The sequence below is a fragment of the Cladophialophora immunda genome (assembly GCF_000835495.1).
Source record: "Cladophialophora immunda strain CBS 83496 unplaced genomic scaffold supercont1.3, whole genome shotgun sequence".
Taxonomy (NCBI): Eukaryota; Fungi; Ascomycota; class Eurotiomycetes; order Chaetothyriales; family Herpotrichiellaceae; genus Cladophialophora; species Cladophialophora immunda.
The window spans coordinates 2,065,611-2,325,280 of NW_015622543.1; the positions used below are offsets into that span (position 1 = coordinate 2,065,611).

Sequence of the window (259,670 nt, forward strand, 5' to 3'; positions counted from 1 at the left end):
CGGCTCGATATACGCTGCGTGGTTAATCTATGGCACCCAGACCATAGCCAGCTCCTGGTCCTGGAGGATCCCCTCGATCTTGCAAGGCTCGCTGACCGTTGTGCAAGCCTGCCTATTTGTTTTCCTCCCCGAATCTCCAAGGCAAGTAAACCCTTTCGACACTACCGATTGTGTAGACGGGAGATTGACTTCTTCCAGGTGGTATATTTCCAAGGACCGCACCGAGGAAGCGCGCCGCGTCTTGACTAAGTGGCACGCGGCCGGCGACCAAAGCAGCCCCTTGGTGGCGTTCGAGCTCGCCGAGATCGCGGCCAACATCAACGCCGAGGCCACGGCGCACTCGAAAAGTTCTTACTTGGACCTGATCCGCACGGCAGCGATGCGCAAGCGCACGTTCATCGGCATGGTGGTCGGCTTCTACGGCACGTGGTCCGGCGTTGCGGTTATTTCGTACTACTTGACCCTCGTCCTCGACACCGTCGGAATCACCTCGGCCAAATCGCAGACATTAGTCAATGGTCTGCTCCAGGTATTCAACTACCTGGTTGCCGTAACGGCTGCGGTGCTCGTGGACCGTGTCGGTCGCCGACGCCTTTTTCTGACCTCAGCCTGCGGAATGCTGCTTGCCTTCATTTGCATGACGGTACTGTCTAGCGTCTTCTCGCGCAGCCGCGACCACCAGATCGGGAACAGCGTCGTCGCCTTCATATTCATCTATATGATGTTCTATAACGTGGCCTTTACCCCCCTCCTGCAGGCCTATCCACTGGAACTGTTTCCTTACCTACTGCGTGGCCGCGGCTTGACGGTCTCGTTGACCACCACCTTCATTGGCCTAGTCATCGGTCAGTCTGTGAACCCAACCGCCATGGAGCATGTAGGCTGGAAGTATTACATCCTATTCGACCTCCTCCTCGCAATTTTGGTGGCTCTGGTCTACTTTCTCTTCCCAGAGACCCGGCGCAAATCGCTCGAGGAAATCGCCGAGGTTTTTGGCGACCAGGTCATCGAGCGAGGCACGGACATCTTGAAGAATGACGAAAATATCCGTGAGCACATTGAGGTATCCACGATTCACAGTGATGCCATTTAACTAGTCCTAGATATCGTAGGGACTATAGTCTTGGCGTAAGTAATGCTTAGCTTACTTAGTATAGGACACATAGTACAGATCGATATCTAAGATACATAAAGCCCAGGAGCTCACATGTGTTGCGTTAGCGGCCGATTGTGCTCATATGCATGAACCGGCTGTGAAAGCATACATAAGGGCGGCATTGGAGACCGGTGCCTCCGCCGAAGAGGTCTTTGAGGCGATAGGAGTAGGCTTTCTCCTAACAAAATGACAAACTGAGCAGGCGAAACGTGAAATGTGCATGCAGCGTCAAGATGGCAGCGTTGGTAAGTCACATGGCTCGTCTTATTTTCCCCCGAACTGCTTGTTTCGGATCAAAACTTGGTTCTGTCTACGGAGGTCGTGGTTTCGCTTGTGCTTGAACCGCTCAATCCCTTAGCGACGTCACATTGGTCACAGTTCTCGTACTCTGTTGGGTCAAGATGTCCCTAGCTCGTAGGAAAATCTGTAGCTGGCGTCGTCGACTCAGTTTGGAAAGGAGCGCTCGAGGGACGAGCTTCTGACTTCACTTTCGATTTCTCGGCACGACCCTTGCCTCTGTCTTCGGTGTGTCCACGAAGCCGTTGAGGACCTCGTCTGCAAACTCCGAGCAAGTAGACGTCGGACCACTACGGAACCCCACTCACCATTTTTCCAAAAAGAGGCGTCGGAAATCATGCACTTGTTCCCGAGAACAAAATCGCAAAATGGAAATACCAAGAACTATTGGCATTCGGACTCGGGCAGTTAAGCTCCATGAAATTACCGAAAACATTTCATGGGTAGCAAGCGATCACATCTGGATACTGCAGTGGTCTACAGTACAGGTAATGATGATGATTCATTGGCTACGAGGTCTCCTCATGTGATTAGGCACGCGACAAAAGACTGCGAAAATCCTCGAGGGCAGTCGTGCTCCCCTGGTACGAAGCCTCTACATGCATATAGGCAGCACTACAGGGAGCTTTCTGAGCAGTTAGAGTTGCTACGCAATATATCACAGTAGTCGTTATAGCTACGAACGGCAATTCCAGGTGAAGCTCTGAATGAAGGATACGAGCCAGAGCTTTCAAGCGGTAGCAGACACAGCATTTGCAGCTATAGATTGAGAGTGATCGTCGCACTTTGTGTCTCAGTTCAGGGCTCAACACTGCCTGCGGCCTATTCAGCATACACCTACTAGAGCCATCCTTCGATTTCAATCCACCATGACTCCAATGCCTATTTTTATATTGCCAAACAGATGAGAATCCATGGCTTCCCCTCCGCAAACGCTGTGATGCCAACAGCTTGGATGGACTGAACAAATGTCATTGAATGAAAACCGATGGGCGCTGATACGAAATTGGACCAAGCCTACAACACACTTTGGAATGGATGAAGTCATCCCGAGAGAGGAAGTGGCTGGAACCAAATGGAGTAAAGAAGCATCTGGTTGACAGGGTATCTTCGAATCGCAGATCGCTGTTACGTCTTCTGCGGTATCTCGCAGTCGTCGACTTTGTTGCACTGCTATTCTTCCCAAGTTTACTGAGAGTAAATTGCGGAGCTCTGCTGGAAATGCCGGAAATTCCAGTGTCTCACACGAGAAGAAATAAATTCTCAGTTCGCATTTCGCAGTACCGACAGAACTGGTTTGTTTCTCAAGTGGAAATTGAAGAATCGGCAATAGCGTTCGCTGGCCCCTTGGCCAAAACACATATCAAGCAACAACCATGGCCTTCACCACGATCCCCACAGTCAGCAAAGCGCCTCACTTGACTGCCGAGCAGTTCCGGCATCATTATGAAAATGTACACGTCCCACTCGTCTATTCCCTCAGTGACGAACGCGCCAGACCTCTCGTCTATCGACGACACTACGTACAGCGGCCTACAGAGGGTCTTGCCTCGAGTGCGCGCAAATTTCCAGATTATGACGTTATGACGGTGGTGGTCTTTGCAGACGTCGCGACTTACGAAGCGTGGATGGCGTCGCTAGCAGCTGGAAGCAATCCGCAAACGATTGCGGATGATGCTAAACGTTTTTAGATATGACTACATACCGGACGTGTCCAGTTGCGGTGGACGAAGGATGGAAAACGGAGACACAGAAATAAGAAAGAAAATACATCTGCCCGTTTAGACTACTATGTAAGGATGGTAGAGCAGCGCCAGTGTCAGATTCAGGTTCGGTTCCCATGGTATCTATCTGAATATGAGTGTTTTGATGCAAACCGTACCCCCAGCATCCTCGCTGAATGTATATCTATAGAGCCTTGTAAAGCTTTGTTTGACTGGATAGTGGGCGAATCTTAAGCAAGCCTGGGCGCGAGCAGCTTAGGTACTCAGTTAGAGCCGGTGGGGGCCACCGGACACCTATCCCTCAGTGTGCAGTAAATCCAAACTTTATAGCCCTCGCTAAGGTGGCCTTGTGGCACGTGACAGGAGGTGCAAGATAGAAACCATCCCTTGCCTTAAGTATCGAAGTATTAAGTATCGAAATAGGTAACAACAAGTATACTTTAACTGAATGATCTAGTTCCTCGTTTGCTAGTGTAAATGTTGACAGTTGAGTTATCACAGGAACCCATGTCCAGCTGAGATATTCGCTCCATGCCCAGCCGGACAGGCATTCGGTGTCTCAGCACAGCTGAGTACTCTCGGGATGACGAGTCATTCAGACATTCAGGGGCTGATTCTCACTGTCAGCCATTTGTACATTTACATTAGAGATTCTCCCTGCTCGGATGAATCAAGGATAGCAGAGTACATGCACACGTTTTACACACACATGTTCATTCATTCCGCACATAGCACATCGCTCAATCCATCAGTAAAAGAGTAAGACTGTTTTGACTGTATGCCAACGTCTCTGCAGGGAGGATCAGTCGAGGTTCTCTGGCACAATCTGTACACCAACTCCACCAACAACACTGCTAACGGCGTGCTGTCAGCGTACAGCCGATAGGACGTCCTGGATATCAGGAAAAGTTTCTGAATGTCATGTAGAATTGCATGGCGCCTGGCAGACGAACGAAACGAACGAGGAACTTGATCAATCAGTTAAAGCATACGAAGGTGTGCACCAAAAGTGCTTTCATTAGCGTTTGATAAAATGACAGTGCGTCTTTGTGTGACAAGGGCTTTTCTGAGGTTCAAGCTAAGGCACCTATCGGCACCTAGAAATGGTCTCTAATAGCTCTAGCTTAGGCGGTAGTGATAACAGTTGGTAGGCATTGTAAGCACAAAATCATGTTCTCTGGGAGATCGTTGCTAGGAGCAACCACAGACAAAACACGTCGTCTTTTGAATACCCTGTCATTTGTCACGCGCTAAGGAAAGCACTTTTTGGTGGACACCTCCGTACTTGTTGCTGTCTTGATACTTCGATGCTTCGGATACTTAAGAAAGGAAGGTTCCTCTCCAGCACCTCCTGCCCTGTACGTGCCATAAGGTTCGGAAATCTGAGCGGTAGCATGGTGCGAGGATTACATTAGGTGGTCGGATTTCCCACGAGACAATGACATGTATTCCGAACATATTGCTCAGTTCACTTGTAGTTTGAAGCCGAAACTTTCCAACTCTTTGCGTGGTTTTGAGGAATGAAACACCGCGATCAGTTTCAGTTTCAATTGAGATCGAAGAGGTGGCAAAGTTTCTCAGAAACTCTTTCGTTCCCATAATATTTCCATACCCCACCGCCATGCCCTTCCTCGGGAATGACTCCGGGCGGCGACTTCGACGGCGACTTCGTACAACGGCGACTTCGCTTAATACTTGGTAGAGTCTTGGCCCACTAAATTTGGCTAGTAGTAGATTCTTCATGTCATGAATTCGTTTCTATGTGATATTCTAGACCTCGCCGCCGCCAGACCTCGTCGCCGCCTCTTTGTATAGCCAACCTTGGTGTTGATCTCTCAGTCATCCTGTGAATTAGGTAGGAAGCCTTGTCGCCTAGCCTCAACTAGCCTAGTTGTGCACTTGCGGACCTGTTTACCTCTACCACCGCTACCACCGATCGCAGGCGGTGCCGTTGACACTGGCAGGACTAGTTCTGGCGAGGACTCAGGCGAAGGACTGCGACGCGGCCGTGGCCGCTTAGGCGTCTGCGGCACTAGGCATCCTAGACCTGTTGAGGTCGATGGTGGAGGGGTCTCTGGCACATTCTCTGCCTCCTCTTCCCTGGTGTTTTCTATAGTAATCGGAGGCGGCTGATGTCTCTGTGGTGCCTGAACGACGTTCTGGACACTAGGCGCAAATCGAAAGGTGTGCATAAACGCCTCTTGAGGCCTCTCAGGCCGCCGATCGAGTGCCTCCTGATATCGCTGTTCCTGCCTATCTACTAGGTGTTGCCTGCGCTCCTGGCGCTCGCCGATCTCGCTAGCGATCAAGGCCCTCTCTGTTGTCCTGCCGTGTTCATGCCTCCTAGTCCAGGTTCTCTTAGGCATAGGATCGGGCACGCCAATAGGTAGATATTGTTCCTGGCGACGTCGTTCACCTAGGTCGATTAACTGGCGTTCCATCTGTGCCTGTAATTAGTCTCGTTGTCTATCAAATCGCGCTCTTTCATGGTCCTTAAGATCCTACCGAATCTGTTCGATTATCCTTGAATTCATCATCGATTCTGTCGGTTCTGGATACGCTTCCATCTTGACGTTTAGATAGGTAGGAACCTAGGCTAGGGAGGTGATTTACGGCCCGTCTAGCTACCACCGCGGATGTAGGAGCGTTCGAGGAATCGGCTGGCCAGTCTGCTAGGCGTGTTTAAGGTAGTGCCTACAGGGCAAGAGGAACTGTTTCAGTAGAGGACAACAATAGGCGCCTAGGTCAGTGCCTGAGGCCTTAAGTTAACAGAGAAATAACCACTCAATCGCAACCTATTTAAGGGCATAGTCGCTAACAGCGAATTGTAGGTATTAGAACGCCACGCCCTGGGCACCTCTTGGATAACTTATAAGCGAGCGATCCTTATACTCAGCGATATCCTTAATCACACCGTGGACTATTTAATAGAGGCGTTTTATCGCTATCTTAAGGTCTAATTAACTGTTAGTTATCTGCGTAACTACGTTATGATAGGACTTAGATCGCTAACTAGATCGATGGCCGAGATTTAGTAACTCTACTGTGAACAGCGTAATAACGCGATCTTCCTTATCACGCCATTCATCGAGATATTTAGGTTCTAGTAGTTACGATCTTAGGTCGTTCCGTCTAGCCTTAAGTGCTTCTTAAGTGCCTACATTGATATATGCCTAAGTGAGATCTAAGAGCGTTTTTATACCTTTTTCATGTCCACTAATCTGGTCAGTCTTATAGCCCATTTTACGGAACCTCGTCTTCATCGCCTCGACTACGTGCTAGGAATAGATCTGATGTCTCGTGGACGGAAAGGACTCAGTTATCGATGAAAGAATCGCCTTTGCCTAATCAGAGATGATAACCGTAGGCGGAATAACACCCTCTAGTAAGTGTAACTTAAGACTCTCCTAGAAGAAGGAATAGGAGGCATAACTCTTAGTTAGACAGAACGAGAACGCTATAGGAAAGGTCTTGCCTGTATTTAGTACACCTACTACAATAATCATAGGCATTCTCAGCCTATTTGTATTAAAGGTCGCATCGATAACGTAGATAGATCCTACCATAAATCGAGAGGTCGCCTTAAGAAGGTCAGGGTGTGAGAACCAGATTTACAGACATTTCCTGCTAACTATTCTACCAGTAGCATCAACTACCTCCTCGAGGCGCGGCTCATGTACGAACCCCTCGTTCTGCAGCGTCGCAACGAGGCCGTTGATTGTCTTTTCATCCTCCTTGATAGTAGGCTAGTATCTGACTAAGTTATAGTACTCCTTAGACGTTAAGATAACGCTAAAATCGTGCGAATCGAGGACCCTACGACTCGTAGAGAACGGCATAGTATTAGATCGGTATAGTCTTACATACGCTAGGGCCGCCTAGAACTCCGCAAGTCGATCTCTATAACGTTTAAATATCAAAGGGTTATCGCTCAATAGGTGGCCAGAGTGTTCTAGAGACTTGACAGTAAGGATAAAGCCTTTGATTCCACTATTCCGTTTACTAATTGATTTCTAGGAGACTCGACAGGACCATTAATAGTTAGTCCCACGAATATAAGTCGATTCGCGTTTACGATCTGACGTAATTACGCCGTCCTCGTTCCTATTAACGTAGTCGTCAAGGCCCCGCCAGTTCCGCGTGCCCTCGCCGTAGTAGATATAGAGGAAGTTATAGCCAGGATGAGCGGGCTTACCACCTCCTCCTTTGACTATATCAAAGCCCTAGGTAAGCGAATAGACTAGGAGGCGTTCCTGGCATTCGTCAGGAGTGTCAAAGACCTCCTGGTCAACAGGATCGAGGCGGTATTTGGCAGGATAGCTATTCACGGCCTTCTTAAGTGGTCGACGGAGGTGGTCAGGACAACCTTACCTAGCACGCCAGGGAGGAGTATCGGCCATTGCACAGACTAGGCGGCGGCGACGACGAGGTCAGATCGCGAGGCCATCTCAATGTTCAATCGCTGACTGAATTACAGGATTTGTGTGACTAGCAGAAACGAGTGCCCAGCTAAATTTGGTGTGCCAAGTCTCTACTAGGCATGAATAGGTTAATTAAGCGAAGTCGCCGTTGTACGAAGTCGCCGTCGAAGTCGCCGCCCGGAGTCATTCCCCCCTTCCTCTTTAGCGCAGTCCCAAAAGCGTACTCACATTTGATTGGCGTGGCTACAAGAAGTGTCTCTCCTGTATAGCAGAAAAATTCTCTCACAACAACCAGAACCTCAGGTTTCGAGACTAGGTTAAAGCTCAGTAGATTGGCTGTTTTCCATCTCAGACAAGGTGGCCATCGGCATGACTGTCCTAGGACAGGGTCAAAAGATGGTACCATGAACCAACGAAGATGCCGAACTCTATATTTTGACAAATGGTAAGGCCGTCCTGAATGTTGGGTAGGGGCACAAGGAACTCCATAAGCTGGATAGTGTCTATTTCCAGGGGGTTTTTTACACAGCATCAGGAACCATGGTTATGAACCTGCATGTCTTCTGTGGGTGTTGGAATAGCCTCAGAGGAAGCCCCTGCTTACTTAGAATGCAATCACTGAACATTCCCACCTGAACATACTTTGAACAGGGTTTATTCTTACTGTAGTGTGATATTTTCTATTGAAAACCGAAAGGATGATTCCTAAAGGATTGTATGTAAGAGATCTTTAGGCTTCTGTTGTACTGTACGTACCAAAGAGGTTATACTGGTGCCTGCGGGTGCCTTTTCTTGCGTGTTCTAGCGTGTTCGCACGTTGTTGCCTACACTGTGGCAGTGTTGCAACTCGAGTGTATATATAGGGCAAGAGAACGTCAAACAGGACAGGGAGACAGTCAGACAGTTGTGGCTCATGAAAAAAATACCTCAGAATACAACAGCTTCTCCAGGAGCGGCAGCCTTTGCAGTTATCTGTTCAGAACTCGAGCGCAGCTATTCTAAATTCACTTTTGTTTAGGTTTTCGGTAGATAGACAATGTAAGAGATTTTTGATGACCGAATGATGTATTGAGGGCTCTGGTCGCCTCCGGAATGGAGCGCGACAACTGGTATCTATATAGCTTCTATCTGTTGCCCTGAACGCCTGCAAAAGGAGACAAAAATGGGGAACGGCCAACGTCCAGAACGCCTGCTGACTTAACCTGAAACTGTTGAGGATAGGCTGAGGTTTTGAAGAGCTCCCTAGAACCACACCATCAAGTGGCGACGGCGAGGTCTAGAAAGGCTTATGAGAAGGAGACAACGCTACCATGAGCGAAGCGGAATTGGGTCTCTGCGTCGGCACAGTACTTATTGACGAAACAAAATTCCGCCACGCCGGGCTGAGGATCTTTGCCTTCTGGATTTTGATGCTAATTATGGAAGTTCCTATACCCTTGCCAATATCTCCACTTATCGCCTGTGTTGGCGTCCTGATGCGTACAGAGTCTCAGGACTGCTTCAGGAGACCTTCTGGCCGGTTTCAGAAATTCAGAGAACGGCTCCTGGACACAGCGATTCTTGTATATAGAAAGGAAGCACTTTCTGAACTAGAGAAGGCAGACAGAACTCAATCGAATGCATCTATACCTGCTCAGAAAGCGCTCAGTCTAACAAATGGGCTTCTCAACGACAGAGTTCACCTGCATTTCTACTCATCTCTACTTTCTTGTCCTCTTGAGCGAGCACTTCGTAGTCGTGTACCGCGGCTACGCTAGTGACAAAGATGGCAAACGTGGCTATATTGATATTGGAATGAATAAGAACCTAAGCGTTGATCTGCACACTCACTGAGTAGGGAGATGAGGCACTTCCTCAATATCGGGTATTCAACTTCAGGCGCTGAAGTATAGATCTTTTGACCCTGGTGCAGGGGACTTTGTCTATTTTCCAGCTTTGGGTCCCCAAGCCTTCCCGGCAATCACACCGCCATCAACAAGAAGATCGGTACCTGTGACAAAGGATGCGTCACTACTGCACAAGAATGCCGCAGCTGCTGCGATTTCGAATGTTGTCCCAAGGCGCTGGAAGGCAGCAGCAGCAACCAAGCTTCTGACACTATCACCTAGGTCTCCGGCGAGCTCGGCCTGAGCCAGGGGGGTGTGGGTAACCCCTGGGCTGATTGTGTTGATTCGGGCGCCCTTCAATCCATACGCCAGCGCCGCTCTCTGGACACGAAGAGTGTTTCCCCTTTTGGCTAATGAATAAGCTGATACTCGGGTGGTACTAGTAATGTCCGGGTGATCAACAATCTTTTCGCGGGGGGCTGTGGCGAGGTGCTGCTCAAGGTTCTCTGAAAACTTATACATATGCCCGGCTGAGCTCGCGATACAAACAAGACTGCTTCCCGGAGAGACAACGGGCAGAAAGGCGTCAATAATGTTGACGGTTCCGACTAGGTCAACGTCAAGAATTTGCTCCTTTGATCCGGTTGCCGGAGCCACGCCGGCTGTGTGAACAATTGCATCGATCCTGCCTGCTTTTGCTGCATGCTCAGACAGCTGCCTCACGGAATCGTAGTCAGCCACATCGACCTTGTGGCTTTCAACGATGAACCCTTCGCTTTGGAGCTGAGAGACAGCAGCGTCCAACGCCTTTTCTGAATAGTCCGCAAGAATCACTCGCCGACCGCTTCCTAGTCTTCTGGCAACTGCTAATCCCATCCCACCCACACCAGTCACTACTAGTACTAGGTCCGTCATTAGAAAGGTGTGTGCTGGTTCGTAAAACGGTCAAGAATCCCCTGCCAGACAAGAGGCCGATGCTCGAGAAATTGCACTTCAAAGCGAAGCCGCTCAGTGCAAAAGAAGACGAGGAGAACGTTTTGTTTCCTTTTGACCACTCCCTCCATTCCCCTGGGTCGCCTGACCCTGCTATTCTTTCGCGCTCGAATTATTTCCGTTCTTCCCAGACTTCCGGGATTCCGTCGATGCATGCTTCGCTCGCTTCACCTCACCCAATCACAATCGTCCAGCTGGAGTAATTAGTCCGATTTCGTTGACAGCGTTAGGACTCTTCCGGTTTTAGCTAAGAGAATAGTCGATTGGAAAGCAGAACCACTAAAAGTGTTGATACTGGCCGTGACACATAATATTAGGATGATCCACATGACAACCTCGCAAAGTCCCTATCAAAGAGCAAGCAGCTTATGAATGTGCTGTTTGTGCAGTCGAGCCGGAACCATGGTTGCCAACGATCTCGCCAATCACGACTCCAAGCCACAGAAAGGATCGAGGTCTCCTGCTGATGAAGCGCTTTTTTTCTACCTGGGCATTACTGACTTGCTGCCGTTACATGGTTATTGCACTGATGATCTACGTCGCGTAAAAGTCGTTTGCATTGGTGCTGGATTCTCGGGCGTGCTCGGGGGCATCCGATTTCCCCAGCGAATCGCGAACCTTAATTTCACCATCTACGAGGAGAATGAGGACGTTGGAGGAACTTGGTGGGAGAACGGGTGTGTGGCTCTTTGAATCGCATCGCAGTATGGACATCTAGTGGAGCGAGCATTATTATAGGGGCGAAGAAATCGAAGAGTACATCAAGCGGACTACTTGTAGGTATGGTGTGTACAAATATGTCAAGTTCCAAATCTAATTCAACGCGACCACCTAGCACGAGGACATTGGTAAATGGGAGGTCTTTCTCGAGGACATTCGGACGGAGAGAAACTTCACCGAAGAACGCGATTTTTTCATCTCTGCAGTTGGCATCTTGAATGAGTGGAAGTGGCCGGAGATTGAGGGTCGGGAACAATTCAAAGGCAAAATGGTCCACTCTGCGTATTAGAACCCTCAGCTCACCTTGGATAGGATGAAGGATAAAGACATTACACTCATTGGTGCCGGTTCGTCTGGCATCCAAATCTTGCCATAGGTCCAGCCGATCGTTAAAAGAGTTGATCACTACATGACAAGTAAAACGTGGATCTCACAAATTGGGTTTGGGAGCGAAGAGCTCACAAACCTTGGCGCTGTTGGGGAGAGTTGGAGTGCATATAGTAATTACGTGGCGTTGTATTTATCCGAAGTTGGTGCAGGGGATGGATTTGGTGCCATGTTTGGTAGACGTTAACGAGGGATTTTTGGATTTTAGTTAAGACTTTAGACCTTAATATGTTATAGTTATTAAGTCCTAATATAGCTTTAATCGATATTAGCTCTAGGTTCTAAACGTGTCAGGAAGGGCTCGCTAGCGAACTATCTAATAAGTATATTACCTATCTATAGGCGCAGAACGATAGCGATTCCGAAGCTGGAGAGCCTCTGTCAGGAACGTCTGACACACACCACAAAGCTGCCAAGAGACTAGCTAGCCCAGATAGAAACCCAGCCTCCTCGCATGAGACTCGCAGGCGTCTCTCATGCTTCGAGTCCTGTATAACCTGAGCGGTTAGGATACACCTATTGATACCTGAACCTACTATTCCCTCCGCCTATCTACCTATAGGCAACCCTCACAGCCTCAGAAGGTAGCCCACGACCCGTACGCTTATATACATCTAGCCCCTGAGAGCCTTAGCACCCCTTATTCGTGACAAAAGGAATCCAAATCGAGACTTAAGGAGTTAAAAGATTAATATAGTATAAGTATATATATAAGTAGTAGGAGAGTAAGTAGGTATATTAGGCTTCTTAGGCTAGGTTAGTGACTCTCGAAGATTAAGTAATACTTTATAGTATATCCTCTATCTAGTAGAGGCTCTTAAACTAGTTTCAAGAGGTACTAGTATCCCCTTTTTAAAGGTTAGCTGAATTTCTAAGTGACTATACTATTAATTCCTATCCTATAATATCTAACTTCCTCTATTAATTCCTTTAGATAAACTATTTAACGGTCTTAGTCTCGTAGTTACGGATATAACTAGTCGCCTCTATAGGGAGGGTTAATAAGGTAGTCTTCTACCTCTATAAGGTTATAGTCGTTAGTAGTCTCTTTACGTATAGTTTACCCTTTCATACTCTAAGAGGTAGTCTACTTTTTTTAATAGCTTAGCTTCGTTACCTCCCTACCAATACCTTAGAGAAGTCATTTAATCTCTAATATTAGTAGATAATATCGCGCTTAGAGCGCTACGAAGTATAGTTAGTAGGCTATAAAGGGCGAACTTATACCTAGGGTATTAGGCTCCGTAGAAACGCATCTAAGTACTTCCATAACTACCCCTTTTCTCTAGGTTAATACTATTTAATTATCCTTCGATATAGGCTTGCTCTAAGAGACTAATTCTATACCCTCATAGGAGAGCGCCTCTATAGAGGGAGAAGAGGTTTAGTCGAGGTAGCTAAAGGATTGACGGGTTCTATTTAACCTTCGCACTCGACATAATATTCTAAGGGCTCAAGTTCCAATCGAACTTAGTCTATCAATAGCTTGAGGACTATCTCTTACTATTTAAAGAGATAGAGGCCTTCGAGGCCCTAGCCTAGGCGTCTATAAGGGCTATCTAGAGCGTTACTACTAGACATAACTTAATAGAGGAATATAATGAATTCTATAGGGTCCTAGGGCCTATCTAACTATATACGTTCGAGTAATTGATAAAGGGGTCTCGACGCTAGTAATAGACCTTCGGCCAAAGACTAGCGCGAACAGTCATTACATCTCTCGGCGGTCCTGTCAGTCACAAGCGGGGCTATGCCGGGTCACGTGATAACTAGGAATAGAAATATCGTTGTGGCGATATGTTGGTATGGAAGCATACCAACATATCAACATGCTGCCAAGGTTACCTCATTGGATATGAGCCACAAGTATATAGTCAAGACTGCACCCATACCTTGTACATCTCTAGCATACCCTGACCCGCTGCTATACGTGTTGCGTTCTGTACGCCGTTTGTGCAAATGCATGAAGATCTCTCTTCTGCTTCTATTTCTCGAGCGGTTGCTTCCGATTTGTATCCAACTTTGCCTGCGTTCTAGAGCAGTCCTCAAGGACCCTGAAAAGGTCTAGAATCCTCCTTGAGCTTAACGAGTGCAACGCTGTTATCGTAGAGGGGGCCTAAAACGAGGTCTAGAATCTCTCGCTGCACAACTCCTAAGATTAGAGCCTTGTCAGCTCAACAATATGCTACACCTGTCCCCTACACCACACCTCTACTTTCGGGCCTGCGACTAGAGACGTCTACCAGTTTCGGGCATAGTTAAAAGGAGCAGCACTGACAATACGCTCCCGAAGAGTACTACGTGGTACCCCATGTCGAGTGGCCGCGGCGGCTTGAGAGAACCCTTGTTTAAGGTCTGTAAGTGCATTCTTAATGTCACCCTCTGTATAGGTGGGCATTATTCGTATGCAAAAGAAAGCAACTCGATTGGACAAGTATTGGTTGTTTATTCGAAGGTTGACGCGTAGTAGTCGCGCGTACTACTCTCTGAACCCATATCCTGAGAATCTAGAAAGCCTTCAAGATCGCCGGCGGTGCATGTAAGAGAGACTAGAATCCTGGCTGGCAGTATAGAGTGGATAAACACTGATTGGTTTGGGAAGTCAGGAACTCAAAGCATTAGAGCATTGGCCGCAGTAGGAAACTATGCTAGACCTCGAAGTCGAACTCCCTACAGAGCAACTAGAACTGTCATGAATGCGAAGACTTCAGGGGCAGGGTGTATATAGCTACCCTTCGTAGAGACATCTCCCGAAGTTTTTCAGCTTCGGATTCCTATCGTTTGCACCTATAGAGAGGCAATTCGATATATTGGATATAGTTTCCCGCGACCCTATTCCTGATATCTAAGCTATACGCCATTCTAAGTCTTAAAATTGGGAAAACTCATGAACTCAGCCGCCATTGTCACACTGTAAGGGTCATTATGTAAGCCATACTTTCAAAACTTTAATAGAGAAGCAATGAGACAGAAGCTTTCGAGACAATCGGAGACTATAGGACCGAGCCACAACTAACATTTTCAGTTCTGGCCTACGAGTTTGGATCTCTGAAAAGTGCGGGGTGCGAGACAGAGAAATTAGATTGAACCTGATGGCTGCTTTTTCACAATTTTAGCGTACATATTTGTTCGCTCGCACCAACTCTTCCTAACTGTGTCGATGTATCCTGGCTCAAAACCGTTTGCTCCAACATCCAGAGCCCATGGAAGTACAGGTCTGAGGCTACTAATGTATGAAGTCATACCGAGTCAGACTGGGGACACGTTATAACAGAAGCCAATTGACGACACTTGGACATTTCCAAACGAGGTCTAACTTCACGATCTCTTCAGGACGAAGTCGTCAAGCTTGCTAACAGCTAGCACTTCTGGGAAGGGAGAGCCATTTCTGGACCGGAACGAAAGATCCATGGTCCTTCGAAAAAATTCCGGGAGAGCTGTGTGATGACAGTTTCCTCCATTTTCAGATGAGTTTGATGGAAGCATTCATTTCTTGTTCTGCTTCAGCCGCATTAAGTCCAGCCGATGCAGGACTTTGTACAGGGTTCCTAACGGCTTCTGCTCTCACAGCGGAAGTGTATTCTTTGTCCCTCCCCACTTGAGCATGCGCTTTTTTGCCTTGCTTGTGTCCGAATAGAGATGAGATAGCCCGATGTGCCCCTTATTACTCTTACTGTGGCAATGCAGTCTGCTACCCGTCCGCCTTCCTCCTTCCGACCTCTTGAGACATAGTTGAGGTTTCCCCAGCAATGTTACCGTAGGCCCCCTAAACGTCAAAGGAGGCCATATTGGCAATGTGCACTCTTACCAACTTCCTGACGCCACAGCTATATCTCGGAAAGAACTAACCACCATCATTCCAACGTTTCTCCGCGAACTAAGCTAACTAGCATGGCCTTTCTCCAATTATACGGATTATACGGCCTAGAACTCCTCCCCAAACGTTGAGTAAGTAGTGCAATCAGCCGGTATGTTTTACCGAGCGTTTAGACCATGGCGTTGAACCCCTGCAGCATACTGGACTGCACCTGTCCGTATGTATACTTCAAACAGTGCTGCTAGATGAAGTGAACTGCAAAGATGTCGCAAGCGAGCTTGAGTATTCTATTAGATATGCTGTCAAGGCCAGGGGCTTTGTTCACTGCAACCTTCTGATGGTTGATAAGAGTTTGTGCTGTCGACTTTCAGTTCGAGTTCCACAGGGTTTGTGGAAAAAGTCTACTTGAATACTTCTAACCTACCCTTATAGACGTCGACCGCGATGCCGCCGGGTGTTCTCTTGATTAGTACTATAGTATAGACATAGTGCACCGAGCCCCGTTGGACGCCCAGCCTGAGTCCTTACCCGGTACTGCTTTCTTGGTATTTGACGCACCAGCTAACAGAACGACAGCGCCGTGGTAGTTTGCTTGAGAAGAGAGTCAGAGCAAGGAGGTTATAGTTTGATTTGCAGCCCAAGGACCTGTTGTCGAAGCACTTATGTCCATGAAGGTCCTTGTCAGGGTGATAATGATATGTTCAGACAGCAGAAATGTCTGTGTAGCTGGGGTCTTCCAGAATTTGATACCGCTTCTTGAGTGAAATACCGCTCAATTGATAGCTGGGTCTCGACAACGAGGTGTATGAATTCCTACGCTTCCACTGCTGGATATCGAATTTGATAGGTGACTGTCGATCGCAGTAATATCCTAGGCCTCCTCTCCCCCATTCACCTCCTCTACAATTCTTTTATGCTTCTGAGGCGACGACGAGAATTGGTGCTGGAGCGACTTGCTTGTGGTATAATCACAGTATCTAGATGCCACACACCCGATGAGGTAGATCTTTTGGCCTGCTAGGATGTATAGAATTGTGGTCATACTCCATATCGACTAACAACCCCATACCACAATGTGGAAGGGCAGAATGACCAGTTCGTCGCCATATACAGCCTTTAATTCGACATTCAATGCCTCGTTTCATGGTATGCCAAGGGCGTTGCGGAATAGGTGTAAGGGGTATGAATCCTACCGCGAGGACGCTGTCATAGTTCCAGGATGGCATCTTTTCAGTGGCATTTACTAACGACCAAGTCCTTACTGGAAGCCGAACTACACGGCACACACTGCGCCAAGGTATGAACAAATCTCAAGACGTCAGGGATTCGGAATTGAGGGTGTGCATCCTGCGAGCGCGTAACCGCCGTTATCTCTGTCTTTCATCCTTGGCAGGTGCGAGGACTATTCGGCTTTACCGGAAATGTAGAATCACTAGTAGAGTTTTTCTTGGTGAAGCGCTGTCCGATTGGGGCTCTATGATGGTGATATATATAAGTCTTCTGTTCACGGTATTCGAGGCAGTATTTCTCCAGAACTGTGCTCAGTGCATCGGCACACGTCCTGCGTACAGCCAAAATGTCCAACGCCTGGATGTCACAAGTGGACCCTGGCTTTGAGTCACTTATCCCGGGCCTGAGAGAGACGTTTCGCAAAATCTGGACCTTCGAAGACATCAATGAGTTTCGAGAGAACTGGAGTATCATCCGTGGACAGTATCCGACTTATGTGCCGTCCGAAGGGTTCGATATCTCCTATCGCACAAAACGTGTAAGAGACGGCACCCCGATTGAGCTCCGAGTATATCGGCCCAGTGGGGCAGTACAAACCGAGCGATTGCCTTTGCTCTTCGTTCTCCATGGAGGCGGCTTCGTAGCTGGCAATCACGACACGGAAAACTCGATGTGCCGATCCGTCTGCGTAAAGAACCGCATGGTGGTCATCAGCATCGACTTCCGGAAAGCCCCGGAATTTCAATTTCCGGTGCCCTGCAACGATGCCTACGATGTTTACCTCGGTCTCTTGGAGGATGCCGAATCATTCGGGTTTGACCCATCTAAGGCTATCCTGGCGGGCTCCAGTGCGGGATCCAGTCTCACTGCCGGGCTGGCGCTCAGACTCACCAAAGACGGTCGATCGTCAGGCGTGATTGGGCAGATGCTGAATATTCCGGCGTTGTGTCATCCTGACCATTTACCCCGTGACAAATTCGAGTTGAACAGTTACGAGCAGAACGCCTCCGCTCCCACGATAGACGCACCTTCCATGCGTTGGTATTGGAAGCAATATTGCCCCGATTCAGGGTTCGATCCGTTGGCAAGCCCATTGCTCGCTCCAAGCCTGAGCGGGTTACCTCCAGCCCTCATCCAGGTAGCGGGAATGGACCCAATGAGAGATGAAGGCATTGCCTACGCTGCAGCACTCAGCAGCGCAGGCGTCCCCGTGGATTTGAAGGTCTATCCCGGGCTCCCTCATGGCTTCTTGATAGCCTCACATTTGCCAGTGGTCAATCAGTATCTGGAGGCGATGGTCGAGTGGGTGTCTAAGATCCTCAAGGCATCGGAAAAACCTAGACTCTCATAGCGAAAACGATTGGAAACTACGTCAGCACATCTTCTCTACCTGTACTAGGTAGAGGATTGTCTAGTCCGGTAGTAAAGCACTCCCCAGCACAGTCATGGTTGCTTTTCTCTTTCGACCAAGGTCCAAAATTAGTTTCGGCCCATCGAAAGCCAGGCGTTGACTACGCTAGAGGAAGCTGGTCCCTGCCACTGTGAGCTTCGAGCCATCAGACCGACGATGCTGCATTCTGTTGCTCTGCTTCCAGGAGTCATCTTTTGCAGTCGTTTACCAGCCTCTAGCACCACTTGGAGTTGATCGACTCTACAAGTGCGACGTGCTTCTACCACCACCGTTCACCAAGGCTATCATATACCCTCGGAATTTCTTGCCTTGAATCACTTTGGTGCTCCAAGAACGCAGAGAGACTCTTCAGATGCTGACATGGTAACGTCAGCACAACGGAATACTGCAGGGTGACGGCGCAGATATGTGAAGGGCTTCTGCAACAACCGTTAGACTTGCAAGGTTCCGTACTCTGGGCAGCCGAACTGTTCACAATGTGCCAAACAGTGGTCTGCTCTGCCGGGACCGTACGCATCGAAAGGAACGCCAGCCTTGGAAAGTCAAGAATATCTGTGAACTCCGAGGTGGGTAGGACACTTCTTACGGGCGCTAGCTATCGAGGCATTCGATCGGGGGCTCAAAAGGTTGGAGAGAATAGCACCAGGCATTAGCGTTTGCGCGTTATACGATAAAAAGCGATACACGCTACAAACTGTGCCGTGGAGTAACTTTAGGCCTCTGGGAAGTTTCACGAACATGAGCCGGATTCCAAGCAGAAGAATTGACGCTTCATTCGTCGACTCCTTTGTACTGCCCAGCCGGGAAGTTGGCACTGCCTTCAGTGGTTCGGGAGAGCACTGTGGGTCTCCCGGATACCCTTTCAGTTGATGCTTCAACGGCAAGAGTCAGCTCGCGTTCATACCGTCCTTAGTTAGTCTCACTTAATCTAAACTGTCTTTCTCTCTACATTGCGCGAGTATATACTCCCCTAGCTCGCGACTTCTGCTACTAAGGCAGATTTCAAATTGAGCCTCGCGATCGCCTGCTGCTGGGATAGTGTATGCTTCAAATCTCCTCCTCATTTTCCATCATAATGTTGCAATTCACGCCGACTGTGCCGGTCCAAACTGTGTTCGATGTCCTTTCGTGCGCATTTGATATCTCTTGAAGACAGCGCATGTATCAGGATTGAGTCGGACGAGCGGTGAGCGGAACCTCTTCACACCGTCAGGATTCACCGCTCAGGCCATACTAGGTGACGTTGGACTACTGATCCGATTATCTCCTCCCTCCATATGTTTTCGTCTGCTTCAGAGTCCAGAAATACAGTCGGTGGAACTTAAAGGTCTCGTTGACGAGTACTAGAGTTGGCACTTAGAGTAAATAGTTGTCGTGGCGCCTCCCTTCCTCCATGTGCGATCGAGACTTATCATGCTGCGCATGATCAAAGACCTGTAATCCGCGCTGCACTGGGATTTTGTTGGAGCGGACTGAGCGCGACTTTCATTTTCCTGAGAAACATTTAGAAAACCGACCTTTTCGCGAGCAACCTCGATGTCTTCTTGAGAAGCAAACAGGGCCTGGATGGGTTGCTGTTTTCATCTTTCAGACATGCAAAAGCCAAAGTGATCCGTGGCCCCTTTGAAATTGATAGTTAAGACAAGAAGTCAGTATGGCAAAATCCATCGGGCCAACGGATACCCTGGGCGTACTTTATTGTCTGTGATTGTGACAAGACACCAGATGAATATCTTCCACGGGTTTGAGGTGAAGAATAGCCTTGATAGACAATTGCGCACCACAGGATGGCCGGACACCTCACATTAACCAACTGGGGCTTCTGTGGGCTCTTCGGACACCAATTGTTTATAAGATTGTAAATGTTGACCAGAATCTCAGGTGGTACGGGAGCAAGCACCGAGGGAAAAGTCTCAAGCCAGAAACGTCTCAAAGCTAATACCTTGGGGACCTTGAGCCGGGACCAGCGAAGCAGCAGCGGGTAGAGGTAGGAGCTACACACATTAAATTCTCTTGAATTATCTCCATGATTCCATGCGCATGCCAGTGTGGCCCAGAAGATCGAAGGAGCTAGTCCGCTGAAGTCGACTGTAGGCCTACTAGCAGTACCATCCCCCGTCCACTACGTGGACTTGACCGGAAACGAACGAGGATTCGTCACTGAGAAGGAAACAAATTACCTCAGCAATCTCTTCTGGTCTGCCAACGCGATTCAGAGCAACGTGAGAGTAATCGTTTCCCTGAGTGATAGTACCTGTGGGCCCGGCGATCGATCTTGATGAGTTTAACATAGGGGTGTCTGTCGTTCCACTATATATAAATCTTCAGTAGACTATACCCCGAAGACAAACTTCACTGGTACTTACGGAGCGACAGCATTACATCTAATCTTTCTGTCTCTTCCAAACTCCTTCGCGGCGTTACGTGTCAGTCCGATGACAGCGTGTTTCGTTGCCACGTAAGGAGCGGCGTTGACAATGGTCTTTAACCCGGCGACGCTGCTAATGTTGACAATCGAACCACCATCTGCCATCTTTCTCAATTGTGCACGAAGACAGTACATCATCCCGGTCAGGTTGATGGCAACGCAGGTGTTCCAATCATCGTCGTCGATCTCGGTGATTGAACGCACTCCGATAAATTTGCCAGGCGTGGCGGCCAGGTTTACAGCCCCGTCCAAGTGGCCGAAGTGTTGTACAGTCTGATCTATCCAGTTTTCCACGTCCGACCGTTTGGAAACGTCGCAAATGACGGTCAGCACGTTTTCGGCCTCGTCTTTCAGCGAAAATTCCCGCCGAACACTTTCTAAGCTCTCCTTTGCAAAGTCGCCGATGGATACTTTCGCTTTTCGTGCAATGAGCAACCGTGCTGTCGCGAGGCCAATGCCCGAGGCACCGCCGGACAAGGCAACGACTTTCCCTCGCAAGCTCGCCATTGGCCTTGGTTTTTTTTTGCAAGGGATTCGGCCTCTTATTATCGTGTTCGGTGTCCAGTGACTGTGATTGACATTCCTGCGGGGAGATGCGACAGCGCCGAATGTCGCTTTCCGGTGCTGTGCCCGTTCAAAAACCCAGACCACCCCCCCCCCTTCACCCCCCAAAAAACCATTGCCACCTGCATAGCCAAGCTCGTTCGGAAAATGGAATTGCAAAGGAGATATGGACGAACCATTTTTGAGGGGCCCGGTGATGGGTGTATTGCGGGTATCATCTCGATTTGCGAAATATGCTTTATTTCGTCCCGATTGGCACCATCTTCCAGAGAAATTCCAGTTCCGTTCTTCACTACTCGTAAATTCGGTTGAAAGCAGAATTGGGAATGCATTTACTCTTCCTACCGCATTGCGACGTCTTTTGAAGAACACGCTACCTACTATGCCTTCTGCACTATCGTTAGGCAAACTCTCCTTTGACGGGAGGGTCGCCATTGTTACCGGAGGAGGTCAAGGTATAGGCCGCGAGCATGCTCTTCTCCTCGCGAGCCGCGGTGCGAAGGTCGTCGTCAACACACGCCCTACCAGCATTGCAAAGGCTCAGGCAGTAGTTGAGGAGATCCGAAAGCTGGGAGGGGAGGGCCTGGCGCATGGTGGCCTGATCGGGAAGGACGACGCCGCCAAAGACCTCATTCAAAAGACGATCGATCGCTTTGGACGAGTCGACATCATTATTCACAATGCCGGAACAGTGGGAACCAAGTGCGCGGTGGAGAATGATCCTGGCCCGACATTCCATACAGAGCTGGATGTCAATCTCTTTGGCCCACTGATGATCAATCGAGCAGTATGGCCATACATGGTCAAGCAAAAGTATGGAAGAATCCTGTTTACCGGTTCGGCTGTTGCCCTCGGCTGGTATGCTGAGTCGGTCGGCTACGAAGCGGCTTACGCAAGTGCCAAAGCGAGCCAGTGGGGAGCCGCACGGCAAACAGCTGCCGCCGGGGAGAAGTTCAACATCAAGGTCAACATTGTGATGCCTTGGGCGTACACCCCAATGGTCGATGGCAACCTTGGTGGTACCGATTTTGGGAATTGGATGAAGAAGAATCTAAAGGGAGAGCAGGTCGCAAACGCAACCCTCTATCTAATCCATGAAGACTGTCCAGTCACAGGCCAATCAATATCTATGGCAGGAGGGCGTATCACTCGTATATTCTTCGCCTGTCCGGACGGGTATTTCAATCCAGATGCAACACCAGAAGATGTTCGTGACAATTGGGCTTTGATACAGGGCAGCGTCGACTCTACAGGTTACCTCAAAGGCACAATTGAACTCACCAATCAGCAGAAAGAATTTGAGCTCATTAGAAGCCTTTTGCCTTAGACAAAACTGTGTGGAACTAGGTCTTCATAGGAGAGACGCTCTAACCCGTCCGTATCTAGCAGAGAGGATCTTCTATTGTTGTCCTAATCCTGAGAAGATAGTATTGAAACTATCGAATTACTTACAACAACAAAAGCAAGACAGAAGTGTAATTTACTGCGAAGACCACAACCCCCATTATCACTCGATGGCAGCCTATTGCTAGAGGGAGATCTTCGCCGACCCCCCAAAACAGGAAATTTCAGTATCATTTTCACCCCAGAGTGGAAACGGAAATCCCTTTTTAAGTATGGAATGCTCACGACGGTGTACTGTAACTTATTGATAATTTGTCGTCGCTTGTCGCTGAACACTGATGAACTGGGTATCCCAGGTAGGCTGCGACACTGGGGAGGAAAGGCATTACACGCATTGCTTGAAAGGACGGTAAGAAAAGTTGCATGTTCTGACTCATATTGAAACGAGGCCACGTTCCTTTGGAAGTAATACCTCCTCCCCGCATAGTTAATGGGTTATCTTCCGGAGTATTGACTCATTTCACCTACGCTCTTGCACACTTTGCGGTGCTCCTCTTCTTCCAATCCTCGCGGATCAACCTAAAACTGTCATGTCGAACTCAACTACCCCTATGAGGACCAAGCTCCGCAACCTTCCCGTCTTGAAGGGATCATTGCCGGATGCCGCATTGGAGTCATTGCCAGACGATCCTCATCAAGCATTCGAAGTGTGGATCAGCGGAGCAATAGACGTTGGAGTACCCGAGCTACATGCTATGACCGTTTCCACCGTCGACGAAGCCGGATGTCCGGACTCACGAGTCCTGATCTTGAAGAACGTCGACGCGCGAGGCTGGCATTTCGCCGTCAAAAGCGACAAGCCCCAAAGAACATCAGAGCAAACCCACAAGTCGCCCTGGGCTTTTATTGGCCCCAACTTGGCCGTCAAATTCGAATCCGAGGACGAGCTATCGGCCTTCCTGGCGAGGAATGTGCCGCCGACTTTCTCGATCACCCGTGGGCCTCGCGAGTGAGTGCGATCGCGTCAAAGCCGCTCCCTCGTCCCGGAGAGCTTGGCCAAAGCCTAAAAGAAGCCAATTCGTATCTCCAGAGTGATCCGCAGCATGTCTCTCCGGAGTGGCAAGTGTACGCGGTCTTGCCGAGTACTGTTGAATTTTGGCAGGGAGCGTCGGATCGACTCCACAAGAGGTTGAGATATGTGCACACAGGGACAGATGGTGCCTGGAGAAAGGAGTTCCTTTGGCCATGAACTTGAGTGGCACGTTTTACCCTTATATTTACATTTACTTGTTACGCTGAACTACCCTCGCATCCTGTGGTTTCTTGCAATTGAGAATGGCTAAGGGCTCCCAGAAGAGCGAGCGATCGTATAATCGATCGACGGTGTGCCCAACTGCGTCCAAGGAAGCGGTGGTCCAAAATTGAAGACGTATGAGCAGCGTTCAGGCCAGGATGATGAATCAGACAATGAGACAAAATTGGCCATGTGATCAGCTGTCAGGAATGGTTTGGGACAACAGGCAGAAGGCAATAGTAAGGTGGGAATCAATCGCTATAAGTATTCCTTGACCCTCGGTCGCTACAAGACTCGAAGCATAAGAGTACTTGCAGCAAGCCGGAGGAGTTCCTGACAATTCCAAACAAATTCCGAGCCGCAGCTTGCGGCGCAAGACTATTCCTCATTCGGAATAATAGGCATGTGACTGGCGGGGATCCCTGACTTTCCCTGTGCCAACGTTATTTTCGAAAGCCGTGTTTTTGTGGGGGAGGGGCGGGCAAAAGAACTCAGAGAGCAAGTCCTAGTATGTTTACTCTGAGTTCGAAGCACTGGCCTAAAGTCGACAAGTTTAGCGGTACACCGCTCAGAATTACCTGATGACCTATTAGCTACGTTCAGGGGATAGTCAATCCGCGTCCCTATCCAAGGCTTGTACGACGGCTCTCGATCATATCAGGAAACTCCGTGGTCAGTGAATCATCGTCATTACCCGCACTTTATACCACTTCAGTAATCCGGATGTGATCGTGTGCCAACCATGGAAATTTTTCTGTCGAGTCCGGATGCCAATAGCTTTGGCATTCCATTTTGTGCATGTCTTCCCGGAACGAGTGGATGATTTCCGACACCTCTTTGAGGAGACCTGGTTAGTAAGATGTCATACCACTAGGTGATTGGGCTGATATTTCCTGTCTTGGGGGTTGACCAAGATATGCTAGCTCTTGCCCTTAGTCGACATTGTTGGGTGACTTTTCACATTTGAAGCGTCGTGCCTCTGCTCGTACATTCCGACTAAGCATCATTAACATTTGAAACATGGGGTCGATCCAAGTCAACACTCTGGCCATGGCGGTGGATACTGAGGCGATCGAGGCCAAAAACCAAGAGGAGCGCAATAAGCGCCTGAACAGCAAAGGTATCCATCAATTTCGCGAAGCGGTCGGGGAACTGGCACGGTTTGCAGAGGACCCATGGACCAAAGGAGATGGCTGCCGCGAGCCGGTTTCTGAAGATGTCGACGCGCTCATTGTCGGTTGTGGATTTGGCGGCCTCCTAGCAGCCAGGAAGCTTCATGAAGTTGGAATTTACAACATCAGAATGGTTGACAAAGCCTCCGACTTTGGCGGCGTCTGGTATTGGAACAGGTATTGCATCATTCGTGACCATGGGGGGCACAGACTAATATCGGACCTAGATATCCAGGTCTCTATTGCGATACCGATGCGTAAGTGATGACGGCTTGCAAGTCGGTCGCGTGTCGGTGATCTGACAAGATATTCTAGATATATCTACCTTCCCCTGCTGAAAGAAATTGGGCACATTCCAAGCTCCAAGTACGTCCCAGGCCATGAGATCCGTGCCCATGCGCTCCGAATTGCGGAAAAAGAAAACTTGCTGGAGAAAGCTCTGCTCCAGACCGAATTGAACTCCATTACCTGGTCAAATGAGCTATCTCGTTGGATTGGCGAAACATCACGAGGCGATGTGATCCGCGCTCGATTTGTCATCTCGGCCATCGGAATCTTACACAAGCTCCACCTTCCTGGCATTCAAGGCATCGAAAATTTCAAAGGACACAGCTTCCATTCATCCCGCTGGGACTATGACTATACTGGAGGGGACCCTTTTGGCGCACCTTTGAGTAAACTCGGCTCGAAACGCGTTGGCTTGGTGGGCACGGGAGCTTCTACAATTCAAGTCCTACCTCATCTTGCTGCATCCAGAGCGGAGGTCTATGTCTTCCAGCGGACGCCCTCGGGGGTGGATGAAAGGGCCAATCCGAAAACTGACAAGGCTTGGTTTCAATCATTGAAGCCGGGATGGCAAGACGAGCGTGCCGACAACTTCGAAAACATCTATTTCGGCCAAAATCCACACGTTGACCTGGTCGACGATGGCTGGACTAAGCACGTGTTTGCTGTACTTCAATCGGATCCAGGAGACGGAAGCTATTTAGAGAGACTCAAGGAGGCCGAGACTCTGAAAATGGAATCGATTCGATCCCGTGTTCAAAACACGGTCGACGATCCCGAGACGGCGGAAGCGCTCAAGCCGTGGTACGTTCGGACATGCAAACGCCCTTGCTTCAGTAACGATTACCTGCCTTGTTTTAACAATCCGAATGTGCATCTCGTGCATACGGACGGCAAGGGCGTCGAAAGGGTCACTGAGCAAGGGGTTGTTGCCCAGGGAACCGAGTACAAACTTGACTGTATTATCTATGCTACTGGCTTCGACTGGAGTAACGATTATTCCGAGCGTGCCAACATGACAATCACGGGGAGGAACGGGCAGACCATGTCTGAAAAATGGACGCGTGGACCAAGCACGTTGTTTGGCATGATTGGCCGGGATTTTCCTAACCTGCTGCTATTCACGCACCTCCAGAGCTCCACGTCGCCCAATTATACGCATTTACTCAGCGAGCGGGCCAAACATGCCGCTTACATCGTCTCGGAATGCTTGAAACGCCAGATCGATTCCGTCGAACCCACGCAGGAGGCCGAGGATGCTTGGGTCAAGAAACTGGAAGCCACGGCCTTGAAATATCTTGATTTCTTCATGTCATGCACTCCTGGTATGTATTTGACCCATGGGGTCTTTAGAGAATCTCGGCTAACTCGAGTTCCATCCGGTCAGGATACTACAATCAAGAAGGCCGGTTGTCAAAGGCCAACCTGAGGAACGCGACGGTTGGCCTGACTGGTCCTGAGTGGTACCAACTGGCCGCTGCATGGAGGGCTGCTGGGAAGTTAGAAGGGCTGGAGCTCAATCGTCGATAGCAACGCACAAGACGGTTGGAGTTCTGTCGTTGTCAAACCGTCCGCCAACAGCACCCAGCACATCACTTATTTGAGTAGGTAGAATAGACAAGACTAGTGGATTCAATATCTTGAACCCTCGTCACGAGGTCAAGCGAGGAATGAACGCATCCCGCCCGGCCCAGACAATGTAGTCCCCTTGAGGAGCCAGTTACCACCTGCGAGGACTTGCCATAGGTAAAGGTATACAGGGTCTGCATTGCTGAGAGTATCCTCCACTCCCTGTCGGAGCATAATTCACGATTCTCTGCGATGCCACGTTTCCACGTGACTTCCGTCTCTTGCTGTCGGCGTATAAATTGTGGCAACAAATATTTGTTGATTACTCTGCAATCTACTGCGCAGTCCTTCGAACGGTTATCCATGGCGGCATATATCTCGACATCAAGAATGCCCAAGTGTAGAGAGCCTTTTGGGAGAAAAGAGACTCGCGAAGAGCAGAGCATTGAGACGATACTCCCCGTACGCGCACAACATTAAAGGCACGCCAATCGACAAAGGGCAGAAGTTGCTGAAAGAACTGATGGACCACGCGACTCAACCCAAGTACGTTTTCAAACATTACTGGGCCCGTGCCGAACCACGGTAGAGGCTTTTATCTCTCGAAGCCAACACGACCAGATATCGAGTCTCCGCCACAAGAGCTCCCGAGTGCCCGCGAAATTATGCATATGACCCATCCGCGAGCATATGAACAGATCCACAGAAAAGGAGGATATGTACGCCCGTGGCTCTCCCCTTGGATCGGGGACCACGTCACGTTCGCCCATGGCAACCAATACCGGACAGAGGACAGCAGCGGCTTCAGAAGCAACGGTCCCAGGCGTGGTGCTGGTTGATGCTGCCGGGATCGGGATGGTAAGCGACGCCCAAGGTGGATCACCCTTTTCTGCTCGAATAATCGAGTCCGTCGGGCGGCGGCGATTAAAACGTGCAAGATCCGCGGCTGCCAGGGCGGGATCGACATCGTCGTAATGAAAGACCCATGCCATCGGCGAACCTGCGGCCGGATTTCTCGGGATCTTGGTATATTCTTGGAATTGCTGCTCGTTGAGAATTGGGGACGGGTGGCTCGGTGACCCGTCTCTCGATAGCCAGCGGTACACTATTGGTCGTTCGCCAGGTTTTACCGGAGGATGATTGTGGACTGCACTATATCCGAGTACCCCTATGCCATCATAGCAATGATATCGGCCTTGTTGAACGATGGTCAAACAGCCACCAAGAGATTGGCCAATGCCAATTTTCACCGCGTGCTGGATCTTGGCATAATTCGGTAGAATGGTCCCTTCTGCTAATCGCCGTAATATCTGTCGCTCAGCGTCGTGACTTGCTGCAGCCATGACGACATAGTCGAGTTTACCGGCATCGTGCCAGCTGCTCTCTCCCACTCCCAGATGATCAAGAGAAACGAAGATCCAGCCTCGCTCAGCGTGCCACTCTGCTTCAGACCCTATACCGGCCGCTGGGCCCGGCAAGTCAGTAGTGAAGTAGCTACGGTTGTACCCCCCGCCTGGCTTAGCAAAGCAGACGATGGGAACGGGGACAAGCTTCTCTGGCGGTGGGAGATGGACTGTGGCTGCGACATGAGCCTTTTCATTCAAGCCCGCCGCTTTGGTGACATCTAATTTGAGTACGGCAAACTGGGTGGCCATGACGGAGATGCAGAGTCGATCGTATGAGATACTGTATCTACTTACTATATGGTCAAAAGTTATCAATTCCGAATTCCGCTCTCGATCAGAATCACCGGTATTCCAGCTTGTCACGTGCAGCATTTCGAGATTTGATGCGGCATATATTAAAGATTGCCTTGCAGCATCCCCGTTTTGACCTCATGGCTTCTTATGGATTTTTACAGAGTACAGGGAGTATAGGGCAATAGCCATTTCCTATCATTCCTGGCACGTGCTGCTGGAAGCAAACCTCGGCCAAAACCACCGCTGCACAGACTGCACAGATGTAATTTCCAGCTGTGAAGAAAATCAGTGTGTTCCGAATTCTGTTCCGAATTCTGTTCCACTTCGTTGGAGTTGATCGAAAGTATGAAATGGTTGATAAACTCCAGTGTCTACCAAACCATACGTGTAAGGGTTCCTTCGCAACACCATCTTCTACAACACGACAATCAATGCCTGCTTACGACTTTCCTGGTGTCGCTTTGGTGACTGGCGCTGCCCATGGTAAATCTCCAAGTTTGGCCATAGGTAGGGCTCAGCTAACATGAACCAGGTATCGGCAGAGCGACGGCAATCCTCTATGCCAAAGAAGGTTGTAAGCGAATTAGCATTGCTGATCGTAATCAAACAGGCCTTGAGGAAACCAAGCACATGATAGAGTCTGTTGCCAAAGAGGTCGCTGTCAGAACAACAGTCTGTGACAATACTGATGAAAAGGCTGTACAAAAAATGGTCGATGGAACCGTTGAGCAATTTGGAAGGATCGACTACGCTGCAAATGTCGCCGGGATAACTGTGGTGGGCCCAGGCACGGCCGATATGACCACTGAATATTGGGAGCGGGATAGTAACGTGAATCTAAGGGGAGTATTTTTTTGTGAAAGAGCAGAGCTGAAGGTTATGTTGGGTCAAGAGCCTCTTCAGTCAAGGTCAAGTTATCAGTTGCAATATAAACAAAAGACTTTATCTAATACGTCATTAGTCACTCGAAGCACCCAGTCCGGGGCAGTATTGTCAATGTTGCGTCCATGGCTGGACTAAACGGAGTGAAGGAATTTCCAGCTTACACCGCCAGTAAGCACGGAGTAGTTGGGCTCTCAAAAGCTGTAATGTTACATTGCGAACTCCTCATTCACTATAAAGCTAAAAGTCGGCCAAGGACGGCTTGTTCTACGGTAAATCTGGGATTCGAATCAATACAGTCTGCCCAGGGTAAGTTTCCATTTGACTACAACGAAAAACTTTTAACATAGACCGTAGACCGACCAATACAGGCATTCTGGCCAATTCCGGCAGCGATATGACAAACGCAGCACAAATAGCAGCGATCAGAGCGTCGGCCTCTCCCAACGCAATGGGGCGATATGCCGACCCTGAAGAGCTAGCCCAGGCTTTGGTTTGGGTTACCAGTGGTCGGGCGAGTTATATGACTGCCTCTGTTCTACCCGTCAATGGCGGCCAGATATTTTAAATATCTACTTTACTTTGCGACTACTTATTGAACACAATATCAATCCTGGGCCGAGTCGAACCTGTTCCCACGTAACCCTAACCCCGAAAAGAACATGAGTTAGGTATACGGGGCAAAAATTTCCAAAAAGCCGCGGATCTGATTGGTCGGGTAGAAGAAACTCATCTAATTGGCCAATTCCTATTACAGTCACGTAGGGCGAAGGATCTAACTAATCAAGTAGTAGACTAAATTTTCGCGCTTTCCAATAGCACTTACCGCGCTACCACCACCACCACCACCACCACCACAACAACAATACCACACGCGCAATCGCCGATTATTTCACTATGAAGATCCTATTCTGTCTCGAATAGCTCTCGTTTACGTGCTAACTGCCTCATTTATTAGTTCGCTTACATCTCCTTAACCAAAATGCTCGCAAGTGGCGCGCCACCTAATCCATTCAAGCCTCCAGGAATACCTCCTCTACCTCCTGATCGACCTAATCCTCAATCGAATACCCATAAAACCTGCTCCGGCTGTGGCTAACTGAAGCCTAAGGAAGACTTTAAGCCCAAGCGAGGCAACAAGAAGACAGCTCAATGTACGAGGTACAAGTATTGACTCAACAGGTTGCCTTGGGGATGGTTTACCCTACCCTACAGCACTATTATTTCCTGTTCCGGCGTGCAATTCCGAGAAATTCTAGAGCTCGGAACTGGGGATTTTGCGGGGTTTCCCCGCTAGGTCAGGTCCCCAGCGTGAACTCCTCAAGCGGAGTTCTTTTGTGAGCATGTGTCTTCAAATATCTTTTGCGCATCCTCCCTCCCAGTAATCACCTTCCTGTTCCAACATGGCCAATACCGAGATTGTGCCAAACCAGATGGCCGCTACGGGCCATCTGGGAGACGAAAAACAGCCTTACCGCGACGACCAGGTCATCGTCACTGATGAATCCGGCTGTGTGGCTGACTATGCTCAAATTCAGCGAGGGTATTATAGAAGCAAGCTGTTCATCGGCTCATACTTTGCCATCGGCCTCGGCCTGTGTGGCGGTATAAGCGCATTCGGCTACGCGGCGCCCATCCTGAACGATATCAATGCCGATATTGGGCCCAACCCCAACTACATCTGGGTCTCATACACCTATAGTACATCTCTGGCCGTGTGTCTTCCCATCATCGGACGTCTCTCGGATATCTTCGGTCGGCGATACTACTTCATTGGCGGCTCGGTCCTGGCGATGATTGGCAGTATTGTATGCGCCAGAGCCCAAAATATACCTACTCTCATCGGTGGAAACGTCTTCCTCGGTGTCGCCAGCTCGACCCAGCTGTCATTTTACATCGTCATGGGCGAACTGGTCCCCATGAAACATCGCTACCTGGCGACCAGTGCTTTGTATATCTTCGTCATCCCGGGATCTGGATTTGGCCCAGTCATGGCCGAGTCATTCATCGTCCACTTCCCGAGCGTTGGCTGGAGAGGGATCTATTACCTCCTCCTCGCCATCAACGGAAGTGCTTTCACGTGCTGGGTGCTCTTCTACCACCCGCCAACCTTCCACATGAAGCACGGCAACGACAAGATCATTGAATGGATCAAACACTTTGATTATGTGGGAACATTGTTGTTTGCGTCCGGCCTGGTTCTGACCTTGATTGGTCTCTCGTCCGGAGGCAATGTATATCCATGGAAATCGGCACCTGTTATCGTCATGATCACCCTGGGTGTCTGCCTTCTCGTCGTATTTGTTCTGTGGGAAGCATATGCCCCGATTCAGCAACCTCTGGTTCCGCTCCATCTCTTCCGCCAACGCGACTGGATCATCGCCGTCTTCCTGAGTGCAATCGCTTCGCCTGTTTATTATGCATCGGCACTCCTTTTCCCGCAAGAAGTGTCTGTACTGTATGGGAACGGAGACAAGATCTGGGTTGGACTCATGTCTTGCGTTCCCGGCCTTGCCAACCTGATAGGACTTCTTGGTGCCGGCGTGTTTGCGAACAGAATTGGAAAACAGAAATACCAGTGCATTGCTTGCTTCCTCATTTCCGGTACCCTTGTTGCCAGTGAGTGCCCATCCCGGAACATGGATGACTTTGATTGATGGGACAATTCTAGGTGCGGCAACTGTCACTCCCTTCAACAAGGGATCGCAGATCGCCCTCGTTCTCCTCGGCCTGGTTTTCATAGGCTGGGTCGACAATTTGGTGTTGATGAACACCACCATTTTCGTCAAGAACCAGCAAGAGATCGGAACTGCCGGCGGTGTGGCCGGGAGTATCCGCTACCTTTTTAGTGCCATCGCACCAGTCATCTACGTGACGGTCCTCCAAAATCGCCTCAAGAGCACGATTCCAGGCGAGGTTCCCAAAGCAGTGGTCGCCGCCGGCTTGCCCGCCGGCAGCGTGGAAGCTTTCATCGAGGCGCTCGAGCTGGACACTCCCGCCGCGTTCGACAAGGTGACGGGCCTTACTCCCAAGATCCTCGAACTCGGAACGGCGGCCTTCAAGCAGGCCTATGCCGATGCATTCCACACCGTCTGGCTATGCAGTATCGCCTTTAGCGCCATGGGCCTCATTGTGGCTCTCTTCGCCTCCCAAGCGGAGAATCTGACATACAAGGTGGCCGCCACGCTGCATGACGAGGCGGGGAACATGGGCATTACCGAGAAATCGATTCATGACTGGGCTAGTGAAAAAGTTGACTACAGAGAGGTTGCTTGATATCTGACATACGACACCGATGTAGTACAGTTCTGCAAACGTGTGATTTTAGGGTGTAGCGGATAGCTAGTCACCTACGCTTCAAGTTGCAGATCAATCCCTTCTGGAACGTAAACCAATAATTGGACACTGACCAGTCCTTGTCTGGGCTGGTGAGTTCGACATGGTATTGTCTCAGCACCTCCAGAATGACCTTGTGGATTTCGATCATGGCCATGTTGCGGCCAAGGCATTTGCAGCTCCCGGTCCCAAAGGTAAACTACCAGAAATTGTCCATTTGTTTCAGTCGTTCCTCGTCTGCACTCAGCCACCGATCTGGGTTGAAATCATCTGGGTCCGTGCCAAACGCTGGCGAGCGATTCGTGACCCAAGGATTGATTCCCACGATCGTGCCGGCGGGAATTTGGTAGCCCTCTATAAAGAGACCTTCGGCCGGGACCTGGCGTTCGAGGAGCATGCCGACCGAGGGATGGAGACGCATAGCTTCCTTGATGACGGTGCCTAAGTAAGGGAGAATCGTCGTAGCTTCTTTATAACTTATGGGATGACTAAGCTCCCCCTCTTTGTCTGCGGTATCGATCTCAGTGACCAGTCGATCCATACACTTGGGATGGCGACAGAGATAGTAGACAATGGCACGGAGAGCGATGGATGTGGTATCTACGCCGGCGAATATGTTGGTGCTCACGTGGAGGACCATGTCCCTCAAAGTCATTTCCAGAGGATCCGTCGATTAGACCTTTTCCCAGCGGCTGGGCATGTCATGAGCTTCGACATCGGCCTTGGTTCGCTGACCTCCTCGTTTAGCTGCAGCTCGTCCGTTGATGACCTTGAGCGTGAAAAGAAGAACCGGGTTCCAGGTCTCCATTGCAGGCATGAGCCTGGCGAGCAGCGGATTGCTTAGAAGGACTTTGTGGATTGCTGGAATTTGGCCATAGACGGCTGCATATGCGAGAAAGTCCTTGTTTCCTGCCATCATGGCCTGGCACGCGTACCCCCAGCAGTTTATCAAACGCCGAGGGAGGCAAGTACCTACATCCAGATCCTTGCCTTGTTCCATGAATCCCATCTTGCTGGCAAAGGTCAACTCTCCGACCATGTCAAAGGCAAAATACTCCAGCTAATCACCAAGATCTAACGACTCGCCTCTCGAAGCAAAGTCACCGAGACGGCCCATGAGAAAGTCGACACAGGAGTCGATGGCTGCCTCAGAGTGCAGCAGGCTGGGGAAGCTATAGGCAGCACCAACCTTACGCTTCTCAACGCGGTTATACTCCGGATCGCGGGTGGAGAAAAGGTTCAGCACTGGCCTCTTCTTCCATGACATGGACTGAATTGGATAGAAGCCCGTTTTTGTGAAGCTCTCCTTGATACCATAAATGATCGGTATCATTGCAGGGTTGCTGATGGAGACATGGTTGGGACCGATTCGAACCACGGGACCGTACTTTTCGTGGATCTGGCGGGCTGTGGCATGGGATTGACCTTTGGCGACATCATACAAGCGCCAGAGCCCGGTGCATGCAGCCAAAGGGGGTCCCGGGATGTTTCTAAGGCTTTCTTTGAATCGGTTGAAGACCACAGAGAGCGCCAACAGAACCAAGACGAGGAGAACTTGGTAGGTAACAGCGACATGCTTTATAGACGACGCAACCTTGGCTACAGAAGTGGCGGCCATATTGCACCTATCCCTTGCTCAGTCCCAGCAGAGAGAGTCGGGTGTTCAAACAATAACAATGATGGGGTTAGGGTTTTGTAGCTAACGTACGGCGTGCTGTTTGTGTTGTCAGGCCCCCCAAAGCTATCGTTTGTAAGATCACCACCCCATTGAGGAGCAAGCTGTCAGTCTTTTTGGCATCAGGACCATTAGGGTTAACATAGCCGGTGCCTCCATTCTGTTCGTTATTCATATGATCCGCAACTGGGTTTCGTCCAGTAAGGGTGCTCGATTGAGGTCTAACAATACTATTTGCCCAGTATTGGCAAGCTTTGCTGGATCAGCTTTTTGGAAGTAGAAAGTTCGCGGGAGTTGAAACCGGCTTGGATGTATATAAAAGGAATATCAACGGTAATTCAAGTCATGTCATGTCACAGGGTTGAGGACGCATTGATACGGCGGTCTCAACATGATATCGTCGGTCTAGATCTTCACTTCGAATCGACCCATGTCAGCATGTTCACAAACTGCCATTTCGAGGTGGACAATTACGAGGCTTCCTTCTTTCCTCAAGATGGTCGGTCAATATTATCAAATCCTGACCGAGATTCCATTCGGCCTTCTACTTGAAGGGTTCTACATATTCAGCTTTGGCTTTTACATTGCCCACAACTTTGGAAGGAGTCTAGGATGATCAGCAGCTCTTAACATGAAAACCTCACAGGAATGCAAGGTTCCTTCTTTTCAGCCTTACACCGTCCAAAGTCGGGGAAGACCCCTCGTTGTGAGGCAGGATCAGAATTTCTCCAGGGAACGTTTCGAGTGCGGTGGATTCGATGAACGTCGTGCAGGGACCTCGACAACGGAGGTGGAAGGCGGCCTTGTCCATGATCTTGAGATTGCAGTCCGCGACGACAACAAACGCACGCGACAGTGGGAGCATCCTGCTTTCTGCGCGCGGCATTAGCGCTGGCAGTGACAAAAGGCAAGATTGTCGAGCAAGCGAAAGCCTTCAACTTCAAAGAATTGACAAAGACCAACAAAAGAAGTGTTTCTTTTGGATGCCTTGGCATTCCAGAATCCAGATCAGTTTATACCTGTTGTGCTCCGAGCGTAATAAATCATCATCACTACGGCATCGTAGTTGTGGCACATGATGTTGGCGGGTTTACGTTTTTCCAGTGTGGTTGGAAATTCACATGATTTGCACACTCAGCAAAGGCGTAGCGTGATGGCCGTTAAATGAGGGGGTTTGAAATGGTGGGATACGACTTTCTCCCCCCCCAGTTGGCGACGAGCGTCTTGTGTTCCTGCACCGGATAGCACCCTCACACTGCGCTCAACAGTGCCAACACTGTCGGTACTCTGCTGCCCCATGCCACACTTTGTTTCCTTCAGTACGCAACAACAGTCCCACTGACCTAAATGCCTCGACTTCTTGATGGTGGTTGTCACCTATGACTTGACCTACTGATATGCCTCGCTGCTACCTCGACCGTTGAGCCACGACCCTGATTTGCACCTCCCAGAGTCCCAAACAGCGTTCGGGCCTATTTATCATGTCAGCTGTAAATATAGAGTGAGTATATCTGTATTTGCCAGTGAACACCACCGCTAATACGTTGTATTAGAGCTTTAACCCAGAGTGCTTTTCAATTCAATGTCGGGCCAGAAGGGAAAGCCTTCTTTCTACACTCAAAGCTCGTCTCTCGACACTCCTCCGTATTTCACGCTTTGATGTCTGGCCATATGAAGGAGGCCGAAGAAGGAAAAGCACGCTTAAGTAATGTGGATGAACACACGTTCGCTCGCTTTGCCGAGTTCATATATGGAGGCAATTATAACGCCGACGAGGCGCTGATTGTCCTTGATGACGCAGAGCCTGAAAGCGAAACTGCAAGAAGCGAAACTCCCAAATTAGCGGATGAGGTGCGAGAGACAAGCCCTGTTTCACAACGAGGTGAAAGCCCCAACTCAGAAAATTGGGCCCGTCCCAAAAAGAAAGATAAAAGAAAACGAGGGGATAAAATCCTAATTCGGAGGCATCTTGAGTCATTTTCAGAGTTCGCCATCCCTTCGATCGAGAAAGTCTCATTCCCCGAGATAAACATCTCGGAAACGGAGAGTGATACGGGGCTGACGTACGACTACACGGAGGCACTTTGCCACGTGCGTCTGTATGTATTTGCCGAACAATATCAGATTCACAAATTGAAGGATCTGGCGCTGTGTAGATTACACAGTGTTCTACAACATACTACCTTCCACCCTGTACGTACGGGAGAACTGTGCGACATGATCAGCCTCGCCTATGAAAATACACCGGAATTGAAGGAAGAGCCTCTGCGAGACTTACTAACTCACTATGTGGCATGGAAATTCGAGGACTTAGCTCCGACGAAGGAATTTAAGAAGCTATTCATCGACGGAGGAATGTTTGTGAATGACTTATGTCAGAAAGTGAGCCTCAGGCTATGACTCTACGACGCTATTGTTGTTCTTACTCCCTATCTCAAACTTTGCCCCCCAGAAATCGATAGCTCATCACTTCCCGCAAAATTTCCGTTCTTTGTCTGCTTTCTCTATAGCTTTCAAGATTTCTTTGCCTTCCTCGATATCTTGTGGCGTCGTTTTCAACCCGTATGATGCTTGGAAGTTGGTGCGGCTACCCCAACCGCTTTTGACAATTTTGTTGCTGTAAGAATTGTGAACAGGCGACGATGCGAACAAGGAGGGCCTCCATACTGCTAAAACGACTTGGTATTCTTCTGCTAACGCTCGTCAATATATATATTCAAAGTTAGTTCGACGTTAATGGGGCCACGCAATACCTGTTTATCCATGATTGAGGAGAGCGCTGATGACTGAGAAGCAAGAGGGAAACGATTCTCTACGAAGGACTCTGCCAACGGCTTTAAGAAACTACCCCGTACGACGTGTCCTGCGCTTATTGGTTAGATTGACACTGCTTTCCTCATAGGTTCAGTTCCACAAGATGACATGGGTTCGTCGGTAAGGTCTTGTAACCTAAGTTTCCCCTCGTTCTCAAATCCGAAGTCCTCACTCACTCACTCACTCACTCACTGTCTCTCTCTCTCTGTAAGGAAGGCTGTATTGCAATATTGCAGAGGTCAGAGCTCAAGATCAGTTGCACTAGGATTGGCTAGTATAACATGCAGCGATGGACTATTTTCAAAAATGTAACTTACCACAGGTTCTCTACCGCGTTCAATTCCAAGCTGCCAAACGCGCTACTCGAGGGAAGATGGACTTTCTGCCAGGAATAATGCTGAGCGCTGTCAATTGGGCGATTAGCGGAAGTGAACGGACCGGCCAAGCTAAACCTAAGTAAGTGACCTGCGCCTCTGAATACAGACAGGTCATGTGAGGTACACGTAAATCTCACCACTAGCTACCCTGACCGCGAGTGTTGCAGCCTGCTCAGCCTGATGTGTGTTTACCCCTTGAGGTTCGTTTGCAGTAAATGCTATGCATCACCAAAAATACCGATCGTAACTTCTTCGCGGCTGCTTCACGAATTCTCGAGGTTGTCACCAGACATCAACGTTTTCCGGCACACCGCTGAACAACGATCAATCTTTCCCATCTCCCCTTGAGCCCCAACAAGGGGAGTGTATCAGCGGGCATCCTTACGGCTAGTCGACTGTGATCCCTCCGAACGCCTGGTCATTCCCCAGAATGGCTACTGCTGTAACAGATGTTGCTGAAGGCTTTAGCCGGCTCACCCTATCTCCATCGGCACCAATAATCTGCCCCTCCGGCCCAGGAGCAGGGAATTCAAAGGAGAGTTCTGAAGGTCTGACCTTAAGTCAACACCCTACACCAGATCTGCTCGGTGACTGGCGTCGGAATCCATCCACATTTTTCTCAGCAACTGACCCCGTGGTTTTCGCGCGAGTTCTGGCCATATGCAGAAAGTGGAAGATACCAGAACGCGCGGCACGCAACATGGCCGCTCTGGCAGCAGGACGGAAAGGTCTTCCCGTAATCTTGCTGCAGAATCCAAACAAAGGGCACGACAAAATGGACTTCGCGGCTATGGCCAAGAGTTGTGCGACCATTCGCTGGATCAAGAACGTCCTACTGCGTGGACTCGGGCTCTCAATAGACGATGTCATCATTCTCGATGTATGCCTTCTTCTTGATGACCAATGGCTCACACGTACCGAAGGACGGAATCCTAAGGAGGCTGATCAGGCCGTGGAAGAGGTATTTGCTCTGCTCGAGGAATTACTAGAAGTCATAAACCCTTCGATGATGATTTGTTGTCAATGCGCGACGGGTGGGAGGAATTGGATAACGAACCCCCGTGGGCGTCGGTTGCCCAAAGAAATCCTGGCCTCCAACGCCACGGAGATTGCCGAGATGTTGAGTTCTCGCACAGCTCTTGCAAAAGTCGGTGAAAGTCAGCAGCTTCCGGGCAAACGATGGAAAAATGCACGCATCGTTCGGGCGTTCCACCCGATGTGGTTTGCTCGTGAACAGGACGTGAAGGTACGGAGTCAGCGTGAGCAGCTTTTGACGGACATTATTGAGGTGGCATTCGTTCCATATTGTATGGATTTTGTGCTGGACAGGAATCGTATGCTGATGGATGAATGGACTTCGGACCTAATGAAGATGGCTGAGAAAGCGAGATCCATAGAAAGCAACATCAAAAGATTGGAGGAAGAGGTGGAGAAATTAAAGAGGCAATGTATGTTCACGGTTTAATTTTAAAATCATAATGACGTTTGATCAACGGAAGGCGTTGGAATATTAATATCGGATAAGCTGTACCAGGGCAACATTATTGCATATATGCAATTGGTCAAGTTACAAGCGAGTCCAAGGCTATTGGGTGATGTCCATCGCTACTTCCGAACTATTCAGGTCGCACATTGTCAAGCTGGATTCGAGGTGAGAAGAGGATAAAAAGGACTAGAGAAAGAGGAGGAAAGCAGCGCCGGGACAAATCGGTGGTGGGGAAGGATTATGATGAATACTAGACTGGACTGTAATCAAGATAGGCGAGGTCACTTGGCGTCTCTATTCTCAAAGTCTTAAGAAAGAGACTAAAGCCGCCAGCTCAATAGTCAATCTTCGCAAACTTAGTATCTGCTAAAGCGGTGCGCAGACAACAGGCTACCATATGATGACCATGGCGTTCTGTAGTCTGCGAATAGATATCAGACAGCGCGCCCTATAGCTCACCTAGTGCTCGGGCGCACTCCCCCGTATCTAGCTAGGCCTCCTCGATTCTCCGCCACGTGCTAGATTAAAGCGCCTTACTCCCTTTCCTGGCGAAACAGTAAGAGATTAAGTATAGTTCGGGATGTATTCCACGTACTCGCAAACCCCTTTGGAGCCTCTGCCGGTGTTGATTACCTCCAATCCGACCGAATTTGACCTGGAGGTCGTTTGCTGGACTTGGTCCTTGCAGGATTCTTCCTTCATTTGAAATGCCGCCCGCTGATTGGGAACAAGCGTTTGCGGCCCCCACGTCAGCACCTTGTCATTCGGAAATGTTGGTACCGAGTCGCTCTTCACGCCAGGCTCGATAGCGCAATCATCGACCAACGCGTCAGGCTTCCCACGTCCCTCTTTCTACCTCCACATATACGAGTCCTCGGCACGCACACATGGCCGCGATAGGAGGCTTTTGAGGATTCCTCCAGCATGCGTGAATCCAGGGCCACAAGAGGACTAGGGCACGACGCACACGCACCGCGTTAAGTCTTTGTCACTCGCTGCAATCTGACCAGCTCGAGCTCGACTTCGATTTCAGGGGGGGGAGACACTCTATTGCCATACGAGAACTTGTCGCCGTGTTCAAACGGGCAACGGCCACGGCGCATCCGTGACAATTGTCGCATCTCATTGATTCTGGATTGGGAGAAAAGAAATTCATTTAAGAAACAATCAGCCAGACCGTCGTCGATAAATTCCCCAGACTTCTTGTCTTCTGCAGCTGTCTGCTGGATTGAAAGGAAAGATAGCGCTGACTGCCTCTCGCACAAAGATGGACATCTCCCAACAGGAGCGAAGCTCCTCCTTTCTTCAACATACCCTGACGGAGAGCATCCAACATCCCATCCAAACCGTCTTCGCCATCCTCTTCGTCGTCTGCGTCGTCACCCGCATCGTCTCAGGTCTCCAGTTCCGCTCCACGGTCCTGAAACAAGCTGCCGACCGCGGCCCGCACGGGCCTCGAACCGTGCCCGTTCTCCCATACTGGATTCCCTGGATCGGGCACGCCTTCTCGTTCGTGGCGGGCGGGACGGACTTCCTGACGCGGGCGGCGCGCTCGCTGGGGCCCAATGCGTCTATCTACGCCCTGAAGATGGCCAACTCCAAACACAACGTGGTCACGGTACCCAGCATCGCCAAGCAGATCCTGATCGACCGGACAAGCCCGATCACGATGAACGACTTCATCTACCACACGATGAAGAACTTCTGGGACGACCGTGGGGCGATCAAGGCCATCGACCCCGACCACCTGTGGGGCAACATCCACGGGGTCTTGTCCGGCATGCTGCGCGAGAGCTTCGTCACCTCGGCCATCAGCGGCACGGTCGACATGGTCGCGGAGAGGACGTGGAACCTGGTCTCCGGGGCACAAAGCCCCGTGGACCAAAGTATCTGGGAGCGCCAGGGCGGCGTGGAAGTCATATCACGCGGCGACGGCGACAACGCGCTGGTGGCCGAGGCCAGTCTGTTCCCCCTCCTGCGGTATTTCGTCGGCGACATCGCCACCACGGTCCTGTTCGGGCGGAACTTCATGGAGAACTACCCAAACATCATGCCCGACCTGTGGGAAATGGACTCGCAGTTCAACCTCTTCATGGCCGGGGCGCCGTCGTGGTTGCCCGGCATGGGCGGGCCGGCGCAGGCGCGGGAGCGCATCATCCAGGCGGTCCAGGAGCACCACGAGGCGCTCTTCAAGTACCTCGACGGCCAGGACCCCGGAAGTCGATGGGACGACATGTCGGACGTGTCGTCCGTGATCGTCGACCGGGCCAAGGCGTTCCGCGCTGGGGGGTCCGCGCCACGAGGCTACGCGACCGGCAACGCCGCCATCCTGTGGGCCATGAACATCAACGCCAACCCCGTCATCTTCTGGATGACGTGGTACATCTTCTCGACGCCTTCCCTGCTGCAGGAGATCCGGGCCGAGATCGCGCCCCACGTGCGGCTCCGCGAGCCGGCCCCCTCGGGCCTCCCGATCAAGGAGGCCCCCCGGCTGGACATCGACATGGCCGCGCTGTGGGGCAAGTGCCCGCTCCTCAAGGGCGCGTTCTTCGAGACGATGCGCCTCGAGGCCGCGAGCATGTCGTACAAGATGGTCGAGGACGACTTTGTGGTGTCGGAGAGCGCCGAGGACGCCCGCCTGCTGCGCAAGCCCGCGCCGCAGAGCTGGCTGCTGCGCAAGGGCGAGTACATCTGCCTCCCGCACGGCGTGCACCAGAGCGACGACAAGTACTTTCGCGACCCGGGGCGGTTTGACCCGCGCCGATTCTGGGCCAAGGAAAGTCAGCAGGCAGAGAAAGACGAGAGCGGTCAACTCAACGGCGACGGTGGTGGTGTCAATGGAAACGCGGATGTCCGGGTCGAGTACGGCACGATGAAGGTCTGGGGCGGCGGCAAGCAGATGTGCAAGGGCAAGACGTTCGCCGAGCGCGAGGTCGTCCTCTTCGCCGCCGCGCTGGTCATGCAGTGGGACATGGTCCCCGTCAGTGACGGCGGAAGATGGCTTCACCCGGGCCGAAAGATCGGTGCCGGCGCGGTGAATCCGAAGAAGGATGTCCGTGTCCGGTTGATCAGACGCGAGGGGTGGTGAGAAGGTGGGAAGGACGGGGGGCAAGGGGGCCGTCGAGAATACAATACGTACCCCGGGAAGGGGGATTAGCGGGGGGTGGACGAGGCGAGGCTGGCAACACGGGACGTGCGAGGAGACCTGGAGACCTCATGGCGACGGGGCCACATAGTTGGAAAAATGTAAATTGTCCGTAAACCTAGAGTGACAAGCTTGAAACAGACTCTCTCAGAACTGCAAGTCGTAGGAAAAAGGCACAGCGGCGTGGTTGGGAAAAGTGCAGCCAGTTGTGGCCCAGAAAGCCGCGCCTTAGACGTCACGATATGGATGCTTCCTCCTCTCCTCGTGACTCTGGGTCCTACAAGCATCCCTATATTGTACAAGATGTCGAAAGCCCCATTACCTCCAAAGTTACACTAAATCCAACACAGAGAGCCTGGTGCTGTGTCCCACCACAAGTTTGAATATGCGGACATATGGTAAAGAAAACGTGTCAGCCCTTGTCGTCAACGGCTGGCGGGTCGGCGACGACTTGGTGAAATCCGGCATAGGATAGACTCACGACGTCCTCAGGGATGAGGCTAGCCACCCACTGCCCCACCCCCTCAATGTCGGGCCTTTCCCTGATGTCGGGAAATGGCGTCCCATATTGTGCTCTATGCGGGCCAGCGTCAATGCTGGACCGTCGTGAGCCGTCATCCGAGCCGGTGTTGTAGAAGGACGCAATGACGATTTGAGATCTAGCTGAAGGGCCGCCAAGGTAGAAAGTCTCATTTCTCAAGTCCCGCCTAGCTTGAATCAGGATCGCATCAAGAGCATTCACCAGTTGAGAGGCATCGGGGCGGCGGCGCGGTTGGACATTGAGCAACCTACAGACCACGCGCACCAGTTCTGGAAAGACTCCCCAGCCTTCGCAATGGTCTTTGAGAAGTCGCAGCTGTCGTTCGACCGAAGGCTTGAGATAAACGTTGCGACTTTGATCCTGATCCCAGAATGATAAGCGGAAATCGCCTCTAAAAGGTGGACTGTCCTCCCTCCGCCTCTTGGCAAAGTTTTCAACGCCTTCTTCTTCAAGTCCCACGATCCATGTCAAGAGCTCCAAAAAAATACAGCCCATGGACCACAGGTCATATGGTCGAGATGCTCTCCCTTCCAACAGAGCATCTGGTGCACCATAGGCAGGAACAACGCTATCGGATAGAGGGTTTTTGGAAAGCCTGCGCCGAGCAGAGTCCTGGAGAATCTGTCCAATTCTTCTCGTTCCAAAATCACTGATTGAGAACAACAAGTCACCGTCGTCCGGGTTGACAGTCACCAAGATATTGGCAGGTTTCAAGTCATGATGAAAACAAGCTTGACGACGCCGGCCCGGCTTGTTCTTGCCCTTCTCATCAACAAGATCCGGTACCAGGTTTGATGGCGCTAGATTGTGAATGTATCTCAGTCCATCGGCCAATCCCCTCATCTGACACAGTAGGGATAGTAGATTTGATTTCGTCAACACGGGGGGCGGTCCTTTCATGTATTTCCTGAGACTACAGTCTGCACAGCGGAACAACATGTAATAGCATCTATCTTGGTCCCATGAGGCCAGATGGGTCGTGATGTTGGGGTGCGATACCTCGGCGTGCCTGTTGAGGGTACTAGACACATTGTCGACATCCATTTGAGCAGTCGCTCTTGGCTCGCGAAATGCCTTGAGAACAAAAGGCTGGCCTCGGAAAGGTGAAAACGAATGGTGGTCTCCGTCAATATGGACTTTGTACACTTTCCACAAGCTTCCCTCTCCGAGGATATGATCAAACCTATCCTCGTCAAGTAGGATTGGCACCACTGCGTCATGCCGGAGATGGAAATGCCTCAAGCCTTCCATTTCATTTCTCGCAAACATGTGAGGCGCAAACCCGCCAGAATCCGGAAAGGCTATGGTGGAATTGGTGCGATACTGTTTATCAGGCAAATCGCTTTCGCTGAGAGGCAGATTCGTATCTCTGAGTCCCTGCTTCCACATCCAGTAGAAGAAGACAAGTGGTAAATCTGCATACACACAAAAGGCGAACAAGCCTGCTCCCTGGAGCCTTATCAACTTAATGAGATCAGTGAAGGTTTCCTCCTCCAACCTCTTCTCACCAGTAAGTTGGAAGAACTCGGCGTCATTGAGGGTGCCGTCCTCACGGATCAATTTCGATATTGTTTCTTGCGTCATAATGCGATCGAGATCTTTTTGGGGGACATATTTGTTGCCTTGCCAGTTCTTTCGCATTTTGTCCCGAATGGCGCTGCGGATAATATCCTTGTAGGGCAGACCATGTACGGGCTTAACCTGGAGGCTCGAATATTCCCACTCAATCTCCAGATGGAAGCGTACGTTGCCATTGCTGCCGAGAAACTGATAAATCCTCCTTGGAAAGTGTTCCTCCCATTCTCGTTCACTCTCCAGTATGCCACGAAATGCCACGGTGTTGGTGTCATCTCGGACTAACTTAATCTGGCCTGCTTTCAGATAGAAGACTTCGTCTGGACCCCTGGTGTGCGCTGTCAGCCACTCCGTCGCTGTCGCGCTCAGCTTTTCGAAAGCTGTCTCTTCTGCATATTCTACTATTAGATCCTCGATCTGAGCCAGCGGCTTCTGGTAGGATGTGATTATGAGGGTACAAAGCGCTTGGCCAGGTTTGATCGTGGGCCGAGGACTGGGAATAGAATCTTTCGCGCCTTCCAAGTACTCAGTGGAAGGTCTGAGTGGTATCTCGATTTTAGCCATCTCATTTTCTAGTTGATCCCGAGTGACATTCCCGCCACCATCCAACGGCTGTGAAGCTGAGTTTTGGTACTTTGCAGAAATATCATCAATTCGAGACTTCAAGACTTCATATGGACCTGTCGAGTGCGTAGTTACCAGTACCAGGCGAATGGGATTTGCCAAGTCACGCAGATTCCCCAACGCGCTCGAGATGGAGTGAATTTTAGTCTTGTCTCCTGAATCAGGCTTAATATCAGGCGTTTCAGAGGGAGGCTTTAGCGGCGTAAACGCAGTAATAATGCTGCTGGGACTTGAAAGGTCGTGATCAATCTCCAGCAGGATTGATCTCACTTCGAAGCCCACAGGACTATTCTCGATGAGTGCCAGTGAACCATCGCTTGCCCGGATGTCGACACCCCAAGAGTCGAGTCCAGCCAGCAGATTTTCCAGCCAAGTCGACGCCCTTGTAGACGCGGCAGCAGGTGCTTCAAGCGCGACGTCATCTAGAAAATCTTCGATTTTGGCGATAAGGCTGTTGTAACAGTCCTGTAAAGCGTTGGTAGTGGAAGTCATTGTGGCCGAGGCGGTGACTCAGTCAGGACAAGCGTATTCAATTCGGCCTTCGGATTCATGGAGGACAAGCGAAGCGGTTCATGGTTGAGGCTTCATGGAATGGACGACGGTCCTAAGGTCAAAGTGACGCAGCCTTAGGCGTACAAACGAAGAACCGGATCTCAGGCTGATGGTTTTACTTTCAGCTTGCTGCAAATGTGAACCAAAGCATTCTCTCCTCCTGGGTGTTGGCCCAAAGCAATGTCTGAAACCTGGATAGTGGTGCTTATTTGAAGTGTTGGTATGAGGAGGCCTTGCATCTGGGAGACTCAAGAGAGTTTCGGCCCGTCGATCTGAGCAGGAGTTACTACCCCACCTACGGCGGAGTATTTGCGTCTCATCCACCACCATGCTGGTTTGACTTTATCTACCTAATTTCATCTGTTAACCTGCGTGCCTGCGAAGGAGAGGTTGATGGCAAGCCATGATGCGCTGTTCTGTTATTCAAGAATGAGCTTGCGAGAACCTGTTCTTCAAATTCAATTTTCCTCGTATGTTGAAGGTTCTGAGACGATGACACCAGGGAGCCAGTGCTCTGCAGCAGAGAACCCCGCCATTTTCAGCCTCATCTTTCAGCATGGCTGGGGACCCCCATCCATTCTTTCTGTTCCGACTATCGAGGTAGACATTCCGGTAATGGCCATGATCCAAGATGGTCGAGCCGCTGTCTATTGCCACAGCTATCACCGGCTTCATTGGTTTCGTCGTGCTGGTCAAGAACTTGATATCCACCATCCTTAACGACGCTGATGCCGTCCGCAACGATACGGATGGCCTCGTCGCAGCGGAGATCCGCCTGATAATACTATCGTCGCGCATGGAAAACTGGAAAGAGTTTTGGAGAATTCGTGATGGAATGCCCCTGGAGCTCTACGATTCATACTGGAGTCCCGATGGACGGCAGAAGATCCTTCAGTTGCTGAATCTGTTACATGGCAAGGGTGCCGACTTACATCGCGAATTTGAGTCTGAGTACAGAAAAGGAGGCGATAGAAGGACAGGACGCGTGGATCAACGCTCTGCCGAGGCCAGTGCTTATGATGAACAGCAGGAAATGGAGAGGCTCCAAGCATTCCAAAGCATGTACAGGAGCAAGGTCAACCTCATCCGAAGGGTCGGGAGGGCACTTTACAAATGGCCAAGGTTTGGCAAGTCTCTCGAACTGTCGGAGAAATGGTTAGATTTGCTGCTTGACGCTTCGACGGAATTCTTCAAGGTCAACAACTCCTTGGATGATGAATCCGAATGGAAGGAGAGAGTCGACATCGTTTCGACGAGCTTTATCCTCACCCGAGTCGCCGATCGCTATTCGCATGCGTCTTCCATACTGGGGGCGACATTACTCGGCATCGAAAGCCACGCTATCGACCTCTATCTGGACCATCGAACTGATCCCGCTCGCCGGATGGAGATTCTGTCTCTCGCCGCCCAGGAAAATTCAAATTCTTTCCAGTACAACTTCTGCTTGTTGTCAGTCCTAGGCTCGGACGATATCCCCATCGACTTCTCATGCAAGATACCATCAGAAAACCAGGAAGCCGTCCCGACCATTGGGCGGCAGCAGCACCAGAGCTTCGACGCCGTGATCTGTGATTTGACCCGGCCTCCCAATCGGGGCCATAATATGTCCTTTTGGTTCCAAGCACGTCAAGGCGTCCCGGCTTTTGTCCTGGAGAGACTGGAAGGGAGAAGTGGGGTGGGAGACGATCTGCAAATCCAGTGCCTGAGGACGTTCATGGCCATCCACAAGGTCAACTACGAGGAAGAACTGCACGGACCGTTCAAGTCCGAAGAAAGGTGGAGACTCGCCTACGAGCTGGCCGAGTGGGCTCTGTTGTTCCTGAAAACAAACTGGTTTTCGAAGCTGTGTAGTTGCTGCGTCTATCGCACCGAGACTGCTGACTTGAGAACCACGTTCCGCGCCCGGTTCGGGAAGGTCCCCCATATTGATGTGGATACCGGGGACGTTGGGAATACACGACAGTGGTGTGAAGAGGAGATCCGGAACATGCATATACGGAGGCTAGGGGTGCTTCTGGTAGAAATTGCTCTGGGGTTCCCGGTCCCGGACGTCGTCCTATACCCCGTCAAGGGAATCATGATCGACGAGGAGCTCGACGTCGAGAACCCCGAAAGGACAAAGGTTCTGGACAGGCGAGCTATCAACAGAAAGATTCGCCGAGAAATGGGCCAGGACTACACCGACGCTATGGATTATTGCCTCCAGCAAGGCATCACTCCTGACAGGGTGAGGATGGAAGAGCTCCAGAGCTTTCAATCGCACGTCGTTGAACCGTAGGTGGAATTCGTCCGCACAAACAAATTTGGATGCTGACGATACCTAGGCTCTACTCACACTACCGTCAGCTTTCTATCCATGGGCCGGCGAGACGACAAGCGCGGAGAGCCGCACGAGGGCGTCATGGGACTATTGCCTGAGTTATTCATCCCCGAGAGTCTAGAATTTGAACGCCAGACAATCTACTGACACCGGGAGCATGGGTCGTGGGAAGCAGATGGTTGCTGGAACCTTCTTCGTCTAAAAAAGAAAGACCCCGTAGTACCGAAAAAAGAAGGCGGAGAACTATACGACGCTGTCACAAAATGACAACCAGCCTTGATCTGGAGAGCAAGATATCAGGCCCAGCCCAGGTCCAGGCTCAGTCGGAGGCCGAGTCAGCTTGTCAGCTCTGTGCCATGGCCGTCCGCACAATGCCCGTACTTCTAGCATGCAAGAGCAGTGGCGGACACAAAAGATGATAATCTCAATAATGAGGATAGCAATGATGATGACGATAATGACTTGATGACCCTGATGATCTGACGATCCGATGATCCCCAATCCTGGGGGTCAGCTTCCAGCCTTACGGCCTCTCTCATCCCAGACTCGTAGCGGTACAGTACCCCGTAGAATGTTGGGCAACCCATGACCATGGTCGAACCACGTTTGCAGCGCCAACACAAACTACCACCCAACAAGAACGCGCACAGGTGAAAAGCCCCCGGGAAAGAATGGGACGACTTGCACATCCTATCGCATGGCATGGCATGATGATTGCATTTTTTTGCCAGCTGTCCAGCAGGAGCTGGGCAGTCATCCACCCCTTGGCACCATCTATTGCCTTCGCCTTTGCTTTGCCGGCGAGAGAAAAGCTTACCTCAGGTAAGCCATCAAATGTCGATTGTCTGGCGATGGGCCTGAACACGAGGCTCTGACAACCCAGAACTCTTTGATTGGGCCGCGCATCGACCCTTGGGCTCGCACCGGGTGGGCGGCCAGGGATTCAAACGCTTTCCGCTTTCGCTCGCAGTCGGGGTGTCCAGCCTCGGCCCAGATCGCCAGATGCCAGATGGGGCCATCCATATGTCGTCGTTCGAACGCATTCCGCATCAGTGAGGGCGATGAACAACCACCCCCGACTTCGAATGGCTACAGTAGCTGGCTAATTTTGCAGGCCTTGTTCTCGCCTCGTCTACAAAGGTCTACCTGGACGGGGCAGTCTGGCTAATTTTATAACCTACAATTGTCGGCTCGCTTCACCCAAGAACAAGAGCCCTTTTTTTTTTCAGCCGTGGCCTGCCTTCCAACCAACCGTGTGTCAGCGGCCGAAAACCCAGTTCCCCATCCATCCATACGGGAGTCCAGACACCTTCTGACGCGGGTTGACAAAGCCAAATCCAGGGCTCCCCCATACCCATCCGATCGATGGCTGACTGAAGGGGGAAGGCAAAATCTCTGTATGCCGTAACAGCCAACGAAACACCGTCACCGATCAGACCTCCCTTTCGGGAACCCTGGGCGCGGGCGAAAAACGTTGACGAACCAAAATACGAGGTTGCGCAATCCCAGCGAATGGTGGGAGGGGTGGCAGAGCGAGTTGCGTGTTCGGCCACAGTTGGATCGCGAAAATGAGAAAGAGCTGACCGGTTGCCTTGACGGGATGACTGACGAATTTTTTCTTCTCTGTCGTTTACTAGGATGCATCAAAGGGGGCGCGCGTCAATGCAGGCCAGCCACCGCCATCACAGGCAAAGGGGAATGTCAAGAGCGAAAAGAACGATTGCCCGATGGGGGAGCTCGTGATCGTAAGCTTAAAATCTTCCGGCCTGCGCGACTTCGTATAGGTCCGCCCTCCAATCGCCGGCAAGGTTGGAATGATGTGAGGCACGCAGCTCTTTCTCGAAGCTCTGTAGCTGAGGCCGTCAGGTGAGGCGAGACCGCACAAGGTGAGGTGAGGTGAGGTGAGCTAGGGTGAGGTCAGGGTATATAAGATGAGCTCAACCGCGATGCTTCGGGGTGGGCGCATTGAAAAGAGGAATAAGACCCTCCGTTCAGACTCTCACTTCCCAAGTCCACGCTGCGCCTGGCTCTCGCAAATACTAAAATTCGACGACGAAACCGCTTCGCCGCTGTCCCGGTCTGCTGCAAGAACAAGCAAAGAACAAAGACAGGAGAAGGTCCGTGTCGAACCTGGATATTTCGGACGCCGACTTTCTTTCGCCGCCTGGCCACCCTCCAAGTTCTCCTAAAAAGCCAACGGAAGTTGTCGCGGTGCCCTGTTCCTACCTCTCGTCTTTGAAGACAACCCGCCCACGCACCCACATCGAAAATGCGTTTCAGCAACTTCCTCCTCGCCAGCCTTGCGCTCGTCCTCCCTGTCGCATTGGCCACGCCCGTCCCCGCCACCGTTGAGGAGATTTGTGCTCCTCCGCTGCGAGATGATAAGCTTGTAAAGGTTCGTCCATAGTTCTGTCCTAGAACCTGCATCTTTGGCTCTTTTCCTTGCCCGGGAGATCTGCCTCGTCTATGCGCCTAAAGGCCTCCATGATATGATTTGTTTCCAGTGTCCAATCCAGTATTTTGGGAAAAGAGAACTTGAGCTGACAGACCTTCTTCGGGGTATTGTAGCGCGTGAACACCGGTATTTGCGTTGACCAGCGCTGCGTGGTGGATGTGGATACTGGGAAAACCTGCATCACCGCCTACTGCACTCTCGCTGGCAAGGAGGGATTGCAGTGCCATTGTATACCGTTGACCGACTAGGGCCAGAACAACGGTTGGAACACTGGAGGTGAATTTCGTGGCTGTCTTTTGACCTGGGAATTGTTGGAACCGGTATCCTTTGACATGAGATGTTTCGTGGGGAGTAAAAAAGCTGGCTTCTGCATTCGCACACCGTTGATGCATGAGAGGGTGTCTGTGGGGGGGCTTTTCCAGAATCGCAATCGAGTCCTCTCCGGGACTTTTTCTTCGCCCTGTCTGGTAATTGCATGTTCCTCCGGGGGTAAACGATCGCGGGGGATGGATATCTCGAGATGTTCCCAAATGGCTCGCTCTTAGGGCGCAGTCCAAAAGATACTTCTCGCTTCTCCTTCTCGATGACCGATCACGTCTCTTTTTGCTCCCCGTTCGTCACCGTAGTTTCAGACTTCTCGGGACCTTCATCCAGGTGGACGCTCTCCATGTTGTGGCCCTCCTCTTTCGCGTCTTCTTCCACCTCCTGACTGCCACTGCCACTGCCATCCTCGCCAACGCCGCCGTCAGTGACGCCTTTTTCGAGTCCCTCGCAGTGCCTCAGCATCCACTCGGCACATTCCTTTGCTCCGTCCTTCGAGCTCATCTCCGCCTCCACCACGGCATCTCGCCCGGCCTCGTTGACGATCGTCGGATCCGCGCCCGCCTTCACCAGTGCCTGAACCACCTCCAAGTGCCCGTTCAGCGCCGCCCAATGCAAGGGAGTGTTTCCCGACACATTTCTGTGATTGACGAGCGAGGGCGCGGATTTGTCGGCGGTCGTCGCCGAGGGGGAGGTGCCTAGCGACTCGGACGGTGCGAGCAGCGACAGGAGGTGCGTTATGATTTCGAGATTCCCGTTTGCGGCGGGGTAGTGGAGCAGAGAGGACTGTGAGCCCAGGCCGTCCGCATCGATGTCGATGGACGAGGCGAGCAGCACCGACGGGGGGCAGTGGTGTGTGCTGCACAGTTGCGCAACTAGGGACATTAGACTTGCCAGGTCGCCTGTGCGTGTGAAGTAGATGAGGTCGTCGAGTTCATCGGGCGTGGGTGTGGGGAGGGTTGTGGAGGGCATTGTTCCCCAGGCGGTCCCGATTATCTTCTGGGAACTGTAAAGCCGGCTCTAAGCCTTGGAGTCAATTGATTGAGAATGTTTGCTCAAGGGACCCAAGGGGGGAAAGAAGCGATGATCGGCAAGAAAGGTGCCGCGATTGTCGAGATTGAGACGAGGTGCTTTGGGCGAGTATGTTTGGGAGAATTTAAAAAATTATGGCCCACACTGCAAAAAGGCCCGATGGTGCAGGCTGATCGGTGACGTCAACTGTTGAGTGAGGAAATCCACAGGAAACCTTGTCGGCACATTTCTTGGTTACAAGGCGGTGAATACAACAGAAGACACGGTCTGCACGCGCCCTGGACTAAGACTTTCAGACAGAAAAGTACAGCAGGTGTCAGACAATGGAAAGAAGGTGCTTTGATTGGAGTTATCATTTGTTTTGGAGGATTATCTAGACTGGTTCGTTCTACGGATACTCATCTCGACATATTTCGCCCACGAAGGGCTACTCATCTGGATGTGTTTCTTCATGGCCACAGATGCAGTCGTGCTCGTCAGAGCCATTCACCTAGACAAGACACAGTTCAGTCTCAAGAGACGAACAGACATCGTGAACCACACATAGAACTGAATAGTCGATTGGTCAGTTACTCTGGACATTCAACCCCTTCTGCCGTTCTGCGCCCATCCATCGGTGTGGTGCGTCCCATGCAGCGGACTGGTTGTTTCTTTTTTTTGGTGTCTTAGAAGTCTGTGTGTGAAGCTCAGTTGTTATCGTTCGTGTGTGATTCCAGGAGGTCGACCAAGTGGATATGAAAGCCTTCATCCTCCAATTCGTGGCTTTCGTCCAGGCGTGCGTCCAAGAATCATCTCGCTTTGTGAAATATTTTTGTTGTTTTTTCTTCGCCAAGGCAATATCGAGCCTGGCAGGTTGAGCGAGATCTTCACAGGTAGCTTGGAAGCAGCATTCATGAGGCCAGCAGGAATCCCGCTGCTTTACGTCGAGAGTAGTCTTCGCCAAGTGGTTGGTATCACTATTACAAAGAGAAGCGGCATATCGAAGTCCGACATGTCGCTCTTTTAAGGGTTCAACCTCCCTGCACGTCTGGCAAGCGGACTGCGATGTCTCCGGACTGTGTGATGTAGCGGACCCATGGGAGGGATGGATATTGCAGCTGTGTGTCGTTAGGGTCTATCTGTGACAATGATAGGAGGGTCACATACCTTTGGCTCAATGATCTTCAAGTATCGCACCTGGATACCACTGGTGGTGAAGTAAGGAATCTCGAACTTGACGTTGATGGGTCTCTTGGCCTTTCCTTCTCCTGTGATGCCACCCATGCTGCCACCAAAACCGCCGGTCATGCCGCCACCACGCTCGTCGTCTCCCTTGACACTAGGAAGGCCCAGTTCTGCTCGCATAAGGAATTCCTTACCGCCACCGAACTGTTTGATCTTCCAGACGATTGCAGATTTCTCTGGCGCATAGTGCACAGATCCAATGTTAGTTCGAAATCTTGGAGTATCGGCATCATCAGGGACGGGAATGCTAATCTCAACGTTGTTGGCAGTCGATCTTCTCTTGAACTGAGCCTTGGCTTTCAACATGTATTCAATTCTTGAACCTGAATGGGATTCCACAACACACTCGACCCAGATGAGTGGCTTGACTGCGGTATTGAGTCGGTAACTCATCAGCTCGAACTCTCCATCCGGTGGGATGAAGCTGATGGTACGATCGTTCTCGAAGCGGGATAATCTCACACACTGGTGGAACTTGACGTCTTCCATTTCGACAGCCTTGCCTCGCGTGGATCTTCCAGTGGTTTCGAACATGACCTTATCATTCAATCCGAGTCGGAGTTCTGGCATGCCGGAAAGATAGCACTTCATCTTAATTGCACCCAGAATCTCAGATCGGAGGACGTTGCCAGTGGAGGACACCAAGAGATTAAGAGACTCGATCACGTCAAGGAACACCTCATTCTTACGGTATCTGATGCCTTCGCTTCTCCAAGAGACGGCATTGGTGACGGCAATAGGAGGGCGGGCCTGCACCTCGAGCTTGTGCGACTCTTGGGTGATGTATTCCTGAAGGATCTTTGACTCGGTGGTTTGAGGGTAACCAAAGTCCATCATTTCGTCCAGCAGCTCATAGATGATGACGAAATTGTCTCGGATTGACTCCTCTTCTAGCTCTTTGAAGTACTCGGTGAAGACCTCGACAATCTTATGGAGGAACAACAGGATCTCTGCTGCATTGGTGTTGCGTTTGGTGAGAGCGAGGAGGTAGAGATTGTTGTGGCGGATGTAAAGGTACTACAGAGGAGTTAGCTGGAATCGTATTCATCGAGGATACCGGCGACCAACATTGATGCCCTCATCAGAGAAACATGGCGGGACTGCAGACGACTCCTCCTCGGCTTCGGAAAGAAGGATTGGGAATTTCTCGACGGCAGACATGGGAATGTCACCACGATAGTTGCGAGCGAGAAGAGTCTGGGTTGGTCAGCATTCCATGTCATCTTGCCCAGACTCGTTCTTCTCGCTCACCTTGCCCTTCAAGTCGAGGAAGAACACCGCGGACGCCATGGTGCCTGGAATCTCCGAGAGGAGGAAGGGTCGAGGTGGAGAAGCAGGCAGATTCGAATGAGATGATGCAAAGGCTAAGTTGACGGATGAGAGAAAGAGCGCATTGGCTTGAAGAGGATGTGGTGGAGGGGAAGTGGTGGCAGACGCGAAATAATTATTTACGTGGATTTGAAGTCGTTTACGTTTACGTTTACCTCCGCAGGCGGAGACCATCCCACATTGTACCAGACCCGACACGTGTCTCAGCCTCGCGAAAATGGGGCTTGCTGCGCAGCCTTGTGCAGCCTTGTGCAGCCTCGTGCCACTGTGAAAAGCGGCTTTCTCCCCTGAAAGCGTCTTCTGCCGCACGAAAATGCACCGAGATGTATCGACTATAGGTATGACACAAACATTTCACCTCTACTGCCGCCCGCCTGTCCTTCCGCATCAGAACCTGCTAATCGCTCACATTAAGCCTGATCACAGTTTTGGGGAGCTACAAGGCCTCTGCGAGCATCCCACCACACGTCCTCTATCCACCAGGAGAATACTTACGGACGAAGAAGCGCCGAATGTACCATCACCAGCCAATATTAACCGCTATGATCCTGTGCGCGTAACTACCTTTTCGCCGGCCGCGACAGAAACTTTGAAGATTCCTCAGCTGTGTGGCCACGCGATCTCACACACAAACCCGACGTTCCGCCTTATTTCAGATGGGAGGATACAGAGATCAAGTCTAGAGGACAGCTTTCTGTTCTGTGAGGCAACATATCTCTCCAGCATCAGACACGATGGATGTTGAGCCATCCTGAAGTGGATCGATCACATAGTGACCAGACTGTGTCAGTCGGAGGGTGGCCGAGAGAAAGTTGCGTCCAATCCATAACTGATCCAGGGTACTCTCAGCCAGTCAGAAGGATGTGGCAAGGTAGGAGGCGATGTTGTTGGGCTGGAATACCAATTGAGAGATTAACCAATTGAGAGAGTAGTGGCCGAAGTCTCACCTCGCTCAGAAAGATTACAGTCCCTCAGGCCATGTGTTGGGTACCAGGAATCTTGCAGGTGTTTCGCCACGAGATGGGCGGCATTGCAGCTAGTCAAGAAACCCTTCATGCGAGCTGCAGCGTCAGCGAACCGCTCATCTTTACGTCCCGCTCCAAACGATGCTATCATCGTGGCAAACCCAGATTCTGTTTGTACAAAGGAATTGCGCAGATGGCAGACTGCTTGATTCAGCTTGGAATATGTGTGCCTTGCTGAGTGCAATGCTCCTTTGACCAGGCTATCGCTGCCAAATATCTCCTATCAGCGAGGATCCTGAAAAATGTGCAGGACGAGCTGTATGTGGACATATCCACTGAGTGACGTACAGCCACGCTCTTAGACCTCCTCCTCTATCCACGTCTCGGCCGCCCGGCTAGCTGTCTATTTGGCACTTTTAGTCTCTCAACCAGACATGAATATATTCAGGCGGCGAGACTGTGCAAACCCTCTCGGGAAACAGGACATGTGGAGAAGGCGCGCTCCGGTTGGTCTGATCGGGGTATGAAGATTGTGCAAGCGGCTAGTGAGTGTGTTATGGAACCAATCAACTCTCTCCTCCAAAATACTGTTCCTGCAGGAAGCCACGCGCCAGGCACTTTGCACAGCTACCCAGTCAACATGGGTTCTCAACATCGTCCCGATAGTGAAGAGCATAGTCCAGACTCCAGAGCGGGGAGTCCATGTATACAGAGGTGGCCTGATCTACTTCGTCAGGGATTTCGATCCATCATCACAACTTCTCCTCTCAACCAATTCCAACCTTTCTTCTTCATACATCGGAAGCAATTTGCACGACGGCCCATCTTGTTAACAAATGCGACACCATCCATGTACCGAGCGAATCTCTGGGCGGCGCCAATGGCGAGAAAGCCACCGTCCATTGGTCGCAAACGATGATGTCGAGGACCGAAGAGTACTGGTTGTGCAAGTACACCGTCGAGTCTGGCAGCGAGTCCTCTTTCTCCCACAGGCAGCAAAATGGCACCCGGGTGCTGACTGTATCACCAGGCGCTGCAGAGGGCCAGATCTACGCGCAAGCCAGCAAACTCGAGGAATTCCGGCAGAAGAAGAACGACGGCAAGGACTTCACCTTCGTGGTGGATGGGAGCTTTCAATACGGTCAAGACAAGGCAATGACAACGCGCTTCCCGTTCTACCACGACAAAACGAACAAGCCATACCAGGTAGGTGACCCAGCGTTTGCATGGAACTTGCACCCGCCATAATGCTGATCTTCTGCAGCACCGTTTCGTCGAGAATACCTACACCGGGCCTGGTGGCAAGGCGGTTGATTTTCTCACAGGCATGGGGTTCAAGTATGCGAGTAGTATCGAGGACAATACCCGCCACTTTGCTGGCCACTACCTTCATGACTTCTAAGGCGAACAAGGGTAAATGGATCTACGAGGACCTTCCTTCTTCCTCACTGCTCTTTTTCCGACCAGTAAGTTTTTTACCACCCTACGTAGTGCGTACGTGCGTACAGACAGTTACGGAAGTCCACAAGTTGCCCCATCTACCACGTTCGAGTTTGGGCAACCCACGTCCTCTCACTGTCTCGGTTAGATACCAGAGTCGTCTTGCAGAAAGCGGTGGTCCTTGTCCGAAGCCCAGTCTTTCCATTTCTTGCAGGTGTGCGCCAGCTGCTTCTGGTCGAACGGATCAAGCACGGTTTGGTTGCCATTCTCGACGATCTGCATCGCCAATCCGCCTGAAGCGTGGGTCGCAATGTGGCCTGAAGTCTGTGAGTTAGCGGGTGAGTGAAGTGCCGACGGCGGAGACATACAGTGCATCAGCCAAACGCCCGGGTTATCGGCCTTGAACGCCAGTACGAGATAGCCATCCCTGGGCATGAAAGCCACGTCTCGCCGAGGAGGGTTGTCCAATTTCAGGTCCAACCCGCCGATCCGGTAAGGCTTTGTAGACTGCTGCAGAATGGCGAAGTCGTGGCCGTGTAAGTGGATAGGATGCGCGATGGGAAGATACGTGCGGCCACTGCGCGGGATGCCCGTGCCCGAGACGAGTAGATAGACCCAATCATCCTTCTGCGAATTTTCCTTGACAGCCACAGAGTGGGAATTGAAGGCGGCTTGCGGGGCACTGAGGTTTTGCGACAGGGTTACGTTGGTGAAGTTCAGCCACATGGTGTCGCTGTACATGTTGAAACGGCCTCTGGTTAGATTCGCAGGGTACTCCGTGCCTGCCGTGATTTGGTCAAACCCAATATCGAACTGACTGTTGGCTGCGATGTTGGACGGCCGGCCCACGGTCCATTTGAGGATTGGAACCAGTTTGTCGTACGGTTCATCACGACAGGTGGTGTCGAAAGTGACGGGGTAGTCAACAGGTTCTGTGTCTTTGTAGACGACAATGCCGGTTCGCGGGTCTATCTTGCTCGTCCCGCCCGGGTCGCAGCCCTTAGCCGGCTGGGTGCGAATCCAGTAGGTCGCATTGGCTTTACCGTCTCTGGGATTCGCGGTAACAATGATATGGTACCGTTGGCCTGTGCACATGATCAGCCAAGGTAGTTGTTGGTCCGAGGCGACTCACCTATGCCAACGACCACATGATCCGTTATGTATGGCACGATGGGGACGAGGTCTGAGCCGATGACCTGAATCTTGTGATTGTCTATCGAGAAAACAAAAGACGTGTCAACCGAAGTATTGATCAGTCGAAGCAGATACCGCGTGCCCTTGACGAAATCCAGTCGAAAGCCCTTGCTGGGCTTGCTAGCTGGCCAAGTGCCCTTGCCACCGACCAGGATGTTGTCGGGCTCCGGTCTCGCTTTTCCATTGATGACATTGTCCCACCACTTTGTATACCACGACTCGTGAGTCCAGTCGGTCATCAGCACCGGAGGCTGTGCCTCGTCGTAATCTGCCGATGCTGGGCCGTGGATAGTCATCGGACCCAGGACGCCTTCTCCGTACTGCAGACTATAGTGGCTGTGATACCATGTAGTCCCATACTGCATAGCTCTAAATCTATAAGTGTAGGTCTCGCCGGGAGCGATAGGGCACTGCGTTATGCCGTTCACGCCATCACTGGCTGTCGTGTGCAGCTGGCGAATTCCATGCCAGTGAATGGTGGTCCCATTGGTCTTGAGATTGTTCTTGACCGTGATTTCTAGCCAGTCTCCCCAGCAGCTGCACACAGTTAGTTCAGAAGCCTATGGAGGCTGCCACAACTCAGATGTACACACGCTTCGATCCAGGGTCCAGGATAAGTATCATTTACGACCATAGCCTTGCGGTCCACCCCATCTGGTCTGATGGTCTTTTCGTTAACCTCGATATAGTACTGTTGCGGAGTCAATTGCTTAGTCCGTGGGAGGGCAGTAAAGCTCCACGTACTTGCCGGGTTTTACCTTTGGGGAAAACATTCTCGTAGTCGGTATTGATGTCATACACTTGTTTTTGGGGGTCAGGGTGCTTGAGCCAGCAGGAACGGTCGCCGTATGTCGAGCAAAACGTATACCCGTCCAAGTCCGGATATTCACACGTAAAATTCGAGGCACGTGGTGCCGAAGGAGGCAGGAACGGCGTTGGAGCCTGGTGATCGTCGGCCTGCACAGTAACCTGAGGTGGAAAGGCCGCATGTACAGAGGCTGACAGCGGCCGTTGATCAGGCCCCTCTTCCTTAGGAGGAGAGAGAAGGATGAAGTGGAAGACAGCGACGATTCTCGCCCAAATGGAAACCATCTTGAGCAGACGAAGATCTGAGAGGTCGCTACCAGCAGGTACTTCGTATTCGTGGCCGATGGCGAGTGGTCACCCACGTTTATATGCCTTGATGTTCCCACGGAGATGTAGACAGGTGGAAGCGACACTGCCTGTTACCAAGTCATCACATTATGACCCCGCCCGAGTTCGACCAGGTCTCACCTAGTCTTGGTGCCAATGATCGCCAATGGAGCGATCAAGTGAGGAGAGAAGGCATATTCAGCCAGCCGGATTCCATGGCGCCAACCATTCTCATAAGAATAGCGGCATCTGGACCTGGAGCTGAGGAGCGATCAAGTGATGAGGAAAGGTATGTTCAGCCAGCCGCATCCCATTACGCCAGCCAAGTTCATGGGAGTGGCGAGCATCTGGGCCTGGAGCTGAGGGAATCCGCATGGTCGATGATGCAGATCGTGCAGTTGAAGTCGGAGGCTTGTCAAGGCCTCCCGGTTCAGTCCCCGCCTCAACCAGGTACTCCGTGCCCCGTACAACTTGAAAGAACTCAGTCATGCAGAGTTACCAATTGGGCCAGCTGAACACGAGAAAGTCCCTGATCGGGGGTTGAAGAGTTCAACGGACAGGTTGAAGCCAAGTGTTGCCCAGTCCAAAGCCAAAAGGTCATGAGGGTCCATGCGGTCTGGCAGAAGCGACCCAATTATGTCGCGTCCTGCCAATATCACTTCGTGTTCGTCTGTCGTTGTTCTTGGGCCTCGTTCTCGTCCATCTCTGCCCATGCGGACGGCTCATCCCATCACGCCGGAACTGCAGTCCTTACTTTGCGTCGTAATGAGCAGCAAAATCCGAGTGCATGTAGCCGAGTCAGGCCTTGGTTTCCCCTGGTCGAGATTCTTTCGTGTGGATACATCCGGTCGGGTGGGCAACGACAAGCTTCATTCTCATCACGGACCAAGACGCACGCCCGCATCGGTGCATGTCACTGATGGCAGAAGAGTGACACGTCACCAACGGCTGGAATCTCAATGCCTTGACAGTGTCTGCACGAACGGCGCCGCACTGCAGTTCGTGGTCGCGTTGGTCCGAGACACACGAGCCCTGCACGGGCGAGACTGGGAGGATGTCCCATCCTCAGCCAGCCTCATGTTTTGGAACTGTCTGCTCCTCCAGGAACCCAGCTGAGGCCGTTCCTCTGGGCCTTGAGACCTAGAACGCCGGACCTCAAGAAAGGGTATAAAAGCACCAGAACCATCCTCCAAGTCTTTGAGAAGTTCCAACTTCCAGATCAGTCGGTCCGACTTCCTTCAAGTTTCCAGTGCTCTGTCCACCGACCCAGATTCTTGAGATCCAGAATTGCTACAAAATATGGCACCAAAGACTCCATCGGATGGTACTACCGGGCCGGTGGCGATCATAGGCTCCCCAGTTGATGACCCTGGTGATTACAATCTCCCGTTGCCTTGCTAAAACAGCAAGGCTATCTCCCCTGATGGCTCTGACACGCTGCTATAGATCACCCTCCTGTTCGTCGGGAGCTCCGGGACATGCGTCGCAATCATCCTGAAGAATGGAACCTCTTCCTTCTCGGTCTGGAAAGATTCAAGACCAAAACCGACGAAGATCATCCGTTGTCGTACTTTCAGATCGGAGGTTTGTCCAGGCAGAGGCTGTGAGTCGCTCCAAGATTTACTCACACACCGTTAGGAATCCATGGCAAGCCATTCACCACCTGGCCGAACAAAGGGTGGAACAACAAGATGAAACCCGCCCCCGCGAACAGGAACCAGTGGGAAGGCTTTTGCACCCACAGCTCAATCCTCTTCCTCCCCTGGCACCGTCCATATCTGGCTCTTTTCGAGGTAGGCCACCCAAGGGCTTGCCGCCCGGCACGGCATGAGAACAGCCTCATCCTAATGCATGCTAGACCGAACTTCGACGCCACGTCCAAGCCGTTGCCGAGGAGTTCACAGCAGAGGAAGGGTACGACAAGTACCACAAAGCCGCCCAGACGTTTCGTCTTCCGTACTGGGATTGGGCCTTGCCCGCCGACCAGGACACCAGCGTATTCCCCTGGGAAGCCCTCGCAGGAACCAAACACAACGTGATCCGCCCCAAGAGTGGTGGTAAAACAACGCCAATGGAGGAAAACCCCCTCGCCCGATATACGTTTGGCAAAGTCGCCAAAAGCTACGGGGAGCAGATCGACTTGGTCAGTAGCCTTCCAAATGTTGACTGTATCTCAGACTCCTGCTTCCGGTCGCCATGCTTCCTCTCACGTATCTAGGCCACTGATGTTTTCCTTAGTTTGATATCGGAACCACTGTTCGATACCCGATCAAGCGTTCTGCCAAACAGGATGAAGCGAAAATGAAAGCCCAGTTGGTCGAGTTCGTTGCCGACCCCTCAAAGTGGGACGGGAAGAAAGGCAAGAATCTGACAGAGCGTGTGCTTTTTCTGCTCCAGTCCTATGATTCCTTTGGGCCCGTCAGCTCCAACCTTTTCTACAAAGGGCAAAGTTTTGAAAACTGGGGAAGCCTCGAGGATGTCCATAACGCGATCCACGTGTACACCGGGGGAGGCGGGCACATGGGCGACACAGAGGTGGCTGCGTTCGATCCTATCTTCTGGCTACACCATGCGTAAGTCTCGTTTCCCGTGTTCCACTGTTCTATGGCCATTACGCGAAGTCACTGGGAAGGCAGGAAACTGATGGCGAACAGCAACATCGACCGCCTTTATGCTATCTGGCAGGCCCTGTGGGACAAGGGTCAGACCAACCAGTATGTCACGGCGCAAGCTGCCACGCAGAATCAGGCTTCCAGTGGTGGGACATGGTCAACGCCATTCAATGCGACCGAGACCATCGACACGGCATTGACCCCCTTCACCCGTTCCGAGGCAGGGGATATGTGGACCTCCAAGGACTCCCGAACCACCAAGACGTTCGGTTACGTCTATCCCGAAACACGAGGCTGGATTTTCGACACCAAGGAAAAGATCTACCAGGAGCTGGACAAGGTCTACAAGACCGGCTCGTTGGCGAACACCGTGAAGAAGTCCACAAAGGCGCGCACCGCTGACACCGAGACGCTCCAGCTGCGTGCAAAGGCTCTCCTGGCGCATGATGCGGCACCGAAGCCAGCCCCCGTGGCAGAGGCGGCCTCTGCAGACGGCTCCGCGAGCAGTGCACCACAAGCCGTGCTGGCCGATGCACCAGCCCAAGTCACTCTGCCTTCCGAACGCTCCTTGGGCGACCTGGTCAAGAACAATAAATACTTGGAATGGCTCGTCAACATCCGGGCCGAGAAGCACTCCTTGGGCGGGGACTTTGCTGTGCACGTCTTTCTCGACAGCCCCGACGACGCAAACTCGTACCTCTACCTCGCGGACCCCAGCCACGTGGCCATGTTCTCGACCTTTGGCACGAACGAGCAGACCGGCTGCGGAAAATGCAGAGAGGGCCAGGACGCGCAGATCCTGGTGACGGGTCAGATTCCTCTCACCATCGCCCTCGTCGAGCGGTACCTGGCAGGCAAGCTCGACGGTATCGCCTCGGAGGATGTGATCCCGTACCTGCAGCAGAACCTGCACTGGCGCGTGACGGACAAGGGCGGAGCGCGTCTTCATCGCGGCGATGTACGGGGCCTCCTGGTCACTGTGGTGAGCAATGAAGTCACGCTGCCCGAGGACGAGTCGATGCTGCCTCAGTACGCTCCCACGGTGACGCCGTGGCCAGCAGCTACTACCCGTGTGAACGGTGAGCCTCGTGGCCAAGGCACTGGCTACGTTGAAGGACAGCCCATCGTCATTGCGTAAACAGCTGAGAGGATGAGACACGCTGGGCAGTCTCATGTTATAGCACAGAAAGGGTCTTTTTGACAGCAATGGCTGGGACGAGGGATGAAGCCAGGAGTCACATCGAAGTACGAGGTAGCTTGATACCATAAGTCAACCAGGTTTACCCGCAAGGAGTAGTGATCTGGCTGGTTGTGCCTTCTACCGAGGAGGCTGGGGTTGAGTGCTGAACATATACAGTGCGATGGCATGTTGTCAGATCGGCCTCCCGCCGAGCCATCATGCCAGTAATTTCCTTTCCATTCCTGGTGAAGACTCAAGGTGGTGACTGTGATGGTACATGAGAGGGAGGGTACGTCGCTGATAAAAGCGGCATACGCGTCGTGATGAGTCGCACGTGAGCTCCGTAACGTGCCACGGCGTGCCAAGCAAATAGTGTCGCCGACAGCCTCGCCCGCTCCAATATCTCCAAACAAAAGAATTTCCCCAAACTTCCTTTTTTCCTTTCTTTCCATATCAACGCGCCCGAAAGACAGTGCAATGCAGCATCCTTGCCTGAGATTGCGGACATTCTGTCCCCAGTCTTATGGCTCTACTCAGTTGCCGACCTTTGCGATTTAGAGACGCGGAGACCGATCGAAGTTTTATTTCGTGGACGGGACCATAAGAGCTGGCTGAGCATATTTTTTTGACGGTTGCTCAGGCGGTGTCAGAGGCCCCAGACATTTCTTCTATTTTCTGTACATGCCATGATGACGGTATAGTGCCGATAGCTGTTAATACACATGCGAGAGTAAAGGGTTCCTGATCTTTATGGCGCCGGCTGCGTAAGCTCTGCCTTGGGTTTCCAATTTAATTTCAGCCCCAGTGGCACGAGCACTTTTTCCTTTGCTATTTGATTCGCCACGGCACCGCCTTGTTCCAGGGCCAGGGCGCCGATGATCGCGAGGATGGCTTGCGAGTAGACCAGTTCAGAGCCAGATGCTTGAAGACGTTCGGGCTGCGGCGAGGTTAGTGAGAGCGGACGAGCAGTGGATTCAAGCCGAGTACGTACATCTCTGGGATGCCACCGCACCACTTCCGGTAAGCCGTATTGTTCTGCCAGAGTCGAGAGTTGCTTGTGACTTGTGAACCAATGATGAGCACCCCCCAAAAGGCACTCTATGGACTCGGTTGCAGGGTGTCGAAAAGGTTGCCGCCCATAGGGATCCTGCTCCGTGCTCTTTAGGTAGCGTGAGGCATCCGCGACGCTTATCAGTCCTAGTGAGCACTGGAGCTCGAGTACACGCTTGCCTGTTACACCTCATCAGTATTAGACCATATAGAGCAGCTGCGGAGGAAGTGGTCTGACCGAAAAAAGCGAGCCGGTCGTTGAATCCTCTTCGTCCAGCGTCGAAACTTTTGTTCGTGACCGCTAGCCATTTGGTCTCCTCTGACAGCATTTTGTCTCCGTCTCTTCCCAAAAACTTGACATAGAAATCATCTAGCTTGCGCTGATCTTTGTTGATCTTGAGAGGTGTTTGTATCCGCGGCGGTCGCACGCGCACGGGGGCTTTCAGTGCTGGAGGCGTTTGGGACCAACGCGGAGGCTTTTCTGCGTCGACTTCCATCTCAGAGAGTTGAGGAGCTGCTGTAGAGACATGGCGCGATTGCCGGGTGGATTTGCAGAATGCTTGCCGGAAGCGAAGATGGTCGCATGATGAGCTAGGTCTGGATGTTCGGAGGAGGTCACCGATGATGCGGCCAAAGGTAGGTGTTCTGGAAGACATGACGAGATTCTAGGGGATAGAGACGTGACAGGCGACGAGCAGCAATCCTAATACATTAAAGGGACGCGCATTTCATGGAACGGAGACTGAATTGATCTTTGCTCTAGAAAATCAAGTTCAAGTTCAGCTGTGATGTGGATGGCCGACCGTAGCGGCGGAGCAGAACCACCGAAGCGCAGCCTAGAATGTCATCTTTGTATCCCTTTTCCTTGGGCTATTACTAGTCAAGTGTATGTACATGGCTATGATCCCAACCAATGATGCTCTCAATATGACCTCTTCTTCGGCGGCACAGTCTGGCATTCTTGCTCATCGAGGGTGGAAAAGACCACATCTCGGTAGCCAATGGCTATATCTTCGCCAACATCCTTCTGCCAGCTCAGGGAATGGCGCATGAACTTCTGATCATCTCTCTCTGGGAAATCCTCGCGAGCGTGGGAGCCGCGCGACTCCTTCCTCTGAAGAGCACTCTTGGCGGTTTGTGCAGCACATGTCAGGAGGTTGCGCAGCTCCAATGTTTCCACGAGATCGGAGTTCCAGATCAGACTCCTGTCCTTCACGCAGACGTCTGCATTGAAGTCCTTTTCTACTTGTTGCAGGTTCCCCAGGCCTGTCGTCAAACTCTCTTCCGTTCGAAAGACTGCTATGTCGTTCTGCATGTTCTTTTGCATTTCGGCGCGGAGCTCGGACGTCAACCTCTTTCCGTCTGCGTTTCGCAGGTGTTCCAGGTCAACGAACCCTTCCACCCCCGTTTCCGGCGAAACGCTTCCGCCATTCCTGAAAACTGGCATCCCTTTCTCGTTGTTTTCGGCGATATGTCCAGCAGCGGCTCGGCCAAAGACGACAATATCTAACAAGCTGTTTGCTCCCAGGCGGTTAGCGCCATGCACCGAGACACAGGCAACCTCTCCCGCGGCGTATAGACCTTTGACGGCGGTCTCTTCTCCGGTGCTTGGATCCACGTCCAAAACCTGGCCTTTCCAGTTCGTAGGTATGCCTCCCATACAGTAGTGTCTTGAGCCAAAGAAGGCACGCGGTTAGTTTGCATCTCTCAAGCATTTGACGGAAAACTTACACAGTTGGTAGAACAGGAATAGGCTGCTTTGTAATGTCCACACCCGAGAAGATACTAGCAGTCTCTGCAATTCCTGGCAGCCTTTCCATAAGTATCTCTTTCGGTAGGTGGGACAGCTGGAGGAAGATGTGATCTTTGTCTGGACCACACCCACGGCCCTCTCTGATCTCCATGTTCATGCTCCGACTGACGACATCACGACTTGCGAGATCTTTCGCCGTTGGAGCATAACGTTCCATGAAACGCTCTCCTTGGCCATTTAGCAGATAACCTCCTTCGCCTCTGGCGCCCTCTGAAATCAGGACGCCAGCGCCGTAAATGCCGCTAGGGTGAAATTGGACAAATTCCATGTCCTGGAGGGGGAGGCCTGCTCTTGCAGCCATTGCTAAGCCATCTCCGGTCGAGGTGTGTGCTGAAGTTGCACTGAAATAACAGCGGCCATAGCCACCCGTGGCGAGAATCGTGTTCCTGGCAAAGACGCGATGAAAGGTGCCCGTTTCCATATCCAGCGCCGTCAGCCCGATGCAGTCCTTGCCGTCCATCATTAGGTCCAGCGCAAACCACTCTATGTGAAACTGGCAGTTGTGCTTGAGGGCCTGGCCATACAGTGTGTGCAGCATAGAATGGCCGGTTCGATCAGCCACACACGCGGTTCGATGCGCCTGTCCTCCGGTGCCGAAATTCAGGCTCTGTCCCCCCAGGGGTCGTTGATAAATCGTGCCTTGCTCGGTGCGACTGAATGGCATTCCGTATTCTTCGAGTTCTCTTACGGCTCTTGGGGCCTCGCGGCACATGTAATGGATCGCATCTTGGTCACCCAGCCAATCTGACCCTTTGACCTGGACGCCGTTATTTGGGAAAGTCCATCTCAAGCCAGACAGCGACCTGAGGATCGTTTCTGTATCACTAGCCCGGGTTTGGGGGTCAACTTACCGTGTCGTACATGTGCTAAAGCCACGCAAAAGAATCAATTAGCGTCTACTTCGGACATGCTGATGCAAAGGAGCATCTCCTCTTCTTGAGACTTACCCATCTCCAGTCATCCTCGTGCATGCTTTCCAGATGTCAGAGCTTTGTCAACCGAGGGGACGAGTATCACTTACTTTGCCAGAGCAGCATTTATTCCCCCTTGGGCGGCCACTGTGTGAGACCGCGTTGGGAACAATTTGGTCACCACAGCCGTGTCAAGCCCGCTCTCAACGAGGCCTACGGCGGCTCGAAGTCCCGCACCCTATTGTTCTCCATAATCCCTTATCAGTGAACAGGTCCAAAGGGAAGAAAATCAAGCATCCAACAAGTGAAGACTAAGAGGTGTCGATCCAATACAGCAACGACAAGCACTGAAGTTCAGCACTGAAGTTCAGGTTACTCACTCCTGCACCGACTACCACAGCATCGTATTGATGGTCAACCACTTCGAATGTGTTATTGATGGCCTTTAGCGATGAGGTGGTCGCCCTCCGACGTTGGTGTAGCTTGCGTATCTGGACTCGGGACATCCATCGCGGGGCCTGTCTTGGAGACTGTTGTTGGCCGAGGAATATTCGAGGTGATAGAGATGGGCTTGAAGCCTGGCGCCATGCTCTCGAAACGCACTGCATCTCGTCCACAGGACAACCAACTCCTCTACCTTACTGAAAACGAGTTGCCAAAACGAACAAAAGAGACTCCAAACAACCACAAACTCGAAGACAAGGTCGAATCTCCGAGACGGTCTCGAAACCCGGGGTTCGAGAGCGGTGGAGGACCGCCAATTTGCTAATTTGGGGTCCTCCGAGATCGCTTTGCCGTCTCGGAATCTGGCTATCTGCTCCTCATTTCCCCGAGAGCCGCCAATGGCCATAATTGCTTTGGAATGTATGGGGGAGTATTCGTGGAGAGAGATGCCTGTGCCTCAGGACTGTCAGGTCCCGACCCGTCCACTATTATTGGAGTCCCCTGTACTTCCGCGGCAAGCTTGTTCCTCGCCATGGGCCTGGCTATCGAGACACTTCGGCCCTCGCTCACTGGTCCTCGGCCTGAGGCAAGGTTCTTCTGCCAAATGCGCGAAGGTGCTCAGAAGATCATGTTTCTCCAGAGGTTTTGGTGTGCATGTTATCTGATGGATAACCGGGTCCTGCAAGACTCGAAATCATCCATTGACAATAGCTGCAACCCAAAAGTTCCGTTCTCTAAGGACCCGGATTTATCGACACACAGTCAGGTTAAGGTATTGTCTCCCGGATGGCGGTTTTCAATTCCTTCAGCATTCTGTCTGTAGAATCAGACACGTTCAGGGTAACGGTCGCTTGTCTGCGATCCTTTATAATTGCACTGCACTGTCTCTACTGGTAAATTAGGGTTGTGTGAGAGGTCCCAATCGTGGTCCACGAGTGCCTTCGCACGATACATTACCTGGTAGCCCAAAGGCCTAACAGAAGCTCGAGCTTTGCTTCAAGATACCCTCTAGGAAGTTTAGGAACTGACGGCAAGGCTGGAATGACAGCTCCAACGGCACTCAGTGGCACTTGGTCCGGCTAATAATGAGTGTTTCACAAAACCAGGGCAGTTCATTGCCCCGACGCCTGGACATCTTGGGGCAAGTCGTGGTGGGTGTCCAGCCAAAGACAAGGTCAATATTATGCCCCTGGGCGCCCGGTGTCTGGCTAGTTAGCCAGGGACGAGTAAGTGGTCTTCCGTCTTTTCCGGCCGGCTTCCTTTTTCTCTTCTTGTTCTTTACCATACTTTCCCTCACTCAGCTTACGATCAACGATCCTCGCTTGGCTTATCTCTGTTGGTCAGTTCCAGCGTTCTCGAACATCTGTCAACACGCAGGATCCTCGTGGCTTTTCCACTTCATCTGGTTGTCTTTTGCCACGCACTGATCGTCAAAGAGTTCAATCCCACTACTGCTTGGGCTATGGAGGCGAGCCAATGCCCTTTCTTGCTTAGGGGAACATCACATCTGCATCATCAGCTTGCACGAAGAGCTAGGCTAGTAGAGTTCCAGCAGTTCAAGCTTTCCGCATTGGCTTCCAAGGCTCAACTATCCACTTCGGCTACCACCGAGCTTTGATGAGCCCCTCAGTGAGCTGCCCTGCCTGCCTGCCTCGACCTCAGAGGCCTTCGAGCAGCTTAGATCTCACTGCATTTGCCACTTTTATTGGTCCGGGCACAGTCTGGCTAGGGTAACGATGTGCCGCCAGAACACCTGGGCTAGCCCTTGATTCCTCCATCTCTCGATCACTGACACCCACTGATGATTTTGACGTCGCATCGCCAACTCCCCGTTAGCAAGCACCTAGGGATGAGCCGCCCATGTCCGACGGCGAGGTCTGAACTCCGCGGGGTAAACCTTTCTTTTCTGCGGTTCCCACGCATGTTCGTGCGAACCCATCGCGCGAGGGCTAGGCGATAAGAGAGTTTCCCTCGCCCTCGCTGACCTTCTACTTATTACGGTAGGAGCGCCCGACCCCCTCCATTGACTGAAATCCTTCTCCTTCTCCTCCTCAGCCTCGAAGCACACCGTTGACCTTTCAACACCGTGCTTGTGGAAATCGAAGGTGGTGTTCGCTACTGGTCAAAGGTATAGTTCTGAGCCCTTTTAACTATATTGTTGCTTTTGAAACCGGAGTTCTCTAAGCAGAGGGCTGGTGGTGTTACCTCTAGCGTTTAGATGAGATTCCTCGCTCCCAATTGATTGTTGACCACCACCACAGCTCTAGTCACCATGCGCAGCTCAGCTCTCCTTCTCGCCTCTGTGGCGTGCTCGACTGCAGCAGCTGAGACCGTCCTCGGCGTCTACCTCTTCTCCAGACATGGTGATAGGACTGCAAAGGCCACCCCGCCGTCCAGTCTCACGGACCTTGGCTACCAGGTACGCTGATAATCTAAGCTTTTCCCCTTTGCTTGACCCGGCCCCTTTTGTGAAGACGGCAATATTTTGCTGAGACGGGAAAAATCCAACAGGAAGTTTTCACCTCCGGCACCTACTACCGCAACCGCTACGTCGCCGCCGATGGCAGCCGTCCCATCTTCGGCATCGAGCCCGAGGTGGTCAAGCAGTCTCAGATCACGGCCTCGGCGCCACTCGACACCGTCCTCATGCCATCCGCCATGGGTTTCCTCCAGGGCCTCTACCCACCGGTTGGCGAGACGTTGGGCAGCCAGACCCTTCGCAACGGCACCGTCGTGCAGACTCCCTTGAACGGCTTCCAACTGATTCCCGTGCAGACGGTCGCCAACGGCGCCGGCAGTGAGAACGCCGCCTGGCTGCAAGGGTCGACGAACTGCGCCAAGTGAGTTTCACACACTCTCTTTTCTCTCGTATTCTTTTGTCCGTCCCCTTTCGCAGATCAGTGGGAGGGACCAGACCACCTGATCGGCCTCTACTGAGAAAGCTCTTGAGATTTTTGGGAAAAGGGAAAAGCAAACCATATGCTAACCTTTTACCCTTGTGTGTGTTTCTGTGATATAGTGCCCAGATCAGCTCCAACAACTACTACATCAGCAGCCAATACCAAGCGACGCTGAACCGGACCAAGGGCTTCTACACGGACATGTATCCGTTTGTGAACAAGACCTTCACCGAGTCCCAGACCAGCTTCAAGAACGCGTACACGATCTTCGACCTGCTCAACGTGGCCAGCATCCACAACGCCAGCGTGCCGCTGCCCGACGACGCCGACTTCTTCCAGCTGCGCACCCTGGCCGACCAGCACGAATGGGGCCTCGCGTACAACGAGAGCGAGCCGATCCGGGCGGTGACGGGCTCTATCATCGCCGCGCAGGTGGTCCAGGCTCTCAACGGCACCATCACCGGCAAGGGCAAGAACGTGTTCAACATCCAGTTCGGCGCGTACGGCGGGATGATGTCGTACTTTGGCCTCAGCAACCTCACGGCGGCCAGCCCGCTCTTCTACGGCGTGCCTGACTACGCGTCCAGCCTGGTGTGGGAGCTCGTGACCAACGCGACGGTCGGCAGCGGCGCCGCGTTCCCGTCGGCCGACGACATCAGCGTGCGCTTCTACTTCCACAACGGCACGACCTCGAACATCAGCGAGCCCGTCGAGTTCCCGCTGTTCGGCACGGGGCGCTCGCCCATCCCCTGGTCCGAGTTCGTGGCCTCCTCGAACAAGTACGCCATCGGCTCGCAGGCCCAGTGGTGCAGCGCCTGCGGCAACTCCACGGGCGTGTGTAGCCCCAGCGCGCTGGGCACCGACGACTCCGGCAGCGCCGTCGGCTCCTCCAGCTCAAGCCCCAGCTCGTCCGACCACCACAGCGGCGGCATCAGCAAGGCCGTGGCCGGCGTGATTGGCGCCATGGTCACCCTGGGCGTCATCCTCGGCGCGGAGCTGTTGATCATGCTGGTTGGCGGACTCCGGCTCGTCAGCAAGCGACGGCTCACCAGGACCGCGAGCAATGGATCCAGCGGCGTGATGGGTGAGGGCGCCCAGGCAAAGGCTTAGCTAACCTCGGCCTGACGCTTGAATGGAGGAATGTGAGAGAGAGGAAGGGAGAGAGGGAGGGAGAGCGCCTCTTCTGCCCCTCGGCGCGTCCCCAGCCACGCAAACGAGACTGATCTGCGAGAAAAGAGAAAAGGCCTGTTTCTGCTGCGAGAGGGGTATTTGGAAAGACCCGGTTTCCAACAGAGCACATGCGAAGGAGAGGAGGGAAAAGGGAGATCGTTGGGAAACGAGCGAGTACGGTGTGTAGGGAAGAATCGTGGTTGTGGTGTGGTGTGATTTTTACGCGACGGGAGGGGTGCTGCCCCCTTGTCCCTGTCTCCCCTTTTTCGCCATATCCTTCAGAGAGATCGTACTACCAAGCTTGTAGGTGTCCGTTAATAATAAGAGAGCAATACGAGCTCCCCGCTGGTAAATTGCCAAATGGGGCAAATTTGCGTCGACCGGGATCAAAGAATTTCCGATCCGAAGGACGAAGCATCAGTTGATTTTCCGCGCGCGGGTTGCCCCCACCATCATCTTGGTTGTGGCATGTTTATAGCATGCTCATCAACTACTTCGTACAAGTACTGGCAGGCGACTACTTGTATGTCGTCACTCCACCACCCGCATTCCTCCCCCCCCTTGTCCCACCGTGCCCGGCCGCTCTTGAGATCATTGCGACATCTAATGATTTTCCCAAAGTTTTAAAATCTCGTTTCTAACAATGCTCGAACGACAATGTTTCTTGACGCGAACCAATCAGTGACGGCTTGAGGGCCCCCCTGGTCCTACTACCAAGTACTTGTACACAGTAGATGCAGGTAAAAAAAAAAGGGCCTGTGCTCGCATGATTCTGGATTCCGGAATCTGCCATGGCAGGCCCCCCCTCCCCCTCGGCGGATCCAGCTCAACACAAGAGCCCCTGTACAGTAAAGACAGCCTTGTCAGCCCTCGTACCCAGTGTTTCACACTCATCCTGGTCTGAAGGCGTCTCTTTGGCGGGCCACGCGTGCTGGGGGGGACGGTCCAAATCGTGCCTAATCCACGCCACCAACGCGGCCGTCTCCTCCATCTCCGTGACTGAGAGCGAATCCTGCTTCTCGTCCTCCATCGCCTCCGGCGCCGCCGTCGTGGAGTTGAGGTCCGTGGGAGGAGGGGGTTTATGGTCTTCGACCGCCTCCGCCGACGGGGACCTCAGGCGGTCGAGGATGCCGTCGGCGTCTCCGCGGGGGAAATGGCGCAGGAGGTAGATGAGGCGCCGGTACCGAATGAGACGGGCCGTCAGCGCCTGGATCTCTTCCTGGGAACCGCGACGCTGCCGCCGGTCGTGCCCTTGGTCGTACCTGCACCCGGCCGATCTCCTGGTGCACCTCAAGCACGGTAACCTGCCGTCGCACTTGGCCCGCGCCTGTTTGCAGCCGTCGCAGGCAATGGTGACGTTGGTGCGGGTGCGTCGGCCGTTTTTCTGTGCGGCGGCGACCACCCCCAGGAACGAGGCTGTCGTGGAGTTGTGCAGCCGTGGGAGAAGAGGCCTCAGGGTAATGTTGGGAAGTTCGGAGCCAAGATATCCGGGGGCCGTGTCTTGATGCTCCTCACTCGTAGATGAGGTCGAAATATCCGTGGCGATTCCGGTTGGTAACACTGGCATTTTGATAGAGTGTAGGCCTAGGCCTCCAAATGAGAAAGATGGAACGGGGGTCGAATATGGTCTTCTTCGGTGAAAGGGGCCTCGTTGAAGGATACAGTGTCCTAGGAGAGGTTGGAGTCACCGACGAGGCGCATCTTCTAGTATATTTAATGGACGCACCACTCTCTTCCCGCAAACCAGGGCCAGATGCGTGGCAGATCAAATGGTCAGATAACTCACGGGGTGGGGAGAGTTTCCTGGAAATGCACGAACCCTTCTTCTTCTTTTGTTTTCCAAAGAGGAGTTCGACCTCGGAGACTGCCTCCTTATTTTACTCCATACGTGTATGCCGGGGTCCGACTTATGTCCTGGGGCAGAGGAAAAGGGAGCCGGACAGGACTGCAAGTGGCTATTCGCATTCGGATCCCTGAAAGACACGCGATACAGAAGTGATTGGGCGTCCATCTGTGGTCAAGGAAGGCGAGGTACCTGGTGGCCTGGAGAAGAATTCCGGGCCCGATCGGCGATGTTGACGAATACTGATGTTGGCATGATGTTCGACCCACGGGCTAGCCGTGGCTGTTTGAAAAAGGACCCCCGGCGTGAGCTAATCGACACATTATCGCATGATGGAATCGCGGATATGTTTCCCAAGCCTTGCGGGCTGGTCTCTTGAGCGAGTCAATGAAGCCGAATCCCACGGCTTGGGAGGGGGAGGGATCAGAGTCCAAGAGTGAGGATATCTCGTGTGGATATCTCGTGTGGATATCTCGTGTGGATGTGGTAGAAGGCGGAGCTAGGCCATTTCCAGTATCACCATGCGCGCTAAGAGCGAGTGTGGTTTAGCCAGCCTCGGCATGCCATTCTATCTCGGTGTCTATCCAATCATCCGTTCCCGTATAACATTTCCGGCTTCCTTGTTAGTCCGCTGAATGCATAAGCTACTAGCGGCTGTGCTAAATGATTTCTGCTCTCGATCCTCCGCTCCGAACTCTCCTCAGTGCCCGTGTTCCATCTCCGGGATGGACATCCGGCTTTCAAGGGCCTTCACCAGTTTGTACCACTTTAACTCAATCCTGTCTCCGAGATCTCCAGGCCAACGCGTTCGCCCCAGCGGGTGGAGTTGAACGCGACAAATAACGTTGAAACTGAGCGAGCCTACGGGGCGGCACGGGTTGCATGAATACGCTCAGATCCCTTTCGTCAACTGCCGGGGGCCGGTTCGTTCATCTGGCGTTGAGTCCTCATTCGGCAATCTGTCGTACCGACGGCGTATGTTGCATGCTTGAACGAGCACAAGATTTGTCTGAGGATACGGCCTTACAGCCTTGCATGTGGCCTCTGCAACCATCTCCCCCCGGAGAATGGCATTCAGGGGGAGGATTAAGGCATCCCGCTCCCCCAGCCTGAGGGGAAGGCTCCACCAGCGCCTCACAGCGTAGGCGTCTTCCCTGAAGAATCGAATCAGCGGCCGTGAAGATTGCTAAAGCACGGGGGCTCTTCACATGGATGTCTTGCACTGGCTTTTGATGCATATACGTCGGTATCCTCATCTCGACTTCTGATCTGGGAGGCAGCAATGAGGTTCTGGAGAGACCTCCAGGGTCTACGGCGGGTAATGATGTTTTGAAAATCCGAGGTTAAACCAATGCCAGGCGATGCTCAAGACGAGTTTCATGTCTTTGGGCCCCAAAAAGAAAACTAAGCTGCTTCAATCCTTCAAATGGAAGTCGGTTTCGTCACAAGGTCAAACATACTTACGACTTCCACCATGAAGGTATCACGCCAGATGTTGTCACGGCAGGGTCATAATACCCTTTACCCTCCCTGATATCACCATCCATGGGGCCTAATGTGGTGGCCGCTCAATCCATACTCGTCAAACTACCAGCCTGCCTGACAGACAGGAAACTGCCTTGACGAGTGAAAAATATCCATGGCGTTTTCCAGCAAAGGATTCTGACTAAGTGCCCAAACAACCACCAGCCCCACGTTCACGAGAATGGTACATGAAGATCGGCTCACCGCTGAGCCAGCGCTCACCTTCAGGGACGTCACTGTCCTGCAGGTCACATCAGCTAGTCAGGCAGCCCGTTCGGAAGGGGATGGTTATAAAGGGGCTCGGCTGAGTCTCATGGGGAGATGGACAATTCAAACCCCAAAGCCCGAACACACGGGAGACGAAGGAAGGAAGGCGAAGCCAAGTCGACAACATGGGCGAGACTTTGACACAATACAAGCACCATCTGTGGCTGTCAGCCGAGCCCGAGCAGGATGTCGTCCCAGCGACCACCACCACCACCGGCCCCCTCCCTCGCGTGTCCGAGCACTACGACAGCGAAGTCATCATCAGGAGCCCGACGAACATCACCCTCGACGTCACCGTCCGGGTTGGCGGGAAAGCCCCCGGGCCGGCCTTCACCGTCACCCTGTCGGCGTGCAAGTGCAGCCTGCTCAGCGACCTGCGGGCTCACATCGTGGTCAGGGGCTCGCGAGACGCGAGACTGCAAGAGACCACAACGTTGCCGCCCTGCGGAGACGGCGGTGACAGCAGTCTCCTGCGTCGCATCCGGGACCTGCGCAGGGTGACTTTCCGGCTGGAGGAGGACGGGCACGTCGCCAGGTTGAACATCACCCCGACGAGGATCGACGCGTCCTGCGTGTTTCCCGAGACCGAGTACGAGGCGTGGTATTACCGGAACATTCTGAGGGGCAACCAGAGGGTGTACGCGGTCGAGGTCAATATCGAAGCTTGACCATGGCATGTCCTGCACCAAATGCGCCCGGGGGCAAGCGACTTTCAAGGAGGTCGATTGTCTTCTGGTTACCATCCTTGTTATCATCATCGTCCGTGAATGGCAAACCGTGTCAACCGGCATGGGTCATCTCTCCCAGCCACGGTGTGTCAAGAGGGGGCAATCCTGGTACATACCCTCGACACGAACCGTCTTTTTAAACACCACAGAAACATGTCCCTTGCCCCGCCACATTTTACGTATTTTTTTTCTGAGGGTGAAACAGTTTACAAGAAGGAAAAAAGGATCCAAGAAAAGAATGAATTCCCCGCTGATTCGTCCCCTCTCTGATTGCCTCGAAAGAGGCGGAGTGGTAATACCCCGACGTATCTGTCCTTCCTTCGAGGCATACCATACATACGGGGCATCTGGCTTGCGGAGGGGGCCCAGGATGGGGTACAATAAGCTTACAATGGTGAGTAACCAAACACCACCACCACCAACAGGCCCTCTGTCATCAGATCGGCATGATTTTCCCATTGAAAGTACCGACTTATTGAACTGCTGAGTCGCCCAGGCGCGCAATCTGTTCCCTCCCTCCCTCCCTAAAACAATACGACAAGAGGGAGCAATTTTTGCCGTTTGCAGCAGTCAGTCAGTCAGTCAGTCGCTCGATTCCCCCCAGGACGGATTTTCGCTGCTTAAATGGCTGACCCCCGTCCGTGACTGTCATGTCATGTCATGTCATGCGTGGGCACATCGCGCACGCTCCTTTCTTTTCTTGCATTGGAAGATGACGTCTAATCCGAGGGTCTAGTGTCGAAGTCAGGAAGGAAAGAGAGAGAGAGAGAGAGAGAGAGAGAGAGAGAGAGAGAGAGAGAGAGAGAGAGAGAGAGAGAGAGAGAGACTGCATCAAAGAAAGAAAGGAAGAGAGAGGGGGAGGAACGAAGCAGGAAGGAGAGCGGGCAGGAGAACATCCCACTGCCCATTCAAGAGTGCCGTAAACTCAGCACTCGCGCCGTGATATGATACGATATGATAAGTTGCCTACTCAAATATGGTGTCGTAGTGAGAAGAGCCCATCGAACATGGCCAAGGTTTACTATGGGTGGTCGTGCGCGATGCACAGCCCTCTGCTTCTAAATCTCACGGCCGCCTAGCACGCACCCACGGAGGGGAACCCTACAAAAGAATGGATACGTAAGAGAGGTAATAACGAGCCAGATATGATTGCGAGTAAAGTGCCCAAGTTGGCTTCTGTTCAACTACACCAGATGATGAACACTGGGTCCGTTTTCTTTTGGTCTGTTGTGGCCATCTCCCAGTTCGTCCACCTCCAGAAGGGTAAAAAGTCAAGATGTCATCCCTCAAGATTTCCATGTATGGTGGGACGGAAATCACACCCAGAAACACAGTGCCTCCCCGCTATGCTTTCCTCCAGTCCGGTCCTGAACGGATGATGTCGCTGGGAGATTGCGAAGGATTGGCATTATGTGTTCCAAGTGTCGATCTCCCCCTGATCCCTGCAACGTCTCTCTTCAGTCTTGCTTCTGGAAGGACATTCCGTCTGCGTTTCGCCCATGCCGGCCTGGACCGCTTAGATTGACGAGGTTTCACTACACGCGCCCTGGAGCGCTCCTCTTCTTCCGCACCGCTTCCGCCAGAAGATAACGCAAAGGAAATAAATGCTGCAAGGTATGTGTCTGGTGCTGAAGCAATTGCGATTGAAGAGAGCAAGGCCAATGCATAAAAGGCTTGTCGCTCGTCGGTTCGTTGTGTAAATCAAAAGACGCCAGACCCCAGTGTCCTGTGTGTCCTGGTTACCCGTGTGCATTTGAACCAAAATCAGTCAGAAAATGCCACTCCAAGTACATTACGGCACAGACAGAGAGAGGAAGTGGGGCGTCTGCTGAGGGCTTGCGGCTGTCGCTGCTTCTGTCCATTACCGAAAATAGCTGGCCCCTGGACGGTATCTGTAGCTTTTTGTACCATCCGCACGGGTGTATATCAATGCATCGGCGAACAAGTACGCCTCATCATCATCGTCGTCATCGCCACCAACATCCGGTTCGATGATTTCGTTGCCACCCAGAGGGGATGGTGGTGGGCAATGTGCAGGTGGCACGCCAGGCCGAGCTCCATCTTTCAATGAGGTATCTTGGTGGTAAGATCCGGGACTGAAGGACCTTTTTGTTGCAGTCGGTGTGGGCACATTGTATCTGGGAGCCGAGGAATCTGGCTTCGGCAAACCCGCGCCGGGGTATCTGAGCGGTGGTAGAGTGAGGCTTCTCTCGGTATCTGGAGTCATGGGTCTTGGGGCCGAAGACTGGCTTGGCAGGGCTGGAGGAGGATGCGTGAGTCGAGGAGTGGGCATAGTAAATGATGGCTTGGGCCGGTTGTCAAATGACGGCCTTCGTGCAGGAGATGGGTTGAACGCAGGCGGTGGAGGCATCGACGTGGTTGGCGGAGGGAGTACAGCGCTGCGTGCTCCAATCGTGGAATTTGCGGAATTCAAGAAATGTTCCCGACTTGCAGCATCTTGGCGAGCCCAGAGGGCTTCGGCGGGGTCCCGAGTTTGCACATCGTTCTCGTGCTGAGTGCCAATGCTATTACGACTAGCTGATCTTGAGTGGTCGAGGTTGCGATATGTAGGCTGGGGAGTACCTTGATATGAACTTGGGGCATCGTCGGCATCGGCTCCAGACTTCTGGCGTCGCTTTCTTTGCCGAACGTCTCTTCGAATCCGAACTCGGCAGCCCTGGTCGGCGACCATCATGCTCAGAGCCGTGCTTTGATTGAGCCCGGGAAACTTCTTGGCACTGTACACTTGGAATGGGGTCGACAGAACCTCCATGCGGTTGAAGACACCTTCGTGACGGACGGGGGCGGTCAAATTATCCCCATCTCCTTCTGTTCGGACAAACGGCTTTCCGTGATCAGCATCGAGATCGTGTTTCACGCCTTCGAAGAGCGAGAACCTGAGCCGATACCAGCCTTCGTGTCTAACGGATAGATCTGGAAAGATGAAATAGGCAGCTCGCTTTGGTTTCTCCAGATAGGCCGCACTCGCTATGGTCACGCCGGCCAATACGGGGATAGCTGGGGGTACATGCATCTTCCCCCCGGCTATTGGCCGAGCAACTTCCAAGCTGGCATACAGCATGAACGTCGCATCATACTGCATTGTGGTGTCGACATCGTTAATAAACACCTTCAGCTCGACCACTGGAGGTGGGTCTACCGGTCTCCGGTCATTTGATGCTTTGGTATGTTAGCAGGAATGAATTCTCATGGCGTTGCAGATCACGTACATCTGGGACCAGAACCACATGCACGCGCTTTTTCTGGTTGTTGCACGACCTCCAGGGAATATCTGATGCACCTCCTGTCAATTGTGAACCGACTGACGGTACTCTTCGTCTCGTTAGGTGGTTGCTGCATGTTGTATGTTATGCCACAAATATTGTACGCTCGAATCGGTAGGCCGTCGAGGTAGAGAACTGAAAGCCCTGGCACGAAGAGGCCTGGTATGTAAGGACGCGGTTGAGGAAGAAGCGGTCGTAAGGAATTGATATCGAAGTCGTGCCCCAAGCAGTCTTTGAGTGCTGGCAGGTCTTGACCCGAATCTCGACTAGCTGCCCATGTATCAACTGGCTGCTCCTGCTCTTCCTGATCCTGGGCACTATCCATATTGTTGTCAGCGGCATCTCTACCAGCGGCGGCAGCCATGCTAAGGAGACAAGAGAGATTCTAAAGGAAAAGGAGGATACAAAATAGATGTAGACAATGCAGGGCGGCTCCGGGGTCCTGGAGGGCGGGCAACTCATCGAGAGGTAAATTGGAACCCAACCTCGCAAAAGAGCGAGGCCGAGTCCGACTGTCCCTCTCAAGGCTCTCCTTCCCTCTGGTAGCTCCAGACGTATTCGGTCGACCCAGAAACCCGGCGGCCGATCAACCGCTCCGGTGGGCAAGCGCACGTAGAAAGATCATAGGGGCAAGTGTACTGACCAGAATCCAAATCTCCACCGTGCTTTGACCACACCCGAAATATCACGCAACTCTTTCTTTTTGCTGTTTGTGCGATGGCTGGACCACGAGGACGTCCGAGTCCGAGGCTTCTCAAGATCGACCAGAAAGCCAAGCCGATGATATGTCCGGATCGCAAGCGCTCAAAATCTGGCTCCTGACGACACAGGCAGCCAGAAGCTTAAGTTTCCTGTTATTTGTTGCGCCGTTGAATCCAAAAATATTCTCAGTTTCTTCACCCCGAGGCAAGACAGTGGATGACCCTGTCAGCGCGGTCCGTCCTTGGTGATATTCCCAACAATGGTCGATCTTTGGATTGGGATTTGGTGGATAGAGAGCGGACGCGAGTTTGCCTTGAGACAAAATGCGACAGAGGGATACAAGGTTTTTGGAGGAGCCGGAGGGTTGGGAGGATGCTCGGCCGCTGATTGAGTCGGGGCCGTCACGAGAACGGTTTGAAGCAGGAATAGACACAAATATCCTTTCCCTCTAGACCATCCAATGCCCCCCCGAACGGAGAAGACCTAATGCGAGAAGAGTTCGAGGGCCGAGGAGAGGGCGGGCAAAGTCTGAGGGAATGACTTTGCACGGTACCCTGCCGATGAAGTGAGCGACAGCGAGGGCAGGAATGAAGCAGGAAGAGCTGTGAGGAGAGTGGGAGAGAGTGGGAAGAAGAGGGTGCAGATGGGGATGCAGCGACGTCGCAGCCGGGGAGCCAGGAAGGACACGGCGCCAGCGAAAATCTGGAAAAGCGGCACCGACCAGCACCAGACGCCAGGACCATGCGCCGGCAGCAGCACCAGCATGGTAGGCGAAGCAGCCCAGCGGGCCAGCGGGCCAGCGCTGCCTCCTGTCTCTGGCTACCGTCCACTGGCCAGTGGCCACTGTCCGGCGGTGCCCTGGGATGGTGCTTTTGGCTTTGGGCCTAGCCTACGAGATGGCTACTAGGCTTTCCCCATGGCTCGCTCCACCCTTCGTACGCCTAACAGGTCAGAATCATGGGCCTCCCACTAACTGCCCGGCCATTCCATTCGGGTCCTTGAAGCGGGCCCGATGCCCACCCCGACTGCACTTCTCCTCTCAGCTATTGTTATCAGTCTTTCCCCGTCGGCGGCCTCCCCCTCATTCTTGCTTACTGTTGTCAACCCGGTTGTACCACCAACAAGAATCTCAAGAGCGTGGATTTCAACCAGCACGGGCACTGCAGCATGGATGGTTCAACACCCTGGCTATTGGGGGGTCTCTCTGGTTTGCCATTGGCGCATTCTCAGGGGGGATGGAGGGTGGGCTTCTGCTGGCCATCTTGTGCCTAGTGTTAGGCGATCCTGCTCGTACTCGCTACTTATTGCTAGCCTGGACTCTTGGTGGGCGGGCTAAATTGCGCACGTTCCCTCGCCCTCGTCCCAGTGCATGGCCGCCATGAACGCTTTGGGGAAAGCATGCTCTGCACTTGACACCCCCTTCGTGCAGTTCGGTCGGTTATCATCCCCGTCGTGTGGGCTAGACCAGACGGATGATTGGAGAGCAAGGGAGGATCCCGCGCAGAAAGAAAAGAGGCTACGAAGTTGAGGTTCAGCCGCTAGCAACTGCCAGCCTACTGCATGGGCGCATTGCATCACAGCAAATTCTTGACAAAACAAAAGACCCTGTTGTGGTGGTGGTTGTGGTTGTTGTGCCACCGCAGCTCCAGGTTTATGATCCTCGTTCTGAGCATGTACTGGAGTCTCACGTGTCGAAAGCTTTCTCCAGCTATGCTGATTATTCAGATAGATAGCTAGACAATCAGCACCCAGCCCGAGCAACTCGTCTAGTCTCACCTCGGACAGCTGAGGAATCGGTCCGTCCACGAGAAACATAGTTCCAAATGGCAGGGAGTGGACTGATGCACAGGCCAAGGGCTCGCGTACGAGGAATAGGGAGAGCACGCTCTGGCTTCGGCGTGGGTTTGACACTTGATATCGATGGCCTACGATCAATCCTGGAGCTCTCAGTGTGCACTGTGCAGCATCCTTGCAAAATTGCAACCCAGAATCGTGCGAGCCCGGGTTGTTTGATCCCCAGCATCTGCCTCAAGCCAACCAGCAAGATGCCCCCGTCGCACACGTGCCACTCGAACAAGGGGACTTTTGTGCCACCCTGAATCTGTCACAGATTCCGCACTACGGGCCCAAGTCATACAGCCTGCCTGCCTTGCCTGCACCCACCCACTCGTCTTTCTTGGGGCCATCTGTCCAAAAAGCTGGCTGAAGCGGTCGCGAGTCTGTGCAATACTGGAGGCAACAGATTCTTGAGGCAGCTGACGTATGGGATCCTGCATGGCGTTGACGAAAGAATTCCCATGCTTTCGTTTCCGTATCTTTGGCAGGTTTCAGCAAGCCTCCTCAACGTGGTTGGCAGGGAGTCCCAGGGACATGGCCGCGGGAAAAGGCGATAGATTGCAGGGGCAAACAAAGTGGTTACCCGAGGGAAGCCCCGAGCGGGCAGCCCAAAAGAATGGGGATGGACAGGCTCTGGAGGCAGCACCGATGGGCGAAGACCACGCCCAGGAATGCTAGTATTGGCCAGAGTCTTCGGGCAGTCCAATCCCCCCCGCGCACCTGGGCCCGAAACTGGGAGGGCTCCCCAAGCATCGAGTTTCGGACATTGAGCTTCCCTCTGGGAAAGAGATCAACGGGCCCTGGCCCCTAGGACGGCAACGACCGGGGAGACGCGGGACGATGACCCTTTCGGTGTTGGTACTGACAGTGGCTCTGATCCTTCGCCGCAACACCAGCCCGACGGCTGAGGCCTCGCCTGACCCAGCGGCCTGTCTCCACCATGTCCCGGGGCAGCAGCCGCCGAGAGACTGGAGTTCGGCAGCCAGCAGGGCGTTTTAGGTCTAGGCCCCCCCAGTGAAGCCTTGGTCCTCGGACGCGAAAAACAAAGTCAAGCAGTGGTTGGAGGCTGGGCTTGCCGGGGTGGTTTGACAGCTCCTTGACAGCCCTTGCAGCCCCTCCCCCATGCATCAAAGCGATGGCCTAGTGAGTCAAGGAAAAGCAACGGTTGGTGACTGTGTCCTTTAGCTGTGCATAAGTGCTTCCTTGATCGGTGCACTACTCCGTCCTGCTGCTGCTGCTGCTCCTCCGAGCACTCTCATCTGTGCACAGACAGCGCCATTATTATCGAAGAGGCCCATGCGCCATCAAGAGATCAAGAAGCACGCGCTTCAACGCCCCTGAAGCAATCCCCTCGCGTCCAAGGAGACGGACCGGGGCAGATGAAATTATCGCGTGTCAAAGAAAAGCCTGCGCTGCCTCGCTTACGGAACGCATACGTACCGTCCGCACTCATAGGTAACATGGAGGGTCAAGCCGCCTGGGAGGAGGACGAGGAGGACGGAGAAGATCGAAATGTTGGGGGAATGGTCGAAGGGTGGAAATGCACGTCGCCCTTTTCTTCTTGTTGGCTGGCACTGTTCCCTCATGGATCCGGGATCGACTCTGATTTCCACCTCCCAAATGCTTTGTCCCACTCATTCGACTGGTTGCTCAGCGAGCAGTCCAGCAAGCTTGACACGATATCGGTGTCATCAAAATCGACAGAACCGCCACAGCCCAAATCAAAAACGACATGGTCTTCTTCTTCTTCTTTCCATTTCCCAAACCAAGCAGCGGCAGATGAGATCAACCACCACTAAGCGATTCGAATGGTTATCCCCGCTCACCTCTGGTACCTGCGTCAGAGGTCCATAGTACGAGGTACTTGGCGGTCAAATCTTTTCCAACGGGCTGCCCGTGGGCTCAGAATTGGTCAGTTTCAAGGGCAGTCAGCAGCACCATCCACATGGGCATCGATTTGGACGGCCAACCAGGTCGAACAAGTAAGCTCCCGCGGTATTCCACGCCTTTGACAGGGCTTTCGACCCTCCTCTTCGCCGTTACACCCGAGTCGCCCGTCTGGGCTGGTCGAAAGCGTGCGCACCTTGGCCTGAACTGCAATGAGTGGTGCAGAAATTCTCCGGCAGACTCAATAGTCCGGACTGAGTCTGGACGAATCACAGCCAACGAACATGCTTCTGGAATCACTTCTTGGATTCTGGAATCAGCAGAGATTGTGGCCTGAGGCGTGAGGAAGCGTCATGCGTGGTCCCAACCTGGCCATCCCATGACGCGAAAATACTTAATGATTGGGCCATGGACCTGTGCCTGCCCCCCTCAGGCTCACGTTGTCATTTGACCAGAAGACCATACATTGGTTGAACGGACGAGATTGACCGTCAATCCATGCGTCCTTGTGATGCCTGCTGATCACAATCTGTGGTTGTCCTGTAACACACGGGATTGTTGACGATGGTGAGTGGAAAGCCATCGTCCTTTGCAGGATTCACTCTCCACAATGGCAGCAGGATGTCTCATGAGCAGCATAATTTCATATCCAGCCCTACCTGACGTCTTCCATACGCGAAAGATCAAGCCTACCCGGCTTATTCGTCGGTCCCGTTGGGGTCACTGATCCTACAGTTACCACTCATTCCCACAACTTCCCGGAAAGACCGCGAGGCTTCGCAATTTAAGGCCTCGCTGCCGCTGCCATGTCATATTTAGCATCCGAATTTGACATATGGCTGGCTGCGTTGCGGAGCGGATGCTACCTCATCTCAACCTGGTAAGTGCTGCCTCTGCCCACGGTCCCGGTCTGTATCACTGCGGTCTGAACCCTCTTGCGACACCAGCAATCGCCCTTTGAGAAATCCGAGGTGGATTGCGAAGGCCGTAGGGGATGAAAGTCAAAATTTGAGAGAAGGTGCGGGAAGACGGTTTCTCCTTCTGACAGGACATGAAGGAGATTGTCCTAGCGGCTATCGACTCTCGGACTCTACGCCGACACATGACTTCTCGACGGCAGATTCCTGGCACCTGGTATTCCGATAGGTTGGCACACATCCTTACTGTCCATCAATTCTTGCTCTGACAGATCCTTGACATCCACTCTACTCTTTGATTTTCACGTAAACGAGTCAAGATACCTATTCCTAAAACGGTAGGTTTAGACGCGCTCTCAATGGGTCCAGGATCCCAGTGCTCTCTCGGGCTGGGACCAGCATCTCCGGATTCATTTGAAGACGAGGCGCAGGAGGCCATGACCCTACTGAGGTTCGACGGGGAATGAAGGGTAAACATACGACTGTAGCAGGTTCTACTGACGGTTTGGCCCTGCACATTCACATACTATCCTCCTTCGATACAGCAGTTTGGCTAGCGCTGCGTTCTGATCCTCTGCACTATTTCCCTCCCATCGGTGACCCCAAAGGAGTCATGGGAGTCATTACACACATCTCCCTCCGTCGACTTCCAAGTTAACGCCAGTGATAAATTCGGCCTCGTCGCTCGCAAGATAGCAGCAAGCGTTTGCCACGTCTTTTGGCGTACTACCTCGTCCGAGCGGAATGGTCGATACGAAGGCCTTCTTGTTCTCTTCGGTGTCTGGCTTCCCAATGAAAAGATGTGTCCTGGAGGAGGTCAGAGTCAATGAGAAAACCCCACTTCAGACGGAGTATAAGGACAGGACGGAGAGACCCACAGCCCGGTACTGCCCACCACAGGACAGACTGCATTGAAGCGAATCTTCTTGGGCGCATATTCGACCGCCATGGTTTTGGTAGCGTTGCTCACAGCGGCTTTGGAAGCGTTATACCAAGTCAACCCAGGCCGCGGCCTGATCCCTGCCGTCGAGGCAATGTTGATAAAGCAGCCAGGTCGATTCTGCCCCATGAAATAAGGGAGCAGCACACTGCTCGACAAGTAAATGCTTTTCACGTTGACGTTAAAGACCAAATCGAAGTCGTCGTCCGTGACATCCTCGGTGGGTTTGTTTTTGTAAGTGGTGCCGGCGTTGTTAACGACGATGTCCAACCCCCCATAGGCATCAACGGCTTTCTTCAGCAGCGCTTCCCAGTCCGAACGTTTCGTGACATCGGCAGCCAAGAACTCGCAACCCAGGGATTGGGAGACTTTGGTGCCGTTCTGCTCAGACAGGTCACAGATGAGCACTTTTGCGCCCTCCTGGATGAACTTGGCCGCAATACCAGCTCCAAAGCCGGAACCCCCACCTGTGACTATGGCCACTTTTCCTTCCAGACGGCCGACCATCTTAATATTTCTTTGGGACTGTGTCGAAACCTGAACAGTGCGAGGCAGAGAGACTTTTCTTTTTCTTGACAACAGGGAGACTTGAATGAATCAGGAAGGATAAAAAGTACTTACAAAGAGCAAGTCGAGGGGGGGGGCGAAGCTAGCATTCATATACTTCGTGTATCCTCGGCGTTGAACCTGAGGACCGCCACACAGCCTCGTCCCCTCAGCGGGGGATGACAATGGTGGTACGGTCCGGTTCTCCATACCTTCTTCTGTGCTCCGAAGGTATGTAGCGAGTTAGGTATGGAGTAACCGTGTGTCCCCTTCCTTGTTGGTTCGGTGGTTTATTTTCCATCCTCTCCCCGCATGCGGTACGCACAAGTCATCGGTGCGCACAACAAAACCTCCACCGGGAAATTCATCCGAGGGGTTGGATGAGTTGGTAGTAATCAACCTGGATTCGTGAAGGTCATGGACCGAGCGTGAGTGTTGTAGAAGGCTGCACAGCAAGACAACAAATGCCCTTGGACATTCTCTTCAGCTGCGCCCACGATCCCCCGGGGGGACACTGGAGGGGAAAGTGAAATGAAAAGGAGAGAAGGGAGGATGAAAGACCAATTGAGGTCATACTGATCGAACCCTGGAGAGCAGTGACATCAGTCCTCAGAAACAACAGAGTCGTCGATGGATATCAATTACCATTCATTCATTCATTTCGTGTCTCTCTCGCTCTGTCTATATACTCCAAGCTTTTATTTGGACTCCTTACAGGAATCCATCTCCCGGAAGAAACAGACACCGGAAAACCACGCAGCGACTATTGACCATGAGCCAAAACCAAGTCGTCAGCCCGGGCATATCTGGACTCGCCTCGTGGGCGCTCCAGTTCAGCCCAACCGCCTGGTTCAAATCGTGGCTCTTGTATTTGGGGATCCAGACGCATGTGCGAGGGACGACCGAGCCCGAGATGAAGCCACTGCACAATATCTGTGAATACCTCCACGCCCTTCACATCTACACGGACGAAGCTCGCCGGGGAGTCGTGAGGACCGTTTCAGCGCACCACTTTTGTTCGCACGTTAGCAAAGGTTCAGCGAACAGCTTTCTCTGTGAAGACAAAATAAAGCATTAACCCCTCCTTGCAGATCTTCGGCAGTGCCTCATCTACGACTCGTGCAAGCCGGGAGCTCGACTCATTGGCGTCGAGTTCATGATCCCCAAAGCTCGCTACGAGGCGCTCGACCCAGAGGAACAAAGATACTGGCACTCGCACGAGTTCGAAGTCAAGTCCGGCATGCTGGTTCTCCCTTACCCGGCGTCTCACAAGCGCCGCAAGGACAAGTGGGACGAGCTCGAAACCAGGGCCATGGAGGAGGTCGTCACTCTCTACGGGAAACTGTACCACTTCTGGCAGGTGGACAGAGGGGACGACCTGCCGCTGGGCCCTCCAACGCTCATGGGCTCTCTGACCGAGTCCAGGCAGCTCGATGTGGACACGGCGATGAAGGAGAGGAATGAGGAATGCGGGATTGACCAGCCAGCGAAGCGCCGACTGAGGGAGAACATCGAACTGCTTGGGATTGCTGAGAATGCAGACAGTTGGTGGAAAGAGGCTCAGCAGAAGAAAGTCGGCATCTACGCTTCGTGACTCGAGCGCATCAGTCATACAGCAGTGTGCGATTCGAGGTCGGCGAGGAGAGGGAGTCTCTTTGAGAGTGGCGTTTGACTTGGTGTGACTGCGTGACTGCGTGACTGACTGCGTTGTTTGAAATGACGTATCTTCATCCCCCACCTCTGGTGCCTCCAAATTTCTTGTCGGTGTGTTGAGCCTCCAATGTCGCACACTGACTCCCTGTTCCTCAACTCACCAGTATTCGTCGTGCCTCACTGTCCGGGTGATTCTGTTGCTCTTCGCTTCTTTGGGTTTCTGCAGGCGGAGCCCCCAAAAAGCCCGACTTTGGACCATATTCGCTTTCTTCCACGCACGAATAGCCAGACCGCTTAATATCATTCCACGCGGTCTCACCCCTCTCCGCACAAAGCTGCCCACCACGGTCGTGAATTCCGAGCCCTTTCTACAACTATACTTCGATTCTGCCCGGCATCTAACCCCCGCAGCATGTTCAAGAAGAAGCCTCAGATCAAGAACCTCTCGCCCCTCCGATCCTCTGATCGCCGCAAACTCGCGGATCAGATCATCGCCGACTACAGGGTACATGTGCCCACGCTGGAAGAGATCGATCCCGACGCGGCGACGGCAGAGAACCCACCCCCTACCGCCTCGATCCATCACCCTACTCCCGCACTCACGTCCGTCCGCACCAGTCTTGTTCCGGAAACATGCCTCTCTGCGCGCTTCACAACTCACGCTGGACCCAATGCGACACTAGTCTCGGGGACAGTGTATGTAGGCGCACATCCGGGCCAAGAGGAGAGGATACTGTGGATTCAATATGGAAAAGATTCGAGGCTATACCCGACGGTGTATACACTGTGGCATAACCCGGGAATTGTTCCATTGTTACATACCCAGGATTTCGTCGTCGAGAAACTCCGCACGGGCGCAGATCTGATGACGCCCGGGCTTGTGGGCGGTCCCCCGTGGCCCGAAGCTGCAAAGCCAGGGTCGGTTGTTGCAGTTGCGGGCTTGAAGAAGCCTACCGTGCCTCTCTGGGTGGGCATATGTAAGATCGACATATCGAGTTTGGGCAGGGTGCAAGGAGCGAAGGGTGCTGCGGTCGAGGGCGTCCACTGGGAGGGAGACGAAATCTGGGGTTGGAGCCAGTTTGGAAGTGGAGGCCGAACTGCTCCAGAGACGATAGATGGTTGGGACTTTCCATCTGGTGACATACAAGACGGAGTGGGAAAGCTGGATCTGGAAGAAAGCGACGAAGATGAAGACGTGCAAGAAGAGGGCGGCGTAACCCTCGACGCTCCAAAAAGCGGGACTGAAAACGGGACCCATGATGCCGATGGACCAGACGAGGCTCGAGAGGACGAGGCAGAGGCAGGAGCAGACGCAGAGCGGGAACCATCGACCGCCGAAGTCGACGAAGCATTTGTACAAGCATTTCTCTATGCCCTCTACGACGCGAAGAAGGCCGCCGCCCCTCCACATCACGGACTCGACTTTCCTATACAGCCATCTTTTGTGATCTCAAACATGGTTCAACCGCATCTCCGCTTTCCAAACCAACATTACACCATCAAGAAAACCTCTTGGAAAAACACCAAGAAGTTTATCAAATATCTCGAAAAGCAGGTGCTCGTCAAGTCCAAAGACCGCAATGGCGGGGAGACGGTGATTCTGGACGTCGATTTCGATGATCACCGAGTGGTCAACTTCCAACCGTACCGATTGCCGAAACCAAAAGCCCAAACGCCAGCGGGCAGCGTGGACACCGCCCAACCTTTGGCCAGCGGAGCCGATACCTCTCTCGGGCAGAAACTCACGTTGCAGACGGTCTATCGAGCCTCCAGCAAGCTGGTCCCCGACCTGATCCCGTCCAAAACCACATACTACACATCGTCGCAGATCTCCTCTTTCCTCAAAAAGTACATTGACAACGAGCCCGCGCTGAGCGAGAACACCTCGTCTCCGCGCTTCGTCAAACTCGACCCTTTTATCTCAAACAACATCCTCAACTCGAACCCCACCGCCACCGACACGCGCGTTCTGGCCGCCGGCGAGATCGCCCGCGACGCCCTGCTCAAGCGCATCCTCGAAGACTCGCACCTCTGCATCCCGCACTGGCTGCTGCTCCGCAACTCCCAGACCTACGACGCCGACTCGCCCGATCCGGCGCTGAAGCCCAAACCCGGGCCCCCACCTCAGCTCAACATCGTGGTCGAGAAGCGCTCGGGAACCAAGGTCGTGACCAAGATCTCGGGCCTCGAGGTCTTTGGGATCAACCCGCACGTCTTGGGGCCGGAGTTGCAGAAGAAGTGCGCCGGGTCCGCGAGCGTGGGCCAGCTGGTCGGCGGGAAGCCCGGCGTCATGGAGATCCTCGTGCAGGGCGACCAGAGGGACGTGGTCGAGAAGGAAATGGCCCGGAGAGGCGTCGATAGGAGGTGGGTGGCCGTGGAGGACAAGACCAAAAAGAAGAAGAAATGAAGGTGGATATTTGTCCCCCCGTTGTCCCTAGCTTATGTCAAATGAATAGCTGGGATATGTATGCGCTTGGAGAAACGTGGTAGCGCAATGGAGTGGGTGAGCGAGTGAGTGAGCGAGTAGCTAATGTAATGATGGGATTGGACATGTCCTTCCTCTCTACTCGTAGACCGACGAACAGCTCTCCCGCTCTTCCCGCATACTCGTAGACTCCATGCCCTCACTCCCACCCCCAACGACCCGACAGGCAAAAACAATGCGAACTTCTCTTCTAGATTGGATCCCAAGGCTATCTTGTTTGTCGCAACGGCGAAACCAGACTATCGCCCGTCGCGCAATTCGCCTTCCATCCATAAAGCCTAGCCTGGGCATGTGGTGCCCATGTATGCAGACAGCTCGACGAATGACCCAAGAGCAGAGGAGGGCGTGTTCGCCACCACCACCACCACCACCACCACCACCACCACCGCCAGCAGTACTTGAAGGTGCAGGGTGTCTGGGTCCGGGTCTAGGTCTGAAGCTACGCGACAGGGCTTCCTGGAATGTCGCCGTCAAATCTCACTTTTAGATAGAATGGACCGTCTAACCATCCGTTAGAAACGTCAAATTGCACTGGAGATGGTGACCAAAGGGCACAGGTGTGTTGAACATAGAAATCATATTGGAGTAGTTAAACCAAGTCAACGCCCGTCTGGCGTAATGTTCTCCAAAGTCCCCAAACGCCGAAACCCCCCCGGAATACCCAACCCACACTAGACACCGTAGACACCCAACCGTGAGAGCATATAAAGGTTGTATTAGACCACCGAGACAGAACTTCCCAAACGAATCCCTGTAAGCCCGGATTCCTAACGCAACCGGTTGACAAAGGAGCGGCCGTAAGAATGATGCTGCGTGCTGGCCGACGTCCAAGAAGGTCGATCACAAGGCAACATCGTACTTGTAGCAGAACGGTCCGGAGGTCGTACTAATAAGTTCTCCCACTGAGATTTGGTCTTCTTGGAAGTATCCCCAATCCGGCAAGATGGTGTCGAGCGTGACGTTGGCACTCGGTGGAAGATTGACAGCTGTTTCAGTGCCGTAGATGGTATCTGCGATGTCTGGATGGCGGATCTGCCACGAAGTGTATAGATTGTCCAAAAATGCATGGAGAGCCCACCAGATGGGATCCATCACCGAGACATATATCGACGACCCAGGAGACCCCACCACGAAATGGGCGCCGGAATGCAATCCCAGCTGACCACCGCCGATCACGCCGTTGATCTGAGTGTCAAAAGATGCAATGTCTTCGGCCTCCAAGCATAGCTCGAGCGCGGTGGTGTTGGTATACGTCTGCGCGGCGTAGGTGTTGAGGTCCCTAGCAAGGCAGCTTTGGTTGAGCTGGAAAGCGGTGTCAGGTAGTGGAAGACCCTGGATGATGTAGCTGACGGGAATAGGCTGCATCGTCGTCTCCCAATCGACAAAAGGCCCAGACTTGATGCACCCTCCTCCTGATCCATGGGGAAGCGAAAGAGTTGGCGAAAGCACCACGGGACCGCTGTCGACATATTCACCATCGCCAGACATGGAATACTCGGATCCGTCAAAGACTTTGCTGCCCTGAAGATCATCTGCAGTCGCAGGCCAGTTCCAGTAAGGGAATGCCCCAGTGTAGCCGCACTGGTGCTTCAAATCTTGCTCGAACAGATGGAGGTAATAGCGATGCCAGGTCAGAAAGAATCCAGACAGATGGACCTCTCTTGTTCGGTTGACGTGAATGACAGCATAGTCCATGTAGCGGTTGGTTGCAGCAGGGTAGAGGTCTTGGTCCAATTGCGAGGGCTTGGTTGCCAGGCATTTGATGGCGTCAGTGTAGGCCTTGCGCTCCTCGGGGGCCATCGAGTCGAAATCCTTGCGGACCTTGATATTGTCTGATGTACAAGCATGATGCCGGGCCCGGCGAGGGGGCATGGCCATGGTGAGTGAAGATAGGGCCGCTAGGGCAAGAGTTACCGATGACAGGAACATGTTGGCTGTGATAGATGGTGGGTTTGTGTCAACGAGTGTCTATGGTGGTTAAACGAACGAAATTTGGGATGATAACGAAGGATATCTGAGACTCTTGCAGATCAGCTCATAGCAAAAGAAACAGATTTGCTTTGACAAATGGAAAGCACGAAGGAGGAAGGAAGTGAAAGAACGATAGTCGAGCGCCCGATAGACAGGGGGAGGCAACGCCTTCTATTTCATCTTCACAGGCTGTGATGGATCGACATCAATACCAAGACATCCGAAGTTCCGGAACGAGCAAACATTTGTGGGTGGACCGCTGGATGGATAGAAGGATAACTTGACATGTCCGGTAGTAGTCCATGTTGTTGTTGTTGTTGTATGTAGACGCATCCACTGTCGGCCACGGTGTGCGAAACGTCATCCCATAGGTCTGAGGCCAGATGGATATTCGATGTTGACAGCCAAGTATGAGGATGGATGACGAGTCGACGGCGGCGATGGCCTTGTCGATGCCTGTATCGATGAAAAGGGGGGTTTGTGGTATGGTGTTGTTGTCCCTTTTCTCCATATTTCCATATATAGAAAAAGCTTCTCCCTGGGTCAAAGCGTCATGCATTGCATCCCAAACATCGGGAGTCAACGCCATCCGGAATACGATCGTCACCTCCATGGAACCTTAGTTTGATTATTATTGCCTTTTTGCATTTATGCGCCCACGTCTTCGCTCTACAGCGGGGAGTACGGCCAATACTGGCTTCGGACGACACGCAATCGTACCGGGTATGGGTGCATGCGGGTGTTTGTATTCAATCGTTCGATATTGCTCCGGAGCTTGTTGTCGTCAACAGCCCCGCAAACGCTCATGATAATGTTGTCTCCGATCCTCGACGCCGAGTCCGAGGTCTCAGTCGAAGACAAAATCCTTCCCTCAGCAGCGCATTGTACTATGTCGCCGACGGGTTGTCTGGGAAAGGATCTGAATATTCAGGTCCTCACTCAGCCGGTGCGGGATAAAGGCGTGTCCAGACTACCTGTCCGTTGACAGGATCCAGGACGGTCGCAAAATGAGTCTGTTCGTTGGTGGTCGGGTATGCTGAAACCCATTCAATCACCTCATCTGTTGTGATCGCCAGATTTCGTTCTGCTTGGCTGGGGTCCTTCCCTTCTTTCTTGGATTTTCTTTTCGCTTTTCGCAGACAAGCTCTCCATCTCAAGGAGATTGCGTCCAGTCTATCCCTACTTTCTTCAATAATTGCTTCCATTCCCGTTTTTACACCAGACTTGGCCGAGACATGAGCCGCAAAAGGCGTTGCTTCGTTCGATAGCCCAAACTCTTCTTCATCATTGTTGGTAACACCGATGAAGGTATCGGACTGTCGGATCACGCCGGTCTCATAATCCTTTTCAATGACCATCGCCGACACGCCGTCACAAAGGAGCAGGTAAGCCGCAGTAGTGTGACGTGGGACGAGCTCGTCCGAGATTTCTTCCAGACTCTTGCACTGATCGTCTTCTGGATCCTCGGGTGTTATATATCCACGCAGGATGCTTGATATCGACTGGCGGTATCCCAGGAGAACGAGCAGATGATGAAGGTAGAACCTCGCATGGTCGCGTCTACGCGCAGCATTGTGTATACCTCGGAAATTGAGAGACAGACTCAGATCTTCACGGACACCCGTCAAGATCCCAGTAAAACCCACATATGTGACGCTTCGAGCGATAATCCGTCCAGGTGTGGCCGATCTGCTTCGAACAAATTCCAGTTGGACGATGATCGACCGGAGAGGGTCCATTGCCCAGTCTAAAGTGCGAAAATGGAGCATGCGGGCTTGTCCTGTGGGCCGTCCCGCTTCCAGCACTTTGACGGCGCCCGAGGTGCATCCCATGAGGCAGTCCAAGATCACATTGAAGCTGACAAGCAGATGGATCGGGAGCCCGGTCACCTTGGCTATGCCATTCAGCTCGGCAGTCTCTAGAGGGGAGCTCAGGCCTCGGAGGAGTAATCGAGCGAGCAGACTGACCGGGCCATGGAAGATCCTGGAGAGACCAATGTCGGTCAGTAGGCTGTTGAATAAAGCAGTAAGGCCTCGAAGCTCGCTCTTGTAAGCTTGCGCCAGGGCTTTGTAGCGGTCTTCTGGCTCGAGGGAGAGGTCGATGGTGTGTATCGGGGCGACCATGATGCCGTCCTCGCTTTTGAAGGCCATGGCGTGTGCTTGCAGAGGAGGACGTTTAACAATGATCCGAGGATGAAGACCAAGGTAGAATACCGCAGTTTGACTGTGTGGTTTTGGTCAAAAGGCTCGGCAAGGCTGCCTGCGCTGAAGCGACGCAGGCAGCCGTTGCCGCAAACCCTGGACGGGACGGTCGACCTGGAAGCTGTGATTCGGGTCACTGGCGGGAGATATATGTAGGCGTCTGACTTGCGACTAGCGTGATCCTAGAAGCGACTGATCATGTTGACTTGCCACTGGAGTATTGATCGTGGTACAATATTGCATCGTGGACTCAATTCATGACGTCGACGGCCAAAATGTGGTTTATCCATATGATGAGCGCGTTTCTAGCGCGTCACTGGCCGTCAAAGGCGTGTCTTCGCGCGTCTGGCAGCTACAACTTTGTCCTCCCCAATTTCCACCGCACAGTGTATCCTGCTCTTCGCTGTCTGTAAACACCTGCATTGTCGGCTGATGACCTGCAACGTGTGGCGGCCTTGTCGATGACCATGACGATGAAGGAACTAGAAGCAGTCAGGATTGAACAGCGAGAAAGAATGAGACACAGAGTGGACGAGCAGCATCACCTTCGGAGACAATGGCACTTATCAAAGAGCAGCAGGAGAGGTGAAGAGTCTGGTCCCGCGGGCCTATTCAGCAGGAGAGCCTCAATGGGATGAGAATGGGCAGGAGCTTGCGTCTCTTGATGAATGGCCTGAAGTTGATGGATGCAAAGCAGTGCAGTTGAGAGTGAAGGCGTATTGATTGACCTTGACCTTGACCTTGACCTTGGCCTTGCTTCTGCACCCAGTTCTAAGATCCGCCTGCCAGTCCTTTACCACCTCCTCCCCTTCATTCCTCTCCTCTCCGGCTCTCGAAAGGCGGTCGACGAATTCTTCCCCTCGTCCCATATCGTTCTAATCCCCTACATTCATCACCACTACTATCATCGTCATCATCTACTTCGTCATGTGTTTTTCCTGCGGTGGCTGGCCATGGGCTCACAATGTCCAACTGGCCGCCGAACCCGTCAAGCAAGAGTACATTTTCCTCGACGAGAACCACGGCTTCTATCCAGACAATCGGCAGGTGCGTTGCAAGTGAAGTCGATGTGAAAATCCTGCTTCTCTGGGAGCTCTGAACCTGCACCTGGACCTCGCTCGCCTCTATCCCTCTCTCTTGAACTTATCCATCAAGCAACTCACATCCTTTTCACTTGCTACCTTCGTCTTTGCTTCATGCTCTCATCAGACGAACAATGCCCCATTTCTACACCTACCAAACCCCCAATCCCTCCGCTGTCAATACTCAAGGGTCGACTGGCTACTGGGAGAACCCGGCAGATTGGCCTCGAACCTATCTCTACGTCTCTAACCAAGGAGGTTTACAGGGAATTCATCCACCAGCGCCAGTCTATCAGTCAAATCAACCCTCTCAGCCAGCAATGTACTACTTCCAAGTAAGTCATCAGCGTCTTTGCCTTTCATCAAGGGGACCTCACTCACGCCTCATCCCAGGGTAGTTCGAGTGCCCCAGCCGGCTACTACGTGAATGGCCTCTACTACGGAATGAGCCCTCCTTCTGCCTCAACTGGTTGGCCCTACACCTCCTCTGCATACACTTGCTACACCTTGCCTGCCACTTCTACACCAACCACCCCGTTCTATCCGTACAACTACTCACCATACTATACAGCCCCAAGTCCCCTTCAATTCCCCATGACTTCGCCATGGTCTCAACCGCCAGGTCCGGCACAAGCCGCTGCAGCAGTCGCCGCCAACGCCGCTCTTGCAGCGATGCCAAATGCGCCGGCATATTTCGTTGGAGCGACAGCGGCAGAAATCCAAGCACAGAACGCCATTTTGCTCGCGAACCTTCAAGCCGCGCAGCAGCAACCCTCTCAATTGGCACCGTATAAACCTGGTGCAAGTCCGCAATTCTGGTGCAAGGAACTTGACGGAAGCTGGACTTTGAGGGAATACAACGACGCCTTGAAGGGTGACTTTCCGGCCGGCCATTGGGAAAAGCACGCGACCAGCGGTTACTTCTACTATGTTCGTCACACTGGTTAAACAGCTTGGACGACTTGAGACAAGATCAGAACCCAATACCAGGACAGTAGGAGACAGTATGCATCAGCAGGATGTCAAACAGAGAGCTTCGCCAGCACCATTGGAAGACAGCCAAGTGGGAACGGCTGTGATCGACGTGAGAGGCGGGGTCGATTCGAAGGCCATTGGGAGTGTGTGTACCTGGAATATCGTGGTTGGCAAACGAATTTTTGCCTTCGTGAGCAAGGAAGGGAGCTGAATAGCTTAGCAGAGCTGAGGGTGAATCGACTATGGCTCGGGGAATGCCAGAAGAATTGATTGACTGAAGCCTGAGAGAAACATACACACATGAGTAGCTGAATCTTCATTCATCACAGTGCCTCTATTGCTTTCCATTCGATGCCAAATATTTACAATTGCCAGACCTGGTCTCCTTACCACGCACCAATTCACTGCTTGACTCTTCTGAGCGCACTCTCCATCCACAGCTTGGTGTACAACTTGTGGGCGTACAGCATAGTCCCCTGCATGGGACCCCGATTCTCCCACTGGTGCGCGGTGCCCTCTCCCTTCTCCCCACCGGCGGCAGACGCCCACTCGCCCTCGCCGACGTAGAAGATGCTCTTGAGGCGGAACTCGGCGACGCCCTGGTCGAAGTCGGCGGTGGCGCACATCTCGAACAGGCCGTCCGAGGGCCGGGCGCGGTCCGGGTTGTGCAGGGGCGAGTCGCCGCAGCGGATCAGGATGCTGGTGGGCGTCTTGGCCAGCACGACGAAGTGGTCCGTGATCTCGGTGCCGGGCTCGTACGTCGAGGACCGCAGCTGCGCGGGCGTCCACAGCTGGTGCGCCGTCGTCGTCGCGTTGCGGTATTTGCGCTGCAGGTACAGCCGTTGGATCGTGTAGCCTGGTTCGCACCCAACGGGGCGAGGGAGTCAGTAGGGCTTATTTTATGCTGGGCTCTGGATTGTAGGATGTTTGAGGGGGAGGAGAGCGGAGCGTGGATATATAAATGAGGGAGAGAGCAGGGCAGGGCATGGCATGGCGTGGCAGAAAGGGGTTTGGAGAAGCGATGTCTGAAGCCCCCCCTTTATCCGTCGAGGGAAGCCGTCGAAGACATGATTCCAGCAACACCCAGCGCAAGCCACCAAGATTCCTTGGTCTTCCTAGGTAAAAGAACCCAGGCTCTCCCAGAACCTGCCGCCGAGACACATAACCGCACCCCCCTCCTTCCAGAAAGCGTAGAAGACCCGTCCGCAACGGGAAGAAACAAAAGAAAAAAGGCACATGAAATTAAACCTCCACAGATGAAAAACCACTCCCCCAAAGACGTACCAGGCCCGCCCCAAACACCCCGACAAAACTCCTCGACCAGCTTGCTCCCCCCCTGCCGGGCGTCCTCGAGCAGCTCGGGCCGGATCTTCTGCAGGCCGACGCGGCGCACGCACTCGTCGTAGGTGGCCTCGTGGTTCTGCGGGTTGAACCGGGCGAACCACGCGCTGCGGAACAGCGGCTCCGTGGCCGGGTTGAACTGCGCGGGCGGCGTGAAGTGGCAGTGCTTGGTCCACACGGCGAAGGCGCAGACGCTGGCAAAGGCGCCGACGCCGGCGGCCTGGAGGGACTTGGAGAGGAGGGAGGGGCCCATGGTTCTTCTTCGTCGTCCACCCGCTGCTTTCTCTCTCGTTCTATGTCACAAGAACCTTCGATCCAGGTGAGGAGACGGGAGAGAGAGAGAGAGGAGAGTAAAAGAGTGGGATGCTGCTTCGATGCTCGGGTTCTCAATAGTGTTCAGTCGGGCCCTCGTTCCAGCTCGGTGTTATCTCTCTTCGTCCCTCGTGTTGATTGTATCGGATTCGACTGGGTGAGATGTGACGGCTATACAGCTCCAAGCAAGCTTATCGAGTCGGATATTCTGGCGGTGCTGCTCGAAGAACGATATGGCCAGCGATGGGTGAAGAAGGTAGAGAAAAAAGATAGGCTAATTGCTCGTCTTGCTATCTGCTCGGCTATTGAGATTGGAAGATGGTGAGATGGTTGTTGAACGGTTGGAGATGCTCGGGGAAATCTCCGCTTTCCAATTGCCGAGACACGGAGCGGCGAGGCGGCACCGACGAAGATGCCCACCAAGGTCCAACAGGAGCCTCATCCCGCTCCGCTTCCCGCCCGCCAGGACAGGGCAGGGCAGGGCAGGGCAGGGGGTAGAGCCGACCCAATCTCCTCCTCTCCCCTAGCCTACCACGCCTACCTAGGTACTAATAGGTATGAGCTGAGGCTGGGGCTCTACGCTGTCGGCCGAGATCAGCCATGCAGTGCATAACAACGTGACACCCAAGCACCGTTCGTTCATCAACGACCACCATGCAAGTAGATGCCCACTATCAATACAGTAGCAACGGCAGGATAACCGCAGACTTTTCCACCCCTCCCCCGACTCCGCGCTTTTGCATGGCTTCACCTGGTCACCGTCCCAACATCTGAGAGATTCGTCCTCAAATCGATTTCTCCCTTTGTCACGCTTTATCGCTTGCGCTTCCGCCCGCCCTTTTCCTCTTCCTCCACGCCACCTCTCCTATCTTCCTTCTTGGCCTTCTTCTCCATCTCGTCCCAATCCTCCCCTTCGTCCGACAGCCCACTATCCGCTTCCCCTTCATCGTCGCTTGCACTCGCGTCGTCATCAAACTCGCTCTCCTCCTCACTTTCCGACTCACTTGCTGCCAGTTCTGAGTCGCTCATTTCGAACGCGCTTTCTTCCTCCGACTCCTCCTCATCTTCATCGTCGGAATCCGTGGCCAGGAAACTCCAGCCGCCGTCCTTGAAGAATTGATGGGGATCGGTCGTCACCGTCTTCATAATCGTGCTCCAGTTCAGGTTGAGTGGCCCCTCAGTGTATGCAATGTCCACGCTGTCCAACCACTCCTTCACTCTGTCAAGCGACTCGACTGGAATCGTGTTGATATGCGTCGGAGGGCGGTGGAAGTCCTTGTAGACAAAGACAAGGTCGAAGTTCTTGAGTCCGAACTGCGCGCTGTGTTAGCAAAACCCGGAATCTTCACGCCAGGGATTGAACGAACCTGTATTCTCTCCAGATGAGCAACCTCAATCTCATCTAGCGTTATGACGGTGAACGGTGGTTCCGTCAGTTGAACCAATGCGTCAGTGGTCGGCGCCATCAGGACATTGCTGCGGTTCGGAACACCATTGAAACTGAGCTCCCGGAATGGAATATCAACCGTAACGTTATAGTCCCTGGCTTGATCCGAGATCTTTTCCGCGAAACTCTTGAAAAGGCGATCGAGCTCGGCTCGGCGCCTTCGTTCTTCTTGTTCTTGTTCGAACTCCTCTTCATCGCCATATCGATGCTTCCGCTTTCGGTTGCCCGTCTCGTCAAAAGCCATATCAGTGGCTTCGCGGTAGAACTGCACATCTCTCGTCTTGCGTTTGCCGATGATGATGGGGTTTTTGAGATGGACGTGGATAATCACAATAAGTTCACCCACACAAGGTTGGAAGAACAAGTGTTTGACATTGGAAAAGACCACGTCGACATGCTCTTGGCGGAGCGGCGACGAGTATCGCAGACCATTCTGGTGGATTTCGACCTCTCCGGGAACTCGCTTGCCGTCCTGCGCAGGTCGAAGATAGACATCTGTAAGCTTGATCGGCCGACGGTTGCGGATTTCGATCAACTTGTCCTGCTCCACAACATCCTCCATCTCCTTCTTTTCCTGCTCTCGACGGACAGCCGACCTCCGGAGTTCGGTGATTTGCGCCGAAATTTCCGAGAGGCGATCTTGATCCTTGGATCGTATGGTCAAAGATCTGACAAAGTGTGCTTGGGGATCCTCGAAAGGCTGGTCATCTTTACGCCCAACACCCTGACCGGGAGACAAGAAATTGAACCGCAGATGCGTGTACTCGCCTTCGTCGGATTTGCTGACGTTTTTGATCGTGTTGATGTGGAAAGGCACCGGCCGGCCCATGATGGGGATAATGACAGTTGACGCTTTCAGATCCACGCAGACAATCAAGTCCTTGGCCCTTGGAGGAAGTTGCCCTTCACGCTTGTATGACTCGAACTTCTTGAACTTCTTCTCGTTCTCGCCATTCAGATCGCCAGTCGCTTCGGTATACTTTTCGAGACCTTCGCGCTGTTTCTTGCCTGCCAACTCCTTCTGATGCTCCCGTCGGCGAGCCTCTTCTTCTTCTTTCGCGTTGTCCTGTCGGTTGGCTCCTCGGAGACGGGTCGCTTTGATATTTGAAGTAACAATAGCACTGACACCAGGCTTCTTCGCCTTTTCCTGCTTCGGTTTGGTTTCTTCTTCATCATCCTTAAAGTAGAATTCGATCGAATCCAGGTCGGTGTGTGCCTCCTTCGTGAAAACCACCGGATCCCCTCTGGTCACTCGAACTGTATCCGTCAGGACAAGAGTGTAGTTAGTACTCTTCTTGTCCTGAGGTTTGTCGTTTGTCAGATCCGAAAGACTAGTGGTGACACTGAATGTCATCCCGTCTTTGAGGGGTTTGGTGTTTTTGCTGTTCAGGACAAATTTGGAATCCCTGACTTCAATGCCGATAGCCGACCCAACGTCTTTGCCAAAATTCTTCTCGAGCTCAGGTCTGCGAGCCTTGACGACGCCCAGGGCTTTGTTGTAGACGTCCTTCGGCAGCGCCCCCTCTTTGATTTCTTTCAAAGCGGCGTCATGCGCAGCAAGCAAAAGCTTATAGTTTGACGTCTGAGACTTGCTCGGGTCGATCAAGTAAGTCCGTGCTAGCAACGAACAGTAGGTCTTGTACCGGAACCCCATTCCCGCAATAATGCAACCGGAGTGAAGGTTGTCGCCCGTGGGTTGCGCGTTCAGTCGAAGATCATATTGCCCGCCACTCTGGACGATAGGGCCATACGCCCAATCCAGCTGCTGGTTGTCGAAATCGCTCGGCAACTTGGAGATCTTGTTGAAGAATTTGTTATCGTCGATCTTCTTCGTCATGTTTTCACAAAGCTGACGGTGAGTGACCTTCTTCTCTTCATCAAGCACAGATGACATCTCATCAACCCAATAGTCCGAGATCATACCACTGGCTGCCCGAGCCGCGGTTCGCATATTTCTCAGCTCGTTCTCGTCTTTGACGGCAAACGCCGTGGAGAAGGCGCCTGAAACGTCGACCTCCTCGACCTCCTTGGAGATGTCGCCATATATTTTGACCCATTCATCGGCGAAAGGTCCGTGCGCCTCAGCCTTTGGGATAGTGCCGACCTTCTTTCCGGCATTCTTGATGATATCGATGCATTTCTCAAAGGCTTGGGTTCGGGTCTCGGGTTGTTTCATATGGACGGTAAGGATCTCGACGGGGATCTTGCCATCCTTGAGGTTTTGGAGGTGCTTAGCTGGCAAAGAGAGTTAGAGACTTGAAAGGGTACCGTCGTCATGTGCGCAGAAACTTACCCTTCTTCTCTGTGGTTACAACATAGAAAGCAGCCGTGGTGAAGATCAACAGCGTCGCCGGAAACTCATAGCCCAGGAGCCAGAACTATAGCATAGCACCAATCCGTCAGTCCCTCGAGTTCATCGCCGCTCAGCGAGGCAGCACAAAGCGCATAGATCGGATTGTAGTGCGACTCACATGAACTGCATTGTTCTTAACATATACAGTCTCCTCGGCAGCCTTGCCCGTCAAGATGACGATGCTGTCTGCGCCGCCAAAGACTTCATTTCCCGATCTCTTGTCCGCTTTCCAGGCATTGTAAAGGGTTTGCAGGCGCTCGAAAAAGGCGTCGGGGTTGATGACGATGTCGCTCATCTTGTGCTGCCTGCCTCAGCGGAGGCGTAGTTGGGATTGTGAGAGGGCGTATCAATTGCAGGTGATGTAATTGGGGCGCGAGTTATCAGAAAGTGGACGAGACCCAGAAATGAGTCTAAATAGAACGACGTCGCGAGAGTAGAAAGATGAGGAAAGAGTGAAATGCAGAATTGAAGGTGGAAACGGACGTTGTGGTCCTCCCTCGCCGAGTCAAAAAGTCCAAAGGTCAAGGCGAGGCAACGTTCCAAGATGAAGGGCGATATTTCTCCAAATGCCGCGCTAAACTTGCCCGACCCGCGCCGCAACGCGAAGCTGGTTCTACCACGCGCGTCGGCCTGCTGTTATTACGCATTCGCAGCTTGTTGATGTACCAGCCTAACTCTAGTTTGGTCCGCGAACGACTCTTGTAAGAATCTAAGTAAATTGCCGGAGACTCCAAGTCGCACTACGCTGTAGTAGTATTCTGATCGGATATGCGATTAATCGACGTCGCGGCGGAGTCTTTAGCGACAACCAAGATGCCCAGCAGCCAGTATCCAGAATCGCAGTCAGGGAGGATATTCACTATCAGGCGCCGCAGTAATTTATCGATTAGTGGAATATCGCTCTAGAGCTCTCCTCTACTGTGCCTATTATCGAGAGCCGAAGCAGAAGCAACGATACTGAGAATATTGCTGACTGCACAAAGGGAGAGAGATTGCCTGTTTGATTTTGCGGAGGCGAGGAGCACATCTACGCCTACACCATTCTTCGACAATGAGACCGCTGATACCAGTATCAACCTAAGTATCATCCCATCCATCTATCATCTACCAGCCTCATCCAACCAGGACGCCAAAGCTGAATGCATCGCACGCAGAAACGCTTATGCTTCCGTCATACCAGAAGGATATCATACTTCCCTTTGCTGGATATCCTGACCTCATCACCCAAACCCTCCTGCCCATACTTCCTTCTTACCAACTCGAAGATGATCAGTCCCGCACTTGTACTCGGGACCTGCCGAATCGTGAACCACCAGAAGCCCCGAAACAGCCATCGCCTCATTCCCCCGTCAGCCACTGCTTGGAGGCGAGCTTGCTTCCAGGTCTCTTGGTAGGCGTGATAGTATGCCCTTAACATCCTGCCACGTCTCGCCAGCGGCACGTTGTCAGCGTTGAGTTTGATGGCCTTTTTGTCGAGTTCCTCGAGGCGCTCGTAGTGGAGAGTCTGGATTGTAGAGAGAGGATAGAGGACGAATTGCTGGGTGATCGAAGCGGAAATGCCAGCGAGCATGAGAAATGCCGGTTCAATAGCGTAATGCGGCCTCACCAGTAACGCTTGAGGGTCTTGCATCGCCTCTGGTCGCTCCTCAGCTGTGGCATGTGTTGGCTTTCTCTCCTTCATCCCAACTTCTTCTCCCTGCCAACCTTCAGCGAGCTTGTGTCCGTAGTACCACTGCACGTATCCATGATACCCCTGCGCCTTGACCCATTCAAAGGCACAAAAGAACACACCACTCCCAAAGCTATCCTTCAGGAAACTCAGTCCGAACCCGGCAAATATCCCTCTCATTCCAATCTCTTTTAACTTTCCCTTGCCATATTCCCACATGGTCTTATCCTCGTATCTCGGCCCTCGTCGTTCGAACCGCACCTGAAGAGCATCTAAGGGGGCTGCCAGGACGCTTTGGATAGAGCCCGCTGTGAAACCCGCAAGGAAGGTACTCTGCGGCGGTGGAGGTGGGTAAACCGTTTTCCTGGCATGCGCCGAAGGTTCGTGTAGCGTGCCCAAAATCTGCAGGTAACTGGTGTACAGCGCAGCTCCGACGGCCACGTTCGCAAGCAACGGCAGCGCCAACTGCTCGGGCACGAAACGCCAACCGTAGTGTTTGATCGCCGTCGCCAGCAGGCCTGGTGTGGTAGACCTCCATGACCACCGACCATTTTGTATATCCGGATTAATACTTTTGGCATACGCGAGATAATCAACCCTTGTTCGAAAGAAGGCTTTCACCGGCGCGCGGAAATAGAATGCCACTGCCTGCGCGGTGAAGGCTCGAACCCCCGCGGCGGAGGCACCGGTTGCTGCATTGCTTTTGGTGTCTTTGTAGACTGGAGGGGAGTCGGACGGGATCACAGGCAGAACGCCTTCGAAATTGGTAGGGTCGTCATCGAGTGAGTCCATGCTTCTCCGTCTCGCTCTGAAGTAGCGTGGCCATTATTGGCAGCAATGCATTGGACTTTGGCCAGTGCAGACTGTCCACGGCGTGAGGAGTAGGAGACGCTGGCGTTGCTTTGAATCTTGTAAGTGAATAGGCACAGATACCGCAGAAAAGGCAGCTTCGGAGCCATGGACGTACCCACACAAGCCTGCTAGGTTCGACGCCATTTCTTGTCCTCCGTATTGCTTCCAGTAAAGCAGAAATCCGGGGAATCTTTGGACAGCTTTTTAACAGCCCTACGTGACCACAATATAGAGCCGCTAATGTATACGCAATATGCAATCCAGTCAACTTGAAATCGGCTCTTTTCATCGCTCGTGTGGTATCTTCTAACGTTTCAAAAAAGCAGCATATGCCGACGGCCGACGGCCGACTATCCGATTGTATAACTAAAACCTCTTCCCTGAATAGTTGAAATCATATCCGGTCGTAACGTCCTTTCGGTTGCAACACTTGATTCACTTCCACTATCACAGATCAATCCTCGTCTTCCAGTCGATCTTTTCTTTCTCTGCCCATTCCTGAAGAAAAGACACACCGAATCTCGCTGCCTCAAAAGCGGTAGTATTTGCATCCATCGGCAGATAGAAGTCTTGCGGAATCCTCGATGGCGTCAGTTTCTCTTGCAGTCTCACGCTCGAATCCTTCGCTCGCTTCGACCAAGTCTTGGGATACTCCCGCTTCAGCAGGTCGGGCGATAGCTGGCGTGATCCATCCAGCCATGCAGTCTGCAGTTCACGGGCATTCTGGATCAACTCATCCCTGAACTCAACATATCGCTTTTTGTACTTTTCCCCATCCTCGTTCGTCTTGGTGTTACCATCACTGCCAGGCGTGGGCGCGGAGTTGCAATGGTCGTCAGGCAGAGGATCCCGTGCCAACCTGTCCATGTCATATTTATGTACAAGTTGCCGACATACTGCGCCAAGTTGAACGACCAGACCGTGGAGGTGTGGAAATTTCCTTGACGCACGAAACACGAAGATGTGATACAGAATGATTGATCTCCAGCCTGGATCGATATTTGGACGGGCGTGGGATTGCGCGGAGATGTTGATCATGAAGCACAACAGCGCTTCAATCACCTGCAGCACCGCTTTTGCGTGTTGAGATGGCTTCGTATCACTGTCGGGAGGGGGTAGCAGAGCCGATCCTTCATGCTTGAGAGAACGGCCCAAGGCAAAGAACTTTAGGTTGATGCTAGTCCACTGTTGCCGCTCCTCTTCCCGCGAAGATGTAGGACTCACACGAGTCCGGGGAGATGGCTTCGGCACCGCTTGTGGCGTTGACACCCTCAATTTGTCCCCAGTAGGAGTCGGGGCGTCAACACCCTCCGACGACTCAACACGTCTCATCAGAGTAGATTTAAGCTCCTTCTTAGGGGTAGAAAACGTTGATTTTGACTGAGCCGACGCGGAGGTCTTACCGGCCGGAGGAACTGGGGTGACAGGGCGAGCCTCGGCATCAACCACCTTGACCTTCTTCAGAGACGGCCCAGGACTGTTGTCCTCGGTCTTCCTTTTCTTCTCCAGCTTGACATCATCGATGGTAGGCGGTGTCGGCTTGACCTCAACAGCAGGTTGAGTTTCTGGAGGGTCTTTTCTGGAGGTCTCCTTCCTTGCGTGCATGTCAGAGTTGGTTTGGGGTTCCGGCGCCTCGTTTTTCAAAAGATCCTTCTTCGGCCGAGACGCGAACTTGAGGAGCGCTTCGACCCTCTTTCTATTCTTTTTGCCGTACTTCAGAATGATTGTATGCCTTTGTCGAGGGCCAGGGCTGGCTCGCACGCCATTGTGTAGGGGTGTCCCACCTCTTATGCCATTCTTCGCCAGAATCTTCGCTCCAAGGGCTCCCTTGGTGGCATTAGGGGTTCCTGGGGCGCTACTCCGGGCAGAGTGCTGGCTGTCGGAGCGTATTCTACTCCCACCTGGGGGTAATCCACTTCGCTCGCCTGAAGGTTCAATGTCTAGGTCGGCACCTGCGAGGATCGCGCGTACGGGATCTGATCGCTTAGGCACACCACTGGCAGGACTTCCAATTGACGTGGTGTCTGGGGGAGTTGACAAAACCTTGGCAAGCGACGGAGGCAGGACCGGAGACAATAGCTGTGGTAGGCTGCTCTCCTTCTCGGGTGAAGGCAGAGTAGGGGAGAGTAACCGGGGCATTTTCATAGTGGAAGACTGCTGTTCAACTTTCGAGGTCTTTGTGCCAGGTTTGGGATCCTCAACCGCCGGAGAGAGCTTTCTTCGCTTGGCAGGATTCGGGGAGTTGGCTTGCTGCATCATGGGAGGTATTTTGGGCGAGTTCTGGCCGTCCATTCGTGAAACCTTCACCTGATGATCTTTGACTCCGTTACTCTCCGGGGCAGTCGGCTGTTTCTCTTGCTTCTTCTCCAAAGGTTGCGTAGCGTCCTTTCCCTTTCCTACGCTCAAGGGTATGTTGGCTGGCGTCTCAATTTTCTTTGGAGGTTGAGGTTCTGATGCAGGCTGAGGGGGACTTCTGGCCTTTGTCTTATAGTCCTTCAAGCTGATCTTCTTGCGATTGCCTGTGTCTGCTGGGGTATGGCGGCCACTTGCTGGGAGGGCCTTTGGGGAGAGTTCTTCTTCAACAATAGGATTCCCGTGGTCGTCTGCCCACCCGCCCTCGACTTTCAACAAAGCTTCGTGCTCACCCGAATGCGGAAGGAAGCTGAGGTATTGAAGCTGCTCTTCTTTGCGGTCGAACGGGGTGCCCTCATACCATGTATTTACGAAGCGCGAGCTGTGACGGTAGGGAACGTCGGAGGGAACAGAAAGTAGGTAGGGTTGTGGAGGGAGAATGGTGTCGCTGAGGTGCTTGAAACGCTCATCCAGTTGAGCAAGGATATGCGAAGGGAACTGCTTGCCTCTGGGCAAGTCTGTAAATTCCGGGGGTCTCTTGGTCATGCCTTGGGACATTTTGTCGCAAAAGGCCAGGAGCAACGGTTATCTTTCCATCACAGTTTGTGACGAGTTCGTCAAGGTGACCAGCTCTGACAACGAAAAGCTGGACACATCGACGGCTCATGAAACAGTACCATCACATATTCGCAATCGAGTAAGGAGCAGGCCTCTTGGTCTGTATCGTGGGCACGGCGCCTTTTTGCGGTGATTAACTTTCATAGAATGAGATCGGAGGGGGTCTGACCGACCTGGTGGAGGACGCGAATGCGGGCAGTGAGGGCTGAATTGACGCAGTTTAGGTTTAATTTGCACGGCTTGTACTGTGAGCGGTCGAGAGGTCAACGGTTTTGCGACGGAGAATTGTTCAGGGCGCAATCGAGAAAGAGAGGTGGTGGAACAAAAGGTAGGAAGAGAAGGCTGAGGGATGGGTCGCAGTTGGCCAATTCGACCCACGCAAGCGCAAGTCGGGCGAATGCGAACAGTGAATAATCACTGAATCAGGAATGTGAAGATAGAGGGGCACGACACAATAAGCCAGTGCTGAAAATATCTTTGCCAAAGGAGTGGCAGAACTAGGATCTCTCGCAATGCCAAATTCTGCAAGAGCTTGGTCGTGTATATGCGGTCGTGAACCGTTTCCTCGAGAAGCAAGCAGTAGTTGGGTCAGTAGGACGAGTAGTAGATGGAGGTGTGGTTCAATGGGGGGAATGATTGACGCCAAAGGGCCGTAAGGCACCGTGGTCCATGGCCGGGGCGAGGCGAAAGTCGAGGAGCGAGAACCTGGCCTCGCTGGGCTCTGGCTCAGCTGGTTGCGCCACCCGCGGCCACGGTCATGGCCTTCACGCGCTCTCGGGGCATCCCGCGCCCGTGTTGCCTCTGCTCCCTCCGCCTTCTCCTAGCCTCATCCCACGCAACTCTCAACCTTATGCCATTGAGGCAGCCTGATGAACCCCCCCTTGCCCCCTTGACATGCAGAACCCACCAAGCCACAATGACAACAAAAGTCCACTCGGGTTTTCTCGTCACTGATTCTGTGCACCTCATCTTTAGTCATCCAGCCCCGTCCCGAGTTCACCTCGCGCGCTTCTCCCCTACGACAATGGTGGCGGACGCGGAGGATGACAGTGGGCAGCCGGGGAAAACATTATACAGCGTCCATTCCAGTGCAATCCAGTGCACATAATTAGTACATGTCCAGTGCAACTCAGATATGAATCCCCCCCCCCCGCCTTCAGTGTAGAGTCCCAGGCTCAAACAGGCGGCTTTTGACTCCCTAGATGCAGACAGTGACGTACCCCCATGTCGTTCAACCGCGGCAGCGGTGCCGCGTTGCAGCTCTATATCTATACACCTAGTAAGTCGACACAATATAACATTCAAAATCCAGCGCCTGTGGCTTTAGTCCTCGTCTTGACCGATCTTCCCATATTGACCGCGGGAACTGTTGTCTTGGCGCGTCCTGGACACCATTCGACCAATCCAACCCCCCAGACCGTCTTGATTGCTCTGGCTTCTACCTCTCGGCTTTCCGTTTTCGTCTAGTTGGACATCAGGAGGGTCGATGTCAAGGCCAGGAATTGCAGCATCCGCGGAAAAGACACCTGGCTGGGGGCCACCTTGTCTGATGTCGATAGAAGATGGCGATCCGACGCCCATGAGAGATCCTCGTTCCGCCTGGGTCGAGGGAGTCGGCATCGCCGTTGTGGCATCTCCAAAGAGCGCGTTCATGTCTTCAAGGCGGACGTTGGCCGTTTCAGGATATACGAAATAAACTGCGTTCGTGATTAGTGCCTGCATCCTGTCAAGCAGACCGGACGGACTTACCAAGGACGAAACTGAGTGCGCAGAAGAAGGCGTGCACAAGGTACAATCTCCACTTGATCGATTTCTGGAGGATGGGCGTAAGTTCGCCGACCAAAAAATTGAACGCCCAGTTGCTGGCCGTACTCAAGCTGGCACCTTTTGCCCGAATGCTGAGTGGCAGAATCTCAGGAGGATACAGCCACGGTATAGGGCCCCAACTGGCCCCGAATGCTGCATTGTAAATCATGACAAAAACCACCACCAGGGTCGGGGTCCACCGCACGTCGATGAAGATGAAATAGGAGATGAGTGACAAGGAGATGATCATAGCCACAGCCCCCGACAACAGAATAGGCCGCCGTCCCCATTTATCGACCAGATACCACGGCGGAATTGTCGACCCCAAGTATGTGAATGCATTAATGCCAGTCATGAGGATGGCGTCTCGTCCCACCCAGCCTGCCGATTCAAAAACAAGGGGGGCGTAGTACGAGATGACGTTGATACCATTCAGCTGTGCGAACGCCTGAGCCGACATGGCAATAAAGACGCGCTTATAGTACCGTTTGAACATGTCCGAGTACGAACGCTCTCCTTCTTGACGTTGCAGCAGGACGTTCATTTTGATCTCGCGATATTCTTGTCGGGCCTTGGCGTTATGAATGTCACCTTTGCCGTAGAGATTGGCGATGACAATGATGCCCTCCTCGTCGTGGTCATTGTCCAGGAGCCACCTAAAGGGAAAAAAGGCGTTAGCTTGGCCTATGCTGAATTCTTGTCTGGGATCTCATACCGAGGAGATTCGCAGATAATCAAGCTGCCAAACCCGAGAAGTGCCCCCATGACACATTGCATCAACAGCGGCACTCTCCATGAGAGGTCGCTCTGGATAAAGCTGCAGAAGTAGTCGACCCAAACACTTGCAGCGTAACCCGTAATATTACCGGTAAACTCTATGCAGGCCAGCTTGCCTCTATTGTGTGGAGGACTGATCTCGGATTGATAGACAGGTACAATGGTGGAAAGCGCACCGACTCCAAACCCCGCGATCAGCCTCCCTACCATCATCATGGGCATTCCATTTGCGAGAGTTTGGAGCATCCCACCGACGAAGAAAACCATTGATCCATAAAGAATAGTCTTACGACGTCCAATGATGTCGCCAATGCGTCCGACGCATAGCGATGATATAAGTGCGCCAACCTCGAGGATGGCCACCATGGTCCCAACTTCAGCGGGGCCAGGTTGATTGAATGCATCTCTGAAAAAGGGACCCCTGGTCCCTGTCAGCAATTGCGATTGGGAAGATCCGATGGAACATACGTGATAATGCCAGACATGACGCCTTGGTCGTAGCCAAAAAGAAATACACCCAGTGATACGAAAACACTTGTGAAGTACCTGCATTAGAGCTGTCAGCCACCCATAGACACTCCCGGAAGATATATATTCGGCCATACAACAACGGCTTCCCCACGAGCCCCTTCGCTCGGGCACTCTCGGTGTCAGTGGGAGCCATGATGAGAGCTAATATTCTTTCTGCCTTGGTAATCTGCCTCGGTGGAGGCTCCGGAATGAAGATAGCCTCTTTATCTATCCCAAGAGGGGGTTGATCCCGCTCAAGGTGATCTTGGTCTCGAAATCCGACTCTCTTCTTCCGTCCTCCACCGTGACCACGACCGGAGTCTCTGAGCCTTTGACCTTCCCGGGTCAGAGGATCTAGCTCGATCCGATAGGGGTCCTCGTTGTTGGTGAGCTGCTCTGCGAGATCTCCGGTATCGCTCCAAAGGGAGAAGTCGTCAGAGTCAGACCCTGAGTATGAGGGGCGCCGATGGCTTTCGTCTTTTTCGTTCCCTATGGAAGTCTGCAATGTGGACGAGGGGTCTTCCAGGTCTGCTCTGGAGCGAGACGAATGCGATCGGTGGTGGAGGAAAGATTCGGTGGACGGGCGAGGAGAAGGAATGGTGTCGGCGTGCAAAGGGCAGTCTGAACGACCGGCCCTGACCTTTCAAAGGGGATATAGGTGGACCTCAAGAGACCTCGTGTCCAACTGAGGAAGACTTCGAGGTTTTTCGGTATGTGGGTCGGGTGCGCAGTCGAGGGAGAGGGTGTGAATCGAGACGTCGGGCTCAACAATCAGACGGCAAGCGGACAGGCTCGGTCACTGGTCGAACAATGGCGACGGTGGCGATGGCATTGGACTGGAGAACCGATCACGAGAAAAGCGGAGCAGGAAAAGCTGTCCCATGTGAGGACGGCCAGCGGGGATGACCTAAATGGACTTTGTCAAATGATGCAGTAGCTTTGGGAAAGATAGCGAAGGGAAAAGCTCGAGGCCTGCAAATTGGAGTAGTTGGTGTGAGTGAGTAAGGTGGATGACGGATGCCAGATTTGATCGGGCGACGTTGCTGGCAAGCCAATATTGGACCAAGACCGACAAGCGAGGTATTGCCGTGCACAAGTACTGCGGGAGCACCACAGCAGTGAAGGGATAGGGGGCAGCTGATTTTCTGGGGAAGATACAAGCCCTAAGGCGGTCAGATAGGCACCAGCTCCGGGGCGCCACCACTCCTGGAGACGCCGCCCTGCTCGCCTACGTTTAACCAGACGTGACCTCCGCTGACCCGGAACCAACCGCCAGCGACGCCAAGCCGCCGCGGCAGCAGATTTTTCAAAGTTCCTCGCAACCACACATCAGCACTCAAGGCATCATCACAAGTCGGATGAGGCCTTATGATCAGGCCCTGGACATCAACCCATGGATACCCAGAGACTAATCTCGTGATTGATCTGCCATTTGATATCGGCTGGCCTCGGATGACTGTCTGATTCTTCGCATCGATCGGTCTACTATACAACACGCAGCGCTTTTCCTCTATTGCGCGGGATCATTCTCTCGCCTCAGGCTTCGACCGTGGTCCTGTGTGCATTCCTGTGATACTGATCATGCTGCAAACCAGGACTATCTAACCTCAACGCTTGCTTGTCAACCATGGACCATCCGCCAGTCTGTATTATCCCTGGGGCGTCAGCCTTTTCGGAATTTCGACGTCAGGCGCTAGCCTCCAACATTGGCGCACGCGACGTCCAGGGACAGTATATTCACTATGTGGAACTTGTGGGATCCCTGGAGTCTGAGAGCCACGCTCTACTGGAAAAGTTGTTGACCGATGGTCACCATGTAGATGCCCAAGAAAAGGAAGGCGAATCTTCCACTATCCTTTATGTCCTACCTCGACCGGGCACTATCTCTCCTTGGAGCTCAAAAGCCACCAACATTGCTCATGTTTGCGGGCTTCGGAAAGTTGTTCGTCGAATCGAAAGAGGCGTCAAGATTACGGTATACCTTGACAACGGACAGTCTCTGGCTAAATCAAGCCTTGACTTCCTCCACGACCGGATGACAGAGACTATATCGGAAAACGAGCCAGATCTCAATCTCTTGTTCATGCACCACGAACCTGGCCTGTTGGGTACATACGACCTGTATAATGATGGGCAGACTCCCTCAGAGATCCTTCAAGATTTGAATCGCAAACTGGGCCTTGCACTCGACGCTTCAGAGATACAGTATCTTGTTGAAGCTTATTCGAAAGACGGGCCAGTTCCGAGAAAGCCTACAGATGTGGAGCTCTTTATGTTTGCTCAGGTGAACTCAGAACACTGCCGGCACAAGATTTTCAACGCGAGCTGGACCATTGATGGAAAGCCCAAGACTAATACTCTGTTTGGCATGATCAGAAACACGCACAAACAGACTCCCGAGGGCACCATCAGCGCATATAGTGACAATGCAGCTGTGCTCAGAGGCAGCAATGGGAGTCAGTGGGCTCCCGACGACCTCAACGGCCAGTGGAAAGCAACAAAAGAAGCGGTGCATTTCCTCGTCAAGGTCGAGACCCATAATCACCCAACCGCTGTCTCTCCCTTTCCCGGAGCGGCGACCGGCTCGGGAGGTGAAATCAGGGATGAAGGAGCAACAGGTAGAGGGGCAAAGCCCAAGGCCGGTCTCTCAGGATTCTGCGTCTCTGATCTGTTGATACCGGATCACCGTCAGCCGTGGGAACTCGACTATGGCAGGCCAAGTCATATCGCTAGCAGTCTCGACATTATGCTTGAAGCACCTATTGGAAGTGCAGCCTTCAATAACGAATTTGGTCGACCATGCACTGCGGGGTACTTTAGAACACTGCTGGTGGAAATGAGAACGAGCAAAGACTCTACCGAAATCAGAGGCTATCATAAGCCGATCATGATTGCAGGGGGCGTGGGCACCGTTCGACCCCAGCATGCTCTCAAGGATCCCGAGATCGTTAAGGATGGTGCATTTCTGATTGTCATGGGTGGACCGGCCATGCTAATCGGTCTGGGAGGAGGCGCCGCATCGAGTGTCAGTTCTGGAGAAGGGTCGGCCGAGCTGGATTTTGCTAGTGTTCAGCGTGGCAACCCCGAAATGCAGCGAAGGGCTCAAGAAGTCATCAATGCATGTACCGCGCTTGGCTCACACAATCCCATTCTCTTCATTCACGATGTCGGCGCAGGAGGTCTGTCCAACGCTTTACCGGAACTTGCCAAAGACTCTGGTCTCGGCGCAGAATTTGAGCTTCGAGATATCGACTGCGCAGATAAGAGTATGAGTCCCCTCCAGATATGGTGCAACGAGGCCCAAGAACGATATGTCCTCGCGGTAGCACAAGAAGGTATGAACAAGTTCAGGGCCATTGCAAAACGAGAGCGGTGTGAGATCTCAGTAGTGGGAAGAGCCTCAAAGCGGCAGGTGTTGAAGCTGACAGACCGCGATCATCCGGCAAATGGCGATGATCAACAAGATCCTATCGACCTCCCCATGGAAGTCCTCTTCGGAAAGCCGCCCAAGATGACTCGTGACGTTAACTCACGCAAGGCCGATCTACCAGGCTTTGACACCAGCCTGAGTCTGTATGTTCCGCAGGCGTCAGTGAGCGGCTTGCTCCAGGAAGCGATCGACCGAGTGCTTCAAATGCCGGCTGTCGGATCCAAATCCTTCTTAATCACGATAGGCGACAGAACGGTTGGTGGACTCACTGCTAGAGATCAAATGGTCGGGCCCTGGCAGGTTCCTGTGGCGGATGTATCTGTTACAGCCACGTCACTTACTCCAGGGGTCAAAAGCGGAGAGGCAATGGCGATGGGCGAGAAACCAACCATTGCGCTAATCTCCCCGACAGCATCTGCGCGTATGGCAGTGGCTGAATCTCTGATGAATCTCACTGCTGCAGACCTGCCAGATCGTCTTCACCAAGTCAAGCTGTCCGCGAACTGGATGTCTGCGTCAACTCATCCAGGCGAAGGCGCAGGGATTTACGAAGCTGTGGAAGCGTTGGGCATGGACCTGTGTCCCAAGCTCGGTGTCTCAATTCCGGTCGGGAAAGACTCAATGTCTATGAAGATGAAATGGACAGATCCTCGAAGTAAGGAGGCAAAAGAAGTCACGAGTCCCTTATCAGTCGTTATATCTGCCTTTGCCCCCGTCCTGGACATCAGGAAGACGTGGACGCCGCAGCTAAAGAGATACAACGAAGTGGGTGAATCTACACTCTTTTTCGTGGACCTGGGTCTCGCACATCGTGCCCTGGGCGGGTCCGTCCTCACGCAATCCTTCAAACAAATTGGCGATGAAGCACCCGACATCCGCTCCGTCTCCCTATTCAAAGATTTCTTCGACGCTACACAACAACTTCACGAACAAGGTCTTGTGCTGGCCTACCACGACCGGTCTGACGGTGGCCTCTTCGTGACACTGGCGGAAATGTCATTTGCAGGTCGCTGCGGCATAGAAATCATGATCAACGACATATGCCCTACGCCACACACGCCCGATGTAATATCTACGTTATTCAACGAAGAATTGGGGGCGGTATTCCAGGTCCGTAAATCTGACGAGAATCACTTCAAGGCCTGTTTTGCAACATGCGGTCCTCCTCCAGGTCTTATTCACAAGATCGGCCGCGTCTCGACCAAGTCTTCCTCTCAGAACATGGCCATCTATCACGGTGGGAGACTAATCTACCGTGCGACTCGTGGTGAATTGCAACAAAAATGGTCAAACACGTCGTATTGGCTTCAACGACTTCGTGACAATCCTTCATGTGCAGACTCAGAATACAACGCGATCCTGGACGACGCGGAGCCAGGGTTGAGCTACCATCTCAGCTTTGACCCCAAGGAGAACATCAACACATACAAAGCGTCGTTCCTGAACTACATGCGTCCCACAGCCCGGCCGCGTGTTGCCATTCTGCGAGATCAAGGCACCAACGGCCACGCGGAAATGGCGTTCGCTTTCGAAGCTGCCGGATTCACCGCGATAGATGTCCACATGTCCGACATCCTGGACCCGAAGCCACACCAGTCACACCTCGGCATAGATCACGACCTTTCTTCCTTCGTGGGTCTCGCTCTCTGCGGCGGCTTCAGCTTTGGCGACTGTCTCGGCGCAGGTCAGGGGTGGGCCAAGTCGATCCTCTTCCACCCCACGACGCGCCAGAAATTCCACACATTCTTTGAAAGGAAAGACACGTTTACCTTGGGCGTTTGCAACGGGTGCCAAGTCCTCTCGAAACTGAAAGAACTGATCCCCGGCGCGGAGAAATGGCCCTCCTTCGAGAGGAACGAGTCCGAACAGTACGAGGCCCGGGTCTGCATGGTCAAAGTGTCAGACCCTCCTGCAGAGTCGGGGATGCCGCCCAGCGTGTTCTTCCACGGCATGAGCGGGTCTTCCTTCCCCATTGCCGTCGCACACGGCGAGGGCCGCGCCTCGTTCACGACCGACCTCCCACCGCCGCATACCGGAAACAAGACCTGGGATGCCTCCCTCGCTCACGACTTCGCCTACGCCAACCTCGCGCCCATCCGGTACGTCGACAACAAGTCCTTGCACCCCACGACAGCGTACCCGGCCAACCCTAACGGCAGTCCCGCGGGGATTGCTGGCGTGCGGAGCCAGGATGGACGTGTCTTGGCGCTGATGCCCCATCCTGAGCGCACCATCTTGGCCGGCGTGGGTAGTTACATCCCCGAGCAGGCGATGAAGGGAGAGAAAGACGGATGGGGCGACTGGGGCGAGTACGGGCCGTGGTTGAGATTATTCCAAAGTGCGAGGAGGTGGGTTGGATGAGAGACCTCGGACCGGATGGGACTGGGGTGAGAGAAACCGGGGAGGGTGTTGCTGGGAGGAAGGCGGCTCAACGACTGACGAATCCTCGATGAGACGAGAATGAGACTCGGTCAAGGGATGCTCTGTACTCTGTTGGATTGACGAGGGCGTTAGAGTGGGAAAGGGGTAACCGATGCAAATCCGCCGCCCTGTAACGCAAGGGTGACTCTCCGGTTCATAAGAAAAGGGTGATCGAGAAAATAGACATTGTGAGATAGATGTTTTGCGACTGCTAGAGAATTGCGACTTCAGCAAATGATGAATCTAAAACGATTCGAGCTCCACGGTGCAACTCTTTGAAGTTTTCAACTGTTTTTTGCTTCCCACAGCTATATCAAATACTGCCAACGAGCCCCTTTTCGTCCACATTAGACTTCGTGCATTAATAGCGAGTACCTTCTAATTACACAGTGCGTAAAGAAAATGAAGAGAAACGGTGGCGCAGCCTCTGGCGTCCACCAAGACTTCCACAGGAATATCCCGAGCACCCATGCCCAACCTTGCCGCAAACAGCAAACTTTTGTACACTCGAGATGTCCAGTCACCCAGCCGATCCCCTCCGTCTCCTCTATTTCTAGTCGCCCACGACATATCCCCTGATTACACCTGAGTTATGCTTGACATAGTCATGATTGACGTCAACATACACCAGGCGCCACGCCTTTGCTGCCGTTCAGTTGTCCGGTAAGACAGAATCCAGCTGCTGGCTGATTTCTTGCAGCTCGAATTGAATTTCTTCGTTGTCTTGTTTCGGGCGCGGAGTCTGCATTAAACAACGAAAGACCGTCCCGTCAAGAAGGTCGTCCACTTCGGCTATCTAAGCCTTTCGCGATCTGGTAGTTGGTCCATTGGATCGCCCGGTGGTCACAGCGCCATTGCTCTTCTTCTCATCTCCGAGCGCAGATGGAACCCTGTGCGGGTCGGGAAGGGGAAGATCTCTCATAGCGATCAAAGCTTCTCGGCCAGTGTTCCGTCTCGGTCGTCCTTGGATGGTCTGTTTGCGGTAGGTTGCGAAGTAGAATGAGATGAAGAGTAGCAGGTACGAGCTGAGAATGACAAGACCAGCGATCGCCGCAAATTCCTCCCCTGCGCAGGTGCCTGCATTTGGTAACCAAGGGAAGTAGGAGTTGCTGAAGTAGGTGTACGAAGCGAAGTAGACAAAGCCCAGATCAATGACGAATTGTATGATTTGCATGATGGTGATGTATTTCTTCCACCAGATTCTAATGCCGCGAGCAGATTGGAAGTAGTACCTAGGAATTCATCAGCAAGATACGCGATTTTGTGCACAGATTTCTCTTACCAGTACATAACCACGTGCACTGTCAAGTTCAGCGTGATGGGGACCCATGATACCGCAGTGTGCCCAATAAGCTGGGTGTAGCAGAGAAGCGCAGTTGCACCGTGGTGATATGTGTGGAGGAAGGTCAGGGGCTTCTTCTTGAGGACCAAAAACAAGGTGTCGATGAGTTCGAGGTATTTGGTGAGGTAGTTCAACTGCAGGAATTAGACTGTGCCGCAAGCCGGATGAACAGACGGCGAGACTTACATAGTACAGCACAACCAACTCTTGGGTCCAGCCTCCATTGTAGCTGCAAATGGCGTGGAAGACACCACCCCGGACGAGAGTGGGGAGCAACTGCTCAACAAACAGCACCAGGAGACAACCGCTGATGATGGTGAGATAGAGGTTATGGACCATGAAAGGGCCATTGAGCGTGAATGGTTTGCGGTGTTTCATCAATTCTCTTCCACCAAAGATAATCACATAGTATGAGATTAGGGCGATGACAGTCTCTGGCAATGTCGACATTGGCGTCTTTCCTGACTCAAACTTGAAGTCCATCGGGGAGTAGCCAATGACGGCGGAAAAGGCCTTGTCGAAGATAGGCCATAGCTCAATGCCGAAAGGGCGATCTAGCGTAGGGACGGGGATAGACTTGAGAATATCGTTCGACATGTTGGAAAAGAACGTCAATTAGGGTCTCGCGGTCGCCAGTGGGAAATGAACTGTAAGGGGTCTGAGCGCAGGCGCCGCACCAAGAGGGAAGGGAGTGACTGTAAACAATCAATTAATAAGGCCGTGTCAGGAAGAGAAAAGGACGAAGGGGAGAGACAGACGCGAAGAGGGATAAAGTAGTTGTCAATCGGAACAGGGTGGAAGGGAGTGAGATATATTCTCAAGCCGGCAGCGCGGACAGAGGCGGTTGCAATGGGAAAATTGCAGGACGAGGAGGCGGGATGATGAAAATGGAAATGTCCCAACAGTGCCAATGGTGCCAATGGTGCCAACGGGAGCCAACTGTGGGATAATCAAAAGTCAGGGGAAAATCGTTTGTCGAGATGCGCGCAGCCTCTGTCGTAATGGCCAAGGCCCGCCTCAGCCGCGCCTTCCCATTGGCTGTGTGCCTGGTTCTCAATTTCCGCCTCGCGAGAAAATTTTGCGATTGTCGCGCGTGTGCCGTGTGGGAGACGGTAGCCGCGGGACAGATCTGATTGGAGGAGAGGAGAAGTTGATACGGTGTACTTGTTGCAAAGTCGGAAGAGGGATGAAGTGCAGAGGACGAGGACGGGGGATGGTGAATGCGACCCGTGTTGAGGCTGACTTGTGTGTACTCGGTACTCGTCCATATTATTATGCGGATGGCCATTTCGGGCTGCCGACAAAGTTACAAGCCAATCAGAAGCCGGTGATTTACAATACGCATCCTGTCACCAACATTACAGGCTCAATACCGGCCTCGCCCACGTATCTGGCTTGGCTGACCTCCGTCATTTCAACCACTCAGAAGCTCTGCGATTATTCTGTCTGGGCAGGCAAATCTCAGGTGACTGAAGAACCTCAATCGACATTCGCCCAGCTTGGACTCAGCATCTGGTCCACCTTCTCTCACTCTACCACTCTGCACCACCTCCCTGTGCTCAACCTCGTCGACTGTACAATGGCTTCTCTCGCCATGTTTCGTCTCACAGCTCGTCCCGCCACTTCCGCCTTCCTCAGACCCTGCACACGATCCTTCAGGAGAGCTCCGGCTGTCGTGCAGTCGATTTCCGCGAGGTCCCCTTTCAGCTCCTCTGCCAACCAAAGAAGCGCTGGCCACGAAGACGAAACGTTCGAAGAATTCTCTGCGAGGTATGGTCCCGATGGAGCTTGGTCAGGTCTCACTGGTCGCTGAAACCCTGGCACTGCTGCGACGGAAACATTTGACCGTCGGAGCTTAACTGACGAGATGTCTTGCAGATATGAGAAGGAATTTGATGCTGTGCAGGATGTCTTTGAGCTTCAGGTACGGATGCCAAGCTCACAACTGCATTGTTTAGTCTAACGCAAGTGACCAGCGGAACCTGAATAACGCCTTTGCCTACGATCTCGTCCCCTCCCCCGGTGTTGTCACAGCAGCTTTGAAAGCTGCTAGACGTGTCAACGACTTCCCCACTGCTGTGAGAATATTTGAAGGTCCGTAATGATAAGTCCCGTCAATGGCGAGGTACTTGGAGTCTGATTTTCGCAACCACAGGGATCAAAGCAAAGGTGGAAAACACCCAACAATACGAGGAATACCTAGAGGAACTGAAACCCCTGCGCGAAGAGCTCGGCATTAATCTGAAGGAAGACCTCTACCCCGAAAACAGTGACAGCCCGTACCATAACCCATAGGTTGTGTTGTGAAAGACCAAGGAGAACTGGAAAAGACTGGCCATAAAGCGTCTGCATTGGTGGTGGGGGAAAAGGAACAGGAGAGTCGCATGGTGTCTTTCGGACCAGAAGAAGCGAGAATGAGGGAATCGACGCATGTATCCCTTCACATGCTTCGTGCGCAACATCTTCAGAGACTACCTACGCTGTAGTAAAACTTGTACAGTTTCAAAGACGAGCAGATCCGGGGTTGAGATATTTTCTTTTGTCTTTTGCGGTCTTTATTTTGCTGTCTCCCACCGGACTAACTTGAGATTCCAACAAGGGAATAGGGCTGCCAGTGTTTCCCACCCATGGACATACCGTTCTTGGCTTTCCTTCGAGAGAAGGTACTGACGACCGCTCATAAGAATTTCGAGTATTCCTGTTCCTAAAGGGTTTTGCAATGTCGTCGCCCCCGGCCTGAACCACCGAAACAACAACGATTTACCTCTGGCACCCGTTGCCAAACCAGTTGCTCAGCCATCATGGAATTCCTACCCAGGGCAAACCGATGCTCGCAAGCAAGTCCGGAAATCCTCAAAGCCATGGACCTCTGGCGCAATCGCGACGACCACCAAAGGAAGAACAGGTGGACCTATCAACCCATTGGTAATGTTATCAGTATATATTAACTATCGTGGGCTCATCTAAGCGCATCAACGTACGGCTGAGGTTCAAGGTCGAAGCCTGGAGCCGGAACAAGGCTGAGTACCTCATTTACTCATGTGCGCTATCTACCTTCGCCAACCTACGAGTGCCAAATGAGGACATACGAGTTGTGAGAACGGCGACAGATCTCTGTTGAGCCTCTCGTGCACCACTGGAATATTGTCTCACACAATACCCTGACCTTGACCGGTCCTGTCAAGCTGCTCTTACGGTTTCGCCATTATCGTTCCCTCTTTGGTATTCTCACATGTGACTGTGAATTTCGATGTCATGGTTGTCGAAGACGGCGGAGCTTCTTGTGTGGAAACCAGGCTAAGAAAGACTCCAACGAGTGTGTCCACCCTTTTTCTCGAAAGGACTCACAGCCTCAAGTCTGCTCGACCTTCGCCTCGGGTGGCATGCAGATTTCTCCAATCGAAAACCTCTTGGACAGGCGAGAGTGTGTTCTGCGGCCATGATCATGCCAATCCAGGATTCTACAAAGGGCCTTTCGTCGACAACTCTGCGTACTCTTGCCGGGTGTTCCGTCCCTGCGGTGCCAAACTTGAGCTCGACTGTAGACTTCTAGGCTGCAGCAAGGATGGTTGTGTCGACTTACTTCTACAACGACGCTATGAAGAAAGCCCAAGCACCCGGCGGTTGGATTTGATATCTCCCATTCATCGACATTCACTCTCCAGGGCCTCAGCCGTACTGTCTCCAAAGGACCACCCTGCGTCAAAATGCCCCAGCAGATTCTTCTCCATGCCGCTGCGACACACGTCCGGGTCTCCCAGCGTGTGTATTTCACGCTCATCCTATTCCCCCTCTCCTTAGGAGACAAGTGTTGTTCACTGCGGGCCCCCTCTACTACATGGTCATCGCCGCCCAAGCCGCGGCGTCCAGCAACGGGGTTATCAATGGTATCTACGTCAAAGTCAACAACGAGCAAAACTTCCGGCCTGATGAGCAAGACGTAGTCGGGACGTGGGTCTGCGAAATGCCACAGCCGCATAGAGGGCGTTCCCGGCAATGTGCATCACCAGAGTCTGTTTTGGAAGGGCTCCTACAAGACGGCCTCCTCTTTAATACCACAGTCTGGACCGAGTGTTGCAAGCCACGTCAATCACTTGACGGCGCTCTCTGGCATCCACGCGGAATAGAGCAGCGAAGGCGACCAGTGATGCCGTTTACAGCGTTCGGCACAGCACTCGGCTTAGACGTACAAGCTCGGCTTATGCCGAAATGCCCCTCCACGTCACAAGTGAACTGGAGCTGTACAGACTATATGTACCTAATGTCCCCATCCAGGCAGCCTCTCTTGATAGCCGACAGTGTTTCTCTCCCTAGCGAGAGCAACTCATCCTGTCGTCAATGCCACCAATACGACGAGACCGTGCGCAGGTTGTGTGCGTGAACTGCCACGCGCGAAAGGTGAGCGACATTTGGGACTCGGAAATGGCACTGACCTGACTGGTGGTTTGCTCGTAGGTGCGGTGCAACCTTCAGGATAGCCAGAATGGAAAATGCCAGAACTGCCACCGGAACGATCTCGAATGTCTGGTGAGAACAGGCCCTCGAAGCGGTCGGCTGGCAGAGATTTTCCAATCATCATCCGTTGCAGCTCAGCAGAGTCGTGCAGAAAGCCTCCCTACCCTTCGATCGCCCACCAGATCTGACGGCGTAGTTGGCGTTCCCTCCTTCACATCAACGTCGAATAGAAAACCCGGGCCTTCGAGCTTTGTCGGTGCTCATACCTTGCTGGCCCACGATGCGCTGGCGGGTATCGAGGTGACGTCTAGTCCTCTGCCGGCCTTTACGCCGCAGGCCAATGCGGTATTACAGTTTGCAGAAGCCACAACTCTGCCAAAACCACCGCTGCGGGCTGCACTGATTGACTCATATTTCCAGAACGTCTTTCACCGCTATCCCGTAGTGGACCGAGCCAATTTGGCCGACGTTGAATGTTCCACGTTGATGAAGCAGGCCGTGTGTATGGCAGGAAGCTTGATGCGCCATTCTTCCAGGACGGATGCCCTGGAACTTACTCATTCGCTCTATGAGAAGACTAAGTTGATGCTTTTCTTGAATCATGATCCAGACCCAGTCACCAGTTTGGCTACACTCTGCCTGATGATATGCTGGAGCCCCCACCCAACGAATTCACTTAGTCTCGATTGTCCCTGGCAATGGACGGGCACTGGTGTGCGCCTGGCATTACAGATGGGCTTGCACAAGGACGCTACTTACGTGAACCAACCTGAAGCTGGCCGCCTGCGCCGTCTGTGGTGGATTCTCATGGTATGCTTGACAGCTGCCCTTCTTAGTTGGGCCACCTGATACTAAGAACCGTAGAACGCAGATAGACTGCAGACAGCCTGTTTCGGACGTCCTCTGGGCGTGCGTTACTCCGATTGCGATACAAGATTGCCATCCCTGGCAGACTTTGCCGGAGTAGATATATCTAGCCACGTCTTTGTCCAATATACCCGTGTGATTGCGGTTTGGGGCGAGATTGCCGATATTGGTGTTCGGGGAGGGTCAACGTCGGTGGCCGTTGTCGAGCAACTCACTGACTCGCTCTGTACTTGGATCGCGGACTTGCCAGAAGAGATTCGACTGTTCGACCCCATGGGAATGCGTCGACCCTATCGCCAATCAGTCTCCGAGCTGCACATGGTCTACTTGGTAACCATCATACTCCTGGAGGCACTAAGCATCAAGCGCTATGAACAGTGGTCCACATCGATACCTGCTATCGTCGCTGCCTCGGCCATCGCACGACTAATCGAGGAGGTCGACTGTCGGGAGGACCTGAGCTCAATGTCGTCGACAACGACGTTTTATGTGATGGCTGCCAGCATCCCATTGATATACCACTACCCCAACAGCGCGGAGAGAAGGCAGACTCGGCAAGAGGAGCTACAGATTCTGTGTTCGGCCCTTGAGCGCATGTCCCCTAGATGGGGCGGCGCCTCAGTTGTACGGAAAAACATCGAAAAGATCCGCAATGTGGTTGAACGATACGCTGCTCAGCAGCAGCACGAGGTGTCGGAGCAAGCAGCAACGGCAAATTCTGCTTTCATCTGGTCACAACGGTACAGGCCGAAGGATCTGTTTCCATTTCCCGCAGCTCTTTGCTCAAACATGGTATTGCTGGACACGAGCGTCGACGAGCCATTGGACTTTGGTGACATGCTGCTGCCGCTGGGCGACGAAGCACTCTCTTGGGCTTTCGGCGAGACCCAACCCTATGATGACCCCTTCCGACTCAACGTGTACAGTGAAGTGTTCACCATGGTGGACGAAGCATCTGATTCACTGAACTCCGGATGAGGTAGAAAGACAACAGCCTGCGTATAGATAATTTTAACGCTGGGTAGCATGTTACAAGCATGTTTGTTAATTTAGGGGCTTTGATCTCAGCTTCTGTTCCTTTCAATAGGATCTAATCGGATGAGCTGCGAAGAGCCCGTGCTGGCTGCTGCTACTATGCCGATATCTGCTGGGCCACTCGATCCATTCTTTGACCGCGGCCCGAACCCGAAGCCTTCGGTCGTATGCAAAACGGCAGACGTTTCGACGGCTCCGGATGCCGACTTCAAGATGCCCGCAAGGCTACGGAGTATTTACTATACTCGGGCACATCCCCTCGACAATCAGAACAGATTCGTCAAGGCGGATTGCGATTGCAAAGACAACGTGAATCAACTCCCCTGCACATACGCAAAGAGACATTCCACTGAAACACCATGACAATGAACGACAGCGAGTTCCTTGTGCATCCCAAGCCAGTACCACCGCTTGAGATCCCGCCATCGAAGCACACCGTGACGGTCCGCATTATCGACAGGTGAGTTGGAAGCCACCGAGACCTTCCTCGGCCTTCGCGTACCATCACGTTGATGAGGCTCACTGTGGCTATACTCAGCACCTCTCAACTGTCCGCTCACGCGCCCATGATCCTCGAGCCGGCCATTCACGGGCATGAGATGCTCCAGTGCCCCGCGTATTCTTTCCTGATCGAACATCCTTCTGGACGCAACGTCCTTTACGATCTCGGTACCAGGAAGGACTGGGAGAACCTGCCCCCGCTGGTCCAAGGTCTACTAAAGCACCACGATTTGACCATCAGGGTGGAAAAGAACGTGGCCGAGATCCTGCAGGAGCATGGCACCCCCGTGGCGGACGGCGCAATTGAAGCACTCATCTGGAGCCACTGGCACTACGATCACATCGGAGATCCCAGCACGTTCCCCGGCAGCACGGCTTTGGTCGTCGGCCCTGGCTTCAGAGAGGCCTTTCTGCCGGGCTACCCCGAGGGCAAAGACTCGCCGATCCGCCAGTCGGACTACCAGGGACGGGAACTGAGAGAACTGGAATTCGATGCTGGCCAGAAGCGGATCGGAGGACTCCAGTATCACGACTACTTCGGAGATGGTAGCTTCTACGTGTTGAATGCGCCCGGTCATGCGGTGGGCCACCTGTGCGCGCTGGCCCGCGTCACCGCGGCTGGCTCAGAGACGTCGGATCAGGACACCTTCATCTTCATGGGCGGAGACGCATGTCATCACGGCGGTGAATTTCGCCCGACTGAGTATCTGCCACTGCCGACCAAGTTCGAGCCATCCCCTTTGAAGGCGGGCACCCTCAACGTCTGCCCCGGGGCATGGCTGCAGGCCGTCCACCACGAGGGCAAGGCCGACCAACCCTTCTACAGGGTCAAGAAGGGCTTTTCGCACCACGAGGAAGATTGCGAACGCACCATCGCCAGGGTGACCGAGTTCGACGGGGCCGACAATGTCCTCGTGGTCATCGCCCACGACCCGGCCCTGATTGAGCAGGGCTTCCCCATGTTTCCGGCCGCCGCCAACGACTGGAGGCAGGGCGACTTTGCGAACAAGCTTCGCTGGTGCTTCATCAAGGATTTTGCAGAGGCCGTCGACCTTGTCAAGAAGGATTGAAGGCAGGATATCCGCGGCCTGGAAGCGAAAGACAAAAGGTGTTGCGGACTATTAAGCAGTATATAGTTAGAGGCATTGAGGCGCGGCGCTCTCTAATGACAGTGCCGTCGCTACTTTCTCATTGTGTCTTAATCTATAGCGGTCATCACCAAAGCTCCTCCTGGGCGATTCTATTTCTCCACATACCAGGCCAGATCGTTCTGCTTGTCCAGCTCGAAACTCGTGAAGCCATTCCCGAGGAAAACCCATCGGTTGGGATGTCGATACTCGATCTCAAAGTCCTCACAACGAAGCTCGCTCATCAGCTGTTTCCAGAGCAGTGCGCTGCCGGCCCAGGCTGCCGTGACTCTCCCGTCGGTAGTGTTGCGCTTGAACCAACTCTTGCAGCTGTCGGTCCAGACGAAGGTCTTGTGGATCTGGTCGCTGTAGGCGATAAACTCGTCGACCGCGCGCGCTTTTGGCACGACGGACTTGATGTTCTCGGTCGATATCTTCCGGATCCACTTGACGAGGTAGTCGCCCGTCCAGTTGATCGCCTCGATGATGGACCCGTGGGCCACGACCGCATTAGGCCCGAGGAACATGAAGTAGTTAGGCATGTCCCGAGCTGCGACGGACAGATAAGACTCGGGGTCGACTTCCCACGCCTCGGAAAGGTCGACGCCGTTGCGACCGATCATCCGCCACTGAGGCTTGTTCGAAACATCGAACCCCGTTGCACAGGCCACGACATCGACCTTGAATGACCGGCCATCGCCCGCGATGCAGCTGTTTTCTGTCATCTCTACCACGGGGCTCATCACGAGCTGGACATTGGGCTTGAGGAAGGACTCAAGGTAGCCTTCCCCGGGTGTGATTCGACGGCACCCGAGGCTCCACTCGGGGATGAGTTTTGCGCATAGGTCAGGGTCGTGTTTCAGGCTCGCTTTCATTTGTTCTTGGGCTGCTTTACTGGCTTCCATATTCAGAGCGGAACCCTTTACGTACTGTGCAGTAAGGCATTGTTTAGTGACGTGTCCAGGTTATTTAGAGACGGGAAGAAGGGTGAAAGCCTCCATAAGCATGGAGGGTACAATCGTCACTTACCCGCGGGAAGCCTGCATTTATGAGATGGATGATCTTCTTGCGATAGTCTCTATGAGTGTTTGAGGCCCCGACGAATTCTTTCTTCTCGGCATCTGAATACTCGGGATTCTGACTAGGGTCGTCCCTACCTAGCAACGCTGCTGGAGTAAAAGGGGTGTAGACAAAGTTGGGGCTTCTTTGGAAGCTAATGATGTTCGTCTTGTCGAGCCCTGCTAGTTGAGGAATGATCTGTACACCAGAGGAACCGTTGCCGATGACAGCAATGGTTTTGTTGGAATAGTCGAAGTTGTTGTCCCAATCAGCTGAGTGGCATTTGTGACCCTGGAACTTGTGAAAGCCCTTGATGTCAGGCCACTTCCACTTGCTGATAGCAACAAGTTTAGATATAGCTCGTCCCAGAACTCAGGAATACTAGCTTTGACTTACTCCAAGACGCCTTGTCCAGAGATCAGGAGATCGGCGTATTCCACCAGATGGCGACCTCCATTCTGAATGGTGACTTTCCATTTTCCGCTCTCCTCTTGCCACACAGCCTCGATAACTCTGTGGTTGAACTTGATATTACGATCCAGGTTCCATTTCTTTGTTGTTGCTTGCATGTACTCGTGAATCTGGGGTCCAGTGGCATAGTAATTGGTCCAGTCAGTCTTGGGGTCGAATGGGAATGCCTAGTAAAGAGGGTCAGTCTCTTTAACCTTCTCGACGCAAGGTGGGGAGAAGGTACATATATATGGGCAGGTACGTCGCATTGGACGCCAGGATATCTGTTGACCAGCCAGGTACCGCCGATGTCGCCTCTCGCCTCGAAGATCTTGTGATTGACCAATTGTTGCATCTCGGGATACTGGTGTTGCAACTTATGCGCAAACATCAGCCCTGAGAAACCAGCTCCCACGGTGATAACATCTAACCGCCTCTCGGGCGTCCAAGCATTGACGTCGCGTAGGGCAACGTCGATCCCGCTTGGGTTCATATTGCCATTCTTGTGTATACCGTGCTGGCGGTCATTTCCAGCGGCTCCGTTCGTGGCTGGGCTGTCCATATCGCTCTTGGATGTTGAGATTGAACCCATGGCGACGTTTTGTTGTACCAAGAGTAACTGCAATGCGGACGAGAATAGGTCGTATGCTCACGACCGTCTGGGACACCCGCACGCGATAGAAAATGCAGTGACCAAATAAAGATGCGAGTAAATTTGGGCTGACTATTGGAAGCGTGAACCGGGAATTCTGGAGCAATCACACTTGACCCTCCTAGCACTTGCATCTTCTCACCCTCTATGCTCTGCCGTCAGGCCGTGTATTGACCGATCCAGCAACTGACTTGCTCTGTACCGATGGCCGAAGGTGGGCACTCGATACAGGGCCGAATCCGGCCCGGAGCAGAATCGGTGCAGTTTTGGGTGGGGGAGCCGCGCTATGCCATCCATAACAAGGATCTGGACTATTTGAACGCGATTCCCTGGGTAGCTCGAGACACTCACTATATTGTTGCTTGAAGTTCCAGCTTGTCTTCCATCGGTCCGAAGTGAGAAGCCGAGTCGGATTCACTATTCGTGAAAGCCTACGACCACACTGACCGGCAAGTTCGTTCCTTCAATGGCAAAACTCCTGGTGGTCGTGGGAGCTACTGGCGGCCAAGGCGGATCCGTGATCAAGACCTTGTTGGGGAATTCGGAGTGGCGGCTGCGTGGAATTACTCGTGATCTCAACGGTGCTCAGGCCAAGCGACTGGCGGCTCAAGGGGCGGAGATGGTGGCCGCTGACCTCGACGACCTGCCGTCGCTGCAAGCTGCCTTTACCGGCGCTCAGGCGATCTACGGCGTGACCAATTACCCTGGCTTGCTCTCTGAGATTGGTGTCATTGAAGAAGCCCGTGTGCGGGAGCAGGCTCAAGGAACCAACATTGCACGTGCCGCCAGTGAGGTTGCCGGGCTGGAGCATTACATCTGGAGTACTCTGCCAGACTCCGAAGCTATCTCTGGCAAGGAGTGGTATATCCCTCACTTCTCTGGAAAGGGTAGGGTCGACGCGTACATCAAGAACGAACTACCCGCCCTCTTCAGCAAGACCACCCTTCTGACGCTACCCTTGTATGGAGACAACTTCCAGTATCCCGTGGTGACACCACGGCCAGTTGTAAGCGAGCTGTCTACTGCCATCTCCGCGAGGAGCTCGACTGCATATGCTGACCCGGCCGAACAGAAGTCTACAGGGAAACACGTGCACTTGGTGCCCTGGTCTCCCCAATGTCCTGTCACACTTGTAGGCTCTCACAAGGACAATGTCGGCCCCGTCGTCCGGGCCATCCTGCAGCAGGGACCAACGAAACTTGGCACGCGACACGTTGTGGCAGCTCTAGAAGAGACGACGGCCGAAGGCATGCTGAAAATGTGGAGCGAGGTCACAGGCAAAGACGCCGTCCACGTTCAAATCTCCATGGCAGACTATGAAAAGCTGTGGCCTGTCTGGGCGACCGAGATGGCAGCTATGTACATGTGGTGGCAGCACGAGGGCCAGGCTCTTTGGGCGCCACGTGAGACGGAGCTCGTCACACTCGATGATCTCGGTCTGACCAAACAGGATCTGGTTTCGACCAAACAGGCCATGCAAACGAAAGATTGGGATGCGCTATGCTAGGGGTCACCGCTTGAGCCTGGGCTCGGGGTTGATGGATTACCGGCTGCACACTGCAGTACTGAGTTCTTTCGGGGCTTTTGTCAGACTTGGTGCCATACCGTACAGTCCACACATGAGCGGACGTTCCCTAGAACCACGAAGCGTTACCCGCGTGCTCCTAAAGGAGATGTTTCAACCAATGCCGACAACGCCTTGATATAGGTTGCAAAAGAGTTAAGGGGAGAAAGGGAGCATGGAGCGGAAAGGGGCTAGGGAGAGTGGTATGAAGTGTTTATATCCAGAATACGTCACAATCACCGACCAGGACGATAGTGAGAGTTCTCAGTGCATCGCATTTCAACCCCACGATCTGTCACATCTACTTCAAGAGTCCCGCAAGAAAAAATGACTATCAGTGGATAGCAAGCGTCACAATAAAGGATCTCGTTGGCAGACTTTCATATCTTGTCATTGGAGCACTGCGTGTATTACTCAGCAACATCATCAGCCTGGAAGCATTACCATTCTTCCCACTATCTTTCCATTGTGAAGGTCGTCCAGGATGGCCGGAAAGTCTTCCATCTTGCCCTTCGTGACTTGGGGAACTAGTACACCCCTTTGGATCAGATTTAGACAGTCCTTGATGTTTTCAATCGTGCCTCCATAGCTTCCTAAGATGTTTAACTGCTTCCGTACGATCGTGCCTGTCACCAACGAAAGCTCCGGGCCGAGAAGGCCGACGACCACTACCGTGCCTGCCTTGCGAACTGGATTACAAAAGGCTTGTCAGCAGCGTCCACGGCAACGACGATGGTGGTCAGGTTAGAAAAATCGCAACAGGAAATGGGCATTATGGAGTTTACCATACCGCTGGCCACAGCAGTCTCAAAGGTCTGTTTCGTGCCGCAGAAGTCGATGGCCGAATCAATTATGACCCCTTTGTCCCGAATCCACTCGCTCGGGTTGGGTGTGTCCGCTGGGATAATATCATGGTTTTGGACACCGACCTTTTCCGCCTCGTCGAGCACCACTTGTCGCTGGTCCGTCACAATGACCCGAGCACCCTTACTCAGGGCGATCTGCAACGCATTAAAGCCCAAGCCCCCCAGCCCGACGATCAAAACGGTGTCGCCTCTTTTGACTCGAACACGGTCCACGACGGCATGGTGTGCGGTCATGCAGGCATCAGTCGCCACTGCACCGGCTTCGAAGCTCACCCCTGGCGGTAGGGGGACCGCTGCCCGCTCTGGAACCACGGCGTAATCGGCGAAAAAGCCATCGTGGCCACCTCCATAGTGAGGGCCTTGGTGGCAGATTTGTGGAACTCCTCGCGAACATTCGGGACAGGTCGAGCCGCCACACCCTGGCACACACATTATGGCCACCTTGTCACCTGGTTTGAAACTCTTCACTGCTGCTCCGCATGCTACGATTTGACCGCAACCTTCATGGCCCTACATGGGCCATAAGAAATGAACATAAGAAATGCGATGTCCTCCTTGTGGTAACCACAACTGACTGACTTACCATAGTGAAATTGGGCTTCCAGCCCAGAAATTCGGGCGGCAGCGCTTCCATCTGCTTCAATGCGTAGTCACTGTGACATACTATAGCAGAGTAATATGAAGCTTAGCGGCTCCGTCAAAGTCTCAGACGCAAAAGGAGGTCTTACCACCTGCTGCCTCGATCTTGACCAGTATTTCGGCTTCATTTGGAGTCGGCACCAACACCTCCAGACGAAGCTGGTAAGATTCGTCCATTAGAACAGTGCTTGCACAAGTTCTTAATTTCACTGGGCCTCACCAGTTCCTTGCTGGGAAGATGTTTCTGCCAGGCAGCCATCGTTTTGGGCAGAGTTACTGTCGCCATGGTGAATGTGTGTAAAAGAGTCCTTACTTGCCTCTCCAGAAGCGCGGCAGAGCCAGATGTCAAAAGTCAGATAATTTGCGCAAGGACGCAGGAAATCACAGAATTACAATACTAATAGGTAGGACGTTCAGACGTTATGTCAATCGTCGATTGTTTGCTCTGCCAGAAAGGTTCCCACCCCCGCAAAGGCGACTCGACCCTTCTCCAGGATCGGTACAACATGGCACTAGTCCCAATCGCGGCCGGGCCGTGATTTCGACCACAAGCCAAATCTCGGCCCAGCCTTGCTGAATCACTCTTCGGCCGGCTGTTGTAGCTCTTGGGAGCCACTGCGCTTTGTCTCGCAGGAACGGGCGAATGACGAATGGGTTCGTGTGCTGGATATCTTAAAATCCCGGTCAGACTAGCTTTGACTCGGGTATATGGCCGGCGATACCAGCTCTAATGGCCCGGAGCAATATTATTCCGTACTACAAGGTACATTAGGCATACCTCGGGATCCACCTTTCGAGTAAGTACTCTCGACGAACCTGCCAGTGGAGCTAGGAATCTATTATATACTGCCTAAAGAGGTTAGATATATGCTAAGAATGCTAAGCTGGTCAAGTACAATTTCCGGCGCGACATGGTCCTTCATCCTTCATCTTATACTGTGTACACCAATTTCTTGCCACTGACCTTGCCGGCTCTCATTAATTCAAGCCCGTTGAGGACATTTTCCAAGCCGTGCTCCACCTGGCGTGGGTGAGGCTTCAGCAGGCCCTTCTGCAACAGCTCCTCGACCAGCAGCATCCAGTCCGAGACGAAGTCGAAATCGCGCTGAGAAGGTGGAAACTCGATCTTGGCCTTCTTGACGCGTTCCCCGACGGACAGGTAGGCGAGCGGGTAGATCTTCTCCGCATCATCTCGCGGCGGGAATTTTGTGCCCAGGAGGATATAGGCCCACAGGCCTCCGGATGCGATCACCTGGCCACAAATCTCTGCCGTCTCGGTCGTCGATATCGTGTCGAAAACGTATTTGAGTTCCCTGTCGGGGCCAATGTACGTCTTTATCTGATCGACACAATCGGCGTCTTTGTAATCAAAAGCCGCCGCGGCGCCGAGAGACTTGACAAAGGCGAAGTTGTGGCGCGAGCAGACTGTGATGGGTACGAGCCCGGCACTATTAGAAAAGACGTCAGCGCTCCCACCTATCATCAAGAAAGGGCATGTCTGGTAAACATGTTGGAAGACTGGTTGACGAACTCACAGTTTGGCAAACTGAATGGCCATGCTGCCGGTCGCGGAGCTTCCACCGTAGATCAGGATGAGATCTTCCGTCGCTGGCGCCTTGGGCTCGGCCGTGGGGCGGCGCAATCCCATCTGCATGAACATAGCCTGCCCGACGGTGATGACGCCAACGCCCAGGGTGGCAGCCTCCTCGAACGACATGCTCTCGGGGAATCGCAGTCCAATGTCGGCTTTGACCACGATCTGCTCCGCGAAAGCACCGTCTTCGGGTTCCAGCTCGTTGCCCCCATGGACAAACCCGCAGATGCGATCGCCCACTTTCCATTCTTTTGAATAACCAGAACCCAGCTTGCTCACCACCCCGGCAAAGTCGCAACCTGCCAGCACACCCTTATTGTTCCAAGTATCAATGTGCTTGTGATCGGTCGGGTTCATCGCCACGGTCTTGACTTCGACCTGCAAATATCCCGGCCGTAGCCGAGGGGCTGGACGATCTGTGACGAAAGTCGCCTTGCCAGTCTGACCGGCGTGGACGATGGCCTTCATTGTGTTGAAGACGGGAAGCGGTTTCTGAATGGACAAGGTCTGTAGATTCACCAGCTCAGGCGCATTTCTCACTCTCTGGGGGCTGGAGGAGGATCGAAGCCTATGGGTAAGCTCGCAGGACACTGTCCTGGGTGCGATACTTACGTATCAAGCGAGATGTAGCAGTCACAGAATCGCCCCGGGACCCTGTCGCGTGTCATCCGGATGTGTTATCAACTCTCCCTTGCAAGACGATCAATCCGGCTGACAGTTTAGAAATCAAAGAATCCATGTCAGTCTAAGGCGTGTGCGCAAAGTCTTCGGGCCCGTGGCACAATACCATCTAGAGAGCTTCCCCTAGACGGGGACAGGGCCAAGCAGGGTGCAGTACTTGCAAATCGGCACATAGTTGTGGGTCAATCTCGGTATACCGAAACCCACTGCCGGGCCAGTGCCGGTCCAAACGAGTCTCCGCCACCGACAACCGAGAAGCTTGCGAGGACTGCCACGGACTTGCGACGCCAGACATCATCCATGGAACTTGTCGGGGCCTCTGGTGGTGCGACTCCAGGTGCTGTGTATATCTCAGAAATATAACGTTGTGCAAGGCTGACAAATTCCAAGGCACCTGGAGTGTTGCTGTTCAGAGCACAAATTCAGAGCCCCGGTACACGAGTGAGTTTTCGTCCTGGCTCGGCGCGGGTTATAAATCCTCATTCAACAACAGCGTCGAGTATCAGCGTGTGCCAGCAGTGACTGACTCCTCCTTTTGACGCGAACAGGAACGACGCCATGGCTTCCAAATTCGAAAATCGGCTTTTTGTTGATGGCGAATTTACGGCGGCTCGATCGGGCAAGACATTCGACATCTTCAATCCCGCGACAACCCAGAAACTAGGCTCTGTGTGCGAGGCAAGTGTCGAGGATGTGGATGCTGCTGTCGAAGCTGCCACACGGGCCTTTGAGTCCTGGTCTGAACTCCCTGGCGCCAAACGAGGTGACTGGCTTAACCGTCTGGCTGACAAGCTTGCGGAGAATGTCGAGGAGATGTCGCACCTTGAGGCAATCACGATGGGCAGACCGGTCCATAATGACTTCGTATGAGGCCTTTCCTTCGTTCCCCATGTTTGACCAATTATGTGCCCCAGCGTTAGCTGACCACTCGGTTGAATTGCCAGATTATCCCGCGGGGGATCGATATTATACGATACTTTGCCAATCGAGCATCCGACATACAGGGCGAAACGTCGTTGAGCGACCCATCGCTGTTTGGGATGACAATCTGCCAGCCATTTGGCGTCACAGGCGCCATAATTCCCTGGAACACGCCCATACTCATGCTCGCCATGAAAATCGGCCCGGCGCTAGCCTCAGGAAACACGATGGTGCTCAAGACATCCGAGAAGAGCCCACTGTCGTGCCTCGTCGTTGCGAGATGCATGAAGGAGATCGGCTTTCCCCGGGGTGTGCTCAATATCCTGAGTGGCTTTGGCCGGCCCTGTGGCGAAGCCATCGCGAAGCATATGGACATCCGTAAATTGGCCTTCACAGGTTCCACGGCCACTGGCAAGGCCATCAAAAAGGTGGCCGCCGAGAGCAACCTCAAGAACGTCACCGTGGAGCTAGGCGGCAAATCGCCGCTGATCATTTTCGAAGATGCAGACTTGGCCCAAGCGGCGGCCGACGCTGCCTTTAGCATTACGGTGGTATCTGGACAGGCTTGCATGGCAAATTCCAGAGTGTATGTTGAAGAAAGTCGCGCACGGGAGTTTCTAGATCTCGTAAGTCCCCGTACCCCTTTTCCCCTCCGGTCCGCGAACGCCGGAGGGTGACGAAAGTATGTATCGAGCTGACACAGGTTTTCCGCCAAAGATCAAAGCGGAAATCAACAAGATAGGAACCAGTGGCGATCCTCTCGCAACCGGCACGCTCCGAGGCCCTCAAGCCGACCGCGTCCAGTATGAGCGGATTCTAAGCTTCCTCGATCTGGCGCGAGAAGAGAAGCTGGAGGTGGCACTTGGCGGCGACCGAGAGAACAAGACGGGATACTACATTCAGCCCACGGTCATCTACAACGCGCCCGACCAGAGTCGACTGGTCAAGGAGGAGATTTTCGGGCCGGTGCTGTGCCTCTTCACATTCACCGATGAGGCCGAGGTGCTGCGCCGAGCCAACGACACGGAATACGGTCTCTACGCCAGCGTCTACACGAGGGACATCAAGCGGGCGCTGAGGGTTTCGAAGAAGCTGCAAGCCGGGACAGTAGGCGTCAACGTCACCAGCCCTACGACATCGCTTGATTTGCCCTTTGGAGGATGGAAAGAAAGCGGCGAGGGCAGGGAGCTCGGAAAACACGCGTTGGACAGTTGGACCGAAGTGAAGACGGTTTTGATACGAATGTGAAAGGGACAGGCCACTCAGGCGCGAGAGACGGTCACTGTGCCGCGTTTCTCGAGACCAAACTACTGCAACGCATCTCAACCCGCCCTTTTATGCTCCAGCCCCGGATCATTCTTGGGGATATTCTCCCGCTTGTCTTAATTGTTGAAATAGCTCGGAGGCGACGGCCAAGGCGTCTCGTCCCGCTGGTACGCCGCAATAAATCATCGCGTGCCTGCATGCCTCAGCAACCTGCTCCTCGGTAAAGCCATTGTTCACTGCTGCCCGGATGTGGATGCGCAGCTCTGGCGCTCGACCCAGGGCAATCAGCATGCCGAGATTCATCATGACCCTCTGCTGAAAGTCGAGGCCTGGTCGTGAGTAGGCGCTGAAGCATACTTCGTGGATGTAGTCCATCCTGGTTTGCGTGAAGTGGTCGTCCTTCTGCCATATTCATGGAACGTCAGCCACGCCTCCTCTCTCTCAAAAGTCCGTCGATGGACCCAAATTTGAGGAAGCTCAAGCCTGGTCGACTGGAAGTGGTCCACCCACCATGTTGGCGACAATCCCGTCATAAAATTGCTGTCGGTGGCACCAGACCAGATGAGTAAGTCGGCAGGCAGCTTCCATTATATCAGGCTGTGTCAGAACCCGCAAAGCTGGGTGTCGAGAATATTTGGACCTTACTGCATCCGTTCGTCAAAGCATCGAGGCCAAAGCCACGGAACTTGCCACCAAACGTTCGCGCCATTCCCACCGGGCCGAACGATGTCAGTCCGGTACAGTACAACACTTGATCAAATCATAAGCCAAGACCGATTCTGCCGGAACTTGGTTGGAGAATGCGCCAGGTGTGCAATCGAAGCGGCCGGCTTAAGCACTCAGCATGCAGGCTCAAGGCGTTTGTCGTCTCGCGTAGCTGTGCCATCCGGACAACCTCGACTTGTCCGTGCAGCACAGCGAGCTCTACGCCATTGCAGTCGTCGAATATACCAAGCGAGCCGATCCACCTTGTCTCGGTCCATAGTCACCACGGCACGTGAGATAGTCGTGATCAGCATCCATGACAGGCGTTGAGGAGGACAAGCGATCGCACAATTAGCGGAATTTCCCGTTTCTCTTTCTCGAGAGACGTCGACGACCATCTACCAAACGTGAGCATCCATCGATCATGGGCGAGGCGGCTCTAAACGTGCAAGGAATGGGTTGCAACCATGTGCCACCCGTTATGCAAGCGGTCCAGGTTATCGGTGAGTCATGCTTGATCTTGCACAGGCTTCAAGAGAGGTGACAGGACGATGACAGCGTTGAACAAGCCATACGAAGTTCGCGAGGTACAGACGCCGTGTGTATTGAGACCGTATGACTTATTGGTCAAGACGGTGGCGGCATCATTATGCCATACAGACCTCATGGTTCTTGAGGGGCTATTTCCTCTCAATCTGCCTCTCACGGCTTCACATGAAGGGACGGGCATCGTGGCAGCTGTGGGCTCGGCCGTGACCAACTTCACGGTGGGCGATCGAGTGATGAGTGGGCAGCCCATCAATCCTTGTGGCCAGTGCGAAGACTGCCTTGGCCCGGAAGACCGCCGCCAATACTGTACACACACTGAAGGAGCCCTTGGTGTCGGGCTGGACGGCGCCTTTGCCGACTATCACATCACAGACAGTAGAATGGCCTGCTTGTTGCCGGATAATATCGATTTTGCAGACGGCGCCACCCTCGCGTGCGCCGGCAGAACCGTGTACCGTGCCATCGAGATAAGCGGGGTTCAGCCTGGTCAGTTCGTCGCCATTGTTGGGGCGGGTGGTGGTCTCGGCCATTTAGGCATTCAGTTCGCTCTCGCCAAGGGTATCGAGGTGATAGCGATCGATGCGCGGGACAAAGCTTTGGAGCTGTGCAGACAAACTGGTGCAAAGCACGTCGTTGATGCTCGAGAAGGCCAAGGAATGGTGGTGTCGCAGGTTCGCGCGATTACAGGTGGCCCTGGTGCCGACAGTACGATCAACCTGAGTGGCCATCCGACCGCTCTTGTTTCAGCCTGCGCCGTGACTCGTGCTCATGGAACCGTGACACAAGTGGCGGGGCCTGATCTTACCTCGATCTCCATCTTTGACCTGGTGTTTCGAGACATCAAGGTCCAGGGTACGATGCTTGCTGGCCGTCACTGTTCTCTTGAAATGCTTGCAGAGTATGGGAGGCATGGCATCAAGGTCCATACCAACATGTTCTATGGGCTAGATCAAGTACCGACAATGGTCGACGCATTCCGGTCAGGGAAATTGAAGGGTAAAGCGGTATGTATTGTCGATAGAGAGGCATTCGAACGTGACCGCGGTAGCCACGGCAAAAGAGGACGAATGCCGCTTTAAATTACTCATATCGCCATAGCGACAGCTTTGAACACTGGCTTTAGAGAGACACAAAGAATACTTACAGGCAACTATCTACTGTCTAAGCAGTTTGTAAGCTATGTACGGGGCTATAGAGAAAGACACCCCTGGCATTCACCTAGGCCCATGTTTAGTAAAACGGTCATCTTGTACGCGGCAGCAACCCGAGCTACCTACGCTCATCACCTTGTCCCAGTCCTCCACTGAAGCATTGCGCAGCGCCTTCACTCCAAGAATACCAGCATTGGAAATCATGGCCTGTTTCGTGGATTAACTGAGAACGTGGCAGTTAGGCTTTGGTCGATAAAGTCACACGCACATCAAGTCCACCTAATTCCCTCACAGTGGACGCCACGGCCGCGCAGACATCTTCTTCTCGACTCACATCTCCTGGAATGTAGATCGAGCGCCTGCCTGAATATTCTTGTTAAGCCAGGACATGTGCAACCTTCGAATGGTAATCTGGAGATGTGTACAGGGTCCAACACACCTCTGCCCTCGATTTCAGATTGCAGAGCTATTAAAGCATCGTGTTGGGTCGAGATATCGTTGACCTAGCGGCGATCGGTTCGTCCATGCCCAAAAACAGCGCCAACAAACGTTGCTAACAGCCACATCAAAGCCATCGGTCGCCAATTGCAGCGCGATGGCCCTGCCAATCTCTTGGGCAGCCCTGTGACGATTGCGACAGGCATGGTTGATATTTCTCGCTGAGTTTGAAACTGACTGTGCAAATAACCACGGTTTGGTCACGGTTGAGGGCTTCTCAAAGACACGATCGGTTTATTTGGTGCCGCGATTGACGATGGATTTATTTGATCATCTCCATAACCCTCATGTCAGAGCTCCGAGGTAGCTGAAGTTACCTAATTGGTTCTTTTTTCGCGGGCCGTGGATGCTTCTCTGAAAACGGTTAGATCTAACGACCCGCAGGCAGAGCGGCCATTGGCCCCCGCTCCACCTCTATACCCGGTTAGAACTTCTGTACACGGGATAAATACCACCAGGAATCGAATAGGGAGGACGTGTGCACCGAGTGTAAGCCGAGCCCGCGAAAGACAAGAAACTTTCTATGCCGAAGGCTAAGTCTGGGGCGAGATTGCAGAGCATATACAGCAACCGAGCTCCTGATCCAAGGACCGAGCCGTCACTGAGTATCGTAGCTCTGGGCCAGAACGCGGTGGTTCCCCACGATTACCCCGTGCCGGTCCTCCACGACATGGGGATACGCCTCTGAAATATCGGCACAGAATGATTGCGATGGGCATCGTACCATGGCTATATATTCCACACATCCGTGGCAGGATACCTCGCATCTTCGGCCTGTCCCTTGATTTCAGGAAATTCTCCCCATACATACCAAGTCAGTCATTGCTTTGAAACACCGCTGCCATGGAATTGAGCCAGGAAACCCAGCCAAAGCACTCAGCCCAGCGCCAATTTCGCTTGTACAATATTATTGTGACAGCACTCATGGCGCTGGGTTCCACGAGTGCTGGCTACGCTGCTTCAATCATCGCCACGACCTTGGCGCAGCCATCGTTTTTGGCATACTTTGAGCTCCTCACCCGCTCCAACGGCACCCAGCTGATCGCAGCAACGAACGGTCTCTTTTTCAGCGGCGGGGCGCTGGGCACCGTCACCATCTCCTTCGTCGCCGACAGATGGGGCCGCATATGGGCGACTGGTATCTCATCCGCCCTGTGCCTCATCTCCAGTGCCCTTCTGGCCGGCAGTGTCCACATTGCCATGTTCATTGCCATCCGTTTTCTAGCTGGCGCTTCGACGTTCATGCTCGTGGCGGCGATTCCGGTCTGGATCAGTGAGACGGCTCCACCAAGCACCCGCGGCATCTTCGTCGACTTCCACAGTATTGGCATCTTGTTTGGCTATGCACTTGCCAGCTGGATGGGCTACGCCTTCTACCATCTGCCACCGACAGACAACATGGCTTGGCGCGGGCCTTTCATTGTCGGATGTGTACCTCCACTCCTCCACATCGTTGCGCTATTCTTCCTTCCCGAGTCTCCTCGGCTATTGTTGATGAAGGGTAAAGCTGACCTCGCCGAGAAGACGCTTCGACGACTACACACCGCGGAGGAGGCCGCCGTCGAGCTGCTCCAGATATCTGCAGCTATCGAGGTCGATAGGCTCCTGGATAGCTCCTGGATCTCCATGATCAAGAAGCCGGCTTACCGGAAGAGAGCATTGTTCATCGTGGGTGTCGTCTTGGGCGTCGAGTCGTCGGGGGTCTTGGTCATCAACAACTATGGCCCAACGATCTATGCCAGCCTAGGCTTCGACGTTAACACCCAATTTATCTATCAAATCGGCTGGATCACGCTGTCTCTGGGAGGTGGTCTCCTTTCCTTTCTCATCATCGACCGTGTCCCTCGACCCAAGCTTCTCTCAATCGGCATGATGTCCTGCGCGGCCTGCCTAATCATTCTGGCGGCAATCGTGTCTCGATTTGCAACATCACCGGAGTCTTTGGCCAAGCCTAACAAGGCTGCTCTTCGCGCCGCAGTGGCTATGATGTATATCTACATCCTCGCCTTCCAAGTCTTCCTCGATGGCACGATGTACGCCTATATGGGCGAACTGTTCCCGACTCATATCAGAGCCAAGGGCCTGGTAGTTGCAATCACCACGATCACCACTATCAACATTCTCTGGACTCAGGTAGCCCCGACGGCTTTCAACGACATCGGTTGGAAATTTTACCTGTGCTTCATCATCCCGACCTCTCTGTTTGGTATCGCGCTCTGGCTCTTCTTTCCCGATACGCTCGGAGTGCCACTCGAGGAGATTGCCAGGATCTTTGGTGACCACGAAGAGAACTATATTCAGCAGCAATACCACTCCGGCCAGATGATTGGCGACGATAAGCACGTCCACGACGAGGAAAAGGTGGTCGAGGTCTCTCACTGTGCCTAGTGGCAACTGACTGCTGCTGCTGCTGCTGACAATCAACTTGGTGGTCCGAGGACTGTTTCGAACGCATGTCGGCCCGCAGTTCAATACCAAACGAGAATCGTAGCGATAGTGTGAAGAAGACAAATGTATGTGACCTCGAGGCTCTGTACAGGCAATCATACTTTTAGTTAGGTCTCCGCAAGGCACGAAGCTCCATATCCTGGCATCTCCGCCAGCTGCCTCTTGCGAGACGAGTTTCATCAATTAATCTTTGCCAAGGGTATGCGTTGACAAGGTAGAGACCGTGCATACACGTACATAACATTTTATACGTGCCACTGAGCTCTTATCCTCTGGCAACTCGAGATGCCCTTCTACCGGAAGAGCGTCATGATCCCTCGTGAACTTCACACTCATTTTCGTCGCCGCATGTCAAGAGAGAATCTTGGATTCTGCTCTGTCATCTCGAGGATTCTTGAATTCACGGCCAGAATTTCTGCGTCACATTGCCGCGGACAAAACTCGGGCTGTGGGCAACGGACCCATATCACGCATCTTCCAAAACGCCAGCTGGTTTCACAGTCCGGGGACTCATTCGGTCGTGATTTCGGCCCGGAGCTTGTCACTGTCCTGGTGGGGACGAGTTGTTCAGCCGGTATCGTCAAGGCGACAGGGTGTACCGCGAAGGGGTTTCTGTTCCGGACGAGTGAGTGCCGACGAGTTCTAGTTAGTTACAGAGCCGAGCCTTGGAGGGTGGACGCTTGGTCTACATGTCGTTGTACAACGCGGCGGTACTCTTGGTAGAGGGGCTACAGTCGGCCCTGCTGGCGCTGGTTGGAGGTCTGCTCGCGGTTCCGGCTGGTCTACCTTTCGACCATGGGTTCAATTGGTGCGAAAGCAGAGATCGACTTTGGTCATTTCACCAACATTGTCAATGACCAGCCAAGACACAGTGAGAGGCAATACCGTGGTGTCGACCCAACGAACAAGGAGGCGCTGTGGGATGTACCCGTGGCGTCGGTAGCGGATGTGGACAACGCAGTCGAGGCGGCCAGCCGAGCATTTGCGTCCTGGTCGACCCTACCTGGCCCGTTGCCAATGTAAGTTCGAGCGTCGTGGGACCGTAATCCACAAAGCTGACAATTAATCACAGGGATGGGCCATGGGCCCGCTCCATTCCGTAAGTCTGTTTGCACTGCAGATAATCCGCAAGCTGCAAACCGAACACATCGCACTCTCAGCGAAGAAAGACGTCACCGATACTTTCAACGCCCTTGTTCAGGAATAGACCAAACACACCGTCTGGGCTGAGGGCTGCCGGTCATGGTACAAAGACCACGACACCGGCCGCATCAATGCCGTCTGGCCTGGGTCGTCGTTGCATCATGTCGAAGTCATCAAGGCTCCACGGTATGAGCATCTTGTTTTCTCCTGGGGTGGACGCGGAGACGAAGCAGAGGGCCAACATCAGAAATTGCTATTCGTCCAACCCAAGCCGGCAACGGCGTCGGAGACGCTGGCGAAATCCAGCCACATTTCTCCAAGGGCTCCAGAATTGTATGATGGTCCTGATAGTGGCGGTACCTGAAGATCTGGCCATCCTTCTGGATTGTCCAAGAATGATGTCCAATCCGGTTGGCTGCCGATCGGATTCGTCAACGTGGTCCCGGCAGGCGGCGTCCGGAAATTCGATGCGGCGGTGCCTGTCTGGGAGTCCATGTGACGCCCTGACGATCCGAGTGGTGCATCATTATTGGCGATCGAGGGTGGCTCGAAATCAATCCTGGCCTCGTTCGCGGGCAGTCGCTTTTCATGTTGAGCGAGACGACTTTCCGCCTGGCCTTGAGCCCGCTGGGTGAGTCGTGAGGCGCTTGGCGAGCTGCCCTGCTGTCTAGCTCGGTTCAGGATATGCTCGACCGTCCGCAATATCCAGGCAGGAGCAAACTGCTGTTCCGAAAGGGTATAAAGCATTGCCCGGCACTCGTCCAGTTGCCTTGAAGCCCCAGCTCGGATCGTCGCATCCTCGGAAAACATGTCAAAAGCGTGATGGATGCTGACGGGCATGAGACAGCTGACCACGGTCGCCGACATCGAGGTGAGCAGATCCACACGGTAAAAGTCCATTGCTATGCTTGTGATCTCCTGGGCGGCGTGCCTTACAATTGCCCGCGATGCACGCTTCCTGTTTCGTTCAGATGTTCCCGATGGACTTGGGGGGGCCGATTCAGAAGGAAGCATCTGCGGCCGGTGGATGATCATCATGGCCACGTGGTACATCATCCACAGCATTCCACAATGGCACAGCTCGGCCTTGCGCCATTCGGTAGGGCTGAATGGCAGAGGTGCCGCGTGCCAGAGGTCTTGGGGCACCTGTTGCCGCCAGCGGGCCAGTTCCTCCTCGCAGGCGTTGAGGTCTTGAATATTCAGCTGCCTTCTCGAGGACACATTGTTCGAACCTTCCATCTGCTGAGCGGAATACAGCACAGCGGTCCTGCCCGCCGCATTTTCAGGACAGGCAACGCCGAGGATTCTGGCGAAGATGCGGTTCAGTTTCACAAACTCAATGGTCAGTCGGGCCAGGACGTGGTGTTGAGCCTCGCTAAGGTAAGCCATGTCGGATGACGCACCCGACATGCTCTCGTAAGGTAAATCGTCCAAGTCAAGCATAGGGACGTCGTGGTCGGCATCTTTGATTCTGGGAGCGCGACTCAAGCCGAAGGACCCGATAGTTTCGCGGGTGCACAATGCCCACCAGAGTCGTTTACGTAGGTGGTGCCGCTCCGGATTTGAGCCTGGATCCTGCGCAAGGTGATGTAGGTCGATCGTACGGGCGATCGAATGAGCCACTCCAATCCAATGCCAGCCGTCCTTCTGTTCATTTTGTCCTTTCCACCAAAAGGACCATAGCAACAAGGACTGGACCAATGTCAATCGGTCGTCCTCGTAGTCTGCGTCGTACAAGAAACGGATTCTTTGATGAAGGGTTTGCCTGAAAGCCTTTCGACAGAGGAAGCCAGCGCTACGTACAAGTCTGACATCCGCCCACATGCTCCCTGCGAAGATCATTGCTTGCAGCAGCAAGAGGCTCAATCTGCCCTTATTGGCAGAAGGCTCGCGTAATATGGACCGTACCTGGACATGGTCCACAGCCGGGTACAACGGATGAACGTGGAGGGCATAACACCGCAGACACTCTTCTGTGAGGGCTGGGCCTGGCGTTGAGAATGCACCTTTCTTTCGTAAGTACTCGATATCGTCTGCGCCTAGATGCGCAGGCAGGGGCTTGATGTAGTCGGGAAGATCCAGGACCGGCGATTCAAATCGCGCGCCGGAAGGAAAGGTCGACAGGTTGCGTGAAGTGTGAGAGTACGACTGTGGTCGGCGCGGACCACCTGGTGTCCACGGCGGTTCCAATGATGCAGCTGCGAACCGAAATTCGTCAACGGCGGCGGAAAAGGGATTCCTCCAATCTACTCACCTGAATCGAGTCGTGAGTGCCCTTCTTCTTCTTCTTCAGAATGGGCTCCAAGTTCGTCGACGTCTGTTGGTCCAACCTCATTCCGCAGAGGCACGGGAAGTCGCTCTGTGCTGCTGGCCGCAGCAAACGACTCTTCTGGCGGAGACGCCGGAGCACGAAGGATATGGCTATCTGTCCTTGGTTTTCTGATGGCCGTTCATCAGTCGTAGATACATGACAAGAAGAAGGGAGCGCCTTGACCTACTTGCGAGGCTTCTTTGGAATCAGGACGCATTGGACACCGGCGAATGCACAATTGGAACATCGTTTCCCATCCCTCGCGTCGCAGCGGACCTTCTTGGTGCGACAAACCTGGCATGCCGCTGGTGCACGCTGAAACGGATGCGGCAACGTGACTGAGGCGCCGACATGAGGCGAAGTGCCGGAGTAAAAGACCTGCATCTTGATACGAGTCACCTTTGCCTACAGTCGCGCTTCCTAGGATGGAAGCGTGGATGAAGTCAAGCAAGATGTTGTCGCGTGGCACTTGGAAACGAAACGGGAAAAGCCCACGGGCGGAGATTATTCCACGACCCCTCCTTCGACGAAGACAAGACGAACAAAAAGACTCGCCACTCTCGACCCCGGATCCCACCGAGAAGCTCCTCCCCACGATCCAAAGCTCTTACTTGAACATACATGACTGGAGCGGCACGGGGATCTGCCCACTGCAGGGAAAGCAGCCCAACGATGAAGGTAGTTGCACAAAGAGAATTGCGCACAAATACAGAGTATATCTCTCCTGCCCACTGAGTCCTTCGCCTGGTCACATTGATGATAGAATACTGCTCGGCGCTTGCAAGATCCATCCTATAAGACGACTCACAAGACCGGTGCTGCAGTCGAGTGTCCATCTTCTTTGGCCTCCCATTGGCATAATGCACAGGCATCATGAGCGAGTTCTACGGGCTAAAAGAGCCAGCTTGACCTTGGGACAAGCTGCTCCTTTTTCACAATACAGCTCTGCAGCTGCCGCTCACAATGTGGCCCTGCAATTGAGAATTTGGCTGGGCCTATTGCCGAAGCACCACGCTGGGTTGTTGCACGACACTGGTGGCGTTGCCAGTTGCCACGGCCCCTAAATCTTTCGGGCCGGGGATCAACGCAAACTGCCGGCCTGAAATAGATCAAATCCTGCTGCCGTTTCAATCCCCCTCCTGCTTTGCGAGGGCGCCGGCTTCTGCTATGGAACGCCAGATATCGCTCGCACGAGAACGGAGATGGCGATAAACCGGGACTCTTGTTGCTATCGGAAGTGGCTGGGATCCCGAAGAACCGTGTCTCTCATCTCAGAGGGCGTTGATTCTAGGAATGCGAGGTCGAGACGGAGGAAAGAAGTAAGTAGCTGAATACCTCCCCAGCATATTGACCACTGCATTTCACACAAAATCCAACATTTTCCATTTTCCAACACAGTGCGAACTCCTGGGCGAGCGTTACTCGTTCTTTACCGCTCCAAGTTTTATCTCCACTCATCCCAAGCATGGCCGTCTTCAGATATTAATGTCTTCCTCTGCGCCCAGGCCAATCTTTCTCTCTCCGCCCTCACAGTGCACAATGCCGAACTTGACTCTTTCCTCGAGAAGCTCCTCAGGTCGAGCGGCTGCGTCGCGACCAGCGCTTTGCAGGGCCAAGGCTCTTATGCGAGAGTTCAGGCTCGCAGTATTGCACAGGATGTGAAGAAAACCCGTGCCGCCGCCGAAGCCGTTGTCGCGGAGAAAGAAGATCGAGAGCCCCAAGAGGGCAGCGGAGACCCCGAGACTCATCCCGTAGGGCAAATAGAAGTTCAAGCGCTTCTCGAACTGATACGTGTTGGCGTGAGTCACGGTTGTCGTGTTGACCAAGGATTGCGATGCGAGAGTGGTGTTCATGAATTGCTGGACGCTGGCGTTCCAGAAGATCTTTTCGGTTTGTCTAATATCGGCGAGAAAAGGAAGGAGCACTGGGTCCTCGCAGGTACCTATGGGCAACACCATGGTCGCATTGGGATTCGCGCTCACCCATCCTGAGGAGGGCTGGAGCATTTGCAAGTAATCCGAAAACGCGGATAATTCTTCGCAACTCCATGAATGGGCCAGGCAGTCAAAATTTGTCGGAAACGAAGATGCTCCAGGCGGCGTGGCACTTTTACTCCCTGCTTGGACGTATTGTGTTGCGTAAAGGGGATCGATTAGTATTGACGCATTGAATATCTCGCTGGATCTGGAGAGAACCTCGATCGAATTGCCGTATGGACTCCATGAAAGCCGCAATTGCGCGTGGTTGGAGAAGATACGGCATGTGTAGTTCAGCCGGTCACTGCCGCTGAATGATACATCAAACCTGAGCGTATATGTCGTCTGGCCATTAATATTCTCTCTCTTGACGTGTGAAACTGCCATGTAGCTGAAGTTGAGCGAAGAGAACGACTCGTAGTCCATGCCGTAGACATTATCAGTCTGATACATGTGCCGCACGGGATCTAGACTAAGCCCAGGCTCACATTGGGCCGAAGGGAGAGCTGCTTGAACTTCATAGCTGCAGTCTGGACCACATGGTGACGACAAGTATAATCGCAGTGGAATACTTAATGGATCGGTGTCGAAGTCAATCGTCATCGAGGTCGTGCTCGAGGCCAAGAGCGTCTGCCAAATTCCACTTTCCGTAGCAATACCCTCGGCCCCAGTGTGCCAGGTGGCATTTGAAAAGGTCAGGTATGCTGGCGGTTGAGAGTAGTTCGCGACCTTGACCTTGTAAACTCTGCTGCCCTCGTAGTCTGCAAGAGCGATGACCAATGTTCCAGGAGGAAAGATGACCGCGATCCGCAAGACAAGCAATACCAGCGCGAATGGAACCATGAAATGCGCGGTCAGTAGGATTGTCAGGTCCGAAGGCCCCAGCGGATTTTGCAATAGTTTAAACAGGCCGTCGACGGTTCAGATCGGAAGCGGCTTCTTGCGTAAATGATACCAGAATGCTTGAGCCATGCCGACTGCCATGGAGGTACCGAGAGCCAGGGAGAAGACGTGGGTAAGAGCCACCGAGATCGCGGAGACATAGGCCTGAGGAATGCCATCGTCAACAAGACGGCCGTGGAGGTAAAGGTACAGAGCGAGATGGGTCATGGCAGCGGCCAGAGCTGAGATTGTGGAATTAGTATATCGTGACATGAAACCGTCGAGGCAGAGGCCGTCAGCTCACCTAAGGCGCTCGGATATAAGAGCAGGGCGAGAGTGTCGGACAAGATATTCCATCTTCTCTTCACATGGATGACCTGCGAACTCCCTGATGCTTTTGTAGAGGAGCACCAGTCTGCTTTCACAGGGCTTTCAGTGTATGATGCCGCCGATTCCTTACTGGGGCACGTAGTCTTCATCTTGTTAAGGCCCATAGGAGACAGAGGCTTCAAGGAGTAGTTTAGTATCTTTTTCTTTTTAACTTTCGCCTACTAGTGCCATAGTTGTATGCCGCTAGTATCGTGAAGAAAGAATCTCGAGTCCCTCCGAGATAAAATATTTTCAATATGCGGGTCAAGATTGAAGAATAAATACCTCGAAGCACCAACATAGCGTCCATAAGGCTGTGCTTGCAGCCAGAATAGGGGTCCTGTAACATCGATGCTCCATCACCCAAAGTTCCTGTAGTTGTGTGTGGAGGGTGAAGATATCTGATAGTCAATCCATGCGATTGGCTGCCGTCTCGCTCCAGGAAACGCCGCTTCGAGGTTCGCCCATGTATACAACGAGGCAACCATCAGGGGGTGGTCGAGGGGGAGCTGAACTGACCCTGGGGCAATTACACTGGTCCAATCTCCGAGCAATGTTCTCTCCAGTGTCGAAATGATCACGTAGACCATCGACTAAAACGAGTCAGACCATTCTCATGGTGAATTTGTACTCAATACTCCGCGGCTCTTCTGGTATATACACATACCGAGTAACTGGGGCTGCGACGAGTACCGCCGGCCCCATTGCTGACGGTAGTGAGGCTGTGCAAGGCGACTCGATATAGGGACCAATAGCGAGCTTGGGGTTGCCTGTGTTCACTAGTGCACGGTCCAATGAGCAGCGATAAGTTCGAATTTCACCTGCTTTGTCTTCATGTAGGTATGTATACCCTTGCGCTGCCTCATGCAGTTGTGCACCGCCCCTGTCGACTGAGATATTTGTCGAATTCTAGGGAATGAATCGGGCAGATCGGGGCAGTAAATTCGAGCGCAAGTTCGCTTAATGATCGGCAGAATCAAACTCCACCAAATTTGGCTAGTGTCTATTTCTTCTTGGCATAAATCTGTTTCCTGTTGCTATTCAATGTGTTGGGGTCACATGACCTCCGGCACGCCTTCCACCTTGGGATAGGCTGCCCACCTATTACTTCTACTGCGCTTGACGCAGCTCTCCCCCTCTCCTTCTTAGAGACCTCAGAGATAGCCCAACACAGCACACACGCCATTAAGGCAATTGAGTCAATACGACTCCTGGGCCATTGTGGCCTTTTTCCTTTGTTCTACTGTTCGCTCCGTTCCGATCCCAACACAATGCCTCGCCGCCATCTGACCTCATCGTCGCCTATTTTGTATCACTCCATATTCTTCCAAAGGACCATCTTGGACACAGAGTCCGATAAGAAACAATCAGGCAAGTTGCTCAAAGGCACTAAGACTGGGTCTTCTGGCGCCTTGTAGACGTTGCCTTCTTCCGAATAAAACTGTCGTTTCCGGGTAGCAACCAACGTCTCTCGAATCTTCATTGCTTCATCGCTTCATCGGCATCCTGTTGAATTAGGACATATCGATGTGAATAACCATCCAGCTCAACAAGTTTTTTGTCGGCGTCATCCGAGGAGTATCTTTCCCCGTCTGCGCTGAAAAATCGATGCGCTTTCGCCTGAGCCTGGAAGTCTTCTTCATTGAATCCTTCGCCCTACTTCATGACCCACAGAAACCTTCCGAAATTCACACCCCGTGGGTTTGGTTTGATGAGGACCTTGTCGTAACGGTCCTGCCATTGCTGGCCGTGTTCATCGTACAACTGCCCTTTCGTGAGCTTAGAACTAATCTCTGCTTGATTGTTTGGGTCGAAAACTTGGACATATTGCCGTTTTGCGTCATTCACCAGAACCCATCGTAGGACGCCTTCTGCAGGTTCAATTTCCCGCCCCTTAAACTCTAGCACCAGGCGTGGCGACTTGCCGCCGAGGCCAACAGCGCGTTTGGCATCGCGCTTGAGCTGACGAGCTTTTCGAGCTTCCAGGAGCTCTTCTGGCTTGTGCCACTGCTGTAGCGGCTTCAAGTCGAGCGTCGAGCCACTCCTGATCTTGTGCGCTGATTCAGTGTCGATCCATTCAGTGTTGGCCACCAGCTGATGGGCGAGAGTGTCGAGGTGTTCTGCGATGTCCGGGAGGTTCCCATCGCGAGTTTCGAGACAAAGTTTGATGGTTTGAGCGACGTGGTGGACGAATGTTCCTGTCGGCTGAGTCTGCACCATCGTCGTGAATAGGTTGTCCGTGGCAGAAATAAATATATATATGTTTGTTGACACATTTTGATCTCTTGATTGTTTTCAATTCCGAAAGTAGGTTATTGAACGCACGCTGTGTCGCCGTGAAGTCCTTCGCAACCTGATCCTAATTATTCTTCCAGTCGGTGAGGTTGAGAAACGAGTTGAGGATAGGTATGTTCGCGTCCGATCTTGGTTGCTGGTCTGCATCTTTGCTGTCTCTTTCCGTGTCGTTGGTCAGATCCATTGTGCGAGCCTTGGGCGTTGTGGTCGTGCCGGCCTTTGTAAGACGCTTTCATTCTCGTATCTTGGTCAGGTTGCTTATTTCTTGCCTTGAGACATGTTTGCTGGACTGGGGTTCGGTACGACCGCCTGCGCTGCCGGTTTGCGAGGAGCTGGAGCCATCTCTTCTGGGCGTGGCGGTGCCCTCTGAGCTCTGTATTTCGTCTAGAAGTTACCAGCTTGAAAAGTCTACTATCATTCAGGAATGGGAAGAAGAGGAAAGCGAGAAGAGAATCCTGAAACGAAGACTTGTGGAAAGAAAATAGTAATAACCGGATTACTACTAGCGTAAAGTGCATATCGCCAAGTCCAGAAGGGAAGCGTCCTATTCATATGTGAATATACCGAGTACAATAAGATCAGTAGTGAATGGGACAACGCCGACGTCCATATCGCATTTATGATGTGTTGCGTTCAGAAGGTCCGCCGATGGCAAAATTAAGTGACACAGTCTGACAATAAGGGGTATTATGATAGCAAATTATTATGATCCAGATTCTTGGATTTCGATTTCCCCTTTGGTCGGTGCGGCTCTCCCGTTTTCTCACCCCAATCACACCCCTTTCACACCCCCTGCTCACCTTCGACTCACCCCGACTCACCCCGACTCACCACGACTCACCTTAGCCCACCCTCGACTCACATTCAACTCACCCTCGACTAGCCTCTCAAGATTAAGGCCCCATTCGAAGCGTGTGACGAATTGACGGCGCTGCATCCAAGAGAACGCGATCAAACCAAGGAAGGGATGTTCATGGATGGTGAGAGAGGGGTCCAGTGAACATGCCAGGTGACATTACCTTGCAGTGGCGACTATGGAAGTCCGCCCTATCAGTTGCAAAGTATTATCCCTCCGGTTGTTTTCGAAAAGAAGGAAAAGGGACAGGAGTCCCCTTCGCTTGGCCCGTTCTCTGTTTCTGTCGGGATGAATTACCTTTCTCTTTGTGAGTCCTTTGACTGCTGTCTAAAGTTATTAGAGAGGTAGCCACGATGACTGCCGTTGAGACTGCTGGCGATCTAGAACGGAAGAGGTTGCGGGAAGTTAATGGCTTTCGTGAAGCTATCCAGAAGACCGATGATTCTCTTACCTTAAAGCCAGTTGAGCCCAGCACTGGTGCAGCTTATAAGGCTGCTTTACACGAAGGAGTGGAAAGCGTTGGCGTTCAATAGGTTGGCGTTGCTTCACGTACTCCGTCAGAAGATCTGGTTGTTTCCATTCATGGTGTGGTTGGGGGAAAGACCCGCCGACAGCCCGCCGATCGCCATGCCAGTCATCGATGCGGAGGACCACACGGTGCAAAATCAAGACAGGGCACGGAGGGAGAAGAACTAACAGCCCTCCTGTATCTTCGGCTCTTTCGCCGATGGCCGATTGTGTCTTCCTCCTCTTCTTCTCCTTACGTTGTAGAGTGCCGTTTTCCTATAGTCACGCAGTTTACTTGGGTTCGAATGATGCTCAAATTTCGAAGACATACAGTTTCAGTCTCAGCTACATCGCCCCACTACTATATCACCAAGCAAACCACCTCGGGCTTGCCTCGTGACACCTCACGTGTTGTATAGCAGCTCGTAACAGCTAGGGGCGGGAAGACTTGGTATCTCCTTACAGTAGAGCGTACGATACAAGGAGGAGAGGAGACGGATATTCTTCCTTCTTCCTTTTCCTCTCTAGATTTATCGTCCTTGTTACTAGGTTAGCTAGCTAGTTATAGAACTCATTCTAAACCCTTATAGTTACGCGAAAGGGATTAGAAGAGGTTGATTATCTTTGGTGCACTATCTACACGGTGGCGTTTAAGAATGCTATGCTTCTATGTGGTCACAGTGCCTATAGAGAATACTTAGGCTTATAGGTGGGCTAAAGGAAAGGCTACCCTTGGTGTAGGCAAAGTTTTAAAGCTGGCTATATTCGAGATATCTATCTCGGATCTAGCAGTGAGATTCGAGATGTCCCTAAGGATGATGGTGACGTGACGGAGATTATCTTGCTAGCTAGCGACAGTGAGTAGAAACCCATAGGATCGAGAGCCACAACATAGTTTAGAAGCTAGGAAGGTAGCAAAGAAAAGGACAATGAAAGATAGCACTTCTGCTTTTTGATTGATACAAGAAACTCAATTAGCCATAGTCTCGGCCACTTTTTATCCTCCCGCAATGTGAACAGCGTCACTGCTGTCTATATACCTATATACCCAGAGCCCTTGAAATCGAACCAAAGATTTGACCTCGCTCACTCAACAAAAAGGGAAAACATATGTTGTGTGCTTAGAATTTTCCATTCGCCTGGGTTTCTCAACGGTTCGTCCCAAATGGCATTCGCAAAGCTGGCAAAGTTAGCTACTCTCGTGCTGCAAGTGATCTGAACCGAAGCCGGTCGCTCAGATCCTTTTTGGGCACCCTGGCAAGCCAATACAGGAAAAACGCCCCGGCGATGTTGAAAATGATAAACGCCCACATGATTCCAAAGTTTCGCCATCTCTCGCCGTAGTAAGACGACACCGACGCCAGAAATGTGTTGGTGGAAGCGATCGGGCAGAATTCACAATGCTCGGTCGCATTGGGATTGGAGAGACTCCCTCCGGCGAGCTGCATGTATGTTGCCAAATATTCTCCACAGGTTTGACCGCGGGGCGGCTCCAGTCTCGACATCTCCAGGAGTGAGCATTGAACCTCGTTGTTGGCCAGGCCGGTGGAGAGGAAGCCGCCGATGAGATAGGTGAGCGGCGAAACTCTGTACATGAAGATCCAAAACCCGGGCAGGGCACTTGGAGTGGCGATGACACTGAAGTTGTCAGCAAACATCTCTGAAAGCTCGATGGTTCTTCTTTCCAGAAGAACTTACCCGCAGAATATCAGACAGAGTGAGAACAGAACCAGGGCGATGATGGCTCCGATTTCCGCCGTCGGCAACCCGGCGATGATCAAGTCTGCAAATGTGGCGGTGAAAAGGGTGAAACACCAGGTGAGGAGGAACATCAGCGCACCACGTTCGCCGACCTGGTGGGCCGGTTGGGCGTTATGGGTCATCCCGACGAGGTAGTAAAAGGGGAAAAAGATCAATGGGGCCGCCACCGTGTTCCAGGCGAGCTCGACGACCACGTTGGCGCACATGAAGATGTACCATGCGTAAGTGTTTGCCGGTCGTTCTCGCACTTCGTACAGGTCGCGCTGAGTGACAAAGTTGGGCATGGTTTGGTACACCAGAAAGGCCAAGATCACCATGATCATGAAAATCGCAAACATTTGGTTCTGTAGGCCTTGGATCGTGATGTCGGCATCATAAAATGAGGCGCCAATGAAGATGCTCTGCAACGCAAAAGGGTCAGCAACTTGCCCACTGAAATAAAAGAGGTCACATTTTGTCTAAGTGTAGACTTACAGTCGCCAGACATAGGAATAGTTTGGAGTAGATGTAGGACGGGGTACGCCAATATTGTTGAAAAACCCTTTGTGTGCATAGGCGCATCTGGTCAACGAGAGGTGCAGCAAACTGAGTTGCCTTGATTGTCGTCGTTCGCGATGCCGACCCTTCCTTTGTAGCAGCTTCGCGCTCGCGCGCGTGTGACTCGAGATCCAACAGCTCGCGTAGGACTTCGGCATGCTCATGGCTGGATCGCCAAGTTTCCGGCCAATCTCGAATGGCCTGTGAGCCAGGCGCGGCGCCGATGACTTCCAACATCCATTCCGCCGGGTTTTCAGCTGGGTCACATGCCCGAGCACCGTACTTCTCGAAGTAGCTCGTAAGAGTTTCTGATTCCTCGCCAATGTCACCGAAGTACACTGTTTTCCCTCCTTCGGCAAGGAGAAGGAGGCGGTCGAACTGCTGGAAGAGCATTGCCGATGGTTGATGAATGGTACACAAAATGGCCTGGCCATTGTCGGAAAGCTTCTTTAGTAAAGTCGTAACCGACCATGCCGTTTGGCTGTCAAGGCCGGAAGTAGGCTCGTCAACAAAGAGGAGTAGATCTGGCTTAGCAGCAAGCTCGACTCCGATTGTCAGGCGTTTTCTTTGCTCGACGTTTAGACCTGTGCGCCCTTCTTGTCAGTATAACAGCACATAATCTCGGTTGTCGTTCTATGGAAAGACAAACCTTCGCCAGGAACGCCAACTATCGCCTCAGCATAGGCTTTCATCTCCAACAATTCGATGACATTCTCAACGTGGGCGAGCTTCTCCTCGACGCTGACGCTTTCCGGCTGCCGCAGCAAGGCACTGAAACGCAAAGACTCTCTGACCGTAGAGGTGGCCAAGTGAAGATCTTGCTGACCCACATAACCTGTCTTCCTTTGAAACGATCGATCTCGTGGAGAGCCATCTACCAGCATGTGGCCGGTGACAACCCCCATCGTGACCCTGCTTCCAAGAACGTCTAGAAGCGTGGTTTTGCCAGCACCGGAGGCACCCTATCGTCAGGTCAGGATATGTTCTTCAATTTATCGAATCTTTTATCGGGAATTTACCATCAGGGCCGTTAGGGATCCCGGTTTTATCCAGCCATTAACCTCATTCAAGATCTGTCGAGGTTTGCCTTTGATCGAAACCTCGTACGAGACATCTCTCCAATGGAACGTCGAAGTCTGTTTGAGAGCCCCGGTACGAAATTGGCTGCCGGTGTCTGTGCCGGTAGAGTCGAAAATCCGGTCGTCAGGGAGGGATTTATCGGCCGATTCCTCGTCCTGTGCCAATGTCGCCATCGATTTAGGCGCGTGGCCGCGTCGAAAGACAAGGACCTCGCCTTTGGAGCGTTCGCTGTGGATGTACTCGGCCGCAATAAGGTAAGTAGCCATGAAGAAGACGATGAATGCGATCAGAATGCCAAAGTTCCTGTTCACCTGTTAGTTTCAAGGACAATAGCTGGCTGGACTGCCCTAAGCTTACCTCCAGAGATGCGAGTGACGGTACCCAAAGACGGCATCAATATAGTAGGAACCATCCACGTAATCCGACCCTGGAAGTGCTCCACTCGCAGTACATGCACGCTCAAGCCCAGTTGTATTTTGATATGTGGGGCCAGCAGGGACGAATTGGGCGCAGGGGAATTGACGGCCGTGGAATTCGTTGACCATAAGACTTTCATAGCCGTAGGCTATGGGATCCAGGTAGTTGATCCAGCGTAGCCAGTCCTGCATCTCCGAGGTGGGGACGATATATCCGGTGTAGATCACCAGAGCCAGTACAAAGAATGCACTAGGGGTGAGTGCCTGATGGATAGTTTTAGTCGTCTGAGCGATGGTCCGGAATACCATCGACATGGCAAGAGTAGAGGTGAATCCGAACAATAGGAAAATGAAAAAGGCTCCCGACTCTCTCCGTAAATCTGCCAGGAAATACAAGGGTACGTTGAACGCAATCGCCGAGAGGATCTTGTTGGGTAGCTCCGTTATAATGGACGAAATGGCTTCGCAGAATGGGTGGTAGAGCGCATATCTCGATTGCTTCTCGACGATGGGTCGCTGTTCATACAACGAGAAAACCTAGGCATGTCAGTCTTTTCCTGCTTTGTAGCCGAACGGTGAAACTTTACTTCCAGAGCACTGTTCAAGGCGTTGAAAAGCACGGCAAAATAGATCAAGGTACCTCTGGGGGTAATGCTTGTGGTGCTTGGAGACAGGTTATAGAAGATGCTTCCGAGAACCAGCGAGATGATCAGGTTCCCGATTATTGTGATGAGGAAAAAGTCCTTGTTACCGAGCAATCTTTGGAATCCACGGGTTATGCATAGGTCCATTTGCATCGGTATCGAAATAGTGTAGGGAGATTGGGGGAGCCTGGAGAATGTGTCAGCGAATTTGTTCACGTTCCTGATCTGGGGTGGTCCATCGCACGTTAAAGCAGCCTGCTCGGCCCTCTTTGACTGTTTGAACTTGTGAACAGAGGGACCATTAAGTGGAAATTCTCTGTTAAAGGCTGCGATTTCCTGGAGAAGGGTTTCCCTCTCCTTGCTGCGCTGCCATGCTTGAGCAAAATCGTCTGGCGTGCGAGGTACTTTGTTCTCAAACCCAAGCTTGACGATCCGTTCGGATGGGCTTGTGAGAGAAGTGAGGAAGTCGGCGGTTGTCTGTCGCTCGGGACAATAGAAGCCCATATCGGTGAAGTATTTCTTTGCTGTCTCTGTACGACCGAAGTATATTTGCCTGCCTTCATAAAGCAAGATCACTTTGTCAAAAGCCTAGATTAAGCATATCGTTAGTCTTGCTTGCTAAGCCCAACACTCAGTGAACTTACATCATAAGCGTCTTGGGAAGCCTGGTAGATTGCGACGATCGCTGTTGAGTCGGCCAGCTCTGCTGAGAGTCGGAGAGTTTTCACAAATTCAAGGGCTGTTGCACTGTCGAGTCCTCGAGTGCTATTGTCCCAGCATTGAAGCGGACTTCGGGTGAGAGCAACCTCAGCAATGCTCACACGCTTTCGCTCACCACCACTGACACCCCGGACATAGTCGTTTCCCACCCTGGTATTAACCGTATGGGTGAGACCAAACACTGCCATGACAACATCCCTGATGACCTGTGCATGCTTCTTGCGGGTGACTCCAGGAAGCCGATTTCTTGGAGTTTTGGCGAGTGCGTCGAATAGCAATGTTTGGCCAACTGTCAGATGTGGGAAGTGGACATCGGTTTCTGCCTGGTAAACGACTTCTCCCCGATATCGTTGATGCATGACTTCCCATGGAATGCCTGTGTCGAGGGAATGAGTGTTTTTCTACATTTCATGGACGTTCGCGAGAACTTACCTTGATAATTGATATCTGATCCTGCATCCATATACAAGCCGTGCACCTCTCCGGCTATCGATTTCAGGAAGGTTGATGCACCACTATCGATGTGTTAGTTATGCTCAGGTTGGTGGGTATCAGAATATGCACTACCTTCCTGGTCGACCAAGGACAACGAGCATTTCACCGCTCTTGACCAGTCCTTCAAAGTCTTTCAGGATTTGTACTGTTCGGCTCCGGTTGCTCGCGGCCTGAACTATTGCCCTTGGGATGTCCACGACGGCACTAATCACACTTTTTTGATAACCTGTCGATGACTGCCGCCCAGAAACGTTGAGCTTCTGGAAAGAAACCCCAGCAGTCCGCTGAGGGTAGCGGAGATTGTCGTTCCTGATGGCATAGAAAAAGGTCTTGGCCCACTTCTTCTTGTTGAACTCTGGGGACGTTGGATTCAGAGAAGGCTGATCGATGTCGATGAAAAGATTGTAGGAGTGCATGATTTCAGTCGAGCTTCGCACAAGCTCTGCAAATTGATCCTCCCCACCCTGTGGCTCAAACTTTGTGGCCGTCGATGCCATGTCTGCGTCTTCGATCTTTTCGGAGGGATCTGTCATTTGTTCCTGCCAACGATGTATCGAGAGCGCGTCTCTCCCGAATGAACTCTGCGTATCCATATTGGTCGTGGCCTTGGTGCTTGCACCCAAATCCAGAGACGACACTGTGTTTTGAACTGGCATTGGTGGCCGCTCAAACCCCTTTTTGCAGCCAACCTGGGCAGCTCAGGCCCCAGGGTTTAATATACTGGTCGAAGTCGGCCTCCATGACGCATGTGAGACCCTTCTTGCTCAACAATTTCCGGTGCACAAAGTCTGGTTGGCATACAACAACAGAGCTATGGATGACCGTGGGCAAAACAGTCAACGCAGCTGCGCACCACTCGGAGCCGAAGCTGACAATAAAAAGCAAAGAATGGCAGTGTTCTCGTGTCCGAAGTCGCTTTAGTGTGATCAAGCGTCATGCTTAAGCCCCAGGCACCCAATCACAGGCGTTCGTGATCCTGTGCCCTCGGAATCCACCAGGTGATGCCCGGTTTCGGTGCCGAGATTCGAGGGATTTGTTTAGCCTGTAGTACTTCACAAGCTTCCGGGAGACGCGCTACACAAATCCCACTATCCTTTTTAAATCAATCCTCTCAGGAACTACAAGCTACCGAGCCGAGTGTGCATCGCCGTCGACCTACGGAGCCGAATTTCATCACCGTCTGCCTGTGGTTATCGTGGTTAATCCATCTGTGAAACTAGCCAAGTGATGGAGGACGCCCGACCAGGCACACCAGGTGCCCCAAAGGTGCTCAAGTCCTGCGATACCTGCAAGGCTCGCAAAGTGCGGTGCTCCGGCAAGTGCTATCCGTCCGTCGAAAGAACTTGGAATTGACTCTTGACTCTTGTCGCCCTCAGGTCAAACACATCTCGGTTCTTGCGAGAACTGCAGCGTGAGGATCCCGAGACATCTCAACAAAGTCGCGACAATATTAGAGCTTTCGCTGATACCTTTTCCAAGCGACGCAAAACACCATGCCACTTCAGCCTGGCTCGACCACCCCGACGGCTCAAGTTGGATCACTCAAGCTTGCAGGATGGTACGTGGCCTGGACATCACAGTCGGCGTGGACGGTCTTGACGGCTAGTGATCAGTATCAAGATCGCACTCACTCAGCGAATTCCATCAGGTTCGGTTCATTTTGCTGGATGTTGTTTAGAGATGTTGACCTTTGGGCAGGATCGCAGGCCGAAGGCGGCCTGGAAAAATCCAAATCCCCCCTCTGAAGAATTGCCTACACTGTATGTGGATCGCCTCCTCATGCAGTCCTCGACTTCAGGCTCTCCGCAAGGGAAGCCGTTTCCTTTCAAGGTATACTCCAGCCTTTCGTGTCATTTTCCCGTGCTGAACCTTTCGGTCCAGGGCAATGGAATTTTCGGTGTGTCTGCCGACCGCCCGCAGGCCCCCTCGCTTATCTAACCTGGTTTGCAGGAGGCAATTATAGCTTAAGCTTCTTTTCAGACAGCAGAATGCAAGCATTGTCCACACGGTTGCAGAATTCCAAGTTGGATGATCTAGTCAAGAGAGTGGCCGAGGTCGTCAGTCATCGACTGCGTTCCAGTCCGCAATCTGCCAATGGCTCGATCCTGGTAAGGTCCAACGACAAAGATATCATGGTTAACCAGGATACGGCTGCTATCTACATAAAAGGCATATTCCTACGCCTCTTTTTGGCGTAAGTAACACTGAGCTGATAATAAGCAGCGTACTTTCAGAGAGTACACCCGTTCTACCCTTTTCTCGACCAAACAACTTTCGAACAAAACATTGCCGACCCTGACTTTTCTCGAAAACTGTCTACCAATAAGGCATTGTCTGCTCTTTATCACTCTGTTCTTGCTCTTGGCTGCCAGCATTGCCGCAATGGAAGCTTCGAACCGGGAAAGTCGAGAGCTTGGCAGCTGTTTTCGGTGGCATTGTCCCTATTCCCCGACTTGCTAACTCTCCCCGACTCTCTTCTAACCCTTCAAGCGCTAACGTCGATGGCTATTTTCACCCTCTCTGTTTCCTGTATACAGATTGAGCATATTATCATTTCCGAAGGCGCCAGAAGAGCTCAACAAATATCGTTCGGCCAGCTAACAGATGGACTTTCTGACACCTACGGTCGGGTTTTCTGGGTATTATATACCATTGAAAAGACATCTAGCTTCTATTATGGCCGCAGTTCTGTAAGTTACTCGCTACAAGTCTTTATATCTGACTAACATAAAAAGATCTTCAATGACTCAGATATCGGTCACCCTGTGCCGGCCATCTCGGAATCATCCTTCAACGGCTTCAATTGGTTTCTAGCGTCTGCAAGGCATGCCCGGCTACTTTCCCGAGCATACAGCTCACTATTCTCCATTGGTGTGACCGGCAACTCATGGGAGTACTTTGGCGCCACCATCGATCAATTATACTCTAAGCTAGAAGACTGGCGATTGTCGATTCCCGAAGAGATCCGTCCTGGAACTGCATTCTGGGAACAATCTTTACCGGGGCCGTTAATGCCACAGGTAGCCCTATGGACTCATTATCTCTATCACAGCCTTCTCTTGGCGCTAGCTCGAGCAACTCTGCATCTCGGAAGCCGCACAGCCGAAGGGACAGATTTGAATCGGCTTGTGAGGAGTAAGCAAGAGATCATGAAAGCGTCTCGAGCGATCCTCGAGTTGACCAGATTGGTCGAGGTTGAGCCATATACCCCCGTGTGGTAAGAAAGTTTCCAATAATTTCCACCTCTAGCTAACCGGTCGTTCTAGGGCTCTGGTTGGAATCCCCGTGGCTGCACTTTTCGTCCTGTTCGACTTGATCATTCATAATCCGAAACACCCGGAGACAGGAAGCAATTTAGCCCTCCTTCATGTTGCTAGTGGCCATTTTAGTCGTATTGAGTATGCAAGTGGTGGTTCCCTGCCGGGTTCCATGGTGTCCGAATTTGCCTTCATTGCAAGCGAGTACGTTAAAAATGTCCAGCAGAATTTCGGAAGCGACAATCTCCCAGAAACATTGCAGAGGTCGACACTGGCTGCAAATAGTCAGAATGTCGATTACCTAGGTGCTTCCTACCTTCCTATCTCGAGCCCCGAGGGACAATTTGAGATGCCTTCAGTAAGTCATGTCCGCTTCGAAATTTTGAAAAACCCTCTAAAGGTGACATGGTTCTGACATCCTATCGATCTTTTGCAGGCCAATGACATTGTCCCAACTTCCCAAACCTCAGGGCCGGAGATCAGTGGGGTCTTTGACGATGTGTTTTACCCAATCCACGACGGTTTCTACAATACGCAGAACGGTTCACTCGGAGGCACAAATCTTATCAATCTCTTCGGATCTGCTGTCCCGGGAGTCAGCTTCAACGTTGACCCTTGGAACGACGTAGGAGGAGGGTGGAAGGAGTAAAGTACAAGTGTGGGGCGACGTTGACAGAGCAGACCTCAAAAGGTGCTTCAATGGAACGTTCAGTTTCATTGTTGGTGTTAATTGACCAGACCATCCCCGAATGAGGTTGAGTTAAGGAACTTTGGTCAGGAACGACTCGTCCAGTAAAATGCTCGAGTTCAGTCGCACATCCCATATCTAAAATACAATGGAATGGCCCATGTCGGTGTGCAATCTTGTTCGCCCAAACATCAGCCTCATTCCAGTCGACCAAGTCTCCAGTACCCCCATCCGGGGAACGACATGGGTAGCAAAGCGGCGACAGCATCCTGGAGCCATCCTCCCCTTTGAGAGACAAATGGTGATCTCTGATCTCGGGAACCTCTGCTCTCACTGCAGCTTCCAACGTGCTCGCCTTGCGATTCACCTTCCTCTCTCGGATCCAAATCGGCCAGCAGGTTATGGGGGCCCTGCCCACGCTGAATGCCCACACCTGACTCTTCTGAAGGCCCATGGACTCAATGGCGAGGAACTTGAGGGCATCCAAAAGCCACTTCTGGGAATGTACCGAACTCCCCAGGATTACGGCTGAGTAGTTGGCGACACTGAAGACGCGGTCCACGGGCTGGCAGTCCACGGCCAGGCCAGTTTCATGAAGGCGCCAGGCAAGACGTTCAGCAACAGCTCTCGTTGAGTCGTGAGTAGGCGCATAAGTAATTAGGACCGGCATTTACACAGCTTCCCGTGGCATTGCATTCGTACTTCTTCGGAGGAGCAAGTCGGGATAGCGACTGCTTGTTTCTGATCGATTTAGGTGGCCCCGGCGCTTATTCTAGGGAGTAGTAATTCTGATCGGACTCGAATAATTTTCGGTGGCCGTGGCAAGCCTTTTATAGTAGTAATAAAAATCCGTATTGTAGGAGCTTCAGGTTCTTTTCGTGGGTGGTGCCCGAACCATCAATAATTAAATAATCCTGAGTTAGGCAATAGGGATGCCTCGTGAAACCTGTGGCCCCTCGGAGCCGACAAATCTATGGCGATAAGACGTTTCATCTAGAGTCTCGCGTCCGAGATTATCTCAGCTCGACGAGCCTACGGCTGGCCACCTCCTGGAATGTCTCAGGGGCCGCGATTTCGGTTGAAATTCGGTAGAACTCAGTCGAGGGGGATCCCCATATTCCTCTTTTCAGCCTCGGAGATGGCTCAAGGTTGCTGTGAACGCGAGCTGGAACCCCATTTGCGGCTTGACCAGCTGCGATGATGCCAACTTTCTACGCTCCTCCAACAAAGCAGAAGCTGCCGTGGTGAGAGTGATGAGAGAAGTAAGCAAAGTCGCTTCTGCCGTCGACTGCAATATCATCAGCGAGGAGATCGATAAGCAACTCGAGAGACAGAGAAGTCGATTACTCACGGAGGGCAGAGAGCCAAGTATGCTGACTGACATTCGACATAGACGGCCAATTGAGATTGAAGCAATTGTCGGCAATACTATTCGCATCGCTCGGAGACATGGGGTTGACGTCCCTTGTCTGGAGCTTCTCTATGTGCTGGCAAAAGCTTTGGTATTTGCAAATACCCCAGACGAACGGTTTGCGCCATTAATGAAAATCAATTAGAGCCTAGAGCATCAGCACCCTTTCGAGAATACTTGGCCAGGGAGAGTTGAGGGACTGTAGAGTTGCTTCCATAGTAAAGGGATCGTCCACAAGTCAGCACTTATGTAGCGAGTCACTGTAGGCGCAAATTGTATTCTTCAGCGATGGTCCGACGGCGCTTGTCGCCGAGTGTGCTCCGACGGTGGTGGTCTGAAAGTTTACTACATACTTTCAGGCTTGAGTTTGGCGCTGTGATACCAAGTGCGGAAGAGACCCAGGGCTCAAGCTTCTGATGAGAGGCTACCCAGCCAGCCAAAGGGTGCTAGCTTTGTAGCAGGGTGGAAGGAGCAGATCCAGCACTCGAACCAGACGCAAGGGCTCTACGAGTCCACCCTGATTCAATAGGGGAGTTGTGGTCAGAGCATCGAGGGGGTTCGTCAGGATTACATGAGTAGAACTATCACCATTGACTCCGAGGTGATCACCATTTATAAGGGCATTTATTCTATCCTTGGGCACAGTGGTATCCCTATTCTTGTTAGTAGTATGAGTGATATCTGACCTAGGGAGCACGTCGTCGCTAACAGGTGACAGGCTATATTCTGAGACGACGTCTATTCTGTGTCAGACAGTGCCATTTATTTCCGACCAGGCTTGCTGTCAATGCAGGAATACTGGCTTGCTTCCAATCTCTTGATTTCAGACGCATCATTCACGTTTATAAGGCGAGAGAATCTGATAGTCTGCATCAACATTTTCTGGTTCTTCTTGCATCTGCATTGTCTGCATCTTTAAACCCCTTTCAACCTGGTATCTTAGCTTTCAGCTTCATGGAACAAAGGCATATCGATGTGCCCGACGACTTGTTTTCCATCCTTCCACTTTGTGCTCTCTCCTGATGCCTTCAACGCTCTCCGTCAAAGTTCACTTCACCATCGATCTCTTGACTTTGTGTCTTAGACCATATATCTAAACTGCTTATCGTTGCCAAACTGGGTGGGCTCCTCCAGGTGCACAGTCTCCCTCTCGCGGCCGTACTTCTTGTCCCGCTTCCGGTTCGCCCGGATCAGCAGGCCCATCTGCATCACGCTGGTGACCACGACAATCAAACACGCACCGCATGAAATCCACATGCCTTTGCGGTAATATGGTGCGTCGCTTTTGGGGAAAATGTTCGTACCCAGCACGGGACCGCATTGGCCACCCGTGGCCAAAATAGCCAAGGCCACGGCGCGCTTGCTGTCCGTGGCATGAGTGTTACCCACCCAGGTTAAGGTCATTGCCACGGAGACGAAGATGAGGACGGCGAGGAAAAGCCCGAAATATCGCGGCGCTACCCCTGAGGTGGTGCCCAGGATGATGTACCCGACCGCCGCGATCAATGCAGGGACGGCGACGAAGATGCCGCGCATGTTCAAGCGGTCAGAAATAAAGGCTGTGCCGCAGATTGCAAGGAAGCAGAACACATATGGCGGAGCGGAGAGACCGTTGGACTGGATGGTGGAGAAGGCGCCCATCTCGCTGATGATGGTAGGAACGAAGAGCGGGAGAGAGGCGAAGCAGACGTTGCAGCCGAAATACATGAGAGGTGGAAGGTAGGCTGTAAGCATGAATGTCAGTCTTGTAACTTCTCCTTTGTCGATTTCTTGAGGTTGTGTTGCTTAAAATATATGTTTGTGCGGATCGAATAACGCCCAAAAGTCCCCCAAAGACAACGGTTTGTTTGGCCCCTGGCTTGATTGAAGCATCCCCAAGAACTAGGACATCGATATGTGCCTTGTAATTGAAGAGACCTTGAATAAATCAGGGGTAGTGGGTGGTTGGACTCGTATTAAACAGTTCATAATGGCAATGTGGTGGCGCTCGAAAAGGAGAAAAACTCACATCGATAATCCATCAATCCGCCCAATACCTGTTTCCACTGAAGTCCTTTGTTTCCTGTCCTGTCTCCAGGCTGTCTCAAAGATAAATCCACAGCAATCTCCTTGTCTCTCTCTGACAAGAACTTGCAGTGGGCAGGGGAGTCTGGCAGCCAGAACCACGCCACGATGGCCAGGAGACAAGTAGGAGCGCCCTCGACAATAAACAGAATTCTCCAAGGTCCGATGGACGATTTTGCTTGTGCAATGCCGTACGCGAGAGCGCTGCCGTAGGCGTTGGCGGCGGCAGAGCCACTCAGGAAGATGCCGGTTCGCAGACCGAGTTTTTCGCGCGGATAGAAGAAGGAGAGGTATAATGGGACGCCGGGACCATAGGCAGCCTCAAAGATAGCGAGAATAACTCGGCAGACCATCACGCCCGCCCAGGACGAACATGCTGCCTGCAGGGTGGAAACCACGCCCCAACCGAAGACGACGAAGGCAACCCAGGCGTGAGGGGGAAAGGCTTTCCAGCCCATTTGCGTCCATTGCGAGAGGATATCTGCATACATACATGTTAGTCAAAGGTCTAAAGCAGTGGAGGAGACGTTCGGGGTTGTTGTTCTAGCCGTCAGAACTCAAGAAGCGGGAAAACTCACAGCTGATGTAGAAAGCAGTTCCCAACCAATCATATCGATTCCCACTGAGATCAATGTCCTTCTCCATACCGGAAATCCTGGCGTTGCCCAGGTTGGAGCGGTCGAGGACGGACAGGGAGTACAGGACAAAAATGAGAGGCATCAGGTGCCAGTCGAGCTTGCGGATGACGGCATCTTCCTCTTCCTTGGTATATCGAGGGGCGAGCGCGGGGTCATAATGGGTATTGATATCATTGTGCTTCTCAGAGGTAATCTCTTCGGCCGTGGTGACGGTGGGCTTCTCGTCGCTGGTCGACGTTTTGGAGGAGGCCGAATGCACGGCGTCCGGAGGGGTGACGCCTGTGATAGGCTTCTCGGTGATCTCTTTGGAATCCATGCTTGCAAGGCTCTGAGAGAGAGGCCCCAAGGAATATGTGCGAAGCAGTTGGCAACCCGGCTGTGAGATCAGGAAGGAAGGGGAGCTGGGAAGTAGAAAGACCCAGCAGCTCGCGTCTAGGGCACCCTTACCTTTTTATTGGGATGCGTCGAGCCTACCGACCATGGACCCAGGCGCGTGGTAGTCGATCTAGCAGACGAACTGGGTCCCTTCGTGCATTGCGGCAGTGATCAACGGTATGAGCACCCACGAGCTCTGGCGCTCGTGCTCGTGGCACCTGATGTTCCCCGCAAAAGCGAGGTCGCAGTGGAATTTTGGACATGTCGCTTCCGTTGAGCGATTGGGCACGAGCCGGCCTGGGCCACCGTTGCACGCCGTTCGGAGCAATCTGAAAGTGCCATCGGTAGTCATGGACAGGGATAGATGTGGTCGTTGACAGGTTCTTGATGCCACAAATGCGACTGCCGAACCGGACATTGAGCGGTGATCAGTGATGTAGACGGATTAGCGGTACTTCCGTCGGTAGAAACAGCCACCGCAGCGCAGGTTATTGGAGAAGATGGGACTTCTGGAGGGCTTGATATCATACCCCGTATTCCTTTACCCTGAACGCCACCACGGGGAATGTGGTGGAGGAGATTGGTGGGAGGACGAAGGTGTGGGTGGTTCGGATTGGGGAGAGGCTTCCCCACGGAGTCTGCCCGTGTGTAGCCGTCCAGAACTAGGCGCGATTGGGGGTTATAGGCATTGCCGAGCTGGGCCCAAGAGCTCCTAGGCAAGCGCTCAGGCGACCCCCCAAGCCCCCAAGCCCCCAAGCCCCCAAGCTTCCACGCCACGCTTCTTAACTTCTTCCTACCACAATGCTTGTCTCCGCCACACTAAGAACGGAGCCAGGGTGCTACCGCCGGTACGGAGGTTGGAGTCCTCCGTTCGGCACGCACGCGGAAGCCTCGATACAGCAACAGTATCCCGGACGAAGGATCTCAACGTGCATGGAAACATGGTTGGAGAATCTAGACCAGCTAATACGTTCTGCCTAGGGTACATCTTGCAGACCACCAGACCCATTATTCCTAGTGCAAAAGCAAGACGAGTCCTCGGCGTATGTGCAGGGGTGGCGTCCATATACAAATAGGTGGTGAGAGCCCCAGCTCTCTGGTTGTGTGATCCAAGATGACCCGGCTCTTCCTGTTCATCCCATTCCAACATACTTGAACCATAACGGTCGACAATCTTCTCGTTGCAACCACGGTTCACCGCCGTAAAACTGTCCGGGCGTACACCCACTACATTTAGGTGAGTTGGGACAGTTGTAGAATGGGATATGGTTGTAGCCGATATCCTTGAACCTATTACCTGTCAGTCTGCGTTTCGAGTCTCACCGGATGGTTGAGAAGACCTTACCAATGAATTTTGCTGGCATCCTCAAAAAGCCCCAATGCAATGCTGTGGACCGGGGCGTCACCCCATCTCTCATAAAAGAACCCACCCGTCCGGTCTAGGTGAGTGAAATAGTCCTCGTAGATCTGACTCCTCCAGAACGACAGGTCCGCGATCTCAAAATTGGACCAGAAGTGACACGTGCTGTACCCATGTGCCTTGATGTTATTTTCTGGTCTGCGGGTGTTATCCACTAGCCATGCCATGGCGTTGTTCTTGTGGAGATATTCTGGATGGGCAGCCAGGAATTTGATGGTCTCTGGCCACAAGGATGGGATAGATTCTGGCGAATCAAACAAATTGATATTAAAGCCGTAGGTCTTGTTGTGATCCTGCATGTAGCGGAACACATCATAGTCGACCTGGCAGAAAAATTTGACCTTTGGCTCAACGCGCCAATAGTATTGGACATTTTCGAGCGCAGGATGGCGGTAGAACATGCCGCTATTCCATCGACACATCTTGTGGTATGAGATCATCCCGGCGTACTGAACGTCGTTCTCTTTTAGAATCTTCGCCGACTCTTCGTAAAGTTCCTGGCTGACCCAGGACGGCATATCCCAATGCTCTTTCGGAATGACATGATAGGCACACTTGGCCTTTGTGACAGCCTGTGTTGCTTCTTTGAATTCTTCAGTGAACGGGACATCGTTGAAGAATGTCCACGGATAGTTGAATTTGGAGTTCCACGTCTCTTCGAGCTGTCTCATGGTCGGGAGGAGTTCGTGGAGTTCTTCATTGCGGACGAGAGATAGGAGGGTGGCATTGATGCGCGCCGAGTTGAGGCTCTCGGGGGCATAGTCGTGGTCAGTGTGTCGCCATAATGGTTCAGGCGGCTCGCCAATCGCTGAGAGAGAGGTTAGCGTTGTCGCATAGGTTCCGAGAGGAGATACGCACGCTCTAGAAGAGGGTCCTGTTCCCAGTTCTCGATCTTGTCGCCATTGCCGACCACAGTGCCCGGGGGCTCAATCGTTGGGACTGGGCGTAAGTACTGATAAATGACGAAAAAGACCAGAACCACGGACAGCACCCCTAGGAACCGTACGGGCTTCGCGATGGCCATGTTGGACGGCGGCTGTTAGCCATCAGCCATGATACAGAACTCTTGTATGCTCCAGACAAGCCAGGAGATGGCAGATACGATAACAAGGGAAAAAAAGAAGCAAAAGTGGTGAATCGAATCTTGGAGTGTTCGTTTGCGCGGCCTGGGGATCCACATCTAGGCGAGGCTTTGACCCCGGCCATTCCGCAGGCACAATGCCATTCAATTCAGGCACGGCAGGGAAAAGATCCCCCGCCAACAGCCACGTCAAGTAGAAAATTTCCGTCACAGCCCTTTCACGCGCATGCCACATTTGGGGAGTACAGACACACCGCAACATAATTTTCCCTGTCCAGCAGCCTCACCATGGAAATCCTCCACGAGCCTCCCAAAGCTTCGACCTTTGTGCCTCTGATCGAGCATCAGTCTGCGACTCCTGCCTCTTTCTACACCGGCCCGCCAGTCCTGCATTACTACAGCGACCGCAGCAAACTAATCGTCCTGGAACATGAAGCCCGCTCTGTACCAGCATTTGCGCCTCTGCTAGAACATCCAAGCTCTCAAGCGCAACCTGAGCAGCCTCACGCTAACGGCACCGAGGCCAATGGAGACTCCGAAGCGAGAGGGAAGCAAAAAGTCGTCGAGAATGTGGATGTATGGGTGACTTCAGAGTGAGTTTGACAATCCGAGATCTCCGTGGAATAAAACCCTGACAGCAGCAGCAAACTCTTCCTTTACTCCAGCGATGCGAACGCAGGCCTCTCGATCCCTTACCCCTCCATCTCCCTTCATGCGATCCAATCTCTCCCGCAGCCCTCGCCCGGCGAACAACAAGGTCTATACATGCAGGTGGTTTCATTTCCCTCGCCAGAGAGTGCCGCGCAGGACGACGACGCAGAACCCGACTCCATATCCGTCACGGTGATCCCAACCGCCTCTGCTCCGCCGCAAGTCGCCTCGACCGCCTCCGGGACCGCCGAAGACGGTTTCGAGGGAGAAGACAAGCCTGAGCAGACGCCCGTGGTGGCCATGTTCAACGCCCTTTCCACCTGCTCCAATCTGCATCCTGACCCCGTCGAAGACGAAGAAGGCGAAGAAGACGGGGGTGGAAGCCGCTTGTTTCGCGCGGGGCTGGCTTTCCCAGGCAATGCGGATGGTGGTCTTCCGCCTGCGATGCCGGGCAGTGGAGGGTGGATCACGGCGGAGAACATGCACGAATACTTCGACGAGGAGGGGAATTTTATTGGCGGAGACGACCAGGACGAGCAAGGAGAGGACGTCGGTGGCGAAGCACAAGCTGCGAGCGACGAGCCTTTGGGCCCCGGTGCTGGCATTGTGCGGCCAAGGCAAGATACAGAGCAAGGAAACGGAGATGCAACCGGCGCAGGAGACTCAGGCGAGACGAAGTGGCGGAGAACATCCTAATGTGTTCCATGCTGGTGCCCTCCCGGTTCATTCAGGACGATGGAGGAGAAAGAAGGCAGCGTATGGACAGGAAACATTGTAAGAATAGGAGCAAGCCCCCCCCCCCCCCCCCAAAAACGGTACGATGAAAAGCGGCGTTGGATAGGAGAGTCGATAAAATACCCCTAGCGCTGCCATCTTTGCCCAGTGGGCTTCGGATTCAACCAACTCGGGATCAAAATTCAAAAAGCTACCTTCCTGCTTACAGGAAACACTCCTTCTAGCGAGTCGGCCAACAGTTCAAAGTTCTCGCCCACTTCCCATGCCTGGGGTCCTGGTCCCTGTCCTTGTGCTGAACTCGAACTCGAACTCGAACCCCTCGCCACAGCTCTCAAGCCCGCGATCAAGAACTCGGCGTGTTTCCTGAACATGTCTCTCACTTTCACCATCTCTTCGATGAGCGAAGTGTCTTGTTCAAGGACGAATGTGGAGTATCCCTCTTCCATGCTCGTATCATCATCCTCCTCCGAGGAATAGTCCTCATCTTGTCTCCTGCCTCGGCGTCTTCTCTGGCTGCGCGCCGAGATGAAACTGCTCGCCTCGAAATCTCCATGTGCATCTCCCGAAGCTGGCCGCACATCAGGAATGGCTGAAGGCGAGGTTACGAGATCCGTAAATCGAATGCACAGATCGAGGATGGTAACGAGTGCATCGCGTAGTGGTTTGATACGTTTACTGCTCAGGCACGCATGCTCCAGCGCGGCGATGTAGTGAGTGTGAATTGCTATCATATCGTCAAGGCTCCTAGTTGAGGAGCATTGCAACCGTTCGCGCATAGTCGTTGTAAAAGTTTGGACCGTGCAGCTCGTAAGATGGCTATAGAGAGTGTTCGCAAAATGAGACAGCTGCCAGTATATCAGTCGTGCAAGTCTGTGTTCGTTGAGATTGTCAAATGGTAAAGGCATATGTTGAACGTGGAAGTAAGCTCGGCCCTCGAGCAAGGACCTGGCGCGGCGGACTTGATTGAGCATTAGAGCAACGCGTTGATAGGAAACCATGGAGGTAGGGAGGATGATATTTGCAATCGGCCAGCTAACGTGGTATGAGACGGACACGGCACCTAGGATCTTGACGGAGCGGCGCCGATTTTCCATGCTCCGGGAAGAGGTATACGCCGACTGGACTGTGATTGCATCAACATCCACGCAATCAGAGTTGTGGAATGCTTCAGCCAGGAGATCAGAGAGAAGAAAGCGGTCGTTCCACATCTCTAAGCAGCGATCTATCCGGTCGAACATCTTGCTTTCGATGCTATCGAGGAGGACACCATCTTTCGCAAGATAGAGGTAGTCGAGTGCATCGAGAAATCTGGTCAGACCGAGGCTGCTCTCCAGAATATACCTCAGAGTGAGTGTGGAAGCCTCAAGTAGATTGTTGAGATGTCGATCAAGGATCATTTCGAACGTTGCGGAGAAAGGTAATGGCGAACTCATCATCAGATGAGCTGTCTCCGCCGCGGCGGCCGCAACTCCCAGTTCGCTGTTGCAGCTGTTTGGGGCGGCTCGTCCGAGATGGCGCAAAAAGGCAGCAGTTTTGCCGATTGTGAAGATCCTTTCGGCAAACTTCTCCAGGAATACTGGGATCAAGCTGTCTTTTGCAGCAGCCAGGGTGAACCAATCATGCAACAAGGTGCTAGCCACCCGCGGTTTCCTGTTGACTTCAAAGACAAAGAATGGTTCCGTAGTCTCGATCTCGCCGGTGAGCAACCATAGGTCGATAGGTTTCGAATAGAGCGTGAGAGAAGACAGGAAGATAGGGAGGAAAGTCTCCGCCTCGACGGAATTCGAGCTGGCGTGCGCTGTGTCTACATGGCTGTGGATGGTGTTCAGCGCGGCGATTGGGTCATTCGAGATGAAGTGAGGCAAGATGATGCTGACAGCTTTCAACGACTGGCTTGCTTTCTCGATTCTCTGTAAGGTTTGAAGTAGGCTGATCACACCCGTCGGCGAAGATTGGTGTAAGATAGCAGCGTGTTCCTTGGACATGGCTAATTCGAAACTCATCATGAGAGCATTGATTGCGCTTTGAATGAATTGCATGACGGCCGAACTCTGCGGCATTCGCAGCCATTGGCGAATAGAATTAAGATCAGAACCAAGTCGAGCTGCCTCCTCCAGTAAGGACCTCGACGTTGTCCTCCCTAGATGACCCAGACAGTATCGTGCATTGGGGCGGACGCCTCGATCGGTAAAGGTGAAGATGGAGGTTGGCATTCCTGTGAGCATAAACAGTACCTCCCTTACAGCTTGGGTCTCTGTGACTGCCACAAAAGGTCCCGACCTATGCCAGAATTGCACGGCTTCTAACTTTGCTGACTCTCGTGCTGCAGACGCTTCAAACGCACTCTCGACTTCCACGTCCTCCGTAAGGTCATGCTTTACAGCGACTGGCGAAGGCGGTGTACTTGAGGTGGCGAATTCGTCTTCATCAGAGCTGGAATCAGAATACTTTGGAAGCCTCCATATCTCATCCTGGCGATCGATAGGATCCTCGGCGTCAATTTCCTCCCATTTCAATGGAGGAGGCGTCTCTGCGCGAGGCATCAACTTCTCAAGATTCTCAGTCCTGCTATGGTGGACAGGATCATGGGAAAGATGGAGTAGAAGATCTAGAACGTCGGGCAACCACTTTTTGTCATTGTGGTCTTTCCTTAGCTCCGCACGTCGCGAGAAAAGCTCTGCAGCCACGTCGTCGAGGTTGTAGACCTGGAGTTTTTCTTCGAGCCCCGTAAGCTTTTCGTCGACAGCAAACTGGTTGGTTCGGCCATAGCTGTGGTGCTTGACTGTGCGGATGAAATTATCTTTGTATCCGTGTAGGTCGGTTGTTGCGGATGGTGGAGGAAGAGAGAGCACAAGCTCTTCTATCCATGTGTTTATGGTGGTCGTAGAAGCCATAGTAGCTTTCTTGGGATACGCAGGTCGATTGGCATCATATACTTGACCGTGATTTGGGACAGAGAATGACCAAGACAGAAGTCTGTTCTGGTCGTGAGGATCAAGAATTGGGAAGAGATGTGCGCGATGGCAAGTCCAACAGAGCGCGTCTCGTGGATTGTATCCGCGGCAAAACTTCGGTTTGAAGGAGGCACGTTGGAGAAGCAGCTTCCAACATGTTTTGCGATTCAATTGACTTTGCATCATGTCGATTTCGCAGGAACTAGCAGTACTTGAGAACCTGTATACATCATGAAGAGACCTCCCGGGGCCTCCTCTGGCCGTCGAATCGAGGCCTTTCTCGACAACTTCTTCTTCTGCCCCTCTTGTACAAGCTGGCGAAGGACCAGGCCTCTGCGGTGGACAGCTCCCACTACGTCCAGCAGCAGAACCAGAAACAGCAATCGTCGGCATGCCTCAACCTCCTCCGGCACTCTGACCTCCACCACCGCCGTGAATGCGCAGAAGCCCGTCCCTGTGCGGTATAGACCTCTTTATGAGTCCCTTCTCAACGTACGAAAAAAGGCGTCCGCGCAGGTAAACCTCAGTCGACTACAACTTGCCCTTCAAGGGCTCGAGTCCGAATCTCCGGTGACTAGGGTTGCTGTTTTGGGATTGAATGTACAAGATACAGCAAGCAAGGTAGTCAGGCTACTGCTTGCGGACGCTTTGGAAGACGAAGGAAGCTGGGAGGAGGAGTTGGTCAAAAATGCTAGCAACGGAGACTTCAGTCGAGGCGTCTTGATACGTTATGGACGGGCACCGAACTCAAATCTCCCTCAGCCGAAGACAAGCATCCCAGTACTGCACGTTCCGTCGAACGTACTCGAGAGGAACAATATCGAGATACTGATATCGAGCATCAGGGGGCCCCGAAATGGCGAGCTATTGCAAGGCGCGCAAACAGTGACCTCAGATGCGTTCCTGTCACCTTCGATCGGGACCCCCACCGCCGCGACTGGAAGACAGACGACGATCAGCCAACCCGTGCATAGCTGTTTGCTGGTCACGAAAGGACTCGACGGGCTCATGCTGGCTGCAGAATTGTTGGCATCTACCAATTTCACAGCACTGGAAGACCGGGAATCTGTGAGCTTGGTAGTGGACCTGAAAGACTTCAAGGAGAAAGGCCACGGACAGGTCATGGTTGTGGATGCTACAAAAGCGGAGGACGGACTGGCAGCAATTCGAAGATCTGTAGCTGAAGCAACCGAATACGAACACAAATGGGTCGACTCAGGCATGCCCATATTGTCAGGCTGGCTCACACTGGCCTCTGCTGCAAGATCTGAAGGACCTATCCCGGCACCTGTGAAGGCATTGATTTCCTCTTTACTGACAACTGCAATGAGCAACTTGCAAGTTGAAGCTTCATTGGAAGCTCGATCGAATGCAGCTCGAAGTTTGAGCCTGGCGACACGAGCCAACCTCGAGGAAGCCATCGAAGGATTCTCTCGTAATGCCCACCAAGAGCTCCAGTCTGGGCTCGCCTCAGCTTGGAGCTCCCACAACTGGCGCAAGTTGGCTTGGTACAAGCTGTTCTGGCGCGTGGATGACGTGGGTTTGATCATTACGGACCTTATCACTAACGCATGGCTTCCCCGTACTGAGCGCGCGGTTTATGAACTGTCGGGTCGGCTGTCTCAGGCGGGCATTTCGCCAATGGATGCCTTGCCTTCACTGCCAGAGGGAGAAAACCTCATAATGTCGCGAGCAAAACTAGACCGTCTGACAGAGCCCACGCCAGTGCTACAGGCGCAAGCCAGCATTGCGACCGAACCTCCTGTGCGGGCAGTCCTGATCAACCCCACGGGAACCGCTGAGGTGGAGATGGTCCCTATTCCTCAACCCATGCCTTTGTCTTCATCGATATCCAGTACTCGTTCTGAGCAAATGCAACGTGCGATTGCGGATCTCACCAGCACGGCTCAGCAGATTGTGCTCAAAACCCTTTCGATTACAGGTCTATCCGGCGGACTCTCGGCTCTGACCTACCTTTCCATCACACCAGGTAGCATGTATGAGGCTGGCACCATAGCAGCGCTGGGTACAGCCTATGCCTTGTGGCGGATGCAGGGAGACTGGTTTAAGGCCACAAAGGCATTGGAACACAGCTTGTATGACGAAGGCAGAACTGTCATTCAGAGAATTGTGGGCAGGATGGAGGAGCTGGTTGACAATGCTAGTCGAGTTGTGGAGGATGAGGTCGAACTGCAGAGTCGACGTCAAGCCGAGGATGCTGTAGCGAGAGCCAGGGAGGAACTGGATCGACTTCAGAAGTGATCGGTTGGATTCCAATCGGTGATAGTATCTTCCCAAAAGTTGGAAATCAATCGCAAGTTCGTTCACCCCAAAGTCAAGTTATCTCGATCGCATCATCCGGAACACCACGTCTGCTTCTTAACCGTCGTGCCCAGAACTGCATCATTGGCAAAGCCTCATCTCGATTCTTGGGCAACGAGTCATCAGCTTTCTTCCACTGGTGATATGTAACAAATTCATAGGTGGACTTGATGCGGTTTAGTGGACTGGAGCCGACCGATGCAAGTGGTGATTTTGAGCCTGAAAGGATCAAAACTGGTGTTTTGTTCTGAGACTTCGTGCTTGTGAGAGGTGCAGATAACGGTAAAGCGCCCCCAACTGATATGACCCCTCCCAAACAGGGTAGAGAAAATATTGATGGATGTAGAGGGACCGTTAGAGCGACTGAACCACCCTGGCCGAAGCCAAAGAGGTGGATGTGGTCAGGCCGGTACCTGAACTTATCGATCAGGACTTTCGAGATGACTTCCTGAGCAATGAGGTCCACTGATTTGGTCAGGGGAGAGTCCGCATCAAGTTCGCCCGTGGCGGCGTCAACGTGAAGGTCCTCGGACCACTGATCCCCCGGCCCAAGAGGGAATGGTAACGGGAATGGTGGATTGAGGGTGATGGCCAAAGCGTCGGGGAGGTTCAGCGCGCGGGAGAAGGACGAGAAGTTGGCTGATGTGTCCCCCAAGCCTGGAAGGAAGATGACCACATTGGTCGGCTTGTTGTCTGGTGGGAGATGGAGGATTGGTTTGAGAGCCAGGGGGAAGTCGCTGGCGGTTGGAGAGGCTCCAGAGGGCTGGTGAGGCATTGTGGCGCAGCGATCGAGGATGTTTAGGACAGAAACAAGGCTTTTGGCCCGGCATACACGTGTGTCGCTGTTGATCCTCCGACCCTTCTATCTCTGCTAGAACAGGGGCAGTTTTGATATCGGACAAATTGACGTTGGCGGTTGAGGCTTCGGATCCAGCTCGTCAGGAACCGAAGTAAAGCAAGAGGATAACAAGTGTCGAGCATGACGTTGTGCGAGCGGGCGATGCTGGGTCGCAGGGTCGCTTGCCGCTGTGTCGCCAGGGTCCGAGACAAGCTTTAGCTTCCAACTTGGCTTCAGCAGTCAAGCAACATTCGTGGCCCCTCTTGGCGCTTGGCACTCGGCTTCTTGGGCCAAACTCACCCCTCATCAGTGCAAAAGTGAAGCACGCCGCAGCCTTCCGCTCCCCGTGACAATGTTCCGGGAGAGCTGAGGTGGGTGCGTGTGAATCCTCGAACTAGGCAGATCTGGTGTAATAGTAATATCTTTGATCCGAAAACGTTGGGCAAAGAATTGCCCGGTGAAGCGAACAAGACCCTGAAAAGGCGGGACCAAGCGAGCTGAAAAGGTGTGGGGTGGCGGACCTGCATTGGTTCCAGCATCATTGACGCAAAGCCCGGATCAGAGATGGAAGGGGAACAGACACGGTGATGCACAGCCACGGATGGCCAGCTGAATTCTTGTTTCGGGAGCCAGCACCGGCTCGAGTCAGTGCTGCAGGGGCACCGAGGAGTAGCTTGATCTGGTGAGCTTGTGCTCACCATGTTGACGCAATGCTCGTAGAAGGTGAAACAGAAGAAACGTCAAGCTGAATGGCTGGCCAGTGCAGAGGCCGAGGTGGGGTCATATCTGCGCAATCCCAATGGCGAACTGCCAGCGCGAGGGATGCATCGAGGGGCAAGTGTCCTGCCTCGTTGCTAGCAAGATTTCACTCTGGGCCCCGAGCGGTGACAGACATTCTCCCTCAAAACCTATATATTTCCCCTCCGATCCTTTGCTTCGTCCTCGGAACATCCATCATACTCAAGACTCTTATCAAACTCACCTGACTTTTCTTGACTGATCGAAACACCTTACATACCACACCATCGGATCTACTACTTCAAATCAAGATGTTTGGTTGGGGTAAGTTGACTTGACCGTCTCTTCCACACCCCTCCTCTCCATGCTGACCGCCCTGTTCCAGACGAAAGCCGTGACGCTCACCAGCAAGTCTGTAAGTATCCTCGAACGCATGCACCAGTGATGGCGAGACCGATATCATTGCATGATACTAACAACAAGTCAAGACAACGGGGATGATAGACATGAAGCCAAATTCTCCCATGAACTCATTGGTGGCGCAGCCGCCTTCGAGGGCATGAAGCTCTACGAGGACCGTCAACGCAGAGAAGGTGCGATGAATTCTCTTCCACACATCAGCAGCGTTCATGGAGCTAACGTTGCGTAGGCAAGACGGTCGACCATGGCTTTGCCAAAGAACTCCTCGCCGGCTTCGTTGGAGCGGAAGTCGACAAGCTTGCCGAGACCAAGGGCTTGGACGAATATGACAAGATCAGAGCCAGAGAACATGCTAAGAAGAGTGCCGAGAACATGTATGACCGACACTATGGTGACATGGATCAATATGACCCCAACCAACGCGACCAGCCAAACTTCAACTATTGAAGGGACTACACCAAGAACGACGGTGAAATCAGGCTGCGTTGACCACATGGTGGGATCTTTTCACAGGGGCCTCGAGAGAATATAACCAAGTCTTGCTGGCTCTACGGGGAGATTTTGTCCAAGTGGATAGCCAATGAATGAAAGCGAATGAATTTACCATTCCCAAGACCTTTCCTTTCTCAGAGCAAAATGGGTATCCAAATGTTACGTGAATCGTCAGGAATGGATCGTGCAAGATCCTTTTGTTCATAGTTCATCATCCTCGCTTGCTGTTTCCTCGTCATCGTCGTCTCCCGGAGCCGTTGTGGCCTGGACCTTTCCCTTGGTCTGCTCGTCATCTTGCGTCCTGCTCTGTCCTTGATCCTGTTCTGGATCCACTGCTCGTGTTCTTGGCTGGTTCGAATACGCGGCCGGAGCATCCAAGTTGTCTTCATCCGTGTCCTCGTCTCGCTCTGAAGGTGTTGGGGTCGAGTCACCAGAAGTCGGAGAGCTAGACTCTTTCTCGGCATTGGTGACCGGTTCTGCACCTGTGGTCTCGAAGCCATCACTCTCATCATCTTCGCCTTCCGCGGCATCTTCAGCTGGTCTCTTGTTCCGCCGCGGCACACCAGCTGCTTCGTTCCCGATAACGGCTTGCATCTCCTTCAGCTTTTTCTGATCTGGCTTTGCAGTGGAGAGGATCCGTTGCATGTTTCTGATTTTGAGCTTCTTCTCATTCAGGAGGAGAGCAAATTTTGATAGCATTTGCTTTTCATGCTCAGCTTTGGCTTCCACCAATTCATCGATTTGTTTCTGTAGGCTTGCCATCACCTCATCCTTCGTCTTGATCTGCTCGTTCAGGCTTGTGACATCTTCTTGTAACTCGTCTCGCTTCTCGGCAGCCTGCGCCGCCCAGCCAAAGAGGTCAACATCGTCGGTGTCTTCCGTTTGAGGCAGCTCGATAGTCCCAAGGCGCTGTGTGATCTCTTCGACTCTATTGTTGATGGCGATGGACAAAATGGTTTTGGGATCTTTGCCAGACACTGAACACGTCACCTCGAGATTATTCCTCCGCTGGATGCTAACTGAGGCCTCGGTTTTCGATCCGAGAATGGAAGAGATGATGTTGGTCCAGTCCTCGTCATTTCCGTCATAATTCCTCGAGCGCAGTTTCTTGAGGCTACGTTGCCTGACTGCACGAATTCAGTGTGGGAGCAATAACAGTGATTCGTTACCTTACCTTTACCTGTATAAGCTACTTCGCCGTCCGTTGCGAGTAGATCGAGGTCAAGATCATGACCGCCTTCCTTTTGCGCCACTCTGATCAATATCGGGCTGCGGTTGTTGTCGGCTAGGACGAGCCGAATAACCCACGTCAACGCCATGACCATATGCAAGTTAGCAGCTGCATCACTTTGGACAGTCAGCACACAACCGTGCAAGGCTCCAGAATCCAAACCCCGGAGTACAGTAGCACCCAAGTAGCATAGCCCAGATTCGTTCGTGTTAAGCAATGGCCATGCAGCGACCAGTCCGGGACGGAATCACGTAACGCCAGCTGAGTGGGGAAAAGCACGGAACGCGTCAAGGCCGTGTCTGATTGGTCAGTTTCGTGTCCCTGCCTTCGCATTTCCCAGCTTTTCTGGCTACTGCTGCTTGTCCGCGCCGAAACTCCACCTTTTCCCATCCGCGAGCAGCAAACCCTCCGACGACCAACTTTCCAGCCTCCCCAAACGGAAGACCTCAGCCCGACCTCGAAAAAGACCTCAACTTGTATACCTCGATCTTCATCCTACTCCTTTGGCCATACAAGGCTCTCGTCTATTGACTGCCCCCGATCGGTGGTGTATTCCCTCGACGGGGAGCAATAAACACGCTCCAAAGCTCGATCAACCACACTTGAACACCTTTTCCTCACGACGTTACGATTCCTTACGAGTTCTACGATCCCCTTTTTCATGTTTCTACTGGCGACAAACTTTCTGTGTGTATTTTCGCGACCTTAATACTTTATCCTGAACGTTTTCACTGCATCCAAGAACAAATTAAGAACCATGGAACCACTTACACTGAAGCAACGCACTCCGGTCGAGAGCCCCGAGGTGGAAAACTGGGACGATGACGACTTCGAGAATCTGGAGGATGTCCACTTCCGTACTGCCTCAACCGCGACGTCCGTCATCTCTCATCCTCAAACACACCGTCGAGATTCAGTCTCGTCGCGCATGTCATTGCGATCGGAGTCGAACCAGGGAGACGAAAATTGGGATGTACTGGTTGATGAACAAGCCTCGATCAAGGACGCAGTAGCCCTCGCGAAGAGCAAAGGAATACCATTACCAGCCAACATACCGCGTTCTGCGTTGGAAGGTGGCACTATACGGCGGTTGAAGGGAAAAGAGATCAAAAAAGCAATTGCGGACGACTGGTCAGAAGACTTGGATTTACCTGGCACCGACATTCCTCTCAAGCTCGCCAAACACGATGACCGCGATTTATCGGAGAGTCTGCGACAGATTAGTGCGGCTTTCCGAACGTCACCAAAAACCCCAGAAACGAAAGACATGTTTGACCAAACAATTCGATCGCCAAAGTCTCGCTCGGCAGCAATGCCTATCACCTTGGATGCCTTTCGCGATACGGATGAGGATGCTGGCTTTGCAGACGTCCCGACCATAAAGGTCGCAAAGCACAGGTCACCCCAGAAGCCGCTACTCTTCCGGCAACCTCCCACTCCAGTGAAGCCGGAAACTGAAAGCATCGAAGACGATCTCGAGTTGCCGTCCGATGGACAGCTGCGTCTGTCCACAAGGAAACCACCCCCTTCAACGCCCCAGCAGAGCGACGATTTTGACCTTGAATGGGCTGAGGGCAGCCTGGGGACAAGGAACGCCGGCACCAGAAGAGGCGGCCGATCTGCACGTAGCTCGTCCGCATCAGCTTTGAGCCCCAGTGTTTCGAGCGCCTTCACAGCCGAGAGCGAAGATGAAGGGCTTGAAGGGCTCGTCCTGCCTGACGGGCCAATTCAATTTGAGGACAAGCTCAAGCGACGCCAGCTCGACCATCCATCTGAGCCGCCTCGAAGTGTTCCAGATCACAAAGACGACTCCAGGATGACGGCGGGGAAGGACGACTTCTTTTCCGGTCTTGAGATTGGAGATGGAGAGGTTTTCGACGCTGCGAAATTGACGCTGAACCGCAATGTTAAGCACAAGAGTACACGACCTGCTAGTCCGTCGAAAAGGACAACAACCACGCTCAATTTTACGAGCGCCAAAAGCCAGGGAACTATCTCGCGGCTCCCGAGATTTCAACCAGCTCACGACAGGCTTGAGCGTGCTCGGTCCAATTTGGAACCTGTCTCGGAAACCGGCGCCGCGATATCATCGTATCAACGAGCAAATTCAAGACTTGGTAACCATGCAAGTCATGCGTCTGTTTCAGCCATCCCTGCCCCCCAAACTCCTTCTACTCCATCTACCCCAAGCCGACGGCTACTCCGTGGTACTGAATCTCGTCCTGATCTGCGTTACGAACCGCCGACAACGACAAACGCGCAGCTGCTGCGTGCAAAGAGATCCATGCCAGCTATGCGTGGATTAACCTCGCCGACCAAAGCTTCTCCGTACGTCAGACCTCCTTCGCGGCAGGAGACGGGAAGTCGCCTGAATATACCGTCGCGTCCTAAAACTCCCACAGACCGGGCAGAGTCTCGCATCGGGGAATCCAGGAAAGGCGCAATACCCTTCCTCCCTGCGGGTGCATCCGCCGGACAGTCTCAGCATGTTAGTATCAAAAGTCATTACCGTGGGCAGGGTTCCGATGGCTCTGGCGACAGTATGTCTGCTGCTCAAAGATCCTTGTCTCGACTCGCCGGACTCGGCAGACCGGAGACGCCTGGCCGTGGCGTAGATTCTGGACGTGGGCGAAACAACCTCACGCCTGCCGAATTGGCGGCACAAGCCAAGAAATCAATTACCAAACCTGCGAGGCGCCGCAATTATGGTGATGGAACGGAGCTTGAGATTTTCGACGACCTCCCTACCTCTGCTACCATTGAATCCAAATTTACAAAGGCACCTGTGGGCCGCGGTGCGCCGCGAAGTCTTCGAAGCAAGCTTGGACTGTCGCATCTCAATCCCTCTACATCTTCCCTCACCAGTACCAGACGCGGCAGCGACACTCCTGTCCCTGCAACGCCAATCTCACCAGCACCGAGGAGCGATTTCCCGACCACAGCTCTCAATACGACCAATGTTCCCCGCTTTGCTCGCGATACGGCGGCCTCCCGCAATGCCCGCGAGCAGCGCCAGATCTCAAGCACCTTTCAAAACATGCGAGGCGAACCACTGCAACCCATCTCGACAAACTGGAAGTCGAATCCCGCGGCCGCCCGTCCTAGCAATCAAGGAAGTTTGAGGAAAAAGAGAAGCGAAAAGACCCAATTGAAGCCACACCTCATCAAACCCATGGGCAGCGATTTGAATCGCGCAAAGACAGAGAAAGGCATGAGCTACAATCCATTGTTGTTTAGGTGGGAAGGCAACGAAAACGATCTTGCCCCGTTCGACGTCCCAGACTTTTACCCTCGTGGTGGCAGCCCTGGGATCCAAGGTCGAGGAAGCCCGGGTACGAAAGCCCAGGTGGCCTTGATCTCCAACGTCGGCTCCAGTGTTACAGGCGTACAAGTCGTAGGGGGCATGGTGTTTGACCCATCACAAATGCGATGGCTCAAGATCGCCGAGAACCCTGACGGAAGTGTGTCGAGTCTTCGAGGTGGTAGTGTCCAGATCGAAGAGGAAGAAGACGTCTTTGCCGGCCTGGAAGACTTGAAAGAAGAGGACGAAACACGGAGTCGTAGCGGCACGCTTCAGAATATGTCAAATATCGAGCAATCGAGGGATTCGTTTGGCGATGGAGAGGCCGGCCACAGCAGTGGTGATGAGTGGGGCATTGGAGTCAGCGAAGAGTTTGACGTGGGCCCCGAGTTTGTGCGAAGACAGAGAGGCGAAGAGGAAAGATGGCGGCGGAAAGTGGAAAAGTGGCTGAGAAAGGGCCTGGAAGTGGAAGAGGAAGAAGGTCCCGATGGAAGAGGAGGATGGAGGTGGGCGATTCGTGAGCTGGTGATGGAGCAAGGTGAGGCTTAGGAGAGATACGGTCGGGGGCCGTAAGCTGCGAACAGTTGTACAGTATATGGGGAGAAGGACTCACGATACGTGGCGGGCGAGGCTGCTGTGCCTTCTTGGAAAGAGCTCGCAAAAGTCAAGCGACAAGTATACCTCTTATCTACCTTTTTTGCGACCTGGGATACCAGTGCGGGAGCTTGATCTTCCAGGTTTCCACTGAAGAGACCCTGAATAGCATTCCCGTCAAGACCGTAGATGAAGAGGGAGTCCTATACGGCCAGGCTGGTCATCCCAGAAGCGGACAGTGATGTTGCTATGGCCCACGCACATGGTGTCTCCAACGCCGAGCCAGTGATAGCGATAGGGTGTAGCAGAGGCATTGTTTGGAGACCAGCAAAGTAGGCGGACCGCATCCCTTCAGTAGTGTACGCCGTGTCAATCTTTCGGACATCAGCCTTGTATGGTAAGTCGATATCTTTCTGCTGATTAGGACTGTTTTCCTAGGGGACCACAAGTATCGGGTTGTCGCCTACTCTGTTTACCACGAAGGCCGGGCCTGTAGACACCTCCTGTAGTCCTTTGTCCAGACGATCTCCTCACCCGGCTCAACATGAATCCCAAGCTCGTAATCTCAACCATCTCCCTAGGCTGGCACGCCTCACACACTCTGGAGAGGAAACTCGCCGCCGCGGCGGCAGCAAGATTCCAGGGCGTGGAGATCTACATCACCGACCTCGACAGCTACGCGACCACGCGAGCGATCCCACGGGTCACAGCAGCCGCGGAGATCCAGCGTCTCTGCGCCCAACACCAGCTCGAGGTCGTCTGCTTGGGCTCGTTTGACAACTTCGAAGGGAACCCGCGCCGCAGTCTCGAGGAGCGATTGCACCGCGCGGAGGAATGGATCGCCATGGCCCGCGCGCTGGGCACGGACGTCATCCAGGTGCCCAGCAACGACGACCGCGACGCCGTCGGCGACATGGCCACCGTCGTGGCCGAGCTGCAGGCGCTGGCCGATCTAGGGCTGCGCGGGCGTGAATCCGAGCCCGCTTTCCGGCCTGTCAGGTTCGCCTACGAGGCCCTCGGCTGGGCCACCCACGTCGCCGACTGGGAGGAGTCGCTGCGCGTCGTCGACCGGGTCGCCCGCCCCAACTTCGGCCTCTGCCTCGACACGTACCACGTCCTAGCCCGCCTCTGGGCAGACCCGCGCGCCTCCTCCGGAAGGCGTCCCGGCGGCGACGCCGCGCTGCGCAGGTCGCTCGAGACGTTCCGCGAGCGCTTCGCGAAGCCACCGAATAACGACAGCAGCACGACGACGACGACGACGACGACGACGAAGACTCAGCCCATCATCTACATCCAGCTAAGCGACGCCGAGAGGCTCGTCCCACCCATCCTCCCCGGCCACGAGGCCTACAGCGTGGACAAGGACGGCGTGCACTCCTGGTGCAGGTACGGCCGGTTGTTCCCGCTCGAGCGCGACCGCGGCGCGTATCTGCCCATCGAGGACATCGCGCGGGCGTGGTTGAAGGACAGCAGCGGCGCATGGACTGGCGGGTGGGTGAGCATGGAGATCTTCCACCGCGAGATGGTTCGCGAGGAGAGCGGGCCCGAACACTGGGCGCAGAGGGGGAGGAGGAGCTGGGAGGAGCTCGCGAAGAGGCTGTGAACAGGAATGGAAGAAGGAAACAAAACATCTCATTATCAAGGCTGAAACTATTCCAGGTCCCGCTAATTGTTCATGTGTTCCAAAACCCCCCAAGCGAATGCTACAGCCAAACCCCCCACCATCAGGCTGTGCCTCCTTTTGTTTGTCGGCCCCCAAACTACCCCTTTCTCCTGCATCAACTCCCTCCACGTCAACAAGAATCAAGTGAAGATCTATATAAAACGCTCGAAATCAGGCTCGAAACGAATGTCTTTTGTACAGATGCACTACATCGACCAATTGTGTTTCTCCTTTTTCCGTCGTTCATGTCGTTTCTCTTGTCACGTAACAATCTGTGCTTTCCTTCGTAGGGGCTGCGGTCAAGCACGAATCGGATTGCTCTTTCTCAGTACAGTGTCCCCGGGCTAACAACACCGTTTCCGAGGGAAAGCTCAACGGCATACATCGCTCGTACTCGCGCTGTTCCGTCGCCTGCGAACCACCCCATGTTCACGTCACCGTGGAAGACGGCTAATTTGCCGTCCTTGGTAATGTCAATGCCCCCAGGGATGTAAACGTTCGCGGCTGTGCCCCCAGTCGCCAGGAACGGATTTGTCTGCTTGGTGTAAGGGCCGTAGACACTGTTGCTGGTCGCGTATCTGATGTTGTATGGGGCAGTCGTAAAGCACCGGGAACTGTACAGCAGAATGTACGTCCCAGAAGAAGCATCGTACGTCAATGAGGGCGCTTCAATATTGGGCCCATCGTCTGGGTCGTTCAACAAAACCGTGGTGCTGCCACCAATGAAAGAATACCCATCGTCCGGATTAACCTCTTGGAGATTGAGGGGGGTGGGTGCAATGGGATTGACAGAATTCGAGCACGCGCCACCGTTGCCGATAGAGTTGCCATCCACCTTGTAGATGACATACTGCCGGTGGGTTGCAGGGTCGTTGAAACCATCTGCATCAATGGCCCCGCCAGCTGTGAGATCACAGAACAGCGGCGTCTGGACGGGCGTGAACGGCCCTTCCGGATTTGAGGCGGTTGCTGCTGCAACGCAGTGCTTTGCTGGAGACTCGGCCATTGTTACCGAATAGTATAGCACAAAGTTGCCATTGTCCTGTGTTATGTCGTCAGAACACTTCCGCTCCCAAAGCAGTGGGTCGAATACTCACCAGTTGAGTCACGTCCGGAGCCCATACATGTGGAGGCGAGGCCGCCCAGGAAGGAAGATTTGGCAAGGCATCGTAGCCTGAGTGAACGGTCCAGCTGGAGAAATCTGGAGAAGTAGCGATCAAGACATTAATCCCGGCCGGATTCCCATTGACGCCGGCATAGGCAATATAGCTTCCGTCGTCTAATTGAACGACCGAGGGATCCTGAAAGTTTGTACCAATGACTGGACCGCTTGCCTGACGCTTGTGCTGTGGAGCGGCCAAGGACCAGGCCAGGCAAGCAAAGAAAATGAACGACGTGAGGAACATTATGAAGAAAACCAAGTGACGACGACGGAAGACAGTAAGAAAAGCTCGATGAGCAGAGAAGTCGGACTCCTGGAGCCATTTGTTCTTTTTGGGGCCGGACAACAGTGAGCTGCGCTCAGCAGGGCTGGGATCGGTCATGTTTCTCGGCTCATTGGCGGCTGCCGTTCAGTTCCTCTGACTAGGTTTAGGGGAGGTGCATGCTGCCGGTAAGTGGCGCTTTTATGAAGTCAGCTCCAGGAATGTGTGCGCCATTCAGAATGCAAAGCATGCCATAGAAGCTATGTCGGATTGGAGCCATGGCGCATTCGAAGCCGCCTCTGTCGCCATCCACGACAGAAGGTTTGAAACAAACAGAGCGTAGCGCGCAAAAACAAGCTCATAGACAAGAGCAACTAGCATATGAATGCTGCATGCCATTGCCAGGACGATCGATGGAGGCAAATGCCAGTTGCGGCTGGCTGGTCCGAGGGCCCAGACCTAGGCACGAGGATCAGACGAAACAGGACAAAATGCCATTGCGGATGTCAACGAGCGTGGCTAGGATCAGCATCCTGTTGCTCTTTGTGGCTAGGTGTGTCGAGATGCAGGTTTGTCGCTGTGTCTGTGAGGATGACATGTGGTTGAAAAAAGAATTGTTCGCAGGAAGAACAGGGGGCGCAGGCAAGAGGAGGCCTGGCGAGGGGGACACGGCAGTCGGTGCACGGTCCCTTTTCTCGGCTTCGTATAACCTCGACTTCTTACTCCTCCTGCTTAACTTTACTGCCAAAGTTATTGGCCTATTGCTCACTGTCTCAGAAAAACTCTCTCGCCTCCGGCCTCCTCTGCTCATGCCCATTTGGTCGATCGTCCTCGTATCTGACTAGAACTATCTGATCTTGTCCGCTGCCGCTACGGCCCATGGACCGCCTTGTTCTGATGTGAGCTGAGCCACGGAACGAAAGAAAATTCTCCTGGATCTGACTCCTCACATCAAAGGTTTGGCGTTGTTCTTACATCCTCCCACTCTTTAGCGACCACACATCTAATCAGGTAACTCTGACTAGCGAATAAGTCAGCGAACTGAGCTCCGCAACTCCTCTCATCCCGCACTCTCCCCCTTGATGCGCCATCAGCTCCGAAGCCAATCTTAGCCACCACTTGCCTTAGGGCCCTCCCAACGGAGTCTGCTACCACGGACTTTCTGCATCCAATTACTGGCTTCTGGGAAAGGGAAAAAAAACCCAAATGCCAGTTCACACTGACCGACGCCCTCTGCAAATTTTCATGAGCCGTCCTGGCATGTGGTCGAATCTCCAGTACCCAAAGATGGGGGATTCGGGAAAACTTGGGCAAGATTCGGACAGATGAATAACGTGATGAGCACGTCAGCACCCTCTGCTACGAGATGGGCATGTAAGTGGAGGTGAATGTGGGTGCGTCGCATGAGTGCCCAGACTTTTCGATCATGTCGCCATATCTCTGAGGATGTTGAGATGCAATCCTTCCCGCAAACGTGGAACAAGCATCTGAGCGGGAGAATGATGACTTGCTTCTCGAAGCAGATATCGCCAGCCTTGCAGATCGACCATACCCCTGTTCATTTCTATTTGTCGATGAACATCAAATACGGGAGCCAAGTGTCGCTTGTGTGACGTGCTTCTATCGCAAGATGATGGCAGCAAGAACTCAGAAACAAGTTCATCCGTCGAGCCGATACATAATGTGGGTCGCTTTCGAACGCCGCTGGTGCTGCCACCCTGTAAAAGACCGACTTGTTCGCAGCAACTAAATCGACCGCTCTGCCGACGCGCACCAAACAGTAAGTACTTCTTTCTCTCATACCTTGCTTTGCAAGATCGGGTGAATGCCTCTCTTGAGCATGCAAACCCAGGCGGTCGTTTGACGAGACGGATCGCCTTTCTCCAAAGGAAAACGTTTCCATCTTCTACCCAGCCTTTTGAATGGCCGATGAAATTGTCGAACAGTTGTCAAGCTGGTGCAATTGACGCACTCAAAAGAATGCGTGTATGCTTAAGGTATTGGACGAGAGTGCTCAGAGTCTCGACTACTTCCAATTCTAAGACCTCGGTAATCTGGCTGGCCCCTACGACGAGTGCCACTGCAAAATCTACCTTCAAGTTTAGGTTTGTTTTCTGAGGCTACAGCATCGACCATTCTCCCCAAGATGTCCGCTTTCTTCTGCGCAGGAGGACCCCATTTCCATTCCTTGTGTTTTTGAGACATTCCATCCGGCCTCAATAGATTTGACCCTCCGTCACCGTCCTTGGCAGCGACTTACTCTACAGATTGCGCAGCAGGCTCTCCAATGGCAGAGGTACGTCTTACCACGCATCACTAGATAGCGAACAGGGCGGGGACGTTCTTGAGCGCTTGATCTTGGCATCTTTCGTGTGCAACGCTGACCAGCAGCAAAGCTTTTTCTTGTCCCGCCGTGCACCCAAACACGTGGGCTGCTTCAGTGGCACCAGTGGCTGTGATGCTCCCCTTCCTCCTCTCCGTGCCTTGGCATTCCTCCCATTGTCTTGGCATCGATTCCGCCTGCCCAAAGCAGTTGATATCAATGCAAGTTACACGATGCCATGCGGCCAACGCGAAGCTTAGGGCTTCCACGAGACAGAAGCTCTATACCGCAATGGATTCTCTGAGCTCCTCCAACCATATGACATACGCAAAAGAGCTTGCCGTCCCTCGATGGCTGGACGAGCTGCAGGCTAGACTGAAAGGTACAAAAGCTGCACGGTCCTACAACTCGGTCAAATTTCTGATCCCTCTCAGGAAACTTTCTCAACTATTTGATCCGGAACATCTTTAGAGATACCGAAAATGAGAATCCAGCTTGGTCTAGAGAGTCTCTTGGCGATTGGCGCCTTCTGTACCCACTGTGCTGCTCAAACCTTCCAGAGGCTTGGAACATGTCCAACATTGGGTTGTATTATTCCACCTGACCAAGCCGACTTCCTCCCAGGCCAACGGTTTGACATCAGAGCCGAGGTGCACGCTCCCTTGAACGGAAGTGAAGCAATTCGTGGCTACACCACTCCCGATCCCAACGTGAGTTTTTCTTGTGTTCGAGGAATACTTCCTTGTGTTTTATTGTACAAGCACCGCTATTCACAGTACTGGCTAACGGAGCTCCTCAGTTCACTCTGACCATCGAGCGCGAGGGCGGGAATTCTCAACCAGTCTCAGCCTTTTTCAAACTCACAGAACCAAAGCTCGAGACCTGGAACTTCACTTGGTACGAAGATCTGTTTGCTCAAGCCGCCAAAACTCCGTCACAGGTCAGAGTTGCGTCCAAGGCATGGAGAAATGTTGCTCTGTATGAGCCAGGGCAATATATTGCGACATTGAAGTATCGTAATGGCTCACAGACGACGATTGCCAATTGGACAGTCCGGGATATAGCTCCTCGACAACGGGCCAAGAACGTCGTCATGTTCATCGGCGACGGCATGACCACTAACATGATTACTGGTGAGGCTGAAAGATCACATAGCATAAACTTGATGCTAAAACAAAGACGCAGCTGCTCGCCTCATTGGCCATCAATCCATCAACGGCAAGTATCAGACCAAAATGGCCATGGACCAGTTTCCGATGCTGGGTCATCAAATGACGCACTCAATCGACAGCTTCATCACGGATAGTGCCAACTCCGCCACCGCTCTCTACTCTGGCCATAAATCTACTGTCAACGCATTGGGGGTCTATGCTGACAGCTCCCCCAACAAGTTCGACGACCCAAAGATTGAAAGCATCGCCGAATTATTCCACCGTCTCAGAGGCGGAGGGGTTGGAATTGTCTCCACCGCTTTCATTGCCGATGCGACTCCTGCCGCACTGACCGCTCATACACGGGATCGAGGTCAGTATGGAGCAGTCGTTGACTCTTTCCTCAGAGGCATTACAAACTATACCTGGACCAACTGGACGGGTCCTGATGTGCTCTTTGGTGGTGGCGCTGAACAATTCTATCCGGGCAAAGGTTCCTTCCAGGGTAAAGACTACTACCAGGAGTTTGCCAATCAGAACTACACCGTCGTTTTGAATAACACCGCGCTCCAGGCCTCAGACAACTCAAGCAAGCACCTTGGAATTTTCTCGGTCAACAACATGGCAAAGTGGCTCGATCGAAATGTCTACCCAGAAAATCTGAACAGGTCTAGCACTGCTCCCGATGGCTCTAAAGGTGCCGCTACCGACCAACCCGGCCTCAAAGAAATGACTCTCAAGGCTCTCGAAGTTCTCCAAACGCGCCATGGCGACGAAGGCTTTTTCATCATGTCCGAGGCCGCTAGTATCGACAAGATGATGCATGTGCTCGATTATGACCGCGCCCTGGGCGAACTCCTAGAACTTGACGACACAATCAAAGCCACGATCGCCTGGCTCCAAGATGCGGGCGAGCTGGAAAACACACTCATCCTCGTGACTGCTGACCACGGGCATGGGTTCGACGTCATGGGGTCTGTCGACACTAAATATCTCAATGCCCAGCAGGCACCTCGCGAGAAGCGTGGCGCGATCGGCACGTACCAGAACTCGGGGCTTAGTCAGTATGTCCTTGCCAACCGCTCTGCTCCGGTCGGCAGCGATCAGAATCTCATTTACGGCCCTGGGGTCAACTTCCCGGCTAATTGGGATCCTCGGTATACGCTCTATTCCGGGCTGGCCGCTTTCCCTGACCACCGGGAGGATTACCGCGTCAATAAGAACGGACCCCGTGTGCCGGCCATCAACATCACGGGCTTCTCCAACGAAGACTTCTTTGTCAACTATGTCGATGCTGTTACTGGGTTCATCATTAACGGCTCGCTTCCTGTTTCGGTAAGTCTCTCCCTTGATGTTATTGACGCCTCTTCGCCTGCGGTACAAGTTATTTAGGGGACGCTTTACTAACACTTGACTCTAGGCGGACCAAGGCGTGCACTCTCTCACCGATGTGCCCGTCTTCACACGCGGGCCGTGCACAGAACTGTTCTCGGGTGTCTTTAACAGCATCGACATCTTCTACGGTATGGCCGAGTGTCTTGGCCTAAGCCGAACGAGCCCTTCTTGAACTCGTTCCCGGTCAGAGAGGCCGCAATAAAAAGAGGGCCCGGTCGTCGTCATTCGTAGTTGGTACGGATGTACGATAACGTAAATAGCATGCAAGATGAAAAGAAGGAGCTAATTAAGAAACGAAGTGAATAAACCCGCGATTCTCGGATGAGTCAAGATCCGTGTCCTAGATCTCTATGCTTCGTGATCGTTTCTACTCCTGATCCTTGGGCCTAGCACCAGGGAACCACTCCACATGCACATCCCCGTCGAGCCCGTAATACAAGACCCTCTTCCCGGCCAAGAAGGCCAAGTACCCCGCGACGCCGGCGTCGACGCACTCGCGCGCGAACTCGGCGTAGACGGTCTCGCGCGCCTGCACGCGCCGGATGGCCCGCGCGAGCCCGGCCTGGTCCCACGCCGTGCCTGGCGTGACCGCCGGGGCGGGGATGGCGACGTGCTCGGTCTCGATGGTCGTGGTCGGGGCATTGTCATCTGCAGAGGTGGGCGTCGAGCGCGGCGTGTACGTCGTCGTCGTGCGCGCGACGTAGTCCACGTGGTACCGCGTCACGCCCAGCTTGAGCAGCGACGCGACCGTTTCCGGGAACGTCAGGCCGGAGGCGGAGTGGACTTTGGCGAAGACGCCCTGTATGGGCGTGAGTGTCGACATGCTTCCGCACCTGTCTTGTATTTAATTTGCGGATCTGATGCGTCTGCGGATGTTCTTGGTGGCGGAGGGCTTTGGTTGCGGTCGAGTGATCGGTTCTTGAACTTGGGCGAGTGGTCTGCATTTGAGCAGGAGCATTCACGGGAGAAGGGTTGAATGGTTATATAGGCCGGAAATGGATGGTCCAGTGGCTTATGTACTGGCTTATTCGGAAACCCCTGGTGGCGGTTCAGCCTCGCGAAGCGGCTGTCCAATCAGAGCGGCCGCTCGCTTCTACTGTCCTCTTCCGAGGCTTGGATGCCTGTCGCGTGCACTTGGACGACGTCAACGACCACGAGGGTTGGTTGTGCAGGAGAAGCGCCGTTTCCTGGAAGTCAGTCGCCAGTTTGCAAAATTCTCAACGGTGAACCTATGCATGGAGCTTTTCCAGAGACGCTGTTGTACTCGTTCAGAGGGTACGCTCAGACAAGGAATATCTTCTCTCGTTCCTTCCTCTTCTTAGGGTGTGGAGGAGAGTTTAGATCCCATTCAAAAGTCCCAAGCCAGTGCCAGGTCCGCCTGTCTGCATCATTTGAGCCTACCACAGCAAACAGCAGGCCGTTCGACCGGCCGCGATACGCGTTGAACACAGTAGTTCGCGAGGAGATCGCATGCAAGGGAAGGAGCAGCAGGGAGTGCAGATATTTCTCGAGCTGGAAATGGTCACGTAGAATACATGCCTGACCGGGCCGACGGGCTTGGGACCCCGACCAGGGGAGTTTCTGGGCTAGACTACTGAGCACATCCTGGAAGCGGGACTCTGGCTCGATTTCCGGGATTTCGAAAGTGGCAAACGTCGCGTCAAGACCGTCTGGGGTGATTATCGCAATCGCTGTCCGTGAGCCATCGAACAAGTGTTCTTGAGAGTAGGCAGAAGCTCTGTCCGACACAGCCAACGGCAACTCTGGTTGGGAAGGTGCCCATCCGAGTCCCTTGCACTGGAGCCTGGGCTGGGATGAAAACAGTACACCTGAGCTTAAGGAATAGCCTATTTTCGATTTCCAGAAAGCCTCGGCGGTATAAAATGGCTTGTCATCAATGAGCAAGCTCAAGATCACAACACTGTCTCCTGGTCTGGAAGCATGTCGACGAGCCAACAGGTGCAGAGCTTCCTCGGCAGGAACATAACCCTTCATCTGCCTCAGAAATTCTTCGTCGGGTGAATCACCGTCGTACTTCATCGTAGGCAGGAGTTGTTGGCTCGTGAGCAATAGTGTTGCAATATCGATCGCACCACCGTGGTGGACATTCAGCAGGCAGTCTCTCAGCGCGATCGTCTTGTTATCTTTGCACAACAGATGAATGTTATGCCGTGCGCGCATCGACTCCAGGAGAGTCCAAGACCTAAGGGCCCAGTCACAGACCAGCAAAGTGCATAGGATAGCCTCTTGCGTCTCTATCGATGGATGAGAGACGTCAATCGACATTAGATCACGGTCCCAGACCAGGGTAATGCTGCTTGTATTAAACACTTCGTTAATATATGCAATTGCTTCAGCACGAAGCTGATGGTCCTCTGGTATACAGGGTGTGTCCATCCAGTAAGAGTCGCAATTGTTTTCTCGAGCAATTCGGACGAGACGCTGGTGTAGACAGGAGTTGAAGCCCGTGTGCGGTCTACCACCCGCACCATGTGCCCACACATGCGAGACAGCAACCGTGCGAGAGGAAGCTTGGCAGTAGCGTACGGCGCATCCATCCGAGTCATTGATAGAAACCGCTCTTGCACCGGTGACACTTCGATAGCTCGTCTCGTCCCAAAACAGACTTGGACATTGACCGTTACAAGACGTATCATGAGCAGACTGGTCAACTATCTTTTGACCCGTAAAGCGTTGACAGTGCGTCGGGCCTTGCCCATTGCAAGGGCGGCAAGGCTCAGCTAGGCATCGAGCTGGTTTGCAGCCATGAAAGGTCGAAAAGCGGAGGTGAAAACGGCGAAAATCTTGGCTCACAGAAGCTCTATCCGATCGTAGCAGCTCAAATGCCCAGGGGCACAGGTATTGTGACGGTTTCAGAGGTGATAAAGACAAGCCCATTTGTGGCAACGGCTGCTTCATGTCAAGTCGATACAAATTCTCGACATTGTAGCCAAGCCGCAGGTGAAAGTGCAGATTGGCGTGGAGATGAAGCATGAGCCCACGATACCAGCATGTCCAGAGAAAACTTGAGGCCAGCAACCAAGATTGCTGTTCCACGGCGTCGTTGCAGTGATAGAGCAAAGTAAACGTCGCCTCTAAAATCTCGGCCAGGGTGTTGAGGTATTGTCGAAAATGGTTTACCATATTGCTATTCTTCTCATCATATATCTGGACAACGGTCAAAGCAATTCGGATGGTGTTTGTGTCAAACCATCGAGTGACGAGCAGATTTTCCCAGGTGTCTTCGTTCAACAGAACGTTGCTGCAGTGGATAGCCTCGAAGTAGAGCCAGTTGAACGTGGCGCCTCGAAACATTGTAGCCAAGGCTTGTGGAAGAGGAGGAGCAGCGGGCATGTGAGATAACAATGCGCAAGCCTCCGAGACCATATAGTCCTCATCAATGATGCCATCGTAACAGCAAGAAAGCAGGGATGCTATCTTGTGATCGAGCTGAGCGATATGGTTCTGGGGCTCCTGAACAGCATGGAAGTAAGATCTACCCATTTCCTTCAGTCGATCCTTTTGCTGAGCCGCGGTGAAGATATAGAACAGTTCGCCTGTCGCATCGTGATCTATGGCAGCCGCGTCGAAGGTCCTGGGTTGACCGATAGAGTCGCTGTTCTTCCATTTCAGCCCGTCCTGGTATATGGATCTTACACGCTCCCTCGTATAGGTCGACTGCGACTCGCGAGGGCCATCTACCATGGCAACCAGCACGTGTTGTCGTAAGATCGTCGAGCTTGAGGAGCACGTGCAGGATTACCGCCCAGACACCGATTGGTGAGCTGAGAGCGAGTCGAACAATCGCACGGTGTGGTACACTGGCGGCTACGCTGAAGCAGCGGGTGTCGTGCCGCGGAGGTGATAGGCTCTCTTTGTAGTTAGTAAAGGTGCCAGGTCAACCGTCTTGCCTGCACTGGATGCTGAGGATCGAGATAGAGGAACGAGAGGGGTCGAGAAAATCCCAGGTGGTGTTGCTGAGGTTGTAACGCGGTGCTGGGTTGCTGGAGCCTAGTCGAAAAGAAGAATCCGTACCGAGCACCTGCCTCTATGATATCGGTAGGTGTGTCACTTGGCGCATTGGGGGCCAGTCGGGCTGGACCCCGGCGCCCAGTCTCGCTAGCTCAGGGTCGTCCTTAACTGTACTGAGCGCCGGGGAGTGCCCAGACTGCCCGTAAGGCTCAGTTAAAGGCAAGAGACATTGCTCCATTGCCCCTCCTCCGCAAGGTCCTGAGTGACTTAAGCCGTCTTGCTGGCTTACTCAGTGGCTCACCCCCTCAGTCGCCGCTCTTCATTTTGTCCATCCTCTGAGCCTCTTTGTGGCCATTGGCCTGCCCAAGTCCCGCTCGACTTAGTAACTCTTCAAGGTGGGTTTCTATGATTCAAGGCCGCTTTGTCATCGAGCCTGACTGCCTCTCCTCTACCGGTGTCCTTGAGGAGGTGTATGCTGCGAACGCTGCGGGTCTTATATACCGTCACGCCATGACGCCCCCCAACCCAAGAGACGGGAAAGTAGCTCAAGACAAGACCATGTCGACCTCCGCACCCGCGGGCCCTGACTCGGAACCGAAGGTCCCAGAGAGGTACAGGCGAAAACTCACCGAGGCGAGGAGAGAGCAAAACCGACGGTCGCAGCGCGTCTGGCGAGAAAGGCAGAAGCAACGTCGAGATGAAGAGATCAGAGCCAAGGTCGCGCAAGAATTGTCAAAGCGGGAGAGGGAACATGCGCAACAGCTGTCCGCTGCCGACCCCCGGGTCCCCCCGATGGAGCCCTTTGACCCAGGCGAAGGCTCGTCTACTACCTTTCTAGAGCCCCCTCCTGAGGAGCGAACGACAGAAACGAGCGCCGACAACGCTGCAAGCGAAGCGACGGCGCTCCCAGAGCCAGTTCTTCCGTTGAGAGTTGCAGTGTATTACTATGTGCCGCCAATCCCTGACGCTCTTGATATGAGACACACATGGCCCGTCCCAGACGACACCGACTCGAAGACATATACTCTTCCCCCGGGCGTTACTCCGAGGGGAAGCCCTCTAACCAGTCTGTCTCCTTCGCTGTCCCCCATGAGACAGGTGTCGCCTTTTCAGCGCTCCCCTCGGCCGTCGCCACATTCTCACTCGTCAGCGTCTCGAAGCATATCACGAACTCGACCATCCCTCCCATCACCTTACAAAAACCATCTCCAGCTGGTCGGAGAATCATGTTTCGCAGCAACCATGTCCATCGCTCAAAGCCTGGGCATTTCCATCGTCTCGTATGTCAACGATCACCCTTCCCCATTTTCCACCGAATCCAATGCCAATATCCACACGATCCCGGTCGATCTCCGACCCACCGCCCATCAACTCATCATCCCCCATCCCTCATACTTGGATTGCATTCCTTTTCCTCACTTTCGGAGCATGGCTATCTACCTCTCGAGCGTCAGGAAACTTGATCATATGAGCCTCTTCCTCGACCTGATGCACGACGGCATGGTCTGCTGGGGACGGGAGCGCGCCAATGGATACTCTGGAAGGAGTATGCGAGATGGCGTGGCTTGGAACAAGCGGAGTTGGGAAGTCCGGCGGTGGTTCTGGCGCAAATGGAGCTGGATTGCCAGAATGACCGTGGAGGACATCGACAGCGGCATCATCACGCAACAAACCGAGGAGGAATTTGATGACGAGGACGGCATGTTGAGCGGCAGCCAATGGTGGTGGTCCCTTCATGACGATGAAGAGGGCCTTTCACCATCTGGGGATGTAGCATCAAGCTCGTCGGAGGTCCCTCCCCAAGAACCAGAAGAGCTGGGCAGCTTCCTCAGTCGCCATGTTGTCTGTAATGTTGGAATACGCCAGACGAGCGAGAACCACCTGCTGATGCATTGGGATTGATGACTTGTGCGGAAAATTTTATTCTGAACGGGACGCTGGCGAGACCTGGTCCTGTAAGTCTGGCGTTCAGGCACATGGTTATGGACAATTCTCGGTCGAGGCGTACATCCATAACACCCAACAAACAAATTGAACCTGTGGCTATATCCACCCACCCAGCCCGCCACTATCCCTTCCCTTCAGCTCGGCGACGGAGCCACCTGGCGGAACCCTCGCGGTTGACAGGGGCGCCGAGCTCTTCTCCAGATCCATTACCTGTTCCTTTCCCCACCACGAGCGCCGCTCCCCCGTCGAGTCTGCCGTGTCGACTCTAGCTCGCCCCGTGCCCATGCCCACGGCACTCTCTTGCCCGACCCATATATACGCATCCGCGATCCTCCTCGGCAGGGGCTGCGCGCCGCTGCGGTCGTGGTCGTCCTGGACGACGGCGTCCAGACGGCGCTGGCCCCTGCTGACGCGCACGGCCGTGGAGAAGCTGTTGGAATACACGGCGCCCGTGCGCGCGACGGCCAGCATGGCCAGGAGAATGCACACGGCGCTGCCCCCGACGACGACCGCGTACGCGACGACGAGGTCGCGGCTGTCGTAGGCGTACACGTTGCGGGCGAACGTGGACGTCGCGGCGACGGTCGCGAAGGTCCAGTCCGAGGCGTCGTCGCGGAGGTCCTGGCGGGGCAGCACCGCGTAGCGCGCCGAGAGGGTCATGTTCTGGAACAGAGTCTCGAAGGTGCGCTGCAGCGTGATCATGGCGGCGTCGTCGAACGGGTCGGGGAACGCGTCGTGGAACAAGACGGGGCTGGTTTCTAGTGCGAGGCTGGTCTGTTCGAAGGGCAGGCTTGGGTCGTTCGGATAGTCGAGATGCCCGCTGGTGATGGCGCCGAAGGTCTCCATGAGGCCTGCGTAGTCGAGGATCACGTTGGTCTCGGTGCTGGCTGTCAGCGCCGGTTTGATGCTGCTCCACCCGGGCATCCAGTTCTCGAATCTCAGGCTCGGGGTGAGATTCTGCTCGCCAGTGCTGCGGACGTCGAAGTCGAGGTGCCATGAGGCGTTATACAGGGCACACTCGATGACGTAGATGGGATTCGCCATCGTCGCTTGGGTGGTCGCATCGGGAGCCAGGCTGTAATAGATCCTTGCTGCATCTGGTGAAGTTTGGTCCAGGATCCGGAGGTTGCTGTTCTTGTCGTCGTCCAAAACAAGCATGCCATCGACAAGGGTACTGTTCGGAGACGCAACTGGTCTAGGGATCCAGGTGTCGTACATTAACGACGTTTGATTCCTCTGTTGATAGGGGAGGATGATCTTTGTCAACTGCGCTGTGACTTCGGCTCCCGCGGTGGAACAGGATATCGCCGGGCCAAAGAAACCCATGGACCATGTCAAGTTTGTGGGAAATGTGCCCACCGACAAAACCTCGGTCTCGGCCAGCATTGCCAGTGTTGGGCCCTTCAGATAGGATCTCTCACCACCGTAGAACACGGTTCCATTGTCGGCCTCCACCGCGGCACCGTACGAGGTTTTGCCATATTCTCGTTGTTGTACCGTGATAGTAGTCGGCTCGGTCTCTGACGCGGACACCACAGAGATTGTGCCGGGCGTGATGATGGCTGCTAATGGTATAAGCCTTGCGAACTGTCAGCAATGGCAAGGATCAATAGTAACGATGTGCTGAGTTGCGGTTGGGTGTAGAATCAGAATTGGTGAGCTCTGCAAGGGAGCTGATCTGATGCTTATAAAATGGCAGCAGAACAACCGGACGTACCACACAACGACCACACCCAACAACAGGAGCGGGCGTCGAAACCAGAAAGACAGGTGGCGAAACTCGAGGACGTTGTCCAACGCTCCAAACATGGAGTCGAACTGACTGAGCTTCGTCGGTCTTCCCCTTGCATGATGCCATACGCATTGGAAGTACGCGATGCCGTCGGCCAGTACCAGAAGAACTTTGACGAGATATGCCAGTGCATTTCCAGCCCGGGAAACCCATTGTTGGTCAACAGAGACTTCGGCGACGGCTCTTCCCTGGAGCTTGAGGTTGAGGACGTGATGGCCAACGGCAAAAGTGACGGCACCGAGAAAGCAGAGGAACATGACGATTGGGCCACGCCAGTCAATCGACGGAGGCAGCACCTCACGTTTGGAGGGAAGCGTGCCGCGCATTGCGCATGTTCTCCTGCTCGAGAACGGCCTGTAGGCGATTCAACAGATATTGGCAACCGAAACCATTTTCCTGTACCCAACTCGTGCTGGCCAGCAGCTTAACAGTCAAAAGGAAGGGCAACAGGTCACGCCGTTGGTCCTAACATTGTTTGATGAATGCATGTTGCAAATCCCCAAAGCTCTATTCAGGGGATGAAAACGATCAGCAACGCCCCAAAGTCGATTAGGTGTTTATGATATGTAGGACTCAGTCCAAGAGTCATCATCACTGGCGGAAACAATTGCTGCAGACGAGAGGGCGCAGGTTCCTAGCACTCTTCCTTGAGGGGAGGTCTGTGACCGCGAGACGGTGAACAAAAGAGCGGCGCTCAGCCATTGGATTGGCGCCAGGCAATGTCAGAGGGGGGGGATTGCTGAATCACGGCGTTGCAACTTGAAGCGTCCGAGAGGGAACGAGCATAGAGCATTGGTCGGTGCGCGAATGAGAGATGATGAAACTGAGAGGTAGCCGCTGAACCTGGCGGCTGGCGGCTGGTCGACCAGCCATCGTTTCATGGCTTTGGAGAAAGAAAACAACCTGGGAATCTTTGCAGGAATAACAGACTGACGGCAGCCACATTTCAAATGACATACAAACATGGACTACAATAGTTCGTCAATTGGTCATCCAGCTGGCTAGGACTGCACCTAACACCTAGAACTCAGCAAAAGGGAGATAGGCATCCGTCTTGATTATAGAACTTGGAGGACCCCCCTGTATAGGCATTGGCCTATCTACTGATGGTTTCTTCGTTGCCATCACTTCACAATCCGTGTCTGTTGGCCCAGTCGAGAATCACATTATACGCGCCCGTGGCATTGTGATGCAGGTTCAGCCCATGGCCCGCGTGCGGTTGAAGGTACGTCTCGACGCTGCTGCTCCCACTGAACGACTGCACGGCAGCGCTGTCGGGACCGAACAGCCCCGTGCAGTTCGAAGCGCAGAAGATCAAGTCCGCCTCAGATCCGAGATAAAGCACCGGGCCCTTGAAGTTTGGCGCGCTCAGGGGCAAGGCGGCCATGGTGAGGAATTCACCAAAGGTGAATGGGAATTTCGTCGCCTCCGCGCGGTCGAGGACTGCGGGATCAAAGTACGGATACTCGAAAAAGGAATATTGGTTGCCGTATTTGTCGGGCCAGGTGAGAAAGCCGGAGGAGTAAGTGCTCGGCGGGAAGCGTTTGGGTTGGTTCACGTTTGCAAAGTGCAGCGCCGAGTTGGCCACAAACAAGGTGCTGTAATTGCTAATGGCGGAGTAGCCGGTCAGCACCACGCCGTCGGTGAGGTCTGGTGCGACCGAGGCGAGCGACGCGCTCAACTCGCTGCCGAAGCTGTGGCCGACGTGGATGACCTTTTGTGGCACGGGGACTTGGGAGATATTCCCTGCTCGGGCGAGCGTCGTGAGACTGACGAGCACGGCACTCTCAACAAGGCTTTGAATCTCCGTAAATGGGTCAGCAATGGTGGAGGGCACAATGCCTAGGCGGTTCCAAGAAAGCGTGCTGTATCCGGCACCCGTGGCGCTGTTGATATAAGAGTACTGAGCGTCATTGGGCTTTGCGGGTAGATAGAAGTCCCAGTAGCTCCGGTTGAACCCCAGACCGTGTGTGAGAATGTGCAAGGTCGAAGCCTTGGGACCTGGCTTGGCTGGAGTACAATACTCTGCGCTGATGTTGAAGGTCTTTGTCAGTGTAGTTAGGTTGAGGTCCGGAGTAGTGGCCGTCCGAAGTGTGATTTGATTCGCAAATGCCGTGGCAGCATATTGATCTGGGAAATCTGGAATCGGAGGGACCACCACCGTCGCATTGTTCACTGGAACCTTGACCATGAAGCTCGCACATGTATAGTTATGCTTGGGGACCGCTTGAGCGGTAGCTTCCAAGGCTGGAAGCAGGAGCGACAGCCAAACAGACGAAGAGAAATGCATGTTCGCGTGGTACCGTAGGCCTTGTATTTGAGAAATCCAAGGCGATCACGGTGCTCGATGGTTGTGAGACTCACCTCCTAGATGGCATAACCATCGGGTTTAAATAAACTTGGGGATGGCATTGCATTCCTTTGTAGAGTAGACTCCCGCGCCAGATCCTGCCGTGCACCGATCCTTCGCCGCCAGCCTTCTGTGCTTTCAGCGTGATGCCGATATGCGAGCTGCCAGCGAGCGATACTAATCATGAATCATGGGAGTGATGTTTGCTGCTGCACGCACCATTGGCGACCGCCAAGCTCGCAGAGCTGGTTTTACGAAGGATCAGAAGGTTTCTTCAATCCAACCATTGTGCGTCGAGGTCGAGCTGCCTCCGTTTGGCAAGGCGTCCATCAACTACAAGAGGTTTTGGTAAAGGCTGGGCACATTATCAACCCTGCTTACTCACCCAACATCCCTTAGAAGGGTAGTACCCAGCGGCACCAGACGGCGCTTGAATCTAATGACAAATTGGGCTTGTGCACATGGCACCCGCATGTCCCGGACCTGAAAGGGATTCGAGACTCGGAGTCCGGGACCAACCAGCCACTGGCGTCTCTCGAGATTGATATGTAGAAGAGGCAAGCGAAGTGACTAATGACAAAAGACCGGCATGAGAGACCCGAAGGAGGAGATGGCGTGGAAAAAACAAGCTGGGGCGTTGCAATAGTCGAGTCTAATATGTATATCAAATAATTAAAGTCTATTGTCGTGCGTAGGTCGTCATCCGGTCGTCTAAGTCCGTGTTGATCTATTTCTTGTAGAGCATTGCCAGGACGGAATGCGCCATTTCATGCTGTCGCACTGTTAGCCAAGGCTTCTCAGCCAAATGGTTGGGGATCCTCACGTCTTCGTCCGTTTCGCAGACCAACGTACGCATCGTTTCGCTGTTACTACCGATATTCACCACGTCATTTCCATCCGGGCCTTTCTTGTTCTTCTCGTCATCAATCGTGAAGCCGAGGCACGACACCTTGTCGATTACCACTTGTCGCACATAGGGGCTCTTTTCGCCAATGCCACCGGCAAAGACCAGGGCATCGACTTTGCCTCCCAACTTGACAAAGTAGTTGCCCACAAAGCCGACGACTCGGTCAATAAAGATGTTGAACGCGAGCTTGTGGGTGTCCGGGGCGTCGGGGTCTGCGATTTTTGAAAAGTCTGATGTGCCAGTCAATGCCTTCCAACCGGACTGTTTGTTAAGGATCTCTTCCGCAGTGGAGATATGGAGGTCCTTCGTGCTGTTCGGGCTCAGGGCACTGGCATCGGAAGTGTAATGAAAGACGAGACTGGGGTCAATATCTCCGCTTCGCGAACCGCCCGGTAGACCTGAGACTGGGGTCAAGCCCATTGTTGTGTCTATCGACCGTCCGTTTTGTATTGCGCACATGGATGCACCGCTCCCAAGGTGGAGAGCAATGATATTCGTCTCGGATTCCGGCTTGCCCAGGAATGCGGCTGTGGTTCTCGCGATGTATTGGTAGCTCAGACCATGAAACCCATATTTGCGCAGACCCTTTTCTTTTGCAATTTTCTGGTCGATGGCATAACTCTTGACATAGTCAGGCATTGTTTGGTGGAAACAGGAGTCGAAGCATGCGACATTGATGACGTTGGGCAAATGTTCATGGCAGGCCAGCATGAGGCCGACAGCGGAGGCATTGTGTCTGGATCACGAACGATCAGTTGTCTGCAAGGTCAAAGGTTCGGAGTCCTCGAGCACGTACAAAGGTGCGAGATCTGACAGCTTGTTGATCTTGTTCAAGGTCTTCTTGGTAATGAACTGGCTGAAAAGCAGTTAGCCCCGCGCCCGAAACCTATCGCGACTTTGGGACGTGTCTTTGCTCACTTTTCCTCGAAGTCCCCTCCCTGGACCACTCGATGGGCCGTGTAGTCGATGTCATCCTTGCTGGAGACCTCCGGGATTTCGGCGTCGGCAAGGAAGGCGTTCAAGATATGCTCAAAGGCGTGGTTGTGGTCATTGATGTCGCCGACTTCGCGTGAGTCTTTGTAGGAGCCCCGAAGGTATTTTAGGCGCGCAGGAGGGGCATTGATCGAAGATATTTCCGCGCTGCCCAGGCGCCGAAGCCCTTTGGCCTTGCCCTCAGTCGCTTCCTCCACGAACAGTGTCGTCTTCAACGAGGAGCTCCCAGCGTTGATGGAGAGGATGACGTTGGCCATCTTTTGCAGCAGGTCGGAGGATCTCAATGCGGCGGGGACGAAACTGGGCGTTCGCATGGCTTGCTATTTATCCTGGAGATGCATAAAGTATCGCATGAGATCACACCACATGGGTTTATTGGCGCGTTGCACTCACCTTTCGCCCACTAGATGCCCATGTCAAAGTCAGATTCGCACCTGCAACCGTCCGTGGGCATTCAGGAACCCGCGTCTTAGTGACGTCGGTCAATCAAATGAAGCCTTTCGTTCAATGTTCACTCAATGGACATCCCGCTGGAGAGACGAACCGCACGACCCGTTTCCTCCGCCCGCTGAGGTAATGATGAGACGTGAGGCAGGTATCAACCGTTGATTTCAAGCCCTCATTCTACCCTGTGTTGCTTTTGCATCCTCCCCCTGCTAGCTGACTGTGCAGGAATTGCCCAAACACGTATCCCGAAGCTACCCAGTTCCGTTTTCATTCAGCCGTGAGTATAGGCGCCTTTTATACCCCGGACCAGCGCCCTCGGATCTACTCCTCAACCTCGACAAGCCGACGTCGCCTAACAAAACTAATGATGCTATTGCAAAGTATAGATGCGTATTCAGGGCACAATTGGTCTTGGAGAGCAACTGGAAACAGGCGGTGGTGGACTGGTTGGCAAATTGACCAAAATCAGCAGAAACGCGATGCAAAAGAACCGAGCAAGGCGACAACAGGATGCTGCCTGCGTGATGCCTATTGATTCCTCAGTTCGACTGTATCAGTCCCATCTCTCATGTCACTTTTGACAATTGGTAAAAGCAGCAAAGAATGATATAGATTGCTCAAGCTGGTGTTCCTATTCTTCAAAAAGGGGGCGATCACCAACCTTCTCTTCTACTCCTCCATTACGACGAACAGTCCAAACAACTCTTGCGTCAACCTGGATATATCAACGCCATGACTCGCCAGGCCTTGATTGAGATCGTCGCTTCCGGGCCCATAGGACGCGAAGGTGGCTCCCAGAGGATCCGTGAACTCGAGCAGCACCATCCACTGGACGGCCTCGGGGCCGGTGTTGCCCTCCGCGGCCTTCTTGAAGTTGACTTGGTCGTACGACTTGGTCGAGCTGCCGGAGCTGGTGGCAGCTTCGTCGTGCTCGAGCACGTGCAGGGCCAGCAGGCTGGAGTGCCTTGCGCAGAGGCTGGGCCAGGCGTCGCGGCGCAGCCAGTCCTTCAAGCTGGCGCGCGTGTCTACGGATGTGGGCGCGTCGAAGACGATGTGCGCCAGTGTCCCGCCGGCGCCGCCGACGTGGCACGGCGCGAACTCGGGCCGCGACAGCGACGTCAGCACGCGGCACGCCGACCGGCTCATGCTCGACAGCACGCGCATGTACTTCCTCGTGCCGGGCGTCGGGTTGTTGAGCGCGTGCATATACTCGGGCGACGTGAGTGCTGCCAGTGACGACACCTCATACACCACCATGTAGTTCGAGTAGCTGCTCGCCAGCCCCACAGCCCGTACTTGATCGTCGCCGCCGCCTCCCTCAGTCTCAGGCCCTTCCTTTATCGGCGGTGACGAGCTGTAGTACCGCCGCGTGCGGTGGAAGCCTGGTAGCGCCAGCCGTTCGGGCAAGTGCTCATACGTCCACCAGTCGTTCAGGTCGCGTTCCATCTTCAGGTCCTCGTAGCCGTGCAAGCGGCCCCAGATGATCAGGACCGCGGAGCCGCGGAGCAGGGATGGCACAGCGGCGGAGGACATTGCTTGAAACCGGGTCAATTCAGTGCAATGAGATGGGGGGTGTAATGGCGGGGGCGTGAAGCTACCTGAATGGAACTCACCTCAATCTGCCAGCTGAGTTGTTGACATTTGGCGTTTGGCAATGATGGACGTGAGACCGGCATGCATGAACGGCCATGTCCGTCATCATCGCATTGCATCATACATACTGTGAGACTGGCATTATTAGCTGGTGCGACTTGAGCCATAGCATTGGTGGCATATGGCCGGGAAAGCATATGGACTTGGCTCTAGTACAGCCATGTCTAAGTAAAATTTCTAAGTGACAGTGGACAATTACTTGTCCACGGTTCCAGAAAGCTCAATATCCTTTATTCGAGAATTCGACTCGCCCTCGACGAGGATGCGATATGAGTGTGCCTGTCAAAGTGGCAGCACGTTCATCCCGCCAATTCTCTTCCCACACCTCTTTGCACAGCTGGAGGCTCGGCTCGGCTGGCACCATCTATCTCCCCCTCAACAAAGTCAAGGCAACAGCAATGACTGGAAAGACGCTCACGATTTCTCCAAGCCCGGCGTAGGCGGGAGGGATGCGGACATGGACAAAAGCCCCTCCCGCCAGCAAGATTGCGAAAAGGTTGTAGAGTGCGGACCAGGAAAAGTTGAAAATGATCCTGTGGAAGCATCGTTTGGAGGTGTCGAGTAAAGCAATCACACCGTCCAAGCCATTCAACAAGACCACGTCGGATGTGGCTCTTGTGACATCGGAAGCAGTGCCGATCTGGACGCCCACGTCGGCTTGCGCGACAGCAACCGCATCGTTAGTTCCATCACCACAGAAGAGCACAACCCTACCGGAAGACATCAGCGTTTTCACATATTGCTGTTTGTCGCCAGGGGAACGGCGTGCAGCCGTGTTCGATATCGGGATACCCAAAGTAGTCGCAACGTCCTCAACAACCTTCGGACTGTCGCCACTCACAATATGGCACTTGATATTGCGGCGTTGAAGATTTGCAATAACGGCACTTGCTTCGTCCCGTAGACTGCTTTTCAGCCCGAAGGCAGCCAGGAGTTTGTGGTCAAGTGTCACACAAAAAAGGGTCATGCCTTTATCGATGAGTGCTGCAACTTCCGGCTGGTCTTCAACCTTCAACCAGTAAGGATTACCCGCCTTCACCGATGAGTTTTTCCACGTTGCACGGAGCCCTGAACCAGGAATTGACTCGATGTGTTCAAGGTCGGTCAAGACGGGGATTTCTCCCTGTATATGGCTGGCAACCGCCAGAGACACTGGATGCTGAATGTCCTTGGTTAATGCCTTGGTAAGCGCAAACGCCTCAGTCACAGATGCACTCGGATGCGGAAACACCTGCTCATGGACAAGAGCCAGATCCCCCTCGGTAAGCGTACCGGTTTTATCGAATACAACATCGGTGACCTTGTAGCTTTTTTCAATGGCGTCGGCTTGTTTGACAATTACTCCACTTTTGGCAGCGACGCCACCAGCAATGACCAGAACCATAGGGACTGCAAGACCCAAAGCACACGGACATGATATGGCCAATACGGCGATTCCGTAAGTGATGGCGAGGCCGAGAGCACCACCGATGTCTTTGCCACGAACCTTCACAGCTATTGCCATCCAAATCGCGAAGGTGACAAGAGCGATCGAAATGACAACTGGGATAAAGTAGCTTGCCACTTTGTCGGCTAGGTCCTGGATGCGCGGCTTGCTTGCCAGAGCGTTCTCAACCATGTTGACGATATCTGTGATGCTGTTCTTGCCAGGCAGACGCGTTAAGCGGATAGTAAGCGGACTGGGGCCGTTGACAGTGCCTGCGATGATCCCGTCACCAGTTGCTTTGGGTACTGGTACGCTCTCACCGGTGATCATAGACTCATCGACAGAACTTTGCCCATGAATGACATATCCGTCTGTCACGACACGACTGTGGGCAGGGACGACAAATTCGTCACCAAATTGCAACAGCCTTGAGTCAATTTCAATGGTTTCTCCAGGCGATTCAACGAGGAACGCTTTTTCCGCCTGCAGTGAGCGCAGTGAGACAGCAGAGACAGCTTTTACCTTCGCTATAGCGGCCACCAGTCTCCCGAGAAGGACCAGTGTGATAAGCAGTGAACTGGTTTCGAAAAACTCACCAATTTCCAAGGTGAATCCGGCGTGCGTTAGGGAGAAAGCTACCACCGAATAGACGTATGCAGCGGTTATGCTGATGACGATCAGCATGTCCATTTCAAGCACTCGACTGTAGATGAGAGACTTCATTGCGCCTGCATAGAATTCAGGAATTGCGAGAGCCTGAACAAGCGTGGCGAGAACCAGTGAGACGACCGATCGCGTTGCATATGGCACAGGGGTATCAGCCCACGCTAGGACAACAACTGGAATCGTCAATGCCGCAGCCAATGCCGTGAACCAAGCCATCTTCACAAGACGACGCCTTCCATCGGCTAGTTTGGCATCATTCTGCGGTGGACAAAGACTTGCTCCTCTGATAGTCGAAAATAGTGTTCTTGCACCAATGACAGTCGGATCGTAGGTGATGTGAAAGGTGTCCTTGTTGAGCTGTTCAACGGATACAGCCATGGCTCGTAGCTCCTCGCTGGCACGGGTAGCAGTGACAGGATCGATTCTCAAGTCCAAGGCTTGAAAGTTGCTTGTGATCTTGGAAAACTTGAATCCAGTCTCTTTCTCCACGCGTGGAATGAGTTGTTCCAAGTTTGTGACCGCGGTGTTGAGGTCAAATTCGACTACCGCAGTCACAAAGGTAGCTTTGATAGAAGACACTCCATCTATGTTCTTGAGAACGTTAGACACCTTTCTGCTACAGCCTGTGCAAGTCATGCCGGCAACACTGAGAAGGACATGTTCGCGAGCCGCAGCATCTTCAATATCGACCTCCTTTGCCCTAGTGTTTGTCGTCTTCTCGGGCCAAGGAGTTGATATCTCAACCTCGTCTAAGGAGCAGGACAATCTATCCTCGTGCTCACCAGTTTTGTTGCGAGTAGTCGTCTTATCGCAACAACTTTCCCGGCACGCCGCTGATGCTTGCCGCCGAATTGGAAGGTTTTGGGCGCTTGCAAGAGCAGTAGATTTGGCAATAGAGGACGGCTGGCTGCCAGTGATGGCTTTCTTAGGGATAACTTCTCCGCAACAAGTATCGAGGCGGTCCAAGACACTACGGCAAATACACCGACCCTTCTCGATATAGCTGGAGTATTCGGCAAAGGCTTTTTGGAGGTGGTGAACGCAGGCTCCAACCGCTGTCTTTTGCTGCTTTGCTCCACAAACAGCCGCCGAGGAATGCTTTGCCTCGATGGAAGTGGTAGTATTGCCGCAGCAGGAGCCATACTCGCAGCCATCGTTTGGCACTCGAGCAATAAGAGGTTCCTCTTTCTCAGCACCACAGGAGTCCTCATTCTCACCACAACAGGTATCCTCGTTCTCTCTGCAGCAGGTGTCCTCTTTCTTACCGCAGCACAAATCACTTTTCTGGGCGGGGATGGGAAGTACAGATTTATCAGCACAGCATGTGTCTTCTTCAGTACCCATGCCGTTCTGACTGCCACTTCCACAGCTATTATTGTCCTTCGTGCTCATGGAAGAGTTTTCTTTTCGCTCGTCACAGCAAGTAGTCCTGGTGGTGGATGCAACGCCACCACACGCTTTGGTGTTCTTTTTGCTTCCACAGGGCGCAAGCTTCTCGAGAACGATATCGCGAGAGCGTCGTGTCTTGGTATGGCGAGTGGAACAAGCATCTTCTCGGTCGCAAAGGGTGGATTTCGGTTCGGTCTGCCTGTCTACGGTTATACTGTTCCCAACATCCTCGCAACACTTGTCAGGACATCCATCAGGAGCAACTAAAAGGACGTTTTCGCGTTGAGTTCCGCAGCGGGCACGACACTGGATCGCAGCGATCTTGCGAATGCAACCTTCTGTGTATACCTGTTAGAAATGGCGACCTCTGGACAAATAGAGAAGTACTCGCCGTCACATGCAGTTCGGCCGCTGCCACAGTCGACGCAACAGCCGGTCCCAGAAACGCTCGGGGTGGAATCGTCAACCTGGAGAGTTTGGACTTCGGAGGCTCGACCAGAGGACTGGCAGCAGGTAGATGACTGGGTTTCCATTTATCTAAGTAACGGCCACGCGCTCAGGCAAGAGTGTGCTCAGTTAAGCATGGGGACCAAAATTGCTGATGGAAGCCAGTGTATTGGAGTGAGAGCTCGGGACCAGCACCTCTGTTCTGGATGGCGCAGTTGAACTGAATGGATCTGCTCTTGCCCCTCCCTGATCTCCGATAAGCTTATCTCGTATTTTCCAATGAAACCACTAGCGCTGGCGGTGCGAACCCTTACGGTCTCATATGCATTCAATCAAATTGTAGTCGGGAGGAGTTGGTCAAGAAGCAGCCCTGTGTTCACTAATAAAAGACGTAGAAGCCATACGGGTAGTTTGCCTCTTGAGCCTTTTGAAGTCTGCAGCAACAGATCCCAGCTGTCTATCTGTCCATTGACTGTTTATTCATATGTTGCTTGGGACATGAACGGACTCCATCTTCTGATGGTCTCGCCGTAGAAAATGAGCACTATGGGCGCAAAGCTCAAGGCAAGCGCGATGAACGCCAAAACACTGCTGGCCCACTGGAATCCCAGGTTGGTGTACATTGACTGAGCAGCCAAGGGTAGGAAAGCAGCAAAGATGTTTTCTCCCGCGCAAGCTGCGGCGCTCGCACTTGCAGCATACTTCGCATAAGCATCCGTAAGATACATCATGACAGCTTGCATGACCACCATACTGCCAATTCCAGTAAGGGTCAGCCCAATGACGGGCAAAATCCAATGCAAGGAGCTGTAACTTGTCCAGCCGTACCAAAAGAGTCCGCCGGCAAGCCCGATGAAGGAAGCAGGAATGCTCATGTAGAGGCGAACTTCTGGAAGTCGAGACCTTGGTGTGCGACTTTCAGGCCGGAATGCCCTTTCGAACAGGTAGTTCTGGTACAAGCATATGAGCAGGCCGAGAAACTCGCCGACCACAATCGCAGCTTGCACGTAGGCGGTTTGATGTTCGGGCCAGCCATAAAGCGCCATGAAGACTTGGGTGACACTCTGCGATGAGATAAAGACAATGCCGTAGGAGAGCGCTGTCAGGAGGGTAAAGAAGAAGACAACCGGCTCCGTAACGAGCAAATAAGCAGGCCGTACAACGTTGTCTTTCAAGAACCGGACGAGGTTGATATGGTGTTGCTGTTTCTCTAGTTCGGAAACATTGGCTTGTTGCTGATCAGATGCATTTTTCGCCCGTTTCAACAGGATCACAGGGCCCCGCGTTTCTTTCATAATGAGGAATATGAATGGAAACGAACCAAAGTAGATGCAGAGCTGGCTGTAGAATATCCTAGTCTGGTCAGCAGGAGTGTTCACTTTTCACGAATCGAAGAGTTTCTACCATCGCCAATATAAGTGTACGTTGATAGCACCGCCAATGACCGGCCCTATTGTAACTCCAGCGAGAAGAGAAAACACGTAACAACTGATTGGTAGGCTTCGCTTGACAGGGTCAGGGAATAAGTCGGCGACAATGCCATCTGTGCCATCCTGTAAAATTCCGGCGCAACAGCCAGCAAAGAAGCGAGTCGCAACCAGTGTCGCGAAATTCTTAGCCACAGCTTGCGGAATGACAAATATCGAAAAAATAAAATACGAAATCTAGCTTCCCAAGACTTGTTAGCACTCGATACCTGCTTGTCTATCTTATACCCAAGCTGGAAGAGACTCACCAAATATCCTGGACGGACACCAAAATCCTCCATTATCGGCAGCACGATCATTGGCGCCACAGCAGCGCCAGTCGTCCAAGAGGTAACGGGCCAAAACGAATTGGGGAAACTCTGGTCGCTAACACCAAAGTATTCGCCAATCTCTATCGCTGCTCCTGAGACTGTGGTGGCATTCCACCCGACGATGAAAGTTCTAAAAATCCTTATCAGTTTCCGACAGCCTCGACGCCGATCACCATGACCTACACGTAACATGCCAAACATACAACACTCCATCGCCTCGTAGCTGGCCAGTTGAATCTAACATAGTTGTAAGTGTTTGTAAGAGGTAGACAGTGGTTACACTCACGGGTTCTCTGGGTCATGCTCGTCAGTCCATCTCAGAGCATCGGTTGGAGCTCCAATCACGTCCTCTGGTGGTTCGGACGCGGTGTCTGTGCCCATTTGGTCTCTAAGAAGGATAACGAGTCTCAGGAAATGACGAGACTTCAGGCCTCGTCAACGTGGAATGTCTTCGCGACTCATATTGACCTATCCTTTTACTTCAGCTTTATCAGAGACTTATCTAGCTCTGTTGCTTTCAAACTCGTCTTGGCACGCCTATTTCCGCCGACGATACCAGATGGGTTCTTCCAAAGCAATGTTGACGTTCACTAGAGGGACATCTTCGATGGGCTTGCTTTACCATGGTTGAATGCTTGTGTAACCGTGGGATTTTGGCCTATTCACGCATAATGGCCAGCTTGATTGGAATTGAAACTCTTGCTAGATAATCCAAGTTCTGAGGCAGGGTCGTTACGGCGAAGCACAGGCTGCTGACCTTGTTGCTGGAAGGGCGGCATCACTCTCTTTCCCGATCGGGGTTGAACCGTGAGCAGCCAAACCACGCCTTGGCATTTGGAGCTCCGCCTCCGCAGCTTGAACTTCACTCGAGAGCTACTGTTACTAGAGACTCACAAACAGTGCTTGTGGCGTGGTCCAACAGTTGCAATCATGGCGAAACGAGACGCAAGGTATAGAATTTCTGAGGCCTCTGGAGCGCACGCACAGCTAACAATCTGTCCGCAGATTCAGCACCGATGTGCTCATTGACACCACGCCCATGCCTGACCACATCCCAAAAGTCGAGGAGATCGGAGCCAGTTCAGCACCGTTACTGAGCGCATCTTTCTTCATTGGGGCAAGATGTCGACCTTACAATGATGACTATATGCAGTGCAAAACCGAGGCGTACGGTCGAGGAGAGTTGGATTGCATGCGGGAAGGGAGGAAGGTTACGAGATGTGCAGCGAGCGTGTTAGTCCCACCCCGAGGCCCGAAGAAGAGATTTGGAATCAATCTAGGACTGGTGTGAGAATTGCTTCAGTTACAAATTGCTGATCCTGTCTATGAATGCTGCAGATTGGCCGATATCAACAAGAGCTGTCTGGAGGAGTTTCGAGCACACTGGAGTTGTCTGGAGAACAATAACCACCAACTATGGCAATGTCGACGGCCAGAGCGTGTGCTCAACAGATGCGTCTTCCAGAAAATCGTAAGTGGCCTTGATCCTGCCTTGTGGTGTGCTCGAACACCCTGCGCCGACTTTGAGACTGATTGGTGATACAGGGTTTGGAGAAGACTATCCCCGATACACCAAAAGGTCAGACGCCAATTCATCTCCGGGACAAGCAGCTTTTTGCAGATTATCCACAAGTTGTCATGCCGTGGGAGAAGGATGTCGGTGTTAGAAAGAAGGACGCAACCCAACCGCAATGAACGCGATGGCTCCATGATTGCGCTGCATCAGAGATTCCCACTCTCAATCATGGTGCTGAATGACCTGGTTGAGATTTCGAGCATGGCTGAAAGATAGAGCAGCATACCAACCTGGAAGGGAGAAAGGCGTCGCCAGACGGGAAATCTTTGTACATATGTAACAATTGGCCATGACGGCCATGCAAGGCTTCGTGAAAAGCCTCTTGCCGATTCTACCCGCTCGGTCCTTACTAGGTGGTTACTAACAAGTCGTTGGACTGTCGGACAAAACGCCTACCAAGGCATTCGTCATCGACACCGAGTTCTTCATTTGAGTCAGTTACTCAAGTCCCCCTATTCTCGACCTCGATTCACGAATTTGGTGACCCACGACACCCACGTTTCACCCTCCGATGAACCATAAGATGCAGTTGCCACACTCTTATGATGAGAATTTGGCAATGGTGTCTGCCTGGGAGGTTGGAGGAACGTTATATGGCCAATGCTGCTGGAGGGGACCGTCCCCGAATAAAGCAGACTCGAATTGTCAACGATCCCGCCCAGAGTGTAGTTGGTCACTATGATGGGAGGTGCCATTCAAGACGAATACCCTCCCAATTTCAATGCACTCGATAGTGCGGTGCTCTTCATACACCCGCCCAAAATTGATGAACGGGTTAGACGTAGTGGACGCTTGGTGGTCCTGAGATATGGGTCGGTTGCCTCTATATAGGCTGCAGTTCCCATCCGCCGAAGGTCTGACTGACATTTCTGGTGTCTGCCCTTGCCGTCACTCGTCCTCTGATGGTGTCGGGCATCTATCGCCCTCGTCGTCACTATCCTCGTCATCATATTCAATCTCCTCGGCGGTCTTCTTGCCTTGAACCAAATCTTTCAACTTTTCGGTCCATTGATTGACCTGCTGGACACGCCCTCCCTCCAGCATCCTTAACCACTCGCCTATGGGAATGCCCTGGACATATCTCGGGTCCTTGCCGCGGCGTTTCTTGAGTGCCGTGAGCTGTTCTGACAGTGTTCCCATTGCTGCAGTGTGAGCGGACTGGAAGGTCTTAGACAGATCGGAAACTTGCACACTTGGTGATCTTGGTTTTGGCATTCCTGACATTCCTGATGGCGTATCGGCAGGGTTGGAAGGTGGAACCAACCGACAATTCGCGTTATGTTCGTCGAAGTGGGCTGTGGTACATCCAGTTCCCTGACAGTTGATGAGTTTCTTGCCGTGCTTGCAAGTTTTGGGGATGACGATCTGCTCGTTGCACCGCGGGCAAGAGACAGTCTTCGGGGTTGGGGTGGATTGGGTCTGGGCCTGGGTTGCAACTTTGTTGCGGCGGTTTTTCTTCCTGTTTGGAGGCATTGTTGTGAAAGTTTGATCTATCAAGTAGAAAAAATGGGATGCAGGCTGTTCTTTCAGCGATATCTTCAGTCGATGATGGTCAGGAAGTGGTGGTCAGGGCCCTTTGGCCATAGCCTTTTGCTTGGTTGAGTAGCAAGTCGCCCAAAATCAGGATATGGAGCAGTTGGTGAGTCTGAGCTATCCAAAATGTGAAAGTACTCTTCTCGGACTAGGCAAGTGCTTGTTCCAGTGCAAGAAATCATATTGAGTTCTGCCGGTCGAGCTGATCGTGGTACGATGCCTTTCAGGTCAGAGAGCTCAGCCTTCCGCAAGGCCATCAACTAGGTTGCCCTCTTCAAGAACACAACAGTATCTTCCAATAACCTCTTGAGGTCCTCAGCCAGTACCATGGACAGGCTTTGAGGTGACCAAGCGGTTGACAGGCTTGTGGACGTGACAGCAACCAGCGTCGGTCTTATTCAGGCTCCAACGAAGTCTCTGGAGCATACCAGATCCTGTTTGTGAGAGCGCGCCTTTCGAGCCACTTTTTTTTAAAATCAAATTCACAATAAAGAGGCGTGTGAAATCCCTCAATATACTGTCTTTACTTGTGAAACAGCAAGACTCTCCTTGGTACAAGTGATCAGGAGAGCAGCGTGCACAAGGCTGAAGGTTGCAGTACGTTGTTGTCCGTTGGGAAACAGGCAGAAGTGGACCTTACTTCCGCACACTCCTCCGATGCCCGGAACGGATCATCTTTTGAGGTCCTCAGGCACTAACTGTCGCAGCCGGTGGGCATGACTTTCTTTAGAGCAGGTGAGCCGGACCGGCCCTCGAGGGTCACTAGGGTCCAACGTTAGGACACCTTTAACTCGCAGCGGCCCAGACCCATCATCCGCCAATTGTTTCATGACCGCATCCTGGGCAGTACACCATCTTTCCACATCCCCTGGCAGGTGGCTGTTCAGGTGATGACCAGTTATTCTTTTCCATGTCCCCTTAGCACATACCAAGGCTTTGTTTGCAGGGATATATCATCCGACCGCCATCACCAACGCCGTCACCGTCATGGCGCATTCTACACTCTCGCCGCCGCAGTCCCCCGTCTCCCCCTCGACGTCTCGCGACAGACCTCTACAAATTAACCGAGCAAACACGGCTCCGGAAAAGATGTCAGTGAATGGGCATTTTGCGTCTGTCGGCCAGAATGGGACGGCAAATTTCGAAAATGGTGTCCAGATCGTTGACGAGGACAAACAGTTCAAGTATGACCCTCGAGTTGGCTCGAATAAAGCCCAGTCTTACTGATTTGTCGCAGCTCTGATCTTGCCAAGTATCTCAGTTACACTGGAGTTTCCCATGCCGGGTTCAACTACCATCTCATCTCCGTCTTTGGATCGCAGTCGACCGGCAAGTCCACCCTTCTAAATGCCCTCTTCGAGACCGATTTCTCCGTCATGTCCGAGACAGAAAGACGCCAAACCACTCGAGGAATATGGCTGGCGAAAAACAAATCTACAGCGACAGAAATGGCAGACAATATCCTGGTCATGGACGTCGAAGGTACAGATGGTCGGGAACGAGGGGAAGACCAGGATTTTGAGCGCAAGAGTTCTTTATTTGCTTTGGCAACCAGCGAAGTTCTGATGGTCAATATCTGGGAGCATCAGGTCGGGTTATACCAGGGTGCCAATATGGGACTGCTTAAGACGGTCTTTGAGGTCAACCTGCAACTGTTTCTCAAGGACAGGAAATCGACTTCACGGAGCCTGTTGTATTTTGTCATTCGAGATTTCCTTGGGACGACGCCACTGCAGAATTTGCGGAACACCTTGATGCAGGACATGGGGAGGATATGGACCAGTTTGTCAAAGCCGCCGGGGTTGGAGAAGACCAGCATTGACGACTACTTCGATTTTGCTTTTACTGCCCTCCCACACAAGTTATATCAGCCAGATCAATTTAAGGCCGAGGTAGCGAAGATGGCAACGCGATTCAGGGATGGTCATCGCGACCACCGAAGAGATGCATTGTTGGGCGAATTTGACGGTGGCATTTTTCTGCCAGAATATCACCGGCGAATACCCGCGGACGGCTTCTCCCACTACGCCGAAGGTATCTGGGACCAGATTGTGAATAACAAGGACCTCGATCTTCCAACGCAGCAAGAACTCCTAGCCCAATTCAGGTGTGATGAGATTATGAGAGAAGTGATGGTCGCTTTCGACGAGGCGATCACCCCATTCGAGACACAACAAGCAGACGCTGCAAGAATGGGTAGAGCAGAACCCATTTCTGGATTAGGTGCTGCTATGAAGGGAGCGCGAGCAGATGCTATCCAGAATTTCGAGACCGAAGCAAGCAGATACCACAAGGGTGTCTATCAACGGAAACGGACAGAGCTCGAGAGCAAGGTCGATACCAGACTGAAGGCGCTTTTCGCTGGTCAACTTTCGGCCGCGCACAAAGAGGGGGTGCAACAGTTCTCCGATGCGGTCAGTGCCGCCGTCAAGGCGGGGCAGAAGAAAGGAGCATCGTATGATTTCGCCGAAATCGTTAAAGAGCAGAAAAAGATCGCGCTCGACAAGTTTGCGTCTGTTGGGAAGGAGGCTGCGATCGAGGGGTTGCCTTGGTCTGACCATAAACAAGAAATGGCACTTTACCAGAAAGAACTAGACAAGATCTCAGGTCAGCTACGACGGGACGAAATGCGTCGACTCGCAACCAGGGTTGAAAGATGGGTCAGGAGCAAACTCAACGACAGCGTCGGCCTAGAGTTTAATGCTCTTGGATCTGGTCGTGGTGGCTCTGGTGCTCCTGAGCAGGGAGATCGACCCCTAGAGAAGGGCATTTGGGACCGGATCTGGTCCTTGTTCGTTGCCACGGTGAAGGATGCTGAGAAGCGCTTTGCTGACCGAGCCGCTTCCTTCGACGCCAGCGCCGAAGAAGTTGAAGTCGGCATTTGGCGCCTCAGAAGAAAATCTTGGGGCGTACTACGTGCCAAGATTGACGAAGAAATGATGGAAGGTAATCTCTTACTGAAGCTCCGAGAGAACTTCGAGGACAAATTCCGGTACGATGAGGCCGGCGTTCCGCGAATTTGGCGCCCAACCGACGACATTGAGGGCATCTATACCCGAGCTCGAGAAAGTACCCTCACCCTGATTCCTCTCCTTGCTCGCTTCCGGCATTCCGAGACTGGGGCTCCACCACCTCTCGACCGGTGGATCGGACCTACTCCTGCTACAGCCACCCCGGCTGATGAGGAAGACCTGACGCCCATTGGAGGAGTTGACGAGGAGGAAGGGAAGAGCCTGGAAGAGGAGACGACGATTCTCAACGAGGCCAAACGGCAAGACTTGACCGTCAGATTTAAGAAGGCTGCTGATGGGGTGTATGTCGAAGCCAAACGTAGTGCGATTGGTGGCATGACACAAGTACCGCTTTACTTCTACGGTCTCTTGCTAGCACTGGGTTGGAACGAAATCGTTGCTGGTAAGTTGCATCATGTTCGCATGAGGTGTGGGTTGCACTGACAAAGCGGCAGTTCTTCGCAATCCCGTTTACTTCATGTTCCTAATCATTCTCGCCATCGCCGCTTATGTCACCTATACTCTGAATCTATGGGGCCCGATATTCAAGATGGTGAATGCGGCGTCCCAACAAGCCCTGGAAGAGGGTAAGAAGCGACTTCGAGAATTTTTGGAGGAGAATCCCACGGCGAGGCATGCTGTTGCAATGTCAACTGGTCGGGATGAATACGAAATGACGAATTTGGACTCGACTTCTAGGGCGCGAAAGGTCAAGACAGATGGCGCTGATGATGAGGATGTTGATGATATTTAGCGCTGCGGTCATAATTGTCTGTGTTCTGTGGTGCAGTACAATCCCGATGACAAAGCGATTATCACCTGGAATGTTGCATAATGCAGACTGGACCAAGTCGAGGGTTGGAACATACGACTTGGAATAGAGAACCTTTGCATGGTTGTTCAAAGATCATGGTCTCCAGTGCAAGAGCATCTTCCCTCACTACTGCCAGGGTTTGGGGATCTTTCCAGCCTCGATTGTAGCATGGACGAGCCTAGTCGCTCGCGTGATCTAGTTTCCCTATGCTGAGCCCTTCGGAGGTAGTTTAGAACCGGGACCAAGTCTCGATGCAGGAATGGCGCTCTTTTGAGTATCGCCACCATGTTCTCCTTCTAAAGTGAGAGCCAGTCCATATATCCACTCACCCAGCCAAGGACCATGCCCACACTCTCTCGACCAGCCTCCCAAGCCTCGCTTCCCCGGCTAGCCGCAAGTTGCAGCCTCTTGACGAGTATTGGTGATGGCCTAAAGTATCGGCAACGGCGTATACTTCTCTGACCCACCAAAAAGAGACGTGCATGTCTATCAAAACCCTTTGTGGATGTTTCTCGTCCTGAGCAGCTGACATCGCCGTTACCTGAGCAATGTTGTAATGGACTCGCGAGTCGGTGGCTTCAGGCAATACTCTTGAATCTGTGACGGGGTCCACCACAAATTGCGAATATTGGCTACGGCTGCGTGGTGGCTCTGACACTATATTTGTACAGAAGAACACGAATTTGCAGTCCCAGGAGGCTTCCAGAACAGGAAATCGCAAATGAGTCTGCTTGTATATCAGTTTGTCAACGCACTACGAGGTACGTAGGTAGCATACCCACCGTGCCATCATACCGGATACTTCCTCTTTCGGTAGTCACGTGCGGCAGCCTCCTTTTCTGTATCACGTGGTCCTGTTTTGGATAGGAGGGATGGGCAAGATAGGGAGAGACGAGACAAAGCCTGGTTAGCGTAGAAACGCCGCCAAGTACGGAGGACTTACTCTGGACCTATTTCCCACGTCCCGAAAGCATCGACAGGCCACAACTTGATTGGTTGAGACGTATCAAGCTCGGAGTTCGGGCCCGAGAGAGGCAACTCTCGATAAGGCTGGGGGCGATAGTAACACAATGGCAGCCCAGTTGGTCGGGCGGGACGATGGCAGCAACCAGTCTACGGGCCCAACAGCCCTTATCCGTCTAGTTCGTCAGAGTCGTTTGACTTCTCTGGGCCTTACATAGCTGTTCCAAGACGAATGCCGACCACAGTCTTTTGTCAATGCCACTGCCACCACGCTCGGCCATCTCAACGTCCACGACCGAGATCTAACCACCAACCGTCCGCTCGGGTTCGGGCAACGTGGCTTGGATAAAGCGGTTTCCTTCCCTTTTGCGCACAGGATTGCGGCTGACCAGGACCACGCGGCTCCATGGCTTGCGATATCTGCCATCGTCGAAAAGTCCGGTGCGACGCCCGGGAACAGGTGCCTTGCTCGCCGTGTCGCAGGGCCAATGTCGCCTGCAGGTAAGATAGGTGCCGTGTCTTTGGGGTCTCTGATGCCATCGCAACTTACCATGGGCACAGCTTCGAACTGCGGCGGAACTTCAGGAAACGACCGAGGATTCATCACTCGTCGCCTGTCGCTGGCACCCAGGCCGCTGCCTCGCACCACCAGACTCCCCATGGGGGTGCGACCGAGGATCCTCGTCACCCAATGTACCATAGCCCTGCAAGATCAGGGCAGCATCCTGGAGCCGTGAGCCAGACGCCATCATCGTCGACCTCGCCGTCGGTCGTGCAGAGCCCGCGGTTGAATAAAGATGAACATCTCACTCGCTCGGCCCTGGCTGATTTCTATCGGTCCCAGATCAGGACCACCCTACCGGTCTCCCGGACCAGCCGCTGGGCTTACATTGGCACCACGGCCTCGAATATGGCTCATCTGGTCAACACGCAAACCAAACGGCCAGACTGCCTCCACTACCCCTTCCCGCCTTATCGATCGACGCTCCCGTGGAAGCCCTCGGCCTCGTCCTTGACGGCACGCGCCATCCCGGTGATCCAGCCGCAGGAGGACCCCAAGAACCACGAACCCCCCAAGTGGACGTTCACCACCCTGCCAGACCCAGACCTGGGCGTCCTGCCCGTCAGTGAGATCCGAGAGGACCTCATCGAAGCCTACTTCAGAGATATCCATCCGGGGTTTCCCGTCGTCCAAGAAGCCGAGTTTCGCCGCCTGCTGACGACCGGCAGCTCCAATCCCCAAGACCCCTCCGGCCAGGAGCCCCCTCCGCTGCTCTTGCTGCAGTGCGTCCTACTCGCGGGCGCCCATGTGTCGACCCATCCGGCCATTGAACGGGCGCGGACTTCGATCAAGGAGGCTCTATATCGCCGTGTCCGCAGTCTGTTCGACATGCGTTACGAGAATGACCGGCTCTGCCTGCTCCAAGCCGCCCTGATCTTGACCTGGCATGTTGACTCAGCGGATGACATCTCGGCCAATGCTTGGTACTGGTCAGGCATCGCCAGCCGCATCGCCCTCGGTCTGGGCATGCACCGGCGGTTCAACTCCACCCGCCTGAGAGCGCAGGGTCGGAGGCGCATGCGATCCCTGTGGTGGGTGGTCGTCCAGACCGAGGTTTTGTGTGCCTTGAACCACGGGCGGCCCATGAGCTTCGACCTGGACGACTGCGACCAAGAAATGTTGACGAACGACGACCTGTTGGAAGAAGTCATTGACCCGGCCACTGGCGGGCCCACCAACGTCTGCACGCACAACGTGGGCTTCTGTCTGGCCAATGCCTCTCTGTGCCTGGTCATCTGGGAGATGCTGAAGCTTCACTCGCCCGGCCGAAAGAGACTCCTGGGAGGGGAGAACTCGAAGGCCATGCGAGAGGCCAAGATGGACATGAACTCCCGTCTCGCAGATTGGTGTCTGCAGTTGCCTCCGGACATGGCGCATCCCAGCTGGCCGGCCCAGTCCTTCTGGGCCGCCCAGTTGCACCTCCATTACTACACTGCGGTCATCACCTTGAATCGGCGGCTGAAGGTCGTGGTGCCGGACGCGGATCCAGGCTACCATCATGCGCCCGAACCTGCGAGACACCACGCGCCGATAGATCGATCCCGACGCAACGAGGGCGAGGCCAAGCTCGAATCCTCAGACGCATCCCTGTGCCACAATTCGGCCGTCTCGATCCTATCCATCTTGAACCGCATGCTGGACTCGGGCTGGACCAGGCAATGCTGGCAGAGCACCTTGACCCCGATCCTCGCCGCCGCCATCCAGTTTTGCGCCGAGATCCGATCCGCCATTCCTCACGACACATGCGGCCAAGACGATCCCACGGACCCATCCTCATGTCCCCAACCCGGAGAGCGTGGCACCTCCTCGGACCTGCTGCTTGCACTCGGCTCTCTGGACGGGCTGCAGAATCTCTGGTCCATCTCAGCCACGATGGCCTCGCATTGGTCGCCAGCGGAGGGACTGAGTCGTCTGATCGACACCATCTTGACCGAAGTCAAGGGTATGATGCAGACGACTTCCTCCCGCATACGCCGCCACTCGCATGACCCTCACATTTCCCAGGTCGGCACCAACCGTCGAGGGCCACACGTGGCCGTGGGTGAATCTGCCATCTCCACCGAATCTACTTCCGCCCAAGAAAGTGCCACTGGGGGGAAATGTTCGCACGCAACACCCCTTGAGTATCCCAACGAACGCGGATCCTCAACCTATCCCGGCGCTCCAGCCCGGACGAGACAGCCGACAGCGGCGGTGGCGGTGGCTGTTGGAGTTGAAACTCGGACGGAATCCCACGGTGCTCCCAATACTGCCAGACGGATCACCAGTCAAAACTTCGGACCCCCGTCGAGCTCGTGTGATGGAAGTCACAGCACGGGAGTCTCCAGCGACAGTCGAAATCACCTCGCTAGCAGTGGCCACCACAGTCAGCGGAATTTCAGCTATGGTCCTGAACACGGTGGTGGTGATCCGACAAGCGTCGATGGCCTTGCTGTCGCCGGCATCTGGGAAAGAGACGCCGGGCCCAAACCCCCCTGGAGCGGCGTGCAAAGACTGGAGGCCAGCGCGATGCGCGATTCAAGGTCTGCTACCTATGACCCGACCTACCGAGGATCAACCTCGCGATGTCCCACGCCCCCAAGCGCCAGCCAGGATGGACCGTCTAACGACAACAATAACGACAACAGCAACAACAGCACCCACCAGAGTATCTGGAACTGTTCGACCGTGCGTGCTGCCACTGCCGCCGTGGCTGCTCCTCCGCGCTTTGGAGGAGCGGCCAGCTTCTCTTCGGACGAACCGTTGCATCATTCCCGTCTGGAGACGGCGGAGGCGAGAGGTGCGGACATGCACCAGTTCCGACAGATGAACGGTATAGCGGCTACGAGTTCGACGCGGGCTCACTCGCCGGGCCTGTTCTGGGACATGCACGTTGAGGATCTGCTCCAGTGCATGACTGATCCGGTGGCGGTCAAAGACACGCTGGGCAACATATATAATACCGACGACCATGTGGCGATGACGGGCGATGATCCAGGCGCCTTTGTCATGTTTGATGGTTAAATATCAATACGGGGAGAAATGCTAAGAAAATGGAATTGGTCAGCCAGAGATTCTGGCCCCGTCGTGACACCAACCAAGAGAGAGAGGGAGAGAACCCTGAACCATTCTCGTGCGAAGCCAGCGCGGAAGTGCCAAAGTTGGGCTCGAGCAGATACGAGCCTAGGGCATGTCCCTTGTTCGACAGCTAGACAACGAGCAGAAAGCGACGAGAGAGCCAGAGGCCCGTCAGATTGTTCCGTGTGGATTTGTACACGACTATTCTCTTTGGAGAGCCTGGCGTTTCGAGCTCAGGGGCATAAAGATATCAATCAGTCGTTTTCCCATTCATAAAGCCCTCGATCCTGCCTTAACATGGTTTTCGACTATCGTGATGACCGTTGCGTTCCACGGAGGCTGGTTGGCACTTAGATCTTGAGAAGTCGGCCTTTACTCAGGATCGCAAGGCGGTCGGAGGTTATGTCTGCCACGGTTCGGCAACTAGGTTTCTTGTGTGAGCTCTCTCTCTCTCTCGGTGTATGTGTGTGTGTGCGTATGTGCGTGCAAGTAATCAGAAAACAGAGACAAACACTTACCCCGCCAATGCCATGGTCTGCCGGAATTCTTGGGCGAGGATTTCGATGGCCTTGCTTACACCGGCCTCACCAGCGACCTGTCATACCCGCAGTTGTCAGCCGTGTCAACAATCCAGGGTTTGTCGTAAGAGGGGCACTGGAGATATACCGAAAGCCCCCAAAGAGGTATCCGGCCGACCAAAACCATCTGTGCTCCCAGAGCGATGGCCTTGAACATGTCGGAGCCTTTCCTGATGCCGCCATCCACGGCCACCTGGATCAGTCGGTTGCCCTGCTCGTCGAACGCGGCAGGTGCGCAGTCTCGCAGCGCATCGAGACTGGCGGGGACGCCGTCAAGCTGTCGTCCACCGTGGTTGGAAATGAGGACGCCGTCTAGTCCGTACTTGACGGCCATCCTGACGTCCTCGGGGTGGTAGATGCCCTTGACCCATATCTCCAATTTTGTTTGAGACTTGAGCCACGGGACGACACTCTCCCAATCCTGCTTCGGGTCTCGCTCAGTTTTGATGACCGACTTGAATCCCCTGGCACCCTTGTGCAGGCCTTCCTTTTCGGCCACAGTCGCTTCGAACTGGAGGTTCGGGAATCCCACGCCGGGCGGAAGCTTGAAATTGTTGCGGTACTCGTTCAAGCGCCGGCCCAGGACGGGGGTGTCGACTGTGAGAAAGACTGCTTTGTAGCCAGCGTCTGGCAGTGGTGTCCGAATTAGCAGTCCACGCCTTGAAATGGACTGGAGGAGCGAGCCCAGCAGCCACGGCGCCGGCCAGCCAGGAGAACGTGACAAGATGGCACTTACTTTCGATCCTGCGCAGTGTCTGCACGGTCCGGTCCCGGTCCTTCAAAATAGTAAGATGCATGACGTAGGGGTTCCCCCGTCCCTTGCTCGCCACGGCTTCCAACGAAGAGTTCGAATACGACGAAAGGCCCATGGGTATGCCTGCCTTGGCAGCTGCCGCCGATGTCGCGACCTCCCCATCTGGATGGGCCAGCTTGTGAGCGGCGGATGGTGAAAAGGCAAGCGGGATGGGAATCTACATCCAATAAGATTTCGTCAGGCACAATCGTCCTCGTCGGTCTACTCATCGACATCTGTAATATTACTGGGTTTCGATGTCCATGATGCCCCCTAGAGCCTTGACCCGTACGTACCTTGCATCCAAAGACTGTGATGGAAGAGTCCAAGCCCGACATATCGATCAGCACTCTCGGCCGAATCTTATAACGCGTATATGCTGCTTCGTTGTCGCGGAGCCTGGAGAAGATAGCTTTCTATCAGCCAGGGCATAATTTCCGGAGGTGCAGCAAACACTGAGAAAGGGGTCGTGGCCGCGTGCTGGACGTACGTGATCATGTCGTCTGCTCCGTCGTTAAAGTAATCTGCCCCGGAGACCTTGGTTAGTATCATGCATATATGCTTGTCGCCATGTCAGAGAGAAGCTCCTGCTTAATAGCGTTATTCTCGCGGAGGGATGGGGCAGCCGACGGCGGAGTTGAACAACGGACCTCTGTACATCTTGGCCACCTTTTTCTGCGCAAGCACCCGCATATCTTCGATGGTGAGCACGTCGTCGAGTTCGCCGTCTCGCCGAGGCTCCAGGGCTTCGACAGGAATCTCCTCCAGCGTTGCTTTCTCCATGGTCTCGCTCATCAAGGGAGCTTTCATGGTGACTAGACCCCTTGGTTGCCAGCCGTTTCTCACAAGCCTTAATGCCACCGATTCCAAGGAAGCGGTAATCTACAGCAAAATAAGTTAATTTTGCCTGGGAGAACAGGTGACGAAGTATTTCCCGCTTCTCCCTTAGAGTAAATGTCCCCTGGGGTCGAGTGCCGGAGATAGAGTTATTCGAAGAGGGCAATGGATCAGATGGATCGTGACTGAACCCGGTGGGTAACGCGGCGCCGAAGATCGATAGAGTCGTTTCATACACCACCGGACTGGCCGTGCTGGTTGGCGGTAAGGAATCAAGTCTGAAATCCGAAAGCCGAAAGCCGAGACGCAACAGCCATGTTCAACCATGTCTGATTGTGGCTAAGAAAGGCTGGGCATGATAGTCCAGTGGATATCTCTCCTCCAGGGATCCAGGGAGACGACAGATAGTGGCAAGATAGAGACAGCAATTGCGGCAGCGAGACGCTCTCGATGGTCTTTGTGGTGAAAAGCAATGTGAGAGCAGGTAGATAGATGCGATTAGAGGGCGTTTTGCACACGACATGGCAGCGATGCGCACTAATGCACTAGCCCTTGTGTACTCTATCACAACCCTATACTTACTACAATGCCATCGCAGTCATGTTCTCTGTTGGAAGTCATTGAATGTTGATCATCCGCTCAATATGTATGTATTCTCGCAAAGAGATGCGACTCTTGGGGGTGGTAAGAAACAGCTTTCGGTACAGAAAGAAGTAATGCATTTCCCAATCCTGTTCTATATATCAAGTCCTCTAAATCGAGGATTGATCTTGATTAGCGCAAAAAGCCTAACGACAAGCCTCGTGCCCACTGCAGGAAGAATGGCCATTAGTTGGGCGGTCTTGGGGATCTTCGTAGAGGGTGCTTTGACTCGCGAGCTGACTGCTCTGAGGCACGTCCATCAGGGGACTCTCCTCAAAGAATCCGCTGGGTTTGAGCGAAACTACAATCGTCTCGCAGGGCATGATGGGATAGTCTTCGACACGAACATTATGAGTCAAGGAAATGCTGTGCCACAGGACAATATCTTCGTTGTCCACCGGATCTTTTCTCGCCGCCCATGCAGCCACGTCGCCTGAACCGTCGTGGGTCGCCTTTCCGAGGGGAAGGGCAATGGACTGGTAGGTGAAATTGCCTGCCGCAAAGAGTTCTCCTTCCTGGTACTTGGTGACCCAGTACGGATGGGTGGCAAATCGAGCGCGTCGGCCATGCTGGGAGCTGGGATGCGCCAAGAGCATCTGCTTCATGGGGCTCCCAATGGCATATGCTACCGGCAAGCCCGAGACAGGATTGATGGAGTTCGGATTCGTGATCTTGAAGACGCGGTTGGGCGAGAAATCACAACTTCCAGACTCGGTCACTTTCATCTTCTGTACCGTGTACCCTACCCCGTAGGGGTTGAGCTCATCGTCCAGCGGCATCGGCACCGAGTCCTCCATCACCACGGTATTGTGCGGCCCATCGAGATTAGGATCGATGCGGAGAATGAAAACTGGGTTTAGTCAACCAATGGAGCTCCTCAGCCATGTCAGGCGACACAGGGTCGTCGCCAAAAGACGAGGCTGAGATTTCAAGACCTACCATGCTGATGATGGGGAGCGAGCACCCCTTCATTGACCACTGTCCCCCAAGGCACGGTCACTCCCTTGTCAATCGGCTGTGTGGCGACGATGCCGGTGGCTTTGATTTCATAATGCAGGCCGGCGGCCTGGTCGAAATGAAAGGCAAAAATATAGTCGTAGTTGCCGACCGTCAGGATGGATTGGAGAACGAGAACCCGTGCTCGAGTGATCGAGACCAGCCCACTGCGGTTGTTGGTGTGTTTGTATCCGATGCCGTTGTCGATTTCATGCATGCACACGGCGTTGGGCTTGGGTACGGCCTCGCCCTTGCTGTTGCTGACCACGAAATCGAAGTATTTGATCACCCCGAGACAGTCACAGCCAAGCTGGAGGTTGTTGGCCGAATTCCCGGCTCCTACATCGCCCAGGTCAAAGACCGATTTTCGGTGATAGGGACTGCGAGGATCGGCGTAGGGAACGACCATTTCACTCAAGGAGACTCGGTGGAACAGCTCGCGGCCGTCGTAGGTCACGTCGTTGAGGACCATGCCCTCTCGAAAATTGAAGGCCAGTCGGAAACGCCACTTCTGCCATTTGACCAGGTACCCTTCCACCGCGAAGGAGGTGCCGTGCGGCTGGATGACAATTAAAGGCTTCAGGTCCGTCCGAGTCGGTCTATCTTGCAGGCTGTGATGGAACTCCTTCGCCTTATGCGGCACAAACTTCGGGTCTCTGTTGACATTGGCGTCAGCCCCAGTCGGCAAGTAGATGATCTCAACCAGTCTCTTTGTTTTATTCTCAAAAACCGGCGCAATGGGAAGCGGAAAGTCATAATGGTTCGAGGCATCGGTGGCCCTCGTAGGATCCTTGCAGAACATGTAGCACTACCACCGATATCTCACGGTTAGCTGCCAGCTGAGCCACCACCCTTTCGATCCCAGGAAAGGTGCCAACCTACCTGGACTCTGCGGTCAATCTGGGTATCATCTTCTCGGCCATAGGACCATGTATTGCAGACCACCTCGGTCCCTGGTGGGAGGCCGAGTTTCTCTATGGCTTTCTTGACTTCCGGGTGCTGCGGCACCAGCAGTCTCATCTCACGGGTCTCGTCCACGTCTCCGTTGGGAAACCCAGTCCTGTCCAACTGCGTCAAGTGCTCGACTTCCTGGGAGCTCAAGTTGACACTCGCGCAAAAGCAGTCATAGCTACCAAGGAGAACCCATACTGCCTTGGTCCTGCGTGGAATGGTGGGAAGTGGGCTTTTGCCTGCCCGCTCTGCCGCCAGGTATGGGAGCAGGGCTTTCTTAGCCGGATCAAGGATCGAAATGGACTTGAAGTGAACAGCCCCTTCGGCGTATTTGGACTTGATCAACCTGGCCGTCTCCTCGATTTCGTTTGCGGTGATGGGGTCGAGCGGATGGAGCGAGCTCGACCCAGCGGCATGTTCTGTTGACGACGACATTGGTGACCACGCCGTGAAAGGCCGGCTAGTCTTTGGAATTGTTTGTTAATGGTCTTCCCAGCACATTCTCACCGTGCTTGGGCTCTCCTTGCAACAGCATAAATAAATTCGGGCCTGCCATGATCCTGTGGTTTCCAACGCCCTTCCTCCGCCTTTCTCCACCATTGGGATAGTTCGATGCCGCCAACGAGGTCGGCGCCGAAAAGCGACCTATCAAGCCCTCCGCCGAAATACCCGAGCTCCCCTTTCTCCACCAAGCCCTCGAATCCCGCGGTTGATACGAACGATGGGGCGCGAGGTTGCTGAATCTGGTCTTATCTGTTATCTTGAGAACTTTCGATCGATCCAGCCGCATTCTCGCTGTTGAGGGTTTCCAGGCCTTGTCCAATCTTGCCATGGTTCTGGTAGTGTCCGCGCTGGACGAACAACGCGCGTTGGCAGGGAGAAGGTAGAGTATATCGCGACGAGGTAGGTCTTGGTCATTCTCTGTAGACATGATAAGGATCTTGTCCATGCTTTGATCAGACCAAGAGCGCAGCTCTATAAGAACTTGGACCTCGCCAGCGGGAGCGCTGCGCCCCCTGTCTGTTCAGCAATACTCCTTTATCTCGGGCCAAAGAGAGAGAGAAACACACGTCAAAGGCATTGAATTTCGATTACCAGACTTGGCTCACCATGAGCGAGAAAGAGCATACCACCTCCATTACTCAGAAGGCCCCGAGCTCCGAAGAGGGCCCTCCTGCTCATGGCGAGATAGCACCGTTGCCTCTCCAGGACCCGGGACTTGCCAAAGCATTGGGATCTCGCCATCTCATCTTCTTTTCCCTCGGCGCCTCCATTGGGGCTGGTCTCTGGCTGGGTTCTGGATCAACCTTGGCCCATGGCGGTCCCGTGAGCAATGTGCTCGGCTTTTGTCTGGCTGGACTCATTTCCTGGGCGGTTGCCCAAGCCACGGGAGAGATCGCCTGCCTCTACCCCGTGCCATCTGCCTTTCCGCGCTGGACGGAGAAGTTTCTCGACAAATCGGTGGCCTTTACTTTGGGCTGGGCTTACTGGATGTCGTCCACGCTGGTGCTGGCGGCCGAAGTGCAGGGCGCGGTCACGGTGATCCGATACTGGACTGACGCCATGTTTGTGTCGGCATGGGTGACCATCTTCCTGGCCATCTTGCTCTTCATAAACGTCTTCCACGTGAGGGTCTTTGCCGAAGTGGAGGTGGCGCTCGCGATTGTCAAATTCTTCTGGATCTTTGTCATCATCATCATGTTCCTGGTCATCACCGCAGGGGGAGCCCCGAACCATACCACGATCGGCTTCCGGTACTGGCGCGAGATTCCCTTCATCAACGGATTCAAAGGCTTCCTCAACACGTTGCACAACTGCATCTTCTCCATGGCCGGGGCCGAGTTCATCGGTCTGACGGCAGCTGAGGCCAGCAACCCGAGAAAGTCAGTTCCTCGAGGGGTCAAGACCATCTGGATCCGCCTGGGGCTGTTCTACATTGGGGGTGCCTTCATGACGACCCTGTGCGTCGATCCTCGGGACAAGAACCTGTTTGATGGATCGGGAGAAAACGCCAGCCCCTTTGTCATTGCCATGAAAGACGCCGGTCTCCCAGGCGCTGCACACGTCATGAATGCCATCATTCTGATCAGTGTCTTGTCGTGCGGAAATGCATTGGCATACGCCAGTTCCCGGTCGCCCATTGGGCTCGCCCAGCTGGGTATGGCCCCAAAGATCTTCCTCAAAACCGACAGCCAGGGTCGACCTTGGCCGTGCATCATCTTGACCTTCCTCGTCGGTGGCGGCATCTCCTATCTCAATGCCTCGGAGGGTGCCTATCAGGTCTTTGCCTGGCTGGCTCATTTGATCAGCCTCATCACCTTGTTCAACTGGACCATGCTTTTCACCAATCATATCCGGTTCCGCAGGGCCTGGAAGGCTCAAGGGTATGCCAAATCGGAGCTCCCCTGGACCAGCTGGGCCTCGCCGTGGTCCACCATCATCGGCGTCACTCTCTGCGTCTTGGTGCTGATAAACGAGGTCTATCTGGGTATCTGGCCACTCGGGGAGCCGCCTTCGGCCAAAGCCTTCTTCTCTCGATGTGCATCGCTCCCGGTCATCTTCGCGCTCTATCTGGGGGCTAAGGTCTATTTCCGAGGACCTCCCTACACCAAATCGACCTCGATCGATCTGATTTCCGACCGCCGGGTCTACCAGCCTGAAGACCTCGAGTCAAACGAAGAAGGGACTTTTGCCAAGATCAGAATGTCGCTCACCCGACGACTCAAGGCGCTGGACAAGAGACACGCTCCTTGATTTTTCATGCTTTTTGCAAGTTGAAGTGGGGGTGCCTTTTTGGCAGACTGAGGCGGACGCAGGGGTGGTTTTTTTTGGCTTGGTGAGGGAGGAGGTGCCATAGCTGCAATGCCGTTTTCACAAACTTGCATTGGATGTCGGGGTTGCCAAAGCAATGAGTTGTTCTTGGACCGTAGAGAATCTTAACTACGAGCAGTATGTCGGTGGGTGCGAGAGATGCGCGAGAGAAATTCACTGATTTTGATCCTGCCGAGTGGCGCGAAATACTACACATTTCATCTTGGAGAGATTGGCCCGGATCAATCTGCGGTTTTCCTGGTTTGATCGCGTGAATCTTTCTCCAGCCCTCTTTCTACCCTCGTTGTTCCTCCTGCCATGGAGTAGAAGAAGGTACGGGATCAAAAGAGGGACACTGAATTGAACAGATTCATAAAAGGAGGTACGAGTCTATTTCGCAGGCGGAACTGATGAGAAACTACGCTCAGCAGAATCATTTATAGATGTAGCTACGGGAAACCTTTGCGCGCTTTCATGTCTATGGTGTTGATCATTTCGTAGGTAATGATCCGGGCCACAGCGAGCCAATGCGCAGCTCTGTCACAAAACATATCCTCTGCTCATGTGCTTTACCGAATCTCGAATACGAAGTAAGATTGTGCAATCAATTGAGATCTGGAACGCCTGGGAGCGGATGGAATAGCTCTAGTTATTTTCCGTTGCGGAAAGGAGCAGATTCGAAGATCGCATTGCGTTCTCTTAGATTGTCTTTGCGGAGGGAGGTGATCTTTTGTTAATTGGCATCGAACTAGTTGGTCTTCCGCGGCGGCAAGTCCTTGATGAGACCCTTTTTCTCTTTCGTCCTCCACTGAATGGCCTGCATGAGTTCGTACACCATCTTGAGGGTTGGGGTTTCCACTCCATTGCGGGCTGCACTTCGAAGTGGCTCACCCACAATGATCTCGTATTCGGTCAGGTTTCCCTAACATCAGACCGTGCGATCAGCGACCATAACCGGTGGAGAGGAGGACGAGAAGGAAACATCGTCATTTGCTTAACATACCTTGGCAACGTCCTGCTGCATGCTGGGCTCGAAGTAGAGACCAATGTCTTCGGCGTTGACAATGGCGTCGATACGATCGGCCGGCAGGTCGATCCCGTTGGCCTTGGCGGCCGCGACGATCTCCTTCATCAGTGGCCTGATCAAGCCGTCGATGGGAGACCGTGCCAGTCGCAGACGGCTGGTGTCCATCTGGGTGATGGCGCAGACCGGGTTGTAGCTGGCGTTGTACATCAACTTCCTCCAGCGGCGCCACGTCACGGTGTCGTCGAAGTTGCAGGCCACCCGGCCGGAAGCATTGTAAATGTCCACGAAGCGTTTGGCGGCCGCCTCGCCTTGCTCCTGAGGGATCGCAGGGTGGGGGAAGAACCCGATGAACAGGCGGTCAGGGTCGTTGTGGAGGATGTGGCCATGGGTGGTCTCTTTCGCTCCAATATGAGACACCCCCGAGAGCACGATGTTGGTGGGAAACTTGGTCTGCACGGGGTGCTCAATATTGAGGCCATTTTGGACCAGCACGATGACGGTGTGGCCGGGGGTCACTGCGGGAGAGACGACTTCAGCCACTGTGGGCGGCACATCCGGCACGTTCTTCGTCGTCACCACAATAAAGTCAAACGGCTCCATGGCTTCAGACACGGTCGGCACAGAGTTGACGACTGTTTTGAGCAGTCCGGTGATCAGCGCACGGATTCGACTTCGTCCGGGTCGAGAGCGAGCCCTGGGGCATAAAGACTTACTGGCGGTGGGCTTCCATCCCGACACATGACCATGATTGACCGAATCGAAACTGAATCCCTTCTCTACGACTGCGGCATAATTGGAGCGCAGCACAGCCGTGACCTTTGCCTTCCCCCCCGACTCGAGAGCATATACAGCCATGGTCCCGACACCTCCAGATCCGACGAGGAGCACATTCGCTTTCGACGCCATCTTATGCGCCTGTATCGTCCTCCTTGCGTGAAGGAATGGTCTAATCTATGAGACACTGCAATTCTTAGCTATGCTTGTAGCGGTACAATCGACGAGAAAAATCTCGATGGTTAATTATGGTTATAGCAGTACAGACTCCTCGACATTGGAACTTGCGTCCCACCAGTTCGATAACATAGAAGCAGCCCCAGTGGAAATCACACAGGCCCTCGAGTGGACGAGAACAACACAAAGCCCTCACAGACTCTGTGGAGCTTGGTTCTGTCTGATAGCGACTCGCAGGTCTAAGACGCCTTTCGGCTTCGGCTTTCAGCCTTGCGGCCCCTGGCTGTGCCCTATCAAACAGTGGGGCCTCGGCCGTTCAACAGTCGAGAATGAGCACCCACCCTTTCGGGCCCGAGCAAGTGGAGTCTGGCCAGCCAATTAGAGCATCTCCCCCGCAGCCTCGTTGCCGGACCCGTTATCTTTGCTCTCTGCGCCGTGTTTGCGCATCTCGCCCTTGTCCTCCCTGTCATATTTTGTCCCGGTCCGGAAAGATGGGGCATACATGCTTCCCGAAAGTCTGTTATATCCATCACCTAAAGCCTTGAGTTCTTTTCTAGCCTGGCGGTTGGAGATCGGGGAGATGTCACGCCCTGAGAGGCATCCCAAGGGTCCAATCGACTTGAGAATGAGGATCCAAAACCGTCATATTCTGCAGACATTCTTGTAGACTCGAAGGGCGCTGGGCCGTAGCTATTCTCCACAAGATGGTCATGCTAGACTCGATTTTCATGCAGGATTCGTCCACATTGATACACACATATATATGTGTATATTCTTGACTTGTATCGTTCTTATGCCCAGCCAATGCAAGGATAGCCACAATGCAAGAGGGGCCGTCAAAAGAGTTGTTTCCCGGAGAAGAAAACAGCGCAGTCGCAATATCTGCGGTCCTGAATCCACTGATCGATGCCGAACAAGGTCAAGAACGCAACCAGATCAGTGACAAAGCACTTGAGGTCAGAACGGAGGAGAGAACAGATGTCAAGGTAGGAAAGATAAAAGAGAGTGAACCCTCTTTGAATCAGGGTTTATGTCTTGCTAACAAGCTCGCGGTCTTCTTCTAGGCCTCGTGGGATGGCCCTGACGACCCTGAGTGTCCCTTGAACTGGCCAGAAAGACGGAAATGGACCCTCGTCCTGCTCGCCTCGGCGGCCAGCTTTGCGACCCTGTCGTCCGGCACGCTAATGGCCCCGGGCGTCAAAGTCATCGGCCGGGAGCTGGGCATGAATAGTGAAACCACCCAGTTGACCCTGTCCATCTTCGTGGTGTGGTACGGGTTCGGCCCCATCCTTGTCGCCCCCATGACCGAACTCTACGGCCGGCGACCGGTCTGGCTGGTGACGGGCCTGTGGTTCACCGTCTGGAACGTCATCTGCGGCTTCAGCCAAACCAAGTCGTTGCTCATCGTCGGGCGTCTGTTTGCTGGCCTGGGCGCCAGTTCCAGCTTTGCGGTCAGTCAAAGCCTGAAGCGCGGCCAGGCCCCCAAGTTGGAGCCATGGTCAGGGTGGTAGAAGCTAATTGAGGTCCCCCAGATCACAAATCCCATCTTGACCGACTGCTTTCCCCCAGAAAAAAGGGGACGGTCGCTCGGGATTGCTACCACCATGCCTCTGCTGGGTCCTGCCTTTGGGCCCATCGTGGGAGGCTTCATCGTCAAGGCTAGCTGGCGCTGGCTCTTCTGGACTTTGTCCATTTTCACCGCCACGCTTCTGATACTGGGCTTGTTCCTGTTCCCCGAGACTTCGACCAAAATCATTCTCCGTCGCAGAGCAGCCAGACTTCGACGCCAGTCTCCGCCTGAGCCACAACCACTAGGTACGGCCGATGGGGGGAATATGGCTTGGTGGAGTGAAATGAAGCAGAGCTTCCGTCGACCGATGCTCATGCTCCGCCACCAAGGGGTCATCCAGGTAGTCTCTTTGTATCTCTGCGTCAACCTGGGCACCGCGTACCTGGTCATGACAACTTATGCCAGTTTGTGGATCGACAAATACGGCTTTTCCACCCAGCAGGCCGGTCTGCAGTACATCTCCGTGGCGCTGGGGTTTCTTGCCGGCTCCCATCTGGGCGGCCTGGGCATGGATCGCATCTACCGACGGCTCAAGCAAAAGGCCGGAAGTGAGGTCGTGCCTGAGGTCCGGGTGCCGCTTATGATCCCTGCCGGCATCTTCTCGGCCATCGGCCTGCTCTGGTACGGCTGGTCAGCCCAAGCAAAGGCCCATTGGGTCGTGCCGGATCTGGGCATTCTCGTCTTCAGCTTTGGCAACGTCATGACCACTCAAGCCTCGCAGGCCTATGTGATGGATGCCTTTCCACACGCTGTGGCAGCCGGTGCCGCCGCGAGCCAGATCTTTCGAAGCGTCACCGCCTTTGCGTTCCCCATTTTTGGGCCCATCATGTACGCCCAGCTGGGCTACGGGTGGGGTAACACCCTGTTGGCCGTGCTGTCGCTGGTCCTGGGGCTTGCGGGCCCAGCAGTGTTGTGGGTGTACGGGGCCCAACTGAGGGCTCGAGGGTTGAGGAAATCAAAAGAATCCGGTCATGAATAGACTTTGCATAAACAATCAGCCCTACCCGCTGACGGCAGAATCACTCTCGGAAGATGCAATGTCCGTTGTATGAGGAATTCATTTCCAACAGCCCCTTTTAGCACGGTGCTGTAGAAATGGATTTTCGGCTGTGCGGAGAAAGGGGGAGCATGGCTTCGTACGTCATCAGATACGTTCTAGAAGCATATGTCTAGGCGACAGACAGACTGCGCTGAGCAGGATCAGAGATGGAATGACTGACTTGATTGTCTTTCCATTTGAGCGACAGCCCAAAGGTCGTTGTGGCATACGTTAGAGTGGACGTCGCAGCGTACCCGAGGATAAAGGATTGTCTTCTACGTTCTACCATGCAACCTCTGAAGCCTAGCGTTAGACGGTCTCATACTCACCACCACACGTTTCTATGGAATCAGTGCAGTACAAAATATGTTGAATGTCGTCTCCCAGCTCTCATTTGGAAAGTTGGAAAGTTGATCAAGCAGATTGAGCGTGACGACGAGCATTTTCGTCAACTTTGTCTCTAGCGAAAAGCCGGCCACAGTGCGACTCTCGATACTAGTCCGTATTCAGATGACCCCCTGACGTCAAATCAACACTGAACAGTTGATCAATCTCGGCGTCCCTTTCCAGTGTCCTAACGACGGAGTCGGACGTGTTTGGAGGCGTCAATCAACACAGGTTTACTGACAGACTGGGGACGGAAAGTCCGTGTGGAGCCAGGATTGCATACTATGCTGTTTCGGGAAATTCCCGCGGGACCCCGAAATGTCTTGTCCAACATCATCCTTCCCTTTTCTTCCTGCACCCCTGCATCCGAGACCATCAATAGACCGACGCCATATGCTGGAGTTTGCGCAACTCCAGGTGACTTCGGTCCAGCATCCCTGCGGACCACGTCTCGATTGAACCTTTATAGCCCCGAGCTTTAAGATCCAAAGCTCTTAAGTCCGTCGAGATCAGACATATTGTTCCGCATCCATCTCTGCCTGCATATGCAAGATGGTCATATACATCCGGGCTCATACGCCACCAACTACGGTAATTATCACGACCAGCAATTTCTTGAAAATATAAAACCCCAGGCACTTGGACTGGACCTGTTGATCGCCAACAGCCTCGAAAACAACAGTAACAGCACACATATCCAACCGTCTTCTATCTCCTGTACTAGAAGCACATATTCAAGAACAGAACGCCATGTCGTCCTCCACTACTTCTACCATCGTGCAGTCCAAGGTCATTGAGTTGGCAGCTGGTTATAAAGAACTCGTTGGAGAGCCTCGCATTGTTGGGCTCAAGGCCGATCCCAAATTCTCTCGCCTGCTGGAGAAAGCGGCCCGCAAGGACTTGAGTCCCAACCTCGGAACCGAACTTCGCGACGTCCAGCTGAAGGACCTCACCGACGATCAAGTCGAGGACCTCGCCGCCTTTATTTCCACTCGGGGCGTGGTCGTCTTCCGCGACCAGAATTTCAGCCTGGACGAGCACCTTGCATTTGCGGCACGTCTCGGCGACCTGCAGGAAACCAACCACCCATTTTCCAAGGGCCTTCATCCCGCCTTGCTCCCCATCGCCGCCGACAAGGACTCCAAGTTCGCGCCCGGCGAGGCCTGGCACTCGGACATGTGCGAGGAGCCCTACCCGCCGGCGTACTCGATTCTCTACATGGAAACGGTGCCCCCCAGCGGCGGCGACACCTTGTACGCCAACATGTACGCCGCGTACGACAAGCTCTCGCCTCCGATGAAGCAGTTCCTGGAGGGCAAGACCGCCGTCACCCGCCGCGGCACCCGGAAGTACCGGGGCAACCTGGAGCAGGGGCGCAACACGGCGTGCTCCCACCCGGTGATCCGCACGCACCCGGTGACCGGGTGGCAGATGCTGTTCACCAACGAGCCCTGCTCGGTCCATCTCGACGGCCACTCGCCGCTCGAGTCGGAGCACATCCTGCGCCTCCTGGCGCAGCACATCGAGAAGTCGCCCGAGTTCCAGATCCGCCTGCACTGGGACGCCCACTCGGTCGCCATCTGGGACAACCGCGCCGTCCAGCACCAGGCCATCTGGGACTACTGGCCCGCCGCGCGCAAGGGGCGCCGCGTCGCCGTCATCGGCGGCAAGCCCTACTACGATTCGAATGGGAAGTCCCAGGCTGAAGAGCTGGGAGGGACTCTATCACCAAGGTTCCTGCGCCACGCCGAGGAGTAAGGGCCGGGGACATCACGCACCATCAACCATGCTATCTATTCCTCCCACAGAGCCAACAGGAATGCGGTCTTTTCGTCAGTGTTGGCTGCGTATCGACGTCTCTTGAACCCCCAAATGTCAAGGTAGAGAAGGGGAAAAAACCCATAACGCCGTAGTAAATAGGCTGACAGAAAATAATACACACATTTGTCTCCTCTCGACATAACTCGCAGCCTCTAAGCTTGATCCTGCCCACCATTAATACATAGGTACCCATCGTGGTGGCCGTCCTTTTTACTGGCTCAGCAGCCGCAAATAAGATGTCTCGTCGTGGCTATCCCTAAGTGGAAGCCGACGCGAAAACCCCCATTGCGATTCTAGAAGCCCACACCATGGCTTGTAGGGTTACAAGGATCATTCTCTGGGCGGGGAACGACATGCAACATGCCCCCGAGACATGGGGCCCCTCCATATGGCAAAGGGGATATGTGCTATCTCCGCAGCGAGACACACGCGAGGCGTGGCATCCTGGCATCCTGGGGACGTGGCCTGCATCTCTATTTTCCTCGCTAAAAACAGCAATTCCTTGAGGTATTACATTATCATGTGGTCTATTGTAGGTACTGTTAGGTTACTCTGGGGCAACCCAGGCCTGAAAACTGCAGTTCGAACACACCCAGTACACTCCATGCCCGAAAGAGGTGTGAAATGTGCCGTTCGCGACACCGGTGGCCGGGCAGTGACAAAAGAATCCTGTGTCCTTCTGCACTTTCTTTCTCGGCGGAACTTGTTGGGATCAATAAGTTCCGGAGGCGAGGCCTAGACTTCACGAATCCCTGGTTGTCCTCAGATGGGAGGGTCTCGTCCATCAGAATCTCAACGCCTTTCCGGCCTAACCGCTTCTAGGAATTATCGCGACCCACAAATTAAAGCCTCGATGGAGCAATCATGCACTCTCGCTTGTGCTGATGGGCTAGACTGTCAGTTGTCTCCTCGGCACAACTTTCTCCGGATGCCAATCGTTTGTGGACTGCGGCGGAAGGAGATGTGCTCAGATCAGGCGCACAACTTATTGATACATTGAATTGTGTCCCAATGAACTTCCTAGATCAATTCACGAGACCAATATCCCTAGACCTCCCCATCAGATACTTGCTCGCACTGGGTCTCAGGTCGAGACAGGACTCCAAGGAGACTGACAGGAGGTCCGAGGTCTTGTCTTACCGCTCCGCAAGTATGAACCCTGGGTTGCTGCCAATTTATGCGCAATGGTGTCCATGAGTCAAACGTCAGTGTTATACCTTCAGCCTGTTTTTTGTTGTCGCGGGTAAGAGGCTGCTGGCTGTTCGCCAGAAAACTGTGCGTTGACGGTAACTGTTCATACAACACCTTGAGCAGATGCTGTTTAAAAGACAACCACCGGCAGAACCACAGCGACCGTTCCAAAGCAAATCGTTTGGATCTTTTGACAGAGTTGGCATGAAACTCCAAACACATTCAAGGCATTAGCCAGTGGGCCTTGTCCCGATTGTCCTGTCTTTGTCCACGGCCATTGATGTGATTATGTCTCAGGTAGAGCTGGAAGAGGAGTCTGATGTCGGGCGGTGGTGCCGAAGTTCCAGTTGGAAAGCAGATTTCGAGCTTGGAGCCGCTGTTGGTCATCGGCTGCCAGGGCCACGACGACCTTGACGGCCGAGAGTGTACGTACAGAGTCACCACAGAAGGGACTGGCCAGCCTTTGGTACATTGCGACCTGGAGAACGGAATCCGAATAAGAGATGATCGCCGATCGGTGACGGGGAATGGGAGATATTGGGTCAAGACCCATCGGAGTTGCATTTGATGCCGCGATGACCAAGAGGATAGAATGGAGAATGATCTTAGCAGCGCCGTATATAGCGATGCAATATGAGGTGAAAGTGTCGTCGTAAATTTCCGGCTTTGAGGTTATTGTCAAGGAGAGTTCTTGGAGTCGCTCGTGTCTAGATGACACCACGGGGATGATATTGGGGCTGTCAGGCAATTTCGAGGTGACATCGTTCGCTTGTTCAAAATGCCACCTCCAGTCCTGTAGTCTAGACATGAGCACTAAGACGTCCTTTTCGATCTGGCACTTGGTGTCAGCACCCAGACCGGATATGTTGTGAATGCAATCTCGTAGTGTTTGGCTCTGCTTCCCTGGTGGCAGCTGCAGTACACGACAGAAGGAGAGGAGGATGTCAATGAGAAAATCTGGCGATATCTTGGGGTGATGCGTGAAGGGAATAGTGGTCCAATCTAATGAATCGAACCTGGAGGGCTGATTCTGCCAGAGGGAGTGAAATGCCTGTGCCTCTAGGGTTAGACGTCCACTTTGACAACTCGACAAAGACAGAACATGTAAGGCAAGATCTTACTTCGTAATGGCGCAGTGACCGAAATATTCTATGACCGATTCCAGTGCGGCACTCAAATGGTCCTCTCCTACAGATCATCTCGGCGGCTGCGTTATAATGCGCTGACAGTACATCCGCAGTAGTTTCTCTCATTGTTTCAAAGTATTGAAATAGCAATGGCACGCAGATTGCCAAGTCGGATGGAAGAATATTCGAAAAGTTCCCGTCCGAACCAATTTCGACACATGCTTTTGTGTGAGAGTGCTGGAGGGTCGTCCGGTGGCACTCTAGGCCTGCCGAATACCAGCGCATGGCGTCCATTTCGGCTTGTTTGTGGCCATATGCAACCGCAAAATAGACGAGGGCAGCGGCCCGAATGGAATATTTCACTGATGGCACGAGCTCCATGGATAGGAAGTTGGGCAGCTCTAAGAGCCAAGACTGCGGACAATCCGGATATGTGGCGAAGCGTGCTGTGGAAACAGAATGGACAAATTGACCGACGAAATAGTGCTCGAATACGTTGTTCGAGCACATTTGTTCGGTTATAGGGCAGCCGGGGATGTGCTGCCAGACATTCTCTTCGGGCGTGCTACAGGAAGGGGACGAATCGTTTCCAGGAGTAGTATTCCAGACATCGGCACTGTCCTGTTCAGCATTGTCCTCCCAGAGTTGACCATCCTCGATAGATCGTTCATTCTCCTCCGCAGAAGATGGGTTTGTGTCTGGTGTTTCACCATGGAAGTCCACGATCGTCGCCGGAGACACGAGGGAGTTGGTGGCGTCTTTTGGGGAAGCGGGCTGCTTTGATACTTTGTGTTTCTTCTTTCTCCCTTGTGTGATTTTTTCAGTCATGTCCAGGAATATAGTTCCCTGAATAGGGCCCGAACATGACAAGCCGAGTCGAGAGCATTCTTGACAGGACGGCGGTCTTCCGTCGCACTGCAATGGCTCTGAAAGTCAGACTGCTCCTCTTTGCCTCTCTGCTTGAATGAGGAGGAGTCGCTGCAAATGGTTGGGGAAGAGCGACGAGAGCGACGAGAGCTCACCTTGATATGACGCTGGACGCATTGTTTGCATCCTTTGCTCCGCGGTGGCCGACTCATGTTCTATAGACAGTTTTTTGCAGCACATTTGGCTGGGCGGTTGGTGTTAGTCTAGGCTCCCTCTTCTGACATGTTCGTCAAGTGTTACAGATTGATATAGATTGTTGGCCGAAGTGAGAATTGGAAGGATGAGGCAGCGTTGTATGCCCAGTAGGTTACAGAAAGAAGAGAAATGGTGGGTGCTAGGTTCTTCTCCGGCCAGCTATATCAAGACTTGGTGGGAGGTGAGGTGGTTGAAGAATTGGGGGGGGTGGAGAAGAGCCAAAGTCCCGGCAACTTATGCAGATTCTCAATGACCTAGGCCCAGCTGGCATGGGCGAGAGAATACGGGTCTTCAGGCCTTGGTAGCGCAATGGTGAAGCCGCCCCCGGCAGCATAGGAGACGGCCTCTAGGCAGTGTGGGTGGTCGCGACGCCTATTTGTCGGCACCGGTCCCCTGGGAAGATCACGAGCGTTGTGTGTACATGTACCAGTCCTCGGGGTGTGGCAGGATGCGGGGAGAGGCTGGTGAGGCAGGTGGCTTACTGGCGCTGTGAGCCTCGTGCGTCCAAGCTCCCTCCGTCATGCACCCCAACCTTATCTGCGCAGGGGTGTCTGCGATAAGGTTGCCGTGCAGCTGGTGGCGCCCTGCGGTGAATGCATGGCTGCACCGAGTGCTCGGTACATATGACACCATCTGTACCTGTTGATCGCAACTTCGCCGCATTTTCCAAAACTGTCCACATATCAGTTGCTTCCGCCAAATAACCCTGCAAGCTGCCTCAGTCTCATCCACCCTTCCTCCTCCTAAGCCACATCTCACCATGGTCCGCAAAACCTCCTCGGGTTTCTTCTCGTCCATTCACGAAGACATGCCTCTCCACGTATCAAGGGGCTATGACCGAATAGTCCAGCATACTGCCTACCCATCCTCCTCGATACCTCCTAGTCCCCAAATAGAGAAATTCTTTCCTGAGAGATATACCCAGCCGTACCTGGACTTTATGACCCAGAACCCGACCATCTTTCACGCCGTGGACCACTTCACAAAGAAATTAGACAGGGCCGGCTATGTGTATCTATCAGAACGTGAGCAGTGGAAGATTCAGCCCGGCGGGAAATACTATACAAAGCGGAATGGCAGTGCATTCATTGCCTTTGCTGTCGGGAAAGACTACAAGCCTGGAAATGGCGTTGGGATAGTCGCCGGTCATATCGATGCTCTCACTGCAAAGGTCAAGCCAGTTCCAAAGCTGCTGACAAAAGCTGGGTACGTCCAGCTCGGTGTCGCACCCTACGCCGGGGGATTGAACATGACCTGGTGGGATAGAGATTTGGGTATCGGCGGCAAGGTTCTTGTGAAGAACGACGATGGGATAATAGAAGAGAAGCTTGTCAAACTGGACTGGCCCATTGCAAGGATACCAACACTTGCACCCCATTTTGGAGCAGCTGCCATGGGTCCGTTTAACCTTGAGACCAACATGGTCCCGATCATCGGACTTGACAATTCGGACATTTCGGGAAAGGAGCTGCCATCACTGAAGCTACCTGCCGGAACTTTTGTCGCAAAGCAACCAGAGCGTCTGGTGCGAGCGATTGCAGGACGATTGGGTGTCAAAGAGTATACTTCTATCGTCAACTGGGAACTGGAGCTTTTCGATATCCAGCCCGCCCAGCTTGGCGGCTTGGATAAGGAGTTCATCTTTGCAGGCAGAATCGACGATAAGCTCTGCTGCTTTGCTGCTATCGAAGGGCTTCTCGCCTCCCCCGACGACGCTTCCCCCGGTATCATTAAAATGGTTGGGTGCTTCGACGATGAAGAAGTCGGAAGCTATTTAAGGCAAGGTGCACGATCCAACTTCATGCCCAGCGTCATCTCGAGGATCTGCGAGGCCTTGAACGACTACTGTGGTCCCAACCTGATCAATCAGACCCTGGCAAACTCATTTCTCGTCTCTTCCGATGTGATCCATGCTGTCAATCCCAACTTCCTCTACGCGTACTTGGAGAATCACTCGCCGCGCCTGAATATCGGAGTGGCCGTCTCCGCGGATCCTAACGGACACATGACAACCGACAGCGCCTCCTCTGCCTTGTTGTCACGAATTGCTGAGAAATGTGGTAGCACATTGCAAGTGTTTCAAATTCGAAATGACAGTCGGAGCGGTGGCACTATTGGACCTATGACTAGGTATGTTCCTCCAAAGCCAGATCTAGAGTGATGGATGCTAACTATAGGGCGCTTGAAGCTCAAAATTAGGGTGTCGCGCAATCGACTGCGGCATCCCGCAGTTATCAATGCATTCTATCCGAGCAACCACAGGGTCGCTCGACCCCGGTCTCGGAGTGCAACTATACAAAGGCTTTTTCGATTATTATGAAGAGGTCGACGCCGAGTTTGCCAACTAGCATGCGCAGGATTATGTAAAGGGTTGTAACAATACCGCGGCACATAGAAACTAGAGACTCGCGATTGTCGGTTCAATAGAAGCTTAAACCAGGCTCCATTTCGATTCAAACACTTTAGGTGTAGCTACGTCCGTGCACTGCCTGGAAACCAATCAAGCCCCTATCGCATCAGAAACACTTCAACCGAGGTATAGACAACTTGTTCACAGCAGCTGGTGGAGATCTGAGCAGCAACATTGGGGAAAGTCACTCAGGGCTATAGTACGGACATGGCTCACCGTTTAGTTGATTGTGGAAATGAGAAGAGTTTTTCAAGTCTTTCTGCTCTGAGCCGATCGAACCGATGATCGAACGTGTTTACAATTCATTTGTTTGCCCACAATTCGCGCGTTCAGATTCTCTTCGGAAACTCATAATCCTCTACCTCCTTTTCGAAAAATCTGCTTGTGGCCGAGGATTAACTCTGTTATCGGAGTGGATCTTTTGTTCTCAGTTACTTGTTTGGCGCTTTTCTCGAGGACCAGCAAAGTAGGGAGCTGCTGCAAGAAGCCAACGCGGAGTCCTTTTCAGTCTCCTTTGTCTCAAATGCTCTGAATAGATCTCCAATCTTTGTTCAATTACTAAGGTCGAATCTTCAACCTTTCAGCATTGCGCACAGCATAAAGAGTTAGGCCCATGCTTTGTCTGAAGGTAAAAGAGATTCTGTCGTCTTATATATGAGGGAGGTGAGCTGCTGCGGGTGCATGAACCTCGTACCATTCAGAGGAGAGTCCTATCAGACACATTAGTCCACACTCGGCCTAGCATAATACATCCCCAGAAATACATAAACAGACAAGTCAAATCTCCCTACCAACATCCACCATGGCTTCATCAGCCTCAAGTTCGACACAGATTGAACCACCCTTCGAGCAACGTCTTGCCCTCTCACACCTTCTACTCGAGTTGTTCAGGGCGATCGACCATGAAGCAATCTTTGACGCTAAATCGAGGGACAATGAAGTGATGGACCTTGAAGAAGGAGAAATCCTATCAAACACGAACATTCACCTTGAAGAAGATGAGTTCCAGTACCCAGAAGAGCTAACCATGCATATTGTCCTCGCAGATGCGTTGCAGTATCTACAGGTGCGGAAACTGGGCTTCGTCGCCAGCCGAGAGGTGCGAAGCTACTCCTACGAAGAACTTGTTGTGTCTCTGAAGAGGCATCTGAAGTCGTCTCAGCCCTGTCGAGCAAAATATCAATCTGCGAACGGCACATCGACAACCAAGAGCGATCGGACATATAACCGCGTCCAACAGGCAGTGAAAACAGTCATTGCGCAATTGGAGGAAGGGAATTGGCCGATTGAGCCAGTGGCGAGGTACGCATGCAGTGATGACTCTTGCGCAAGGTACGGCGATGCCAACGCACCATGCAGGGTGCAAGAAAGCACACGAAGTGGTCTATCTTCCGACAGCGAAGGTGCATTTCCCTGTCAGAAAACCCATCACACGGTAAGTCCCGCTTCTATAAAACGATCCCCAGGTGCCATTTCTGCCTTGTTTGCAAATTCGAGTACACGGACCCCATCCCAAGTGACAACCCATTACACTATCGAATACATCAAAGAAAACCGCACAACTTCTTCGACCCCAATCTATGTGAGAAGATCCCCCGGCGCCATTTCCGCTGTTTTTGCAAACCCGCACCCAAAGACTTGGTCTCCGGCAGAGAGTAATTGTTCCATCACGCCCAGCGAGAGCGCTTCCCAAGTTCGTTTCCGAAAGGAACGCGTGGCAAAGGGATCCAATCCCATAGTGACAACATCCCAGGATGAACGTCTGAATACGGTAAGATACATCCGCAAGCCAGGATCACTCTCTGCGATATTTAATGATCCACAACCACACTCTACACCTTCGTTTGAGCCAATGAAACCAGAATTGGAGAGATCGAAGATAGATATCGGGGAAGGGAGGATACTGGCGACAGCAGCAACCGGAAAACAAGAGCAAGAAGGCGTGGAGAGAGCATTAGAGAGGATCGATGCTTTGATCGATGACTGGTTAAAGGAGGAATAAGCTGCCACTTCGAAGTGTCATTAGGGGTTGCAGCCTCGTCGTGACCCCTCGCCAAGCCTTTTCCCATGAACTGTTCTGCCTTCCGAGGTACGAGACGTTGGATACTTCTAATCAAAAATCCAAGATTCCAAGGTTATTAACAATCAAGACAACTTGTTTCCGACTTCCCAGCTTGACCAGAGTCTAATACTTAAAGCTAAGAACTCCTTCCACGGGTATATCTCTCTGGCTTTTGGTTGATATCGCCTTGGCTACTTACAGATTGCCCAAGACTGGTCGACATTACTCCAATCCTAACGAGACTTCAACCTTGGGTTGGAATTCTACCGTGTCTCCAGAGCGCCTGTGTCTCTTCCACTCAGTGGATCCTTCAATCTCGGACTGACCATGGACACCATCCCGATCAGCCGCTGCAGCCTCTTTCTCCGAGCTCTCCCGGAAGACAGCAAGCCGGGCAATTGCCTAGGATAGACAGGGACGTGGTCTCACCGGCTCTCGACGATGCACCTACTTCCTTGCCCTTCCATCGCTGGTCCCAATTTGGGAAAAAGAGGCCTATTGGCTTTGGAAACAGTCACCATACGAGACAAAGTTGAACAGGTCGGTAAGGTCCCCGGGGCACAGCACAGCAGCGATGCCCCCTAACCCACAGTCTCCACACGAGGTTTGTCTGCATTTCCGAGGTTATATGCCCAACAAGGTAGGGTGGCTCTCTCGGTTGTATGTCATCGCGGGAGAACACGAATACGAGGTACTTTTGCTCTGGGCACCCCTTCAATCTCCCAATCAATGCAATCGCCGAAAGTTTCCTAACCACCTCCATTGCTTGCTCTACGCAAATCATCAAGTAACCTTATCACATCTGCATTTTGCCGCAGCCCAATTCCTCACGATTTCACAGACCGTCGACCATTCCCCCGCACTTTCCCCAGGTCCACGCGCGCGGGCCTTGCCACGGGCCAAGTTGAAACGTGGGGCTTCAGGCCAAGGAGTCCTTCCCTAAGCGATGTCATCGGACTGGAATCCCGCACGCAAGCAACCAATTGCCCAGTTGTTGATCGACAAAGATGGATAGAGCCCAGCCTTGGCTTCTTCTTGACCTGCATTGCCAACACTTCACTTCCCCAAAATCCAGCAGTGTCCCCCCCGCATAGCACCCAAGTTTGAGTCGATATCCTCGGAATACAGCAGTTGTTGATACTTGGCGAACAAGGCAGATAACCGAAGACATGGATTGCCGAACGGTATCCAGAACGAAGCCTTTAAATGTCTGGTCGGGCTGGTCCCGGGTCTTGGTGTCTTGTCTTTCACCATCGGGCTCTTCTCTTCCTGGGGTGTTTTCTCTCCTTGATCGTCCCCATCTCTAAGAGTTTTCACGCCTCACGTATCAATCTTATTGCCATCTCGCTAGATTTTTGAGGCAACATGTCGGATTTGGAGAAACCAGAAGCCATACAGGCTGATGCCACGCCCAAGAACCCAGACGATGACGTGACGGAGCTCAAAAAGACCATCACAGTCGACACTGTTCACAACGATGAGGCCATGAAAGTCCTTGTTGCTTATACTGGCGAGCAAACGTGGGACGAGAAGGAAGAAAAGAAAGTCCAGAGGAAGATCGATCGACGGTTGCTTCCGATCCTCTGCGCCACGTACGGGCTGCAGTATTATGACAAGGCCATGCTCTCGCAAGCGGTACGTGGCTCGACTGAACTCGTCCTTGACTCGATCTTTTTGTACTCATCATGACGTTCATAGGCACTTTTTGGGCTCCGAACCGATCTCGAGCTCGAAGTCGGCAACCGCTACTCGTTCTCTGCAGCAATCTTCTATCTGGGCTTCATCGTCGGTGCATATCCGGCCATCGTCATGGCCCAGCGTTTCCCCATTGAGCGAGTTGCTTCTGGTATCGTCTGCGTCTGGGGGATATGTTTGATGTGCACTGCTGCTTGCCACAACTGGCAGAGCCTCTACGCCCAGCGATTTTTCTTGGGCTTTTTGGAGTCCGGAATCAGTCCCATGTTCATGTTGGTCGTTGGACAGTTTTACAAGAAGAATGAGCAGGCATTGCGGATGGGGTAAGTCAAACCCGTCTAATACATTTCACTTGTCCAGTTACTAATAGATGATCAACCTGAAGAGCCTGGTATTGCTGCACCGGCTACGTCTCGATTGTCTCACCACTGATCAACTACGGCCTTGGTCACATTCACGGCTCTCTCTCTCCCTGGCGCTATATGTACTTGGTCGCTGGAGCTCTCACCATAATTTGGTCTGTTGTCATCCTCTTCTTCATGCCTCCTGACCCTATCCGCGCACGGGGCTTCAACGAACGGGAACGATATATTGCCGTGGCTCGCTTGCGGATCAACAACGCCGGCGTGCGCAACACACATTTCAAAAAGGAACAGCTCTGGGAACTCCTGCTCGACGTGAAGTTCTGGATCGTCTTCGCAATGGCATTCCTCATTATGATTGCAAATGGACCCGTCTCGACCTTCACCCCAATCATCATTGCCAGTTTCGGGTTCAACACGTTGAATTCGTTACTGCTGGTCATGCCGGCGGGTGCGATCATCGGGACAATAGAATGGGTGGCGCCTTATATTGCGTACAAGTTTCCCGGAATGCGAGCTTACCTGGTTACGATTTGCGAGATGGGCACGATCTTGGCCAGTCTCCTGCTCTGGTTGTTGCCGAGAGATGCCACGGGCGGGTTGCTGTTTGGGGCGTACATCCTGGCGAGCTTCGGAGGCGGCTATGCGGTGTTGATGGGCATGCAGATCGCCAACACGGCCGGGTATACGAAGAGGAGTTTGGCAAGTTCGGGCATTTTTGTGGGCTATTGTCTAGGTATGTTCCTTTCTTTGCCTTGTCTCAGTGCGATGCGATGCCCATGGCGCGCCGGGCATCCCCCTATGTCACACTACGTGAGACGGCACACCATATTCTAACTCTGGAACCCTAGGCAACTTCGTCGGTCCCCTCCTCTTCAAACCTGAGGACGCCCCCGTCTACGCACCGGGCTTTATCGCCGTCGTCATCACCTCGGCAGTCGCCGCCGCCCTGTCCATCGTGTATCGATTCATCTGTGTCTGGGAGAATAAGAAGCGCGACCAGGCGGGCACAATGGAGGCGTTCGAGCACGCTTACGAGGACGATTTGACGGACAAGAAGGTACGCACCACTGTGCAACGCTTACTATTCCGGCACCTACCTCCCCTTCTTCCCAACCCTTGAAATGCGGATTGCATCATTTCCCTCTTTTTCTTTCCTCGCGTTGTGGTTATCAAATGAGAGTGCTGATCGATGATTCTTGAATGCTACAGAATCCGCAATTCAGGTACACGCTCTAGGCCTTGGAGTCCTGTCGGGCGGTATCGATGTGCTAGACGCGCTTAGATTGCAGCTTGGATCTGGAGTCACCCGACGAGCTGCTGCCGGGGTCTATTGGCCTCCCAAAACTGCTCGTCAGCCGGCCAAAAAATACCTACCCATCGAGATAGATGTACAAGACAAGTCCTTGACCAGTAGCCATTCGTAAGATTGATTTCTATCGCGGTGGCGGCTGTAGCGTCACGCATTTCAAGCCGAGGGTATGATTTCCTTTTATCACATTTGTTCGCCGCTTTCTGCTCGTGGCGTCTTCTCGATTCCTCTCCGCTGCTTCGTCCGTAGCGTAGGAGACCGCGGGGTCGTGGGTGAAGACATTTCTAGAACAGTTAGCAAGCACCATCCCGTTTCAATGTGCTGTGGTTTGTTGCCTTGGAAGGCAGGAGGGAGAGACGCCATAAATTATGTTAGGGTAAGGATTATGCCATTGATTGTAGGAGAAACATCGGGCCTAAGATATTGGAGACCAGCCTCGCATTTTCCTTCTCAACCTACAAAAGCGCCTCCCAGTTCATCACATTGTAAGCGTTCTTCACAGTGGTCAAGTCGCTCTGTTTGATGCCCAGCTCCTCCCTCGTCAACAGACCCTCCTCACCGCTCCAACTCTCGTCTCTCAATTCACTCCACATAGCCATCATGATGCCCATTTCCAGCCCGAAGCCAGGCCAGACGGCACTGAAATCATCCAGCGAAGTTTGCACGTATGTGGAGGGCTTGCCGGTGACTTCGGACCAGTCGCTCAGCAGTTTCCCCGTCGTGGTGTCTTCGCTGTGAGCGAGGACGAAGCGGCCCTGGGGACGAAGCGTGAGGCCCGGTTGCTTCAGAACGGAGAGGGCGAAAACCCCAATGTCCTTGTGCGGGTCGCCGATTGCCTTGATGGGAGTGTCGGGCCGAGCTGGGGACAGTTGGACGTATGCATTGGCGGTTTTCTGCGCACCCCTTGGTCAGCCACTGGGGGACTATGCAGTATACACACGCAATAAGCTGAACGGGCTGGGCTTACCAAGAAATTCGGTGTGAATATTGGGTAGGCAAAGTTATTCCCATACCAGGTGATCCAGAAGAAGGTTGTCTTGGCGAGTAAGGCTTTATCAGAGCGGATATAGTCGTCGATCCGGTTCTTGCCTTCAAAGTGTGGCACGATGTACTTGCCGTCGGTCAGCTTATTGCCGTTGGGGAGTGTGCTCCAGACGTAATGTTCCAGAGTGGCTGTCTTGGAGGCGGCTCTGGCCATGTTGATTCCCTGGGCGACTTCGATGTCAATTGCCCTTTCGGGCCCGTGGGTAATGAATGGCTCAAAGAAATCAGTTATGGCGAAGATGGCGTGGGAGCCCTATATATTCTCAATGGTTAGCGGTTAACCTCACGAATCGAGGCGCAAGTTTTCGTACTGCAAATGCTCTAATCAGTGATTGCTCGTCGTTGATATCGGCCTTGACGACTTCAACGCCCCGCCGGGCCAGAGCAGCGGCCTTCTCGCTATTGGGATTGCGGGTTAGACCTCTGATCTTGTAGGTGCCATCTTCGAGCGCCGCATCAATAAGAGAAAGACCTTGAGTACCCGTGGCACCGACAACGGTCAACAGCTTGGCCATGATATCTGAGCAAAAGTAGCCTGTTGTTACAGAGTGTTTATGAATATGAGATGTGAACTGAAGAAAGCCTTTGAATGTTTCTGCCTTATGCTGACTTATTGAGGGCTTGAGATATCTTCTGCCTCCATGAGAGCGAGGCGTCGAATTCTTATACCTGGGGCCGCTTGGCTCCTATTAACTTACCTTCTGAACGACATACTGCTAAGCAATTCGATCGGGTAGCGTCCTAGCAGTCTGCCTGGAGTAACGCCATCACCATGCTCTTGCAACACAAAGAGCAGCAAGCACAGACGAATACGAGAGATGAATAATGGAGGCTTTTTTCGGCAAGATTTGGATAGCTTCTCACACGAACTCGGCCAGGGTTGTCCAAGCAAGCTCTTCCAAGACTTTGCTTGTATTGAGCCATTACTAATGAGGTCGGTGAAGTCATTGGAGGGCCCAAGAGTATCGCTTTTTGAGGAGGAAAGAAGCCAAGGCACATAACTATCCGAAGACTAATCAGCAGCAGCAAGGGCGTGGTTGTGCTCGTATACAACCTCATTCGTTAACCCGTACACATTTCTGTGACTGGTGGTGCAGGTGCACAACATGACGCACTCGTCAAAAGTTGCTGGCACAAATCTGGACTATACCTTTTTAGGCAATTGGAAGTCTAGCAGTGATCACGTGCCACACGCACCATCTTCCAGACGTCTCCGCGGTCGGGCAATTTAAGGTGAGCTTGAACGTCGCACCTCCGAGGAAGTTGGCGGGCTGAAGGCAGGCACTTAGAGCAGCCAGAGATATCCCACTGCGCTTGGAACAAACAGCAACGTTCTGTTGCCCAGCTCCTGTGCGACGCATTATTCATCCTTACTGCCCCTCTTCGCGCTATCCTTGATCCTCGTCTGCGTTTGCTCTCAGAGACCTTTGCATCCGCGATGGCGGCGAGTGTGGCCTCCAAGCGTCTCTTCCAAGAATACAAGTCCCTCCTGACCAATCCACCCGATGGCATCACCGCAGGTCCAGTGAGCGAAGATGATCTCTTTGTCTGGGAGGCTTTGATCCAAGGCCCTGAAGGCACTCCCTTCGAAGGCGGCATCTTCCCTGCAGAACTCAGATTCCCCAAAGACTACCCTCTGAACCCGCCCAAGATGAAGTTTCTCGGCGAAATCTGGCATCCTAATGGTAACAATTGAATTCGTGATTGCCCAAGAGCACTTCGACTAACGATCGACAGTCTACACTAACGGCGAAGTCTGCATTTCCATCCTGCACCCCCCCGGCGACGACCCAAACCACTACGAGAGTGCCTCGGAGAGATGGTCACCTATTCAGAGCGTGGAGAAGATCTTGATATCTGTCATGTCAATGTTGGCCGAGCCGAATGATGAAAGTCCTGCAAACGTGGAGGCAGCAAAAATGTGGAGAGAACGACGGCCAGATTTTGAGAAGAAAGTAAGAGAAGGAGTGCGACGTTCACTGGGTCTATGATTGCAGCATCTTGCTACTCGACCGCGGGACAAATGGCCGGCATCAAACTCCAGTCATTTATGTCCTACAAACAGAGCTGTTGACTCAGTCTTCCTGTCAACCAATCCTCAAGGCCACCTTGCCCCTCATCCAGGCTTTGAATCTCGGCCTTTCGGTTCAACATGAGCATCCGCTGAACTTCAGTGACCGCCTCTTGCAGACCTGGCAGAACTGTACCCGTTTGATCGTGCCATTCCTGGCTCGCCAGCAATCCGACGGCTGCCATTCGGTCACGCCTCGACAACGGCACCGTGGGGTTACCAATTGCTTGATGCAAAGCAACATCTTCTGCCTTAAGGCCTACCCATCTCATCTCTGGGATATTGCAACCATGCTCTTGTGCCAAATTCCTCGATCCATATAGATAGCACTTCAAAATTCCGACCCCGTCCGGATCCCAATCGAACAAGCCAAATACTGGGATGGAGGATGGAGAGTGATCGAGAAGCCGGCGTAGGAAATATCGAGTGGCTATGTCGGGGTATCCCTTAGCCTAGGAGCCAGTCAGCGCTGAATTCATTTTGGCTCGGAAGGAGATGCTCCACGGTAACCAAAAGGCCTGGGCCAACGATTGGGTTTCGATGGAATTTCCTTTCGGTCAGAGCATTGAATGTTGCCTATCTTGTTGTCAGCAGAGTCATCTCGAGAAGGGTTCTCTCAACAGACTTCTTTCTCTATGATAAGGATCCAGTTGACATGTCCTATGGCGGTAAATGCAGTGTTCGCACAGATGGTCTGGATGACTGGTGCATGCTCCCCAGTTCCAGGGTCACAGAGTCCGGCAACGAGGCCTTTCGGGCTTGCAACCTGAGCGAACACAATGAGATGTGAAGGTGAACATGTGGAAGGACAGTCCCCATACGACGTTAAGATCTCGTCTCGTCACCTGGCAAGTGTGGGCAATGTCGTCGATGTATCGATCCACGGTCTCTTGCTTCTTGAAAAGAGCCACATCGTGATAATAAATGTCCCTGGCTCCGAGTCAGAGGCAATTCATTTTTCGGTTCTAGCCGTGACTGACCTCTTTGTGATTGTGATACCTTGCTTGATTGCAACCAATATCTCACGCAAGATTCGCCCAACACATGCTCATCAAGAGATCAGAGCTGCTGCACGCGGTAGGCACCCATCACTTACCGAATCTCCACGCTTCGGCCGTGCTCTGGCCCGGAAAGTGATATTTGACTTTTCGAGATTTAACGTGCCAATTCAAGCGGCTTGGTTCACCTTCGTCAAAGGAAGGTCTCACAGCCACTATCCTATTCAATGCAATGACCGGCTTGCCATGGCCCGATGGCTCTCTGATCTCTTGTATAATGGCATTGAAGGTGGCCTCGATGTAGTCAAGGACGAGCTGGTTGGCAGCGCTGATGTGAACTCCGGTCGACTGCGACGATCGATCGAATGGAGAATGCTGAGATGAATCCATGGCCTAGCATCGCTTAGTAGGCTGTATTCCACAGGTCATGTACACATGCTGTCAAGAGGAGACAGGGACAGGCGAGAGCCAAGGCTGAGCACTGCCAGGGGCCATACCTTGAACCTTGCAGTGGCTGGCCAAGACAGAGGAAGTAAGACTGCGCCGTCGGCAATATGCGGCTAAACCTCGAGCCCACGCCCAGGACCTTCCCCGTGATGCCCAGAACAAACAATGACGAAGGCACGATTCGCCCTGGCCCCGACCAGCCAATCTCCTCGCTACGGTTCCTGCGTCGCCCGTCGATCCTCCGAGTGGCCTCATTCTTTATCGATACTCGCCAATTCTTATTGTCGGTGTACTTGGAACGGTGAGCCCGGTTGAGGGTTTATCGTGCTTTGTGCATCCTCCTTCACTGCAAGCAGGTCCAATCTGTCTGAGCCATGTCCAGCCCGTTTTAGAGATCATTCTATTGAAGATGGTACAAACCAGACAGTCCTCGCAGAAATTCGCGGGGCGCGTTGCCAATGGCGATGCTAATGGAACCGCCAATGGCCACATGAATGGCCACGCCCTCACCTCAAGCGTCGAGCAAATAGATCGATCCAGATGGCGACTACTCGATGAATCAGGACGGCATACCTGGCACTACCTCAGGACCGACAAAGAAGTTGCAGAATGGCCACAGTCGGCCGCAGACAAATATTACCTGGGGTTGCCTACAGTAGGTGCTGATTTCTGCACAGGTTTAACTATTCGCTGACAAGTTAAGGATCTCCCTGACCTCCCTCCTGCCTCAAAACCATCTGAATCGATAGACAACTGCTTGAGCTTCTATTCACAACTGCAGCTCCCTCCCGGCAACTGGGCATGTGAATATGGCGGGCCCCTCTTTCTGATGCCTGGCATCGTATGCTGCTGGTACGCAACTGGGACACCCATTCCGCAGGAGTATAAAATCGAAATGAAAAACTACCTCTTCGCAAGACAAAACAAGGACGGCGGATGGGGACTGCACGTCGAAGGTCACAGCTCAGTTTTCGGCACAGCCATGAACTACACAGTTCTGCGAATACTGGGAGCTAGCGAGGAAGATCCAAGAATGATCAGGGCAAGAGGGAAACTTCACGCAATGGGAGGGGCAACCAATGGTCCTCACTGGGCCAAATTCTGGCTCAGCGTTTTGGGAGTCACCCGCTGGGGGATTGTCAACCCAGTTCCTCCTGAACTATGGCTTTTGCCCGACTGGGTGCCGATTTCTCCGTGGCGGTGGTGGGTTCACATGCGTCAGGTGTTCCTCCCCATGTCTTACATCTGGTCCAAGAGATTTACCGTGCCTGAGAACGACCTCATTCGATCGTTGAGACAGGAGCTGTTCGTTCAGCCATACGAGTCCATCGATTTCGGGGCGCATCGTAATTCGATTGCCGCCGAAGACAACTATCATCCAAAGTCCTGGCTCTTGAATTTGATCATGTTGCTCCTGGTGTGGATATGGATTCCCTTTCTCAGAACAAAATCAATCGCAGAGAAAGCTGAAGCTTGGGTTTGGCGACTTGTCCAATATGAAGACCACAATACGGACTATGCAGACCTTGCTCCTGTCAACGCCCCCATGAACACACTCTGCTGCTTCATCAAAGATGGTCCTGACAGCTACTCGTTTAAAAGACACCTCTACCGCCTTGAGGAATATCTCTGGGTTAATAAAGAAGGGATGCTTGTCAATGGGACTAATGGCGTTCAGGTTTGGGACACATCATTCACCATCCAAGCCTGTGTCGAGGCTGGCTTGGCCGACTCGCCGAAGTGGAAAACAATGCTTACCAAAGGATTGCAATACCTGGAATCTGAACAGATCCGCGAAGAAGTCCCCGACCGGGAAGTCTGCTACCGCCAATCACGCAAGGGCGCATGGCCATTCAGCACCAAACTGCAAGGCTACACCGTCTCCGACTGCACAAGCGAGGCACTCCGTGTTGTCCTTCTTCTCCAGAATGGCCACGGCTACAAACCGTTGATTGATGAGTCTCGCATTCGTGATGCGGTTGACGTGCTTTTGACCATGCAGAACAAACACACCGGTGGCTTTGCCAGCTACGAGCCTCAACGCGGTTCCGAGTACCTCGAAATGCTCAATGCGGCTGAAGTCTTCGGGCGAATTATGGTGGAGTATGACTACCCCGAGTGTACCACCGCCGTGGTCACAGTCTTGTCGCTGTTTCAGAAATTCTATCCGGACTATCGTACCGCTGAGATAAAAGCGGTCAAGGAGTCGGCATTGCAGTATATCCGTCGCGCTCAAAGAGACGACGGGTCTTGGTACGGCAGTTGGGGTATCTGCTTTACCTATGGAGCCATGTTTGCCCTTGAATCCTTGTCTTCAGTGGGCGAGACCTACTCCAATTCGTCACGCGTCAAGAAAGCATGCGAATTCCTAATCTCGCATCAAATGTCCGACGGCGGTTGGGGCGAGAGCTACCGTGCCTCGGAACTCAAGATATGGGTTGACCATGATCAATCGCAGGTTGTGCAGACGTGCTGGGCCGTCATTGCGCTGATGTATGCTGGATACCCTGACCAAGAGCCGCTCAAAAGGGCGATCAAAATGGTCATGGGTAGACAGCAAAAGAACGGGGAGTGGCTGCAGGAGGCCATCGAAGGGGTGTTCAATTGCAGCTGCATGATCACTTATCCGAATTACAAATTTTACTTCCCTGTCAAGGCGATGGGTATGTATATAGCTAGGTGGGGGGACGAACAGTTACTCTGAGACTAGAGCGCACAATTGTTTGTGCAGAGGTCAAGGAACTCGGACGAATTTGTCCTGGAAACACAGCACAAAAGATCGCATTGACAAAGGCGTGGGGAACGAGGCCAGCTCGATTTCTTGAGGGACATCAGAATCCAGGTCTTGTCTCGGTGGCCGTCACTCCCATAACGGCAAAACTAATGATTGCTCATCTCATAAGTCCAATGGCTAAAAGTCGCAGACGAAGGCGCTGCATTTCAGGTTGAGGACATCCTACGCAGATGGCGTTGGAGGCGCCGTCATTAGAGCTCAAGGAGAGTCTTAGGTTCTATACCTGGATCCGAGCTTCTAGATACTTTTCCCACACGTCCTCGATATCGTTCTGGTATATCCACGGCAATCCCTCTTCGCTCCCAAACGATGCCATCTTGATCTTCAGAACAGACTCAAACGACTTGTCAAGAGCATTGCTGAGCGCCTCTTTTGCCATTCTCTTTTGTTCGTCGAGATATTGATACCTGAAAACGGTCAGCTAATCGGCCATACACGCAAGGGGAAAGAGACACACATTCTGAGATAATACGGGGACCGGATCGCGTCGAAGATTTCAAAGGCTTGTGCGAGGCCTTTGGGAGTGTCTCGAGTGTACTCGATGGCCCTTGCCAGGATCCAGCCGTCCTCCAATGCAAATGCGGCTCCCGAACCGAAGGCTCCTGGTCCATGATAAGTACCACTTACCCCCGATATGGTGCGTCCAGAGACAGCGATAGATCCATACCTGACAAAGGATGACTTGCGTCTCCGAGCAGCACCACTTTGTCCCAAGCCGTGAGTTTCTCCAGCCTGGGGCCTGCAAAGGCCGAAAATTCCTTCCACTGCCCTTCGGGAACGAGGGACAGGACATCTCTGACTCGCGGGTCAAACTCCTATCATATATTAATACTTTCTACGTCAGGGATGAAGAAAAGGCACTTGAGCAAGCTCACCGTGAAATGAGACTGAACTCTCTGATTCGTTGCAGGAATGCCCCAGCTGAATCTTTTGCCGCCCACAGTCTCTGGATCGACGAGATTCCGACACGAGATTTCAAACATTCTCTCATTTTCACTGAGCTCTTCTGGATCATCGACCGGGGATAGATAGACGTGGCCCGCAGGACCGTACCACCAGGACGTCAGCGAATTGAGCTCATGTTGGTAGGCAACGGCGCTGATCGGTATGAGCGTCCGCCAAATCGTGGTTCCTGTGGCCCATCCCGACTTAGCATACGACCACAACGACTCGGACAGCATACCTGTGAATTTGATCTTGTGATCAGGAAAGATACTGTCTCTAACAACCTTGAACCGTCTCAGATGTCAAGACTTTCCATCACAGAGATACGAAATACTTACTGAGCGGATACCGTCTGCTCCCACGACAAGATCAGCGGTGGTCTCGAAACCGTCTTCAAACAGAAGTGATACCCCTCCGTGTGGAAGGTTCTTCAACGCGACAAGCCGCTTGTTCAGCTTGATCGTGCCGGGCGCAACCTGCTTAATCAGCGCGGATTGAAGGCGAGTCCTCCTCACTCGTCGTGGTTTATATTGGACAGGCATAGAGGAAGACCTCGTATCGATGATCTGTCCGTTCAGACCGTTGCTAATGGTGAACCCAAGTCAGAACACCATTGGTCGAGATGAATGAGATAGTCATGGCTGATTTGCAGAGCTATCTGACATACCGATGCAAGACCGTGGTTTTCAGATGCCCCTTGACATCCTGTGCGGCGCCCATCAACTCAAGCACTCTCCAGCAGTTATACCCAATGCGAATGCCCGCGCCTATCTCTCGCAGCTCCCTCGCTTGCTCATAAACGGTCACTTCAACGTTTGGGAGGGCTGAGAGTGCTATGGCGGCACCCAAGCCAGCCGGACCGCCGCCACAAATGGCCACGCGGAGCCTGTTGGGTTCGGGAGGCAGTTTCTGAGCCACCATCTTTCAAAGATGTGTTTTCTTGCGATTATCGATGCAGAGATACCATGGCTCTCGGTAGAGGGAGAGACATTTGGTTCTTATCTGAGCGCAGTAGAATAAGCCATAGACGCTGCATGAGGGAGAGAATCCCTCCCCAACACGCGTTTGTATGACGTGCTTTTGGAATGGGATCGCACCACGAGTCTTCTCTGCTGTGTTATCAGTGGAACAACGGCGAACCGCGGCATTCACCGTGGGCCTGGCGAGAGATGATGTTTTGTGAACGTCCAGCCCCGACTTCTTACCTGTGACCCTCATAGGTGACTTGTTTGTCCGAGCACGGATGGTATTATGGCAAGATAAGCCGTGGCTTGGCTAGAGGATGTACAGTAAGGTATCCGGCTGTCAATGGGACCATTTGTTGTTGAACGGTCAAGCATAACCGCATCCTAAGCTCTGAGAGATGCGCTCCCTTTCCGGGCAGCTTTTGAGGAGGACTGCATTAAGTGTGCAAGGTTCAGGTGTAGGGGAAACGCCCTTCCTGAGGCCGTGGTGTTTGGGCAGCTTTTCGGCTTCTTGCTCTCTCCACTTAGCCACCCTCGAGCTGCCCCCTATCCTCTTACCCCTATTCGTTAGCTGTGTTTAATTCTCAGCCTCACGGCTTTTATTAACCCCATTCCCCGGGACGGGCCTCCCTCCAGGGTCACTCATCACGGTTGCTCGAAAAAAGCCCGGCGAATCTGAATCAAACCTTGTCTGCCACTAAACGAACCAGAACGAAACACCAGTGTCATTCGTTCCAGATGGCTAGGAGGCACGTGAAAAACGCAGTCTACGTCAACAAGCAGCCACAGGTACTGACTGATCGTCTCGGAGCCGCGAGATTCGATGGCTTCGCTCCGGTTATGTACTGATTAGCAGCGACGTCAGCACCAACCATTTAGTTTTGCGGGAAGCCGACCTTCCAACTCCATTTCTCCGAGGTACCGAGGTGCCTAATCTGTTATCTATATCGACAATATATGACATGCTTCCGACTGTTTTCCATTCTCCTCTGCGTCGGTTTCCATCGTTAATGTGAGATTGCAAACTATCGGCAACTCTTTGGTATGTATGCCTTCCACGAGAGGGGCAACACTTAGTCACATCTGTTCTGAATACCGGGCGTGATAATTTCAAGCACAGGATCTAGACCGAGATGGATAACGACATCGAGCTAGCCTTAGATTCCCAAACGCCTCACGACAGAGACCGGGTTGAGAGGGGTGGAGGAAATGCCGAGCCCACTGAGGACGCGCTCAGTCCCGTTGACGGGGGTTGGGCTGCCTGGAAACTGCTTCTCGCCGCATACGTCTTCGAGGCATTGCTCTGGGGTGAGTCGTGGGGAGATATGATCCGGCGCATATTGCCAGGACCTGTCCACTAACGCGGTGTGTAGGCTTCCCGCTGTCCTTTGGAGTCTTTCAGAACTACTACTCGCAACTGCCCGAATTCGTCAATCAGCGGTACATCTCCGTCATCGGGACGATCGCTTCAGGCATGTCCTACATGGGCGCTCCGTTGATCATCCCAGTGTTGAGACGGTATGCCAAATACCGGAGGCAGATGATATGGTTTGGATGTAGGAAGAGCACGCGAAGCTGATCCATTGCTCGGCTGGCTAACCAGCAGCACAGGGACATTATGTATCCTGGGAATACTGTGCGGGTCCTTCGCCAGCACCGTCGGCAGCCTTATCTTTACCCAGGGTGTCATGTACGGCGTCGGCTTCATCATCTTCTACTACCCCATCATCAGCATGGTCAACGAATACTGGATTGCACGACGGGGCATGGCGTACGGATTCCTGTGCAGCGCATCCGGATTCTCCGGCATCGTCATGCCTCTGTCCCTGGAACTTCTGCTCCACAGGTACGGGTATCCGACGACATTGAGAGCGGTCGCAGTGGGCCTGGTCGTGTTGACGGCGCCTCTGATACCCCTGCTCAAGGGACGCCTGCCTCCGTCGGCACAAAGCTACACGCCGAGGACCAATTGGGCTTTTCTCAAGACATCCCTCTTCTGGATCTACACGGCCTCGAACCTCATGCAGGGCCTCGGCTACTTCTTTCCTTCACTCTACATTCCTTCGTATGCCTCGACACTGGGCTTGAGCTCGAGGCAGGGGTCTCTCCTTCTGGCCATCATGTGCGTCTCACAGGTCCTGGGGCAGTTTAGCTTCGGGTATCTTTCAGATCGGAGAGTCCCCGTCACGGCTCTGTCCTTTGCGTCGACCCTGATTCCCGCTGCGGCGGTGTTCGCCCTGTGGGGGTTGGCGCGCAATTTCGCCATGTTGGCGGTCTTCGGGATGATCTACGGCTTCTTTGGCGCCGGGTACACGGCCTTGTGGGCGCGGATGGGGATGGGCGTCACGAGCGACGTGACTTCGGCCTTTGCAGTGTTCGGCCTGTTCAATTTCGGCAAGGGCATTGGAAACGTCCTGGCCGGCCCGATCAGCGCCAACATGCTGTTCAACCACACAAGTATTGGACGGTATGGGATAGGAAAGTATGAGGTGCTCGTGCTCTTCACGGGCTCCTGCATGCTCGCCAGCGCGGTGAGCATCGCCATCGGCTATCTAAATATCCGGAAGTTCTGGCTCCTAAATTGAGACCGGTAAACGGGTCTCCCTGTTGCCATCTCACTTCGGAGGAAATTCAGTAGCGATAGACTTCATTGAACAGATGGCGTTTCTAGAGGTAGCACACCGATATATTGGTCGCAGATCTCTCGACCGAGTGGCAGGTTTTATAGGTACGCTATGCCAACTCGGCCTGCTTTGACTCTTGTGTCTTTCCGATCGCGGGGCTGCCAGTCAGCCAGAAATGACTAGATCATCAGGCAACAGTTGCCTTGGCGTCTTCAGCCTCTCCTCGCTTCCGCAATCCAACATCTCTCAGCCAGAGCCTTTGATATGTACAGCTCCGGGGATCCAGACGACCACTGTAGCAGAAGACGGTCAGACGACGGTCGGACGACGAGGACCGTTTCGGGTTGCTGGAGACAAAGCATGAAAGTCCATCCGCAAGTGGAAGGCTGTAAAATGAGGAAGTTTGAATACGACGAGCTCCTCGGCGAGGAACACGTCCGCATATTAGACTTGCTTCCAGGTAACAGAGACGACGTGATCCGCTGCCGTCTCACGTCGGAGCCTCGTCAGGACGCCGCCAATACCTACAACGCGATTTCTTACACTTGGGGCACTTCTACGGACCGAGCCGAGATCATCTGCTCCGACCAGATCTTGTCCATCGCGATCAATCTGGCGGATGCTCTGCGAGAAATCCGAAGCAGAAATCCAGGAGACTCGCAACGTCTGTGGGTGGACGCTATCTGCATAAATCAAGAGTGCAGCAAGGAGAAAAATCACCAGGTCAGGCGAATTGGCGAAGTGTACCAAGATGCGAGGCAGGTGTTTGCCTGGCTTGGCCCTGACCAGGACGGCATGGCGAAGGACTGTTTCGGTCTCCTCGAGAAATGGGTCTCATATCTTGACGACCAGTTCGACACTTATAAGCACACACGGAACATTCCCACACTCAAACTTCCGCGCCACCTTCTGAGTGACACGGCGGCAGATTCGAAGCTGCGGAAGCTCATGGACTCTGCTTGGTTTTCGCGCGTCTGGGTTCTTCAGGAGGCAGGCCTTGCCAAGGCGTGTCAGTTGCTTTGGGGCAACCACAGCATGAGCCTCGCGGTGCTGGTTGAGTTTGCGTGCTTCTGCGATGGGCGCACCGACGTCGCGCGACTGGTGGGCGGTGACGACTCGACGTTTCGATATCTGCGGCTCGTCTTCCTGTGCGTCTATCGAACTTACAAGAACACAGAATCCTGGAGACGCGAAAAGCCTTTGATCCGGTCCTTGAACGACAAGCATCGCGGTCGTCCGGGACTGTTCTTGGACATCTTGCAGATTGGCAAGGGCCTCTCGGCAAAAGATGCTCGTGACCATATCTACGCCTTCTCGGGCAATCCGCTGGCCAAATCTCCTGACGGGAAGCTATTGGTGGAACCAAATTATGACAAGGACGAGGCAGAAGTGTACCTTGATGCCATGCTTGCGTTCTTGAAGAGCAGGCACGAATCCCCATACGTCCTTTGTTTCGTGCAGCATAACTCCGCAGACGAGGTGAGTGGGAGCGAGGGCCCATCATGGATTCCAAGATGGAGGAAGCCTCGCACAGACCTCATGCCATATTTCACTATAGGCAATATAGGATTGCCGTTCGCGGCCGGGGGGTCTGTCGACAGGTTGCAGTATCGAGTTTACAGGGGTTTTCGTGGGAAGAGGCTTCTCGGCCTCGCGGGATTTGTTTTTGATCGTCTAGCTTGGACATCCGGACTTCTCA

At 53.1% G+C, this 259,670-nt stretch overlaps 83 protein-coding genes across 87 annotated transcripts; 35 read left to right on the forward strand and 48 right to left on the reverse strand.

Moving 5' to 3' along the window:
• Positions 1-9,520: 9,520 nt before the first annotated feature.
• On the reverse strand, positions 9,521-10,339 carry PV07_05199 (uncharacterized protein; the record flags this gene model as incomplete). The annotated part of the gene is made up of 1 exon (XM_016392078.1): positions 9,521-10,339. One exon carries the CDS (start codon positions 10,337-10,339, stop codon positions 9,521-9,523), a length of 819 nt encoding a protein of 272 aa, XP_016249597.1.
• A 480-nt stretch (positions 10,340-10,819) lies between these two features.
• On the forward strand, positions 10,820-11,426 carry PV07_05200 (uncharacterized protein; the record flags this gene model as incomplete). Its single annotated transcript, XM_016392079.1, has 3 exons — positions 10,820-11,094; positions 11,136-11,193; positions 11,253-11,426. The coding sequence occupies 3 exons, from the start codon at positions 10,820-10,822 to the stop codon at positions 11,424-11,426; spliced, it is 507 nt and encodes a 168-aa protein (XP_016249598.1).
• An 8,655-nt stretch (positions 11,427-20,081) lies between these two features.
• On the reverse strand, positions 20,082-20,917 carry PV07_05201 (uncharacterized protein; the record flags this gene model as incomplete). Its single annotated transcript, XM_016392080.1, has 2 exons — positions 20,082-20,292; positions 20,349-20,917. The coding sequence occupies 2 exons, from the start codon at positions 20,915-20,917 to the stop codon at positions 20,082-20,084; spliced, it is 780 nt and encodes a 259-aa protein (XP_016249599.1).
• Positions 20,918-22,908: 1,991 nt separating this feature from the next.
• Positions 22,909-23,511, forward strand: PV07_05202 (uncharacterized protein; the record flags this gene model as incomplete). The annotated part of the gene is made up of 2 exons (XM_016392081.1): positions 22,909-23,327; positions 23,409-23,511. The coding sequence occupies 2 exons, from the start codon at positions 22,909-22,911 to the stop codon at positions 23,509-23,511; spliced, it is 522 nt and encodes a 173-aa protein (XP_016249600.1).
• A 1,121-nt stretch (positions 23,512-24,632) lies between these two features.
• On the forward strand, positions 24,633-26,599 carry PV07_05203 (uncharacterized protein; the record flags this gene model as incomplete). Its single annotated transcript, XM_016392082.1, has 4 exons — positions 24,633-24,961; positions 25,012-25,041; positions 25,100-26,394; positions 26,457-26,599. The coding sequence occupies 4 exons, from the start codon at positions 24,633-24,635 to the stop codon at positions 26,597-26,599; spliced, it is 1,797 nt and encodes a 598-aa protein (XP_016249601.1).
• Positions 26,600-27,192: 593 nt separating this feature from the next.
• On the reverse strand, positions 27,193-28,293 carry PV07_05204 (uncharacterized protein; the record flags this gene model as incomplete). The annotated part of the gene is made up of 1 exon (XM_016392083.1): positions 27,193-28,293. The coding sequence occupies one exon, from the start codon at positions 28,291-28,293 to the stop codon at positions 27,193-27,195; it is 1,101 nt and encodes a 366-aa protein (XP_016249602.1).
• A 4,462-nt stretch (positions 28,294-32,755) lies between these two features.
• PV07_05205 (uncharacterized protein) lies at positions 32,756-33,211 on the reverse strand (the record flags this gene model as incomplete). Its single annotated transcript, XM_016392084.1, has 1 exon — positions 32,756-33,211. The coding sequence occupies one exon, from the start codon at positions 33,209-33,211 to the stop codon at positions 32,756-32,758; it is 456 nt and encodes a 151-aa protein (XP_016249603.1).
• Positions 33,212-33,229: 18 nt separating this feature from the next.
• PV07_05206 (uncharacterized protein) lies at positions 33,230-33,595 on the reverse strand (the record flags this gene model as incomplete). The annotated part of the gene is made up of 2 exons (XM_016392085.1): positions 33,230-33,478; positions 33,533-33,595. The coding sequence occupies 2 exons, from the start codon at positions 33,593-33,595 to the stop codon at positions 33,230-33,232; spliced, it is 312 nt and encodes a 103-aa protein (XP_016249604.1).
• Positions 33,596-33,616: 21 nt separating this feature from the next.
• Positions 33,617-34,174, reverse strand: PV07_05207 (uncharacterized protein; the record flags this gene model as incomplete). Its single annotated transcript, XM_016392086.1, has 1 exon — positions 33,617-34,174. The coding sequence occupies one exon, from the start codon at positions 34,172-34,174 to the stop codon at positions 33,617-33,619; it is 558 nt and encodes a 185-aa protein (XP_016249605.1).
• A 1,285-nt stretch (positions 34,175-35,459) lies between these two features.
• PV07_05208 (uncharacterized protein) lies at positions 35,460-36,763 on the forward strand. Its single transcript, XM_016392087.1, has 2 exons — positions 35,460-35,732; positions 35,785-36,763. The coding sequence occupies exons 1-2, from the start codon at positions 35,713-35,715 to the stop codon at positions 36,629-36,631; spliced, it is 867 nt and encodes a 288-aa protein (XP_016249606.1). The 5' UTR covers positions 35,460-35,712; the 3' UTR covers positions 36,632-36,763.
• Positions 36,764-37,852: 1,089 nt separating this feature from the next.
• PV07_05209 (uncharacterized protein) lies at positions 37,853-38,887 on the forward strand (the record flags this gene model as incomplete). Its single annotated transcript, XM_016392088.1, has 1 exon — positions 37,853-38,887. One exon carries the CDS (start codon positions 37,853-37,855, stop codon positions 38,885-38,887), a length of 1,035 nt encoding a protein of 344 aa, XP_016249607.1.
• An 891-nt stretch (positions 38,888-39,778) lies between these two features.
• PV07_05210 (uncharacterized protein) lies at positions 39,779-42,003 on the forward strand. Its single transcript, XM_016392089.1, has one exon. It carries the CDS (start codon positions 40,176-40,178, stop codon positions 41,994-41,996), a length of 1,821 nt encoding a protein of 606 aa, XP_016249608.1. The 5' UTR covers positions 39,779-40,175; the 3' UTR covers positions 41,997-42,003.
• A 462-nt stretch (positions 42,004-42,465) lies between these two features.
• On the reverse strand, positions 42,466-45,285 carry PV07_05211 (uncharacterized protein; the record flags this gene model as incomplete). The annotated part of the gene is made up of 1 exon (XM_016392090.1): positions 42,466-45,285. One exon carries the CDS (start codon positions 45,283-45,285, stop codon positions 42,466-42,468), a length of 2,820 nt encoding a protein of 939 aa, XP_016249609.1.
• A 448-nt stretch (positions 45,286-45,733) lies between these two features.
• Positions 45,734-48,118, forward strand: PV07_05212 (uncharacterized protein). The gene is made up of 2 exons (XM_016392091.1): positions 45,734-47,619; positions 47,670-48,118. Exons 1-2 carry the CDS (start codon positions 45,977-45,979, stop codon positions 47,761-47,763), a joined length of 1,737 nt encoding a protein of 578 aa, XP_016249610.1. The 5' UTR covers positions 45,734-45,976; the 3' UTR covers positions 47,764-48,118.
• A 594-nt stretch (positions 48,119-48,712) lies between these two features.
• On the reverse strand, positions 48,713-51,578 carry PV07_05213 (uncharacterized protein). Its single transcript, XM_016392092.1, has one exon. It carries the CDS (start codon positions 51,411-51,413, stop codon positions 50,712-50,714), a length of 702 nt encoding a protein of 233 aa, XP_016249611.1. The 5' UTR covers positions 51,414-51,578; the 3' UTR covers positions 48,713-50,711.
• A 227-nt stretch (positions 51,579-51,805) lies between these two features.
• On the reverse strand, positions 51,806-54,152 carry PV07_05214. 2 transcript variants are annotated; one of them, XM_016392093.1, is made up of 4 exons: positions 53,949-54,152; positions 53,766-53,894; positions 52,620-53,714; positions 51,806-52,570 (listed from the first exon to the last, which is right to left on the reverse strand). In XM_016392093.1, the coding sequence occupies exons 1-4, from the start codon at positions 53,985-53,987 to the stop codon at positions 52,484-52,486; spliced, it is 1,350 nt and encodes a 449-aa protein (XP_016249612.1). In that variant the 5' UTR covers positions 53,988-54,152; the 3' UTR covers positions 51,806-52,483. The 2 variants fall into 2 exon arrangements, with proteins under 2 accessions (XP_016249612.1, XP_016249613.1); XM_016392094.1 differs by having other exon boundaries at positions 53,766-54,152.
• A 1,550-nt stretch (positions 54,153-55,702) lies between these two features.
• Positions 55,703-56,393, forward strand: PV07_05215 (uncharacterized protein; the record flags this gene model as incomplete). The annotated part of the gene is made up of 2 exons (XM_016392095.1): positions 55,703-56,197; positions 56,256-56,393. Exons 1-2 carry the CDS (start codon positions 55,907-55,909, stop codon positions 56,391-56,393), a joined length of 429 nt encoding a protein of 142 aa, XP_016249614.1. The 5' UTR covers positions 55,703-55,906.
• Positions 56,394-56,472: 79 nt separating this feature from the next.
• Positions 56,473-58,717, reverse strand: PV07_05216 (uncharacterized protein; the record flags this gene model as incomplete). Its single annotated transcript, XM_016392096.1, has 5 exons — positions 56,473-56,748; positions 56,800-57,516; positions 57,564-58,162; positions 58,219-58,316; positions 58,370-58,717. 5 exons carry the CDS (start codon positions 58,715-58,717, stop codon positions 56,576-56,578), a joined length of 1,935 nt encoding a protein of 644 aa, XP_016249615.1. The 3' UTR covers positions 56,473-56,575.
• A 1,520-nt stretch (positions 58,718-60,237) lies between these two features.
• PV07_05217 (uncharacterized protein) lies at positions 60,238-62,623 on the forward strand (the record flags this gene model as incomplete). The annotated part of the gene is made up of 5 exons (XM_016392097.1): positions 60,238-60,343; positions 60,398-60,552; positions 60,618-60,902; positions 60,998-61,332; positions 61,414-62,623. 5 exons carry the CDS (start codon positions 60,238-60,240, stop codon positions 62,507-62,509), a joined length of 1,977 nt encoding a protein of 658 aa, XP_016249616.1. The 3' UTR covers positions 62,510-62,623.
• On the reverse strand, positions 62,588-64,342 carry PV07_05218 (uncharacterized protein). Its single transcript, XM_016392098.1, has 3 exons — positions 63,840-64,342; positions 63,543-63,781; positions 62,588-63,488 (listed from the first exon to the last, which is right to left on the reverse strand). Exons 1-3 carry the CDS (start codon positions 64,255-64,257, stop codon positions 63,300-63,302), a joined length of 846 nt encoding a protein of 281 aa, XP_016249617.1. The 5' UTR covers positions 64,258-64,342; the 3' UTR covers positions 62,588-63,299.
• Positions 64,343-64,459: 117 nt separating this feature from the next.
• PV07_05219 (succinate dehydrogenase, flavoprotein subunit) lies at positions 64,460-67,039 on the reverse strand. The gene is made up of 6 exons (XM_016392099.1): positions 66,706-67,039; positions 66,436-66,563; positions 66,362-66,386; positions 66,266-66,280; positions 65,333-66,171; positions 64,460-65,271 (listed from the first exon to the last, which is right to left on the reverse strand). Exons 1-6 carry the CDS (start codon positions 66,931-66,933, stop codon positions 64,524-64,526), a joined length of 1,983 nt encoding a protein of 660 aa, XP_016249618.1. The 5' UTR covers positions 66,934-67,039; the 3' UTR covers positions 64,460-64,523.
• Positions 67,040-68,718: 1,679 nt separating this feature from the next.
• On the forward strand, positions 68,719-71,270 carry PV07_05220. 2 transcript variants are annotated; one of them, XM_016392101.1, is made up of 4 exons: positions 68,719-68,897; positions 69,031-69,188; positions 69,281-69,609; positions 69,789-71,270. In XM_016392101.1, the coding sequence occupies exons 2-4, from the start codon at positions 69,042-69,044 to the stop codon at positions 70,777-70,779; spliced, it is 1,467 nt and encodes a 488-aa protein (XP_016249620.1). In that variant the 5' UTR covers positions 68,719-68,897; positions 69,031-69,041; the 3' UTR covers positions 70,780-71,270. The 2 variants fall into 2 exon arrangements, with proteins under 2 accessions (XP_016249620.1, XP_016249619.1); XM_016392100.1 differs by having other exon boundaries at positions 68,719-69,188.
• A 199-nt stretch (positions 71,271-71,469) lies between these two features.
• On the reverse strand, positions 71,470-72,750 carry PV07_05221 (uncharacterized protein). Its single transcript, XM_016392102.1, has one exon. The coding sequence runs from the start codon at positions 72,404-72,406 to the stop codon at positions 71,666-71,668; it is 741 nt and encodes a 246-aa protein (XP_016249621.1). The 5' UTR covers positions 72,407-72,750; the 3' UTR covers positions 71,470-71,665.
• On the forward strand, positions 71,583-73,081 carry PV07_05222 (uncharacterized protein). The gene has a single exon (XM_016392103.1). It carries the CDS (start codon positions 72,436-72,438, stop codon positions 72,814-72,816), a length of 381 nt encoding a protein of 126 aa, XP_016249622.1. The 5' UTR covers positions 71,583-72,435; the 3' UTR covers positions 72,817-73,081.
• Positions 73,082-74,598: 1,517 nt separating this feature from the next.
• PV07_05223 (uncharacterized protein) lies at positions 74,599-75,141 on the forward strand (the record flags this gene model as incomplete). Its single annotated transcript, XM_016392104.1, has 1 exon — positions 74,599-75,141. The coding sequence occupies one exon, from the start codon at positions 74,599-74,601 to the stop codon at positions 75,139-75,141; it is 543 nt and encodes a 180-aa protein (XP_016249623.1).
• Positions 75,142-76,226: 1,085 nt separating this feature from the next.
• Positions 76,227-79,823, reverse strand: PV07_05224 (uncharacterized protein). Its single transcript, XM_016392105.1, has 3 exons — positions 79,129-79,823; positions 78,432-78,802; positions 76,227-78,381 (listed from the first exon to the last, which is right to left on the reverse strand). The coding sequence occupies exons 2-3, from the start codon at positions 78,559-78,561 to the stop codon at positions 77,063-77,065; spliced, it is 1,449 nt and encodes a 482-aa protein (XP_016249624.1). The 5' UTR covers positions 78,562-78,802; positions 79,129-79,823; the 3' UTR covers positions 76,227-77,062.
• Positions 79,824-84,230: 4,407 nt separating this feature from the next.
• On the reverse strand, positions 84,231-85,372 carry PV07_05225 (uncharacterized protein). Its single transcript, XM_016392106.1, has 2 exons — positions 84,706-85,372; positions 84,231-84,634 (listed from the first exon to the last, which is right to left on the reverse strand). Exons 1-2 carry the CDS (start codon positions 85,272-85,274, stop codon positions 84,451-84,453), a joined length of 753 nt encoding a protein of 250 aa, XP_016249625.1. The 5' UTR covers positions 85,275-85,372; the 3' UTR covers positions 84,231-84,450.
• A 1,714-nt stretch (positions 85,373-87,086) lies between these two features.
• Positions 87,087-89,651, forward strand: PV07_05226 (uncharacterized protein). Its single transcript, XM_016392107.1, has one exon. The coding sequence runs from the start codon at positions 87,379-87,381 to the stop codon at positions 89,371-89,373; it is 1,995 nt and encodes a 664-aa protein (XP_016249626.1). The 5' UTR covers positions 87,087-87,378; the 3' UTR covers positions 89,374-89,651.
• A 433-nt stretch (positions 89,652-90,084) lies between these two features.
• PV07_05227 (uncharacterized protein) lies at positions 90,085-91,878 on the reverse strand. The gene has a single exon (XM_016392108.1). It carries the CDS (start codon positions 91,378-91,380, stop codon positions 90,292-90,294), a length of 1,089 nt encoding a protein of 362 aa, XP_016249627.1. The 5' UTR covers positions 91,381-91,878; the 3' UTR covers positions 90,085-90,291.
• A 332-nt stretch (positions 91,879-92,210) lies between these two features.
• On the reverse strand, positions 92,211-93,839 carry PV07_05228 (uncharacterized protein). The gene has a single exon (XM_016392109.1). The coding sequence runs from the start codon at positions 93,570-93,572 to the stop codon at positions 92,358-92,360; it is 1,215 nt and encodes a 404-aa protein (XP_016249628.1). The 5' UTR covers positions 93,573-93,839; the 3' UTR covers positions 92,211-92,357.
• A 1,000-nt stretch (positions 93,840-94,839) lies between these two features.
• PV07_05229 (uncharacterized protein) lies at positions 94,840-95,802 on the forward strand (the record flags this gene model as incomplete). The annotated part of the gene is made up of 2 exons (XM_016392110.1): positions 94,840-95,040; positions 95,099-95,802. 2 exons carry the CDS (start codon positions 94,840-94,842, stop codon positions 95,651-95,653), a joined length of 756 nt encoding a protein of 251 aa, XP_016249629.1. The 3' UTR covers positions 95,654-95,802.
• A 279-nt stretch (positions 95,803-96,081) lies between these two features.
• Positions 96,082-97,274, reverse strand: PV07_05230 (uncharacterized protein; the record flags this gene model as incomplete). Its single annotated transcript, XM_016392111.1, has 2 exons — positions 96,082-96,536; positions 96,965-97,274. The coding sequence occupies 2 exons, from the start codon at positions 97,272-97,274 to the stop codon at positions 96,082-96,084; spliced, it is 765 nt and encodes a 254-aa protein (XP_016249630.1).
• Positions 97,275-98,146: 872 nt separating this feature from the next.
• PV07_05231 (uncharacterized protein) lies at positions 98,147-101,428 on the reverse strand (the record flags this gene model as incomplete). Its single annotated transcript, XM_016392112.1, has 4 exons — positions 98,147-98,647; positions 98,701-101,015; positions 101,074-101,158; positions 101,252-101,428. 4 exons carry the CDS (start codon positions 101,426-101,428, stop codon positions 98,147-98,149), a joined length of 3,078 nt encoding a protein of 1,025 aa, XP_016249631.1.
• Positions 101,429-102,022: 594 nt separating this feature from the next.
• On the reverse strand, positions 102,023-103,738 carry PV07_05232 (uncharacterized protein). Its single transcript, XM_016392113.1, has one exon. The coding sequence runs from the start codon at positions 103,592-103,594 to the stop codon at positions 102,305-102,307; it is 1,290 nt and encodes a 429-aa protein (XP_016249632.1). The 5' UTR covers positions 103,595-103,738; the 3' UTR covers positions 102,023-102,304.
• A 120-nt stretch (positions 103,739-103,858) lies between these two features.
• Positions 103,859-107,330, reverse strand: PV07_05233 (uncharacterized protein). Its single transcript, XM_016392114.1, has 2 exons — positions 106,798-107,330; positions 103,859-106,744 (listed from the first exon to the last, which is right to left on the reverse strand). The coding sequence occupies exon 2, from the start codon at positions 106,562-106,564 to the stop codon at positions 104,102-104,104; it is 2,463 nt and encodes an 820-aa protein (XP_016249633.1). The 5' UTR covers positions 106,565-106,744; positions 106,798-107,330; the 3' UTR covers positions 103,859-104,101.
• Positions 107,331-107,765: 435 nt separating this feature from the next.
• Positions 107,766-110,726, reverse strand: PV07_05234 (uncharacterized protein). The gene is made up of 5 exons (XM_016392115.1): positions 109,813-110,726; positions 109,676-109,753; positions 109,146-109,628; positions 108,374-109,086; positions 107,766-108,321 (listed from the first exon to the last, which is right to left on the reverse strand). The coding sequence occupies exons 1-5, from the start codon at positions 109,869-109,871 to the stop codon at positions 107,948-107,950; spliced, it is 1,707 nt and encodes a 568-aa protein (XP_016249634.1). The 5' UTR covers positions 109,872-110,726; the 3' UTR covers positions 107,766-107,947.
• Positions 110,727-111,052: 326 nt separating this feature from the next.
• On the forward strand, positions 111,053-115,831 carry PV07_05235 (phosphoribosylformylglycinamidine synthase). The gene has a single exon (XM_016392116.1). The coding sequence runs from the start codon at positions 111,345-111,347 to the stop codon at positions 115,506-115,508; it is 4,164 nt and encodes a 1,387-aa protein (XP_016249635.1). The 5' UTR covers positions 111,053-111,344; the 3' UTR covers positions 115,509-115,831.
• Positions 115,761-117,958, reverse strand: PV07_05236. 2 transcript variants are annotated; one of them, XM_016392118.1, is made up of 4 exons: positions 117,669-117,958; positions 117,097-117,605; positions 116,851-117,044; positions 115,761-116,800 (listed from the first exon to the last, which is right to left on the reverse strand). In XM_016392118.1, the coding sequence occupies exons 2-4, from the start codon at positions 117,505-117,507 to the stop codon at positions 116,365-116,367; spliced, it is 1,041 nt and encodes a 346-aa protein (XP_016249637.1). In that variant the 5' UTR covers positions 117,508-117,605; positions 117,669-117,958; the 3' UTR covers positions 115,761-116,364. The 2 variants fall into 2 exon arrangements, with proteins under 2 accessions (XP_016249637.1, XP_016249636.1); XM_016392117.1 differs by having other exon boundaries at positions 117,097-117,958.
• A 165-nt stretch (positions 117,959-118,123) lies between these two features.
• On the forward strand, positions 118,124-119,589 carry PV07_05237 (cytochrome c oxidase subunit 6, mitochondrial; the record flags this gene model as incomplete). Its single annotated transcript, XM_016392119.1, has 4 exons — positions 118,124-118,680; positions 118,789-118,834; positions 118,887-119,004; positions 119,066-119,589. 4 exons carry the CDS (start codon positions 118,124-118,126, stop codon positions 119,203-119,205), a joined length of 861 nt encoding a protein of 286 aa, XP_016249638.1. The 3' UTR covers positions 119,206-119,589.
• Positions 119,590-120,748: 1,159 nt separating this feature from the next.
• PV07_05238 (uncharacterized protein) lies at positions 120,749-123,210 on the forward strand (the record flags this gene model as incomplete). The annotated part of the gene is made up of 3 exons (XM_016392120.1): positions 120,749-120,861; positions 121,596-122,175; positions 122,230-123,210. 3 exons carry the CDS (start codon positions 120,749-120,751, stop codon positions 123,208-123,210), a joined length of 1,674 nt encoding a protein of 557 aa, XP_016249639.1.
• A 5,836-nt stretch (positions 123,211-129,046) lies between these two features.
• On the reverse strand, positions 129,047-130,411 carry PV07_05239 (uncharacterized protein; the record flags this gene model as incomplete). Its single annotated transcript, XM_016392121.1, has 5 exons — positions 129,047-129,309; positions 129,411-129,996; positions 130,070-130,149; positions 130,215-130,284; positions 130,346-130,411. The coding sequence occupies 5 exons, from the start codon at positions 130,409-130,411 to the stop codon at positions 129,047-129,049; spliced, it is 1,065 nt and encodes a 354-aa protein (XP_016249640.1).
• Positions 130,412-132,958: 2,547 nt separating this feature from the next.
• Positions 132,959-134,569, forward strand: PV07_05240 (uncharacterized protein; the record flags this gene model as incomplete). The annotated part of the gene is made up of 3 exons (XM_016392122.1): positions 132,959-133,264; positions 133,345-133,947; positions 134,039-134,569. The coding sequence occupies 3 exons, from the start codon at positions 132,959-132,961 to the stop codon at positions 134,567-134,569; spliced, it is 1,440 nt and encodes a 479-aa protein (XP_016249641.1).
• A 105-nt stretch (positions 134,570-134,674) lies between these two features.
• Positions 134,675-135,175, reverse strand: PV07_05241 (uncharacterized protein; the record flags this gene model as incomplete). The annotated part of the gene is made up of 2 exons (XM_016392123.1): positions 134,675-134,989; positions 135,098-135,175. The coding sequence occupies 2 exons, from the start codon at positions 135,173-135,175 to the stop codon at positions 134,675-134,677; spliced, it is 393 nt and encodes a 130-aa protein (XP_016249642.1).
• A 3,158-nt stretch (positions 135,176-138,333) lies between these two features.
• Positions 138,334-139,878, forward strand: PV07_05242 (uncharacterized protein; the record flags this gene model as incomplete). The annotated part of the gene is made up of 1 exon (XM_016392124.1): positions 138,334-139,878. One exon carries the CDS (start codon positions 138,334-138,336, stop codon positions 139,876-139,878), a length of 1,545 nt encoding a protein of 514 aa, XP_016249643.1.
• An 855-nt stretch (positions 139,879-140,733) lies between these two features.
• On the forward strand, positions 140,734-141,041 carry PV07_05243 (uncharacterized protein; the record flags this gene model as incomplete). The annotated part of the gene is made up of 2 exons (XM_016392125.1): positions 140,734-140,957; positions 141,011-141,041. 2 exons carry the CDS (start codon positions 140,734-140,736, stop codon positions 141,039-141,041), a joined length of 255 nt encoding a protein of 84 aa, XP_016249644.1.
• A 283-nt stretch (positions 141,042-141,324) lies between these two features.
• PV07_05244 (uncharacterized protein) lies at positions 141,325-143,776 on the reverse strand (the record flags this gene model as incomplete). Its single annotated transcript, XM_016392126.1, has 3 exons — positions 141,325-143,279; positions 143,336-143,520; positions 143,580-143,776. 3 exons carry the CDS (start codon positions 143,774-143,776, stop codon positions 141,325-141,327), a joined length of 2,337 nt encoding a protein of 778 aa, XP_016249645.1.
• A 1,091-nt stretch (positions 143,777-144,867) lies between these two features.
• Positions 144,868-146,211, reverse strand: PV07_05245 (uncharacterized protein; the record flags this gene model as incomplete). Its single annotated transcript, XM_016392127.1, has 1 exon — positions 144,868-146,211. One exon carries the CDS (start codon positions 146,209-146,211, stop codon positions 144,868-144,870), a length of 1,344 nt encoding a protein of 447 aa, XP_016249646.1.
• A 78-nt stretch (positions 146,212-146,289) lies between these two features.
• Positions 146,290-146,478, reverse strand: PV07_05246 (uncharacterized protein; the record flags this gene model as incomplete). Its single annotated transcript, XM_016392128.1, has 1 exon — positions 146,290-146,478. One exon carries the CDS (start codon positions 146,476-146,478, stop codon positions 146,290-146,292), a length of 189 nt encoding a protein of 62 aa, XP_016249647.1.
• A 1,797-nt stretch (positions 146,479-148,275) lies between these two features.
• PV07_05247 (uncharacterized protein) lies at positions 148,276-148,839 on the reverse strand (the record flags this gene model as incomplete). Its single annotated transcript, XM_016392129.1, has 1 exon — positions 148,276-148,839. The coding sequence occupies one exon, from the start codon at positions 148,837-148,839 to the stop codon at positions 148,276-148,278; it is 564 nt and encodes a 187-aa protein (XP_016249648.1).
• Positions 148,840-151,246: 2,407 nt separating this feature from the next.
• PV07_05248 (uncharacterized protein) lies at positions 151,247-156,634 on the reverse strand. The gene is made up of 11 exons (XM_016392130.1): positions 156,003-156,634; positions 155,868-155,950; positions 155,360-155,811; positions 154,960-155,303; positions 154,659-154,902; positions 154,013-154,608; positions 153,595-153,958; positions 153,225-153,537; positions 152,513-153,159; positions 151,976-152,439; positions 151,247-151,915 (listed from the first exon to the last, which is right to left on the reverse strand). The coding sequence occupies exons 1-11, from the start codon at positions 156,584-156,586 to the stop codon at positions 151,471-151,473; spliced, it is 4,536 nt and encodes a 1,511-aa protein (XP_016249649.1). The 5' UTR covers positions 156,587-156,634; the 3' UTR covers positions 151,247-151,470.
• A 417-nt stretch (positions 156,635-157,051) lies between these two features.
• On the forward strand, positions 157,052-160,155 carry PV07_05249 (the record flags this gene model as incomplete). 2 transcript variants are annotated; one of them, XM_016392131.1, is made up of 9 exons in its annotated part: positions 157,052-157,245; positions 157,307-157,578; positions 157,629-157,760; positions 157,812-157,827; positions 157,881-158,099; positions 158,154-158,620; positions 158,666-159,147; positions 159,197-159,545; positions 159,624-159,836. In XM_016392131.1, the coding sequence occupies exons 3-9, from the start codon at positions 157,710-157,712 to the stop codon at positions 159,834-159,836; spliced, it is 1,797 nt and encodes a 598-aa protein (XP_016249650.1). In that variant the 5' UTR covers positions 157,052-157,245; positions 157,307-157,578; positions 157,629-157,709. The 2 variants fall into 2 exon arrangements, with proteins under 2 accessions (XP_016249650.1, XP_016249651.1); XM_016392132.1 differs by lacking the exon at positions 157,052-157,245 and having other exon boundaries at positions 157,410-157,488; positions 157,544-157,578; positions 159,624-160,155.
• Positions 160,156-162,088: 1,933 nt separating this feature from the next.
• On the reverse strand, positions 162,089-164,843 carry PV07_05250 (uncharacterized protein). The gene is made up of 3 exons (XM_016392133.1): positions 163,929-164,843; positions 163,295-163,831; positions 162,089-163,010 (listed from the first exon to the last, which is right to left on the reverse strand). Exons 1-3 carry the CDS (start codon positions 164,302-164,304, stop codon positions 162,367-162,369), a joined length of 1,557 nt encoding a protein of 518 aa, XP_016249652.1. The 5' UTR covers positions 164,305-164,843; the 3' UTR covers positions 162,089-162,366.
• A 385-nt stretch (positions 164,844-165,228) lies between these two features.
• Positions 165,229-166,891, reverse strand: PV07_05251 (uncharacterized protein). Its single transcript, XM_016392134.1, has 3 exons — positions 166,642-166,891; positions 165,709-166,591; positions 165,229-165,653 (listed from the first exon to the last, which is right to left on the reverse strand). The coding sequence occupies exons 1-3, from the start codon at positions 166,805-166,807 to the stop codon at positions 165,497-165,499; spliced, it is 1,206 nt and encodes a 401-aa protein (XP_016249653.1). The 5' UTR covers positions 166,808-166,891; the 3' UTR covers positions 165,229-165,496.
• Positions 166,892-167,028: 137 nt separating this feature from the next.
• PV07_05252 (uncharacterized protein) lies at positions 167,029-168,315 on the forward strand. Its single transcript, XM_016392135.1, has 2 exons — positions 167,029-167,457; positions 167,509-168,315. Exons 1-2 carry the CDS (start codon positions 167,153-167,155, stop codon positions 168,209-168,211), a joined length of 1,008 nt encoding a protein of 335 aa, XP_016249654.1. The 5' UTR covers positions 167,029-167,152; the 3' UTR covers positions 168,212-168,315.
• An 18-nt stretch (positions 168,316-168,333) lies between these two features.
• PV07_05253 (uncharacterized protein) lies at positions 168,334-171,259 on the reverse strand. The gene has a single exon (XM_016392136.1). The coding sequence runs from the start codon at positions 171,142-171,144 to the stop codon at positions 168,433-168,435; it is 2,712 nt and encodes a 903-aa protein (XP_016249655.1). The 5' UTR covers positions 171,145-171,259; the 3' UTR covers positions 168,334-168,432.
• A 131-nt stretch (positions 171,260-171,390) lies between these two features.
• Positions 171,391-173,551, forward strand: PV07_05254 (uncharacterized protein). Its single transcript, XM_016392137.1, has one exon. It carries the CDS (start codon positions 171,436-171,438, stop codon positions 173,464-173,466), a length of 2,031 nt encoding a protein of 676 aa, XP_016249656.1. The 5' UTR covers positions 171,391-171,435; the 3' UTR covers positions 173,467-173,551.
• Positions 172,189-174,566, reverse strand: PV07_05255 (uncharacterized protein). The gene has a single exon (XM_016392138.1). It carries the CDS (start codon positions 174,299-174,301, stop codon positions 173,540-173,542), a length of 762 nt encoding a protein of 253 aa, XP_016249657.1. The 5' UTR covers positions 174,302-174,566; the 3' UTR covers positions 172,189-173,539.
• A 569-nt stretch (positions 174,567-175,135) lies between these two features.
• Positions 175,136-176,234, forward strand: PV07_05256 (uncharacterized protein). Its single transcript, XM_016392139.1, has 4 exons — positions 175,136-175,426; positions 175,488-175,517; positions 175,591-175,695; positions 175,752-176,234. The coding sequence occupies exons 1-4, from the start codon at positions 175,414-175,416 to the stop codon at positions 175,967-175,969; spliced, it is 366 nt and encodes a 121-aa protein (XP_016249658.1). The 5' UTR covers positions 175,136-175,413; the 3' UTR covers positions 175,970-176,234.
• On the reverse strand, positions 176,026-177,445 carry PV07_05257 (uncharacterized protein). Its single transcript, XM_016392140.1, has 2 exons — positions 177,189-177,445; positions 176,026-177,141 (listed from the first exon to the last, which is right to left on the reverse strand). The coding sequence occupies exons 1-2, from the start codon at positions 177,337-177,339 to the stop codon at positions 176,216-176,218; spliced, it is 1,077 nt and encodes a 358-aa protein (XP_016249659.1). The 5' UTR covers positions 177,340-177,445; the 3' UTR covers positions 176,026-176,215.
• Positions 177,446-177,643: 198 nt separating this feature from the next.
• On the forward strand, positions 177,644-181,479 carry PV07_05258 (uncharacterized protein). Its single transcript, XM_016392141.1, has one exon. The coding sequence runs from the start codon at positions 178,003-178,005 to the stop codon at positions 181,093-181,095; it is 3,093 nt and encodes a 1,030-aa protein (XP_016249660.1). The 5' UTR covers positions 177,644-178,002; the 3' UTR covers positions 181,096-181,479.
• Positions 181,480-182,752: 1,273 nt separating this feature from the next.
• On the reverse strand, positions 182,753-184,818 carry PV07_05259 (uncharacterized protein). The gene is made up of 2 exons (XM_016392142.1): positions 183,901-184,818; positions 182,753-183,845 (listed from the first exon to the last, which is right to left on the reverse strand). Exons 1-2 carry the CDS (start codon positions 184,345-184,347, stop codon positions 183,129-183,131), a joined length of 1,164 nt encoding a protein of 387 aa, XP_016249661.1. The 5' UTR covers positions 184,348-184,818; the 3' UTR covers positions 182,753-183,128.
• A 2,176-nt stretch (positions 184,819-186,994) lies between these two features.
• PV07_05260 (uncharacterized protein) lies at positions 186,995-189,268 on the forward strand (the record flags this gene model as incomplete). The annotated part of the gene is made up of 4 exons (XM_016392143.1): positions 186,995-187,260; positions 187,350-187,683; positions 187,736-189,036; positions 189,122-189,268. Exons 1-4 carry the CDS (start codon positions 187,033-187,035, stop codon positions 189,266-189,268), a joined length of 2,010 nt encoding a protein of 669 aa, XP_016249662.1. The 5' UTR covers positions 186,995-187,032.
• A 195-nt stretch (positions 189,269-189,463) lies between these two features.
• Positions 189,464-190,114, reverse strand: PV07_05261 (uncharacterized protein; the record flags this gene model as incomplete). The annotated part of the gene is made up of 1 exon (XM_016392144.1): positions 189,464-190,114. The coding sequence occupies exon 1, from the start codon at positions 189,917-189,919 to the stop codon at positions 189,464-189,466; it is 456 nt and encodes a 151-aa protein (XP_016249663.1). The 5' UTR covers positions 189,920-190,114.
• A 65-nt stretch (positions 190,115-190,179) lies between these two features.
• PV07_05262 (uncharacterized protein) lies at positions 190,180-192,886 on the reverse strand. The gene has a single exon (XM_016392145.1). The coding sequence runs from the start codon at positions 192,799-192,801 to the stop codon at positions 190,378-190,380; it is 2,424 nt and encodes an 807-aa protein (XP_016249664.1). The 5' UTR covers positions 192,802-192,886; the 3' UTR covers positions 190,180-190,377.
• A 587-nt stretch (positions 192,887-193,473) lies between these two features.
• Positions 193,474-195,320, forward strand: PV07_05263 (uncharacterized protein; the record flags this gene model as incomplete). The annotated part of the gene is made up of 1 exon (XM_016392146.1): positions 193,474-195,320. The coding sequence occupies one exon, from the start codon at positions 193,474-193,476 to the stop codon at positions 194,968-194,970; it is 1,497 nt and encodes a 498-aa protein (XP_016249665.1). The 3' UTR covers positions 194,971-195,320.
• On the reverse strand, positions 195,112-197,133 carry PV07_05264 (uncharacterized protein; the record flags this gene model as incomplete). Its single annotated transcript, XM_016392147.1, has 2 exons — positions 195,112-196,594; positions 196,733-197,133. 2 exons carry the CDS (start codon positions 197,131-197,133, stop codon positions 195,112-195,114), a joined length of 1,884 nt encoding a protein of 627 aa, XP_016249666.1.
• Positions 197,134-197,711: 578 nt separating this feature from the next.
• PV07_05265 (uncharacterized protein) lies at positions 197,712-199,176 on the reverse strand. The gene has a single exon (XM_016392148.1). It carries the CDS (start codon positions 199,095-199,097, stop codon positions 197,937-197,939), a length of 1,161 nt encoding a protein of 386 aa, XP_016249667.1. The 5' UTR covers positions 199,098-199,176; the 3' UTR covers positions 197,712-197,936.
• A 23-nt stretch (positions 199,177-199,199) lies between these two features.
• PV07_05266 (acetate kinase) lies at positions 199,200-201,436 on the reverse strand. The gene is made up of 4 exons (XM_016392149.1): positions 200,983-201,436; positions 200,861-200,920; positions 199,981-200,800; positions 199,200-199,929 (listed from the first exon to the last, which is right to left on the reverse strand). The coding sequence occupies exons 1-4, from the start codon at positions 201,369-201,371 to the stop codon at positions 199,885-199,887; spliced, it is 1,314 nt and encodes a 437-aa protein (XP_016249668.1). The 5' UTR covers positions 201,372-201,436; the 3' UTR covers positions 199,200-199,884.
• Positions 201,437-203,429: 1,993 nt separating this feature from the next.
• PV07_05267 (copper-translocating P-type ATPase) lies at positions 203,430-207,239 on the reverse strand. The gene is made up of 2 exons (XM_016392150.1): positions 207,030-207,239; positions 203,430-206,976 (listed from the first exon to the last, which is right to left on the reverse strand). The coding sequence occupies exons 1-2, from the start codon at positions 207,169-207,171 to the stop codon at positions 203,522-203,524; spliced, it is 3,597 nt and encodes a 1,198-aa protein (XP_016249669.1). The 5' UTR covers positions 207,172-207,239; the 3' UTR covers positions 203,430-203,521.
• A 202-nt stretch (positions 207,240-207,441) lies between these two features.
• On the reverse strand, positions 207,442-209,556 carry PV07_05268 (uncharacterized protein). The gene is made up of 5 exons (XM_016392151.1): positions 209,170-209,556; positions 209,067-209,120; positions 208,821-209,013; positions 208,490-208,749; positions 207,442-208,438 (listed from the first exon to the last, which is right to left on the reverse strand). Exons 1-5 carry the CDS (start codon positions 209,262-209,264, stop codon positions 207,562-207,564), a joined length of 1,479 nt encoding a protein of 492 aa, XP_016249670.1. The 5' UTR covers positions 209,265-209,556; the 3' UTR covers positions 207,442-207,561.
• A 205-nt stretch (positions 209,557-209,761) lies between these two features.
• Positions 209,762-210,915, forward strand: PV07_05269 (uncharacterized protein). Its single transcript, XM_016392152.1, has 4 exons — positions 209,762-209,833; positions 209,889-210,116; positions 210,222-210,354; positions 210,429-210,915. Exons 1-4 carry the CDS (start codon positions 209,814-209,816, stop codon positions 210,576-210,578), a joined length of 531 nt encoding a protein of 176 aa, XP_016249671.1. The 5' UTR covers positions 209,762-209,813; the 3' UTR covers positions 210,579-210,915.
• Positions 210,779-212,579, reverse strand: PV07_05270 (uncharacterized protein). The gene has a single exon (XM_016392153.1). It carries the CDS (start codon positions 211,930-211,932, stop codon positions 211,348-211,350), a length of 585 nt encoding a protein of 194 aa, XP_016249672.1. The 5' UTR covers positions 211,933-212,579; the 3' UTR covers positions 210,779-211,347.
• Positions 212,580-212,799: 220 nt separating this feature from the next.
• Positions 212,800-216,143, forward strand: PV07_05271 (protein sey1). Its single transcript, XM_016392154.1, has 3 exons — positions 212,800-213,176; positions 213,230-215,406; positions 215,459-216,143. The coding sequence occupies exons 1-3, from the start codon at positions 212,980-212,982 to the stop codon at positions 215,755-215,757; spliced, it is 2,673 nt and encodes an 890-aa protein (XP_016249673.1). The 5' UTR covers positions 212,800-212,979; the 3' UTR covers positions 215,758-216,143.
• A 744-nt stretch (positions 216,144-216,887) lies between these two features.
• On the forward strand, positions 216,888-220,345 carry PV07_05272 (acetamidase regulatory protein; the record flags this gene model as incomplete). Its single annotated transcript, XM_016392155.1, has 3 exons — positions 216,888-216,959; positions 217,026-217,240; positions 217,342-220,345. The coding sequence occupies 3 exons, from the start codon at positions 216,888-216,890 to the stop codon at positions 220,343-220,345; spliced, it is 3,291 nt and encodes a 1,096-aa protein (XP_016249674.1).
• A 3,050-nt stretch (positions 220,346-223,395) lies between these two features.
• On the reverse strand, positions 223,396-226,028 carry PV07_05273 (uncharacterized protein; the record flags this gene model as incomplete). Its single annotated transcript, XM_016392156.1, has 4 exons — positions 223,396-224,099; positions 224,189-225,053; positions 225,128-225,615; positions 225,704-226,028. The coding sequence occupies 4 exons, from the start codon at positions 226,026-226,028 to the stop codon at positions 223,396-223,398; spliced, it is 2,382 nt and encodes a 793-aa protein (XP_016249675.1).
• A 12,861-nt stretch (positions 226,029-238,889) lies between these two features.
• Positions 238,890-240,892, forward strand: PV07_05274 (uncharacterized protein). The gene is made up of 2 exons (XM_016392157.1): positions 238,890-240,372; positions 240,431-240,892. The coding sequence occupies exons 1-2, from the start codon at positions 239,003-239,005 to the stop codon at positions 240,588-240,590; spliced, it is 1,530 nt and encodes a 509-aa protein (XP_016249676.1). The 5' UTR covers positions 238,890-239,002; the 3' UTR covers positions 240,591-240,892.
• A 3,187-nt stretch (positions 240,893-244,079) lies between these two features.
• Positions 244,080-246,010, forward strand: PV07_05275 (uncharacterized protein; the record flags this gene model as incomplete). The annotated part of the gene is made up of 5 exons (XM_016392158.1): positions 244,080-244,349; positions 244,413-244,732; positions 244,795-245,507; positions 245,623-245,831; positions 245,984-246,010. The coding sequence occupies 5 exons, from the start codon at positions 244,080-244,082 to the stop codon at positions 246,008-246,010; spliced, it is 1,539 nt and encodes a 512-aa protein (XP_016249677.1).
• Positions 246,011-246,207: 197 nt separating this feature from the next.
• On the reverse strand, positions 246,208-247,642 carry PV07_05276 (uncharacterized protein; the record flags this gene model as incomplete). The annotated part of the gene is made up of 4 exons (XM_016392159.1): positions 246,208-246,367; positions 246,543-246,976; positions 247,051-247,380; positions 247,439-247,642. 4 exons carry the CDS (start codon positions 247,640-247,642, stop codon positions 246,208-246,210), a joined length of 1,128 nt encoding a protein of 375 aa, XP_016249678.1.
• Positions 247,643-248,565: 923 nt separating this feature from the next.
• PV07_05277 (uncharacterized protein) lies at positions 248,566-249,118 on the forward strand (the record flags this gene model as incomplete). Its single annotated transcript, XM_016392160.1, has 2 exons — positions 248,566-248,812; positions 248,865-249,118. The coding sequence occupies 2 exons, from the start codon at positions 248,566-248,568 to the stop codon at positions 249,116-249,118; spliced, it is 501 nt and encodes a 166-aa protein (XP_016249679.1).
• Positions 249,119-249,182: 64 nt separating this feature from the next.
• PV07_05278 (uncharacterized protein) lies at positions 249,183-250,586 on the reverse strand (the record flags this gene model as incomplete). The annotated part of the gene is made up of 6 exons (XM_016392161.1): positions 249,183-249,650; positions 249,703-249,774; positions 249,824-249,964; positions 250,020-250,128; positions 250,179-250,245; positions 250,295-250,586. The coding sequence occupies 6 exons, from the start codon at positions 250,584-250,586 to the stop codon at positions 249,183-249,185; spliced, it is 1,149 nt and encodes a 382-aa protein (XP_016249680.1).
• Positions 250,587-250,882: 296 nt separating this feature from the next.
• PV07_05279 (uncharacterized protein) lies at positions 250,883-253,818 on the forward strand. The gene is made up of 2 exons (XM_016392162.1): positions 250,883-251,298; positions 251,347-253,818. Exons 1-2 carry the CDS (start codon positions 251,053-251,055, stop codon positions 253,345-253,347), a joined length of 2,247 nt encoding a protein of 748 aa, XP_016249681.1. The 5' UTR covers positions 250,883-251,052; the 3' UTR covers positions 253,348-253,818.
• PV07_05280 (uncharacterized protein) lies at positions 253,655-255,303 on the reverse strand (the record flags this gene model as incomplete). Its single annotated transcript, XM_016392163.1, has 7 exons — positions 253,655-253,844; positions 253,895-254,039; positions 254,105-254,252; positions 254,313-254,569; positions 254,621-254,666; positions 254,721-254,967; positions 255,050-255,303. The coding sequence occupies 7 exons, from the start codon at positions 255,301-255,303 to the stop codon at positions 253,655-253,657; spliced, it is 1,287 nt and encodes a 428-aa protein (XP_016249682.1).
• A 992-nt stretch (positions 255,304-256,295) lies between these two features.
• Positions 256,296-258,063, forward strand: PV07_05281 (uncharacterized protein). The gene is made up of 3 exons (XM_016392164.1): positions 256,296-256,655; positions 256,721-256,903; positions 256,959-258,063. The coding sequence occupies exons 1-3, from the start codon at positions 256,481-256,483 to the stop codon at positions 257,930-257,932; spliced, it is 1,332 nt and encodes a 443-aa protein (XP_016249683.1). The 5' UTR covers positions 256,296-256,480; the 3' UTR covers positions 257,933-258,063.
• The last annotated feature ends 1,607 nt before the right edge of the window (positions 258,064-259,670 follow it).

Coding starts and splice junctions, on each gene's coding strand:
- PV07_05268 (XM_016392151.1), bottom strand. CDS start 209,264: ATGGGCACAGACACCGCGTCCGAACCACCAGAGGACGTGATTGGAGCT. Junction 209,121..209,169: donor GAGCATGACCCAGAGAACCC/GTGAGTGTAACC, acceptor CAACTATGTTAG/ATTCAACTGGCCAGCTACGA. Junction 208,439..208,489: donor GTACACTTATATTGGCGATG/GTAGAAACTCTT, acceptor TGACCAGACTAG/GATATTCTACAGCCAGCTCT.
- PV07_05236 (XM_016392118.1), bottom strand. CDS start 117,507: ATGTCGAACGATATTCTCAAGTCTATCCCCGTCCCTACGCTAGATCGC. Junction 117,045..117,096: donor AGTTGGTTGTGCTGTACTAT/GTAAGTCTCGCC, acceptor TAATTCCTGCAG/TTGAACTACCTCACCAAATA. Junction 116,801..116,850: donor GTGCACGTGGTTATGTACTG/GTAAGAGAAATC, acceptor ATGAATTCCTAG/GTACTACTTCCAATCTGCTC.
- PV07_05259 (XM_016392142.1), bottom strand. CDS start 184,347: ATGACCGATCCCAGCCCTGCTGAGCGCAGCTCACTGTTGTCCGGCCCC. Junction 183,846..183,900: donor CTCCGGACGTGACTCAACTG/GTGAGTATTCGA, acceptor GACATAACACAG/GACAATGGCAACTTTGTGCT.
- PV07_05251 (XM_016392134.1), bottom strand. CDS start 166,807: ATGGCCATCGCGAAGCCCGTACGGTTCCTAGGGGTGCTGTCCGTGGTT. Junction 166,592..166,641: donor ACAGGACCCTCTTCTAGAGC/GTGCGTATCTCC, acceptor CCTCTCTCTCAG/CGATTGGCGAGCCGCCTGAA. Junction 165,654..165,708: donor GATGCCAGCAAAATTCATTG/GTAAGGTCTTCT, acceptor GACAGGTAATAG/GTTCAAGGATATCGGCTACA.
- PV07_05212 (XM_016392091.1), top strand. CDS start 45,977: ATGGTCGAGCCGCTGTCTATTGCCACAGCTATCACCGGCTTCATTGGT. Junction 47,620..47,669: donor CAATCGCACGTCGTTGAACC/GTAGGTGGAATT, acceptor GACGATACCTAG/GCTCTACTCACACTACCGTC.
- PV07_05254 (XM_016392137.1), top strand. CDS start 171,436: ATGAAGAGACCTCCCGGGGCCTCCTCTGGCCGTCGAATCGAGGCCTTT.
- PV07_05210 (XM_016392089.1), top strand. CDS start 40,176: ATGGACATCTCCCAACAGGAGCGAAGCTCCTCCTTTCTTCAACATACC.
- PV07_05226 (XM_016392107.1), top strand. CDS start 87,379: ATGTTCAAGAAGAAGCCTCAGATCAAGAACCTCTCGCCCCTCCGATCC.
- PV07_05266 (XM_016392149.1), bottom strand. CDS start 201,371: ATGCGAACGCCCAGTTTCGTCCCCGCCGCATTGAGATCCTCCGACCTG. Junction 200,921..200,982: donor GGAGGGGACTTCGAGGAAAA/GTGAGCAAAGAC, acceptor ACTGCTTTTCAG/CCAGTTCATTACCAAGAAGA. Junction 200,801..200,860: donor CTGTCAGATCTCGCACCTTT/GTACGTGCTCGA, acceptor TTCGTGATCCAG/ACACAATGCCTCCGCTGTCG.
- PV07_05221 (XM_016392102.1), bottom strand. CDS start 72,406: ATGCCAGTGTTACCAACCGGAATCGCCACGGATATTTCGACCTCATCT.
- PV07_05232 (XM_016392113.1), bottom strand. CDS start 103,594: ATGGACTCACTCGATGACGACCCTACCAATTTCGAAGGCGTTCTGCCT.
- PV07_05224 (XM_016392105.1), bottom strand. CDS start 78,561: ATGCAGCAACCACCTAACGAGACGAAGAGTACCGTCAGTCGGTTCACA. Junction 78,382..78,431: donor ATGTGGTTCTGGTCCCAGAT/GTACGTGATCTG, acceptor AACATACCAAAG/CATCAAATGACCGGAGACCG.
- PV07_05253 (XM_016392136.1), bottom strand. CDS start 171,144: ATGGCTTCTACGACCACCATAAACACATGGATAGAAGAGCTTGTGCTC.
- PV07_05274 (XM_016392157.1), top strand. CDS start 239,003: ATGGTCCGCAAAACCTCCTCGGGTTTCTTCTCGTCCATTCACGAAGAC. Junction 240,373..240,430: donor ACTATTGGACCTATGACTAG/GTATGTTCCTCC, acceptor GGGCGCTTGAAG/CTCAAAATTAGGGTGTCGCG.
- PV07_05218 (XM_016392098.1), bottom strand. CDS start 64,257: ATGTCTTCCAGAACACCTACCTTTGGCCGCATCATCGGTGACCTCCTC. Junction 63,782..63,839: donor CGACCGGCTCGCTTTTTTCG/GTCAGACCACTT, acceptor GAGGTGTAACAG/GCAAGCGTGTACTCGAGCTC. Junction 63,489..63,542: donor TGCGGTGGCATCCCAGAGAT/GTACGTACTCGG, acceptor ACCTCGCCGCAG/CCCGAACGTCTTCAAGCATC.
- PV07_05265 (XM_016392148.1), bottom strand. CDS start 199,097: ATGCATTTCTCTTCGTCTGTTTGGCTGTCGCTCCTGCTTCCAGCCTTG.
- PV07_05255 (XM_016392138.1), bottom strand. CDS start 174,301: ATGCCTCACCAGCCCTCTGGAGCCTCTCCAACCGCCAGCGACTTCCCC.
- PV07_05248 (XM_016392130.1), bottom strand. CDS start 156,586: ATGCCAGTTCAAAACACAGTGTCGTCTCTGGATTTGGGTGCAAGCACC. Junction 155,951..156,002: donor GTCCTTGGTCGACCAGGAAG/GTAGTGCATATT, acceptor ACACATCGATAG/TGGTGCATCAACCTTCCTGA. Junction 154,903..154,959: donor GCCGAGCAGGCTGCTTTAAC/GTGCGATGGACC, acceptor CACATTCTCCAG/GCTCCCCCAATCTCCCTACA.
- PV07_05208 (XM_016392087.1), top strand. CDS start 35,713: ATGTCAGCTGTAAATATAGA. Junction 35,733..35,784: donor ATGTCAGCTGTAAATATAGA/GTGAGTATATCT, acceptor ACGTTGTATTAG/AGCTTTAACCCAGAGTGCTT.
- PV07_05269 (XM_016392152.1), top strand. CDS start 209,814: ATGGCGAAACGAGACGCAAG. Junction 209,834..209,888: donor ATGGCGAAACGAGACGCAAG/GTATAGAATTTC, acceptor ATCTGTCCGCAG/ATTCAGCACCGATGTGCTCA. Junction 210,355..210,428: donor GATGCGTCTTCCAGAAAATC/GTAAGTGGCCTT, acceptor TTGGTGATACAG/GGTTTGGAGAAGACTATCCC.
- PV07_05257 (XM_016392140.1), bottom strand. CDS start 177,339: ATGGTCATGGCGTTGACGTGGGTTATTCGGCTCGTCCTAGCCGACAAC. Junction 177,142..177,188: donor AGTAGCTTATACAGGTAAAG/GTAAGGTAACGA, acceptor GAATTCGTGCAG/TCAGGCAACGTAGCCTCAAG.
- PV07_05227 (XM_016392108.1), bottom strand. CDS start 91,380: ATGTTCCTGTCATCGGTAACTCTTGCCCTAGCGGCCCTATCTTCACTC.
- PV07_05256 (XM_016392139.1), top strand. Junction 175,518..175,590: donor TGACGCTCACCAGCAAGTCT/GTAAGTATCCTC, acceptor CAACAAGTCAAG/ACAACGGGGATGATAGACAT. Junction 175,696..175,751: donor GGACCGTCAACGCAGAGAAG/GTGCGATGAATT, acceptor AACGTTGCGTAG/GCAAGACGGTCGACCATGGC.
- PV07_05252 (XM_016392135.1), top strand. CDS start 167,153: ATGGAAATCCTCCACGAGCCTCCCAAAGCTTCGACCTTTGTGCCTCTG. Junction 167,458..167,508: donor GATGTATGGGTGACTTCAGA/GTGAGTTTGACA, acceptor TGACAGCAGCAG/CAAACTCTTCCTTTACTCCA.
- PV07_05213 (XM_016392092.1), bottom strand. CDS start 51,413: ATGCCCTCCACAACCCTCCCCACACCCACGCCCGATGAACTCGACGAC.
- PV07_05281 (XM_016392164.1), top strand. CDS start 256,481: ATGGATAACGACATCGAGCTAGCCTTAGATTCCCAAACGCCTCACGAC. Junction 256,656..256,720: donor CTTCGAGGCATTGCTCTGGG/GTGAGTCGTGGG, acceptor CGCGGTGTGTAG/GCTTCCCGCTGTCCTTTGGA. Junction 256,904..256,958: donor GCAGATGATATGGTTTGGAT/GTAGGAAGAGCA, acceptor CCAGCAGCACAG/GGACATTATGTATCCTGGGA.
- PV07_05258 (XM_016392141.1), top strand. CDS start 178,003: ATGGAACCACTTACACTGAAGCAACGCACTCCGGTCGAGAGCCCCGAG.
- PV07_05222 (XM_016392103.1), top strand. CDS start 72,436: ATGAGAAAGATGGAACGGGGGTCGAATATGGTCTTCTTCGGTGAAAGG.
- PV07_05267 (XM_016392150.1), bottom strand. CDS start 207,171: ATGGAAACCCAGTCATCTACCTGCTGCCAGTCCTCTGGTCGAGCCTCC. Junction 206,977..207,029: donor CGGCCGAACTGCATGTGACG/GCGAGTACTTCT, acceptor AGGTATACACAG/AAGGTTGCATTCGCAAGATC.
- PV07_05234 (XM_016392115.1), bottom strand. CDS start 109,871: ATGGCTCCCACTGACACCGAGAGTGCCCGAGCGAAGGGGCTCGTGGGG. Junction 109,754..109,812: donor CTCGTGGGGAAGCCGTTGTT/GTATGGCCGAAT, acceptor GCTCTAATGCAG/GTACTTCACAAGTGTTTTCG. Junction 109,629..109,675: donor GTCATGTCTGGCATTATCAC/GTATGTTCCATC, acceptor GACAGGGACCAG/GGGTCCCTTTTTCAGAGATG.
- PV07_05219 (XM_016392099.1), bottom strand. CDS start 66,933: ATGCAGTGCGTTTCGAGAGCATGGCGCCAGGCTTCAAGCCCATCTCTA. Junction 66,387..66,435: donor ATAAATGCTGCTCTGGCAAA/GTAAGTGATACT, acceptor ACATCTGGAAAG/CATGCACGAGGATGACTGGA. Junction 65,272..65,332: donor ATTCCTGTTCTACCAACTGT/GTAAGTTTTCCG, acceptor CTTTGGCTCAAG/ACACTACTGTATGGGAGGCA.
- PV07_05225 (XM_016392106.1), bottom strand. CDS start 85,274: ATGGTCGGCCGTCTGGAAGGAAAAGTGGCCATAGTCACAGGTGGGGGT. Junction 84,635..84,705: donor GTGGTGGGCAGTACCGGGCT/GTGGGTCTCTCC, acceptor GACCTCCTCCAG/GACACATCTTTTCATTGGGA.
- PV07_05262 (XM_016392145.1), bottom strand. CDS start 192,801: ATGGTAGATGGCCCTCGCGAGTCGCAGTCGACCTATACGAGGGAGCGT.
- PV07_05220 (XM_016392100.1), top strand. CDS start 69,042: ATGCGCAGCTCAGCTCTCCTTCTCGCCTCTGTGGCGTGCTCGACTGCA. Junction 69,189..69,280: donor TCACGGACCTTGGCTACCAG/GTACGCTGATAA, acceptor AAAATCCAACAG/GAAGTTTTCACCTCCGGCAC. Junction 69,610..69,788: donor GGGTCGACGAACTGCGCCAA/GTGAGTTTCACA, acceptor TCTGTGATATAG/TGCCCAGATCAGCTCCAACA.
- PV07_05271 (XM_016392154.1), top strand. CDS start 212,980: ATGGCGCATTCTACACTCTCGCCGCCGCAGTCCCCCGTCTCCCCCTCG. Junction 213,177..213,229: donor GACGAGGACAAACAGTTCAA/GTATGACCCTCG, acceptor GATTTGTCGCAG/CTCTGATCTTGCCAAGTATC. Junction 215,407..215,458: donor TTGGAACGAAATCGTTGCTG/GTAAGTTGCATC, acceptor ACAAAGCGGCAG/TTCTTCGCAATCCCGTTTAC.
- PV07_05270 (XM_016392153.1), bottom strand. CDS start 211,932: ATGCCTCCAAACAGGAAGAAAAACCGCCGCAACAAAGTTGCAACCCAG.
- PV07_05279 (XM_016392162.1), top strand. CDS start 251,053: ATGGTACAAACCAGACAGTCCTCGCAGAAATTCGCGGGGCGCGTTGCC. Junction 251,299..251,346: donor ATTACCTGGGGTTGCCTACA/GTAGGTGCTGAT, acceptor TGACAAGTTAAG/GATCTCCCTGACCTCCCTCC.
- PV07_05233 (XM_016392114.1), bottom strand. CDS start 106,564: ATGTCCCAAGGCATGACCAAGAGACCCCCGGAATTTACAGACTTGCCC.
- PV07_05235 (XM_016392116.1), top strand. CDS start 111,345: ATGGACCATCCGCCAGTCTGTATTATCCCTGGGGCGTCAGCCTTTTCG.
- PV07_05214 (XM_016392093.1), bottom strand. CDS start 53,987: ATGGCGTCCGCGGTGTTCTTCCTCGACTTGAAGGGCAAG. Junction 53,895..53,948: donor TCCTCGACTTGAAGGGCAAG/GTGAGCGAGAAG, acceptor TGACCAACCCAG/ACTCTTCTCGCTCGCAACTA. Junction 52,571..52,619: donor TGAAGATCATTGAGCCAAAG/GTATGTGACCCT, acceptor AACGACACACAG/CTGCAATATCCATCCCTCCC.
- PV07_05250 (XM_016392133.1), bottom strand. CDS start 164,304: ATGGATTCCAAAGAGATCACCGAGAAGCCTATCACAGGCGTCACCCCT. Junction 163,832..163,928: donor AACTGCTTTCTACATCAGCT/GTGAGTTTTCCC, acceptor GTATGTATGCAG/ATATCCTCTCGCAATGGACG. Junction 163,011..163,294: donor CGGATTGATGGATTATCGAT/GTGAGTTTTTCT, acceptor TCATGCTTACAG/CCTACCTTCCACCTCTCATG.
- PV07_05228 (XM_016392109.1), bottom strand. CDS start 93,572: ATGGCCTTCAAAAGCGAGGACGGCATCATGGTCGCCCCGATACACACC.